Source organism: Eptesicus fuscus, chromosome 1, assembly GCF_027574615.1.
Source record: "Eptesicus fuscus isolate TK198812 chromosome 1, DD_ASM_mEF_20220401, whole genome shotgun sequence".
NCBI classification, from domain to species: domain Eukaryota; kingdom Metazoa; phylum Chordata; class Mammalia; order Chiroptera; family Vespertilionidae; genus Eptesicus; species Eptesicus fuscus.
Window position 1 is genome coordinate 4,729,722 of NC_072473.1, and position 260,480 is coordinate 4,990,201.

The window sequence follows — 260,480 nt, forward strand, 5'->3', positions numbered from 1 at the left end:
TGCCATTCGGTCAATTTGCATATTAGGTTTTATTATATAGGATTTTTCTGATATTTTTTAAATACTTTTTATTGATTTCAGATAGGAAGGGAGATGGAGAGATAGAAACATCAACGATGAGAGAGAATCATTGATTGGCTGCCTCCTGCATGCCCCACACTGGGGATGGAGCCCGCAACCAGGGCATGTGCCCTGACCAGGAATCGAACCATGACCTCCTGGTTCATAGGTCAATGCTCAACCACTGAGACACCCCAGCCGGGTTTGATATTGTTTTTATGGTAATAGAGAAGACAGGTGATGAAATATTTTAAGTTGAAAACAAAATAACCAGGACAGGAGTTGCCCCAACTCTAGGATGTTGCAGCAATAGAATCGGACCCAGCTCCTGCAACACAGAATTTGCCACGTATGACAACCAAAGTGGGCTGAAATCGAAAATTCTGGCACAGTCATCTGAGCACACCCTAAGCATGCGCACCAGTCATGTTTTTCAACCCCTGGTCCCGTGTACAATATGTGACTTGGACCATAAAATGGACATGCCACTAGATGCCAATGTTCAAGATGAAAATACCTCATTCAAGTTGGCACTAGAATGTGTTTCCTGATATTATCAAGGGGTGATTAGCACATGATGGTTGTGCGGCTCCAGAACATACACCTTGGAAATGCGACTTATATTTCTTATTTGAGTCTGCTTTGGGTCGCCTCCCAGAGCGCCCACTTGCAAAATAGAAAATAATACTATTTGTAGTATATCCCGCCCTGTTGTAGGGTTCATTTCATCTCCATGGTTACAACGTTCACTGAAGGATGGGGCATGGGCTCCCTTAGCAATATCATTAACACACAGTTGGAACATGTGGTTTTCTGTGTTTGTTTTTAAATATGTTTTAATTGACTTCAGAGAGAAAGGGAGAGGGAGAGAGAAAGGTAGAAACATAGCTTAGAGAGAAACATCAATTGGCTGCCTCCTGCTCGCCTCCTACTGGGGATCAAGCCTGCGACGTGGGCATGTGCCCTGAATGGGAATTGAACCATGACCTCGTGGTGCAGGGGACGAAGTTCAAGCACTGAGCCACACTGGCCGGATAGAACATGCGTTTTTATTTATCTATATTTATTTATTTATGTATTTATTATTTTTTAAAATATATTTTTATTGGTTTTTTAAAGAGAGGAAGGGAGAGGGATAGAGAGTTAGAAACATTGATGAGAGAGAAACATCGATCAGCTGCCTCCTGCACACCTCCTACTGGGGATGTGCCCGCAACCAAGGCACATGCCCTTGACCGGAATCGAACCTGGGACCCTTCAGTTCGCAGGCCGAGGCTCTATCTACTGAGCCACACCGGTTAGGGCAGAACATGTATTTTTAAAGGACCTCCTTTCCTGTAGTTCTTTCTCCCAGGTAAGCTGCCCGTGTGTAATTATTAAGCTATCGCATCTCTCAGGGCTGGTGGCCTCGCAGGTGATGCGGGGAGTCTGGATGAGCAGATAACTAGATCAAGATCAGCGGGGAAGCGAGGTTTCATCTTTCTCATTCTCTCTTAAAAATTATATGAAAACCTCCCCTTTTTACCCATTTCCCTGTTTGCAGCGTGGGGAATAATCATCGCCCATCTATTATTTATAGCCGCACCATGAGTCATCTTGATAGGAATTAATGTGTGTACATAAGGGGGCATTTGTTTATAGATGGAAAGCTCCAGAAAAGGATCCGGAGGGACTTGGAGTATTTGCTTTGCTTTTCCTGTCTCCGAGCAGAAATGGAGAGGGTGACACATGTGCATTCCCAGCAGCCTTAGCCAGGTGGGGACTGGTTCCCTGGCACAGTGTCCCAGGGGTCTCGGCTTCCTGCTGCCCTTGGCAACACTTGGCCTCCAGGGAACGTGCTGGTGGCACTGCCATGCCCGCTGGGGACATGTATGTAAAGTTTAAAGCCAAGTGATGTGCATGGATGTCCCGTGGCAGACATTTCCCGCTCCCAGGGAGGAGGAGGTCTCCATAGGCCATGCTATTTTCCCACGGAGGGAGCAGGCCAAGGTCAGGTGCTTGGAGGGCACCGCAGGCCCTAAGGACCATGGGGGAGGAGGTGTGTGGGGAGGGGTGGGGAGAATTCTGTTCTTTAGTGTGTCAAGAAAAAAGCAGTTTAAAAAGTGGTGGAGCCCTAACCAGTTTGGCTCAGTGGATAGAGCGTTGGCCTGCGGACTCAAGGGTCCCAGGTTCGATTCTGGTCAGGGGCATGTACCTTGGTTGCAGGCGCATCCCCAGTGGGGGGGGGGGTGCAGGAGGCAGCTGATGGATGTTTCTCTCTCATCGATGTTTCTAACTATCCCTCTCCCTCCCTCTCTGTAAAAAAAATCAATAAAATATATTTTAAAAAATAAAAAAATAAAAAAGAACTAGGCTCCTGCCCTAACTGGTTTGGCTAGAGCCGTGGTTGGCAAACCATGGCTCGCGAGCCACATGCGGCTCTTTGGCCCCTTGAGTGTGGCTCTTCCACAAAATACCACAGCCTGGGAGAATCTATTTTGAAGAAGTGGCGTTAGAAGTTTAAGTTTAAACAATGTGGCTCTCAAAAGAAATTTCAATCGTTGTACTGTTGATATTTGGCTCTGTTGACTAATGAGTTTGCCGAGCACTGGGCTAGAGCATTGGCCTGTGGACTGAAGGGTCCCAGGTTCGATTCCAGTCAAGGGCATGTACCTTTGTTGTGGGCACATCCCCAGTGGGAGGTGTGCAGGAGGCAGCTGATCGATGTTTCTCTCTCATCGATGTTTCTAACTCTCTATCCCTCTCCCTTCCTCTCTGTAAAAAATCAATAAAATATATTTTAAAAAAGAACTAGGCTCCAAAGGAAAGAATGGAGAAGTGAGTGTGGACAGATTGGGATGTAAATGAGCGACCTTCTGCTCCTGGTTCTTTAAGACTCAGGATGCAGCTCCCTTCATCCCCTCTGGTCCCCCCTGGGAAATGGGCGGGGCCCTCCCGTCGCCAGTTTAGGGAGATGGATGTGCTGCCCCATGCCTGTTTGCGCCTCTGACATACTGCCAAAGCGAGCAAGGGCACCTGCCAGCACAGACACATCTCAGGGCCAGAGATGAAAACAAAATGGAACGAAGTTTGACATTTAAAAAAAAAAATAGCAAAAAAAAGAAAGTAATTGCCATAAAGAAATGAGAACAATTATATAAACAGAGATTGGCTTCAAGGACACATGGCCCAAATCCCAGAATCAGTGGGAAAGAAGAAAAGCACAAGGCAAACCTCTGAGAGGGAGAATGTCAGATTCTCCAGGGGTGATCAGAGAGGTTCCAGAATAGAAGCTCCAGATAGGCTCCGTTTCAGAAAGGAGGAGCAAAGGAAAAGGCCACATCCACATTTCCAATAAGGCTTGGCCGGTTTGACGCCCGCCTTGCCCAGCGAATACTTTTCAGGCCGAAGATACTGGCCATCCCTGGGGGAAACACGCATTCTATCTAATAAAAGAGTAATATGCAGATTGATCATCACTGCAACACACAATATAGCTGCCCCCATGTGGTCAAAGATCCTGCCCCCATGTGGACACAAGATGGCCACCACAAGATGGCCAGCAGGAGAGGGCAGTTGGGAGGCACCCGGCCTGCAAGGGAGGGCAGTTGAGAAGGACCAGGCCTGCAAGGGAGGGCAGTTAAGAGGGACCAGACCTGCAAGGGAGGGCAGTTGGAGGTGATCAACCCTGCAGGAGAGGGCAGTTAGGGGTGACTAGGCCGGCAGAGGAGGGATGTTGGGGGCAAACAGGCGGGCAACGGAGTGGTTAGGGGGTGATCAGGCTGGCAGGCAGAAGCGGTTAGGGGCAATCAGGAAGGCAGGCAGGCAAGCAGTTGGGAGCCAGCAATCCTGGATTGTGAGAGGGATGTCCGACTGCCCATTTAGGCCCGATCCCGGTGGGGTCCCAGATTGGAGAGGGTACAGGCTGGGCTGAGGGACAACCCCCCTCTGTGCACGAATTTCGTGCACCAGGCCTCTAGTGGAATATAATGGACTATCAAGAATAGTTATGGGTTTGCAGCCCATTAAAGAAGTGCATTATGGGTTTTGTGCATACAGTGCCTCTTCCTCTCCTTGCCATTCACCTGCGCTCCAGACAAAGCTCTGTTCTCTGGCTCCTTCTTTCCCTCGGCGAGATGGGTCTGTGTCGGGGTGTCTTGTGCGTCATGATGGATGGCTGGCATTCTTGCTGGGAATAAAGCAAATGATCTTAATGACTCCAGGAGAATGAATCGGAAGCGTTTATCACAGCGGTGGAGCAAACACACTGTGAGCCTGCGGACGATGACGAATTGGACAACTGGGTTTCCAGTTAAAAAAAAAAAAGCCTAGGAACAAACCTTTGTGTTGGAGTGGATGTTTTTGTTCAAGAAACTTAGCAGTTGATTATATGTGCACTTGCTTGCTGCAGGTATAAATTAAGATTGTTTTTCCCCTTTTTTTAGAATCTGTTTTTTATTGATTTCAGAGAGAGGAAGGGAAGGAGATACAGAAATATCAATGATGAGAGAGAATCGTGGATCATCTGCCTCCTGCACGCCCCCTACTGGGGATCGAGCCTGCAACCTGGGCATGTGCCCTGATCTGGAATTGAACCATGACCTCCTGGTTCCTAGGTGGACACGCAACCTTGAGCCATGCCTACCAGGCAGAGGTGCATCTTTTGACTGTGTCCTCAAAAATGGATGACCATAAAGGAGGAGATATTAAAAGAAAGGACAGCCCGGCTGGTGTTGCTCAGTGGTTGAACGTCGACCTATGAACCAGGAGGTCATGGTTCGATTCCTGGCCAGGGCGCATACCCGGGTTGTGGGCTCGGTCCCCAGTGCGGGGCGTGCAGGAGGCAGTTGATCATGATTCTCTCTCATCATTGATGTTTCTCTCTCTCTCTATCCCTTCCTCTCTGAAATCAATAAAAATATTTTTAAAAAAGAAGAAGAAGAAGAAGAAGAAGAAGAAGAAGAAGAAGAAGAAGAAGAAGAAGAAGAAGAAGAAGAAGGGACAAAGTTAATTGCTTACAAAATGCTCTTACCCCCTCTTCGTCCTGCTGGGTTCTTGGAGCCCAGAGAACAGTGCTAAATACCAGATAATGGGGCCGCTGGATCCAAAGAAGTAATACACAGCCATGTGCCAGCAAGCCCATATCTGTGGACTCCCCCTCCCCCCGCATTGTTTGCCGTGGAAGGCGCGGCCACCTGCTCTTTATCTCTGCTCTGCTTGCAAGTAGAGACACACCCAGGCTCGCCCGTGCTAACAGCACCTCTTCTAGGCCTTCCCTGCACGATGGCGCCTCCTGTAAATCCCTGTCAAGCACAAGGGCTGTGAGAGCGGCTTCTGTCTCGCTGCCAGAAGGACCATTTGGTCTCTGCTAATCCAGTGACAGGTATAACCAGCGGCTTGCTTATTGCTCTTGGTCATTTCAGTGTCCTGAATAGCGCGGCTTCCGTTGTGCCCAAGATAAAGTCCAGAGTTCAGTTTCATTCGAGTTGGGGCTGTTCATTAAGCCCCAACTTCAGGCAGTTCCCGGGCTGGTGGTACGCAGCCTGCTCAGATAGCAGGATGCTTGGGCCTGTTCAAGAACAAGCAGAAAGGGTCCCTTACAAAGTGCACCTGCCAGAGTTCTCTCTTTCTCTCTCTCCCTCTCATTCCCTCCTCTCTCTCTCTCTCTCTCTCTCTCTCTCTCTCTCTCTCATTTTCTCCCCCCATCTCACCTCCTCTACCTCTCTCCCTATTTAGAGGTGACTGGGATACAAAATGCAATAGAAGTAATACCAGGAAGGTATAGCTACACAGACTATATGGTCTCTGTGACGTTATTCAACTCTGCCATTTTCACACTCAAAACCCCATCATAGACTGTACTTAAGTTAGTGGGCATGGCCATATTCCAATAGCATTTTGTTTACAAAAGCAGGTGGTGGCCCGGCCTACGTGGCTCAGTGGTTGAGCATCGACCTGTGAACCAGGAGGTCACGGTTCAATTCCCAGTCAGGGCACATGCCCGTGTTGTGGGCTCCATCCCCAGTGTGGGGCGTGCAGGAGGCAGCCGATCCATGATTCTCTCTCATCACTGATGTTTCTCTCTCTCTCCCTCTCCCTTCCTCCCTGAAATCAATAAAAATATATTTAAAAAAAAAAACACACAAAAAAGCAGGTGGTGGGCCAGGCCCATGGGCTGTAGTTTGCTGACCACTGAGAACGGAGGGAGGAGACACCATTGTTGGACGTGAGAGTCTCGCCCCTGTCAAGAAGGTAGCTCACGAGATGGTTGTAAGAGGACATGTAATTCTTCTCACGGATGCCTGTCTTCAGCCTGGTTTATTCTCGGTTGTCCTCAGATTATTTAATCTTTGATAGTTTCCTGTCATCACCTTTGTACCTGTTCCTTGAGATGTGGGGCCAGCTGATCAGTTTGTGTTCTTACGGAGTTTAGACAAGTTCTAAGATACTGTATGTGCTCAACAAATCCTTTTGGAGAGGAGTAGGGGAGGGGCTTTGAGGATAGTTTCCCAAAGTCTTGAATCTCTGGCTTTGCTAAAAAATCAAAACCGCGCGGCCGGTGTGGCCCAGTGATTTAGTGTCGACCTATGAACCAGGAGGTCATGGTTCGATTCCAGGTTGGGGCGCATGCCTGTTTCAGGCTCGATCCCCCATGGGGGGCATGCAGGAGGCAGCCGATCGATGAGTCTCTCTCATCATTGAGGTTTCTATTTCTCCCTTCCTCTCTGAAAATCAATAAAAGTATATATTTTTTTTTAAAAAAGCAGAGCCTCAGGCAAAGATTAGGGCCAGGCCATGTCCCGTGTACTTTGTCTGCATCTGTGGATGCCATAGGCCAGTGGTCAGCAAACTCATTAGTCAACAGAGCCAAATATCAACAGTACAACGATTGAAATTTCTTTTGAGAGCCACATTTTTTAAACTTCAAGTATATAGGTAGGTACATTGTTATTAACTTAATGAGGGTACTCCTAAGCTGGCCTTTGCTAAAAACTCAAGGGGCCAAAGAGCCGCATGTGGCTCGCGAGCCGCAGTTTGCCGACACCTGCCCTAGGGCTTCTGAGCTAGGCCCTGACCCCTGAATCCAGCCCGGAGAACTGAGCCCTTTGGAGCCCGACCATAAGGGAAGTCATCGGCTAATGTTGGAGGGAAATGGGTTAGAGGTGCATTTAATGGGTGGTCGCCCTGCTCATATGTTAGAATCTGAGATGACCATGAATGGGAGGGGCCCCTATTGTTCAGGAGCCATACTTTCGTTTTGTTTTCCTTGGACTCTTGCCTTGACCCCTGTCTCCCAAGGTCAGTGTCACACAAGGAGTGGCTGCTGACTTTCTTCTTGGCCAATCCTGGCCAGGCCCATCTCACTGGTCTCACACACACCTGTCTGGGAGCCCCAAGTGGGAACCTCCAGCAGCAACAGTTGATTTCATGTTTCAGAAACTTCTTAAAGCTTCCTCCCCCAACTGTGCTCCTTGGATCAGCAGCCTCAGCAGCACAGGGGAGCCCATTAGCAATGCAGCCCCACCCTCGCTGGACCCAAATTGTAACTAGATGCTCAGCTAATTCTCATGCAAAAGGGCATGGACATTGGAGAAGCCTTACTGGAGGGGGCGCCCTTCATTCTGAAGGGCCTTTCGGCACTTTCTAATAAATGTACCACCTCGTTGATAAAATCTCTTTCCTGGAAATATTCCCGCTGTAGTATACATTGTTATTGTCAGTTAGAGGGGCAGATTTTTCGAAGTTGTCTAATAAAAACGAAGCTTGTCATACACGGTTACAATGAACTCTTTCCCACAAGTTGTAAGTCTGCACACTTTGTAAATCAATGTCTTCCTTGCTGTGGAAATAATTACTCCCCAATGGAGAAATATTGAGAGCTTATTTTCTTCCTAGGGTTTTGAGCTCATTTCTTCGCCCTGACATACCTTGGGGAAATGCATGATCGGTTTTGTCCCTATTTGGAAAATAATCACGTTTGGACATAAAAAAAAGGGGGGGGGGGGGAGCAGAGCTTCCTTGTGGCTATTGCTGGAGCTAGGACAAGGCAATTCTGGATCTTTTCTCTGTGTTCAGTGATAACATGCCTATGTTGGGAGCAGACAGAATGAAAAAGATGAATGAACTCTGAATGAAAGCTGGGAGGATGGAGAAAAACCAAATAGCCCTGATATTGGTGCTAATGGCCCTATTTTTTTGGCTATACTTCTTATGCTTTTCACAATAAATGTAATTGTTCTCGAAATCGTTATGGAAATGTGAGGGCAGAATGAGAAGCTATGAAAATAATGAAAGAGGGTGGGCTTTCTCTCCCACCTGCAGAATTTGAGGAGGACTCCAGCTCTTCAGCTGGGAAAATTAATGCCCTTTGACAGCTTAAACAATGCGAATGAGGCCGAAATAATGGTGGCTTCTAATAAGCATCATCTTTCTTGATATTAAAATAGTCTTAGAACATCACATTCTGTCTCGACAAGCTAAAAGAATTTTTATTGGAATTTTGGAAAGCAGCCACAAGAGGTTTTCCATTTTGGTTTTAGATGCCTATAAAACACCATTCATCCAGACAGTGGCCCTATGTACAAGACAAGATCAATGTTTCATAGATTTACAACTTCCCATAAATAGTCACCAATGTGATGGACTGAACTGAAATGTTCCGTCTTTGCGTCAGATTCCTTGGAAAATAGGAATCATGTTTGCTATCCTTGAGTGGTGAACTGTTTTCTCGGTGAAAATTTTTGTGGATTTTGTGTACCTGGCTTTTTCCCAATCCTGTTCAAGATGATGGCCTTTGAGCAAGAGATTTGTTTAGTTGATGAAGGTGACATTTTGGACCTCAGTTATCACGTAGTCCAGCATCTTTATTCTATGTATAAGAAAATTGAGGGCACAAATAAAAATAACTGAATCAAGGTGCCACTGCATATCTGGGGTCAGAAAACTATAGCCACGTGACCAAATACAGATTTTTTTTTTTTAATATAGCCAGACTCTTCAGTTTACAGGCTACCTGAAATATAACTGTAGAGTTGAAGGGATGCAATAGAGACCCCATGACCCTCAGAGCTGAAAATATTATCTGGCTCTTTATAAAAAATGTTTGCTGACCCCTGTTATAAATGGCACACTTAGAATCTATTCTTCTGCCTTTCAGGCCAGTGTGCTTCTCTCGATATGTTTTTTCCACTTTTAGTTCATAACAGGTGCATACATAGTCATATCGGTTCCTTTCCGCTCTCTCCCCTTTCTTCCTTTAAATAATCTCTTCCATTTATTCCTGCTGATATCTAATTGAGGATAATTTTAAAGTAATATTTGATTATCTTACTCAGAAATAAAAAAAAAAAACTTCATGGAATGAGAGATCGCTATTACATATACTTGTTAAACATAGGATCCTAAAATTCATTAAGCAAGGCTGAGAAGATTAAGAAAACTACGGTCCACTCAAGAAAATACTTTATACAGTAACCCATAAAAATTCAGAAGTGATGAAAATAAATGTGCTTGTCCCCAACAAACCATGAAAATATAATTTTCACAATAGCTAGCTAGCGCAGAATATGTTTGAATTTTTTATATGTAGTTCATGAGGATGTTCGAAGCCAGTTGGATTCAGCTAAGCTTGTTGAGTAGCAATATTATGTTATGAGTCATCTAAAAATAAGGCAAGTGTGAACTTGAATGCTGCCTCTCAAAATAATGAGTGTTTGCAAAAGTGTTTTAACAATGTACTTGAAAATTAGATTAGGCCATTTGGCAGATTCAGCCAATTCTGGGTTTCATTAATCCTATAATCGCTGTCAAGTTCAATGACAGGATACATTTGGTGGGTCCTCAGAGTATATTCAAGTTCGATATTATAGCTCAGAGCAAAGGCTGGGCCCTACATCAAGTAGGAGAAAGCATTTAATGGTCACTACGGGTGGAATTGTCTTCTGTGTGGGATAAATGGAGAGGAGCAGGGAAGATTTCCCATCTGCCATTTGCCAGATCTCCCAGCATGGACTCCTACCCGAGGAGTTTCAGTGAGAGCTCAAGGTTCTGGGAACCACCAGAGCCAGGACAATGTTCCCAGTAGGGTGAGCAAGGATGCTTGCTTTCCTCAACAAGACTTTCAATTCCACGAGGGCAAGCGCCCTATTTGCTTGTCAAAGCATTAGTCCCACATAATGCCTGGCACAATAGCCCTCAATAAAATGTTTTGAATGAATGAATGAATGAATGAATGATGAAGTGTCCTGAGGTCACCAGGTGCTTGGAAGAGAGAAATAGTTCTCTGACTACATGGTAGCCAAGAGTAGGAACTGTACTTTATAGGGTCTCTATCCCATACACAGAGCTGAGCGCAGAAGCTTGTAAAAAGGAGACGATGCCCAATGAATGCTTGTTGATTACCGGAAAGCCTCTTAGCTGGTCCAATGCCTTGTATGTTCACTGATTCCTCTCTCCGTCCAGAGTGGCTGATCATCAGCTTCACCAAACTCTTCACGGTCTTTTCAAGAGCTTCATTTGTCACCTGAGATCCTTTCTGGGAAGAGGAAGACCAAAGGGATAGATGCAGGTGTGCATTCACCAGCACATGCAAATGGTCTGGGCTGGCCGTGCCTTGAGCTCCCGGCCATCTGTCCAGGGCTTTCTCACGGTGGGAAAATGTTCTTTGCTGTGGAAACCCTGGTTCTGCGGCCTATTGTGTATGTTGCCACTCTCGCCTGTCTGTCCTTTGGCCTGTCTGTCCTGCTACCTTGCCCTAACCATGAGCATGTGCGGGCCTCTCAGTCCTGACTGGCCCAGTTCCTCGTCATCAGTTCTAAGACACTTTTAGTTCTGCTTTCTGGTTGCTGATACATTATTCATTTGTGTTCCCATTTTGAACTCTGCTCTTCAAAAATAAATAAATAAATAAATAAATAAATAAATAAATAAATAAACAAACAAACAAACAAACAAATAAATAATCCGGGGAGTCTTTGGGGCCCTTTTCTGCTGTGCCCCAACTGCACACGATTACCTTAGTCCTGAGTAAAAGGTTTGAACACTTGTGTGTCAGGTCAGTTAATAAACAGTGTCTGTTGCACAACTACCTTTGCCAGGCCCTGTGCGAACTCCAGAAGTTACCTCTGAGTAGACGCTATGGTGTGATTTACAAACATTCGTCATTATTATTGGGTTTTGAAGGAAAAGCTTGCATCATCTTTTTTCCACTTTGTAGCCTTAAAACGTGACTGAATAAAGAGACAGGATGACTAAATGGGAGGCACAAAGCTTGACTGGACACTGGATCAAATGAAAGAAAACCTATAAAAGACCATTATTAGGATAATTGAGGAAATTTGAATCTGGGCTACATATTAGATAACATTGTGCCAATATTAAATTTGATTTTGATCCAGTTTTATAGTTTTGAAGGAGATTGTCCTTTTTCTTAAGAGATAGATGCTGCCGAATACGGTGCGGAAGTGTCCTGATGTCTGTGATTTACTATGAAATGGTTCAAGTAGACATTTCATACACACAAACAGAAAGGGACAATCTAAAGGAGGGAAAGCAAATGGGATAAAACAAATGATGCAAAATATTAACAACTGGTAAACCTAGGTCATTGTTTTTCAACCTCCACGCTGTTGACATATGGGCCAATCTCCCTTTGTAATGGGGGCTGCTGTGCACTCTAAGACCAGTAGCAGCGACCCTGACCTCCACCCACTAGATGCCAGTAGCACTTCACCACCCCGAGCTGTAACCACCAGAAATGTGTCCAGACATTGCCAATTGTCCACTGGGGGGCAAAACCTCTCCTTTTTGAGAAATGCTGCTCTAGGTGAAGAGTACAGGAATGGTAGTTGCCCACTCCTTTCAGCTCTTCTTTATGATTCTTAAAGTGAGACGTCAAGGAAACTAACAGTCTTGGTTGGGAATGTGAGCTTGCCATCAGTGGGGAGCTATTTCCGGCTAAGTGAACCTTGACCTGGAAAATGAAACTGATTTCATATCAAGGGAACTGATCAAGGCTTAATTTAGTATAGGTGAGGTTTAGATGTAAACCCTTTGATCTCCATTGGGGGCCTTTGAATTGCAATTTTGTTTTCAGAAAAACAGAGGCAATGCTGAGGCAGTAGGTTCCTGTTGACCTCAGTATTACCTTCTGGGCTACAGCAGCCATCTCCTGAAATCGTGGACCCGCCTGGTCATTGTCATTGAGTTCTGTTGTAGGATGGTCCACAGTGACTGCTCTTCATTCCTTTGTTTGTTCAAGCAAATGCTATTAAGAAACAGTTTCTACATGGCAGATCCTGCTCTCGATGTCAAATGTGGTTGCAGCCAAAACCGGTTTGGCTCAGTGGATAGAGCAGTTGGCCTGCGGACTGAAAGGTCCCAGGTTCGATTCCGGTCAAGGGCATGTGCCTTGGTTGCGGGCACATCCCCAGTAGGGAGTGTGCAGGAGGCAGCTGATGGATGTTTCTCTCTCATCGATGTTTCTAACTCTCTCTCCCTCTCCCTTCCTCTCTGTAAAAAATGATTAAATATATATTTTTTTAAAAATGTGGTTGCAGGCGGGATTTGATAGTGCAGGGCACAGCCTCATTGGCCATGGGTGAACTCAAAGGAGTCCCATGGGGGCCACGCTATACATTCCCATCGTGTGGAGACAGATCCTCCAGCCAGTCAACAGCAGGAGGGAATCGGAAGCATTATGTGATCACTTCCATGTATTCAGGTCTCCCGCCCAAAGACTTGATAATATTCCTATTTCTGTACAGCTTTGTATATTTAGCAAAGCAAGTGCAACAAGACCACTTACATGTCTGCTCAGTCCACAAATAGTATGTATTGCACACCTACCATTGCCAAGTACTGTGGACTCCAGGGATATACAGCTAAAGGAGAGCACCCTCCGTCCTGGGGAAAATCGCAGTTGGCTAAGACAGTGGTCGGCAAACTCATTAGTCAACAGAGCCAAATACCAACAGTACAAAGATTGAAATTTCTTTGGAGAGCCAAATTTTTTAAACTTCAACTTCTTCTAACGCCACTTCTTCCAAATAGACTCGCCCAGGCCGTGGTATTTTGTGGAAGAGCCACACTCAAGGGGCCAAAGAGCCGCATGTGGCTCGCGAGCCGCAGTTTGCCGACCACTGGGCTAAGCGATCTCACAGACAAAAAGAAGTCATTTCTAGTCCAGGTGGGAGCTTGAATGAGAAGAGTTTAAGTTGCAACGAATTGATGAGCAAGTCAGCGTGAGCGCTCAGTAGCTTCTAATCTAGGAAGACACGGATTCCCCTGGGAAGCATGTTAGTAATTCTAGAAGGTGGATGCTACCTCAATGGTGCAGCCAAGCAGCTTCCCCTGAGGTCAGGGAAGCGAGGTCATCATTTTAGGGCAGGAGTATTCAGGGACTGTTCTCTTCAGGGACTGTTCCGTGTGAGTTTTAGAGGAGCGGCCAATTTTGAAGAGTGTGGACAGGAATGGGGAATCGAAAGAGGGGAGGAAGAGTGTTTTACCCATGTGGATAGCATGAACAAAGAAACGGAGACGTGAACATGGAGGACATGTGTGTTCAGGGAATGGCAAGAGCGATGGTTTAAAAACCACAGAATATCCTTGTACAAAATGAGTGCGATGCCAGGCTAGAAGGGATCTGGCCCAGGTGATTGGGGGGACTATTTCTGGGTCGATGCTTCTGGTTTTTATTTTGTTCACAGTCATATTCCAAGCACCTGGAGAGCAATGTGGGACATCCTAGGTGCTTCCTATTCGCTATATTTGTCAGTATGTGCAAGGAATTCCAGCGGCAGCTATTTGGGGACGCCTAATTCACGTAGTCCTTACCGCACTTCCCCAAGGTGCTTAGTGTGACCCTAAGTTTCCAGAAGATAAAGCTGCTGTGTTCGTGAGGGTAAGGAGCTTGCTCAAGTTCAGATGCTAAGAGGCAGAGCCAAATTTCAAGGCCGCTTTGTCCGAATCTAGACTCCATGGTTTGGCCTTATGCATGCTTTCTTCCTCTTCGGATTTCACACCCATGGTAGCGGGCTGTACATCTTTCCCTATCTTGCCTCTTTTCTTTTTTAATATATCTTATTGATTTTTTTACAGAGACAAAGGGAGAGGGAGAGAGAGTTAGGAACATCGATGAGAGAGAAACATCGATCAGCTGCCTCCTGCACACCCCCCACTGGGGATGAGCCTGCAACCAAGGTACATGCCCTTGACCGGAATCGAACCTGGGACCCCTGCGTCCGCAGGCCGACGCTCCATCCACTGAGCCAAACCAGTCAGGGCGCCTCTTTTCTTTTAAAAAATAGATTTTTATTGATTTCAGTGAGGAAGGGAGAGGGAGAGAGAGGGAAACATCAATGATGAGAGAGAATCATGGATCGGCTGCCTCCTGCAGGCCCCCCACTGGGGAGGGAGCCCGCAACCCGGGCATGTGCCCTGACCGGGAATCCTACCTCGACCTCCTGGTTCACAGGTCGATGCTCAACCACTGAGCCACACTGGCTGAGCTTTGCCTCATTTCTTTTTCTTTTCTTTTTAATTTACTTTAAGATCTTTCCAAATCTCTATACAAAGAAATTATATTTTCCAGAGGCATAGTATTCCACTGCGTGTTTGTGCCATAGTTTGGTTCATTTCTTCCATACCGATGGACCCTTAAGTCAGAGGCTGTACACATGTGCACTGCGGGAGACACCCCTGACTTGCCCTCCGTGGGGACTCCTGGGGATGCACTGGGAGCCGCCCCTGCGTGTACTGTGCGTTTCCCACTTGCCATTCTCCCTCTAGAGTTTCTCCAGTGAATCCGCCACAATCCACAGGCAGGCCTATCCCTTCCTGTGTCTTTTGACTAAGATAACACTTGAACTATAAAAATAATACATACTATTGATAAGAAATAGAGACCAAAGCAGATGAAACTCCACCTCAGTCTCCCAGCCCAGAGACAGCCACTGGGAATCCATCCTTCCAGATGGTTCTCTCAGGCCTGCGGCCAGAGATACTCTGATCGGTGCATCCGATTGTGGCACCCTCTCTCTCTAACCAGTTCTGTCTGTTAGCCTGATGGCTGAATGGTAGCCATTGTCTGAGCCGTCCTGGCGGCCACCAGCCCCTCTTGTTAAGCTGTTGTGAGATGTAAAATGGACCAGCCTGTGAAAATACCCAGAACAGTGGCTGCCTAATAGCAGTCATTAAACTCCTATCAGCCGCCTCCTCCCCCAACACACACTCTTACCTGCTTGCAGGCAGGGAGCTACCCCTTTAATGCCTAAGAGGCTGAGCCAGTACCAGCATGTACCTCAGACTCCTGTTCCATTCATTCCATTCACACTGAGCTTCTGTTATATCCTGGATGCTGGTCTGAGTAAGAGACAGAGAAGGATGACGAAGGCCTGGTCCTTGCATATCCGCTGGCCCCGCGTGCACCGACAACAGCATTCTGGTAAAAGGGTCTCAATTGTTGGGGGGCTGACTGTCCCCACATTTCGCTCTGGAGTGCCTCTCTGGCCATCCTTGGCCATCCTGGCCAGCCTGCATCTGTTTCCTGCGGTACATTTCGAGGCTAATTCTGATCGGCCTCCCAAATCCACGGAGCTGGAGAATTCAGTGTGCTAACGGGTGCAAATGCACTTTGCAAAGATCAAATGTCTCATTCAAGGCAGAGCTGCATCTGACTTTGATGGCCACCCCTGCGTGGAATGTTTGGGGACTCTACATGTATGTCCTCAGGCGCCCAGGATGTCTTGAGTATGTCACAGCATTTCATACAGAGTGAGGCTACAGTTCGTATGTCCAAATTTTTGGAAAGGGAACCTGTTAGCCTGGATTTAAGTCTCCTGGGAGTTCTCCCAGATCCCCAGTTAGGAAATGTAATTCAGTCAGCTGGTGAGAGGGTTGAATTGAAACTCACACAATAGAATCACACAATAGGTCTTATTGTGTGGGGTGCGGAACCATGCAATGAAGCAGATGAAGATCATTAGAAAAAGGTTCAAATTTGGTTATGAAAATAGACATCCCAATGTCTTTTACCAGAGGTAAACTCGTTTTAAAAATATATATATTTTTATTGATTTCAGAGAGGAAGGAAGAGGGAGAGAGAGAGATAGAAACATCAATGATGAGAGAGAATCATTGATTGGCTGCCTCCTGCATGCCCCACACTGGGGATCGAGCCTGCAACCTGAGCATGAGCCCTTGATCAGAATCGAACCCGGGACCCTTCAGTCTGCAGGCGGACGCTCTATCCCCTGAGCCACACCGGCCAAGGCGGTAAACAAACTCTTGATTAATACTGCGTTGGAGCTTGAGAGAAATGGTTTGGTGATGAACATATTTCTGAGTTTCTGCTTTTAGGAGGCTTAGCAGGAATTGTTAAAGTAGTTTTCAACTGCCTGCTATCCCCGCTTTGCTGTATTTTCCTGTCCTCCTTGTCATAACAGAAGTGAAATCTTAAAAATAGTTGGTAGGCTGATTCTTACTCCCGTCTGCGTGGCCTTGATGGTGTTTTCACCCCGTCAGTGTCGCTTTCTTCTCAGGCGCCGGCCCTGGCAGCTGCTAATGAGGGCGCGTAGGATGGAAACCTTCCCTCTTACAGGATCCTGCAATGCTGTGGCTACTGGTTGAGTGAAGAGAGTTATGTTCTTCTAAAAAACAAATACATTTTTTTGGCCCTGGCCGGTTTGGCTCAGTGGCTAGAGTGTCGGCCTGCGGACTGAAGGGTCCCAGGTTTGATTGCAGCCAAGGGCACATGCCTAGATTGTGGGCTTGATCCCCAGTGGGGGGCATGCAGCAGGTAGCCCATCAATGTTTCTCTCTCATCATTGATGTTTCGCTCTCTCTATCTCTCTCCCTTCCTCTCTAAAATCAATAAAAATATATTTTAAAAAACAAAATAAAAAACAAATACATTTTTATTGCTTTCAGAGAGGAGAAAGGAGAGGGAGAGAGAGAGAAACCTCAGTGAGGAGAGAGAATCATGGATCGGCCGCCTCCTGCACGCCCCCTACTGGGATGGAGGCCGCAACGTAGGCCTGTGCCCCAACCGGGAATCCTGGTTCATAGGTCAGCGCTTAACCCCTGAGCCACGCGGTCGGGCCGAGAAAGTTCTGTTCTGAGAGAGAAGAGAAGGCAGCCTGATTCCCAACAGGCCTGAGCAGGTACAGCATCATTAGCTGCAACCAAAACACTGGGTTGGTTAGTCAGTTACTCATGGGGACACGGAACCTTGAAGGACAGGACCCCCTCCACCCTAATGGGGCACACCGAGGTGGTCACCGAAGGAACGAGGCTTCCGCCAAGCTTGGAGCTTTTTAAATTCTTCCAGAACCATCTTTGGTTCTTTTTTCTCAGTCCCTCTCCGACCCCTTTGCCTGGACCCCCCTATGGCACGTCCACCTTGAATGTCATCTGCTCGCACGTCGCGTGAAGTTCGTTCTGTTATTTGGTGGGTACTAGAACCCAAGCTCCATTTAGAGCAAAATACGTGAAAAAATACTTGACATTTTGTAGCACCATCTGTAATACTAAATAGCCTTAGGTTATTCGGAAAATAATCTCCATGAGTCCAAAGAAATAAGGAGGGTCACATTCGGGGTCATGTGTGATTTGCTTGGACGTGTGTGTTGTCATTCTCTGTCAGGGATGAATACCTGAATAGATGTGGCTTGCCTGAGTGGACATGATAATGAACTTCCATTTGACACAAAAATAGGCACAGCTTCATCCTGGCTCCTGGCGGGAAATACTACCAGGTGTGTAAGGAAGCCCAGAAGTTCAAGTCAGACCTCGTTATGGTACAGTGTAAGTCAAGCATGTCAAACTCGCGGCCTGCGGGCTGCATACCTGGTTTATGTGGCCCGTGTTAGCCTTTGAGTTTGACATGCTTGGTGTACGTGAGATGGATTTTAAGAGTAGGAAGCCCTGGGCACGCTTCTAACTAGTTGTATGATGCCAGCAGGAGCTTTGCATGGGGTGAGTTTGGGTGGGCTCTAGCCTCCTCACCCCCCATTTCCACCCCAGTACAATGGAGGTCAAACACAGTCTCCCTTCCAATGGGATGGCTGGGCCCATCTCCCTCCGGGGAGGAGATCTGGTGCCTCCACTGGACATTGAGCCTCGGTTTCTTCACCTTTAGAATAGGCTCATTGATGCTTTCCCTCACACCTTGTGGCTTACTGAGGCAGGCCTGCGAGTACCCAAGGAATCCTGTCTGCAGAGGTGCTGTTGAAACTTGGAGGTCAAATACAAAAGTTACCTTCATTCTATTAGAACCACTTGTAACCCAGCGTGTGGTCTGATGGGACGTCCTGAATGAGTCCAGCTGTGTCCTGCAGGGCTTTCTGCATCTCACTGAGCTGCGGATCGTGGCCGTGAGCTGGGTGTTGCTTCCATTTGACACAAAAACTGAAACCCAGAAAGACCCAAGTCATTCGCCCAAAGCCGTGCAGCCATTAAAGTGGCAAACCTGGGATTTGAAGTCGTTCTCTGTGACGTAAAGATATAATCTATATATATGAAAGCCTAAGCGACTGTTAGGACTGGTCAACTGCTCGACCGGTCGCTATGACACGTGCTGACCACCAGGAGCTGCCCCCTGGTGGTCAGTGCGCTCCCACAGTGGTTGCGCCACTCAGCCAGAAGCCGGGCTCACGGCTGGCGAGAACAGCTGTGGTGGCAGGAGTCTCTCCTGCCTCCACGGCAGCACTACCGAGCGGCAGCAGGCGCAACGGGGCTGGATTGAGTGGGAGCAGCGTGGTGCCTGGCCTGGGCTCGGGCTCCTCCCCGGCTGCCTGAGGCTTCACTCACCTCTACACCCCTCGGGGGATGTCAGGCTGCCGGTTTCGGTCCAATCGCCACAGGGGTCCTGGAATGCGAGAGAGCGCCGGCCAGGCTGAGGGACCCCACCGGTGCATGAATCCGTGCACCGGGCCTCTAGTCCATCATAATTAGGCTTTGTGTGGAAATTTTAGAAGTCTTTTTTTTCTTTTGTTTTAAATGTATTAAGCACCAAGTATATGTTCAATTCTGATCTCGGAATCATACACTCCTTATGTCATGAGCTAAGCGGTGCACATTGTCATTGAGGCGGGATCATTCTGTGTTCGGGGGCATCCTCTGCATTGAAGGATGTGCAGCAATATCCCTGGTCTCATCCCTGAGCCCCGCCACTAGCTGTGACAGCCACCAACATCTCTAGACATTGCCATGTGTCTCCCTGGGCCAAAATCACCCCCGGAAAGAATCACTCAGTGAGACTAATTCCAGTTTCCAGGTAATGAAAATGTAGTAGAAAGAGTTTAACATCCAGGGTCACAGAACTAGTGAATGGCAGGATTTGAATCTGACTCCAGACTCTGGAAACTCTTCTCATCTTCCTTCGTCCTGGCAGCCTCCTTTTTTCTTTTTTGTTTTGTTTGTTTGTTTATTTTTGTTAATCCTCACCCGAGGATATTTTCCCATTGAGTTTTAGGGCGAGTGGAAGGGAGAGGGAGAGATGGAGAGAAACATCGATGTTAGAGAAACATTAATTGGTTGCCTCCAACTAGGGCCTTGACTGGAATCAAACCCAGGACCCTTCAGTCCTCAGGCCAACACTATCCACTGAGCCAAACCGGCTAGGGCTACAGCATCCTTTTTTCTGATACTGAGCTGCGTTTCCTGGGAAACTCAGGTCACCGTAGCAGCCTACAGGTCATTTCTAAGCCTTCCTGCTGCTAGGTCAGTTGTGCCCTCACGATTTGGTCCAGGGCTGAGAGGTGTGCCCGCAGGAGGAGACCCTGGGTCGCTCACCCATGGTCCCAACGCTAACCGCTCTGCAGCTTTGCCTGTCCCCTTCGCAGCTGCTCTCTCTTCACGCATCAAGATCTTTTTTGTCAGGACACTTTCAATCTGTTGCTGAGAATAGATGGGTGAAGCACAAAGTTGCCAACCAGTTCAGTGAGTCCTGGGGAGTTTCCGGAGGGCCTGAAATAGCCCGGCCGATGTAGGTCGCTATTTTTAAGGCTGAGCTAAGTGTTTGAAAGTGGCTCACACAGCCATGGTCTCGAGTTGAAGTCACAGAACATCGGACTTGCAAGGGATCTCGAGGCCGGGCCGAGACCAGTGGAAATTGACCCTCTGCACACACAGCTGGGATTCCTGGCTCCTGGGGAGAAGTGGCTAATATTCTCTTCTCCTTTGAGAGCAACTTAACCTTACAGAGGTGTTACGGGGGCTAGTCTTAACCCGTTCTTGCCAGACTAGGGGGGAAAAAATAGATGATGATCCTTCCCTTTTTCTATTTTGAGAATGGATAAAACCATTGTGCGGGCATCGCTCCCCGGAGGCCTATATCTCTCCAGGGTTACAGAGAGCTTTATCTGGCAGAGTCTTTAGAACACTTAGGATATTGTGGGCCAGGCAACATAGAATCCTTACCACAGAGCTTGGCATCGCATAATCCCTTAATAAATGTCAGGAGTTGTTAACAACTTGCCTCTCTTCAAAATAGAGCCCATTCTTTTTACTATTATTTTTTAAAATATTTTTATGGATTTCAGAGAGGAAGGGAGAGGGAGAGAGGGAGAGAAACATCCATGATGAGAGAGAAGCATGGATCGGCTGCCTCCTGCACTCCCCGTAGTGGGGATCAAGCCCACAACCTGGGCATGTGCCCTGGACCGGAAGAGAACCCGGGACCCTTCAGTCCACAGGCCGAAGCTCTATCCACTGAGCCAAACCAGCTAGGGCAGGATATCTATATCTATATCTATATCTATATCTATATCTATATCTATATCTATAATGCACTGTCCCTGCTGCTGCTCTACAAGCGGCCACCTCTTTGCCTCTGGGTAGAAAGAACTGTGCCTTCAGCAGTGATTGGATGGGCGGCATTTGGGAGGGGTGGGGAGTTTGGTGCAGCCATAGAGGTGGGATTCAGAAAAAGTTGCTGGAGCATCTTCCCAGCAGAGAGTAAACTGAGCTTCAAGGATGGATGTTGTTGTGGGGGTGGCCTTCTAGTAAGCACACTGCATAGAGCGGCAGCCAAGTCCTCCCAGTTATGACCTGCACCCTTGTTTTTTCTCCAGACCCTTATCGTTATATATGCACAAACACTGTTACCTTTGTTCTACTCTCACTTTTAATTATTTGAGTTCTACTCATGCCTTTCTGACCCGTGTATTTTTTTTAAAATATGTTTTTATTGATTTTAGAGAGAGAAGAAGGGAGAGGGAAAGAGATCTAAAGAATCTTCAAGGAGAGAGAAACATCCATTGGCTGCCTCCTGCTGGGCATCGAACCCACAACCAGGGCATGTGCCCTGATCTGGAATCCAACCGGAGACCTGGTGCATGAGATGATGCTGAATCAAGTGACCCACACTGGCCAGGGCCAGGGCCCATGTAGTTCGTATTAACAAACAGGTGTATAGTCACGTCTGAATTTAATTATTCAATTCTTTGTTTTGTAACAACTGCTGTCCCTTGACCTGAATTAACTCAATTAGTGTTTGTGGATTTTTCCAGTAGCTTCACTTGGTGTTTCATGACAAAAGGAAACAGCTTTGTGGACTGTTGCTGACAACTTCCTGAACATTCTGGACAGGACACAATGTAGCTCATAATAAAATGCAGGCTTCCTCCAGCTCCTTATTACAGTCCTTTCATTTACATGTCAATTGTATTAGAAAGGCTGTGTCTTTCTTTTAGTGATTTAGATTCTGGGAGTGGAGAAGGCAAGAAAGAAAAAGAGAAGAGAAAAGACAGTGTACTGTGTTTGTCTTCAATAAGTTAGCCGAGCCCGAGCCGGGTTCACTCAGTGGATAGAGCGCTGGCCTGCCGACTGAAGGATCCCAGGTTTGTTTGTTTGTTTTTAATATATATATATCTTTATTGATTTTAGGGAGGAAGGGAGAGGGAGAGAGAGATAGAAACATCAATGATGAGAGAGAACCATTGACTGGCCACCTCCTGCATGCCCCCTACTGGGGATCAAGCCGGCAACCCAGGCATGTGCCCCCGACTGGAATCGAACCCTGGACCCTTCATTCCACAGGCTGATGCTCTATTCACTGAGCCAAACCGGCTGGGGCAGGATTGCAAGTTTGATTCTGGTCAAGGGCACTTGCCAGGGTTGTGGGCTCAATCCCCAATAAGGGGTGTGCAGGAGGCAGCTGATCAATTATTTTCTCTCATCATTGATGTTTCTAACTCTTTCTGCTTCTTCCTTCCTCTCTGAAATCAATCATATATATACTAGTGGCCCGATGCACGAAGATTTGTGCAAGAATGGGCCTTCCTTCCCCTGGCTGCCAGCACCGACTTCGCTCTGGCCGGAGCCGCCTTTTCCCAGAGGCCAGGAGTGGCTGGGGTGGTGCGGAACGCAAGCGTCCCGCTCCGCCCCCTGCCACTCAGTGCCTGCATATGAAAATTAATCTGCCATCTTTGTTGGGTTAATTTGTATACTCACTCCTGATTGGCTGGTGGGCATTGTGAAGGCACATTCAATTAGCATGTTGCTCTTTTATTAGTGTAGATATATATATAAAATAAGTTAGCTGTCCTGGGAAAGGTCAACATTCAGATATAGTACATAGGCCTCCTTTCACTTTCAAAAATATTCTTTGTGGCACATCCTCTATTACAAATCCTTTTCAATCCTTTGTAATAGAGGACATACTGTGTTCATACCCCTCCGGGCTGGTTCTTTTGGGGGGATGGGGCCTTAGAAAGCATTCACATGCTAGTGCAGAGAAATTGGCGGTTTCGGGGGTCCCTCGGGGTGGAAATTCATGTGTTTTCTCGCTGCAGGAAAGCAGCACCTTTTGTAAAACACCGCCTGGGGAAACGGCTGCTGCTGACTTTTGCATGAAGAAGAGGAACAAACACACTCTTTCCGTGTCTTTGTTATTTAATAGTCATCGGGCAAGAAATCACCGCGCCGTGTATTCTAAATTTGCCAGACCCGTGTTTAATGTGTGAGCTCTCGCTCACCACACTTCATGAAGGATGTGGGAAAACCGACAGGAAGTTCAAGATCGAGGGAGGCAGTTAAAATGATGCAAAAGAGTCCCTCTGCACAGTACTTACAGGAAATGGGCTTGTTTCTCTAGAGAGTAGTGCTGGGTCATGGTCAGGTGCATGAGGTCGGCGGGGGGGGGGGGGGGTTTGCCATGCGTTACCCTGCAGCCTGGGAAATGAAGTCTCTCCTCATTACAGAAAGGTTGACACCCCTGCCTGACCAGCGTGGCTCAGTGGTTGAGCGTGGACCTAGGAACCAGGAGGTTATGGTTTGGTTCCGGTCAGGGCACAGGCCTGAGTTGCAGGCTCGATCCCCAGTGGGGGGCGTGCAGGAGGCAGCCAATCCTTGATTCTCTCTCATCATGGGTGTTTCTCTCTCTCCCTCTTGCTTCCTCTCTGAAATCAATAAAAAATATATTTTTTAAAAAGGTTGACAAATAAAAATACATAATAAAAGAAAGGTTGACACCCGCATTTGGGGTGTTGTTCACATGCGATGTGCCATTGATAGTGTAAGTTGTGAATGTTGGGCCTGGCCTAGGAGGCGAGGCGGGGTATTGACTGGTGGATGGTGAGGCCTGGACAGGCCTTCCCCGCTCCTCCCCACACTCTTTGGCGCCGTTCTGCAACTGGGAGCTATCCAGGCCTCTTGCAGGCCATCTGGGGAGTCACTGCACCTGGAGCGAAAGGCCAAGGCATGCGCAGTATTGTTCAGCCCTAACTGGTATTGCTCAGCCCTAACTGGTATTGCTCAGCCCTAACTGGTATTGCTCAGCCCTAACTGGTATTGCTCAGCCCTAACTGGTATTGCTCAGCCCTAACTGGTATTGCTCAGCCCTAACTGGTATTGCTCAGCCCTAACTGGTATTGCTCAGCCCTAACTGGTATTGTTCAGCCCTAACTGGTATTGCTCAGCCCTAACTGGTATTGCTCAGCCCTAACTGGTATTGCTCAGCCCTAACTGGTACTGCTCAGCCCTAACTGGTACTGCTCAGCCCTAACTGGTATTGCTCAGCCCTAACTGGTATTGCTCAGCCCTAACTGGTATTGCTCAGCCCTAACTGGAACTGCTCGTTTCCTTTGCATCCACAAGCTCTGCAGGAGGTCAGTGGAATTTCTGCAGGCGCCCCGCCACAGGGCTCAGGCCTCTGGTTAGGGATGCTGACCACCTGCTCGTCACGCGGAGTCCCTTCCCCCTTCCTCTTCATCTTGGAAAGCCACTGTTGCAGCAAATTCTCTGTAGCCTCTCCTTCCGTGCTGCTGATGAGGCCACATGTCAAAGCGAACATACGGATTTTTGCTGGAAGTGACGTGGAGAGTTTGTCTAGGGCTGAGTGGCGCACCTTGCTTGCAGTGCGGTGACACGCGTGGAAAAATTGCCTTTTTGGGGAGGCGTTCAGGATACTGAGGCTTGGGTGGTTTGACCCCCAGACCCGTAAAACTGGGAGTTCACTTTGACTTGTGTGTTTACTGTATTGTGGGGTGATATCCACTTACCAGTACGCGCCCACCTGCCCTAGCATCCTTGCTCAGGAGTGCTCGGCTCATGGAGCGTGTGCAGAACTTTTGCTCACACCTGGCTGTGTGTCCTCAGGAAACACTTCGTCCTGCTGAGCCATTCGTTGTTTCCCCATCTGTAAAACGGGATAAGTACATGCATCTTACAGGGCCTCTGAAAAAGCAAGCGAGAGCCCAGCCAGTGTGGCTCAGTGGTTGTCTGGCATACCTCAAACCACTCTCCAGTATCAGACCCGGGCCTTTAAAAATCTGTCACATGCAAGATAAGTGTGTGGTAATCATTTGAAGAGAAACACACACCCACACCTTATATAGCTGAAAATACTGGTGGGAACTGAGCAGCCCAGGGTCAGTAAGTGGGGGTTTCTTGAATTGAGGGTCATAGACCCGGGTGCGTCTCTAAACCACGCATGTCAGACTCAAAGGCTAACACGGGCCAAAGAAACAAGGTTTACGTTTCTGTGGGCCGCAAAAGCTTCCATTTTCATAGAAACATAGGTTTATTTCGATAGAGACATGCTGAATACAAAGGGCTGAAATAAATGAGTAATTGTTAACATAATAGAACATTTTTATAAAAATTAGTATTTTTTATTGAACATTAACTTACCAGACACTGAATAACTGCACAGATGAATAAGCATAATGCAAATAAACCTATTTTTCTTGTTCTCTGAAAGCAAAATATTTCCAGTTGTGCACACCTAACAAGTCAGTCCAAGACTAATGACGTGGCCATTGGCTGCTAAAATATTCGCTGCTGGTATTGGTGGGGAGAAATGGTGCGCCTGCGCTTAAGGCGCATAAGGGAAATGAATGCAACACGATTATAGTCATCAGTCATTAGTGAACGTTGTAGTTCGTTATTAGTAATTATGTGTAACAGGATATTGTAAAAATTAAGTTGCAAAATTTTTATTAAAACGTTTCTTACATACTGTTATATTGGCTGGGCCGCAAAATATTCATTGTGTGTTGCGTGCAGTCCGCGGGCCGCGAGTTTGACATGCTTGCTCTAAACCCTTTTAGAGGTTAGGTCAAAACTATTTTGTTAGCCAGGCCCATGTCACTCAGTGGTTTGCTTCTTGGTCAGGGCACATGCCTGGGTTGTGAGCTTGATCCCCAGTAGGGGGCGTGCAGGAGGCAGCCGATTGATGTTTCTCTCTCCTCATTGATGTTTCTCTCTCCCTCTCCCTTCCTCTCTGAAATCAGTAAAGACAGATTTTTTATATATTTTTAATATATTTTATTGATTTTTTACAGAGAGGAGGGGAGAGGGATAGAGAGCTAGAAACATCGATCAGCTGCCTCCTACACACCTCCAACTGGGGATGTGCCTGCAACCAAGGTACATGCCCTTGACCGGAATCGAATCTGGGGCCCTTCAGTCCGCAGGCCGACGCTCTAGCCACTGAGCCAAACCGGTTAGGGCAAGACAGATTAAAAAAAAAAAAAAAGAGTAAGCAAGATTCTATATAGAAAAGTACAAAGCATGATACCTGCCACAAAATATTCACGTAGTCAGCTGGGATACAGCCCACAGTTGTGAGAAGCGTCTCAGAAGAAATGGGCAGGAGTCCGTTGCAATGATGCTTTTCTTCCTTTCGTTCTTCTTTTGCAGCCACAGGACGAAGTCTTCAGGCTGGCCACCTCCCTCGGGGACCTGGGGCTTGAACCAGGTTCCGCCCTATGGATGGGAGATGACGGCGAACCGGGATGGCCGGGACTGCTTCATCAGGTAGGCAGCATAGACGACCTAACAGCAAGGTCTCTGGCTCTTGGGTGTCTCTGTTTGACCCTCTACTCAGGAGAATTAACAGACTTCAATTAGGGACCCATAGGCATTGGGAGGCCCTGACATAAACAGCTTGGTTCCCTGTGTTCTGTGTATCTTGTGACATGGCTTTGCTTTGTTCTTGGACAAGCACCATCTTAAAGTGACAGTTCCCCATAGGGCATGGTCACCGTGGGCCAGAACCGAAGTTTTTCTTCCTAAATCCCAGGCCAGCTGGACTCATTGTCTGAGGCGACCACAGAAGTTGGCCATGAGGACTATCATTGAGAATGCTTTCTAGAAATAGTCAGGACCGAAATGGAACTGCCTCACCTATTACTCGAAAAGTCGGCTCAAAGGATTGTGCCCATAATGAATTGGGTCGTACATTTCTCACGGTGATCTTGTTACCAGGAAACCCCCAGCTGGGCTCCGGCTGCCTGTCGCTGTGTCCAATCACGATGGCAGGGTTGAGTCATATAAGGCATTTATTGAGAAGGCCAGCCCACCAGGACAGGGTGTCTTACAGCAAGGTGCCGGGGACAGGATGATAAAAGGGAATGGGCTGGGGTGCTGCGTGCAGGCCTGGGGGTCTGCAGACGTCAGCTATTGTCCTTAGTCATCAGGCGATGAGATGATGTGGACGAGATGATGTTCTGACTGCTGGTGGGTCGGCCTGACCACGCTCATCTGTTCTGCTTGCTGGATTCACCGCTGAGTCACCTCCCCAGTCGCTTCGCACAGGCCTTGAAAAGGAAACTTAAGAAAAACTTAACTCCCTATTCACTTATCAGAAACTTAACCCCCTACTCACATAAGTCTATGTGTTCTAAGATTTAAAACAATACGATTACTTTTCAGGTTAATTCAGGTGCTCTATCTATTAGATTATAAGTCCCCCTTATCAATATTGGGTAAGATTTTGGATTGTTGTGGAAGCTCCTATTTTTAATTCTGGTAAAATATATATAACATAAAATTTGCCGTTTTTAGTTGTACCAATTAATGCCATTAAGTACGTTCACAATGTTTTGCAACCATTGCCAGTATCCATTTCTAGAACTTTTTCTTACCATGCCCAACAGAAACTCTGTACCCGTTAAACCAGCGGTCGCCAACCTTTTGGACCTCACGGACCACCAGTAGTTCGCACACCACTGGTTGGCGACCACTACATTAAACAATAACTTCCTATTCCCCCTCTCTTACCCTCGTAAACTCTATTCTACTTTCTGTCTCTATGAATCTGTCTATTCTAGATACTCACCTAAGTGAAATCATATAGTGTTTGTCCTTTTGTGTCTGGCTTATTCCACTCAGCATATTATCCTCAAGGTTCATCCATGCTGTAGCACATATCAGAATTTCATTTCTTTTCAAAAATTAATAATATCCCCTTGTATGGCTATATACCACATTTGTTTATCTATTCATCTGCCAATAGATCATTGGGGCTCTTGTGAACAGTGCTTCTATAGACACCGGTGTACAAGTTTCTGTTTGTGTCCCTGTTTTCCACTTTCTTGGGGATCTAGTTGGGAGCGGAATTGCTGGATCATATGGCAATTCAGCATTTACCTTTCTGAGGACCCGCTACACATTTCCACAGCGCTCTGATGGTTTGCAGTTGTATGAGAATACTTATATAACACTTCTCTCAAAACAGCAGCGGCCCGCTCTGCTTTCTTCTCCAACCTAAGTGAAATTCTTAATTATGAGAAATTAGTGACTTTGATTTGCAATCCGAAAGCACAGTTTGCCCTGGTCTAATACAATGGAGCAGAGATTGGTGGCCAAGGTGAACAAATCTTTCACACCGCGGGGTGCATTGTTTTATGGAGTGACCGGCGAACACAGGTTCATCATGAGAAGTGGGGAATCATTTTTATAAGAATTAAAATACCTGCCAAGATTGGGGATTTGATCTCTTGGGCGTCCCGCACCTTCATGTTTGGATTGTTGGAACATAGCTAGGGAAACGATCACATGTTTCCCAGTCTCTGCACCTCCAATCTCTTCCCTTCCTAGAATTGTTGTGGCGGGGAGAGAATGCCCCTCTTCAAAGTACAGTTGGGGGCTGAAGGGCTTGCCTCCTGGGTCCCTCCTGGGAAATTCAGGTTGCCCTTGAACATGACCCACTGCAGGGCGCCCTCATGTTGCTAGAAAGATATTTTTATACTGCATTGTGCCATCTATTCTGTAACATGGTTACGGGTTTATATAATAGACTCAGTTGTGGTGGCCTGGATACTTTGATTCGAAACAGTAAAAATTTCTGGCAAAAAAATAAAATTTTCAAAAAACATGGATCATGAACTTATGAAGGTGTAGCTCAGACTTCTCCACTTACAGTGGGTTTTTCTTTTTCTCGGGTAGATTTGCGTTCTAGGCTATTTGATCCATAGATTAAAACCAAGACTAGTCCTGGTGTCATTTAAACATGTACAGTGGCCTAACGCCAGCTGTTGAATGTGTAACAGCCAATCATCAAACGGTAAGTTTTAGAACCAGGTTATCAATGTCACTTTTCCAAATCTGTGGGGTTTTTTGTTTTTGTTTTTTACTTGAAAAGTAAATTTTCACAATCCTCAGAGACACTGTTTTAACCCTTTGCACTCGCTTGCTTTTTTCTCGATTCCTTTATTCTAATGCTAACCGTGTCGAGTCACACTCGACATCTGAGTGCAAAAGGTTAACATGTCAAGAACAGCAGTACCTTAGCCTGGCTCATGTTGCTCAGTGGGGATCGCCAACCTATGAACCAGGAAGGAAGTCAAGGTCTGATTCCAGGTCAGGGCGCATGCCCAGGTTGCAGGCTCAATCCCCAATAGGGGGCGTGCAGGAGGCAGCCGATCCATGATTCTCTCTCATCATTGATGTTTCTATCCCTCTCCATCTCCCTTCCTCTCTGTGAAGTCAATAAAAACATATATATATATATTTTTAAATGTGGCTACTAGTGTATTTAAAATCACCTGTTTGCCTTGCATTATTAAAAAACACACACCACAGTAGTACTTTGGAAATTATTTGTACTTTCCTCGTCACTAATGAGTTTTACAAATAATGAGAATCATTCTGATTTGTTTTTTCTTACCTACTGAGTAATGTCCATTATAAAGAGATACTCTAATTACCTGAGTTTCTGGGGAGCCCCAGTTTGCAGTGTGGAGTCTGTCTCTACTCATTAGTTGTAGAAGTTAAATGAACAACTTGAAAGTGAATCCATGGCTAGTAATTAGCACCTTTGCATTTAATTTTTCACTCTTTCACATCGTCTCTTTGAAAGAGACTAAATGTCTTCTTTTTTTTTTTTCTTTTCTTTTTTTTCTTAAATATATTTTTCTCTTTCCTCTCTCTAAACTCAATTTAAAAAAAACATCCTCTGGTGAGGATTTTAAAAAGTCATGTAACTCAAACATTTACTGACTCTTACTTTTAAAACAGGTAAATGCTAAATACTAAATAAATGAATATTACTAAGTTTCTAAGATAGAATAATTTTATTGATTAACAGTGGAACTTTCCCAGCTCAATAAAACCCACACAGTTTGTGTGAATTCCTGATATGATGAAAATCCCAAAGTTAATCGATGATCAGTCCTCTTTTTATCATTATTGACTTTAGAGACAGAAAGGAAGAGGGGGGGTGGAGAGAGAGAGATTTGCTGTTCCACTTATTGATGCATCCATTGGTTGATTATTGTACATGCTCTGACCAGGGATCGAACCTGCAACCTTGGAATATCAGGACGATGCTCTAACTACTCAGCTGTCTGGCCAGGGCCTAGATGATTGATCGTAATCCAGAAGTAGCTCTCTATTCTTTGTATGTAAAAAAAAACAAAACACCAACAAAACCAAGTTTGTTTGGAGAGATGAAAAACCAATGATGCCAAAATGACTGTTAGTTGTTCTTGCATTCATGGTGGTTGATGGGTACTACACAAATATTTCTGCTGAGCACGGCTACTAATATGTATAATAATTATAGAATAGAGAGCATCCTGTGTTATTTCTTTTCCATTCTTTAGTTAAATGGAATGACAACATGTTTGTCTGTGGGGGTGGGGAGAGTTAATGCAAAAATAATATGCTTCCTAAGTTTGGGGGTTTGATGTTTGTAGATGGAGGCAAATGTTAAAACAAGGAAAATATTAAAACACTAGCTGGCAAGATTGATTCTGAGGAGGTGAGCTGGAGTCTGTGGAGAGGCATGGCGTGGGGGAGATTTCCATGTTCTACGTTTTCGAGGCTGCTGTTCTCCTTTTGTAACCCGCTGGTTTTCTGCCCCCCTTCATCCCGTGAGCTTATGAAAGTAGCCCTGCGTGCGTATTGGACAAGACACACTGTTCTCTTCTTCTGCCCGCAATTCCCATGGTGGGCAATTAAACAGGGTCGGGATCTTCTTAATGCAGAATTCAATTCTGAAACCTGAATAGTGGAGATTAGTAATGAGCCGTGGAAACTTCCACTTGATCCTCCAATATCGACTTAGCCCAACTGGGGAGGAGCTTAGCCCTTCCGATCCGCCAGTCAGTTCTGGGGTGAATACGCAGTATATTTTGGGCCCATCCATCTCTAGGACGGCCTAACCCGAAAAGAGGCAAGCCCCCCTTTGTGTTCATCACAGCAGAAGACAGTCAAGTCAGGGTGGCAGGATTCTGTCATCATGGAAATGAGAAATGGTGCCTGGCCAGTGTGGCTCAGTGGTAGAGCATGGAACCAAGAGGTCACTGTTTGATTCCAGGTCAGGGCACATGCCCAGGTTCAGGCTCGATCCCCAGTAGGGGGCATGCAGGAGGCAGCCGACCCATGATTCTCTCATCATTGATGTTTCTATCTCTTTCTCCCTCTCCCTTCCTCTCTGAAATGAATGAAAATCTACATAATCCTACCTAATAATAGACAAATATGCAAATTGACCATACCTCCGACACACCCACAAGCCACGCCCACCATCCAATCAGCAAGTATGCAAATTAACCCAACCAAGATGGCTACAGCCACAGAGAGCAAGGTTTCCTAGGTAACAGAGGAAGCTAAGCTTTCCGCCTGCCCTTGCCAGGCCTAAGCCTCCACTCAAGCTACAAAGTTTCAATTATAGAAGGTAAACAAATTCAAACAGAAATGGCAGCAGAATGGAGCTTGAGAGAGCAGGCCAGGGTTTCCCCCGGCAACAGGGGAAGCAAAGCTTTCCAAACACCCTGGCCGGGCCCAGGCCTCCACTTAAGGCAACAAAGTTTCAATTATAACCCCAATAGAAATGGCTGCCGGCCGTGGAGGGAGCCCCAGGCTTGGCTCTGCTCCAGGCTACAAAGTTTCAATTGTAGAAGGAAAATAAATTCCAGATACCAGGGCCTCCACTTGGGTTGCCAGGAGGCATGGCTGGCCTGCAAACCACCACAGGCCCCTCGCTCAGGCCGCCCCACGCCCCAAGGGAACCCCACCCTGATCAAGGGACACCCTTCAGGGCAAACCAGCTGGCCCCCACCCCTGTACCAGGCCTCTATCCTATCTAATAAAAGAGTAATATGCAGATTGATCATCACTGCAACACACAATATAGCTTCCCCCATGTGGTCAAAGATCCTGCCCCCATGTGGACACAAGATGGCCACCACAAGATGGCCAGCAGGAGAGGGCAGTTGGGAGGCACCCGGCCTGCAAGGGAGGCAGTTGAGAAGGACCAGGCCTGCAAGGGAGGGCAGTTGGAGGTGATCAACCCTGCAGGAGACGGCAGTTAGGAGTGACCAGGCCGGCAGAGGAGGGAAGTTGGGGGCAAACAGGCTGGCAGCAGAGTGGTTAGGGGCAATCAGGAAGGCAGGCAGGCAAGCAGTTGGGAGCCAGCAGTCCTGGATTGTGAGAGGGATGTCCAACTGCCCGTTGGATGTCTGACTGCCCGTTGGGGATGTCTGATCCCCAACGGGATCGGGCCTAAATGGGCAGTTGGACCATCCCTCGAGGGGTCCCAGATTGGAGAGGGTACAGGCTGGGCTGTGGGACAGCCCCTCTCCATGCATGAATTTCCTGCACCGGGCCTCTAGTCCTATATAATAAAAGGCTAATATGCAAATTGTCCCCTCGACCAGGAGTTCGACCAGCAGGCAGGCCGGCCAACCTCCCTTGTCCCCTCCCCCTGGCCAGGCTGGCCGGACCCCACCCATGCACTAATTCATGCACCTGGCCTCTAATATATATATATATATATACTGAATGGCCAGATTATTATGCGTTCAGAGATCATAATATACACTGAGTGTATATTTTAAAAGAAATGCCAAAGCCTTACCTCATCTGTATGTGTGATTCTCAAAGTATTCCCTCTAAGCTCTGCCCAGTCTAATTCAAGTGTCCCAAAGAGGGAAGAAGCAGTTGATTATCTTCAAACATTGTTTTGTAATTCTAGGGCTATTCTTCAGTATTTTTTCTCGATCTTTACCCCAAGATTTCATAAGAAGTCTCACTGTTACTCTGCGGATGAGACCCTCAGTCTCTTACTCTGTGATATTTCTTCTTGAACTTTTCCTTCTCTAAATGTTTTGTAAAGAGTCAAGAAGGGTTCCATTATAAAGATGGCTGTGGGTATCGTGGCTGCATCCACTGCTTGTAACAGTCTCCTATTTGAAGCAGATGTCAATTTCCTACTTTGTCGAGCCTACATTTTTAATGCACATCCGACAAAAGACAAATGAATCTGAGAGATTACACAAGTTGTTACCCTTTGTTTGTGGTAATAAAATGCACATCTTTCTGGAAATTAACTGTTCTGCCAATAAAAGAAATGAGAGAGATCTAATTGAGGTAGATTGCTCTATTATTTTGTTAGGTTTTAAATATCCAGAGTTAAAAGCTGGCTCATTTATTGACAGACAGACAGACAGATAGAAAGAATTGGCATTATATTAAAGAAGAGGCCATTTGCCTCACTTTTGTGATTTGGGGAAGAATTCTTAAATAAAATATATCGCTTGCAGTGCACACAATGAATTCTGCATAAACTGCAGATAATTGCCTAATGGCGAGAGCAAATGCCATTTAGTGAAATGAGTTCCTTAGGATGCGAGCATCCAGTCAAGAGGAGGAAGGGAGATTGTCATTTTGGAAATGCAGGAACAAAGTAAGCGCGATCGTGTCGTTGCTTGAAATGAGAGGTAATCACGTGTCAACGTGAAAGCAGAGCATTAGGGGCTGTGTCTCCCCTTCCTTGGAGCAGATTTGTTTTCTGGCGCTTCTGACAAAGCTCCTAGCCGCTGAGTTCATCATCCCTGCTCCTAGCGGGAAGGGAAGTGTGCAGAGCTGATGGGAAGGCTGTTAAAGGTAGGCTGGGCAATGACACTGTCATTCCAGCTCTCTCTTGGCACGTGACACCGAGCTGTGTGCTGAGCAGACTTGTCCCTTATCAGAGGCTCTTGCCTTGTCCTGTGCATTTGTTCTGGAAACTTTGCTGCTTGCCCGGCTGACATGGCTCAGTCCTTGAGCGTCCACCAGGAACCAGGAGGTCATGGTTCTATTCCGGTCAAGGGCACATGCCCTGGTTGCAGGCTCGATCCCCAGTGTGGGGCGCCTAGGAGGCAGCCGATCCATGATTCTCTCTCCTCATTGATGTTTCTCTCTCTCTCCCTCTTCCTTCCTCTCTGAAATCAATAAAAAATTTTATTTTTTTTTAATAAAGGAACTTTGCTGATGTTCTTAATCTGGCCATCACTCTAGGAGAAGTCCCTCCAACACGTGGCTTGCTGGTCCGCAGGCCCAGGTCTCTGAAGGGACTGTCATTTCTGCAGTTTCCTGGGCCACTTGACAACATGACAACACTTTTGGGTGGAGCTGGGAACACCTGCTGCACAGAAGTGTGGTTTCTTCTCCTGACCTCTCCGTGGCCCCGCGGGATGTGCACGAAGTGGGTCACAGAGTCCTCTGGGGGTCACACGGACAGCCCGCCTGTGAGGAGGAGAGGCACCTGGGTGAGCAGGTTGCCGTCACAGCCTGTACTGGAAAGGCTGGCTCGGGGCAGCCTGCCACCCTCCGTTCCCCTGCGTGGCCTTTGGATCGCCTCCTCCCGGACTGAGCCAACCCTTGCAGAGAGCAATTTTGATGTCATCGCCCGAAGCTGGGGCACAGGCGGGACACTGTGGCCTGTGCCAAGTGCCAAGTGGGGGGGGGGGAGGGTGTTGCTGCCAAGTGAATTGGCTGAACTTAAGAGGACATGGGATCACCTCTGTGGCAGGTGTCTGTCCATTGGTGTCTGCGCTCCCATCGAGCAGGGGAGGAGGGCTGGGGACAGAGGGCTTTGCCGTGGCCCACCAGCGGGGTGGGCTAGAGCAGTTCCCTGCCAAGCCCTTGTCCTCTAGCTCCTCTCAAAGCTTGAGTGAGCCCTAGCCGATTTGGCTCAGTGGATAGAGCATCGGCCTCAGGACTGAAAGGTCCCAGGTTCGATTCCTGGTCAGGGCACAAGCCCGGGTTGTGGGCTCGATCCCCAGTAGGGGGTGTGCAGGAGGCAGCCGATCCATGATTCTCTCTCATCATCGGTGTTTCTATCTCTCTCTCCCTCTCCCTTCCTCTCTGGAATCAATAACAATATATTTTAAAAAACAAGGTCAAATGAGACCCCGTTATCAATAGCCAATTTCTGGGCCACAGCCTCTTCAGTGGCAAGGGTGCTGGGAGATGGCAGTCCTCTGTGTGCCGGTGGGCACTGGTCACTCAGAGTCGAGAGAAGCCATGTCACATCGTGAGCCGGGTTTGGGGACAGTACAAACTGGGAAGGCTGTGAGAAACTCCCCCAGAAGGCTCTTTGCTTCTTAAAGGACCGCTGCTCAGTCTGCGGGGCGGCCTACCTCATTTTCAAGGCCCCACTGCAAAATGGGAATGCAGGCCTCTCGTTCTAAAGCAGGATAGAGGTGCTGATAAAGCTACTCAAATGGAAATATTTTCCCTGTCCAGCCATGGTCCTTGGCGCCAACCCACAGGAATCCCCGATTTGGGGCGCGATGGAGAGAGTAACTTTATTCAGTGTCAACCTCTCAGTTGTGATACAGCAGGGCCCTGAGTGAGCACAGCCTGTCTGTGAGGGGTCCTGGGGCCATGCCCCGCTCTGGGCCACTCTGGGTCGCTCTGGGCCTCTGTGCTCTGGAGCGACTCCATCAGTGTTTCAGCTCAGCCAGGGAGATGTCTTCTGTCTTCAATGGACAGGGAACCTGGGCTCTCCCAGCCAGAGGCCAGGGAGCTGGCTTATATGGACAGAAGTCTCCGCCCCTGGTCCCTGATTGGTCAGAGCCACTCTGACTGGTGGTAGCTGCGCAGCTCCAATTGGATGGAGAAAGCCTCAATCCTATTGGCTGAAATAGGGCCCCAGGCCCGCCTTTATAAGCCTGGCTCAGCCAGCAGGTGCACATGCAGCAGACAATGCAGTGCAGGCTGCTCCCTGACATGCAGTTTGTGGGAGAGGGCCCTGTATGGAAATGGCTGCCAGGCTGTTTGCTTTATAACATTTGAGCCCACTTAGCCACCAGGAGCCCTTCGGAGGGGGTGTCTTCTAGTCTCAAGGTTCACTGCCCTTTCTTCTGTCAACATGGCCTACTCTTACATTTGCTATTTGATGCCATGCTAAGCAAAGAAAAACTAGAATTTGAAGCTGTTCGCATGAATTTTACTGCTCGTTCGTATATGGCACAGGGAGAGTTTTAGATGTAAATATGGGCATTTTACTCGCATGAGGGAGGAATCACTGAAATTACACAATTGCACTTCACAGCTCATACAGGTGCATGTATTTCATGCGATCCAGAGAAGTAAAATGCGGCACTAAACTAACTCAGTAGTTTTTGCTGTACGTCTGTAACTCTCCCAACCCCTCCCTGTGGCTTGCTGATGAGTCAAGAAGAACTGAAAGGAAAAGGAATGGTTGGCCTTTTCTTCTTTCTTCTTCTCTCATCACTTTCAGTGGAAGCGGGTGGCCAATGGGTCCGGGCTGTCTGTCACTACTTGAGCCAGTTCAGCAGAGACAGGATTGAATCATATGAGCGTTTATTCCAATCCTGCGGGCAGGATAGGGGAGCAGCAGGTCAGCCACAAACATCTGCTCTGCCCCCATAGGCCAGCTGCTTCTATTGGGTAGAAGGACACAGATTACATGGGAAAGTAAGAATTACAGGCAGGGGAAGGAGGCAAAGTATAATGGCTACAAGTTACAGGCAGTGCGGGCTGGGGGCAGTAGGGGCGGTAGGGGGGTGTCATAGAAGACGGGTGCCTTCGGGCACCCCCAGGACGACATTGTTTCAGCAACCAGGTTGTCCATCTGCCAAACATGTCGAACTCGCGGCTTGTTTATAAACGAGGCATGTGGCCCGCCAGCCGAGAGTTTGACATGCTGGAAGACTGCATTAAGATGTTCGCGCCCATGTCCCAGGGCGTACAACTCCCAGCCAGGTTCCAATGTGCTTTCTCTGATCGGAACAGACCCATCGCGGTGAGCAGAGCAGGACTGCCACTTCTTCTCGTCATCGCTGGTCCCCACTATTTGATTTCTGCCCCTAACAGTCACACAGGTAAGAAAGGACGTGACGACGTGACAGCGTTTCTTAGAGGCTACATCTCTCCCACACGGATTCGGACTCCGCGCTCACCTCCCAGCCTCACCTCTTGCGTTTTTGTAAAGCTTTTCTCATGTGGCCCAGCAAAGGGGAGAGCTCGCCTCTAGCTCCCGACTCCCTAGGAAGGCAACTGCCATGCCCCCCAGAAGGGTTACCTGCTCTTTGCCCTCCCCCGGGCCTTCATTTGCCAGGCCAGGCCAGTAACGTTTTCTGTGAGAAAATCACAGAGGAAATATTTTCAGATCTGGAGGCAGTGGGAACTCAGTGGAGATTTAGCACTACGCAGCTCTGCCATTGCAGTATGAAAGCCGCCATTAGAAATTCGTAAACAAATGGGCATGGTTGTGTGTTGGGAACACTTTGTTTTATTTTATTTATTTATTTATTTATTTATTTATTTATTTATTTATAGATTTATAGATTTATTTATGTATTTATTTATCTTAATTCTCACCCAAGGATATTTTCCCATTGATTTTTATAAAGCGTGTGAGAGAGGGAGGAGGGGGGGGAGAGAGAGAGGTAGAGATTGAGTGAGACAGAGAGACATCAATGTGAGAGAGACACATCCATCAGTTGCCTCGCGCACACACCCCGATCGGGGCTGGGGGTCAAATCTGCAACTGAGGTACATGCCCTTGACCGGAATCAAACCTGGGACCCTTCCGTCCCAAGGCCGACGCTCTATCCACTGAGCCACACCGGCCAGGGCCCCAGTTCATTTTTGCTGATGTTCTGCTCCAGGTTGTTGCCTTGGTTTCCATGACAGCAGCCCCTTCGCTGGAGGTTGCTTGTCATGTCTCCTCAGCTGGTTGTTCTTTTGAGTTCAACATTTATACTTCAGATTCCCCCATTGCCAAGCACACATTTCTACTTAGAATCCCCAACAAAGACACAGGGTCAGCCCGCCCGCAGTGGCTCAGTGGTTGAGCGTGGATCTATGAACCAGGAGGTCATGGTTCAATTCCCAGTCATGTCACATGCCCGGGTTGCGGGCTCTATCCCTAATGTGGGGCGTGCAGGACACAGCCGATCAATGATTCTCTCTCATCATTGATATTTCTCTCTCCCTCTCTCCCTCTCCCTTCCTCTGTGAAATCAACAAAAAATATATTTTAAAAAAAGAAACAAGGTTCATGAATTTCAGTATGCTGATAGCATTTGGTTTATGACCAAATATTGCTGGCAACTCATGACTGTTCTAATAGACGAGATAAAGGAGATCGTCAGGGATTGGTTTGCACTGCGCAGAGTATTGTCTGGCCAATAGCAGGTGATTAATAAATATTTGCTGAGTAAATATTGAGATATATTTATGCCGGGTAGATGGATGGATGGATTAATGGATGAAGAATAGACTCTTTTCTGAATCATTTTATTCAGTAAGTTGTTACTACAGATGCTGATACACAAGTCATTGAGTGAAAATGATTTCTCTTTAACTTGCTGATGAAAAATTCACTCCAAAATGCATACTGTAATGAAGCTAAATTGGCAATAATGTGATTGCCGTGTATCCCAGCAGTACGTGTCATAGAATCAGAAAGCACAGAAATTTGATGTAAGAACACTTAAGCTCTTGTCCATACAAAGAGTGTAATGGTGGGCAATCATTTGGATACCATGGGCCTCACTTTTCTCATTATAAAGTAACTAGTAGCCCTGCGCACGAATCTGTGTGCCAGTAGGTCGCTGTTGCCCTCCTGTAGCTCTCTGCCTGCTGCCCGCCCCCCAGTAGCTCTCCCCTTATAGCTTGCTGCCCTGCCCCCTCCTGGAGCTCTCCCGCTGCCCGCTTGTAGTTTGCTGCCCGCTTGTAGTTTGCTGCCCCACCCTCCTGAAGATCCTTGATCTGGTCGTTATGTGGTCAGTCGTTCCACCTCAGGGCGTAACGGATAATTAGCATATTTCTCTCTTATTATATAGGATGTGTTTAGACTCGAAAACTCTATCAGTTGGCTATTTTGTGAGTTACAAGCAATGGAAAATTCTTAACCAGTTTAATTAAATCATAAAAGGAATTTCTTGCCTCGAGGATCCTAAGGGCACATGACAAGTACAAATGATATGATAGCCCAGGTGACATTCTGGAACAGATAAAGGACACTAGGTAATGTCTAAGGATATTTGAATAAACTATGGACTTTAGTTACTAATCCTGTAGCCATACTGGCTCATTAATTATGACAAATAGTAACTGATGCTGACGTAAAATATTAACAATAGGGGATAGTGGCTGACAGATGTATAGGAACTCTCCATAGTCTTTAGAACTTGTTTCATAATTCTAAAAGTGTTCTACAATAAATTTACATATAAAAAATGCAAAAAGGAAGCTTTAAGCCATTACTCCCCCACAGAGAAACTGAGTCAATACATGGACCAATGTGCTTTTGTGAAAACTCTAGAGACCAATTGAGAAATGACAGCCCCCAGACCAATGTAAGAGGAAGAAGGAATTCCAGCAAAGGGGGAGGGGCATCTATTCTTGCTCCTCCCCCTGGTCTGACCTGGCGTGTTGCAACCATGAGGAAACCTCCCACCCTGAGGATTTTTCCTCAGATCAGAAACTAAGCGTGGATCATGCATCCCAAGTTCTGGCTCATCTGAGGAACCCATGTCTGTCTGTCTGTCTTGGAATGCTGACGGAGCTGTTGATCTCATGTAGAAGCTCCTGAAAGCAGCTGCGATCACCATGGCATGTTAGAGCTGTGGCTCCTTGGTCACATTCCAGGGTGGACAAGAGATTATGGGCTTCTGAAGAGTAGGAACAAGCTACTTAATGAATTGAAAATAACTAAAGCCACACAAACAAGCCTAAAGAACGCACATCCTCAGAAAAGGTTTGAAAAGTCCTAGAATTTCGAGATGGGCTGGGCAGTCAAGGCTTTTCCTGAACAAAACCAGTCCATAAAGGCTGGGAGAGCCCAGCTGGAGTGGCTCAATGGTTGAGCGTTGACCCCTGAACTAGGTAGTCACAGTTCAATTCCTGGTCAGGGCACATGTCTGGGTTGCAGGCTTGATCCCCAATAAGGGGCGTGCCAGAGGCAGCCAATCAATGATCCTCTCTCACCACTGATGTTTCCATCTTTCTCCCCTTCTCCCTTCTTCTCTGAAATCAATAAAAACATAGATATTTTTTAAAAGATTGGTAGGTATTTTTTAAAGTAATGTACATAATAATTCAAGAAGTTCGAATAACTGCAACCAAGATATATCCCAAAAGACCCACACTGAGACACATTATCATCACACTGTCAAAAGGCAAAGGCAAAGAGAAAATCTTAAAAGCAGCCAGAGGAAAAACTCATCATAAAAAAAGGGAGCTTTCATCAGATTCCGCACATGTCTCAGCAGAAGCAGTGTCTGCTAGCAAGAGTGGGATGATAAAGTCAAAACGCTAAACAGAAGTCGTAACCAAGAATACTGTTTCCAGAAAAACTGTACTTCAAAATCCAAGGAGCAATTCTAAGATAAACCAAAGTTGAGGGATTCATTATTAGTAGACGCAAGAAATTCTAAGAGGAGTTCTTCAAGGTGAAAGCAATAGATGCTAGGTTAACACAAAGCCAAATGAATTACCCAGTTCTCCAGTAGAGATGAATACATGGACAAATATAGAAACCTATATTAATAGTAATATTGGTGCCTAAATTCCTTTCGATTCCTACAGGCCGTGCTATTGCAATGATTTTCACTTTCTCTCAAAACTGTTTTCTTTTTTATCTTCTTCCAGAGAGCCAGCCAAAGTCTCTTCTTGCAGGAACTTAAGTTTCCTTGACTTGTTCCTTCCTCTGCTCCTTATTATTCCGCTCTCCTCCACCCCGCTCTGCCCAGGATCACCCTCTGAGCCTGAAGATCTTTAAACCCACATTTTGAATAATGACTCCAATCATTTACATAATGGAACTCCGACCAACGGCTGGAAAATAAAGAAATTTTAAGAAATAGATCATTCTGCCCTAGCCAGTTGGCTCAGTGGATAGAGCATTGGCCCTTGGACTGAAGGGCCCCGGGTTGGATTCCGGTCAAGGGCACGTACTTAGGTTGCAAGCTCAATCCCAGGCCCTGGCTGGGGCTCGTGTGGGAGGCAGCCAATGGATGTCTCTCTCTCACATCAATGTTTCTCTCTTTCTCTCTGTCTCTCCCCTTTCCTTCCATTCTCTTTAAAGATCAATGGGAAAATATCCTCGGGTGAGGATTAACACTCTTTTAGTTTAGATTACCCATGTTCTTTCCCACACTTGATTGTTGTATCCCATATGGTTGCATTTGTAGGAAAATGACCTCCAAATTATGTTATGTGATATTTTATTCCTGTGGAATAAAAGCTAAGGGGCAGGGAAGTGTGGTGTTTGAGTGTCAGCTCTGGATCTAGGCTGCCCGGAGTTGAAGCTTTTGTATCTCTTCCCAGTTACATGATGGTGGGCATGATGCTTACCCTTTGTGTAGCTTGCCCCCCTAATTTATAAAATGGGCAGAATAGTAGCACCTACTCCGTGGAATTGTAAGAGCGTGAAATGACTTGTGCACGTGAATTGCTAAGAACAGAAAGTTTCATTCGCATTATAGCACATATCAGTACTTCATTCCTTGTCATGATTTAATACCACTCAATTGCATGGATATATGACATTTCATGTATCTGTTCATCAGATGGTGGTGTTACAGAAAACCGAAGAAGAACCAAGCAATACTTAGAGAGATGGAGTTACATTTATTATGCGCAGGTCCAGAGGAAAATGTCTCTCAAATTCTGGGCCCCAACATGTAAGAATTCTCCCTATTTATATGAGTTTACCTTCTTTGTCTCCCAAATATGGGGTGTTTCCGGCCCCTTTTGCAAGTTCTTTAAGAGCCCCTATGTGCTGGGGCCTTGAGACCTCAACCAGAGGCCTGGCCTGGCGCCAGCACTGATAACCTTGTCTGGGGAAGGTTTAATGGCCTCTCTGAAGTGGGAGTAGTCTTAGCAAGCAAGAATTTACAGAAGCCAAATAGCAGGGTTAAAGTTTCAAACAGCAGTTTTTATATAAGATGGATGTTTCAATTGGCGTTTAAGTTGTTTCCACTGCTTGAACTTTCATGCAAAAATCTTTGCCTGTGAGCAAATGATTATATTCCTCTTGGGTAGACACTTAGGGGTGGAATTGTTGAATCATATTGTTTCACTCTTAAAGAAACTGACAACTGTTTCCCGTTTTACATTCCCGCCAGCAATGTATGAATGTGCCAATTTCTCCACATTGTCACCAACACTTGTGATTACGTGTCTTTTGATTCGAGCCATCCTAGTGGGTCTGAAGTGCTCTCTCACTGTGCTTTTGATTTGAATTTCCCTGATGGCAAATGATATTGGCGTTCGTTCCTTATGCTTCTTGACCATCTGCATGTCTTCTCTGGCTAAATAGCTATTCAAATGCTTTGCCCATTTTTCAACGGGGTCATTTATCTTCTTATTCATAAGTGGGAAGAGTCCTTTTTATATTCTGGCTGAAACATCTCCTGCGATTTCCTGAAATATGCGGTGGTGCATTTTGTCCCCATCCTGAGAGTCCTCAGGGGAGGGCGTTTACAGCTGGTGGCCCTTAAAGTGCCTCCTCACAGAAGCAGCATGATGAGCCATTCCCAGGGGCACGTGGCCCTCTGCGGGGGGGGGGGGGGGCTGCTGGGGTGGCTTCCTGGGGGTGGGGTGTGAGGATTCATCAAAGCGCACTTTCTGTCAGTCTCCCAACAGCCAGAACTAGGTGTGCAGCAAGGCCTGGGTCTGACCGCCGTCATCTGACCTGAATTTTCATTTTAAGTTCCTTCCGTCCTCACGTTTGCTCCTGAAATCCAGAGCAGCCAGAGCCTATAATGAGATCTTTCTTTGCTGTAGTCTTCTTTTTTGAAAAAATATATTTTGATTGATCTCAGAGAGGAAGGGAGAGGGAGAGAGAGAGAAACATCAATGATGAGAGAGAATCATGGATCCGCTGCCTCCTGCACGCCCCCTACTGGGAATCGAACCTGCAACCTGGGCATGTGCCCTTGACTGGAATCGAACCCGGGACCCTTCAGTCCACAGGCCGACGCTCTATCCACTGAGCCAAACCAGCCAGGGCGCACCTCTGTTTTTAAGAGACTTAATTGATGGGTAACAGGAAGGTTTTCAATTTCTAGAAGGAAGTTGTCGTGGGAGAAAACAGTCTGATTTTCCACTAAGCCAAAAAGATTTCTTATGCTTTAAGAAATTATCTTGTCACCCGAAGGTGTAGCTCAGTGGTTGAGCATTGACCTATGAAGCAGGAGGTCCTGGTTCGATTTCTGGTGGGGGCACCCCTTTGCAGGCTGGATCCCCAGTAGGAGTCAGCCCATCCATGATTCTCTCTCATCACTGATGTTTCTCTCTCTCTCCCTCTTCCTTCCTCCCTGAAATCAATAAAAAATGCATTTTACAAAATGTTGTTGTCTTGTACATCAGCCTGCCGATCACCCAGGAATCACTCGCAGATGGCACTTAGTAAATTGTGCGTCTTTCATAACACGCTTGGCTGTATGTCACTGCTGCCGCTGAGAGTCCTCGGAGTGGCAATCCTAGAATTCGAACGCAAAAAAAATAAGGAAGAAAATGTTTTCTTCTTATCTACAGTCTGCCTCCATCTGCAACCCCCGGTCAACACCAGGGGTTATCGGGTATCCAAGATCAAATTTCAGAAGGCTGGGGGGAACTAGTCCCGCGGTCCTTGAAAATAATGGTCTTAGCTCATCCTTTTCTCTCTTAAACTGTGAACGCATAATCGGTGCATCTCTTGGGGGATAAATATTGGTTGAGTAACTACGAAGGTCCCACGTACCTCATGGTGCTTAATTAAAGCTGCTACTGACTTTCCCCTTGCTGGAAAATGACATGCTAGAGGCATCTTTCTGGCTAAGTCTGCCCCTGGAGAACTCGGTGAAGGTGTTCCCACTTATGTTGCCTGGTATTTAGCCTCATTTCTTCCTCCGTTAATTTGCATTTCTGTTTATTTTATTGGCCCTGCTTCTGTCGCTGTAAATGATCCTTGCTAATCCTTCGGGCTCAGGGCTGGCGATATTAATTGGCTCTTACCCAACATCAGAGATCCGAGTTAAAGGGGGTTTGTTAGTGTGTTACTTTGTTTTTTTGTTTCTGATCTTCCTTCTTCATGAAGCCCAAGAAAATCACCTTGGCCTTGGAATCTGGGTGTGTGTTTTTCTATTGTTGGTCAGCTGGTTGATTTTGCTTTGCATTTCTGAGACCTCCTCCACTCCTGAGAAAAATCCTTCTCCCATTTTAACCATTCCCTGTATGGCAATCAGATGTAGACCAGAGACTAATTTGCATTGAGTCAATGTACTTGAAATACCCATGCAAAGGTTAGTCTCTAACTCCCTGGAACTCACCCACCAGGAGGCATGCGATATATTCATTTATTCTGCCATGATTGGGATTTTTTCCGAGGTATTAGATGACCCTTCTCGAATTTTCGTTCCGGTGGTATTTTAAAAAATAAGAAATCTCTTTAGCTTAGTAGGGAAATGGAATGTTTTCTTATGTTATCATTTCTAATGTTTTAAAACCTTTATGTTGTTACCCATCAACCTATCAGGCAATGGGAATTCATTGGGAAATTGCCATATGCCAAATGGTGTGTTAGGTGCCTTGAGAAATAGATAAAACTGCAAAATGCGGATGTTGTTTCTTTCTTTTTTTAAAAAAATATATTATTGATTTTTACAGAGAGGAAGAAAGAGAGATAGAGAGAAACATCGATGAGAGAGAAACATCGATCAGCTGCCTCTTGCACACCCCCTACTGGGGATGTGCCAGCAACCAAGGAACATGCCCTTGACCAGAACCGAACCTGGGAACTTACAGTCCGTAGGCTGACACTCTATCCACTGAACCAAACCGGTTTTGGCCGGATGTTGTTTCAAGGAGCTTTTTTTCCCCCTTTAATTTAGTGGGTGACATTGGTCAACATGATCATATAGGTTCCAGGTGTGCGTGTCTATGTTACAAGATCTGTATATTGCACGTGTGCCCACCCCCCAGAGTCAAATCTTCTGTCATTCAAGGAGCTTCATTTCGTTCATCTGTTCGTTTATTTCATCATTCAACTAATGCTTACTGAACACCCAGTGTGTGCCAGACACAAAAACTGGTTGAGGCAAAATAAACAGGACAAGTATACCTCAGGGAAGTCCCGTTGGAGATCAGAGACAGGACAAAACCTCTCAGAGGTAGGAGCTGGCACAGCCAGATTCCAGTTTCCCTCACAGGAGTCAGTCTTCTGGAGGCTTCTTTCACCTCTAATGTGATGGCAAAGCCTCCCTGACCTCACCCAGCCAGCACTGGGCTCCTCACATTGGAAGCACTTGTCAGAGTGAGAAGAAAGATGGCCGCATTGCTAAATGGAAGACTCCTCTTTGAAGGATCCTAACCTTTGTGGCAAGGGAGCATCCTTGACAGCATAGATGTGCTGTGTATAAAAATGTAGCACCAGAAGTCCTGAAATAAATCTCACTTTCCAAAGACTTTTTCACATTTTACCCAGCATCCAGGATCATACATAACTATTCCTTAGTCATTCTTATTTAGCAGCCCACCAGATGGGTTCTCTCATTGTATTCCTCATCTACTGCTGCAATAGCAAACTACCCCACAACTTTGTGGCTTGAACAGCACATAGCTGTTATGTCACAGTTTCTATGGCTCAGCCATTTGGGCAGGAGTAAGGTGGGTTCCCTGCCCCAGAGTCTCTCACAAGGTTGCAATGGAAGGGTTGGCAGGGTCCGGGGCCTCATTGGGAAGCTAGACTGGGGAAGGATTCCTGCCCCCCACATTTGAGGGACTGAGGGTCTTGGTGTTGGTCTGAGGCTGTTTTCAGTTCCTTGCCATGTAGGCCTCCCTGAAGTGAGCAGAGCTGCTCATGTCATCAAAACATACAACCCAAGCCTGGCCAGCATGGCTCAGTGGCTGAGCTTCGACCTATGAACCAGGAGGTCACGGTTTGATTCCCGGTCAGGGCACATGCCCGGGTTGTGGGCTGGATCCCTATGGTGCGCTGTGCAGGAGGCAGCCGATCCATGATTCTCTGTCATCATTGATGTCTCTCTCTCTCTCTCTCTCTCTCTCTCTCTCTCTCTCTCTCTCTCTCCCTTCCCCCTTCCTCTCTGAAATCAATACAAATATATTTTAAAAACATAAAAACATGCAACCCATGAAGGCCACAGAGACAATCTGCTAGCAAGATGGAAAGCATAATGTTACAGCCTAATAGAAAAGCAATATCTCCTCACCGTTAACATGGTCAATTAGGGAGCAGCAGGTGGCTCAAAGGGAGAAGATTGCACAAGGCAGTGAAATACGAGGAGGTGGGGATCATTGGGGGCCATCTTAGAAGCTGGATGGATAAATATATTGTTCAGCAAACATTTATCAATCATCCAGCAGGTTTTCACTAGGGTGCAACTGTGATCATAAGTATCCCTTGTCCTCAAGGGCCTCACAGTCAGCTTGGGGACACAAGCATGTCAACCTCGAACTCGATTTTTAAAAATTATATTTGTATTGATTTCAGAGAGGAAGGGAGAGGGAGAGGGAGAGAGAACATCAATGATGAGAGAGAATCATTGATTGGCTGCCTCCTGCACACCCCCTGATAGGGATCGGGCCCACAATCCAGACATGTGCCCTTGACCAAAATTGAACCCGGATCCTTCAGTCCGCAAGCCAACGCTCTAGCCACTGAGCAAAACTGGCTAGGGCTGGAACTCGCATTTTTAACATGGCAAGTCTTACATTAGAGTCAGATTCAAAATCCAGTGAGAATATGGAAAAGAGGGATGTCTTTGTTCATGGTGGAACCCTCAATGGAAATGTCATTTGCTCTCACAGTTGAAAATGAATATAATGTCACTTCTACTGTGGAACTTTCTCTGGTGCTCCTGTTTTTCCCCAATGAGATTCCCAGAAGAGGTGACATTTGAGATGGCTCTTAACAAACGAAGTGAGTAGGAATGGCTTTGGAAGTATAAAACACAGCATAATGAAAGGGACAGAGACATGGCACAGTGTGACACACTCCAGGAGCAATGGAACTACAATATCGCTAGAATGTTGGGGTTGTCATCTGGGATGGAGAATTGTTACAGCAAGAAATGAGTCTAGAAAGGTGAATAGGAGTCATATTAGGAAAAGAAGCTTGAATGCTATACTATGGAGCTCAGGCTTGACTATACACTGAGTGGCCAGATTATTATGCTCTCTGAACGCATAATAATCTGGCTACTTAGTGTATATCCTATATAATAAAAGGCTAATATGCAAATTGTCCCCTCGACCAGGAGTTCGACCAGCAGGCAGGCCGGCCAACCGCCCATGTCACCTCCCCCTGGCCAGGCTGGCTGGACCCCACCCATGCACGAATTCATGCACCGGGCCTCTAATATATAAATATATATATATATATATATATATATATATATATATTTGAGTGGCCAGATTATTATGTGTTCATTGATCCTAATAATCTGGCCACTCAGTGTATAGGAAGCAGAGGGCCCCAAAGGTTTCTAATTAATAGAATAATGTAGTGAAAGGAACTGTCGAAGCAGGATAGAGCATTTGCTGGAGATACCTGATAGGAGGCAGAGATAATGTTGCAGGGAGTGTTGATAATGATGTAAAGAAGCTATAGGACCAAGAAGGCCATGGAGATGGACTGTTCAAACTCAGCAGATGTTTTAGGACTAGAATTGACAGGATTATCAGATTCATGCATGGATGTAGAGGCTATTGTGCTGAGTGAAATAAGGCAGACAGAGAAAGACAAATGCCATGTGATTTCACTTATACGTGGAATCTAAACAAGATGAACAAACAAAACAGAAACAAACCCATAGATATAGAGTTCAAACTGATGGTTGGCAGATGGATGGGGACTGGGTGAAAATGATAAAGGGCTTAAGAAGTACAAATGGGAAGTTACAAAATAGTCATGCGTATGTTAGGTGCAGCATAGGGATATAGTCAATAATCCTATATAATAAAACCCTAATATGCAAATCAACTGAACGGCAGAACGACCGGTCGCTATGACGTGCACTGACCACCAGGGGGGCAGCTCCTGCGTTGAGCATCTGCCCCCCTGGTGGTCAGTGCACTCCCACAGGGGGAGCACTGCTCAGCCAGAAGCTGGGCTCATGGTTGGCGAGCACAGGGGCAGTGGCAGGAGCCTCTCTTGACTCCACTGCCGGCAGGCGGTAAGAAGCAAGGGGTCCCAGACTGCAAGAGCCCTGGACTGTGAGAGGAATGTCTGACTGCCAGCTTAGGCCTGATCAGGCAGACATCACCCGAGGGGTCCCAGACTGCGAGAGGGTGCAGGCCAGGCTGAGGGATCCCCCACCTCCCAAGTGCACGAATTTCGTGCACCAGGCCTCTAGTATTGTAATAATTATGTATGGGGCCAGGTTGGTACTAGACTTATTGGGACGATCACTTTGTAAATTGTGTGCCTATCCACTATTCTGTACGCCTAAAACTAATATAATATTGAATGTGAACTGTAATTGAAAAATAAAAAATTTAAAGAATGAAAAAAGAGTTATGTGAAATGAAGGCAGCATATGGAAGAGCCAAGGATTTCTCTGGAAATTTTATACCAAAACAATAATAGCTTCTTAAAAGAGGGAGCATATCTTATTTGACTTGCAGATGGCATGGAGTAACCTCAATATTTTAATGATGCCTGGTACTTGCTGGTTGGTACTCAATGGCTAGACAGGTGAGTGGAAGGCTGATGGATGGATGGGTACATGGGTGGATGACTGTGTGGATAGTGATGTTAAACTTTCAAGGAAATACAGGAGAGAAATCAGTGTTGGGGATGGAGAGAATGGGTAGGAGGAGGCAATAGGACCCTGGAAACTGTTAAGAGAGCAAGTAGAAAATTAACCCAGGTTTAGTCTGGGTAATCCATGGCGTTGATAGTTTTCATCAGCCATGTATTATTCCTTCTGCTTCAGCACGTTTTAAGAAAGAGTAGTTTCTCTAGAGAACAGAACTCTGTGCAAATCATATCACCATATTGGAAACTATCGCATTTCTTCCTCAGCACTTTATACTAACACACTATGCAAAGCACTATGGGACTGGCCACTGCCGCTGTTTAGCAGCTCTTCAATTTCAGTAAGGGACATGGGAATACTGAAAATATTTTCCAAAAACTCAATCAAAAGTTCCTTCCTTCCATACCCTACCCCAAGCTCGCCTTTAACTTCCCATCAATAGTATGATCATTCCTCTCAGCAATTCTCATGTGTCTTGGACGTCAGATTTCCCGAATCAGTGCTTCTCCAGCTGGAAAGTGTACCACCTGGAAATCCAGTGAAAGTGCGGGTTCTGCTTTTGAAGTCCAGGGTGGGGCCCGAGAGATTCTCTTTCTCACAACTTCCAGGCAGTTCTGCTGCCGCTGCTCCGTGGACCGCGCTGTGAATGGCAAGGCCGTGAAGGTATTCAATGTTGGTGACTTGGCTGACATCACTGTTGTTGTTGACACAGTTAGGTTGTCAGCTGCCTGTCAATCCAACATTTCATTTACCTTCTGTTCTTGGGCACAACCTCCCTGGGCAATTCTTTATTATCTCTCCCTTCCCTGCTGCCTCCAGCTCCTCTGACTTCATAATACTATTGAGGGTAGCCCCCGTGTGCCGTCTTCTTCCTCCTGCCGATCTCTAATGAAGCTATCAACGCTGGCCTCCTCACTCCCCCTGCGTTCCCCCACCATCTCGCAGCTTAATGTTTTGTTTACGGACCTTCGATGTAGTCATTAGTCTCTTGTTCCTTGAAGTCTTTGAACATCCACAAACAATCAGGGTTCAGTGGTCAGCCATGAAGTCCCGTTTTGGAGTATGAATTTGGGATCCGATCATTTTTGCCGTGTGGGGAAGGTCAGCATTGTGTGCAAACAAACAAATGAGGAAGGCAGCCGGCCTGGGTCACGGGGGAATGTTGGCTTAGCTTGAAACAAGGCAGCTGGAGCGGAACCCTTCTACTAAATGATTGCATGACCTTGATCTAAGCGCTTAGCCTACCTGAGCCAGTGTTCTGTCAGCTGTAAAATAGTACATTACATTTAAATGATCGCTATGGTCTATTAAAATCAATTATGCAGAGGCGGGTCTAGCCTTATGTCTTCATTATGTGTCTGAACTAGAAAAGAGGTTCCTAACCCGAGGTTCATGGATCTCCAAGAACTCTGGCTAGAATTCAGAGCCTGTGAACCTTCATTGGATGGATGGTGTGGCATTCCATTCCTGCTTTCACTCATTCCTCACTGGCGGTGAACATTTTCTTCCATCAGGAGTATAAACAACGGACTGGCGTAGTATTTGCAGTGCCTGGTCACCTAAAAATCACAAAGATCGTTTGTTTATGTCACATTATTATTTTTGTACATATCATTTCTTTCTCTTTTTTAAAAAATATATTTTATTGATTTTTTTTTATAGAGAGGAAGGGAGAGGGATAGAGAGTTAGAAACATCGATGAGAGAGACACATCGATCAGCTGCCTCCTGCACACCCCCTACTGGGGATGTGCCTGCAACCAAGGTACATGCCCTTGACCGGAATCGAACCTGGGACCTTTTAGTCCACAGGCCGACGCTCTACCCACTGAGCCAAACCGGTTAGGACCATATCATTTGTTTTTGAAAAAATATATTTTTTTATTGATTTCAGAGAGAAAGGGAGAGGGAGAGGGATAGAAACATCAATGATGAGAGAAAATCATGGATCGGCTGCCTCCTGCACGCCCCACACTGGGAATCGAACCCGCAACCTGGGTATGTGCCCTGATCGGGAATCGAACTGTGACCTCCTGGTTCATAGGTCGACACTCAACCACTGAGCCATGCCGGTCAGGGAATATCAAAATATCCTGATGCTCACCACTAGTGCCAAGTGTTGGTGCTTCTTAGACCCTCAACTGCATCTTCTCATTGAACATGCAATGAAGAAGTACATCTGTTACTGTAGGCCTGCGCTTGTCAGTAGGGAAAGATTTCACCCCAGGGACCATTTGACAGGGTATTTTTAAAATTTTTTAAATTCCTAATATGCACATAAATTTATTTACATTTCAACTAAACATGAAAAGACTAGACCAGTCGCTCCATGATATAGTTCATCTGGGAGTTACAATTATCATCTTAATGGGCCCAATTCTCTTTACTCTTCCTGGCCATACAACAGCAAATCTGCGCCGATGCCTTAACCAAGAGCTAGTCATTCAGTGGTTTTGAGTCTCTCGTTTATTTCTGTTCTCAATTCTTGAGCTTCGTAGGCTTGAGAGATGCCCGGGCCCTCTCAGGAAGGCGAATGCGGTGTCAGGTACTGAGATGCCTTTTGAGCAACGGTCACAGCTGGGTGTTGAAACTGGCATAGACATCCAACTGGTTGTTCCCATCCCAGCTGCCATTTCATCAGATGAAATCGGGATGTTGCATTGCCATCATGTCGGAGATTTTGTATAACCAGCAATTTCAGCCAGGGACTCAGCAGATCCTTCTCAGGAACCTTCTAATGGGGTGTCCTAACCCTATACGCCCAGCTGCTGTTGGTGAGCCTACAGCTTTATAGGAGTGTGGGCATGTACCCTAGCTTTCCGGAGTTGAAATATATAGACACTGAGTGGCCAGATTATGATGATCTCTGAACGCATAATAATCTGGCCACTCAATGTGTATCCTATATAATAAAAGGCTAATATGCAAATTGTCCCCTCTACCAGGAGTTCGACCAGCAGGCAGGCCGGCCAACCCCCCATGTCCCCTCCCCCTGGCCAGGCTGGCCAGACCCCACCCATGCACGAATTCATGCACCGGGCCTCTAATCCTCTAATATATATATATATATATATATATATATATATATATATATATACACACACACACACACACATATACACACACACACTGAGTGGCCAGATTGTTACGCATTCAGAGATCATAATAATCTGGCCACTCAGTGTGTATCCTATATAATAAAAGGCTAATATGCAAATTGTCACCTCGACCAGGAGTTTGACCAGCAGGCAGGCCGGCCAACCGCCCATGACCCCCCCTCCCTGGCCAGGCTGGCCCCCACCCATGCCCGAATTCATACATTCAGAGATCATAATAATCTGACCACTCAGTGTGTGTATATATATATATATAAAACCTAATTTTTCTTTGCCTCCCAAAACACTGCAGATTGCACCCATATTAATCACGGGATTGGATTTTGCAGTTTTGCTTCTATATTAATATAAATGTCCTTTCTGTGTAAATTTAAGATTCTCGAACGTGGCAAAAATATTGCTTCTTTTTTATTCTCAGGACCCCCCATGTCCTTGGATCGTTCAATCTGATGCTGCAAGTTCTTTAGCTGGCTGTCTAGCCTGTCACCACAACTTGTAAGGCTCCTTAATAGCACCCCGAATCACAGAATTTTGTTGATTCTAGATATGTCCTCCATGGCTCCTCCAAACTCAGCCCTTCGCCCCGGATCAGCTACAGAGTAAGCGCTCTTCTCATTCAGGTCTCTGTCATCAGGATCAAAGTGTAAGGGACATCCGACGTCTCTCCAGATGATGTGTGCCCTAGGGCAGACCCAGTGAACAACATACGCAAAAGGGTAACCCACAAGATTGCCAAAATTCACTCCAATGGGCATAACTCCCTGGGAAACTGTGTGGCTCGGCTTGCCAGATGGGGAGATGGGCTCTGTTTGCTATTTTCAGGAGCCCACATGACTGTGGCCTAAGCAACAGCCCCCACAATGCAGATTCGTTTGGGAAGAGCAATGGAATGGCCTTTAATGGTGACCTACAAGGTGACGGGCAGGGAGGAGGGGAAGATGGCATGGAGTAATCTTCCTTGCACTTCAGCCCTTGTGCCAGCCCTTCATCAAAGCATGCCTTCCACTCGAGGGCTCCATAGCTTAAGGGAGATTTGAAAAACAGGCACATCTTGAAAGCAGGAATGAAAACTCCTTAATTATCAGTTAGCTGCATGACTTAATTGTGCAACAGTTAGGTGTTCTGTTTAAAACCACTACAAGTAACAGCTGGAGGGTCGGGGGGAGGGTGAGAAAGGTAACTAGAGAAAGGCACCATTTTAAAAAATTATAAATAACATTTATTGATTTCAGAGAGGGAGGAAGCAGGAGAGAGACAGAAACATCAGTGATGAGAGAATCATTGAGTGGCTGCCTCCTGCACGCCCCACACTGGGGATTGAGCCCGCAATCCGGGCCTGTGCCATGATCAGGAATATAACCGTGACCTCCCGGTTCATAGGTCCATGCTCAACCATGAGCCACACTGGCCAGGTGAGAAAGGTGCCATTTAAAACCATCACTTTGAGCTGCAGTTCCAGTTTGTCTATGAGAGAGTTGTTCAAATTGTGGAATATCATTTTCTAATGAATTTCAGTTGTATGGGAGCCATCACTTGGTGAGCTATATTGTATTCTAAATTGTGAGAGTTTTATTTCTTGCCAACAGCCTTTATTCCTGTTCTCTTTCTAGGCCACAGGCAGTTCTATTGCTGTCTGTGCTCATGACCAGAATGTTTTCCAATTACTAATTTGTAAGCCAGAAATTGGAACGCAGAATGTACTTTTTCCATAGATACCATGTCAAAAATGGTAGCAAAATTCCAGGCTATCCCACAAAAGATACTTTGTTAACGTATAATTGAGCGATAGCTGGGAATATGGAGAGTTTGTTCCATATATTTCCCATGTGGCAATCAATTATGATTCATTCATTTCAATTCTGCTGCCCCAGAAGCACACATGGCAGATGGGCCCACCCAGGAGACACTGTGGAGCCAGATCCAGCTGAACCCTTTCCTGCACTGACCGCACTCTCTGCCACCACCCCTGACTCACGTGATCGTGGTGGGTGCAATGCACATATGACAACCAGAGCAGTAATAGCCCGGCCGGCGTGGCTCAGTGGTTGAGAATAAACCTGTGAACCGGGAGGTCACGGTTTGATTTCCAGTCAAGGCACATGCCTGGGTTGCACGCTCCATGCCCACTAGGGGGTGTGCAAGAGGCAGCCAAGCAATGATTCTCTCATCACTGATGTTTCTCTCTCTCTCTCTCTCTCTCTCTCTCTCTCTTCCCCCCTTCCTCTCTAAAATCAACAAAAAATATATCTATTTTAAAAAGAGGAATAATAGCCCTGACTGGTTTGGCTCAGTGGATCTGAGGGTCCCAGGTTCGATTCCAGTCAAGGGCAAGTACTTTGGTTGCAGGCACATCACCAGTAGGGGGTGTGCAAGAGGCAGCTGATCGATGTTTCTCTCTCATTGATGTTTCTAGCTCTCTATCCCTCTCCCTTCCTCTCTGTAAAAAATCAATAAAATATATTTTTTTAAAAAAGAGGAGTAATAAAAACAGTGAATGTTTATTAAAGGGTCCTTATGTGTTCTTCAGTGATTAAGTCAGCCTTGCCACAGCGCTGCCACGTGGTGCTACTTCCCATTTTACAGTTGAGGAACTGGGCAGGAAGATGTTACGTGGCTCGCCCAACCAAGGTCATACAGCTGGCAAGTGGCAGAACCAAACCTAACCCAAGTGGCCTGTGCTCTGGCTGGTGTGGCTGAGTCTGTTGGGTGTGGCCTGTGCACGGAAGGGTTGCGATTCGATTTCTGGTTAGGGCACATGCGGGCTCAGTGCTGGGTAGGGGGCATGCAAGAGGCAGCTGGTGGATGTGTTTTTTTTTTCCTCTTTCCCTCTCCCTTTCCTCTCTCTCTCACAAAAATAAAATAAAAAAATCAACACACCCAAGTAGTTTGATTCCAGAAGCCATACTCTTAGCCACCAGAGTGCAGGAGGCACCTAACTGCAGCCCCACCTCCTGTTACTATAAGGTGTGCAAACTAAGAATGCTTTTACCGTTTCAAAGGGTTGGGAGGGAATGAAGAAGAATATTATTTTGCCTGACTGGTATAGCTCAGTGGTTGAGCATCAACCCAGGAATCAAGAGGTCACAGTTTGATTCCTGGTCAGGGCACATGCCTGCTCGACCCCCAGTAGGGGACGTGCAGGAGGCAGCCCATCAATGATGTTTCTCTCGCATCATTGACCTTTCTATCTCTCTCTCCCTCTCCCTTCCTCTGTTTCTAAAAATCAAATCAAACGTATTTGTGACATGTGAAAATGATATGATATTTAAATTCCAGTGTCCATAAAGAAACACAGAAGCATGGAACAGGCTGGAGTACTTCAGAGGGATAGTGGGGAGAGTGGGTGGGTCGGGAAAGATTAACGGGAAACTCATACTATGCATAGTCAGTCCCTGGACACAGACAATAGTGTGGTGAAGGCCTCGAAGGGAGCGGATTCAGAGTGGAGGGTTCAATTGCAAAAAAAAAAAAAAAAAGAAAGAAAGAAAGAAAGAAAGAAAGAAAGAAAGAAAGAAAGAAAGGGGACATCTGTAATACTATCTATATATATAAAAGGCTAATATGTAAAGTGTCCCCTTGGGAGTTCAACCGGGAGACCAGGGGTTCTACCGCTTGCTATGACATGCGTTGACCACCAGGTGATGGCGCGAAATGAAGTAAGGCCCTGGCTGGCAGCTGGCAGCTGGTGAAGGAAGGCCCTGGTCGGCAGCCAGAAGGCCCTGATCGGCCCTGTTTTCCGGCCCGGCTACCCATTCATGAATTTCGTGCACTGGGCCTCTAGGCAACAATAGAGATAAGTTGAAAACATAGTCTGATTGGAAAATAGCCACACCTATTCCTGTACATATTATCTATAGCTGCTTTGGGGTCGAAATGGCAGAGGCGATTTGACCGTGTGGCTTCCAAAACTTAAACCACTATCTAGCCCTTTCCGGAAATATGCCAATATCTGCTCTAGTGCATGAAAAGCTGTCAGGCCCAAAGTCCATCTTTCTGTAAATCCTCAATAAATGTTGGCATTTGGAAAAACAAATTCGTCTCCCTCTCAGTGCTGGAGCTGATGCTGTAACTCCAGGGTTTCCACTGCAAAGTCAAGGTTCTTGCATTCAGAAGATCCCCCCCCCCCCCCGGACAGCCCAGTCCCCAGTTTCAGGACCCCTGTGGCATCCCCTGCTTTCAAGACCCCCACCCCCACTGCCTCAAGGTCAGGGTTCGATGAAAGGTTTTGTACTGGAGGTTTTGCTTGTATATGTGGAAGCCAGAGTGACAGCAGTTCCCATGACATTGACTAGTGAGGCCCCCAGGGAGACCAACAGCATCTTCTGGATGGTTAGGAAGTGGGGAGAGCGGAATGACTGAATCCAGCTGCCTCGAATGGGCTGAAGGTATCAACAGCAAGGGGTACTTGGGAACCTTAACAATCTTAACCAGTGTCCTCCCAGCCTTTAGGACTGGATCTCTAGAACTAAGGATCTTAACATCTAGCAGAAGTGGTATGAACAAGTGAGAGGCTCTGGCACATGTGTACTTGGAGATGATACAAAAATACCCAGAGGAGCATTTCCATAGCAAAAACCTGGTCATAACCTAAATGTTGATAGGCAGGAGAATTAATAAATTTTGCTTATTCCATTGCCTTCTTCAAATCTTTACTCAACTGATACATTATCAAAGAGACCTACCCTGTCACACACATACACATACGCGCACACACGGAAGGGGGCCAGCTGAAGGTAAAATACATGGCTCCTGTGGCCAGTGTAGAACAAGGCTCTCTCACAGTTGTCCCAACTGAGGGACAGCTGTCCAGTGCAGGGTTTTCTTACTGATGGAAGGAAGAACCCTAGGAAGCACTGACACTTTGACACCTCTTTGTGCTGCTGTCAAGCTGAGGTGCCCCTGTTGCCAGAATAAACACCCTTAGGCAGAAAATCCTAGGCTTGTAGAGTGAAGGTCAGAGACCTGGGGTGGATTGTCAACTGCTATTGCTACCTTCCAGCTGGAGGTGATGGTGACATCACCCTTGACCTCTGCTCTTCTGAGGTGGAGAACTTGCCCAAGTCCCCTAAGACGCTGCTCTAGACAGAGATGAATAGATTCCCTAAGCCCCAAGCCTCTACACTCAGGCATGTTCACTGAAATTTAGTAAAATAGCTTCGGCCAGTGTTGTTCAGTTGGTTGGGCATCGTCCCATGTAACAAAGCGTTGCAGGTTCGATTCCTGGTCTGGTCAATGCCTGGGTTGCATGATCCCCAGTAGGGGTCATGCAAGAGGGAGCCAATCAATGTTTCACTGTCAGATCTCTCCTTCTTCCTCTCTCTCTCTAAAAATCAATAAAAATATTTTGTAAAAAAAATAGCATAATATGCCTGACTGGCGTGGCTCAGTGCTTGAGCATCAACCTATGAACCAGGAGGTCATGGTTGGATTCCCGTTCAGGACACATGCCCGGGTTTCAGGCTCAGTCCCAGTAGGGTGTGCAGGAGGCAGCCAATCGATGAATCTCTCTCTACCTCTATCTTCCTCTCCCTCTATGAAATTAATAAAAAATACTTTAAATAATTAGCATAATAATATTTCATGTCAGATGTTATAGACCCCTGTCTCAACCAAATGTATCACAGTGGAATAACACTAACTGCCTTGAGCTCTATACATTGCCACTCTCTTGCGTTCCCCCAAGATAAACTTTTAAAAAAATCATATCAAAGTAAATGGATGAAAGAACTTACATAGAGTTATTATTTATAAGCCAATTATCAAGAGTTCTGAAAACTCCATGGCCTAAATTTACTGTTTAAATATGATATTAATAAAATATATTAAATGCTTCAACTAAAAGAAAAAGAAAATAATTTATTCCCGTTGGCCCAGTGGTAGTACATCAAAGAATATATCCTTTGAATAGAATCATGAATGTAACATGATTTATTTATAAAAATAATCATTGGGATATTTTTAACAATAGAGAAAATTGAAAGCACTTAATTCCCAACCTTGCCATAAACATTAAATATATTGTGTTATAGACATATTACTGCTGTTTTCTACCATTGAAATTCTTTTTATAAAGAATGCTAAATATTTGGCAATGTTTATGACAAAATAGTAAAGGATAAAGAAAATATATAGGAAGTATGATTTCATTAATTTATACAAAATGTTTCAACAGAGAAAATACTGGAAAATAATGAAAAAAATTAACAGTGGGCTGTAGGAAAATGGGTGATTTTTTAAAAATGTATTATTTTTCTGCAGTGATCAGGTATCATATTTGCAATAACAAAGTCTACTTGAAAAATTAAGTTGGCAGAGGACAAGTTAATTTGTCAAAAAACAGAGGGGATTCTAAATGACAGGAATAAATAGACTTTTAATGAAAGACTCTGGGATCAGAGGTTCTAACTGCAGTGTGTTTATTGTAATGACCTGGATATAAATCACCGTTGGGTGATTAAAAATTGTCAAAGGTAGGTTACAGGAATTTTAAGTCACTCTCATAATTATGATCTTCATAAACTTCTGAGCATCTTTATTTACCATATATATCCTTATTAATTCTAAAATAAGGGAAATGTGGACCATAAGATTCTGTTTGTCACATCATTATTTAGTTTCTTTTTTCAATTTTTATTTATTGATTTTAGAGAGAGAGGAATGGGGGCAGGGGGACAGAGAGAGAGAAATATCAATGTGTTGTTCTACTTATTTATGCATTCATTGGTTGACTCTTGTATGTGTCCCAACCTGGGATTGAACTCATGACCTTGGCGTATGGGGACGACACTCCAACCAACTGAGCCACCCAGCCAGGGACATGTATTAATTTCTTAGTGTTGATATCCTGAAATGAAATTTTGCCCTGTGGTTTTATTGCCCTTCTGTGTTGTTATTATTGAAATGCAAGATGTCTGAAAGGTATTGCTTTACTAAATTGTAACTAATGAAGAAATCTTATTGATAAACTGGGTATTGTAGGATGGGGTGCAGGGGTAGTTTAAATGGAAAGGATTTTATTAGGGAAAATAGAGGCCCGGTGCACGAAAATTCATGCACTCAGCAGGGAGGGGGGTCCCTCAGCCCGGCCTGCACCCTCTCACAGTCCGCGACCCCTCGGGGGATGTCCACCTGTCGGCTTAGACCTGTTCCCTGGGAGATCAGGCCTAAGCTGGCAATCTGACATCCCTCTGGCAGCCCAGAGCCCTTGGGGGATGTCCGACTGTGGCTTAGGCTGTAGAGGAGGCGGGAGAGGCTCTCGCCATGGCCATTGCACTCCCAGCATCAGCCCGGCTTGTGGCTGAGCGGAGCTTCCCTGTGGGAGTGCACTGACCACCAGGGGTCAGCTCCTGCATTGAGAGTCTGCCCCCTGGTGGTCAGTGTATGTCATAGCAACAGGTCATTCCAGGTCGTTCTGCCATTAGGGTCAATTTGCATATTACCCTTTTATTATATAGGGTTATACCCTTACTAGAGGCCCAGTGCATGATTAAATCATGCACGTGTAGGGTCCCCTAGGCCTAACCTGCCATCCAGGCCATATCCACTGCCCCGCAAAGCGTAGTAGGCTCCGCGGACACTGCTAGCAGCCTCCTCCCCACTTTTGATGGCAGGGGGTCCGCTGGTGCCGGAGCGGACACACAGCTCCCCACTTTCGATCACGGGGGAGCTGGGTGCCTGTCCGCTGGTGCACCAGGCCTTTCAGAAGCCTCCGGCACGGGGGAGGCTTCTGAAAGGCCTGGTGCCGGAGCGGACAGGTACCCAGCTCCCCTGCTTTTGATGGTCCGCCGCAGGACGTGGGCTCACTGCCCCAGAGGCCCCTTCTGTGCTGCAGCACAGCCATGGCGCAGACGCTGAGCTCCTGCCGGCCCAATCGGCCACCCTGGCCACCCCGAGTCCCGCCCCCCCAGGCTCCTGGCCAATCGTGGGCATAGCGAAGGTACGGTCAGTTTGCATATTTGTCTATTATTAGGTAGGATAAGGGTTTTAAAGAGGGCCTTCTTTTACTAGTTCACACATGCAGCTGTCCACATTATGCTCTCATACCTTATGCCATTCAATTATTGCAACATGGTGGTTTGATCCTTTCTGAAATCTATGACTCAGATACGTTTACTTTCCCAAAGTCCTGTAGCTGTTAAATGCTAGTCTTGCATCATATCTAGTTCTATAAAATTGTGCTTCTCAACTGTTTGGCAACATGTCAACATCCTTCCATCCAGTATCACTCCAATAGGCCTAACAGAATTCTACTTTCTGTTGTACCTTGGTTCTCATTAAAGAATGCCATTAAATCATGGCATCCCTTTTCTCCACCTCTCTGTGGACTACTCAAATGAGAAGTAATTTACTGGGAATTAATAGGCAACTGGCCACCTAGTTTAGAGCAGTGGTCACCAACTGGTGGTCCGCAGACCACTGGTGGTCCATGAGGTCTGAAAGGTTGGTGACCGCTGGTCTAGAGCCGTGGTCGGCAAACTGCAGCTTGCGAGCCACATGCGGCTCTTTGGCCCCTTGCGTGTGGCTCTTCCACAAAATACCACGGCCTGGGCGAGTCTATTTTGAAGAAGTGGCATTAGAAGAAGTTTAAGTTTAAAAAATTTGGCTCTCAAAAGGAAATTTCAATCGTTGTACTGTTGATATTTGGCTCTGTTGACTAATGAGTTTGCCGATCACTGGTCTAGAGCATGGCAGATGCTCAACACTCGAAAGGATAGTAGACAAGTTTAGGTCTTGTCTGGTTGGACAGGCAGAGGTGTTGGTTTACAGCTTGTAATGTGTCTGTTACACCATCATGTCAGGCCACGCGTAGGTTGGCCAAGTGGCTGGCTCTTGCTAAGCCTGTAATGGGAGGTCAGGATTAGGCTGTTGAAAAAAGCAAGTAAGGCCCATGACAGGAAGGGGCTTGAGCCTTCATCACGGGCTTCTCAAGCAGGCTGCTCAGCACCATGGACAGTTCCCAGGTGAGACAATGTTTCTGAAGGAGACTGGTTTCCTTAGTGTCCCAGGTAGCCTTTTTTTTTTTTTAATTTATATTTATTGTTGAAGGTGTTACAGATGCCTCCTTTCCCCCTCCTCTCTCTTCCCGCCCCCTCCCCAGGCCTTCACTGCACTATTGTCTGCGTCCATGGGTTATGCATATAAGTTCTTACAAAATAAGCTTTCTTCTGAAGAGTCTGCATACATAAGTTCCCAGATTAGTAGACAGATTAGTAGATAGAAAAGCTGTCACCTCTAGCCAGGATAAAGAAGGATTCCATGAATTTTGGTACGGTGGGGGACATATGTCCTTATGGTCCCCCTACAGCTTCTCTCTCCTGGGTCAGCTCCGAAGTACTAACAACCCTCCTTCTTTTTAAGTTTTTGAGAGGAAAGAAATGTCATTTACTTCACAAATCTGATTCCCTCAATGTGCCTATTTAAAAACTCTATTTATTGTATCAGTATTGATTGTTCTTAATTTCCAATAAAATAAGATTAGTCCAATTGTAGATCCCTTTCATTTATATTCTACAATTGTAATTAATGCACTCTTCCTTACTTAATTCTCAAAATGAGTTTCTATTTTTTATCAGGTCTCTGTAATACAAAAGCCGAGTATGTATCCACAAAGATGGGCTGGTTTGTTCTGCATCTGGTTGAGAAAATAGAAGTTCTGAATTGGAGCTACAGAAACACTGAATGCGCTGCTCGCTGCCAGGTCTAATGACCATTGCTGGCAGTATCCAGGCGCTAATAGACCATTTCCCAAAGTGTGTTCTACTGAACACTATCCAACCAAAAGCTCTGGAAAAGCAAATGGGTCCAAGAAAGAGAAGTTTGGAAAAGTCTCCCTTACCAGCTACTTTTTTTGGAGAATCACAATGCTCATCAGCATCTTATGTTCTGAGTAAAGAAAGCGAGTGCATGCTGTTCAACCCAGCGTTTTCCAAAACCTAGAACCTTTTTGTTGTTGTTGAATCAGGGGTAACCATTAGCATTTCCTTGATCTACTATTTACCACAAAATGCTCGGATACTGTTGAGGGGACTAATGCATAGAATGCATTAAGTTAGTGAGATTTAGCCTGAGGATCTATGAGTTTTATTACCCTAGCTTAAGTATTTACATTTGTGATAGGGCTAGTTTTAGTTAGGAATAAGCTAACTTGTACTGATGTATTTCTGAAATAGAGCACTTTGGTACTTCAGGAAATATTTTTCAAGCAGGGAAGTAGTTGAAAGTAGCAGGTATAGCCTGGCCAATGTGGCTCAGTGGTTGAACCAGGACGTCACAGTTGGATTCCGGGTCAGGGCGCATGCCTGGGTTGTGCGCTGGATCCCCAATAGGGGGCGTGCAGGAGGCAACTGATCAATGATTCTCTCTCATCATTCATGTTTCTATCTCTCTCTCCCTTTCTCTCTAAATCAAAAATGTTTTTACGAACCTAGAAAATTGATAGACAATGCATTCTATTAATATTCTAGAGGAGAGTTCCATGTTTGGTATAGAAAATAATCATGCTGAAGTGTTAAAAATGTCTCGGACTAAACTGATTCCTAATGACCTTAAAAATGTAAGCATCTCCTGTGAAGAATAAAACTTCTGAATATTTAAAAACAACAACTACAACAAGAGCATTCTATCTGATATTTTCCACCGGAGGAGCAGAATGATTTATTTTGGGTTCACTGAGGTGCGCTGTGGAATATTGCAGAGCAGCGTGCCAAGTGCAGGAACCGAGTACTGTGCTTGCAGCTTCTACTTTGAAAGCAGTTTTCCAACTCATTTGTTTAAAGGTATTCATTTTCTGAGCCAAATGATGTAGCAAAAAAAAAAAAAAATGTTCACTCTATATACACAGCACTTTTTTTTTTTCCCTTTGGGGCCTAGGGTGCAGAAGATTGATTTCATAAAATGTACTCTTCAATTCATACACATATATACATCTGTGTATGCCTATGTGTACTCTCTCTGTTCCAGTTTATGTAAGTATATATGGGTAGTGTATATATTCTAATATTATCACATATTACCCTTTTTATTATGTGTAAATGTATATGAATGTGTATAATATACATATAGTATATCAGATACATATGTGCTTAGGTGAATATATCTTATCTAATAAAAGAGTAATATGCAAATTGACCATCACTCCAACACACAAGATGGCTGCCCCCATGTGGACACAAGATGGCCACCACAAGATGGCCATCAGGGGAGGGCAGTTGGGAGGGACCAGGCCTGCAAGGGAGGGCATTTGGGGGTGACCAGGCTGGCAGAGGAGGGAAGTTGGAGGCGACCAAGCCTGCAAAGAAGGGCAGTTAGGGGTGACCAGGCCTGCAGTGGAGGGCAGTTAGGCATCAATCAGGCTGGCAGGGGAGCAGTTAGGGGGTGATCAGGCTGGCAGGGGAGTGGTTAGGGGGTGATCAGGCTGGCAGGCAGAAGCGGTTAGGGGCAATCAGGAAGGCAGGCAGGCGAGCAGTTGGGAGCCAGCAGTCCTGGATTGTGAGAGGGATGTCCGACTGCCCATTTAGGCCAGATCTTAACGGAATTGGGTATAAACATGCAGTCAGACATCCCTCGAGGGGTCCCAGATTGGGGAGGGTGCAGGCTGGGCTGAGGGACACACACCCCCTGCACAAATTTTGTGCACCGGGCCTCTAGTGTATATGTATTTCATTTCACTCTCTCCCAGGGAGACACTAGAGCTGTTGAGTCAAATTTCTCTTCTTCAAACTTACTTGAAATGTTTTTTTTCTCTTTACACTTATGTCACCAACTCAATTTACACTCAGGTTCCTTTCTTTCCTTTTGCTTTTATTTGTTGAAAAAATGCTTTTACAATTTAATCTTGTTCTATAACTACTTTACCTTTTTACCTGGTTCCAAAGTGAAATCTACAAAGTAAAATGTATTCAGAGAAGGCAAAAATTTACCCCGTCCTCTCCACCTTGTTCAGTCTCTGCCTCAAAGGTTGTAAAGTTTTGCTTCATTTTTTTCTAGTTTTTATTCTATCCTCTTGTTTTTTGGACATGAGCATGTGTATGTATATGTCTGTGTGTCTGTCCCGTTTTGATGGTAAACAGTAGCCTACAAAATACGCTTTACTCCACCGTGTTTTTCTTTTCTTTTTCTTTTTTAAATTTTAATGTTTTTAATCTATTTTATTGATTTTTTTTTATAGAGAAGAAGGGAGAGAGATAGAGTTAGAAACATCGATCAGCTGCCTCCTGCACACCTCCTACTGGGAATGTGCCCGCAACCCAGGTACATGTCCTTGACCGGAATCGAACCTGGGACCTTTCTGTCTGCAGGCTGACCCTCTATCCACTGAGCCAAACCAGTTAGGGCTCCACTGTGTTTTTCTATTCGCAGCTATATGAGCAATGCTCACTCCATGTTCCAGCTGCAGAGATTCTGATGGGCATCTGTATTGTTTCGGGGCTACTCCACACAGTGCCATACAGCACTGCCATCATGAGATCATCCATATTCTCCAATGTACATCGCGTCCTCTGCTTTTAACGGCAGCAACATCCTCCATGTAGTGTAGCCATCACACTAGTCTTTCCTCTAGTTCTGTCTTCACTATGGCCTTCAACCCCCTGCCCCTTCCCCAGGTCCCCAGGTCCTTCCCTCACACACCCCCCCACCCGCCAAAGATGCAGAGGCTGGTGTCTTAGTTGTACCCAGCTTCTTCTTGAAAGAAGCATTTCTAGTATTAAAAACAGCTGTCCTTTTATTTAAAAAAAATATATTTTTATCCATTTCAAAGAGGAAGGGAGAGGGAGAGAGAGATAGAAACATCAATGATGAGAGAGAATCATTGATCAGCTGCCTCCTGCACGCCCCACACTGGGGACCAAGCCCGCAACCCGGGCATGTGCCCTGACTGGAAATCAAACCTAGAACCGTGACTTCCTGGTTCAGAGGTCAACACTCAACCACTGAGCAACACCAAGCAGGCCAAACAGCTGTGCTTCTTATCAATGACCGGAGTTTGTCTGATAGACAGCATGAGTTCTGTACATGGCTAGATTTCCCTGGGTGTTTGCTTCCAGAAAGTTTAGTCCCAAATTCATGACCCACTCATAGCAAGTACATCAACTACATGGTTGTATTTTTTTCTTGTTTTCCAAAACTCATTTTTTAAAATCAACATTATTGTGGGCATAATTTTTTAAGAGATCAGCTCATTCTAGTTCTGCAAAGCTCAGTCTTGCAGCAACATGGCTAGTTTGTATGCAGGCCATGTCAGCATCTTAGAAGGACATAGCAAATATATCACATTTAAGAGGATGTTTATAAACGTCAGTGCCCTTGAAAAATGATTCTAACTGCAGCTTTCCAAAAAGCCTGTGAAGCTCATTTCCCCACACCCGTGACATTTTGAGGGGCTTCTTTGAATGAAATAGTCACCTGATTCAAGAAGCAGGGAGTTGCCCAGCCGGTGTTGCTCAGTAGTTTAGCATCGACCCAGAAACCAAGAAGTCCCAGGTCAGGACACATGCCCGGGTTGGGGGCTTGATCCCCAGGAAGAGGCATGTGGGAGGAGGTCAGTCAATGCTTCTCTGTCATCATTGATGTTTCTGTCTCTCTCTCCCTCTCCCGCTCTCTCTAAAAATCAATAAAAACATATTTTTAAAAGAGAAGCAGTGGGTTCAGGGGGTTTATACAGGAAACTATAAATCCTGAAAGGCAGAGCCCTGCTTCATCATTTTCTATCTTAGGGGGAAAAACAGAAGTTATCTTTGCGTTTTATCTTTAGTGTTGTGCTTGTATTTGTATATATCTTTTAAAATATATTTTATTGATTTTTTTACAGAGAGGAAGAGAGAGAGAGAGAGTTAGAAACATGGATGAGAGAGAAACATCAATCAGCTGCCTCCTGCACACCCCCTACTGAGGATGTGCCCGCAACCAAGGTACATGCCCTTGACCGGAATCGAACCTGGGACCCTTCAGTCCGCAGGCTGATGCTCTATCCCCTGAACAAGACCAGTTAGGGCTTGCATTTGTATATTTGTAAATCAAAAGACATATTAAGGTACATATAAACAGATTTCAGAACTTGCCAAGTAGTCACCTCTGCTTTTTTTTTTAAAAAAAATTTATGTTTCAATTACAGTTGACATTCAATATTATTTGGTATTAGTTTCAGGTGTACAGCTTAGTTAGACAATCATATACTTTACACAGTGTTCCCCTGGATATTTCCAGAACCCACCTGGCACCATGCAAAGTTATTACAGTATTATTGACTGTATTTCCTGTGCTGTACTTTACATCCCCGAGATTATTCCTAAGTGCCAATTTGTACTTCTTAATCCCTTCACTTTTCCACCCAGCTCCCCAACAGCCCTCCCCTCTGGTAACCATTAGTCTGTTCTCGGTGTCTGAGTCTGTTTCAATTTTGTTCATCTGTTGATTTGGTTCTGTAGATTCCACATATGAGTGTAATCATGGGATTAGTCTTTCTCTGCCTTAAAGAATATATTGCCTGTAAGAGAGAAACATTGCTTATATGAACATGTATGTACATTTCTCCTTAATAGTATGCTAACCCCGCCCAAAAGCGAATCTAGGAGACTGTGTCTGTGTAATGCAGTGTTTTAAACAATCTTTTATCAGATACAAACATAATTTCATTATCTGGCAACATTGCCAAACTAGGCGTGCTATAGCAGGGAGTGTGTCGGGGTACCTGGAGGAGCTGATCCCCAAAGCAGGGCCCCCTGGACATTCGGGGGCTGCTGACATGCAGTGGTTGATGGTTCTTAGGCAAAAGAAGATCCCCAAAGGTTCTCGGGGTCACTGTTTTTCAAATGATAGCCAATGCACTACTCACATTTTATTTTTTTAATATATTTTTATTGATTTCAGAGAGGAAGGGAGAGGGAGAGAGAGAAGCACCAATGATACCTGGTAATCATTGATTGGTTGCCTCGTGCACACCCCCTACTGGGGATCGAGCCCGCAACCTGGGCATGTGCCCTTGGCCGGAATCGAACCCGGGACCCTTCAGTCCTCGGGCCAATGCTCTATCCACTGAGCCAAACCAGCGAGGGCACTTACCTGCATTTTAAAATACGACCTAGATTAATGTAGAAAGCAGAGTGCATTGTGCATATATAAATATTACTTTGGCAACCTTGTGTTTCGTTATAAATAAACATGCATATTTGCAAACTAGGTCAGAAAAGGAAGTTTGTTTCTTCTTGTGTTTTGGGGGTGGCAATCAAGAGAGGGGGAAAGACCCTGCTCTGGGTGACTGTGGGCCCCCAGGCGTCCTACTCCCTGACAGGGGGGCTCTGTTCATCTCCCCAGGGCCATTTCCTCTTCTTTCAGCGCCAGAGATACATCCAATATAGCCACCATCCACTTTCCATGTCTTCTCTTTACTTGAAAACTTGTATCTTATGAGTCTTTTTTTTTTAATTTTTAAAAAATATTTTTATTGATTTCAGAGAGGAAGGAAGAGGGAGAGGAAGATAGAAACATCCATGATGAGAGAGAATCATGAATCAGCTGCCTCCTGCACGTCCCCCACTGGGGATCAAGCCCACAACCCAGGCATGTGCCCTGGACCGGAATTGAACCTGGGACCTTTCAGTTTGCAGGCTGACACTATCCACTGAGCCAAACCGGCTAGGGCTCATGAGTCTTGATTTGTTCCACAGAAGGCGAGAAATCTCTCATATTCTCATCCTTTCAAAGGGCCTTCGCCTCCCCCTCCCTCTCCCCATTCCTATTCCCCTCCCCCTCCCCCTTCCCATTCTCATTCTCCTCCCCCTCTCCTCCCCCTCCCCCTCCCCCTGTGGTGAATCCTAGAGTGTCAGGGTGGACTTCAGGCCTTTGTGTCCTTCCTACTATGTTTGTCAGTCCGCACAACTTCAAAGCTCTTTTTACCCCCTGCCTTTTTTTTTTTTTTTTAATTGGCTCTTACAGTTTTACGGGTGTCGGGAGACTTCATTCCTTTTACTGATCTTAAAAATGGAATTGAAATATATTGGGAAAAGATTGTAGGTTGGCTTAATATAAACTGATGGATTCAGAAGCATTCTCCCAGTAGGGGAAGAAAAATTATTTTCTCTCTACCCTTCTCAGTTCTTGGCTGAGACCCTCCTGTAATAAAAGACAGATTAGCAGGAGAAAAACCAACGGAAGTTGAATACTTCACATGTATACCTACCTCCTCTATACAAGGGAGAAACCCAGGAAGACTGAAAAACTCCCAGAAATGGCCCAAGCCACCACCTTAATACCATCTCTAGCCAAAGACCAAGGAGGATGAGGGAGTGGGGTCCAGTTATGGGAGGTGACCAGGGAAAGCACACTAAATGAGGGTGATGTTGGTTATGCAAATTTAAGCCTTGTTCATTGACTAGAGTTTCTTGAGATTTAGTCATTTATTCCTTTCCTGGTATAGAGAGGAAGACACCCGTGAATGGAGATGTCCCTTAGAAATGACACTCTCTCACAAAAGGACAACTTCTGCTCTGCTTTTGGAGATTCTCCAGTGTGCTTTTTCTGGCCTGTGTTGCTGTTCATTACCCAGGTTGCTAATTTGATTCCCGGTCAGGGCACATGCCCGGGTAGCCGATCAATGTTCCACTCTCGCATCGATGTCTTTTTCTTTCTCCCTCTTCCTTCCCCTCTCTCTAAAAGTCAATAAAAATATTTTAAAAATTAAAATAAAATTTAAAAATGAAATGTGAAAAAAAGATAAGCAGCTCAAAATCATCCTTATCCCAAAGAGGCATATTTTAAGGTGGCATATTCTGCTCCCCTCTGTTAAAAGATAAACTGAGGCATATTAAACTTTTTAACAGTTTTATTGGAGCAAAAATAGATTCAAATCCGACAGTGCCAAACCGGAAGTAGTCAGGAGCGCTGTGCTGACAGTAGCCAGAGGAAAGACTTATATAAGGAAAGTATGAAAACGAAGAAAGGAATGATTGGTTAGCTGTAGCTTTAAGCCTAGTGGGCTGTTTGTGATTGGCTGTCCTTAGCGTTTTACAGGCTGAGATTTTGGTTTGCTTATGTAGACCTCCATGGCATTAGTGCCACCTCAGTCTAATCGCCCTCTTGTTTAGTTAATTTTACACCTTCAATCTCGTGAAGCAGGGTTTTTCTCTGTTCAGAAGGGGGCTGGATGAGAAGGAGAAGAGAATAAATATCATGTTGGCCTTCTTTGGATCCGGTGAACTCATTTAATTTTCACAGCATCTTCTGGGGTAAACGTCCTTCTCCCTTTTTGTAAGAATGAGACAACAGACTTAGAGATATGAAGTCCTATCGTTAGTACATAATCAGAGCAAGATTTGGAAGGACATTGATCGAAGACAGTGGTCGGCAAACTCATCAGTCAGCAGAGCCAAATATCAACAGTACAACGATTGAAATTTCTTTTGAGAGCCAAATTTTTTAAACTTAAACTTCTTCTAACGCCACTTCTTCCAAATAGACTTGCCCAGGCCGTGGTATTTTGTGGAAGAGCCACACTCAAGGGGCCAAAGAGCCGCATGTGGCTCGCGAGCCGCAGTTTGCCGACCACGAAGCTAAGGCATTCATGCGTGATACTAACAGCCACCATTTGCACCTCCCTTTGTGGGCTGCAGTGAACCTGTATGGGTTTCATCTGATCCCCACAAGGTTGATTGCTCATGCAAAACTGCCATGTGCTTTCCCCTTACAAACAGTTGAAGGACCCTAACCGGTTTGGCTCAGTGGATAGAGCGTCGCCCTGCGGACTGAAAGGTCCCAGGTTCGATTCCGGTCAAGGGCATGTACCCTGGTTGCGGGCACATCCCCAGTAGGGGGTGTGCAGGAGGCAGCTGATCGATGTTTCTCTCCCATCGATGCTTCTAACTCTCTATCCCTCTCCCTTCCTCTCTGTGAAAAATCAATAAAATATATTTTTAAAAAACAAAACAGTTGAAGGGACATTATTTGGAAGTGAGAAGGAATTGGGTCATGCCTAAGTCCCTGATAAAAGGAAAGTGCCCCACAGACATTTAGATGATCAAGGTTGTTGTTCTGTAAACGAAAGAAAAGCAATGCTTAGTCTCTGTCTCTGCAGCTGTAAGGTTACCGGGAAAACCAGGCGTTGGGTGTTTTTCATTTAAAACTTTCTCAGGAAGTGATCTCAGGGTAAAATGTAAGCTGTAGCCCAGCCTGCGTGGCTCAGTGGTTGAGCATCAACCTATGAAGCAGCAGGCCACAGTTCGATTCCCGGTCAGGGCACATGCCTGCGTTGCGGGCTCAATTCCCAGTGTGGGGTGTGCAGGAGGCAGCAGCTCCATGATTCTCTCTCATCATTGATGTTTCTCTCTCTCTCTCTCTCCCTCGCCTTCCTCTCTGAAATCAATAAAATATATATATTTGCTAAGTGATGTCTGTTATAGCACGCATGATAGATGGCAACTTTTCCCAAGTCATTTTGTTTTAAATAGGTGATCGCAGAGAAGAAAGACACAATTTTCTTCTCCTTACATGTGGCAGGCCAAGCAATAGCAATGCCTTTCTGGAAACAGCAGTCTTGGTTACTAAATGGCTTGTTCAAGAAAGGAAAGCATGAAAATAACCTGCAAGAACGAAGGGGCAAGTTTCAGGGCCTGCTACCGTTGTCGGTGTTCTGCTTGAGTTTTGCACTGGCATCCAGATCTGAAACAGGAGGACTCGGTTAAATGTCTGCATTTTCAATTGTGAAACTGCCAAAATTTGCCCAATTACCCAAGATAATTCTCAAGCACAGAAACATTAGTTGAGCGGCATGTCCTATGTGCTGCCAGACTTAAATGGAGAAATGCTTATTGGTTAATTGACTCAATAATAAACATACCTTCTAGCAAATCAGTAGTATCTCTGAGAAAACAAAAGAGAAAGAGAAGCCTGGCCAGTGTTGCTCAGTGGTTGAGTGTCGACCCATGAATCAGGAGGTCACGGTTCGACTCCCGGTCAAGGGCACATGCCTGGGTTGTGGGCTCGATCCCCAGTGTGGGGTGTGCAGGAGGCAGCTGATCAGTGATTCTCTCTCATCATTGATGTTTCTATCTCGCTCTCCCTCTCCTTTCCTCTCTCTGAAATCAATAAAAAAAAAACTCATTAAAAAGCAAAAGAGAAGTATTGGAGGAGTAGAAAGAATTATAAAAAGGATTAGATAAAATGGAAAGGGTTAACAAATACATGGGAGGTTTAGAAATGAGGCAAAAGAAGTTTCTAGTTAGGGCATGATTGTATACTACGTTGGAGCCTTCATATAACTTATTTGACAAAGAATCTACCTTCCTCAAATAAACATTTAGTTACAGAAACATGTGTAATATAGGGGACTTGTGACTTGCTCAGTTGAACAATTATTTTAAACTAGAGGTCCGGTGCACGAAATTCATGCAAGAGTAGGCCTTTCTTTCCCTGGCTGCCGGCACCTACTTCCCTCTGGCACCCGGGACCTGGGCTTCCTTCGCAGCCCCAGCTTCATCCTGAAGGATGTCCAGTGTAATTAGCATATTACACTTTTATTTTTATAGGTAGTAAATTTAGGCAAGGGAAAAACAATGTCTTCAAATTAGGTTCTGTTGTCTGAAGAATAAAAATGTCTCTTCTAGTTTCAACATGCCCTCCCTGTTTTCAGCCCAGTAAACTTAAGATTAGAAAATTAGAGCTTTTTACAAATACCTTGCAATTATAGAGCTGACAGGATTTATGTAGTTATTCATGATACGTTCTTCAAAATCCACTGAAGACTATATTAAGTTAACTCTCAGTAAAATATTAGGCAGTCAGTATACATAGATTTAGGATTCTTTCCCTTTAAGTATAATGGTCTGAGATTCCATAATCAGTATTTTTCCCTTGTCAAACCTGTATTGAAATATAGACTTGTTTTCTTTTTTCTTTAATATATTTTTATTGATTTCAGAGAGGAAGAGAGAGATAGAAACATCAATGATGAGAGAAAATCATGGATTGGCTGCCTCCTGCACATCCCCTACTGGGCATGTGCCCTTGACCAGAATTGAACCCTGGACCTTCAGTCCGCAGGCCAACACTCTATCCACTGTGCCAAACCGACTAGGGCTAGACTTGTTTTCTTATCTAAAGTTCATTTATCTTCAAGTTGTGAAAAACACGTACAATAGTTTGAGAACCGCGGGACATGCAAAAATGGCCAACCCAGATTGATGGAGGAAAAAGGGAGTGGGCAAGGCACAATGTACAAGGAACCCCCAAACCCAGAATCACCTGAGGAGCCTCAAAGGAGGCCTCCTGCGTAGACTTTATAGTAATTTTAGTTCGTAACAATGACTCATTTAAGAAAAAATCTAAATAGTGCATGCTTTCTTTAAAAATGAAAAAAAAAAAGCAGTTGTGGATTGGAAAATAATACTAGCAAAGCAGAAAAATAAGATAAGCATTTGGAGCTAAAAACATTTAGTTTCATTAGCTGCATCTGTTTATCATGTCCAATAATTCGGAGTAAGTTCTTGCTGCATCTTTGTAAGTCTGGTCTGACATGTGTCTGGACAATAATAGGTGTGTAGCCCTAGCTGGTTTGGCTCAGTGGATAGAGTGTCAGCCTGCGAACTGAAGGTTCCCGGGTTCGATTCCGGTCAAGGGCACAGGCCTGGGTTGCAGGCTCCGATCCCCAATAGGGGGTATGCCGGAGGCAGCCGATCAATGATTCTCTCTCATCAATGATGTTTCTATCTCTCTCTCCCTCTCCCTTCCTCTCTGAAATCAATAAAAATATACTAGTATTTTAAAAAATAATAGGTGTGGATATATTTTTGAGACTTTATAGCATCTGAGAATAGGAGTTCTCCCTAGTGTTTGCATCTTCCCTTGTCTTGTTTGACAGCTTTAACACTAATTCTCAGTCGAATGAAAATTGTGTATGTTATTTACATAGTGTTACTTTTCATGGGCCTTGAGAAAATCGGTCATGCCACGTCTAAAAATCTGCAGATATTTCCACTTTCTCAATCAATCCCCCTATTGATCCTCTCCACTTTACCAACCCCTCCCCACCAGGCTTTCACCACACTATTGTCTGTGTCCATGGGTTATGCATATATGCATAGAAATTCCCTGGTTAATCCCTCCCAACCACCCCCACCTTCCCTCTTAGATTCGTTTTTAATAAATACATAGTTTAAAAATATTTTCTCACTGAATTCGTGTTCCCTAGAGAATTTTCTGCCTCTGTCAAGTGATATTATATACTGTAAACACACTTATCTGTATTACATTTTCCTGCAGGCTGCTAAATACGCAATCAAATCCCATTATCTTTTTAACACAATCATATTGGCATTGATGAATATACCTAGCCTATGCAAGGCACTAGTCTAGGTCCTATAAAATATTTAAAAATAGCCTTTGTTCTCAAAATGCTTAAAATCTTGTTATCATAAACACTAGAGGCCTGGTACACAAATTTGTGCATCAGTGGGGTCCCTCATCTGGCCTGCGGGATCAGGCCGAAACCGGCTCTTCAACTTCCCCCAAGGGGTCCTGGATTGCGAGAGGGCTCAGGCCTGGCCTAGGGACCCCACTGGTGCATGATCGGGGCCTGGGAGGGACACAGGAGATTGGCCAGAGTGGGAGAGACCACAGGAGGGCTCTAGGGCATGTATGGCCAATCTCGCTCAATTCCAATTGGGAGGACCCTGGTAGTGCATGTCATAGTAACTGGTCAACCAGTCAACTGTCTGCCACCTGGTGGTCAATACACATCATAGGGAGCGGTTCAGTAGCCTTAGCGTATCATCAGCATATTATGCTTTGATTGGTTGAATGGATGACTGGACAACCGAACACTTAGCCTATTAGGCTTTTATTATATAGGATAAACTAATCATATAAAGTAGAGTGTGATGCATGCCAAGTACATCAGATTGGCAAAGTATGGGAGTTTGAAGAAAGGATTATTATCATTATAATAATTAACATGTATCTGTTCCAGGCATCATGTTAATTCCCTTTTCCCCACAACCCGGAAACACTTTTGTTAGTCCAAACCCTTCTGGTTGCAAGTGACAGAAACTGTAACTCAAACTGGGTTGAGAGCAAAGAAGGCTTTGTTGGCTCATATCCAGAGGTAGAGCTGGATCCAGGGGCTCCAGCAATGTTCTCGGGACTCAGCCACTTCACTTCCCCTCTGGGCTCCTGCATTTCCAGGCAGATTCTCTTTAAGTCCACCCATTAGTTTCATATCCATGCATTTCATATCCAGGATTTAGGCTTAAAAACCTGCCTTAGGTAGGGGGTTTGGGTGGTGGTTATTTCCCAAAGACGCTTGAAAAGGAATTATTCTGCCCAGCCGGGTGTGGCTCAGTGCTTGAGTATTGACCTGGAACCAGGAGGTCAAGAGGATTCCCTATCAGGGCACATGCCCAGTAGGGGGTGTGCAGGAGTCAGCAGATAGATGATTCTCATCATTGATGCTTCTGTCTCTCTTCCTCTCTCTTCCTCTATGAAATCATTTTTTTAAAAAGAAGATAAATGATCCTTCCTATACTTGAAAATATTCTTTTTTTTAAAGTTCTGTCCTGCCAGGACTGACCAGCAGACCCTGAGCGACGGATGAATGGAAAGAGAGGGCTAAGGGGCTGCTTGGCTATAGGAACCAAACAGCCCTGTTCACCTGCCTTCTTCGGCTTTTATTGTCACAACAGCTTGAACTAAAATTAACTATTAGTTACTATCAGCAGGGTAAGCATCCTTGAGAAGACACATGCGCCTGTAGTGTCCTTTAAGCAAGGACGTTTTGAAGTCTAAACATTAAGATTCCAGCAAAACACCTGGGGGCTCAGACTTGTTTGGAAAAGTCAAGGCAGGGGCTGCCACCTTTGTCAAGGTTCCTGCTAAGGCCCCTGACCTTTCGGAGATTTCTCCTTACAGACTTTCAACCACATCCCTGTGCCGTGCCAGCACAGCCAAGGGTTCGGCGAGCCTGAGGGAGGGCCGGTGAAGGGTGAAGAAAAGACAGACAAAGAGAATAAGCTGGGTCGAGGTGGATCTTCTGTGCCTGGCTGAGGCCACAGAACGGATCCAGACTGCAAGCTGATGGTTTATTTTATAGTCAGAGGTAAACAAGGTAATTTACAATGTTCTTGTAAGTTTCACTTGTTTTGGCAGCACTTGCTGCCCTTCCCACAGCCCACTAGCTACCCAGGAAAGATCTAGGGAGCAGTCACAAGATCAAGCTTAATTATGCTTAGAGGGCTGTGCCCTCCAAGCTGGGACTTGTTTGTGACTTGGCCAGCAGGTCAGTCCGAGGCTTAACCCTATAACCACTCCCTACAATCCTGTGCTTCCCCAACTGTCCTCTTATGGGGATTTCATTTTACTTTTTAGCAAAGAAAGCCAGGCCTACCTGAAATGATACAGTCAACCCTTTTGAATATTCTCTGCTGTGCTCTCCAGGAAGTTGACCCATTTTGCTGCTTCCTGGTACTGGCTATAGGCAGACACAGCTCTGCCCCATTTCCCTCGTCTGGACAATTATGAAAATCCTTGCAGCCTGCATGCCTGGAGACTTCTTTCTGCATCTTTCAGGAGCTCGGTGGGATGGCATCTTAGCTCCTTGGGAGGACAGCAAGCAAAACAAGTGTGATGCGTTTGATGAATTCCTGCATTCTTTTCAGAAGGTGTTAGTTGCAATGTGTTGAGATGGAGTTGAAAATTCACATAAACGCACGCTCTGTGAGCTGCCTTGCATGCTGAGAGCCAGGGTGAAAGCCACTGGAAGAACAGATTGGGCTAAAATCTGTCGAGAGGCCGGACTGGGCAGAAGTAATCGTGGTCTATTTTCTAGTGGCAGGCTATGAAGTACAGACATTTTTCCCAAGTGAAACTGTGGAACTTATGTATATACTAGAGGCCCGGTGCATGAAATTTGTGCACGGGGGGGGGGGGTGTCCCTCAGCCCAGCCTGCACTCTCTCCAATCTGGGACATCCCTCTCACAATCCAGGACTGCTGGCTCCCAACTGCTCACCTGCTTGCCTTCCTGATTGCCCCTAACCGCTTCTGCCTGCCAGGCTGATCACCCCCTAACCACTCCCCTGCCAGCCTGATTGATGCCTAACTACTCCCCTGCCAGCCTGTTTGCCCTTAACTGCCCTCTCCTACAGGCCTGGGTCCCCCCCAACTGCCCTTCCCTGCAGGCCCGGTCGCCCCAACTTCCCTCCTTTGCCAGTCTGGTCACCCCTAACTGCCCTCCCCTGCAGGCTTGATCGCCTCCAACTGCCCTCCCTAACAGGCCTGGTCCCTCCCAACTGCCCTCCCCTGCTGGCCTGATTGCCCACAACTGCCCTCCCTTGCTGGCCTGGTCCCTCCCAACTGCCCTCCCCTGCTGGTCATCTTGTGGTGACCATCTTGTGTCCACATGGGGGCATCCATCCATCTTTGACCACATGGGCGCAGCCATCTTGTGTGTTGGAGTGATGGTCAATTTGCATATTACTCTTTTATTAGATAGGATGGTAGTTCTCATCTGGGGTGACGATCAAAGTATTTTAGCAACGTTTACAGTTTGGGCACAGCCAAAGCAGGGGGGATACGTGCCCCAAACCACTGGTATCACCAAACTGGGAAGCGCCTACAGAAACACAGCCCTGGTTTCCTTGGGGGATTGGTTCTCAGTGTTGAGTCTGAAACTATAACCGATCCAAAATGGTACTCTCAGGCTCACAAAGCAGCCTGTCACGTATTTAAGTGTCACACACACACACACACACACACACACACACACACACCCCTCTGGATCAAACCCCAATTCCTTTCAGGGCAATTCAGCAAAAGCCAGACGTGCCTACCAATGTTGTGCACCACAAACAAGGAACTGTAGAATGCTGAGACCCAGAGCTTACATAGGACGTGCTGGCCCCTTTATCCATCCTCTCTGAAGAGAGAGAGAGAGACAGTAACATGGGTCTGAAAGGAAAACAAATCTCCTGGGGGAGTAGAGGGCCAGGTTTATACCTCACCCCCCTGGGCTGTAAGCACAGGGCTCCAGAGAGACACAAGGCTCTATGTCACTACTAAGGGCTCAGTCTTTTTTGGTTTAATATTTTTATTGATTTCAGAGAGGAAGGGAGGAGGATAAAGAGATAGAAACATCAATGATGAGATAGAATCATTGATCGGCTGCCTCCTGCATGCCCCCTACTGGGGATTGAGCCCACAACCCAGGCATGTGCCCTGACCAGATTCGAACCCGGGACCCTTCAGTCCGCAGGCCAACGCTGTATCCACTGAGCCACACCTGCTAGGGCCAAGGGCTCCGTCTTCATGCCTGCTATTACCCAGTCAACCTTTAACCCAGGCTTCATGCTGTTTCCTTAGGTAGCCCTGAGCATGCAGAGACATGAACATGTTCATGGAGCATTGTTTCTTGACCCACAATTTTAGATGCCCGATAGAAATCCTGAGAGCTTGGCTTTCCCCTTAATGACAATTGGTCTGGAATGCTTCCGAAAGAATTTTGACCCCATCGTGTCCTGGCAATTGGGTTGAGAGCCCCCACTCTAAGCTACATTTGAATGAAACATTAGGAATTGACTTATACTAAGGGCATGTATTCAAGACGATTGTTGGACATTACTATGTGGTCTGAGCATCTCACTTGTTCTACATGGAATTTACCTTGCCGATGGGAATAAGCATACTGCTTGAAACGTTGCCGTAGCTGGAGATTAATTGAATGATAGTATTTTGAAATCTGAATGGCTCAGATTGCTATTTGATGGTAAAATAATGACAAATTATTTTATATGAGCTGGTATAATTTATTCTATTTGGCAAAAAGGAATACTTCAGCCATGTGTTGTTGTGTTAAGACACTATTTAGTCCTAAAGCAATACTGAGTCAATGCTATGTAAGTGTAACATTTCCCCCCAAGAGATAATAACTCTTAGCTCAGAACCTATAGTTTCACAATTTAAAGTCTAATTTTATCCTTGGCCACTGTGGCTCATTTGGTTAGGCATCATCCCCTGTACCGAAAGGTTATGCAGCGAAAGGTTGCCAGTTCATTCCTGGTCAGGGCACATGCCTGGTTTGCAGGCTCGAGCCCCAGTGTGGCACATGAAGGAGGCAGCCAATAGACAATTCTCATCATTGATGCTTCTCTCTCCCTCTCCCTTCCTCTCTGCAATCAATAAAAACATTTAAAAAAAATGAGTAAGCTGATGGTCCCTACACTGAAGAGGTTACTATATCCAGGAGGGAACTGATATGCGGAATATAAACACAACACATGTGGCCAGGGCTGCCCTAGAGAGCTGAGCAGGGAGGCAGAAGGATGTGTACATGGGTGATGCCCGCATGGTGACCAGGAGTGTACTCTATAGATAAGCAAAGATTTGGGCGAAAGAGGGAACAGCAGGGATGGTCAGGCGCCAGACAGACGTGTCCCCTGTGCTAGGATCGGTGCCCTGGGATGCTAGTGAGGGGCCGCGTGGGATGACCTTGGAGAGTATTATTCTGGCAGGTTCTGAAGAGCCTACTTTGGTGCACAGAAGACACTGGACTTTTTGGTCTAGGGCTTGTGAACCAACAGGTTTGTAACCAGTAATGTCTCCGTTTTTGGCTATTTAAAGAATGACCCAGTTTTGTAGATGTGGAGTTAGAAGCACTTCTGGAAAGGCTGTCTACAAAAGAACGCTAATAATGACAGTCACGCCATGGAGAGGCCTCTCTGCTGCCCCCCAGAGGCCGCTGGGACTCAGTGCTTTGGAAAATATAGCCCTGAACATGCATGCTACACGCTTCATTTTGTTTGCTAAGAAAATATTAGCGGTAGGAAAAGTGTAAGCTAACCACCCCACTAGCAGCTAGAGTGACAAATTGATACAGAAAGGTGCTCTGTGGCATTAGTAATTCCTTGCATTTCAGAGTCTTTTCGCTTTCAGTTCTGCAATTCAAATAGTTTTCCGCATGCTTTATTTATCGAAGAGACTTGCCATGCATTATAAACCCTAAGCTGGCAATAAGGATGGCAATTAGCAATAATTGTTTCAACATTTAAATAGATTAAGGCTCAAATACCAAAACGAATTTAAAAGGCCAACTGGGAAAATATTTGCAATGCATATGATTAATAAAAAGGAGTTATTAATGTCTCCCTTTATTCAATTAATACATCTTGACATTTTCCATATCCCTCTCCCATTCTTTTCGAATGCTACATAGAATTCAATGCTATGTGATTTTTTTCAATGATTTTTAAATCATAGATGAGTAAGAATGTTGTATGTCATTAAAATATTTCTTTAAGGATACCCTAGAAATGGTTTACTTCTTCTGGGCAATGGGCCAAAGACTTCGAGAACTTGGGCAAGATCCATATTTTCCATTTAATAGTATTTGAATTTTCCTCTTAAAACATGTTTTACTTCCATCACTTTAGAAAGCTGGTCTCGGATAAGAAATTAGCAGTAAAAAGAATGGACTCACTTCACCTAGTCTGTGACTCAGACGGTTCAAAGGGTTCGGCTGTAAGGATGATGGGCATTTCAGAGTTCCATGGCCCACAAAGCACGCCTACATTTCAAATACTGAAGATGTCACTCAAGACCGAAATTTCAGAATATTTCAAGGGAAAACTTTGGTAAATTGTGCTAAAGGGAGCTAGTTATGCTAATGCACCTTGTATTAAAATGCTTTGAGGCCGAAATCAGGAGCCCAGAGTTTAAAATTCTTGATTCTAGGCATTAAGATCATTTGTTCGCTGTGTCTCAAATGATCTATATGGGTGGCAGAGCAAGATCTCTTTACCTACAATTCAAAGTCTATAAGAAAGTCAGCTGGAAACTTCAGAAAAGAATTTTTAAAAAACTCCTAATTTTTTGTTTCCTACTGTTAGCTTTTACTCATAGTTTGTGTTTGTAGAATAACATTTAATTTAGATTTTTTTTTCCCCTCTTGGTCTAGGAATTTGGTTTAAAAACAAAACAGGTGTCTGCCCAGCTGGCGTGGCTCCGTGGTTGAGAGTTGACCTATGAACCAGGAGGTCATGGTTCGATTCCCGGTCAGGACACATGCCTGGGTTGCTGGCTCGATCCCCAGTAGGGGATGTGCAGGAGGCAGCCAACCAATGATTCTCTCTCATCATTGATATTTCTATCTCTCTCTCACTCTCCCTTCCTCTCTGAAATCAATTATATATATAAATAAAAAATAAAGACAAAACAGGTGTCAATAGAAAGAATTGAACACTAAAAAATATCCTTAAACCAGAGGCATTTTAGAGACTAAAATGTGGATGGTTCACTCTGGAGGTAAATGCCTTAAGTTGAGGTACTACCCTAACAGATTCATGTATTTATAGCAGTACCTGGTACAGCATTCAGCATGCATTAGTTACTTAATAAATACCCATTAAAAGACAATTTTAAAAAATACATTTTTTTAAAAAAATATATTTTATTGATTTTTCACAGAGAGGAAGAGAGAGGGACAGAGAGTCAGAAACATCGATGATAGAGAAACATCGATCAGCTGCCTCCTGCACAACCCCCACTGGGGATGCGCCCGCAACCAAGGTACACGCCCCTGACCGGAATCAAACCCGGGACCCTTCAGTCCACAGGCCGACGCTCCATCCACTGAGCCAAACCGGTCTCGGCTAAAAAATACATTTTATTGATTTTTTTACAGAGAGGAAGGGAGAGGGATAGAGAGTTAGAAACATCGATGAGAGAGAAACATCGATCAGCTGCCTCCTGCACACCCCCTACTGGGGATGTACCCGCAACCAAGGTACATGCCCTTGACTGGAATCGAACCTGGGACCCTTCAGTCCACAGTCCGACGCTCTATCCACTGAGCCAAACTGGTCAGGGCAAAAAGACAATTTTTAAAACAAGGTAAAATCATGACTCATATAGACACAAATGAGCCCCCAGCACATTTTATGCCGCTCATTCATGAGGAAACTGCTATGATGTTAGGACCACTGTGAAGGAGAATCTGAAAAAAGGATGCTGGCCCTTATAGTCGGAAGTACTGAAATGAACCTGAGCATGGAGGCCCACTTTGCTTCCATAGTGGGGGAGGGAGAGCAATAGGGTCTCTGCCACCGGACAGGGGGGGTCTTGCACATATCTCTTTGGAGAAAACGGCCTTTGCATTGCTATGAGCTTTGTGCAATTTACAGGCTTGTAAAGTAGCTCCCACAGAATCAGCAGATAACCGTGTGTCCTGGGCAATACAGCGTTTTATTTTATTTTACATACTAGAGGCCTGGTGCATGAAATTCATCCATGGGGGGGGGTCCCTCAGCCTGGCCTGCACCCTCTCCAATCAGGGACTCCTCAGACATCCCTCTCGCAATCTGGGACCGCTGGCTCCTAACTGCTCGCCTGGCTGCCTTCCTGATCGCCCCCCAACTGCCCCCCTGCCGGCCAGCCTGGTTGCCCCCTAACTGCCCTCTTGCCAGCCTGGTCGCCCCCTAACTGTCGGGAAGGGTGTCAGACGTTCAGAAGATGTCTGGTCACCTGGTCTAATTAGCATGTTACCCTTTTATTAGTATAGATATTTTTATGGATTTCAGAGAGGAAGGGAGAGGGAGAGAGAGAGAGAGAGATAGAAACATCAATGATGAGAGAGAATCATTGATTGCCTGCCTCTTGCACACCCCGCACTGGGGATTGAGTCTGCAACCCAGGCATGTGCCCCTAACGGAATTGAATGCAGGACTCTTCAGTCCCCAGGCCAATACTCTATCCACTGAGCCACACCAGTCAGGGCAATGCCTAGTTTTACACTGAAGCACAGTTTCCCACCTGCAACCCAACCTAATTTTCATTTCTCTAGGACAGCGAGTTCCAACCAGTGTTCCCCAAGATTTTTAAAAAATATGTTTTTATTGATTTGAGAGAGTGAGAGGAAGGTAGAACGGGAGAAACATCGATGTAAAAGAATCATTCCTCAGTAGCCTCCTGCACGCCCCCTTCTGGGGATCAAGCCTGCACCCCAGTTATGTGCTCTGACCAGGAATCGAACCAGCGATCTCTCAGTGCCTGGGCCGACACTCAACCACTGAGCCACACTGGCCAGGGCTCCACAGAATTTTTCAAACATGCAATACCTGACTATTTACTCCGGGCCACTGACCTGTTTTCCCTTAAATCATCCAAGAAAGAAAATGACAACAGCCAACACGACAAAAGCCATCCGGTGTGAATGAATCAAAAGTATACCTTTTGGGTTTGTGTTTTTTTTTGTCAGATCAGCAAAAATATATATTTTTCATGTGCTGCAGAATTTCAGGAAATAGTGTGTGTGTGCGCCATGAGATGAAAAAGGTTGGAAATGGCTGCTCTGGACATGTTTGTGAACACGTATGCGTTTATGTCCTCTCAAAAAAACACTACCGTATTTTCCGGCGTATAAGACGACTGGGCGTATAGAAGATTTTCTTGGGTTAAAAAGTCGTCTTATACGCCGGAAAATACGGTACATTTTTCTGGTTTCAAGGAGAGTAAGACCCAAGAAAGACCAAGGAGAGCCGCAGTATCTGTGCCCAGAGGCGCGATGGAGAGCCTGCTGGGCCCGGTCCACCCTTGCTGCTGGGGTTTGTTTATTGCCTTTGATATATTAAGGATCAGAGCACTTAATGTGACAACTGCATATGACAGACGTGCTCCCAATCAATGGCAAGGTGAGGGCAAAACACATTTCCTGAATACCTACTCTGCGCCAAGTGCTTCCTGGGCATTTTCTAGTCCTAGATGCCTGTAAACCTCACCATGAACCTCAGCTGAGGAAACAAACGTGTAAGTGAAGTCCAGTAACTGTCCAAGTCCATGATAGAAGGGATGGAAAACGCAGAGGGGATCTGACAGCCTGACCTTTGCACTTTCACCTTATAACATAACTAGAGGCCCGATGCACAAAATTTGTGCACTTCGGGAGGTCCCTCAGCCTGGCCTGCCCCCTCTTGCTGTCCAGGACCCCTTGGGGGATGTCCAACTGATGGCAGTCCGAAGCTGGCAGTCAGACATCTTCAGCACTGCCACGGAGGTGGGAGAGGTTCCCGCTACCTCCGCTGTGCTCACTAGCCATGAGCCCGGCTTCTGGCTGAGCGGTGCTCCCCCTGTGGGAGCGCACTGACCACCAGGGGGCAGCTCCTGCATTGAGCATCGCCCTCTGGTGGTCAGTGCATATTATAGTGACTGGTCATTCTGCCATTTGGTCAATTTGCATATTAGCCTTTTATTATATAGGATGCTCCAGGCCCTGGCTGGGTAGCTCAGTTGCTTAGAGCATCATCCTGATATGCCAAGGTTGCAGGTTTGATTCCTGGTCAGGGCACATACAAGAACTAACCAATGAATGCATGAACATGGAACAACAATTGCATGCCTCTCTCTACCTCCCCACCCCCACCCCTGGCCTGACTAGGGCTCCATTGAATTTTAGAGAGAGTGGAAGGGTGGGGGAGAGACAGAGAGAGAGAGAGAGAGAAACTCGGGGATCGAGCCTGCCGGCGAGATATGTGACTAGGAATCGAACCTGTGACCCTTCAGTCTGCAGACCAATAATCTATCCACTGAGCCAAACTGGCTAGTGCAGTGTTCGGCAAAGTGCGGCTTGCGAGCCACATGCAGCTCTTTGGCCCCTTGAGTGTGGCTCTTCCACAAAATACCACGGCCTGGGCGAGTCTATTTTGAAGAAGTGGCATTAGAAGAAGTTTAAGTTTAAAAAATTTGGCTCTCAAAAGAAATTTTAATCGTTGTACTGTTGATATTTGGCTCTGTTGACTAATGAGTTTGCTGACCACTGGGCTAGTGCACATTATACTCTTAATTAGTACTCATCTGCAGTGTAAAGGACTTTTGCACTGTTATCTCATTTGGGTACAAGTAAATTTCCCAACAATTGCCAGGAGGGGAAGCCTTAGGCCGGATTGTGGCCCCGCACACCCACTGCCCTTTGCACCAGGGCCTGAGGGCACCTCCATCTGTCATCACCTTGAAAAGTCACCAGTCCACGTCCCTGAGCTTTACTCGTCAAACAGGTATCTGCCTTCAGCTTTTCCCCCAGAATCACCGTACAAAGCAGGAAGTACTGTGATCATGGTAAATAAAAATAAACACCATTTTTTTTGTTTGTATTAAATGTCTCTAAGTAATCTCACCCAAACCTCAACTTTGACATGAAGATTCTCTCCCCAAGTCCTAGCTGGTTGAGGGCTTGGTCCCCACCAGGGACATGCAGGAGGCAGCTGATCAATGATTCTCTCTTATCCTCTCTAAAATCAATAAAAAAATAATAAAAAATTTTTTTAAATATTCTCTACCCAATCATAAGTCTGACCTTAATTTATTTAATATATATATATTGATTTCAGGGAGGAATGGAGAGGGAGAGAAAGACACAAACATCAATGAGAATCATTGATTGGCTGCCACTTGCATGCTCCCTGCTGGGGATCAAGCCCTCAACCTGGGCATGTGCCCTTGACCAGAATCAAACCCGGGACCCTTCAGTCCGCAGATTGATGCTCTATCCACTGATCCAAACCAGCTAGGGTCTGATCTTAATTTATTGAACTACTAAAGGCCCAGTGCATGGATACGTTCCATGTTTCCATGCCTGTGTTGAATGTCTGCCCCCTGGTGTTCAGTTTGCATCATACGTACCTGTTGAACAATCGAACGGTTACTTAGGCTTTTATATATATAGACTAGAGGCCCGGTGCATGAAATTTGTGCAAGGGGCTTGGCCCCCGCCGCCGCAGTGGCTGCCTCAGCCGCTGCAGCTTCGTCTGGAAGGTCGTCCGGAAGGGTGTCTAGAAGGATGTCCAGTCTAATTAGCATATTATGCTTTTATTATTATTATAGATTAAGCCCTCTCCTCCCACAGAGGAGAATTCACTCTTAATCCAGGCCTGCCTGTGAAATAATTAAATGAAAACCACACAAATAATCACAAGAAAACCCTTATTAACTTGCACATAAAACATTTATGCTATTTACTGATAGGTGTTGCTATGGCAGCAGTTTAAATTTTTAAAAAATATTTGGCACTCTAAAGGAAGTCTCAGGGTGGGGCTTTAAATTTTAAAAATATTTATAAAATATATTTTTATTGGCTTCAGAGAGAGGAAGGGAGAGGGAGAGAGAGATAGAAGCATCAATGATGAGAGAGAATCATTGATCGGCTGCCTCCTGCATGTCCCCCACTGGGGATCGAGCCCTCAACCCAGGCATGTGCCCTGACCAGGAATTGAACCATGACCTCCTGGTTCATGGGTCAATGCTCAACCACTGAGCCACTCCGGCCGGGCTGTGGGTAATTTTTGTAAAGTGTGTGTTTGCATGACGTTGAATGTGACAGTGGCTTCATGGGAACTAATCAAGGCTTGATTGCCCCCTCCCTTCTGCTGCCTGGTTCTCCTTCCTCGTAGGAGCCGTTTCAGGCTTTGGATCTTGATGAACGGTGTCTCAGCATTGGAGAGAGCAGCTCAGAAGAGTCATTGCATCCCCTAATTGCAGATGATAAATTTGAATTCCACTCTGTAATTGCCAATAATCAGGCCATATTCCGGCTTTTCTGGAGTGCTCAATTAGAGGCTCGCGGCCCTCGCCTTCTTACGCTTCCCGCTCGGCTTCTGTGCCTGACTCGTCGCCGTCAGAATGGCTGTGTCTGTAGTTACAGGATGTGATACCCACGCTCAGATCGGCAGGGCTTCGAAAGGGAGCTGCCTAATTACTGCTCTTCGCTTGATTGCAAATTCCGCAGCTCTAAAGCTATGGTCTGCTAATCGTGAGGTCACCGAAGCCCTCATTGCTTCAGAATGGTTTGTCACGTGTGGTCAGGAGTGAACACTGGTATAAAGTAACAGTGATTTTCTCTTTTTCTTTCCTTCTTTCTTTCTTTCTTTCTTTCTTTCTTTCTTTCTTTCTTTCTTTCTTTCTTTCTCTTTCTTTCTTCTTTCTTTCTTTCTTTCTTTCTTTCTTTCTTTCTTTCTTTCTTTCTTTCTTTCTCTTTCCTTCCTTCCTCCCTTCCTTCCTCCCTTCCTTTCTACCTTCCTTCCTTCCTCCCTTCCTTCCTTCCTTCCTTCCTTCCTTCCTTCCTTCCTTCCTCCCTTCCTCCCTTCCTTCCTTCCTTCCTTCCTTCCTTCCTTCCTCCCTTCCTTCTTTCCTTCCCTTCTTTCTTTCTTTCTTTCTTTCTTTCTTTCTTTCTTTCTTTCTTTCTTTCTTTCTTTCTTTCTTTTTCTTTCTTTCTAAACAAAGGAGTCTTTCCTAAATGGAAGACAAGACTTGCCTGTGAGAAATGCTCACCTGTCCAAATTCAAATCGCAGACTCGGAGACAGAAGTATGGTGAAAATGAGACTTTTAATGCGTCCTTGCAAGACCTGGTGTCCGGTTGTACAGGCACAGGGAGCAGAGATCACAAGCTATTTATCCCTAGGGTGTGAGTTCCTCCTCCGGCTCCTCATTGGCTGAGTACTATGGGGTTAACAGTTACCTCATATGGCTGGCACCTAGGTCTCATTGTCTCCCATTGGGCCATTAAAAAAAGGGGGGGGCGCTGAGGCCTTTTCTAGTTGCCTCCCCCTCCCCCTGTCTAGCTCAGGTGGGCACCTTGAAGGCTTTCACCGAGATGCTGGCTCAGGTACACAGTTCTTTGTTCTTATACCCTCTCCCCTCCTCCCTACATCCTGCATCAGGTACACAGTTCTTTGTTCTTATACCCTCTCCCCTCCTCCCTACATCCTGCTTGCCCTGGGGACGTTCAGTAAAAGTTGACTCTGCTGGAGATGGACCACAGAGGCCCGTCTCCTCCATGGCCTCGTCTTAAAAAGAGATTCTCCAAGCGCATTCCTCAGGTTCTCTTGCCGAAGGGCTTCCTACAAAAGGAGTCCCTGTCCCCAAATGCATGCATTATGCCCCCCTTTAGGAGGTTTGCAGTGTGTTCTAGGCTTTTAAAACCTCTTGAGAGCCCTGGCTGGTATATCAGTGGTTAGAGCGTTGGCCCGAAGACCAAAGGGTCAAGGGCTCGATTCCAGGTCAATGGCATGTACCTTGGTTTCAGGTTCGATCCCCAAGCCCAGTCGGGGCACATTCAGAAGGCAACTAATCAATGTTTTTTTCTCTCTCTCTTTCTCTCCCTCTCTCTTTTTTCCTCCCTCCCTCCCTTCGTTCTCTCTAAAAATCAATGGGGAAAAAAGATCCTAGGGTGAGGATTAACAACAACAGAAACTTCTGGAGATTCTTGCAACAACAGCAAAAATCCTGCTTGGTTTACTTTTACTTTCTCAGTCTTAGATTAACCCATTGTCTCCCAGTGACTGGGAGACCCCGTTTTCAAATGCCACATGTTCAACTGAGCTTATATGGCATTCACCCATTTTCAAATCCGATTATAAACATATTAAGGTTATTGCATTAGGATTCTAAAAACTCCTTTAAAAATATGAAGGAGAAGTGCTTGGTCCCACTTTAAAAAGCAGAATAAATGTTGCCTCTAGACGAAGACATGCCCACGCTGTCAGCTGAAAAGGAAAATGAAGCCATTCTTTCTAGCAGGGCTTCTAACTGGCACTATTGGTGTTTGTGGCCAGATGCTTCCTTTGCCATGGGGTCACTGCTCTGTGCGCTGCGGGATGCTGGGCACAGAGCAACATCTGGTCTCTGCCCACAGATGCCAGTAGCAACCCTCATCCCCAGTTGTGATGACCAGAAATGTTTCCAGATGTTGCCAAGTGTACCCTGGGCAGAAAACCGCCCCTTTGAGAACTGGTGAACAGTGAGTAGCTGACAATTCATTTTCTACATGAAATATGAAAAGTTCTTCAAGATTTCACTCACCCCATCAGCGTCTAGTACTAAAGGGGGTAACAAATAGAACAAGTGAACTTAGTTGCTCAATGTAATTGAGAGGCAAGGCGAGGCAATGTTCAAAGGGAGCCCTGAGCAATGTTTTGGCTTTTAGGTGAGCGCCGAGTGGGGCTCTGCCTCTTTGGCTTTTTAAAAAAAATAAGTTTGTATTGGTTTTTAGAGAGAGGGGAAGGGAGAGGGAGAGAGAGAGAGAGAAATATCAATGATGAGAGAGACACGTCATCGATCGACTGCCTCCTGCACGCCCTCTACTGGGGATCAAGCCCACAACCAGTGACCTCTTGGTTCCCGGGTTGACACTCACCCGCTGAGCCACACCAGGCCAGGCCTCTTTGATGTTTTAAGTGGGGCTTAAAGGGAAATCTGCTTTTATTCCCAGCTCCCTGGTTAATCACTGCTTACAAACTCTGCTGGTATGAAAACTCTCAGAAGAAACTGGAGCATCAAGAGGGAACCAGGCCTATGACGAAGGCATCTTAGGGAAATGGGAGAACCGCCCACCACAGACTGACTGGGACACCAGACCTCCCAGGCCTCCTGCTCCTTACAGTTCTAAACACTAAATTCACTTACGGTCAGGAGATGGGGTCATAGAACAAAAGTTCACTTTTTAAGATGTTTTTTCTCCGACTTCAGCTCCAGGGCATGCTCTGTGCAGCCCATCCGTCTATTTGTCATTTATCAGGGGCCTGGGGGGTACTCACTTACTGGTGGAAAAATAGAGCAGCGATTCTCAAACTGAATGGAGGGACTCACCACAGGGTCACGAGGTTCAAAACTGTTTGCAGCCCGGCCGGCGTGTCTCAGAGGTTGAGTGTCAACCTATGAACCAGGAGGTCAGGGTTCAGTTCCCAGTCAGGGCACATGCCTGGGTTGTGGGCTCGATCCACAGTGTGGGGCGTGCAGGAGGCAGCCAGTCCATGATTCTCATCATTGATGTTTCTATATTTCTCTCCCTCTCCCTTCCTCTCTGAAATCAATCTATATATACAGGCAGTCCTCGGGTTACTTCGGACTCAACATGCATCGTTTTGTGGTTACGTCACCATCTCCCATTTATTCATAAAAAAAAAAGTTCCGTCATTTCGACATATGTACATATGTGCTTTGTGTTTTTTATTATTTATTTATCACAAGTAAAGGTCAGGAATTGTTATCTTTCTTTTAAATTTTTTTTACTGTTTCACTTCATTACTGCTGTGTATGTGCTCCATGTGAGTGACCTGGTGCTTATGTAGGCGGGTTCTGACTCATGGCGTTATGACGCGCCGTAGCAACGGATCTCTGACATAACCCAAGGACCTACTGTATAAAAGGCTAATATGCAAAGTGTCCCCTCAGGAGTTCAACCGGGAGACCAGGAGTTTGGTCGCTTGTTATGACGTATGCTGACCACCAGGGGGTGGTGCGGAACAAAAGAAGGCCCCAGCTGGCAGCTGGAAGGCCCCAATGGGTCCTGATCGCCGGCCAGGCCTAGGGATTCTACCCATGCATGAATTACGTGCACCAAGCCTCTAGTAAAAATATATATATTTAAAAAATAACTGTTTGCAGAATGATACTGAGGTGTTAGTTGTCCTTTTCTCTCTCATCCTGTCACAGTGCACAGTGGCATTTTCTTTCTTTCTTTCTTTCTTTTTTTTCCACAGTGGTCCCAGATTGGAGAGGGTGCAAGCTGCACTGAGGGACACCCCACCCCCCATGCATGAATTTCGTGCACCAGGCCTCTAGTATTTTGTAAATATGTTGCTTATGTTACAATATGAAGGGTTTATTTTTGTTTTAATGAATTAATACATATTTTTTGAATGTCTCAGTTTTTTTTTTTCCCAACATGGTAAATATGATCCATGGAAACAAAAGCCCTTTGAGGCCCCCAGCAGTTCTTAAGCAGGTAAAGGGGTTCGGAGAGCAAGAGTTTAAGAAGCACCTCGCTAAAGAATGAGCAGATTCTGTTGGGTGTGTGTGGGCTGATAAAGATCAGACCAAACTCCAGGCGCTCTGAAGCCTGGAGGAGCCTTTTAAATACACATTGAAAGGTAGAGAGAAGGCTCAGGGCTGGGATTCATTACCATCTTCAACCCTATAAATGCCACGGAGAAACGAGGCTGCTCTCTGACACTCTCCTCTCTCCTGAGGGGTCTCATTAAACAAGAAATCTGTGAAGAGTCTCTCTTCCTGACAGCTTTTGTGTCTTCACCTTCTGCCAACTCATCCGGAGCAGCTCTGATTTCGGGAGAGGGACTGCACCTCCCCTGACTGTCTGGCTGTCCTCCCCACCAGACCATTGTTCCCTGCTGGGAATGACAGATCAAGGAGGTCCCTTCCGTGACCCTGTTAGTAGAGAATTCATTCATGTGCATGAGCATTTGAATGCCAGAAGACATGGAAAACGTTCTTGGAGCCCGGATCATTAGAATTTGCCTTCCCATCAGTCTTTTCGTGAATCTGGCAGCTCCACTATCCTTTCATTTTCCTCATTTGTTGAGTAGGCTGTTAAAACTGTCCAAGAAACTAAGATAATTTCATTTGAAGAAATCAACCACTTTTTAGTCCCTTTCTGTCTGTAGGAAGGAAATGTGTAAGAGAGGGCAATCACTCAGACCAGTTTAATGAACTGTGTCACCCGGGCTGGCCACAGGTCTCTGAGGGACCAGGGAGGCCTGAATTCCATGACCGCTGTCACTTTAAGCCTCTGCTTCCTGTTACAGGGTAACTCCATGGACCTGTCTTAATGTATCTGCTGAATTCTAAGCCCCTTGAGGAAAAGAATCATGCTCATTCATCATCCTTCTATTTCAGAATTTTTTTAAATTGATTTCAGGGAAGAAGGGAGTGGGAGAGAGAGAGAGAAACATCAATGATGAGAGAGTCATTGATCAGCTGCCTCCTGCACACCCCCGAATGGGGTTGGAGCCTGCAACCCGGTCATGTGCCCTTGACTGGAATCAAACCCAGGACCCTTCAGTCTGCAGGCCGACACTCTGCCCACTGAGCCAAACCGGTTAGGGCCATCATTCTTCTATCTCAGAAGCAAAAGCTTCATACCTAGTGGGCGCTCAGGACATGCTTATTAGTTAGTTATCAGGGAGAGTTGATACTTTAATTTTAATCCACAGCTGTTTGTTCCTCCCAGGCATTGTGTTAGGCGCTGGATTTCTAAAATAAACCACCAAATAGCCATCTCTCTCCTGGAGAAGGCGACCATTCAGGAGAAGTGAGGAGACCCTTATGCAGAGAACTGTCATGTGAGCTAAAGGGGATGAGTGCAGTGGGACAGAGTGAAGGGGCGTGCCAAGTGGGGGGCCAGTATTTCCAGAATGAGGGAGGAAGGCTTTGGGGAAGAGGTTCTTTTTTGAGTTGAGTGTTGGTGGTCAGTAGGATTTTCTTTAGAAAATTTTAAGAGCCCTGACTGGCTTGGCTCAGTGGATAGAGCGTCAGCCTGCAGACTGAAGGGTCCCAGGTTCGATTCTGGTCAAGGGCATGTACCTTGGTTGCGGGCACATCCCCAGAGGGAGGTATGCAGGAGGCAGCTGATCGATGTTTCTCTCTCATTGATGTTTCTAACTCTCTATCTCTCTCTCTTCCTCTCTGTAAGAAATCAAGAAAATATATTTAAAAAAGAAAAAAGAAAATTTTAAGAGTCATTCCACCAGGAGAGGGCTATGTGGACAAGGAGATGAGAGAGTGTGGGGTGCCTGAAGCCAGGAAGGTCGGCCATCATTGAGGTGCTAGGATGGGTGAGGAAGAGGGAGTTGTTGGTCTTTTAAACCTAGCACGACATAGGAGAGCTGCTCAGGTGAGTGAGGGCTGCCCACACTTTGGAGGCTTTGGTGTTGCTCATGAGATGAGACGGCATTGAGACCTGCCAGGCTGTGCCTCTGCCACTAGTCTTGGGTGTTTCTTAGCCATTGTGTGAGGTCAGGGATGATCAGAGCTAAGTTAACCCTTTGCAGTCGCTTGCTTTTTTCTCGATTCCTTTATTCTAATGTTAACCGTGTCAAGTCACACTCGACATCCGAGTGCAAAAGGTTAAGGCACAGCTTTTCGAGATGATCATCGTATTGAACTAACAGACTCACACAAAACCCCAAACTGATATAAATATGTAGTTATAAAATCTATATCTACACTAATAAAAGAGAAAGAAGCAAATTGACTGTACCTTTGCAACGCCCACCAGCCAATCAGGAGTGAGTATGCAAATTAACCCAACAAAGATGGCGGGTTAATTTGCATACGCAGGTGCTGAGCAGTGTGGGAAGGTGGGGCCAGAGTGGAAAAAGGCGGCTCCGGGGCCAGAGCAGAAGGGCCGGCAGCCAGGGAAAGGAAGGCCCATTCTTTCACGATTCTTCATGCATCGGGTTTCTAGTCTATTTTATAATTGTGTGTCTCTACCTAATATATATTTAGATCTATAAATAGATAGATATGGATAGGGAGAGTGTGTGTTTATATCACTGCTTCATTTTTTCATTCTTTATTGTTTTAAGTATTACATGAGTCTCCTTTTTCCCCCATTGACCTCTCCCTTGCCCACCCCACCCCCCAAGCACAAGTTCTCACCCCTCTAGTGTCTGTGTCGATTGTTTTTGCTCATACGCATGCCTACAAGTCCTTTGGTTGATCTCTGGTCCCCCCCTCCCCTGCCTTCCCTCATAGGTTGTACAGTCTGTTCGATTTTTGTTCTGGTTCTATTTTTGTTCATCAGTTTATGTTGTTCATTATAGTCCACAAATGAGTGAGATCATGTGTATATCCCTGCTTCTTGATCTGTTTTTCATACCCCTGCCCTCCCCGCCCCCACCACCACCACACACACAAGGGGCCTTTTTAGACTTTTTTAAAATATATTTTTATTGATTTTCATAGAGGAAAGGAGAGGGAGAGAGAGATAGAAACATCAATGATGGAAGAGAATCATTGATGGGCTGCCTCCTGCATGCCCCACACTGGGGGTCAAGCCCGAAACCTGGGCATGTGCCCTTGACCAGAATCAAACCCGGATCATCTCAGTCTGCAGGCCAACACTATCCACTGAGCCAAACCGGCTAGGGCTAGACTTTTTTTAATTGCCTCTTCCTGAAATTTCAATACTGCAGATATTGCATCTAAGTTTGTATACTGTATGTGTATCTGTGCTTTATGTATATGAAAAGAGTACGATTTTGTGGCCACCCCCCATCCCTCAAGAACCAACTTTTACCTCTTAGAAGTGATGTCACTTCCATTTAGAATACATCGTCTATATCTATATGTGTGTGTGGGCATGTGGGTGTCACCTTACTGCAAGGAAGAGTTAGGATCCCAAATCAGATGCTATTTATTCATTCACAGTGGGAAGTGTAACTTTCCAAAGGAATGAATATTCCCATCTTTCATCCAACTACCAGGAAAATTGAAGTAGTAAATTGGAAGGGAAAAAACTGCTTCGAGAGCATTGAGTCAAAAGAAAATAAATTGGATAGTCATGGAAATATTTCATCCAAAGTATAGAAATGCCTGATGAACTATTTCTCACTCTAACACATAAAACCTTACTTTAGTGAAGAATTATATCCAACTCTATAATAGATGAAATATTTCTCTTTGATAATGCTGACTGAAGTCTCAAAATATGATTTTTTCATCCTGGTGGTTTTTTTTGTACACCCTTCAGATCACTCTTCCAATTTCTTGATAATACAGTGATTGTCTCATACTTGTTACAAGGAGTAGTTGATGGCCCTCGAAAACCATCTTAGTTTCTTAATTGGATTAGATTGCAGACTCTAGTCTCATCAGGGACATATTTCGAAACCATTTACTAAGGAGAGTTACTTCAACAGATCCATTATGTGTTGTTTTGAGTAGTTTCCGCTCCAGGACAACCTCTTCCTGACCTTGTGGCCAAATCCTTGTGGTCCCCTGTGGAGGACACGTGCAGTGATCATGAGTCAGGGACTGGACTACGCTTGCTCTGTTCAATCTAGCAGCTGATGGTTAGCTCTACAATTTCATCATCTATATATATAAAAGCCTAATATGCAAATTGTCCCCTCGGGAGTTCAACCAGGAGACTGGGAGTTCGATTGCTCGCTATGACGTGTGCTGACCACCAGGGGGCAGCGCAGAATGAAGGGAGGTCCTGGCCAGCAGCCAGAAGGCCCCAATCGGCCCTGATCACTGGCCAGGCTTACGGACCCTACCTGTGCACAAATTTCGTGCACTGGGCCTCTAGTTATATAATAATGCTTTTGAGAAAGAGAGAGAGAGAGAGAGATCCCTGGATTTTTGTAGACACAAATCAGTTTTGCATCTATCAAGAGCTGAGCAATGAGTTAGTGCCTTCTCTAAAATTTTTATTGGACAGACAATTGCATCCAGGTTCCTTCAAGAATGCTTCATTAGAGTTCCAAAATATTCCCAATAAACAGAAGAAAACTCAAAATGCTTTCTTATTACAGGCTTCAGAAATAGATGATGATGAAAAGAGAGAAGATGTTGAAACTAAGAAGTCAAATGCCTCTGGGACAGTAAAATAAAACTTCATTTCATTAGAATGAAAGCTATTTGGGTTAGTAAAATGTTCAAATTGTAGACTTGTTTAAAAATAAAAATAGGTTTCCATTTCCAGTATGACCAAAGAAATTCTCACGAGATTGCCTCTTTTTCAATATAATGACTAAACTCTGGACAAAACTTTTAAAATTTTAAACACCTGTCACAAGACATTGGAAAATGAATAATGGTGGGCAGGTTCTCTAGGGGATTTGATACTTAGAATGGCAAGGGATAAGTGTGTCAGTTTTTCTGGCTTTTAATGTCACAGTTGGCACCATGTCAAAAGTGGCTAGAATTCCAATGGAAAACTTACAGTCTTTCTGGCCTAAAGAACAAGAGGGCAGAGTTAGGGGCAAGCAGTACTGATAGAAAGTTAAGGAGGGACTCTCATAAAGGAACAAGCCAAAGAAGGGGTACCCTTTATTCGCTGCATAAACTCTGCCCGAAATCTCTGGCTGACTGCAGAACCGTCTATGTGGGGTGCCTGGTACATAGAAGCCTCTCAAACTAGATGATCAATTATTGGCATATGTTTGTACTTCAGGAAGAGCCTATCATGGTGTGTGGTGCAGTAGAGGCATGCCGGAAATATTTGCTGCATTATGGAAGGAGAAACCAAAGCCCAGATGCTAGTTAGTGACAAGCCAAGCCCCCTCACACTGCATGCTGTGACCTCCCTGTCTTCCATGTTGTCAGAGCCAACATTTGATTAAACACTGAAGAACTGCCTTTGGCCAGATGTTCAAACAGCTAAAAACCCACCTGGAGGCTATGCAAAATCACTTAGAACTTCCACCAGCTGGTTCCAAGACGGCCACCTTTCAATCTCAACCACTCTTTAAAAAAAAAAAAAAAAAGTATATTTTTATTGATTTCAGAGTGGCAAGGAGAGGGAGAGAGAGAAAGAACATCCATGATGAGAGAGAATCATTGATCGGCTGCCTCCTGCAAGCCTCCTACTGGGGATAGAGCCCGCAACCTAGGCATGTGCTCTGACCGGCAATGGTACCATGACCTCCTGGTTCATAGGTTGACACTCAACCACTGAGCAACACCAGCCAGGTCAACCACTCTTGAGGCTTGGGTTTTGCTATCATTGAACATGGTAAGTATGGTCACAATGCCAAGGTCGTATCCCGTGGTTCTTCAAAATAAGTGATATCTTGCCCTAACCGGTTTGGCTCAGTGGATAGAGCGTCGGCCTGCGGACTGAAGGGTCCCAGGTTCCATTCCGGTCAAGGGCATGTACCTTGGTTGCAGGCACATCCCTAAGAGGGGGTGTGCAGGAGGCAGCTGATTGATGTTTCTCTCTCATCGATGTTTCAAACTCTCTATCCCTCTCCCTTCCTCTCTGTAAAAAAATCAATAAAATATATTTTTTTAAAAAGTGACATCTTTAGTATCTGATGCTTGCATCTTGGGGGCACTGCCATTTTTACTAGAGGCCTGGTGCACAGACTCATGCACCGGTGGGGTCCCTCGGCCTGGCCTGCGCCCTCTCATGATCCAGGACCCCTCTGGGAATGTCGAACTGCTGGTTTCGGCCCAATCCCTGCAGGCCTCTAGTATGTATATAAGATCTTTGGTTAATCTCTTCCCGCCCTCCCTTCTCCCCCTACCCCCTTCTCTCTGAGATTCATCAGTCTGTTCCATGTTTCCATGCCCATGCATTGAGCGTATTCCCCCTGGTGGTCAGTGCATGTCATAGCTACTGGTTAAATGGTCGAAAGGTCACTTAGGCTTTTATATATAGAGATTACAGAGTTAAACATTCATCAGCGCTGGTTACTGACTGCACAGTTTGATCTGGACCAGGGATCTACCTTTTTTAATTTACCTACTGAAGTTATCAGCCAGAGCATACAGACATAAGCTTTAGCTGTCACTTGTTCTCTCACTGATACCCAGAAGTCTGAGGACCAGAGCTAATTCTGCAGCAATGAGTCTCCTGCCCAGAATCACAAACACTATTTATCGGACCAAGAACGTTCCCAAATATTGCCAAACCTTCTCCTAGCAGATGGGATTCATGTTCTCTTCCTTGTTTCAGATTCTTCCTTCATGGATTCCCTTCCTCCCCCTTCTTCTCCCTACTCCCTTCCTTGGAAAAGATCCTATGAATAATGGTTAGGGAAATGTAACACTTATACTCTGTAAGGGAGCTCGCATTTCTTTTTAATATTATCCTTACTCCCAGGCAATGCCCCATAGGGGCCTAGAAGGGAATGAGGGATTTTCTGGGAGAGAATTAGCCCCTCAAAAGAAAATATTTTAATGCATTTTTTTATTGTGCTAAAGTACACATAATCTAAAATAGACCATTAGTGACATTTAGTGCATTCATAATGTTACAGCTAGGACTCTGTGCCCAGTTCCATTGTGTGGGAGTGTTCCCCCCTCCACCACCAAGCAATTATTCGACACCAGCTGGGTGAACTACAATTCAACTCAGATCTTTTGTTTTGTTGTTGTTGTTGTTAATCCTCACCTGAGGATATTTTTCCATTGATTTTTAGGGAGAGTGGAAGAGAGAGGGAAGGACAGAGAGAAACATCGATGTGAGAGAAACACATCGATTGGTTGCCTCCTGCAAGAGCCTCGTCCTGGGCCTGGGCCTGGGCCAGGAAGGAACCTATAACCAAGATACGTGCCCTGGACCGAAATCGAACCTGGGACCTTTTGGTCTGCAGGCTGACACTCTATCCACTGAGCCAAACCGGCTAGGGCTCAGCTCAAATCTTGGAGATAGCAACAGATCTCACAGGTCCCACTTGACTGTTCCCTGCTCCCAGCACACTTCAGTTGCTAGTCACAAACTTAGGTTGTTACCTGTACTTCTGACCAAGTGGCTATAGACGGAGGTTCCAACAAACCCCTCCTTGGGTTTGATTAATTTGCTAGGACAGATCACAGAACTTGTAGAATGGTTTTACTTACTAGATTACCAGTTTATTTATTTAAAGGACTAGAGGCCCGGTGCATGAATTTGTGCACGCGTGGAGTCCAGCTGACCCACTTCCATTGGGGTGGGGAGGTGATTGGGGGTGGAGCCAGCCAGGGGGAGGGGCCACAGGCGGTTGGCCGGCTGGCCCCGCCCCCTGGTCAAACTCCCAGTCAAACTCCGGGTCGAGGGGACAATTTGCATATTAGCCTGTTATTATATAGAATATAACTCGGGAACAGCCAAGACTGAAGAGAGGCATGGGGAAGGGTATGAAGAAAGCATGCAGAGCTTCCATGATCTCTGAGCAAGCCACTCCCAAATCTCCACGTGTTCACTACCCTGCAAGCTCTCCAGAGCCTATCCTTTTGGAGTTTTATGGAAACTGTGACATAGGCATGATTGATTCAGTCACTGGATATTGGTGGTTGATTCAACCTCCAGCCCCTCTCCTGTCCCCAGAGGTCAGAGACTGGGACCTAACGTTCCAACTCTCTAATCACTTGACTATTCTTTTGTTAATGAGGTAGCTTTCAAAAAAAACAACTAAAAATAGGGGGCTGGCTGCCAAGGAACCACCCCCTGCCCCTAGCAGCCCCAAATCTACTTTCTGTGTCTTTGGGTTTGCCTCTTCTGGATGTTTCATATCAATGGAGTTGTACAATGTGTCGCCTTTTGTAATTGGCTTCTTTCGTTTAGCATAATGTTTTTGCGGCTCATCTATATTGTCTCATTCATTTTTATGGCTGAGAAATATTCCATCATAGGTGTATATGGATATGTATATGTATGTGCATTATGGGAAATCATTTATCTTTAGCTTTTCTAGAATAAAGGCTTTTCCCAAGTCAATATTATCCAAATATTTGGTTGAAGACACATTGAAGTACTTTAGACTATTCTCTGAGTATAGTCAGATTATTCTCATAATGCACACAGGCATTTTAGGCTCACTAATATTTGATAGGTTGGAATGTTAGAAGCTTTTGAAAAAATGTCATCCACTTTGTTTTCAATTAAGCTAATGCCTAATGTGATTTTTCCCCTTTAGGCCAAAACCAGGTGTTTTCATGGCAACTTCCATTGCCTAATGATAATATTTATGAAAGCAGCCACGCAATTATCTTTCCAGAGGATCAAACCGCTGTTCATTCCGCTGCCCCATCACAAATTCTCAGGACTCAGGGAAAACACTGCGGGGGAGAAACCCGGGCTCGCAGGTGTGAGAAATCTCACATCTCCACAGATCTGAAATGGAACAAGTGTTACATTCTGTTTGCAATAATAGTCACACACAGAAAATGTTTATCTTTTCATGTAGTATAAGTCAGGTAAGAAGGCTTAGCAATTATGTTCTTATCTAACTCCCTAATTTGATACCAGAAAAGACGTGTTTAAACTCTTTGTTTTCCCAATCCCCAGTTCTTTTACGCTTTCAACATATTCAACGCTGCTGAGCCCTGCCTATGAAAAGTGAATTCTGGCCGCTCCAGGCTTAATTTGCTTCGTAATCGTGCCCAATTTTATCATGCCCATAAAATAATCCTTATAGCGTAACATTTCAAAGGCAGCGCTTCTCCGAAAAGGAGCGTTAGATTTATTTCCAGATGTTTCTGCCGAGCGTTGGCTTTCCCTCGCCCTACTCCCCGATTTCACGGTTGAACAGTGCGAAGCTCCAGAGCAAAAGTGCACCCGCTGATTCCTTCCACCTCCCACCTTCCGTTTTCAGGGTTCCACTTGAGACATCATGCAAGCCTGCTTTGCACAGTGATCACAGGAGACTATGGGGAATTAAGTGATGACGTGCGGTTGACCAGTCGGCTCCCGCGTGGACTGAAGCCACAGTGATTGCTTCGCTTTACCCTTCGCCCTGTGTTTGTGTGGGATACAAACAAGCAATTCATTTGCAACAGACGTTAGGTCCTTGGGGGAATCTACTTTAGTTTTTTTTAATTTCAGGAGAGAAGACAATTTCTTAAATTGAAGAATGACGGAGCACTTTCCTGTGACTGCCTCTTTGATGAGGGATTAATAGATATGCTCACAAACTTTAATAAGTGATAATTATCCACTTTACGTTTCGAGTTTTGCCTTTAAAATATTTCTAAAAGCTTTTATGATGGCTTTTCAATTACCTGTATAAAAGACCTGTTATTCATCACGTCTTTCTAAAGCCTGAAATGAGCCTTACAGAAGTGTGTACTCTTGGTTTATAATCTTCATTATAGTCTTTCTATTCCAATTAGATGCAGCGAAGTTGTCTATACCAAGTTTAAAACTGAAACAATGGTTCTAAAATTTCAAGTGGAGAATAACATTTCTGGAGATTTTTTGTGAAACTCCATAGACTACTATTAAATTAAACTTAAAAAACTGAATACAGCCTGGGTGGCGGGGCTCAGTGTTTGAGTATCAACCTATGAACCAGGTTCAATTCCAGGTCAGGGCATATGGCCAGGTTGTGGGCTGGATCCCCAGTAGGGGGCATGCAAGGACCGCCGATCAATGATTCTCTCTCATCCTTGATGTTTCTACCTCTTTCTCCCTCTTCCTTCCTCTCTGAAATCAATAAAAATATACTTATTTTAAAAAACTGAATAGATAAGTTTGGCTAAGTTATATCTATGCATATTTTCCAAGCATTCTTTGCACAGCAACTCTATACCACACAACGTGGCAGAGGGTGAAAATAGAGATACTCAACCTTCAAGTACCTCTGAATCTAGTGGAACTCATTTATAAAATTGCCAAGGGGATGCATTTAATAGTGATTTACCTGGACAAATACTCGAGCAAACTTTAAATTCAAGTATATTTCACCCATTGGCCTTTTCTATCCTAAATATTGGGAAGGGGCTATCATTACTTAATCAGAGTGGGGCAAGCATTTGTGCTCTTGACATGACTTTGAGTATCAACAGAGAGCATTCCTCCTAGGAGCTAAATGAAGACGGAATTTTAAGTGTTCATCTTTAATTGTCTCCCTAGTGATATTTTGGACAATCATGCTCTATAGTTCCTGTAAATGTGGTGATTTCCCATGTATATCTAGATCTGAGGTCAGTGAACAGTGGCCCACAGGCCAGATCTGACCCTCTGCCTGTTCATAAAGTTGGATTGGAACAGTCTTTATGCATTTGTCTGTGCTGCGTGTGAGCTACAGCGGCAGAGTTGAGTAGCTGTGATGGAGACCAGATGACCTGTGAGAGGAAGCAGAGTTAGCCACACCAAAACAAGACCTTTTGAGATGTTGATATTTCAAGCTTTTTTTTTTTTTTAAAGAAAGGCTCAAGAAAAACCTTGACCTTCCCCCCAACTGCCTAAAAGAATTTAGAGGACTTGTTCTAGAAAGGGAGATAGTATCATAGCTTGATAGGAAGTAGGTGCTATAGATAGGGAGGAACCTAGCAAGATCCATTAGTTCAAACCTCTCTGTGTCCCATGGTTAGCTAAGGGCCAGCAAGCAGTTATGGGTATTTACCAAACATTCGCTTTCCCATCTCCATGTGAATTGCCTTCCTGCCCTTTGAGGGCCCAAACCACAAATCGCCTTTCTCCTTAGCTCAAGATGCCTCTTAAGCCTTAACTGCCAGATCGATCCTGAGGGCTCATATTCTTATGGAACACTCTATGGACACACGTAATAATGTTGGTCATTTTCTCTTGTTCATCCAACTCATGTTAAAATGATTATTAGTCCAGCCAGAAGAATTTAGAAAGGTGGAGGAAGATTTATTTTTTTATCCCCCACACCTACAAAGTCTAAAATATTTGCTATCTGACCCTTTAACCCCCCACCCCCACCCCAAATCTGCCAACTCCTGGTCCAAGTAATATAGTTCAACTGGTGTTTCTGGGATGACCAATTTTGGACTTCTCCCTACTGGTTGCTCACTCTTTCAGATAAGGCCTAGATTGGTTGTATCTTTCCCCACCTCCTTCTCAGGCTCCTACCTAACCAGTGTGGCTCTCTAACTATCGAGCTATAAAATAACTTTGTGATTTTGATAGATAGCGCACCTGAGTTAATCTGAAAAGTAATCATATTATTTTAAATCTTAGAACACATAGACTTGTGTGAATAGATGGTTAAGTTTCTTACATATGAACTAGAGGCCCAGTGCACGAAATTCGTGCACTCGGGTGTGGAGGGTCCCTCAGCCCGGCCTGCACCCTCTTGCAGTCCGGGAGCCCTCGGGGGATGTCTGACTGCTGGCTTAGGCCTGCTCCCCGCCTAAGCCGTCAGTCGGACATCCTTAGCACTGCCACACAGGCGGGAGAGGCTCCTGCCACCGCCGCTGTGCTCGCAGCCGTGAGCCTGGCTTCTGGCTGAGTGGTGTTCCCACTGTGGGAGCATACTGACCACCAGGGGGTAGCTCCTGCATTGAGCATCTTCCCCCTGGTGGTCAGTGCGCGTCATAGTGATCGGTCTTTCCTCGGTTCAGTCAATTTGCATATTATCCTTTTATTATATAGGATAAGGCAGTGGTCGGCAAACCGCGGCTCTCGAGCCACATGCAGCTCTTTGGCCCCTTGAGTGTGGCTCTTCCACAAAATACCACGTGCACGTACAGTGTGATTGAAACTTCGTGGCCCATGCGCAGAAGTCGGTTTTTGGCCTGGGCGAGTCTATTTTGAAGAAGTGGGGGTGTCAGTCGCATGTGGCTCGCGAGTCGAGGTTTGCAGACCACTGGGATAGGGGGTTAAGTTTTTCTTGTTTCCTTAATTGCCTGTGTGAAGCGATTAAGGAGGTGACTCAGCTGTGAAGCCAGCAAGCAGAACCAATAAGCATGGTCAGACCGACCCACTAGGAGTCAAAACATCATCTCATCAGCATCATCTCATCTCCTGATGACTAAGGACAATAGCTGACATCCGTTCCCAGCCTCACCCTAGCTCCTTCCCCTTTATAATCCTGTCCCCTGCACCTTGCTGGAAGACAAGATTTGATGCTTGTAAGCGCCCTGTCTTCCTGGTGGGCTGGCCTTCTCAATAAAATCGCCTTATATGATTCAACCCCGCCTTCGTGATGGACACAGCGACAGGCAGCCCCAGCCCAACCGGGGGTCTCCTGGTAACAGGAGACTCTGGTGGGACACCTTCCTCCGAGCCCTAAGGTAAGAGCCTTCAGGGAGGGCCAAAGGGCTCGGGGCGGTTGCCTGGACGTGGCAAACTTCTTGCTGGCACCTGTAGAAACTCCTAGCAGCTGCAGAGTTACTTAACTCAAGGACTTGCCTTAAGTGCTTACAAACTTTCCCAGGCGCCTTCGCGATTGGTTGAGTTGAACGGGCATTCTGTTTGCTCGCATGCTCTCTGTACGTTCTGGGCACTGGAAGCCAGGCGTGGCATATTTCAGGTACCTTCTATTTCTGTTTCTGCTCTGTTTTTGTTTGTTTGAGGGTGCTTAAAAACTCACAAAGCATGGGCAACGCGCAACCCCACCTGGCAGCCCCAGCCCAACTGGGGGTTTCCTGATACTTTTATTTCTTTTTCCTTCTACTGTCAACAGCATGTCCTGATTCTAGTAATTTCCACGGAGTAAGAGGAAAATGTAATGCATGAGCCCTTCTTGATTACTTTTTCCTACCCTTCCGTTTCCCAACTTGCGTCTTCCATATTTTGCCTTTAACATTACAATAGTTGAAATCATTTACAATTGCCCTTTCCATTTCTGAGTCTGTTGTGCCTCAGCTCCAGGCTGATTCTAGAGTTTAAAACTCACTAAAGAGTTTTTATTTTTATGACTAAGAAGATATTAGTCATAGTATAAGCAGTGATTGCTGGTGATATTGCCACTGTTTTAAACCTCTTTGTTTTTCTAGTAGTCCCTTATTGTTACTTATTTTTCCCCTGGCAAGTCCTGTCTCAAATGCTTTGCTCTTCTCAAGAGGAGTGTCAAATTCTGGAACCACCTTCTTTCCCAGGCACCTCCCTTCTCATTTCCTTCTGTTCTCATCTGGATGGATGACCAAGTACAAAACTGTCAGCCTATGACTTTGCTCCTGTCTTATTCCATGTTGAATCCACCCATGCCTTTCTCTGTCTTGATTTTGTTGGAGCACATCCTCAGAGAACTTTCTTAGAAAAGATGTGTGGGAAGTAGACTTCCTAAATGTTTGCATGTCTGGACACGTCATTATTTTACCCTCTCACTTGGCAATGAAATCTAGCTTGAAAATTATTTCTTGCAGAAGGTTTAAGTCAATTTACATGGCCTTCAGGCCCCCACTCCTGCAGTCAGATAATGACCTGATTCTCTGTCCTTTATTTTCCATGTATCCTTCCTCTCTGTAGCTTTAAAGATCATTTCTGTGTCCTTAGTGTATTCAGATCGCCCTGTGATGCCTCCGGTGTGAGCCGCTTTTCCTGTCAGGCTAAAGGGTCTCAGGCTGAATCCTCAGATCATTCAAGCTCAGGAACTATTCAGATTCGTTTATTTGATAATTCCTTTCTCCCTCTCTTTCCTGTTTTAGAATTTCTTTATCAACTGTATGTTGGATTTTCTGAATGGACCATCTGCAATTTTTTTAATTTTCTCTTATATTTCGAACATGTGTCTTTTATTCAACTTTCTGTAAGATTTTAAAAATGTTATCTCTCAAACATTCTATTGAATTGAATATGTCATTATATATTTAATTTCCAAGAGTACTGCCTCATTCTCACATTTCTTTTCTCCCCTCCCCCCCAATGAAGGACTGTAATGCTCATCCCTGGGCATATAGCTATACCAATTTATCTTATAGGACACAGGTCTAGAAACAAAACTGCTAAGACACATAACATATGCATTTAAATTCTGAGAGCTTATGATGGCCCTTCAGAAGCAGGTTGCACCCCCTTGCACTTTTATTTCAAGGGGGAAAAAGTGGCAAGTCAGTGTTTTTCTTTTTCATTTATGAATGAGAATGAGTGTCATAAAAATTTATTGGCCATTTATATAATTTTCATGTATGTGCCTGATCATATACTTTATCATTTTAAAATTAGGTTATCTTTCTTTTTTGAGTTGTACAAGCTCTTTATTATATATGTTATGTATTTGTCAGCTTTATATGTTGTAAAATTTTTCTTCTAGTGTGTTGTCTTGTAACTTTGCTTATGCTTTTGCCCTTTAAATTGCTATGTAGTTGAACCTGTTTGTCTTTTCCTTTGTAGCTTCTGAATTTCATGTTATACTTAGCAATGCCCTTCCACCCCCAAGACTGTAAATGTACTCTTTAGTATTTTCTTCTAGTACTTTCATTGCTTAAATGTCTTACATCTAATATTTATAGGAAACTTTGTATATGACATGTTTGGGGTCTTGCTTATTTACTTTCAAAACAGATATTGTGTTAAGTACATTTAAAACATTAGGTTATTCTTTCCCTGGGGTTTGTACTGCCCTCATGTTACCAGCATTGGGATTCTTCAGTTCCCCAAGATAGAAATCCAGAGGAAACCCCAGAGAAATTTCCAGACAGATCTTATTAAGCTAATGCTGGTGTACAAGGGAGGCAGCACAGAAGCAGGGGCTGGCTCTCCTTGGCTGCTTTATAAGTTGGGGACAAAGCAGGCTTTTGAGAAAAGGTGGGCTTTTTGTTTTGTTTTATTTTGTTCCTTTTATTTTTTGTATTCTTTTTTAAAAATAATTCTTTATTGTTGAAAGTATTACATATGTCTCTTTTTTCCCCCATTGTGTTTCCTAGTAGAGAGTGGAGGGGTGATGACATTTTTACACTTAGCTTATGCCACGTTCATTCTGACCACCTGGTCTGAACGTGGCTGCCAGCCCACCTGGGATTTTTCATTTCTGGGCCCAAGTCCCTAAGCTGTCTCATTAATGTATTATTTCTGGATCATTTCTTCTCTATTGGACTATGTATGTTTCTTTTAGAGAATATTTTGTTTCATAATGTCATGGTTCAGTAGGAGCCTCCTTCAACTGCCACTTACTAACTTTCCAAAATCCAATTACTTTACTGCTCCAGCGACTCAGCACCCTCAACTGGAAATGATGATAAAAATACTACCACTGCCCTAACCGGTTTGGCTCAGTGGATAGAGTGTTGGCCTGTGGACTCAAGGGTCCCAGGTTCGACTCCGGTCAAGGGCATGTACCTTGGTTGCGGGCACATCCCCGCTGGGGGGTGTGCATGAGGCAGCTGATTTATGCTTCTCTCTCATCGATGTTTCTAACTCTCTCTCCCTCTCCCTTCCTCTCTGTAAAAAATCAATAAAATATATATTTTAAAAAAAGAATACTACTACCAAGTAGGTTTGTTGTGAAAAGTACTGCGATAAGGAATGCATGTGATCAAGACCAGTGCTTGGCACGCTTAGTGAACATCAGCCGCTCCTGCTGCTGCTATGGTAATGTTCTTTTCTTCAGGGCCTACCGTAGTGCCTGATTTAAAAAAATAGCCGTAGCTGATTTGGCTCAGTGGATAGAGCATTGGCCTGCGGACTGAAAGGTCCCAGGTTCGATTCCGGTCAAGGGCACAAGCCCGGGTTTCAGGCTTGATCCCCAGTGGGGGGCATCCAGGAGGTAGCTGATCAATGATTCTCATCATTGATGTTTCTATCCCTCTCTCCCTCTCCCTTCCTCTCTGAAATAAAAAAAATATATTAAAAAAATATGACTTAAACTTTAGATACATGACTCTAAAATAATGAAGAGGATGGAAACCAATTGTAAGGAAGAGAGAAGGGCATAAAGTTTTAATACTCTTTTTCCAAAAAAATATGTTTATTGATTTTTAGAAAGAGAGGAAGGGAGAGGGATAGAAAATAGAAACATTGATGAGAGAGAAACTTCATTGATTGGCTGCCTCCGAAATGCCCCCTACTGGGGATTGAGCCGGCAACCCCGGAATGTGTCCTGACCAGGAATCGGACCAGTGAACTCTTGGTTTCTGGATCAACACTCAACCACTGAGCCACACCAGCCAAGCTTAGTGCTATTTTTAAAAACAAAAGAGATATCGGAGCAAACTCAGTGTTTTATCTGAGATTTCTAATTGCTCCCCCCCCCACCCCCCACCCCCGATTTGTGTGGCCCAGAAAGTATTTCACACTAATAAAGGTTGAAAGTAGTTTTCAGCCCTTAAGTTGAATTAAATGAATACTGTTATGACAAATTAGACATCCATAAAATTGCTAAATATATGTCATTGAAAATACCTCCGTTCCATTATTTTGTTAAACATCCATTATGATCATAAGAAATCTGCATCTAGTCAAATGAATACTGCTGACACACGTTAATTATTCCAGCATATAATTGGCTTGGACTTTAGATGTTCAGGTAGGAATGTTCTCGAGTGTCAGCAGCTCCGGCGTGTGTTTGAGAAGTCACGGGAAAATAACCCATGCCTCTATTATACATGCTTTTCCATCATCGACTGTGGTCTGGGTTCATGCTAATGTAATGGCAAATGTCAGTTCAAGTCATCCAATTATTTTTTTTAATTTAATAAATCTTTATTGTTCAGATTATTACAATTGTTTCTTCTTTTCCTCCCCATAGCTCCTCTCCGCCCGGTTCCCACCCCACCCTCTGCCCTTACATCCCCCCCACTGTCCTCATCCATAGGTGTACGATTTTTGTCCAATCTCTTCCTGCACCCCCCATACCCCTTTCCCCCTGAGAATTATCAGTCCACTCCCTTTCTATGCCTCTGATTCTATTAAATTCACCAGTTTATTCTGTTCCTCAGATTTTTAATTCACTTGATTTTTAGGTTCACTTGTTGATAGATATGTATTTGTTGTTCATAATTTTATCTTTACTTTTTTCTTCTTCCTGTTAAAGAATACCTTTCAGCATTTCATATAATACTGATTTGGTGGTGATGAACTCCTTTAGCTTTTTCTTATCTGTGAAGCTCTTTATCTGACCTTCCATTCTGAATGATAACTTTGCTGGGTAGAGTAATCTTGGTTGTAGGTTCTTGCTATTCATCACTTTGAATATTTCTTGCCACTCCTGTCTGGCCTGCATGGTTTCTGTTGAGAAATCAGCTGACAATTGTATGGGTGCTCCCTTGTAGGTAACTAACTGTTTTTCTCTTGCTGCTTTTAATATTCTGTCTTTGTCTTTTGCTCTTGGCATTTTAATTATGATGTGTCTTGGTGTGGTCCTCTTTGGATTCCTTTTGTTTGGGGTTCTGTGTGCTTCCTGGACTTGTAAGTCTATTTCTTTCACCAGGTAGGGGAAGTTTTCGGTTGTTATTTCTTCAAATAGGTTTTCAGTATCTTGCTCTCTCTCTTCTTCTGGCACCCCCATAATTCTGATGTTGGTACGCTTGAAGTTGTCCCAGAGGCTTCTTACACTATCTTCAACTTTTTGGATTCTTTTTTCTTTTTGCTTTTCCGGTTGATTGTTCTTTGCTTCTTTGTATTTCAAATCTTTGACTTGATTCTTGCGATCCTCTAGTCTGCTGTTGGGTCTCTGTATAATATTTTTTACTTAAGTCAGTGTATGTTTAATTTCTAGTTGGTCCTTTTCCATATCCTCGAGGGTCTCGCTAAATTTATCAGCCTTTTCTAGGAAATTCTTGAAAAAGAATTGCAGTTGCCTCCCATACATGCTTCTCCATCCGGAAACTCAGATTCTCCAGAAAGTCCCAGGGAATTCGGAAGATATAACAGAGGCCGGCATGCAGCCAGCTGTGCAGCCAGCTGTGTAGTGAGGGTGGCTGTAAAGCACAAGATACGTGGAGGTTGGCTGTCTATGTTAGCCTTGAGCTCTCTCCCGGGGTGTCTTCCACTGAGCCGGTGCTGATCCAAGTATGGTCCTGAGCCCTGCACCAGAATCACCTGGAATGCCTTTCTCGGGTAGGACTCACAAGCAGGGATCTTCAGTTCTTAAATGATGAGAGAGAGAAACATCAATGCGAGAGAGAAACATCGATCAGTTGTCCCCCCCGCCCATCTCCCCCCTTACCTACGCACCCCAATCAGGGACCAAACCTGCCACCTGGGCGTGTGCCCTGACCTGAAATTGAACCGGCCACCTTTTTGTGCGTGGGATGATCCTCACTCCACCGGGGCTGGAATGCCTTTTAAACACAGATCCCTGGGTAATGCTGACTTAATTAATGGGGAGAATTGAAGTATGATTTAGGTTGTCAGCTAAGTTGGGTCTGAAAAATGAAACATTTTTAAGGAAATAGCTCGAGGTAGAAATCATGAAAAATATCAGAACATTGTGGCACTTTGTTCAATTTTTGACGTTTAATATTTTTATTTGGAAATGGAGATGGGTGACAGGAAATTGATTATCTTGCAAGATCCTCACCATTCTCCTTTCAATGATTCTTCTCGTCTCCCTACTGAACTAGAAGGCTTCCCTGCTTGAATGGTGTAGGGCACCAAAGCCTCTGCTTGCCCCCAGCCCACTTTTAAAAATATGTTGTTGTTTTTTTATTGATTCCAGAGAGGAAGAGAGAGATGGAAACATCAGTGATGGGAGAGAATCATGGATCGGCTGCCTCCTGCACGCCCCACACTGAGGATCGAGCCCATAACCCGGGCCTGTGCCCTGACCGGGAATCGAACCGTGACCTCCTGGTTCATAGGTTGATACTCAACCCCTGAGCCATGCCAGCCGGGCTCCGCCAGCCCCCTTTCCTCAGGGTGCCCTTGCTTCTGGCCAGAGTGCACCCTTGAATCCACAGGACTGCCCACCATGTGTCACAGGATGACAATGACATGACCTGAAGATCCCTGCTTTTGTCCCTCTCCGATAGCTTAGAAGTCAAGGTTGCAAAAGCAAGCTCACGCTTACTGTGAAATTGTTTTCTTCTGTGCTTGTCCCAGTATGTTCTCCAGGAATAGGTTTTTGTAGTGGTATTTGAAGTGTTCTATAGCCTCCTCCAGTTCAATTCACATGAACTTACACATCCAGATATCACACTGTTTAGGCTGGTTATTGCCAAATAGAGCATATGATTCTGAGCATTTGTTGTGTGGCTACCTGCCTATATTACCTGTCTTTAAAAATAAAATAAAATTAAATTAAAAAAATATATATATATACATACACATATATATATATAATTGAACTCAGAGAGGAAGGGAGAGGGAGAGGAAGAGAGAGATAGAAACATGAATGATGAGCCTGGTTTGGCTCAGTGGATAGAGCGTCCGGCCTGCAGACTGAAGGGTCCCAGGTTCGATTCTGGTCAAGGGCACATGCCTGGGTTGTGGGCTTGATCCCCAGTAGGGGGCAGGCAAGAGGCAGCTGATCAATGATTCTCTCTTATCATTGATGTTTCTTTTAAAAGTATATATATTTTTTATTGATTTCAGAGCGGAAGGGAGAGGAGGAGAGGGATAGAAACATCTGACCAGGAATCGAATGGTGACCTTTTGGTTCATAGGTTGACACCCAACCACTGAGCCACACCAGCCAGGCTGTCTTTTACATATTTTATCCCCATAAATCTTAATGGAAGACAGTGTTCCTTGGAAGCAATGCATGTCTGGTGTTAATGGTGTGAGGTGAGATTGAGAGTAACCAGCTCTGCTCAGCATCTCAGTCAACCCGAGAATGTGACTTGATTATTATTGCTTCTGACACATTAGCGTGTCATTAGCAGAAAAGCCATCTATTACACACATTGAACAAACTCAATTATTATGATTGATTACCAGCCTAGCTGTAGGGATTTTGCAGCTTTAGGGAAACTGATAAACATTTTGCCCTTTTAGATCCTACAATTAGATTCACAAGGCACAGTCAATAAGCATTTTGTAGGCGCTAAAGTCATCCTCTTAAATGATGACAAAAATCTCTAAGTAGATGAACTTGCTGTTGATCATTGACTAATTGTTCAAATGGTTTTCAGTAGTGTTAATGACAAATCGAGCTGAGTCCTTGAAGGATAAATTTGATCATGAATTAATGGAACCTATTTTGGACGTTAATTTATACAAGCCCTTATAGATCCTTGATTTACGCGAAAGCTGAAAGCGTGACTGGAAAAATGTGTCAGTCTGGGTTTCTTTTAAACTCTGTTCCTTTTAACTGTAATACTCAAAATGAATAATATCCTAATTCAGAGAGAAATTTAATAATACGTGCATTCAAGCTAACATTTAAGAAATATGTTAACCTTATTTTCTGAGATAGTCTACTTTAGTCTCCCAGAATGTGGAGAGAATTTCAGGATTTTTATTTCCGCACTCGACCTATTCCATACCAGAACCTAATTCTTAGAGCCTCTGACCTCTCCAGGGAGGATGCGCTCTTGCTTACATAAAGGATGTATGGCTGACATTGCACAGCATTCTCACATGGCTTGGAGTTCTTCTCTCTCACCTCATTTCTCCTTCATACTCCCTCTCTCCTAACACTCTCCCCCATTACCCACGGTTCCATTTCCTGGTTAGGACACATGCCTGGGTAGCGGGCTCGATCCTCAATAGAGAGCGTGCAGGAGGCAGCCGATCCATGATTCTCTCTCATCATTGATGTTTCTCTCCCTCTCCTCTCCCTTCCTCTCTGAAATCAAAAAAATATATTTAAAAATAAATGGGGGAAAAAAAACTATACTGTTAGCCCACACATTTGATTCTGTGAGTTTCTTACCAGCTTCTTTTAACTTCTCTCAGAAGTTCTTAGTCATCAAAGTGAGCCCTTACCATTGTCAGGGGAGGGGGAAGTCCCCCCTCTTTATTCTTACAGCTGGACTATTAATAAAATCATACAATTGACACAAGACTGGATTCACAGAAAAACAATTGAATACGTTCATACAAGGTAAGCATAATATGATGCTCAGATCAAAAAATGAGGCTCAAGGAAATGATTGAACCAGGAACCTTTATACCTTTTAGACAAAGAAACGATAAATTGGTTGAAGAAATTGACAGGACAAAGAGAGTTCGTGCCCACTAGAAAGAGATCTGAGCAAGGTGAGAAAGAGAGGAACATCCATGATGAAAGAGAATCATGGGTCGGCTGCCTCCTGCATGCCCCCTACTGGGGATCAAGCCCCACAACCCGGGCATGTGCCCTTGACCTGAATCGAACCCAGGACCCTTCAGTCCACAGGCCGACGCTCTATCCACTGAGCCAAACTGGCTAGAGCTTGTGCCAAGGTTATCTCTCAGCCCTTGGGAGCAGGGAGGGCACCCATCACGTGGGAGACGTATCCATGCTTTTAGGGGTCAGAGCGGTCAGGGTTTTCTTCTTGCAAAGGCAATTTCTTAAGTAATTTTCATTCAAAATAATCCATATGCCGCTGTAGGCCATCTCGGGCCCTGACACTAGCTTCATTTTTAGGTTCTAAAAATGCCACTGAAGATTTATGAACGTGAGAGCTGGACTTTTCAAGAGCTAAGTGAAGCTTTGTAATATCAAGGATTCTATCCTTCAGGTTTGAGTATAGAATTCCCCCTCTGGGCTCACACCATAAGTCAGGGATCCCTGGATCATACAGAACAGAAATCTCTTTTAAAAACTATATATTTTTATTGATTTCAGAGAGGAAAGGAGATAGATAGAAACATCAATGATGACAGAGAATCGTTGATCGGCTGCCTCCTGCACAAGAGCGTGTGCCCTGACCATGACCTTCCTGGTTCATAGGTTGATGCTCAGCCACTGAGCCACGCCAGCCCTGCAACCCCTACATTTTTTGATTTTCTATTCCTATTACTAAAAACATTTAGAACACCCTCCCCCGATATACATTAATTTATTCATCATTTATGTATATATGTACTACTGTAAAAAATATTACAGAGAATATAAGGCATGTGTAAGAACAATGTTATAATGAGATGTTAGAATAAGACGGGATGAAGATGAAATATACATTTTAATCACTTGAAAACATTTTGCTGTCACTGCTGCATTAAAAATTATTAAGTATCTTAAATGGCAGCGAAGTGATGGAGGGTGCCTACTTATTTTCAAGCATCTTGGTTTTCTACTCTAATGAATAAAAACGTGCAACTTCAGCTGCTTTCTCTACTTGGTTTTAATCACTGTCATGGGAGAAAAAGAGGAAGCATAGAAACAGGAAGAAGTAAATGCACGAAGTGTTTTACCAGCCTGCGCACTAGCTCATGACAGCCTCTTTTTCAATTCCACTTACGCAAGGGGTTTTGTTGAAATTCAGCTCAGAGTTTCCGTATTCCTCGATGGCCCTCCACTGTTCTTGCCAACCAAATGGAAGATGTTGCATTTATTATATTTAACAAATGAGTCCACAATCCACTAAAAGGCTTCACTCGGAAGATTAGGAAACAGGTTAGAAAAATTTGTTCCCAAGTGTTCAAAGGCTGCTGTTTTCATAGATACCGTATTTTCCGACGTACAAGATGACTTTTTAACCCAGGAAAATCTTCTCAAAAGTCGGGGTCGTCTTATACACCGGGTGTCATCTTATAGGGCGGGTATATCCCAAACTCTATATTTTAACTGGAAAAGTTGGGGGTCATCTTATATGCTGGAAAATACGGTACCTATTTGCATAAGTTTCTTTTTTATATATTTTATTGATTTTGTACAGAGAGGGAGAGAGAGGGATAGAGAGTTAGAACCATCGATGAGAGAGAAACATTGATCAGCTGCCTCCTGCACACCTCCTACTGGGGATGTGCCCGCAACCTAGGTACATGCCCTTGACCGGAATCAAACCTGGGACCCTTCAGCCCGCAGGCCGACTCTCTATCCACTGAGCCAAACCAGTCAGGGCTGCATAAGTTTCAATAAAACAAACATATAGTGTTAGCATCCTTTCCAAACATCTGTCTCCCTGTGTACTTGCCACCACCCAAGTTTCTTTTAAAAACTGAGGGCCTTTCCCGTTCATTATTATAATATTACTCTGAAGAGACAACACTTTTAGTTCATTGTCCCCAGGTAGCCAACAAACCCCGTGGAGGACAAAACGTTGTCATAGCCACTCTACTCTAATGTAATGGTTTTCTTTGCAAAGGCAACCGTATGGTTGACATGCTAAATAAAGCACTTTCATTTCTGTGGTGCCATAGCTTGCATTGAATTCTTGGGCAGGCGTCTCTAAATTTACCCTGAAACCCTTCTTTGTTCTAGTCAAAGTTGTTGTACCATCGTTTTATACTCTCCTATAGCCGTGCCATTGTCACAGTACCCTACGAATTGTTGTTTTAATTTTCCCCCCAAATATATTTTTATTGATTTCAGAGAGGAAGGGTAAGGAAGAGAGAGATAGAAACATCAGTGATGAAAGAGAATCATGCATCGGCTGCCTCCTGCACACCCCACACTGGGGATTGAGCCCACACCCCAGGCATGTGCCCTGACATGAAATGGAACTGTGACCTCCTGGTTCATAGGTCGACACTCAACCACGGACAGAGGCCCGTCGGCTGGGCAGAATTGTTATTTATAATAGGTTCTGGTCCTTCGTGGGGCAGGGACAACCAGAGTGTTTTTCTTGTTCCGAGTGTTCTTTTATATTATTATATAAAATTTAGAATTCTCATTATTGAACTCTTTAAAAAGGACTGTTGGGAGGTTCTTATTAGATGGCATTAAATCTATATATTAATTTGAAGGGATCTGAAATGTTCATATTTAGTCTACCCATTAAGGAGAGGCTTTACGTATTTCAAACACTCCTAAAATTCTCTAAGATCCCTCCAAACATTTTGTGGTTTCTAAGCTTAAGTGTACTGGATTCTCTTGGCCTGCAACCTGGGCATATGCCCTGACTGGTAATGAACTATAACCTCTTGGTTCATAGGTCAGTGTTCAACCACTGAACCATGCCAGCCAGGCAAAAAATAAAAAAAAAAAAATTGCAGTATGTTATTTTGCCACACATTTCATAATTTTGGCTTGCTAGGAACCTAATAAAGAGTCTAGTGTTTCTCTCTGTCTTTCCCTCTCTCTTCCACTCTCCCTTATGCCCTCTCTCATTTGTAACGTATCAACTTGAACAATCCACGCTTCTGCTTTCTTTACCTTTCCTACTGACATTCTTATTCCGGGGAACTCTGGCTTGCCTAATAGCAGTTTTGCTTAGAGCTTTTATTAATGGGCTCTCTCACAGGCCATGATAGGGCTTAGGAATTGTTGAGCCTTGCGTTGGGAGCCACCACTACCCAAGTCTTGTCTGGGATGTGAGAAAGTTTGAAGTTTGAAGAATGACTGGGTTGCCATGGCTGCCATGTTAACAGGGATAATGAGGGGAGATACAGGGATAATAAGGAGAGATGTTTTCTTTGGATGTGTCTGTTATTTTTCCAAGGTAACTTATTTATGTTACAAATGGTGTGGGGAATATGGTTGTTGGAAAGAATCCTTTTGGGATGAGGTATTTCAGGGTTTTAACATAATATTTATAGGTTGTATGAGTGAGCTTTTGGTGCGTAACAAACATTCCCCAAATTTAGCATTGTAAAACAATCATCATTTATTATTCCTCATTCAGCTGGCTGATTGGGGCTCAGGGGTGGAGGGTGGCAGCTCGGCTACACTGAGCTCCTCACTGAGGTGTCTGCTCTGGTCTGGCCCACAGGTGTCCTCTCTGGAGCCCCAGCTGAAGGGGCAGCAGCTACCTTGAGAAGCTCTTCTCAATGTGGTGATAGAGCAGCAAGAGCACATGCCCAACTACACCAGTTCTGTTTGCTTCTCACATCCAGGCTCAGCCATGTGGCATGCTTTGGGCAGTGAGAAGTTAGCAGAATCAAGGAGTAGAGAAGTGTGTACTATGAGCAGTGGGAAGGCACTGAAAAGCAATGTGGCATCCAGGGGTGAACTATGTCCTGGGAGCAAATGAAGAGTAATTCAAGATGAGAATATAATACACTAGAGGCCTGGTGCATGAAACTCATGCAGGGTAGGGTCCCTAGGCCTGGCCTCCCTGCCTCCCGCCTCCTCCTCCTCTCACTCCCTCAGCACCCCGCCGCCACTGCTGGTTGCTCACCATGTTCCCGCGCTGCCCCTGGTGCTCAGTGCACGTCATAGCGAGTGATCGAACTCCTGCTCTCCCGGTGAAACTTCCAAGCGGACAATTTGCATATTAGCCATACACACACACACACACACACACACACACACATACTAGAGGCCCGGTGCACAAAAATTCGTGCAAGAGTAGGCCTTCCTTCCTCTGGCTGCCGGCACCAGCTTCCCTCCAGCACTGGCTTCCTTCCAGCACCCAGGACTCTGGCCACAGGCAGGCACCCGGGACCTGGGCTGGCTTCCCTCAGGCCCTGGCTTAGTCAGGAAGGATGTCTGGAATGACGGTGGAAGACGTCCAGTCTAATAAGCATATTACTCTTTTATTATTATAGATAAATAGATAAGCACTTGATTCTCTCCTGTAATCACAGCTGGCCCTCCCTGAGAGGTACCACCAACAATGACTTCTTCCAGCAGAACTAGGCACTCAGAAGTACAGGTTCATTTATACTCCTTTTCGTTCCAGTCGTAACTACCCAGATGTCCCACAGGCCACCATCTTCCTCGATTCTTTTAAGTCCACACCAAAGGTAATAGCTTCTAAATCTTTCCCCTCAGCCAGTGTGGCTCAGTGGATAGAGCATTGGCCTGCAAACCAAAGGGTCCTGGGTTCGATTCCGTTCAAGGGCACATACCTTGGTTGCAGGGTCCTCCTCAGCCTGAGCCCTGGGCAGGGCACGTGCAGGAAGCAACCAATCGATGTGTTTCTCTCACATCGATGTTTCTCTCTGTCTTTCCCTCTCTCTTCCACTGTCTCTCAAAATCAATGGAGAAATATCCCCGGGCATGGATTTAACAAATAATAAACAAACAAACAAACAAATAAATCTTTCCACTTAGCCCACGTTGCAAAATAGGACCTTACTTACGGTTTCCTTACAGGATGCTTTACCTCAGTCAAAGTGATGCTACGTGAGACAGTGGGCATGCCCACCTTTTGCCTCTACTGAGGGAGAAAGGCTCCAAGAGTTCAAGGGAATCTCTTCCTCCTGTTCCGGGAAGTTAGGCAGGAGGACCGCCTTCGTTCCTTTTCACACGAATCTGTCAGAAACAGGAAGATTGCTCCTCCCATTTGCAGACACAATCTGTGTTTTCTGGTCATGGATTCCTGGCCTATCTGTGAGTGTTTGTTGGCGAAGGTTGGGGCCTGGGGCCAGAGGTTTGTAGAGCTCATCAGTTGTGTTCTAGGCTCAGCAGCAGAATTCACTGAAGCATGTTCGGCAGGTTAAAAAGGATGCTGCTATTTCAGCTCATTGTAAAAGGACTCAAGCATCTTTATAAAAAATAGTGCAAGGCAAGAGCCCAAAAGTGCTTGCCTGAATACGAAGAACCAAGTGATGTTTCATGGGGGAGCATCTGAGTGTGGATTCATTCTTACAGAGAGAGACAGCGGTCGATTATTTTTAGAGAATTTATTCTGAAAGTACAACCTGTTGAGCCAGGAAACGATAATGCCATCGGAAGGTTGTCCTCAAAGTGCAAGCAAAACAAAAAAGTAAAAACAAACACAAAACAAAACGATGAACAACAAACGAAAACGCTAGAACAAGCAGCGACCGCAAAATGAACATTTGGTTGTGAGTTTCAAACCTGATTTGGGTGGAGAAACGACAATGAAATGAAAGGGACCAATGTCAGGTTCTTTGTTGACACAGAGGCCGGCAGTGTCTGGCATTTAAGGTCCTGCCCCTGTGTCCCACCCCTTACAATATAATCAGTTGGTCTCATTTTCTTTTTTTCAGGGATTTTTAAAAATATGTATTTTTATTGATTTTTTAAAATATATTTATTGATTGAAGAGAGGAAGAGAGGAGAGAGAGATAGAAACATTAATGATGAGAGAGAATCATTGATCGGCTGCCTCCTACACACCCCCTACTGGGGATGTACCTGCAACCAAGGTACATGCCCTTGACCGGAATCAAACCTGGGACCCTTCAGTCCGCAGGCCGACGCTCTATCCACTGAGCCAAACCTGCTAGGGCCAGGGATTTTTTTTTTTTAACTTAAATTCTTTATTGTTGAAAGTATTACATATGTCTCCTTTTTCCCCCATTGACCTCTCCCTGGCCGCTCCCACCCCCCAGCACATGCCCTCACCCCCTACTGTCTGTGTCCATGGGTTATGCGCATATGCATGCATACAAGTCCTTTGGTTGATTTCTTACCCCCCCACCCCCCCCTCCCCTGCCTTCTCTCTGAGGTTTGACGGTCTGTTCAATGCTTCTCTGTCTCTGAATCTATTTTGGTTCATCGATTTATGTTGTTCATTAGATTCCACAAATGATCATGTGATATTTATCTTTCTCCGACTGGCTTATTGACCCATGACCCAGGCTCACTCCCCAGCCCTGGACTCAGCGATCACTGAAGGGATCCAGAGACATGGCCCAGGAAAACTTCCTAACAGCGATTCAGTCTTCAGAGAGTGGATTTCATTCTTGCTTCCTTTCTTCTCTCAAGGGGGACATATTGCTTCACGGATATCAACTCAAATGTGTGTTTACTGTGTCATCGCACTTGATCTGATTTTTCCAATTGAAGGCCGCAGAGCTTACCCAGCGTTTGAGGCATTTCCCTGAGAACTGGGCTTAGGTATTTGAAACGTTACTGAGTTTGTTTTCATATTTTAACAAGATTGAATGAGTGGGCGACGTCTGAAACCTATTCCTTTTTATTCATGGACCGCAAGAGATGAAAAGACCAGCTAGTGCTTTTCGCTCACCGTGAGCCAGACATTTTGCTAAGTGCTTGACCTTTATTCATTCATCTCATTTCACGACCTTCTTATGCGATTGTTACTATTGTGGTCACCATTTTCCGGATGGGGAAACTGAGGCACGGGGTGATGTATTGTAGTACTTTGTACAGGTCGAGTGCCAGGAGGTGGTGGAGCCCAGCTTCAAATCCAGGGAGTCTGGCTCCCCAAGTCTCACTCTGAACTAGCATCTCGGACTTCAGGCTCGCCTAGACCCGTGGTCGGCAAACTGAGGCTCGCGAGCCACATGCGGCTCTTTGGCCCCTTGAGTGTGGCTCTTCCACAAAATACCACGGCCTGGGCGAGTCTATGTTGAAGAAGTGGCGTTAGAAGAAGTTTCAGTTTAAAAAATGTGGCTCTCCAAAGAAATTTCAATCGTTGTATTGTTGATATTTGGCTCTGTTGATCCTTACCGGGACGCCCTGTGTGCGCAGGAAGAAGGTAGAAATCCCCCCAACAACTCCTTGCCATCTCTGCCACCCTCACCCTGGTACAAGCCAGCCCCATATCCCCTTCGGACTGATGCAGTGGGTCCTGCAGTGCTCTCCCTGCTCCCGCCAGCGCCCCCTCCTGTCTGTTCTCAGTACAGCAGCTATCACATTCTTCACACAGAACCTTCCAATGGCTTCTATTTCACTCCCAATACACTGAGTCCTTCCAAGAGCTTGTGTGATCTTTGATCTCTCCTAGCACTTCTTTTGTTTTTTAAATTGATTTCAGAGAGGAAGGGAGAGGGAGAGAGAGATAGAAACATTAATGATGAGAGAGAATCGTTGACTGGCTGCCTCCTGCATGCCCCCTCCTAAGGGTCGAACTAGCAATCCGGGAATGTGCCCAGGCCAGGAATTGAACCGTGACCTCCTGGTTCATGTCGATGCTCAACCACTGAGCCACGCTGGCCGGGCTTCCCGCAGCACTTCTTTCCCCGTCCCCCCTCACTGCCTCCAGCCTCCCCCGTCCTTGGCCTCTGGGCTGTCCCTTACGCATGCTCTCTCCAGGCCTGGGACCCCTCAGGACCTGTGCACTTGGGGGTCCCACTGCTGGAAAGGCTCCTCCTCAGGCATTCCCCTGACCCCTGATATCACACTGTGGTACCCTCACCCTCACCCAGCAGCTCTCCACGCTTCCTCCCCATTATTTCTCTCCTTCGTGCTTCCAATGGCCTGATAGGCCATAAATCCTACTCCTTTATTCGTTTAGTCTCCGCCTCTGAACACTGGAGTGAACAAATTATTTTCTGATTCTGTTTGCGCTCCTACTGTATCCCCCAAACTGAGAATCCAGTGGGCGTGCAATAAACAGGTGTTAATTAAATGAGTGCATTATGAAGTTGTTTTGGAGAATTAAGTGAACTAACATATGGAAAGCATTTCGGAAAATGCATAGCATGAAATTGGTATTTAATAAATGCCGGGTATTAATAAAATAATGATATAATAGAGATTTTATGAATGAGCAATTAAAAATTGCAGACTAGCATGTAGTGGCAAGAGGATAATGAAGCTACTGATGCTTCCAATATTTTCACTTACATGCCCGACGGATGCTAGAGGAGCTCATCAGATGTCACTTGTGTCCTCTTAAAATCTAGAAGGGGTGAATGGTCCCCACACCTTGCTCCACTTTGGAATCACCTGGGGAATCTTCTTAAAAATTGATCCTGGTCCGGCCAGCGTGGCTCAGTGGTTGAGCATCGACCTATGAACCAGGAGGTCATGATTCAATTCCCAGTCAGGGCATATGCCCGGGTTGTGGGTTCCATCCCTAATAGGGGGCGTGCAGAAAGCAGCGGATCCATGATTCTCTCTCACTATTGATGTTTCTATCTCTCTCTTCCTCTCTGACGTCAATAAAAATATATTTAAAAAAATGACAATAGCCCTGGCCGGTTTGGCTCAGTAGATAGAGCATCGGCCTGTGGACTGAAGGGTCCCATATTCGATTCTGGTCAAGGGCATGTACCTTGGTTGCGGGCACATCCCCAGTAGGGGGTGTGCAGGAGGCAGCTGATCGATGTTTCTCTCTCATCGATGTTTCTCTCTATCCCTCTCCCTTCCTCTCTGTAAAAAATTAATACAATATATTTTTTAAATAACAATAAAAAATTATATAAATGGATCCTGGATGCCACCCTCAGCTATTCTTTTTTTAATATATATAATATATTTTGATTTTTTACAGAGAGGAAGGAAGAGGGATAGAGAGCCAGAAACATCAATGAGAGAGAAACATCGATCAGCTGCCTCCTGCACACCCCCTACTGGGGATGTGCCCGCAACCAAGGCACGTGCCCTTGACCGGAATCAACCCTGGGACCTTTCAGTCCACAGGCCGATGCTCCATCCACTGAGCCAAACCGGTTTCAGCGACCCTCAGCTATTCTGATGCAATTGGTCTGCGGTGAAACTTGGGCATTAGGGCTTGTAACGCTTCCTGGGTGATAGGAATGTGCAGCAAAGCCCGGCAACTTTGGAAAAGCTTGGAAGCTTTTCACAGAACTGGCCAGAGCAGGAGCGCCGTCTCCCAGTCCCTCTCTGCTCCTGGAATTGAGAGTTCCGCCCACCAGGGTTCCGTGCTCTGTTCTTCAACACGTGACCATCAGCGAATCACTTCACGTCTGTGCTCATTTAGAGTATGTCTTCTGTGGACTATGGTGCGAACTCAGAGCTCAGGGCCCGGCTCCCAAAATGGGGATGTCCCCTCCCTTTGTTCCTTTGTTCCATCCCAGGGTAAAAGGAGAGACTCATCTCCCAAGGCAGCTCCGAGCTGGAACCATACAGAGGAGGCAAGAGAATGGAATGAGGTCTACTACCCCAAGGGGCCCCATTCTCCCCCAGGCACATGCAGCCATGCCTGTTTCAGGCCTGAGAGGGAGCAATGCAGGGGTCAATGTCAGTGATCAAGTTCCCGCCCAACAGGCTGCTGTAGGGACATCAGAGGTCCTCCCATTGTCCTGGTTCCCAGCCCTGACTTCCCCCCCTGTTTGCTATATCTCAGCCCCTCCCTGCCCAGGGAGGTGATCAACCCTGCAGGAGAGGGCAGTTAGGAGTGACCAGGCCGGCAGAGGAGGGAAGTTGGGGGCAAACAGGCTGGCAGCAGAGTGGTTAGGGGGTGATCAGGCTGGCAGGCAGAAGCGGTTAGGGGCAATCAGGAAGGCAGGCAGGCAAGCAGTTGGGAGCCAGCAGTCCTGGATTGTGAGAGGGATGTCCGACTGCCCGTTTAGGGATCCGACTGCCCAGTGGGATCGGGCCTAAATGGGCAGTCAGACATCCCTCGAGGGGTCCCAGATTGGAGAGGGTACAGGCTGGGCTGAGGGACACCCCCCGCCTCCGTGCACGAATTTCGTGCACCGGGCCTCTAGTATATATATATTTTAGAGGCCTGGTGCATGAAAATTCATGCACTGGATGGGGGGCCCTCAGCCTGGCCTGTCCCCTCTCACAGTCTGGGAACCCTCAGGGGTGGGAGGCGACCTGGCGATCAGGGGAAGGCGACGCCCCCATCGCATCTCTGCTGCTGCCACTGCCTGAGCCTTGGCCGGCCCTGGTTACCTGAGCCTCAGGCCGGCCCTGGGCAGCTGGGCAGCCACCATCTGAGGCTTGCCTGCACCTCGGGTCGGCACTGGGGGGCTGGGGGGCTGAGGGGACTGGGGGACTCTGGAGGCAGGCGCGTCGGCGGGACTGAGGAGACTGGTTGCCACCATCTTGTGACTGGGCGCCACCATCTTTGAGGGCATGGCAGTCAATTAGCATATTTCCTCCTTATTGGCCATGGGCGCCGCCATCTTTGAGGGTGGGACAGTCAGTTAGCATATTCCCTCCTTACTGGCCATGGGCGCCGCCATCTTTGTAATGATGTGAGGGTCAATTAGCATATCCCCTCTTTATTAGATAGGATAATTATTATTTATTTATTTATTTCAGAGAGGAAGGGAGAGAGAGATAGAAACATCAATGATGAGAGAGAATCATTGACTGGCTGCCTCCTGCACGCCCCACACTGGGGATCGAGCCTGACTGGGAATCGAACCATGACCTCCTGGTTCATAGGTCCTCACTCAACCACCGAGCCACGCCAGCCGGGCTGGAGCACCATGCTTCGCCACGTGACCTGCCCACCTGAGGTCCGCCCACGTCCCTTCCCACCAAGCTCGTGTGCCGCCATGGTAGCCATGTCTCGTCTCTGGGCCCAGACCAACACCTGCAGTGTCACATATGACAGCCCCTCCCCCGTGAGCCTGGCTGTTTCTAGAATGGTTGAGAGTAGCACACCCCCAGGGCCAGCTCCATGGGCGTGTGACCCATGCACTAACACAACTCCACGTTCAGCTCTCTGGGAGCGCTTAACTGTGTGTTCACCAGGCGCCCCATGGTTTCGTTTTGCAAATTGCATTGCTGGTCTAGCACTTAGAGCTCCGAATCAGAAGAGGTGGTGGGAATTGCACCTGGCTCACCCACCTGAGCAGAGTGAACTTGGCCCCGTTATTCTTCCTCTTGCCATTGCGGCCAGGAGGTGGGTGGGGTCAACGGGCTCCATAGAAGGGGATTTTCTGAAAAGGAAATAGGATAGCAGATGAGTGTCTGCACGCGGCCCTCGTGTTAGATCTCGGCAAACGCTCTCTTTTCCCCAGCGGTCCAGATCAAGGCTGCTAAGTGGAAAAGACATTTCCGTTTCAAAGGGATTTTAAACTTGATTGCCCTAGTCAGAGAGATGTGCCGAAAGGACAGGCCCTGGAGGGTTTCCATTGATTTTCCTTAACTCTTATTAATTACACACGAGGACAGCAGGAATCCTCCTTCTTCGTCTTTCTTCATTGCATCTGAACAATATGTTGTCCAGATGGCAGGGTAGCATCTTTCAAGGTATTTCGTTCGAAATGATCTGCTTTTACTTAACTGAAGAAGATTAGAGAGAGGAAATATTGAGTTAACTCTGTGTCGCTGAAATAATAAAAAAAGTAATCTTGGCCCTAACCGGTTTGGCTCAGTGGATAGAGCATCGGCCTGTGGACCAAAGGGTCCCAGGTTCGATTCCGGTCAAGGGCATGTACCTTGGTTGCGGGCACATCCCCAGTAGGGAGTGTGCAGGAGGCAGCTGATCGATGTTTCTCTCTCATCGATGTTTCTAACTCTCTATCCCTCTCCTTTCCGCTCTATAAAAAATTACTAAAATATATTAAAAAATAAAATAAAATAAAAGTAATCTTGGCTTACATTGCTTTAAGGAGATTTCTAGAATGCAAACTAAGAACTCTACCCTCAAAAGAAGGCTGCCTTGGATAATGTGCATGAGTGAAGACTTCCTTAAGAGCCAGAGAAACACCAAAAGGTTGCAGGTTTGATTCCTGGCCAGGGCTCGAATGGGAGACAGCGGATCATTGTTTCCCTCTCACATCGGTGTTTTTCTCTCGCTCGCGCTGTTCCACGAGCAGAGTAGGTTTTGAAATGGCAGAGGATGAAATCACCGGGCCACGGCCAGCTGACACTGACGCCTTGCTCCTTTTGTGTGTGTGTTTCCCCCACAGTCACATGACACAGGCAATCCCATTTGATGACCCCCGGTTGGACAGCTGCCAAATCATCCCCCCGGCCCCGCGGAAGGTGGAGATGCGGAGGGACCCCGTCCTGGGCTTCGGTTTCGTGGCGGGGAGTGAGAAGCCGGTGGTGGTTCGCTCAGTGACACCAGGTAAGCGGCGCAGCCCAGCCCTCGGACTCCTGGGACTGCCCATCGTGCCTGTGCCGGGATGCCTACTGTTCATTTCCGCGAGTCTCACGCCAGGCTTGGCAAGCTGGTTTCATTTCCATTGCAGGCTGCTAGGGCTAGTGAATTTTCCCAGCACGTAGCTAGGGTCAGACCACCAGAGGGACAGAATTGGCAATGGCAACAAGGTTTAGACTGCTAAACCCATTAGGTGGCTCCCTTTAGGAAAACACTGATCCATCATTGGTGCCACGGAAATGGTAGGGCTTAGTCATTGATGTTGTTGGGATTCTTTCACACAGATGCACTCCCCTCCCTTCCCACTAGGGGCAGAAGAGAGTTCCTTACACCATTGCTGTTGAGTGAGACCAGGTGACTGCCTTCAGCCCATGGCATATTAGCAAGGATGACATAAGCCACGGTTTGAAAGATGCTTGAGCTTGTTTCTGTGGTTCCCGCGAGGCCATAGGAATGTCCCTCAAGGGGCTGCTACCCCGTCAGCCTAAGCCCCAGAATGAACTCGGGGCAGCCAGCCTCCAGCCTAGAGCTAAGTACTCCCTGGTCTGCAGTGCGACACAGAAGTGCCCACTGCAGCTGGCCTGGAGCAGCCCATCTACGGTCACCCCGAAGACCCATAACTAAATGATTATTGGACACCCTACTGAGATTTGGGGGGGGGGGGGCGGTGTCATACAGTGAACACCGGCCCATACAGCGTGTGGCAAATCTCTTAAATCCTACAATATGCTCGGATCGCTTGTATCCTCCAAGGAGAAGGACTTGGCTCAGACATTCTCATTGGAGTATATGGATGTTCCACTATCAACAGAGTTGAATATAAAGATGCAATGGGCCGTCTTTTCCCTTTTAGAAACAATGTGCTTTTAGTAATGATTTATTATGCACATTTATGTACTTATTTCAACGGACTCCTATGGACTTATCTTCAGACCAGAGGAAACGTCTATGCCGATTCTGGGATTTTGCAAATAAGTAACAGGGTTGTTCAGAAGTGAAAGCACAGGCTGTGGCATCAGACTGCCAGGGTCTGATGGCTTTGAACCCTGCCTCTGCCCTCTTCTTAGATATTTTAGCTTCTATGTGAACTCCTCTGCTTTTCAGTTTAACATAACTCTTCTACATCATCTGGATAATGAGAATCATAATGGTATATACCTTATAGGAACAGGGAGAGAAAGAAATGCATTAGAAGAGGGCCAGGTATATACACTGAGTGGCCAGATTATTATGATCTCTGAACGCATAATAATCTGGCCACTCAGTGTATATAGATTAGAGGCCCGGTGCATGAATTCGTGCATGGGTGGGGTCCAGCCAGCCTGGCCAGGGGGAGGGGATATGGGCGGTTGGCCGGCCTGCCTGCTGGTCGAACTCCTGGTCGAGGGGACAATTTACATATTAGCCTTTAATTATATAGAATATACACTGAGTGGCCAGATTATTATGCATTCAGAGATCATAATAATCTGGCCACTCAGTGTATTTATTCCATAATGATCATTATTATTTTAAACTCTAAAATGTTTGACCAGTTGAGCCTGTCAGTTCAGAAAAATGTAAGCAACTAGTGAGCTAGTATACGTTTTTTTAGGTTGACTTAAATTTGTATATTTTATTATCCTATATAATAAAACCCTAATATGCAAATTGACCGAACCATGGAATGGCGGAACGACAGGTCCTATGACGTGCACAGACCACCAGGGGGCAGACGCTCAACTCAGGAGCTGACCCCAGCCCAGTGGCGGTGGCAGGGGGCGGGGCTGGCAAGCGGGCGGCGCCAGGCCAGTCAAGGCAGGTGCCAGCGAGGGCCCCCCCCCCCCAATCGCCTGCCAGGTCGCCCTGCAGATAGGCCCTGATCGCCGGCCAGGCCTAGGGACCCTACCCGTGCACGATTTCATGCACCAGGGCTCTAGTTGGACATAATATGCCCCAGAACAAGCACCAAAAAAAGGTCAACCACTTTCAACTCCCACACAGAATAAGTTTCCTTTTCATTCCTACCACTGCATCGCCACTTCGGACTCCATCTGCCCAGGTTCCGATTTCATTAGCTGTGGATTGCACTTTAGTTCTCTGTGTAGGGTTACAGAGCTGGACACAGCTGAGAATATTATCCTCCAAATAAAAGAGATCTGTTGCTTTTTATGATAAAATAACACATATGGTTTATAAAAATACAATGTAGTCAATAGTATAGAAGAAAACATGTAAAAGACAAATCATCTGAGCACCTCCTACTGAGGGTTGAGCATTATTCATGTACACACAGAGCATAAGTAAGGTAGACAGTTGTGTGCATACACACACATATAGTATCATGTATCATGTACATATGTATAGTATTATATGTATGTATATACCCATATTTTCTCCTAAGTGTGAGCACATTGGCAGGCTGTTTTGGAATAGTAGGCTATTTTAACATCTCTGGTTGTCAGATTCTCCCGGGAGCTGCCTCAAGATTTCAAGTTTTTCCATTTCTTGCATTACCTCACTGTTCCTTCCACCCCTCCTTGCCCCAGCTCTCCTTAGCTGCAGACACTAACACCTTCAGCTAGACAATTTTGAGAAGAATAGAACAAAGTGAAAACAGAGGTCAAAGAGTACTGTCTCCAGTCATTTTTATGAGTGAAAATGCTGGTCAAATCAACTGTGTCTCTCATAAAACTGATTCTGCTGAAGTCCCCGGTGATTTCAGTGGCGTGACCAGATTTTCTATGCCAGGCAGCCCGGCCTTCAGACTAGAGGGCCGGTGACAATTCTCTGGTGTATGCCACTACTTAATAAATATCTTGGAAGGAACTGTATGTTGCTTCCTTCAGAATTTTTGATTCAAGTCACTTGGTTAAACAATAATATTTCCATTTGATTAAAAAGCATAGGTCAAATATAAGAGCATGTCGTATTAACCTGCAAGTGCTTTCCGCATCAGAGTAGTTAGCATCTATGATTCAAACAATTATCCTGAAAGTGTTTCTGTGTTTGACCAACATTTTGAATGTTAACCATTCGTTTGACTGAATTGGAGTGATTACCGGCATATTATCCAGCAGCAAAAAAGCGTCTCCCGTGTGATTTTCAGAATTCCATGTGTAGACACTGACTGTTCGGTCCACAGCTTGAAAGGAATATTGTCCCTCACAATGTGGGGACATGTTCTGGTTGTTCCCTCTCTCTTACTCCCCAGAAAGGAGAGAGTTTATGTTCCTGCTTGAGTGATACCTATGCCAAGTGTCTGGATGGGTGGACAACAACTGAATTGCTTTGAGTTCCATGTTCTGGGTGTCACGTGTTTAATTATTCAGTAAAGTACAATAACATCATTTGTGGTTGTTGTTTTTTTTAATGAATTTGATGATGGTTTTTAAAAATATACTAGAGGCCCAGTGCACGAAATTCATGCATGCGGGGTGTGTGTCCCTCAGCCCAGCCTGCACCCTCTCCAATCTGGGACCCCTCGAGGCCTAAACGGGCAGTTGGACATCCCTCTCACAATCCAGGACTGCTGGCTCCCAACTGCTCGCATGCCTGCCTTCCTGATTGCCCCTAACCACTTCTGCCTGCCAGCCTGATCACCCCCTAACCACTCCCCTGCCAGCTGGATTGATGCCTAACTGCTCCCCTGCCAGCCTGTTTTCCCCTAACTGCCCTCCCCTGCAGGCCTGGTCACCCCTAACTGCCCTCCCCTGCAGGCCTGGTCTCCCCCAACTTCTCTCTCCTGCAGGCCTGTGTCCCTCCCAACTGCCCTTTCCCTGCAGGCCCAGTTGCCCCCAACTTCCCTCCTCTGCCGGCCTGGTCACCCCTAACTGCCCTCCCCTGCAGGCTTAATCACTCCCAACTGCCCTCCCTTATAGACCTGGTCCCTCCCAACAACCCTCCCCTGCTGGCCATCTTGTGGTGGCCATCTTGTGTCCACATGGGGCATGCATCCATCTTTGACCACATGGGGCAGCCATCTTGTGTGTTGGAGTGATGGTCAATTTGCATATTACTCTTTTATTAGATAGGATTGTTTATTGATTTCAGAGAGGAAGGGAGAGGGAGAGAGAGAGAGAAACATCAATGATGAGACAGAACCATTGATCGGCTGCCTCCTGCACACCCCCTAGTGGGGATGGAGCTGCAACCTGGGCATGTGCCCACCGGGAATTGAGCCACTGGCCTTCTGGTTCATGGTCGATGCTCAACCCCTGAGCAATACCAGCAGGGCCTCGGGCTGGTCCAGAGAGCCCAGTTCCTTCTAATGTGCAGCCAGGGTTGAGGCCAGATCTGGATCCCCAGGTGGGGTGGGCTTCCTTTTTACTGAGAGCATCCTTTGCTCACCGTGAACCATGATCAGAAGAGGAGGCTACGCTGGGTTGATCAGCCACGGTCTTCTCACCCGTACTTCATTCTCATTTGTCTCCAGGTGGCCCCTCGGAAGGCAAGCTGATCCCGGGAGATCAGATCGTAATGATTAATGATGAGTCAGTCAGCGCTGCGCCGAGGGAGCGGGTCATCGACCTGGTCAGGTGGGTGACAGGCTCCTGGGCGGGGTCCCGCTGAGAAGGTGGCTGCACAGCTGAGGCCTCATTGGGCAGAGGACAGGCTGCCCCAAGTCCGTTAGGGCGGAAACACCCCCCTACACACATTCACCTGGAGAATGCCGGTGACGCTGAACTCTAACATGAAAACACACGTGCTCCGTAAACACATAACACCCCATTGCTTACCCGGTGTTGTGTTAACATTCAGAGTGCATGCACTTCAGCTCTAAGTGGTTTTGAGTCCTATCTCTCTCTAGCCAATTGTTTTTCCTTCCAAAATTGCTAACACATTGACAGTCCATAATCCAGGAGCTCAAAATGGCATGCCTGATTCAGTGTAAGTGATGAGTAATTTTACATACGGGATCCCACGGAAACAAAACCGTATAGTTCACTGATGTTTCAAACGTGACTGAGTCATTCATTACTGAAGTTTAAAGTCACCAGCCAAAGGCAAAGGGATAATTGGGCCAAAGCTAGGACAGTTGAAAATGTGCTTGATGGATTGGTTTCATTTGATCGTCGGTGTAAATAACTGGTTATGTGATATTCTTGATGGGCACCAGGTCTTATATTGTGTGTGATGTTCAAATGTTGGCCAAGCATCTCCTTGGGAACCGACTGGAGTTGCACTGTTTGGTGCATTTAGGGCAAAAGAGTTTTGACTTTTTCAAACGGAGCTGTGCCTAGCCAATGGTCGGCAAACTCATTAGTCAACAGAGCCCAATATCAACAGTGCAACGATTGAAATTTCTTTTGAGAGCCAATTTTTTTAAACTTAAACTTCTTCTAATGCCACTTCTTCAACATAGACTCGCCCAGGCCGTGGTATTTTGTGGAAGAGCCACACTCAAGGGGCCCAAGAGCCGCATATGGCTCGCGAGCCGCAGTTTGCCGACCACTGGCCTAGCTTGTTAAGGGATGCAATCATCAGGACCCTTTAACCCGAGAAGGGCCTCTCCTACCATTTCTGGGCTCTTATCACCAAAAGTCCACCTGTGCTTGGGGCCAGGCATTAAGTGGAGCATCCGGGGTTTTGTGGAGGTGGTCCCTCTCCCCAGCCTATTCGGCCCCCCACTTCACAGAGCAGAGCTGGCTGGTCCCGCATCCTTGGAAGAAGTGGGGGAAGGGGAAGGAGAGGCCTGCATTTTGGGAAACCCTCAGTCCCAAGATACTGAGTCGCCCTACATGAGTCCAGGCGTAACAAAGTCATGCCTGTCCTCCCCGGGCATCCGGATCTCCAAGGTTGTTGTTGGGGGTGAGGGGGGGGGGGGACTCAGGGGAGCAAAGTCTAGCTCCAACTTCCCTGCGGCCCAGGGATACAGGAAGCTGGAGTGGCTTTGTCTTCTGCCTGGGCGGGAGCGCACTGTTCGTATTTGGAATCACTTCCCTCCTGAGATGCACGCAGCTGTGAGCGGGGACATACCCCGTCCAGGCAGGCTCTGCACCAGGCCAGGGCGAGGGGGAGGGGGGCGCTGGCTGGCATCCTGCAGTGCCATGTCTGGGCCTGATGGCAGGTCACACAGTCATTGTGTTCCCCCTGGGCACACGCCTCTGTGATCAGTCCTCTTGATTCCTGTGCCTCGGGGACGAGAGAAGAAATGAAATATCTGTGTCTGTGTCTGCTGTGACTGCGTCGCCTGCTGCAGGACAGAGACAGAGCGAAAGCTATCTCAAATGTCATCACTTCCCAGCGAGCCTCCCGGGGCCTGGAGAAAGATTTTTTTAAATAAAAATTATGTTGTTGTTTTTTATTATAGAGTGAGAGGGGAAGGGAGAGGGATAGAGAGATAGAGGGGGATAGAGAGATTCTCAATGATGAGAATCAGCAGTCAGCTGCCTCCTGCACGCCCTCTACTGGGGATGGAGCCTGCACCCGGGCATGTGCCCTGACCCGGAATTGAACCGTGACCTTCCTGTTCATGGGTCTATGCTCAACCACTGAGCCACAATGGCCGGGCAGAAAGATTATTTTGCTTCTGGTTTGCTGCATTATGGAAGAAAATGGCATCTCTGTAAACAGAAGTCTTCATAGGACTTTATCGGTAATGGAGCTCAATGAATATTTGTTCAAATAAATGAACCACTTAAAAGTGGGCAGTGAATGAGACCTTGCAGTCCATCTAGCCTGCCACCTGGTTTTGCACAGCCCATGAGCTCAGAATGCTTCTTGCCATTTTGAAGGGCTGGAAAAAAATAAAAGAAGACTCTTTTGTGACACATGAAAATCCTATGAGTCAAGGGCATCTACCTAGGTTGCAGGCTCGATCCCCAGTCCGGTCGGGGCGCATGCGGGACACAACCAATCATTGTGTCTCTCTCACACCCATGTTTCTCTCTCTCTCTGTCTCTCCCCCTCCCTTTCACTTTTTCTTAAAACAAACAAACAAACAATAAATTAATGGAAAAATATCCTTGGGTAAGCATTAACAAAAAAAGAAAAGAAAAGAAAGAAAGAAGATCCTATGAAATTCAAATTCAGTGTCCATAAATAGAGTTTGATTACGGTAGATGCTTTTTCTACCACATCAGAGTTGAGTACTAGTGACAGACCTGTGGCATGAAGACTGAAATAGTTACTATCTGGCCCTTTAGAGAAAAAGTTGGCCAAGCTCTGCTTTAGGAGATATTAAGGTAACTCATTGCATTTTTTTTTAGAAATATATTTTTATTGATTTCAGTGAGGAAGGGAGAGGGAGAGAGAGATTAAAACATCAGTGATGAGAAAGAATCATTGATAGGCTGCCTCCCTCCCCGCCCCTCTGCCCCCCGTCCCCGCACTGGGGATCGAGCCCACAACCTGGGCATGTGCCCTGACCGGGAATCGAGCCATGACCTCCTGGTTCATAGGTCGACGCTCAACCACTGAGCCACACTGGCTGGTCTGATTGCATTTTCTTTGATTAAGCTAAATTTGGACTAAAATCCCAAGTACTATGCACAGTTGATTTCTCTCAAAATGGGCATGTGATTAGGGCGAGATTCCCACATACTTGATAAAAAGACTGTGGGATTTTAAAATGGATTAAAAGGAAAACAGGCATGCTTTTGAAACATCACGAAATACTTCAGGTACATAAAACCCTCTATCCCTTCTCAAGGCCGTATGTGTATTAATATAGAAATTTTGCTCTTAGAAAATAATGTCTTTTAACGGGCTCCTCAGCCGATATGTATTTTAATGTCTACATCTTACACAAGATAAATATCCCATTTTCTTAGCCACTAAGGAATTTCAGAAAAAAAATACTCATCATTTGAATAACACTGCAAAGTTCTCTCTTTTAAAAAGAGCATATCCAGCCCTAGCCGGTTTGGCTCAGTGGACAGAGCGTCAGCCTTCGGACTGAAGGCTCCCGGGTTTGATTCCAGTCAAGGGCACATGCCTGGGTTGCAGGCTTGATCCCCAGTAGGGGGCATGCAGGAGGCAGCCAATCCATGACTCTCTCTCATCATTGATGTTTCTATCTCTCTCTTCCTCTCCTTTCCTCTCTGAAATCAATACAAATATATCTTTTAAAAAATGGAATTATGGGGTGTGGGCGTTAAAGCTCAGGACTACCTTCGTGTGGCAATTGGAGGCAGATTGGCAAGTTCAATAATTGCAAAATAAACTGCGTAGAAGGGACCCGTTTAAAAAAAATGAGATCGCGCAGGTATGCCTCTTTACCAGTCGCTCCTCATCAGAATTATAATGGGAAGTCAAGTCAGATCATGTTCCAGAGCTATTGTGTCTGCAAAAGAGTATATTAGGAAGGTCACCTTTCTGTCTAATTTCGGCTGCGCTTAGATGCATGCCGGTGCTGCTTAGTATAATAACGAAGAACATCTGAGCATCCGCCACATGAAATATGCATGATGATGTATGATATACTAGTGATAAGGCCCTCGTATAGTAAGACGGGCAAGCAATTTGAGTGAAAACACAAAAGCACAGCCCCTTGCTATGCTGACGGTACAGACTGTTGTCTCACCAAATACACACTTGTCGTGTACACGCTTTCTGACAATTGCAAATTAATGAGCCCAGGGAGGGAGGGGGCGATGATTCTGGAAAATGGAATGTGTTGGAAAACATTCTAATGAGGAGAAAGGGGTTTGATCCATTGTTCAGAAAGGTTATACTGGCATAGAGCGATGAAAATGAGTAAGAGAAATGGCTTGACTCGTATTATTTGCGTGTCCCCTAGATTTTGTTGATGACCATCGCTCACTCTTTCCTTCCATCTCTCCATTCCTGAGCATGCCTTATGCAACTCATGTGTGGAACGTGAGTGTCGACGATTGAAGAACCAGAAGAAGTTTGAAACTAGGGCAGGTTCTCAATGATCTCATATGGCTGACATTACTGAAGGTCTTGACATCTTGTATTAAGAAGAAAATTGGGCCCTGGCCAGGTAGCTCAGTTGGTTAGAGCATCCTCCCAATATACCAAGGTTGCAGGTTTGATCCCCGGTCAGGGTACATACAAGAATCAACAAATGAATACATAAATAAGTAGAATAACAAATTTATCTCTCTCTCTCCTTTTCTTTCTCTCTAAAATTAATAAATAAAAGAAAAATGGAAAAGGATAATTATTGCCCTTAATTATTAATCTTTTAGAAGTACAAATTTATAAATTACTTACAGTAGCTGAAAAGACCAAAAGCAAATCGTTTTGAGCCTGTCCTCAGAACATGCTGAGTAAGAAACACTAAGCCCTAAAAAAAAATGATAATAAAAATAAAGAAACAAATAACATAAATAATGATAACGTAAAAGCCTTACTTCCTAGAGACTTGAGTAGAAGGGACTTGGGAGCTCCAAGGCAGAGCTTACTTTCCAAACAACACCCTGGGGGCAGGGTGGGGCAGGGGAGGCAAGCATCTCAGGTCACAAACTCAGATGTGCAAGGACTGTATCGTCATCTCCCTATTAACGATCATAATCCACATCCATCCTAGAACATGGTCAGCTTATCCCACTTTGCACGCTCCTGACTGCATTTAGGGGTGCTTGTTTCATGGGAGGAAATGTGGGGAGAGGTGCATTACACCTGCTCTTTGGCCCCATCATCCATTTCACTAGGATTCACTAGATATCTTGGTGTCATTCCTTGCTCACCACTGTCAACTGCCCTTACCCACTTCTCTGTCCTCTTGGGTGCACTTGACCTTTCTGAGCTGTACTGAGGCATTAGATCATCTCTAGGGCTAATTCCCTGGGGGATCAGAGACTGGCTGCGTGCTCCGCAAAGCTGCCCCCTCCACCGCTTGGGTGCATAGCTGGACTCCCTTTAGCTTCCGGTACAAGTAGCTTCATCCATGGGACTGGCTTCTTGCCAAAGGAAGGGGACTGGAAGTGCCAAGCCCCACGTGCCTTTCCATCCCCCCCTTCTGCAGTGTGACGGACAAGCAGGAAGCTATGTGAGTCAGAGGCAGAGCCACCCTACAGGGAGGGTCTGGGTTGGGTCCCTCCCTGGAGAAGGCTCTGGCAGAGAGCTGCCCCCCAGTTAGGAGGCACCCATCATGGACTTTGTGTGATAGACAAACTCCTGTTGTGACCGAACCTTTGTGTAGCTTTGAGTTCCTTACAGCAGCTGGTATTATCCTAACCCTGGTCCCTGTCATTAAGAAACACACGGGCCCTAGCCGGTTTGGCTCAGTGGATAGAGCTTCGGCCTGCGGACTGAAGGGTCCTGGGTTTGATTCTGGTCAAGGGCACATGCCTGGATTGCAGGCTTGATCCCCAGTAGGGGGCGTGCAGGAGGCAACCAATCAGTGATTCTCTCTGAGGAACGGAGGCGGGGTAGAGTGCAGCAGGAAATCCCATTGCAGGAATTTTCCTGCAACGGGAAAGCTAGTATATATATATATATATATATATATATATATATATATATATATATATATCCTATCTAATAAAAGAGCAGTGTGCAAATTAACCATCACTCTGCTACACACACAAGCCATGCCTACCAGCCAATCAGAGTGAGTATGTAAATTAACCCCAACCGAGATGGCTGCAGCCACAGAGAGCAAGAGGGAGGCTTGGGTTTCCCTGGCAATGGAGGAAGCCAAGCTTTCCACACACCCTGGCCGGCCCAGGCCTCCACTCAAGGGTACAAAGTTTCAATTATAGAAGGTAAATAAATTCCAACAGAAATGGTGGCAGCCACTGAGCTGGAAGAGCAGGAGGCTAGGGTTGCCCCGGGCAATGGAGGAAGCCAAGCTTCTGCAGCCCTGGCCGGCTCAGGCCTTCACTCCAGGCTACAAAGTTTCAATTATAGAAGATACATAAATTCCAACAGAAATGGCTGCCGCCACAGAGCAAGCAGGAGGCTTGGCTCCGCTCCACGCTACAAAGTTTCAATTGTAGAAGATAAATAAATTCCAGATACCAGGGCCTCCGCTTGGGTCGCCAGGGGGTGTGGCTGGCCTGCAAACCACCACAGGCCCCTCGCCCAGGCCGCCCCATGCCCCAAGGGAACCCCCACCCTGATCTGGGACACCCTTCAGGGCCAACCAGCTGGCCCCCACCCATGCACCAGACCTCTATCCTATCTAATAAAAGAGTAATATGCAAATTGACCATCACTCCAACACACAAGATAGCTGCCCCTATGTGGTCAAAGATGCTGCCCCCATGTGGACACAAGATGGCCACCACAAGATGGCCAGCAGGAGAGGGAAGTTGGGAGGCACCAGGCCTGCAAGGGAGGGCAGTTGGGAGGGACCAAGCCTGCAAGGGAGGGCAGTTGGGGACAATCAAGCATGCAGGGGAGGGCAGTTAGGGGTGACCAGGCTGGCAGAGGAGGGAAGTTGGGGGCAAAGAGGCTGGCAGGGGAGCAATTAGACATCAATCAGGCTGGCATGGGAGTGGTTAGGCAGTGATCAGGCTGGCAGGCAGAAGTGGTTAGGGGCAATCAGGAAAGAAGGCAGGCGAGCAGTTGGGAGCCAGCAGTTTGGATTGTGAGAGGGATGTCCGACTGCCCATTTAGACCAGATCCCTGTAAACTGGCAGTAGGACATCCTTCGAGGGTCCCAGATTGGAGAGGGTGCAGGCTGGGCTGAGGGGACCCCCCCCCCCCGGTGCACGAATTTCATGCACCAGGCCTCTAGTGTGTGTGTGTGTGTGTGTTAGAGGGGGCCCAGTGCATGAATTCATGCATAGGCGAGGTGGGGTCCGGCTAGCCTGGCCTGGGGGCGGGACATGGGTGGTTGTGTGTGTGTATATATATACGGACTTGTGACAAAGAAAGAGAAATTCACACTTAACAATAACAGGGCATGGTACAAATTATAATATAGATGAATATGCATTTCAGCAGGTCAAGAGATGGGAGTTACTACCTTTGGGGGTCAGTGGGGAGGGTCAGGGACACCACCACATAAATCTATGTTTATTTCCTTATTTTTTCCCATCTCTCCACTTTCCAAAAGGGAGTTTTGGTGACCGGAGTTCATAATATTCGCCTTATCTTGGTTATTATTGCTAGTGGCTTTAAGAGCAGCAACTGACACCATTACCTAACTGATGACAAGTCACCAAGTGCTCTCACATACATAGCTCATTGGATCCTTAGACGAAGGCTCAGAAGTGCAAATGCCTAGTGACATGTATAGACTAGGAGACCAAGACCCTGAGACTTCAGCAACGTGCTCCCAATCGTTCCAAGATGGTGATGATGACCTTGATAAAGACAACAATAGCTCCCATTCATTCAGAGCTTAGCATGTGCTCTTTTCTGCTAAGCGCTTTACTCACTGTGGTTTATCTAATTCTTCCAACTGTATGAGGTAGGTCTTCATTTTGTAGGTCAGGAAACAGGATCATATACATTAAGTCCTCGTCTAAGTTGCCACACAGCTCATTGCATTGCAGAGGTAGGATTGGAATTCTGATTTTTTTTCTCATTTCTACACTATAGCTTTCCATCCAGGAGCAAGATCAGATTTTAAAATATTCACTGAAGTGCCCCGCCTACCCCCATTCCCCATGACTTTGCTCTGTTTGAGCAGGTCCATCTTTTGGCCCGTTCCTTCAGCCAGACCACACAACACACATCGCCCCAGGACAGGGCTGCGGTGAAGGAGGGAAATCGCTAGGTCCTAGGAACAGAGGCTGAAAAGCACAGGCTGGGGAGGATAGTCAATAAATCAGAGTCCAGCTGCCGCCTCTCAGAATGGGGACTTGTCCGGAGGATGGAGAGATGCAATGAATCTCGGGGCAGAAGAGCGCCCACTGCTGGGTGCCTGGGAAACAGCAGGCACAACCCCCTCTTTTCAGAAGCTGATCCTCCACAAAGAATCAATTGGAAACCCCCAAATATCTTTGTGGAGTTAAAGAGCACAGCGGCCTGTCCCTGCTTTCCTGGTCAGAATCCTGGGAAGATCTCTGAACAGGTCCTATTTTCTCATATGTTAGCCTTCGTGCCTAATGCCATGTAGAGCGTGGAATTGTAAAGAAATCAACATTTGCAGAAAGCGCCCTAAAAGTGCACGTAATGCTACCTGCCTTTATTTTACTTTACTAGCGTTCCCGTTGCAGGAAAAATCCTGCAATAGGATTTCCTGCTGCACTCTACCCCGCCTCCGCTCCTCCCTTATCGCCCGCCCCGCCTTCTCTGCCAGCCCGCCTGCTTTTCCCTTCGGCCCCCGGCCCCGCCTCCGCTCCTCCCTTCTCCTCCCCGCCGGCTTGCTTGCTTCTTCAAAGCTTTACTCCCTTCTGCAGCTCTTGGCTTCTTTTGACGCTGTCTTGATATGCAAATTAGCCGCCATATTTGTTGGGGTAATTTGCATACTCGTCCTGATTGGCTGGTGTGCGTAGCTTGGCTGGTGGGCATGGCTTGGGTGTAGCGAAGGTGCGGTCAATTTGCATATTTGTCTATTATTAGATAGGATTATTTTTAAGCAAATGTAAATGAGCTGATGCCCTTTTCCACATTGTGCCAGCAGCAGGTCCATTGCTCATCTCAAGCATGTGCATATGTGTTGACCTTAACCTTGAGACATCATATGTTCCAAACATCTCCATCAGCATCATTCACTATATTATCTCCTCTCTTCACTATCACCAACTTCAGAGTTCTCAACCTCTTGCCATCACTTTAGACTTCACTCCGAGATTTAAAGGGAGGTGTTTGGCACGTGGTTTAAATTACCATTCTTGCCTGGCTGGTGTGGCTCAGTGGTTGAGCAAAAACCCTGGAACTAGGAGGTCACAGTTCGATTCCCCATCAGGGCACATGCCTGGGTTGTGGGCTCGATCCCCAGTAAGGGGAATATGGATATGCAGGAGGCAGCCAATCATTATTGATGTTTCTCTCATCAATGTTTCTCTCCCTCTCCCTTCCTCTCTGAAATAAATAAAAACTTTTTTTTAAAATTACCATTCTGGAATTAACCTGCCCCCAGGCCTTAATGCCATGTCAGATCATACACCCAGCACAACCAGAGTTACATTTAAGCCCACACTTGCGATGCCCTCTAGTTGGACATTAAATTGAATAACCCTTCTCTCCTCTGGGAAAATGCAGTGTTTACTGCCCTTTTGCAGGGGGTTTAAGGGCCATGTTTATGCCTCACGTGCATCCTTTCCATGTGAACTTTACGTAAACATCCTCCTTTCCTGCCTCAATCGGCATCCACGCTTTGTCCCCTCCCTGTGCCCCCTGATCGTTAGGAGGCAGAGAGTGTGATCATGCAGAACAGGCCTGAACGTGGGGGAGCGGACTTCCTGGATCTGCGGGGCATCTAGCCAGCTTTGTCAGCGTGCACAGGTGCCACTCTGCATTGGACAGGGCTGTCCTTGGATGGAAGGCCATTTAGCATCTGTGACCCCATCTGCTAAATCCTGGGGGCACTCCCCAATCATTGCGGATGCTCCCACCCCATTGAGGACCATGGACACGATTGTTATGAAGCCTGCCCAGCTTAAGTGCACTGTGATAAGCAGTAGGCTCATCTCTCCTTTTTCTCAAGAGGGTGCAATAAAAATATATATATATATATATATATATATATATATATATATATATATACACACACACATATATATACATGCACACATATATATACGTACACATATATATACACACACATACACTCAGTGGCCAGATTATGATGATCTCTGAATGCATAATAATCTGGCCACTCAGTGTATATCCTATATAATAAAAGGCTAATATGCAAATTGTCCCCTCAACCAGGAGTTTGACCAGCAGGCAGGCCAGCCAACCACCCATGTCCCCTCCCCCTGGCCAAGCTGGCTGGACCCCACCCATGCACGAATTCATGTACCGGGCCTCTAATATATATGTATATGTGTATATGTATATGTATATATATGTATACACACACACACACACACTGAGTGGCCAGATTATTATGCGTTCAGAGATAATAATCTGGCCACTCAGTGTGTGTGTGTGTGTGTGTGTGTGTGTGTGTGTGTGTATTGATTTCAGAGAGGAAGGGAGAGGGAGAGAGATAGAAACATCAATGATGAGAGGGAATCATTGAGTGGCTGCCTCCTGCACGCCCCCTACTGGGGAGGAGCCTGCAACCAAGGTACATGCCTTTGACTGGAATCGAACCCAGGACCCTTTGGTCTGCAGGCTGATGTTCTATCCACTGAGCAACACCTGCCAGTTCTCAAGAGGGTGGAATTTGTCAGCCCTGCAGATGAATGGTTCCCCAGTCGGTGGGGATGTTCCAAGATGGCAGAATGTCCTTGAGTGAGATGCTGAGAAGAGAGGAGGGAGGTGAGGAGGCAAGTTCGGTCCCCGTTCCCAAGCAACAGAGCCGCGAGCAGGGAGGTAACAGTTCTCAAGAGCCGTCCCCTCCCTGCTGGGACCCCAGATGGTGAGGTTGCGGGGACCCCCATGTTCATAAACTGAATGGTAAGAAAGTGGTGTTCAGTTATAAACAGGATCTATAACAATGAACTGGCTCATACATCTGTACGATGAGGCAGGAAGGGATTCTTTGAACAAGTAAGATGTAAAGAGAGATTTTGTACTCCCTTGCTACGGTTTTGCTACTTGTTTTTGTGTGTGTGTGTGTGTATGTGTGTGTGTGTGTGTGTGTGTGTGTGTGTGTGTGTGTGTGTGTATTTTTTTTTATGCAAACAGAAACTTCTGGAAAAGGTACTTGAACTAATTTTTTTTTAAGCTCTCCTCTGGGCCACATATATCAGATTCTAACACATCTTTGTGATTGGGGATAATTGGACTTATTTCTAGCTAAGAAGCAGGATTAGCCCAGCTGGTGTGGCTCAGTGGTTGAGCATCGACCTATGAACCAGGAGGTCATGGTTTGATTCCCAGTCAGGGCACATGCCTGGGTTGCAGGCTCAGTCCCCAGTGGGGGGTGTGCAGGAGGCAGCCGATCAATGATTCTCTGTCATCATTGATGTTTCCAGCTCTCTCTCCCTCTCTGAAAGCAATAAAAATATGTTAAGTAGAAAAAGAAGCAGGATTAGACAAATGCACAGCTCTGTACTAAACTAGTGAGGTCCGATATCTGCCCAAGGTCAGTTGAGCAATACTTGATGAAGCCAGGAGGTCAACCCATTCTCCTACACCATGCTGCCACTTGGTGGCTAGGGGACCCTTAGACACTGAGCGGGACTGTCTGCTGGTGAGAGCCGTGTGGCACCCCCTGGACCCTGGCATGACTGAGGCAAGAGGGAAGCCTCTTAAGACACAGCTGAGAACGGGTTTCCCACCAGCCACCTGGGCAAGAGTTCCGAGCTGAGATACATTTAGAGATACAAAGACATGGCTTCTTTCTTACAACTAGTGTCATGGAGGAAGAATGCCAGACACATGAATTAGTCCTATGTTTTTTGGGGTTTTTTAAAATATATTTTATTGATTTTTGACAGAGAGGAAGGGAGAGGGAGAGAGAGTTAGAAACATCGATGAGGGAGAAACATCCATCAGCTGCCTCCTGCACACTCCCTACTGGGGATGTGCCCGCAACCAAGGTACATGCCCTTGATCGGAATCGAAGCTGGGACCCTTGAGTCCGCAGGCCGATGCTCTAGCCACTGAGCAAACCAGCTAGGGCAAGATTACACTTATACTTCAACATCTCTGCTTATTAGTATTCAGCTCATTTTAAATCAGTGTTTATGAAGTGTGCCAAGTTATATAGCACCACTAGGTAAACATTAAAAATCAGTTAATAAGCCACTTGATAACCACTTAAAAGATTAAATATAGATTCATTTCCTCCATGCAGTGCATATGTTTAGACAGAAAAGTACAAAAGAAATTATAGCTCTTGTCATTCAGACAGAAGCAATTGTAACGTATTATTATTCCAAATAAGATTTCACTTTTCTTCCAACATCTTTGCTTTTTTGTATTCTGAATAATTCCAACTTCAGCAACTGAGGCAAACTTCATTACCGCTTCTAGGTCAAATAATAAAGGCCCCAGAAGACAAAAGAATCGCTCTTTTTCCCCTATGTGAGAACTTATCACGGTTAAACATCCCTCTCTCCCTTTTAGCTCCTTGCTGCTGTTCCGTCTATATTTTTATGCACAAAATAGTCTGAGCTCCGTGTCTAATAAATGAGCTTGCTCTGTGGGTTGAGCTTTCTTGGATTCTTACAAGAAGCTTGTCAGGGCTGCATTTTCACCACTCGCTCTGAAACTCTACCCCAGGGTGCAAGCATTGCTATGTAATGTTAAATCAAGGGTCTGAGAGGTGGAACCCACTGTTACTCATTGCGCCCAGTGAACAGTATCAGCTCACTCCGAATTCTGGTAATAATATGTGGAATGTTCTTTCTGATAGAGCACATCAGGGTATCTGGCTAACTTGAAGCTTGCTAATTTCCAAATCGAATAGCCAAACACATTAGCAGAGGAGGCCTCTCTTGGGATTTATAATGGAAAATCCCAACTTTGGAGAGAACTTCCAAAAGTGTGAAAATTTAAAAAAAGCAAACACATGCACAGCCCTGGCTGGCTTAGCTCAGTGGTTAAAGCGTCAGCTGGTGGACCTAAGGGTCGTGGGTTTAATTCCCAGTCAAGGGCATGTACCTCGGTTGCAGGTTCAATCCCCGGACCCGGGCTGGGTGCGTGCTCAAGGCATCCAGTCAATGTGTCTCTCTCACATCGATGTTTCCCTCTCTCCCCCTCCTCACTCCCTTCAACTCTCTCTCGAAAGATCAATGGAAAAAATATCCTTGGGTGAGGATTTAAAAAGAAAAGCACATTTCTCAGCCTTTCATTTCCTGCATGTGATCTGTTTTCTAAGCACAGTGAGGTACTGGTTTCCATTATTTGACAAAGTAATACAGTGTGTGGGAGGCCCTTAAAATTAACCTTCCACTGTAACTTGTTTCTCTTCTCCATAAAGCAAGTCCCTCCCCTGGGCCCTTAAATATACAGTATGTCTTAAAAGTAGCATAGCTGTGATTAGTAAGAGCCTTTCAGGCAGAGGTGACATGTGATTCAAATGGGCGCAAGCCAACAGTGAGCGTACTGGCTGCTGGGACTGCAAAGGAGGTGGGCGGAGCTTGTCAGGCCTGAGGGGCGTTGGAAATAATTTTATTTTTAAAAATATATTTTTCTTGATTTCAGAGAGGAAGGGAGAGGGAGAGAGAGAGACATCCATGATGAGAAAGAATCATGGATTGGCTGCCTCCTGCACGCCCCCTACTGGGGATCAAGCCCACAACCAGCTATGTTCCCAGACTGGGAGTGGAACCGTGACCTCCTGGTTCATATAGGTCAACACTCAGCCACTGAGCCACTCTGGCTGGGTGGGTGTTATTGTTTTTTTAAGTATTGTTTTTTATGCGCTCGTGGATTTAGGTATATTTGATTCTGTAAATCCATTGATATTATTATTGTTGTTGAAACTCAGTTTGTTGAATCTTTGGTAAGTGGGAGCCCATTCCAGAGGGCTGTTGAGTCCTCTGGAATTGCCCATAGCTCCACACAAGTGGGGGAGTCCCATCCAGGCAGAGCAGGCTACAGACAGCCATCAGAAGCAGAATGCTTGGCCCGGCTGGTGTGGCTCAGTGGTTGAGCATTGAATCTCTAATAATAATAATCTCTGTTTGTGTCCTGACTTCCTGCTGAGCTACTCAAGGTTCGGCTTGTGTATTTGTTATTCCACATCTGGAATCAGTCATTTCTCCAAGGAGCCATAACTCCTTCTCGTGGGAAATGGTAGTTAGTAATCTGAATGCCAGCATGCTCATCAATAAGGACACAACTAAGGCATTCACATGCATTTTTAAAAAATATATTTTATTGATTTTTTACAGAGAGGAAGGGAGAGGGATAGAGAGTTAGAAACATCAGTGAGAGAGAAACATCGATCAGCTGCCTCCTGCACACGCCCCCTGGGCATGTGCCCGCAACTGAATCCTGGACCATTGAGTCCGCAGGCCGACGCTCTATCCACTGAGCCAAACCAGCCAGGGCTCACACACATTTTTTAAACATAAAATCCATCATGAGTTCATACCAGTATGTCTGATTCAAATTCAGGACAGAAAGATTTTATGTAACCTTGTCTATCTTACATCTTTATTTCCTTTTACTCAAACTATCTATCCCAAATCTCAGTGACCCCATCATAATTTCTCAACTTTATCCCACATGACACACACTAGCCTGAGCATGACAATGCTATCACAAATAACCCGATGACAGAACACATCTTAAAGCCTTTTTATTGCAGTTCTATCTGTCTTTATGGCGTATATTACAATGATGTTCAAAATGCTGTTTTAAAATCATTTGGGATCGTTCCTGTTCATGTCCTTCGGCCTCTAACTGGATTCAGGAGTACAATAAATTTATTTTACTTACAATTGTTAAAGACAGTGCTTTTGTTGATGTGTAAAAAATATAATCTATTGATTTCAGAGAGGAAAGAGAGAGAGAGATAGAAACATCAATGATGAGAGTCATCCATCCACTGCCTCCTGCACACCCCACATTGGGGATGGAGCCCACAACCTGAGCATATGCCCTGACTGGGAATCAAACCGTGACCTCCTGGCTCACAGGTCGATGCTCAACCACTGAGCCACACCAGCCAGGCCGAGCATTCTGCTTCTGATGGCTGCCTGTAGCCTGCTCTGCCTGGATGGGACTCCCCCACTTCTTGTGTGGCGCTGTGGGCAATTCCAGGGTCTTTCTGGTCTCTGAGTCATCACACCCCCTCCGCCTCCCCTCCCCTCGGTTTCCTCCCACACGGATGCTGCTGGTGCGTTGTCTCCACCAGCTCCCATTTGCGTGTTTACGGGGCTTTGCCACCACCTCGCTCGGCTGGGGATGTTGTCCGTGGGTTTCTGGGGAACTCAAGGTTATTGGAAAACGATTTCACCTGATGCACATAGAGCTCAGTAGCTACAGATTTTATCCAAGTGTTTTATTCTGAAGAACTGTTCACTAGTATAAATAGTCAGTATCTCTTCTGGTCCTGCAGCACTTCCATTTGAGTACTTCTCACGCATTCCCAGCAGACAAATATACACACACTAGTAGCCCTGCGCCAATCCGTGTGCCAGTAGCTCGCCAGTAGCTCTCTGCCTGCTGCCCCGCCCCCCCTCATAGCTTGCTGCCCTTCCCCCTCCTGTAGCTCTCCGCCCCACCCTCCTGCTGATCTGTATCCAGTTATTACGCGGTCATTACAGCGTAACGACCATTTGCATATTATATAGGACTAGAGGCCCTGTGCACAAAATTCATGCATGGGTGGGGGTGTCCCTCAGCCCAGCCTGCACCCTCTCCAATCTGGGACCCCTCGAGGGATGTCCGACTGCCCGTTTAGACCCTATCCCGGTGGCAGCCATCTTGTGTGTTGGAGTGGTGGTCAATCTGCATGTTATTCTTTTATTAGATAGGATAAAGGCCTGGTGCATGGGTGGGGGCCACCTGGTTTGCCCTGAAGGGTGTCCCGGATCAGGGTGGGGGTTCCCTTGGGGCTTGGGGCAGCCTGGGCGAGAGGCCTGTGGTGGTTTGCAGGCCAGCCATGCCCCCCGGCGACCCAAGTGGAGGCCCTGGTATCTGGAATTTATTTATCTTCTACAATTGAAACTCTGTAGCCTGGAGTGGAGCCAAGCTTCCTGCTCACTCCGTGGCAGCAGCCATTTCTGTTGGAATTTATGTATCATCTACAATTGAAACTTTGTAGCCTGGAGTGAAGGCCTGAGCCGGCCAGGGCTGCAGAAGCTTGGCTTCCTCCATCGCCCAGGGCAACCCTAGCCTCCTGCTCTTCCAGCTCAGTGGCTGCCACCATTTCTGTTGGAATTTATTTACCTTCTATAATTGAAACTTTGTACCCTTGAGTGGAGGCCTGGGCCTGCCAGGGTGTGTGGAAAGCTTGGCTTCCTCCATTGCCAGGGAAACCCAAGCCTCCCTCCTGCTCTCTGTGGCCACAGCCATCTTGGTTGGGGTTAATTTGCATACTCGCTCTGATTGGCTTGTGGGCGTGGCTTGTGTGTAGCTGAGTGATGGTTCATTTGCATATTACTCTTTTATTAGATAGGATGGTATTTCTCACGGGCTCAGGTGAAATCCTGCTTTCTTTCTTTCTTTCTTTTTTATAAAAAAGAAATAGTCACCTAGTATGAAAAAATAAAGCCTAGCCATTCTGTTCAAAACAAAGTAGCCCCTTTCTCTGTGAATGTGAACAGTGGCCCACTTTCTAGGATGCGTGTGTAATTTGCTCGTGACGTTTAAATGTTGAGAATTTGACATTTGTGGACATCAAACAAAGCCTAGTTTTTAAGAATGGACTCCCTGCAAAGCATCCATTCATAAAGGAGGGGGGGAACATTCCATCCACTGAAGGCATTGCCTCTGCCATTGTTGTGTTCATGCTGCGTGTCCTTCCATGATCAATACATATGAGGGAAGCACGCCTTTTACCTTTACTAGTAGACAAACACCAAAGGTTTTCATTTTTTTAAAAATATTCTTGTTGATTTCAGAGAGGAAGGGAGAAGGAGAGATAGGAACATCAATGATGAAAGAGAATCATGGATGGGCTGCCTTCTGCACGCCCCACACTGGGGATCAAGCCTGCAATCTGGGCCTGTGCCCTGACAAGGAATCGAACTGGTGACCTCTTGGTTCCTGGGTGGATGCTCAACCACTGAGCCACACCAGCTGGGCCAGAAAAGGTTTTCTGTATCCTATGAATGAGGTTATAGAGGCTCAATGAAGTGTAGCATTTTCCCAGAGGGGCGCAGCCAGAGAAGCGCAGAGCCCAGCGTCAGGCCTGGATGGCAAGTGACACAGCGTCTGAGAACCATTGTCTCGGGCCATGCGGGAGCCAGGCAGCACCACTGTCAACACAAGAAGGGGTTCGGGCCGTGGCCATTGGAGAAGTGAACTTGGCCTTTTCCTTTGCCTAAAGGATAGTGAAGAGAGGAGGGAGGAGGGGAAGATAGTCACCAGGCTAAACACGATGGTTTGATAGATCTTTTTCTTTCTTCCAAGTTTCATAAGCTGTAATTCAGAGGCACCAGGGTGGTATCTGCCCACCTCTGGATCGAAAAAGCAACAGAATGAAGGCTATTTTAGGCATCTGTCAGGCTGTAATTGCCTCTTTGCTTGGCGAAATCTTTATGTAAGACTAATGCAGATTGGCATTTACTCCTTTGAAAAGAACATTTCAAGCCATCCTTTTCCAAGAATGAGTCTTATAAATGATCGTTATTCCAATATGTCTTGATAAAGACAAAATGTTCCCAGTATGGCCTTCACACAGGAGGTTTGCCTTTTAACCTGGTCTGTTTCTTATTTATTTGCAAGTTCCAAGTACTTGGAGTTTCTCTTCCACTCTTTAGAGCTCAGAAATTGTTGAATGGCATTGACTCAAACTTGTCCAGTAAGCTGCACTTGCCTATGCGTACCTTCCACAAAAGTTTACCCAGCCCGGCCGGTGTGGCTCAGTGGTTGAGCATCGACCTATGAACCAGGAGGTCGCGGTTCCATTCCTGGTCAGGGCACATGCCCGGGTTGTGAGCTCAATCCTCAGTGTGGGGCGTGCAGGAGGCAGCCGATCTATGATTCTCTGTCATCATTGATGTTTCTCTCTCTCTCCATCTCCTTCTCTGAAATCAATAAAAACATATTTGTTAAAGAAAGTTTACCCAGATCATGCCCATTGAGAATGAGACTGAAGGGATGGTTTATAGAGAGAATACCAGTTGTCCTCCTTAAGCACTGGCTCACTATCTTAGCTTTGGCTCCAAGAACCTGGCCCTGAGATGAGAACCCATGTGCAAGTGGCTTCATATAGCTGCCATGCCAGGGAAGTGCCATGTGGGTACTTCGGTGCAATCTGCAGGGGGGTCCGATAGCTTCTAGGAGTCACCTAGTGGTGGTCCCATCAGAGGCAGGGAGATGGAGCATTTGTACTCCTCCCCCGCCATAGGACAGTCACTGGTGAGGGACTTCCCCTGGGGGGTGTCAATTCCCAGGGACTTTATGTCACATTGACCCCTCCATGCTTTCAGGCAATGATAGAAGCAGTAGCCTGAGGGTATTTTTTTTTTCACTATACTGAGTGGCCAGTTTATTATGATCTCTGAACTCAGTATATATATATATATATTAGAGGCCCGGTGCGTGAATTCGTGCATAGGTGGGGGTCCGGCCAGCCTGGCCAGGGGGAGGGGACATGGGGAGTTAGCCAGCCTGCCTGCTGGTCGAACTCCTGGTCAAGGGGACAATTTGCATATTAGCCTTTTATTATATAGAATATACACTGAGTGGCCAGATTATTATGCGTTCAGAGATCATCATAATCTGGCCACTCAGTGTATATTTTTATTGACTTCAGAGAGGAAGGGAGAGGGAGAGAGAGAGAAACATCCATGATGAAAGAGATTCATTGATTGGCTGCCTCCTGCACACCCCTACTGGGATCGAACCCACAACCCAGGCATGTGTCCTGACCGGGGATCCAACCGTGACCTCCTACTTCATAGGTCGATGCTTAGCCACTGAGCCACACCGGCTGGGTTGAGGGTATTTCTTGAACAAAGACTCAAGTGTGGGTGCTGGTTGATGGGAGTGGAAGCCCCTGGGCCCAGCACATACCCTGTATACCCATTCCCTCTGGTGCTTGCCCTGGCGTTACTCCTGCTGCTTCCCTCGCCACATCTCAGCTGCCAAGGACATCTTAAGGAGACGAAGGTGCATAAGAAGTTAAGTTCTGTTTTGTGTTCTAGAAACACATCCACTCAAATATCAGAGACCACCTGTCCATAAACCAACATTTGTTTCTAGCCCAACATTCCACACTCACTGACATTATCTCTAAAGAAGGACTTGAGAGTGAATTGATTGAGCTGGAAAAAAGTATCTGCTTTTAAGATACTTTAACTTGGATTCGAAATATGCAGCTAAAGTAGCCTGCATGTTCTGACTGGGGCGATAGATCCCCCACCGCTTGAATGCCATTCGAAAGAGTGGAGAATGTTATAAAGAAACTATCCTATCCATTAGGACTGTATCTGTGCAGATGAGAAACAAATGCACGGGAAACGCCTGAGTTCAGCCACTTCCCTGGGTGCCTGACATATGTAATCAGCACAGCAGTCCTCTACAGGGATGGGGAACCTCCGGCCCGCGGGCTGAATAAGGCCCGGGAAATCATTTGGTCTGGCCCTGCCAAGGCATTAGGGTTGAGTTCATTTAATATTTGACCAATTGTATCAGGCTAATTTAAAAAAAAAATCTTTATTTTTGAAAGTGTTACATATGTCCCCTTTCTTCCTCTATTAACCCCTTCTAGCCCCACCCCCCAACCCTATTGTCTGTGTCCATGGGTCATGCATATATGCATACAAGGTCTTTGGTTGATTACCTCCCACCACTCCTGCCTTCCCTCTGAGATTTGATAGTCTGGCTCATGTTTAAGTTGGTAGTTGTGTATGGCCGGGAATGATGTTATAAACATCCAAATGGCCCTTGACAGAAAAAAAGGGTCCCCACCCCTGCTACTCTAAGGCAAGTATTATTACTGGCCATTTTATTAATTTTATTTTTAAAATATTTTTATTGATTTCAGAGAGGAAGGGAGAGGGTGAGAGATAGGAACATCAATGAGGAGAGAGAATCATGGATCGGCTGCCTCCTGCGCGCCCCCTACTGGGGACCGAGCCTGCAACCCTGGGCATGTGCCCTTGATCAGAATTGAACCCAGGGCTCTTCAGTCCGCAGGCCGACGCTCTATCCACTGAGCCAGACTGGCTAAGGCGTTTTACTGGCCATTTTGGAGGTGAGCAAACAAGGACTCAAAGAGATGCAATGGATTGATTCGATAAATATTTATTAGGCACCCACTGTATGCTAGGTGTAGTGGTGGCTGCTGGTTATGGAGCAGTGAACCACTCAGACCTGGTACCTTCCCTCCTCCAACACATGATCTAGTGAGGAAGATGGACAGGAAGAGGTGAAAGAAGCAAATACATAGATAATTACCCATGGTGGGAAGTGCCCTGGAGTCCAAGAACGGGCCCTGTAAGGGAGAGTGATGGCACAGGAGTAGGCACACGGGAAAGTCCTCAGTGAGGAGGTGACATTTCAGCTGTGACTGTGAGGATGGGAAACGGCAACCAGATAAAGAGCTTAGAGTGTTTGGGGAAGAGAACTAGGATAAGGGGAAAGTGGTGTGAAAAGACTAGAGAAACAGAGGAACTGGGTGATGGAGGGTGCCCTAGGGTGGGGGCTGGAAAGTTGTGGCTCGCTGGCCAAATCTGTCCCATAGCCTGTTTGTATAAAATGAGTTTTATTGGAACACTAGAGGCCCGGTGCGTGAAAATTCATGCACTGGAGAGGGGGTCCCTCAGCCTGGCCTGCCCCCTCTCACAGTCCAGGAGCCCTCAGGGGCGGGAGGTGACCCGGCAATTAGGGGAAGGCAATGCCCCATCACACCTCTGCTGCTGCCACTGCCGGCAGTGCAAGCCTCAGCCAGCCCTGGTTACCTGAGCCTGGGGCGGCCTTGGGCAGCTGGGCAGCCACCATTCGAGGCTTGCCTGCACCTTGGGCCACCCCTGGGCAGCTGGGTGGCTGAAGGGACTGGAGGACTCCAGAGACAGGTGCACAGCAAAGCGCCAGCCGCCCTGGCGGGGCTGAGGGGACTGGGCACCGCCATCTTGTGGCTGTGGGCACCACCATCTTTGAGGGCAGAGCAGTCAATTAGCATATTCCCTCCTTATTGGCTGTGGGCACCGCCATTTTGCAATGGTGTGAGGGTCAATTAACATATTCCATCTTTATTAGATAGGATAGTCACGGCTACGCATTCACATATTGTCAGTGGCTAGCTTTTTTTAATATATATTTTTATTGATTTCAGAGAGGAAGGGAGAGGGAGAGAGAGATAGAAACATCAATGATGAGAGAGAACCAGTGATTGGCTGCCTCCTGCACACCCCCTACTGGGGATCAAGCCCACAACCCAGGCATGTGCCCTGCCCTGCACGCCAACCGTGACCTCTTAGTTCATAGGTCTACACTCAACCACTGAGCCAAGCCAGCTGAGCATCAGTGGCTACTTTGGTGCTACAACTACAGAGTTAGAGTAGTAGCAAAAGACTGTCTGGCCCACAAAGCCTGAAATATTTGCTAACTGGCCCTTAATAGAAAAAAAAATACGTTGACCCCTGGTCTAGACCATGTAAAAAGTCCGGATGTTATTCTAGGAAAGAGAGGGAACCATTGGCAGGGTTGAAGCAGTGCAGTAAAATAACCCAACTTGCATGTTCAAATACACTGCGTGGAGAAGGAAACCTGGAGGCAAGCGTGGAAACAGAGAAGCCATTAGAAGTTCTTGAACGAATCCAGGTGAGAAGTAACAGCTAGGAGACGGGACCCGAGGAGTCCTGGGACAGAGCAAAGTGTTGGAGAGGGCGAGTCGGCAGAACTTGGCAGTGTATTTGATGCAGAGTTTAAGAGACTCCGTCAGATTTCTAGCCTGAGCTCCGGGTGGGAGATGGTGTCGATGACATGAGCCAACAGCAGTTGGCAGAAATAACTGAGTTGAGTAATCAGGTTAAGTTGCTCAGCATTCTCTGTTATTGAGTCATGGAGTCTGCATTGGAAACCAAATCATCACGATTTTTTGATCAACAATGTGGCCTGCCATAGGAATCATCACATGGGTTTAACTCAATTGAACTGTTGCCCATGACACAAAACCAGCAACAGGGAATCTTTTCACTGCCAGTGTTTGGAGCAGTTGTGTCATTGGTCCACAAAGCAATGGTCAGAGCAGCCCTAGCTGGTGTGGCTCAGTGGGTAGAGCGTTGGCCTGCAGACCAAAGAGTCCCAGCTTCATTTCGAGTCAAGGGCATGTACCTTGGTTGTAGGCTCCTCCCCAGCCTGGGTCCTGGTCAGGGCTCATGCAGGAGGCAACCTGTTGATGTGTTTGTCTCACATCGATGTTCCTCTCTGTCTTTCCCGCTCTCTTCCACTCTCTCTACAAGTCAACGGAAAAACATCCTCGGGTGAGGATAAACAAAACACACAAACAGAAAGAAATGGTCAGAGTGCTTGCTTTTGGCAGATATGCAGCTGGTTGTGTAGCCTTGTTTTTATGTTTGACGAGTTTACATATAATCTATCTATATATATAAAAGCCAAGCGATTGGAACAACAGAACAACCAGAATGACCAGTCGGTATAACGTGCACTGTGGCAGCCAACTGGCCTGATTGGGGCCCCAATTGCTCCCCACCCCCACACCGCCCACAGTTCCTCCCCCTGGACGGGACAGGCCTCCCATCCCGACCGGCGGTGGGGCCAGCCGGCCAACCTCCTGCGTCCCCTTTCCCCTCACCCACCAGCCCGCCCCCATTGGGGCAGGCCGGCCGGACCCCACCTGTGCACGAATTCGTGCACCAGGCCTCTAGTATTATATATAAGCATGAGCTCATCTCAAGCTTCATCATTAAAATAAAATCAGACCATTGACTAAAATATCTCGGATGTGAATTAAATATGTATCCATATACACTATGCAGAGAGCATCTTTGAGGACATACAATATAGGGTTCAAAATAGTTGCGGGTTCTTGTGGTCACCATAACATTTATTTTCCCTCAGGCAGCTGCAGGGGACTCAGCCACCAGCATTTCTTAGGTCCTTATTGGAAAGCAGGGGATTCTGCCCTGGCTAGTGTGGCTCAGTGGACAGAGAGCATCGGCCTGCGGACTGAAGGGTTCCAGGTTCGATTCCAGTCAAGGACACATGCCTGGGTTGCAGGCTTGTTTCCCAGTAGGGAGCGTGCAGGAGGCAGCCGATCAATGATTCTCATCATTGATGTTTCTCTTTCTCTCTCCCTCCCTCTCTGAAATCAATAAGAATATGTGTGTGTGTGTGTGTGTGTGTGTGTGTGTGTGTTTGTTTTTGTTTTTTTAAAAAACACCCTACTGCAAAGTAGCCTTCTGATTAAAAAATAAAACCAAAAAACACGTGCCCCCAGGTAGTCAAGCATCTGTTTCGCACTTTGTCACCACTTGTTCCCTCTTTTTCTCTGAGAGGCAGAGCCCCCCACCTGCCCCTGCAGAGCTGTCCCTGCATTGGAAAGGTTGCCATGGCCACCGTAGGTCTAGAGGCAGATGGTTTGATGTGGGAAGACTTCAAAGGAGTGACTCCTGGAGAGGATTTTGAGGAGAGAGGGTGGTTAAAGAAAAGGGCACAGGAAGCTTTAGGGACAGGAAGCTTTTGATGTGGGGCAAAGCAGCTTGAGTAACGCAGGGGACTCGTCAGCTGAAAGGGTAACGGCTTTGGGTGTCTGGGAGGAAGCATGCAATGGGAGGTCTGGTCCCGCAGCCAGGGCGTCCTCTGCTCAAATGCCCAGGTGACTCCACAGAGTGGCCACCCCAGAGGGACAGGGCTTCCTTTCTGTTCTGTTCACTGGTGCATCCTCATAGCCTAGAACGGTCTTGGACGCATCGTAGGGGCTTGCCACACATTTGTGGAATGAATCCCAGTGGTCTTTCCCGTTGAAATGTAAGTGGAGATCAGTGGAAAGCTACTGGGAGTGTCCCCTGTTGGGAGGAAAAGATGAGGAAGTTTCCGGGAATGTGAGATGAGGGAGACGGGAGGCATTCCAGTTCTGGGGGGGGGGAGGAGGAGGAGGGGGAGGAGGAGGAGGAGGAGGAGGAGGAGGAGGAGGAGGAGGAGGAGGAGGAGGGAAGGAAGGAAAGAAGGAAGGAAGGAAGGAAAGAAAGCAAAACAAACCTATTTTCCCCAAATATGGTTAGTGAATGAATTAATTTGAAAACCAGTTTGAGTAATGGCTGTCATGAACACCATAAGCCTCACAGTGTCATCTCACCTGACAAAGTCAGACATATCCATGGAGTCCAAGATGGGAATTTAACTTTTTTTTTTGCAAATCTGATCAGCCTTGTCTTCTGAAATGTTCAGTTTAAAGCAACAGTTGCAGTATGGTGGTTACCAGAGGGCCAGGGATTTGGGGAGGTAGAAGAGGGTAAAGGGGGGGATGAATGGTGGCAGACGGAGACTTTATTTGGGGTGGTGAACACACAGTAAAATATACACATGATGGATTCTAGAATGCTACACCTGAAACCTATGTAATTTTATTAACCAATGACACCTCAGTAAATTCAATTTTATTTTATTTTTTAAAAAATATTTTTAGCCAAAACCGGTTTGGCTCAGTGGATTGAGTGTCGGTCTGCAGACTGAAAGGTCCCAGGTTCGATTCTGGTCAAGGGCATGTACCTTGGTTGCGGGCACATCCCCAGTGCAGGAGGCAGCTGATTGATGTTTCTCTCTCATTGATGTTTCTAGCTCTCTATCCCTCTCCCTTCCTCTCTGTAAAAAAATCAATAAAATATATATTTTTTAAAAATATTTTTATTGATTGCAGAGAGGAAGGGAGAGGGAGAGAGAAATAGAAACATCAATGATGAGAGAGAATCATTGATCGGCTGCCTCCTGCATGCCCCACACAGGGGATCAAGCCCACAACCTGGGCACTGTGACCTCCTGGTTCATAGGTCAACACTCAACCACTGAGCCAAGCCGGCCGGGCTCAGTAAAATCAATTTTAAAAAATCAGCTGCACAGACTGGCCTTTGCATGTTAACTCTCCCAGAGCACGTGGTATCAGGCAGCCCTGGAACCAGACTGGGGAGAATATTCTCGGTGGGTGCTAAACACACAGAGCACAATGATGCATGTGAAAGCAATAGCCATGTCGACAAGATGGAGAGGATGCCCTGAGCACACAAACATGCAACCTAGACATTTCCTGGACAAGAGTGAGAGGGTGGGGAGGTCACACATTCACCCCACCTCCTCTATAGCTGTGTGGCTAGGTAGGTGATGGTTATTCAAGCAAATGCAATGTCCAGGGAGTACTTCTCTCTCTCTCTCTCTCTCTCTCTCTCTCTCTCTCTCTCTCTCTCTCCTCTTGCCTCTTTGAATGCTTTTCTCTCCCTTTCTTCTCCCTCAGTCCCTGTTCTCAGCCACCCACTACGATTTTTTTTTTTCAGTCTTCAAGGGAAAATAATGAAAAGTAAAAGAACTTGAATTTACATAATACCTCTCTCCCAAGACACTAAAAGCAGTTCACCCATCTATAATTTGTTCTCACAACAGTGCTCCGAAGAGGACTGTTATTATTTTCATTATTGTCATTTCCATTTTGCAGTCACATCGCTTACTGCGGAGACCTTTAGCTAACATCTCATTTCTCTTTTTCTCCCTTTGGCATCTAAAGAAGCTTTATTCGTTTCTGTTAATATTGTTATTATTAACGCCAACACATTCATCCGTTGATTAGTAACATAGATTAGGCACTTGTTATAGCGTAGGAATCCTACCAAGCATTTTACAAGCATTATGTCACTTAATAGAATAACCCAGTTAGATAAGTGCTGTTATTTTCTCTTTACAAATAAAAAACCTGGAACTTCGAAAGACTGAGTATCTTGTCCCCAAGGCCAAGGCCAGTGAGTGGAGAGCAGGAATTGGAAACCAGATTGCTGGGCTCCAAAGGCCCATGTGATAATATAGAACACTAGAGACCTGGTGCATGGATTTGTGCACTGGTAGGGTCCCTCAGCATGGCCTGTGGGGATTGGGCCAAAACCGGCAGTGTAACACCACCTGCCGCTCCCGCTCATCCTGGCCCCACTGTGCCTGCCACAGGCTCATGCCCAGTCAGTTGCCAGCGGCGCTTACCAACCATGAGCCCTGCATCTGGTGCCGATCAGTCAGCTGAGCAGCACTCCCACTGTGGGAGTGCATTGACTACCAAGGGGCAGCTCCTACATTGAGCATCTGCCCCCTGGTGGTCACTGCACATCATAGCTTGGTCACTTAGGCTTTTATATATAGAGATTATGTTGCTCCCCAAATATCAATGGCTACCGTTATTTGTTGAATTATTGCTAAATGGGAATGGTTGAATAACTGACCTGATATTGTAGAGAGAAGTAGAAACATAATTCAGCATCTCTTTGACTCCAAAGGTTAAGATCTTTCTACCACAGTTGTACTCTGAAAGCAAAGTCATTTCAAAGGTTTCTCTTTGGCTAAGAGATTTGGAACCAATTAAAATTATGGTGCTAGTCCTGGCTGGTTTAGCTCAGTGGATAGAGCGTTAGCCAGTGGACTGAAAGATCCCAGGTTCGATTCCAGTCAAGGGCATGTACCTCAATTGCAGCTCAATCCCCAGCCCTCCTGCATGCAGGAGGCAACCAATCAATGTGTTTCTCTCTCTGTGTCTCTCTCCCTCCCTTCCACTCTCTCTAAAAATCAGTGGAAAAATATCCTTGGGTGAGGATGACCAACAACAACAAAAGCTTCAACTGATACCCCCCATTTGTGTTCCTGCCACATCTCCCACTACAGTCCCTGGCCCTCTGTTCAGGGTTTTCATTTAAAACCACATTGAATCCCTGTATTGTGAGAGCATGTGGGACTGGGGAACAGGGGTGAAGGAAGAGCTGAGAGAGAGCCCATCCATCATAAATATCTTCTGAACTAAGAGAGGAAAAAGCAAGCACCTGTCAAGGCAAATCGATTTGAATTGCATAAGAATGTGATTTTTTTTTTAAAAAAAGAATCGACTCGGGATGTGAACTCTTCTTTCTAACAGCTTCAGCTTGGCAGATGACACTACCTGTCTCTTTCTAATCTCTTCCAGTCTTTCAGTCTCCAAATTTGTGTTGGCTTCAAGTTTTTTTGAATGTTGGAAAGCTGTTCCCAGCTCGCTGAGTTCCCCCTGTCATCGCACATGCCCCTGACAGCAGTGTTGCCGTGGGAATGACCCAGAAATGGCACCAGCCACTTGCAAAGGGTCTCTTTTCATGGCTGCCACCATCCCATCCTTCCGTGGCCCACAGCCTAATTTATTTTTAACCTGGAGAGATTTCATTTCCCCCTCATCCTTCTTCTCCTACTCATAGTCGATGTTAAACCAAATTCTCATTCTTCTCTCTCTCTAATGCCTTTTAGACAGAAGCTGTATCAGTCAGCTGTTGCTTCATAACAAATAACCCTAAGATCTCAGTGGCTAATAACAAAAAGCATTTCTTTTTTTTTAATTATTGTGGTAAAATATATATAACATGAAACTTGCCACTTGGAAGTGTATGGTTTAGAGGCATTCATTCCCCTAACCATAACCACTACCTGTTTCCAACACTTTTTCATCGTCCAAAACTGAAACTCTGTACCCATTAAGAGAAAATTCTGATCCTTCCTCCACCCCTTCTCTGGTCACCACTAATCTACTTTCTGTGTCTATGAATCGGTCTATTCCAGCTATTTCATATAAGTGGAATCATATAATATTTGTCTTTTTTATATATTTTTATTGATTTCAAAGAGGAAGGGAGAGAGAGAGAGAGAAATATCAATGATGAGAGAGAACCATGGATCGGCTGCCTCCTGCACGCCCCACACTGTGGATGGAGCCCGCCACCTGGGAATCGAACCGTGACCTCCAGGTTCATAGGTCAACGCTCAACCACTGGGCCACACCGGCCAGGCCAATTTTTGTCTTTTCTGTCTGGAAATAAGCATTTCTTCCTCGTGCGTCTAAAAACCGGTTGGGATGGCTCCACTGATCTCATAGGGATTTGCCTGAAAGCTGAAGATTAGGCTGACGTCCACTCCACAGGTGTGTCATCCTCTTTGGGCCAGGGTGCCAGCCAGGGTGTGCTGCACATGGCAACACAGAGCAGGATGGGCAAGCAGGAACACACAAGGCGACTCACACAGTCAGCTCTCCTCTGTGCCTCTTCCATTGGCCAAAGCCAGTCATTGTCCGCGTCCAAAGGCTAGGGTCAGGCAAGTAACAGCCTGCGCTTTCTGGCCATGCGACTTCTTGCAAGTGCTGTAGCCTCTCTGAGCCTCATTTCCTCATCAGTAAAAGTGGGATAACGGTAGTGCCTACCTCTAGGGTGTTGTGATTATTACTGAAATGCTCTACCTTTGCAATATAAAAATAGAGGTGATATTATTGTCACTCTTAAAATATAAAGAATAAAAAAGCGCCCTACCTGGTTTCTTTGCTTTTCATTGAGGAAAGTAAGTTCAAGTTGGAAGAGAATGCTGGACGCCTTTATGGAAATTCAGAATGTGCTTTAGAATTGCAGACAGAGGCCAGTTGCAATTGGATGAACCAGTAGCAAGCATCCTGTCCATGGGTTTTCCTACTTGCTTCTCGCAGTGGATCTCTTTCTTCAACAGAACCCTAACCCCAGTCCCAGTGCACAGAGCAGTGGGGGTTCTGGTTGAAAGGACACAGGGGTGTCCAGGGCCTCTCCCTCTCGGAAGAGGTGAGAAGCGTTCCGTGGAGCACAATGTGAAAACCGCTAATTTAGTCCAAGCACCTTCCTCTTCTAGATGAAGAAGAGGAAGCCCAGAGGGGCGATGTGGTTTTCCCAAAACTGTACGAGAAACAGAAGCTCCTTTAAGTACTAATGATGCGCCCCACACTAGGAGGTGTTACCAGGGCTGCCCCATTGCCACTCTGGTGTCTTCTACACTGAGTGGCCAGATTATGATGATCTCTGAACGCACAATACTCTGACCACTCAGTGTGTGTGTGTGTGTGTGTGTATGTATATATATATATATATATATATATATATATATATATATATATTAGAGGCCCGGTGCATGAATTCGTGCATGGGTGGGGTCCGGCCAGCCTTGCCAGGGGGAGGGGACATGGGTGGTTGGCCAGCCTGCGTACTGGTCGAACTCCTGGTCGAGGGGACCATTTGCATATTAGCCTTTTATTATATAGAATACACACTGAGTGGCCAGATTATTATGCGTTCAGAGATCATCATAATCTGGCCACTCAGTGTAGGTTCTGTGCCTTTAGCCCCGTATCCGAATTTCTCCACGACACCTTAAGGGCCCGGGCTTTGGAGTCCGAAAGCACAGGTCCATGTTCTGGTTCTGCCAGTTACTGAATGTGAACTGGGACCATCTCCTTGATCTCTCTGGACCTCAGTTTCCTCATCTCTGAAATGGGCATGATGGTACCTTGTTTACCAGGTTATCAGAGGCTTGAATGACGCAGCACAAGTAACATATGTAGTACAAGGTTGGGCACATGGTAATCATTCAGGACATATTTGCTATTAATCGACTTGCTTTGTGGTTGTTGCTGTTGTTCGAAGTTTTGTCCAGTTTTATGTACACTAGGGCACAGGGGGATACGTTTGGGGAAGTATTGAAATGGTATTAGTTGAAATCTTTAGAACTCATCATATATTTTTGGAAAAATATAGTATTTCTTAATTTTAGGTATAAACTATAAAAACAATTTTTTTCAAGAGAATGAGCTGCTGCCCTAGCCGGTTGGCTCAGTGGATAGAGCATCGGCCTGGAACCAAAGGGTCCCAGGTTCGATTTGGGTCAAGGGCACGTACCTTGATTGCAGGCTCCTCCCCAGCCCAGGCCCTGGTCAGGGTGTGTGCAGGAGGCAACCAATAGATGTGTTTCTCTCACATCGATATGTCTCTCTGTCTTTCCCTCTCTCTTCCACTCTCTCTAAAAATCAATGGAAAAATATCCTCGGGTGAGGATTCAAAGGGGGGGGGGGGGGAGGAGAGAATGGGCTAATGGGCTGCTGCAAGGTTTATGCGGTGGAATTTCATGTCCCTTAGCATCTTTTCTATCTCTGGGTGCCTTCCAACAATCAGGTCCAGCTGGCCAAACTGCCCCCTCCTTTATTATTTTTTTAAAAAAATCTTTATTGTTGAAAGTATTACATATGTCCCCTTTTTTTCCCTATTGACCCCCTCCAGCCAGTCCCTCCCCTCCCTATATACCCCCACCACCCCTGGCCTTCACCACCCTATTATCTGTGTTCATGGGCCATGCATATATGCATACAAGGTCTTCTCCAGCCTCTGTGTGTGAGACATACACTGAGTGGCCAGATTATGATGATCTCTGAACGCATAATAATCTGGCCACTCAGTATATATATATATTAGAGGCCCGGTGCATGAATTCGTGCATGGGTGGGGTCCAGCCAGCCTGGCCAGGGCGAGGGGCCATGGGTGGTTGGCTGGCCTGCCTGCTGGTCGAACTCTTGGTCGAGGGGACAATTTGCATATTAGCCTTTTATTCTATAGGATAGACACTGAGTGGCTAGATTATTATTTGTTCAGAGATCATCATACTCTGGCCACTCAGTGTATATTGATCATTTGTTCAGCATGATGCCTTTCAGTCATAAGAGCACTTGTCTCCACATGCACTTGAGAATGTGTGTGTAGATGGGCCAGCGTGTACGGATGGGCTGCAACCTGTTCCATTAGCCAGCAGAACAGAAGCAGCTCAGTCGGACACTAAGAAGAGTAAAAGGACAAGGTAAAGGAAGGCTACTGGAGTTCACTGAATTAAAGAGATACACACGTCACAAGATCAGGAGGGAATGATACAGCTTGCATGTGTTGACCATGTTTGATGTTTGGCCATTTGCTAGCCGTTTCCATTCTGTCCAGCTAATGATTTCAGTATCTGTGAGGCGTTGATACAGTGGGTAATTACAAGCTGTTCAGAGTGTTGGGAAGGTCACAAGATGAAGCATTAAATCTCCATTCCAAGCAGTCCTATGGAAGCTTCTGTAAAAATGAAGGGCTTTGCCGAGACCGGTTTGGCTCAGTGGATAGAGCGTCGGCCTGTGGACTCAAGGGTCCCAGGTTCGATTCCGGTCAAGGGCATGTACCTTGGTTGCGGGCACATCCCCAGTGGGGGGTGTGCAGGAGGCAGCTGATCGATATTTCTCTCTCATCGATGTTTCTAACTCTCTGTCCCTCTCTCTTCCTCTCTGTGAAAAATCAATAAAATATATTTTTTTAAAAAAAATGAAGGGCTTTGCCGGCAGTTGACTAGGCTGGCTCTGTGCCACGGCCCGTTATCAGTCACAAGAAGCTTCGTGTACTTTTCACACCTCCAGATTCAGATAGGAAAATAGAAGGCATCCTTTCCTAGTGGCTTCGCGATCCCCCAGGAATGCAGCAAAGCATCATTGGAGAAATGCTGTTAACCGGTTCTTTTTCCATCACCGGTGGCTGTCCACCTCAGAGAGCTGAAGGCCTGAGAGGCACTAGCTTGCCAAAAAGGAGTGTGATCCTAATCTCTCTGGAGAACTCTGAAGTGCAAGAAGAAGGAATCTTACGTTTGTGTGAATTCACCTTACAAGTAACGGTACGTTTCCTGGACCTGATCACCTGTCATTCCAAATGAAAATACTGCACATCAAGCTTTGGAGTTACATCGAATGTCATTTCACAGTTTACAAAGTCCTTTCATAGATAGCCCTGAATTACATCTAGATTTTGTCTTTAGCTAAAAAAAAATTGTTTTATATTTATTTGAGGACGGGAGAGAGAGAGAGAGAGAGAGAGAAACATCAATTTGTTCTTTCATTTATTTCTGCACTCATTGGTTGCTTCTTGTATGTGCCCTGACTGGGGATCGAACCTGCAATCTTGGAGTGTCAGAATGATGCTCTAACCCCGTGGTCGGCAAACTGCGGCTCGCGAGCCACGTGCGGCTCTTTGGCCCCTTGAGTTGGGCTCTTCCACAAAATACCACAGCCTGGGCGAGTCTATTTTGAAGAAGTGGCGTTAGAAGAAGTTTAAGTTTAAAAAATTTGGCTCTCCAAAGAAATTTCAATCCTTGTACTGTTGATATTTGGCTCTGTTGACTAATGAGTTTGCCGACCACCGCTCTAACCAACTGACCTGCCTACCCAGGCTACATGTGGCCTTTTAAAGTCTAACCTTTCAGCCTACATAGGTTGATTCCTTACTTCCACTTTTGCAGTTTAAAATCTTACAGTTCACTTATTTGGACTTTTTATTTAAAGAAAATCTCTTGAATTTCGGCACAAAGTATTTCCTATATATTTTAGTTATTTTGTGTTTGCTTTGTCTTCTCAATCTCTGAAGAAACCTCCAGGCTCTGCACAACTCCATTAACTTCCTATCAGTCTCTGAGTTGATCAAGGGATCCAGTTGGGCTCGAAGGGAAATAGACACTAGCACGGGCCAATGTGATTATATTGCAATATTAAAATCACGTTAAGTACAGAGTGGAAAGTCAGTTAAAGAAAAGTGCCAAGCTATGCTGCTCTAAGGAAAAGAAAACATGAGTTTTAGCTTCATTGCTGAAAGGGGTTTTATTTTATTAATACTAGAGGCCTGCGCGCGCCCCTGAGTCCGGGTGAGGCCAAACCAGAGGGAGTCGGACCTGCATTACCACCATTTGTCCACCATCCAGAGCTGAGGGGTCAGTGCCGACATGTACACATAAGGAACTGGTGGACATTGAAATTGGGTCTCAAAAGAACTGTTGGTCCAGAAAGAAACTCACTACAGACTGATTCATTTGCCTGTCAGCATAACTATTATTGCTCGTCTCACATTCGGTTCTTATAAGTATACTTCTAGTAACACATGATCTCACTCATCTAGGGGAAATGATGAACAACATAGACTGATGAACAAGAACAGACCCAGAAACAAGGAGGCATCGATCGGACTGTCGGGCCTCAGAGGGAGGGTAGGGAAGGGTGGGGGTAAGGGGGAGAGATCAATCAAAGGACTTGTGTGCATGCATACGAGCCTAACCAATGGTTAAGGACAACAGGGGGTGGGGGCATCCGTGGGGAGGGGTGTGGGATGGGAATGGGGGGATGAGGACAAAGATGTGACACCTTAATCAATAAAGAAATTAAAAAAAAATACTAGAGGCCTGGTGCACGATATTTGTACACTGGGGGGGGGGGGGTCCTTCAGTCTGGCCTGCACCTTCTCGTAGTCTGGAAGCCCTTGGGAGATGTCCAACTGACATCCTTAGTGCTGCCGCGGAGACAGGAGAGGCTCCCACCACTGTTGCTGTGCTCGCCAGCCATGAGCCCAGCTTCTGGCTGAGCGGCGCTCCCCCTGTGGGAGTGCACTGACCACCAGGGGACAGCTCCTGCGTTGAGCATCTGCCCCCTGGTGGTCAGTGCATGTCATAGCAACCGGTCATTTCGCCGTTTGGTCAATTTTTATATTAGCCTTTTATTATATAGGATATTTTTATTGATTTCAGAGAAGAAGGGAGAGAGAGAGATAGAAACATCAATGATGAGAGAGAATCATTAAGAAGCTGCCTCCTGCACGCCCCCACTGGGGACAGAGCCCACAACCCGCATGTGCCCTTGACTTGAATCGAACCCTGGACCCTTCAGTCCTCAGGCTGATGCTTTATCCACTGAGCCAAACCACCTAGGGCTGGCTGAAAGGGGTTTTAATACCAATAACCTCATTAGAATCTGAGCTGCTTCCTCACATCACTTTGCTTGTTGTAGCAGAATCACATCCAATGAAATTTAAAAATGGGACACAAACCAGGACCTGCAGCCACTGATGCTGGTGTTCCAAAATGTGTCAAAGGACTCTCCATCACAAAAGGATAAGAAAAGACTTTTGTTAAAGGCATGAAGAGAGAGGAATTTCAGGCAAATTTGATAGGAGTCGCTTAGGGTATCTTAGATTATATTTTCCCCTGCAGGTCAGCATGTGACTCAGGGATTAAAACGATGTGTGTAACAAATGGAACCATTTAAAAAATATTGGCACTGCAATTTGAAGTTATTCTCAAAAGTGGAAAATTCACTTGGAATTTATTATGAAATAATACTTCTCTAAATGTGCTTCTAACTGGATTTTTGAAGTCTCTAGCTGTTTGGGGCCTTCATAAAAAGAAGTTATCTGATTACTTGACTGGGGCATCATCCATTATCGATTCTAATTTTTCTGGGGAAGCTATTTTAAAACGGTTTAGATCTTATTTTCCTCCTAGGATCTTAGGGCTCGGGATTCTAAGGGATACAAAACATTATGAAGTTAATTTTTCTTGTCTGGCAGGTTCTAATCAAATAATTATAGAGGAGAGAAAATAGAAAAAAAGGCGTGTACACAGTCTACATGATAAATAACAGTAAAATATTTTATATCAATTGAAATAACTTCGTTTATTCATTAAATGGTAACATTAAAAATCAGTCTAGTTTATGTTTCAGGCAATTGGCCGAGAATGACTGTAGACACAAAGACTCTTAATGCCATAAATATAATAGACATTTTGAAAAATGCTTTCAAATTAACAAGGTATACTGAGCAATGCTTCTTTCTGAGGTTCTGGACAAAAAAAAAAATCTGTGTGGTGAATTCATGGGTGGATACTACTCTCGAGATATATTTTAATTGGTTATGAATCTCTCTGTTAGTCTGGCAGACAGAATTTAAGATGGTCCCCAATGATCCTTGCCTCCTGATAGCCATGGCTTCGCATATTCCCCTTTCTTAGTATGGATGGGACCTATGATTTGCCTCTAACCAACAGAATACAGCAAAGGTGATGGGGTGTCACTTCCATGATTATGTTACATAGATTGTAACCTACATCTTGCCAAAGGACTCTCTCTTTCGCTGTTTTTTTTTTTTTTTTAAATACATTTTAATGGATTTCAGAGAGAAGAAGGGAGAGGGAGAGAGAGAGAAACGTCAATGATGAGAGCGAATCATGGATCCGCTGCCTCCTACACTCCCCCTATTGGGAATCGAGCCTGCAATCCGGGCATGTGCCCTGACCGGGAATCAAACTGTGACCTCCTGGTTCATAGGTCGATGCTCAATCACTGAGCAACACCGGCTGGGGCCAAACTCTGGGTTTTAAGGCTTCCTTTGAAAGTCCTGCAGCACCTGGCTTTGGCATGTAGGGGTGATGGGCATGTATTGGCATGAGGCCTCAGCTGAACCTGCCTGCACCCTCTCAGCATCCTGGAACATGTGAATACATATGGCTTCAATCTTTGTTCCCCCTAGAATTGGGGTAGGCATCCTAAGGGACCCAAAGTGCTGTGGAGTATATTCTTCTTGGCTGGCAGGTGATAATTAGCTACTTAGAGATGAGAGAAAACAAATAAAAGCCCATTCCCAAAACTGCGGATAGATATACTGCGATGTTTGACATCTATTATTCTATTTCTAACAGAATGGTGAGCAACAAGCCCTCATTAATGGTGGGAACCAGGACTGCTCAGGGGACCACCAGCATCTGTACCCTATCCTCTTATTCAGCCATGAATGTGACTCTTTGGCTGTGCTCCTAGTTCTGATTCTGAAGAAAGGAAGTCTGATTGGCTTATTCCAACCCAGTCAGCCAAAGGATGAGGTCCGGGGGCCCATTGCCTGCTGCCGAGGGCTCTGGGAGCAGACTTGGGTGGAAGAGGCCAGGCAGGATGGCCAGGCCCACTACCACAGCTGCCACACTCACCAATTCTTCAGTCAGTGGAGCTCTATCCCATTTCTCATCTGCTGGATGTTTCTCGTGTCCTACGAACTAAGGAAACTTGAGTGAAGGCTACGAAGCAGTACTTTGCTTCTGTTTGTGTTGGTTTCTGCATGTTCTTCATTATTAATATACACTGAGTGGCCAGAGTATTATGATCTCTGAATGCATAATAATCTGGCCACTCAGAGTGTGTGTGTGTGTGTGTGTGTGTGTGTGTGTGTGTGTGTGTGTGTGTGTATTAGAGGCCCGGTTCATGAATTCGTGCATGGGTGGGTTCCAGCCAGCCTGGCCAGGGGGAGGGGACATGGTCGGTTGGCCGGCCTGCCTCCTGGTCGAACTCCTGGTCAAGGGGACCATTTGCATATTAGCCTTTTATTATATAAGATATACACTGAGTGGCCAGATTATTATGCATTCAGAGATCATCATAATCTGGCCACTCAGTGTATGTTTTTATTGACTTTTAGAGAGGAAGAGAGAAGGATAGAGAGATAGAAACATTGAGGAGAGAGAGGAACATCATCCATCGGCTGCTTCCTGCAAGCCCCCTACTGGGGGTTGGGCCCACATCCGGGACATGTGCCCTGACCCGGAATTGAATCTGAGACCTCTTGGTTCCTGGGTCAGCGCTCAACCACTGAGCCACGCCTGCATATTTCTGCTTAGTCATTTCTCTCTTGGAGAGAGCTGCATGGGCAACAGTGGGAGTCCAGGAGCTGTGTGAAATCGAGCAAAGCAGAGGTAGTTCAGTGCAGTGCGCTAGGCCCAAAGAGTTGGTTCTCCATTATCTTGGTGAGCAAATGAGGGATTATTTTGGAGATCTCCAAGGGCCGCTTCCCCTTAAACAGCTTAGAAGTTTGCTGACATGGCCCACCTCCGCCCCGCCCCCAGTTTCATCTTTTTTCAAGTTCTGATTTTTTTAAAATCACAGCTACAGAGAAGAGAGTTGAATTCATCAAAGTCATAAATTCATGGCATAAATGATTATCATCATAGACCGTGCAAGGCCCGTCTCTGGTTTTATTTATTTATGCTCACACCCACTCCTATCTCCCCCAAGAGAAAACATTCTGATATGTTTAGTGTGCATCCTGTCATTTTTTATTGGGTTATTACAGATGTATTGATGCTGTTTTGGGGGGGTATTTTGAGCCTGTGTAAATGGTGTTATATTTCATACTGTCTCGTGCAGATGCGCGCGCTGACATGCTCACCAATAATGCCTGATCATGCATCTTACCCGCTGGATTCTCCTCTGATGACACTGTGGCCCTGGTACCCCATTGAGTGGGAATTCTGGCTGTCTGCTCCTTGTACTGGGGTTCGCGGCCAGTGCTTAGCAGCTGGGAACTCATGGGAGCAGATGGGCCACTCAACAGCCTCCCTGCAATCATCCCAAGTGTGCTCGCTGTATCTCAAGTTCTTTGAGGTTTTTTAAAAAATATATCATTGAGCCCTAACCGGTTTGGCTCAGTGGATAGAGCGTCAGCCTGCAGACTGAAGGGTCACAGGTTCGATTCGGGTCAAGGGCATGTACCTTGGTTGCGGGCACATCCCCAGTAGGGGTTGTGCAGGAGGCAGCTGATCGATGTTTCTCTCTCATTGATGTTTCTAACTCTTTATTCCTCTCCCTTCCTCTCTGTAAAAAATCAATAAAATATATTTTTTTAAAAAACAAGAAGCACCAATGATGAGGAGAGAAACATCACTGATTGGCTGCCTCCTGCACCCCCCACCCCCTGCTGGGGATTGAGCCTGCAACCCCAGCATGTGCCCTTGACCGGAATCTAACCTTGGACCCTTCAGTCCGCAGGCCGAGGCAATCCATTGAGCCAAAGCAGCCAGGGCGAATTCTTTGAGTTTTAGCCCTGCTCTTTCAGGTCTGCTGATTTCTCCCCCTCTCTCCTCCCCAGTCCCTCCCTCAGGGTCCACCCCCATGGCTGCTGGCTTCGGTGGAGTCAGTAGAACATGCTCCCCCCGCAGCCAGCCATGAGCGGGTCAAACCGCAGGGCAGCTCGTGTGGGAGATGCGATTTGCAGCGGCTTCTCCAAGGGAACGGCCCGCAGCAGACGCCCTTCGCTCCATTTGCTTGGGAAATAAATCACCGCGCAGGGAATTAATTACCGCCCAGAGCAGGAAAAGGCCGCTCTTCCTCGGCAAAGTGGCAACTGACCTGCCTCCCCCTCGTGCTAAAGAAGGATCAGAGGGAGGAGGGAAGAAAAATGATTCTGGCCCATAATATGATTCCCCCCAAGGGTTGGAGTTCTTTGAAAGGTTCGGGTTACTTGGGGGAAATTAAATAAACCATTATATTACACAGGTCTGCCTTTAGCTACAAAGCGTTCCCTATTGTGAAAATACTTCCCCGTGAGGACCTGTCTGAATTATTTATCTCCCAAGGTTGCGGGCGTCCTTACCACGGACCCAGTAAGTCATAGTATGGGAAGTCATGTTTCCTGGGATGCTGCTTTTATTTTATTTATTTTTTACTAGAGGCCCGGTGCACGAATTCGTACATGGGTGAGATCCCTCCACCTGGCCGGTGATTGGGGCTGATTGGGGCAGATCGGCCAGGGGGAGGGACCGTGGGAGGTTGGCCGGCTGTGGAGGTTGGCTGTGGGAGTGCACTGACCACCAGGGGCAGCTCCTGCGTTGAGTGTCTGCCCTCTGGTGGTCAGTGCGTGTCATTGCTACTGGCTGGTTGTCCAGTCATCTGGTTGTAATGGTCACTTAGGCTTTTATATATAGAGATTTTATTTTATTTTATTTTATTTTATTTTATTCATTTACTTATTTTTTTGTGAATCCTCATCTGAGGATATTTTTCCATTGATTTTTAGAGAGAGTGGAGTGGAGAGGGAGAGACAGAGAAAAACATTGATGTGAGAGAAACACATCGATTGGTTGCCTCCTGCACGAGCCCCGACCAGGGAGGAGCCCGCAACCGAGGTACATGCCCTTGACCGGAATCGAACCCCGGACCCTTTGGTCCGCAGGCTGACGCTCTATCCACTGAGCCCACCGGCCAGGGCTGGGATACTGCTTTTACATAAAAACCTACAGTGCCATTTTCTTTCATGATGCTGATCCTGAGAAAATAACGGTGTTCAATGAATGGATAGAATTTTTAAAAAATATATTTTTATTGATTTCAGAGAGGAAAGGGAGAGGGAGAGAGAAATTGAAACATCAACGATGAGAGAGAAACATTGATTGGCTGCCTCCTGCACACCCCCTACCGGGGATCGAGCCCTCAACCAAGGTACATGCCCTTGACTAGAATCGAACCCAGGACCCTTCAGTCTGCAGGCCGATGCTCTATCCACTGAGCCAAACCAACTAGGGCAATGGATAGAATTTAAAAAATCTATCATCCCCCTTACAGAAAATTTCACAGAAATTTTTAAGCAGCAAAGGAAAATCTGGAGGGGAAAATCAATTTTGAGAGCAGAGAAAAGTATAAAAAGACTGAGTTGAAGCTTCTAAAACCAATCTGCCCTCCACGGATTTATTTTAAGGCCGGGCTGTTGGCATCGCAGATCGTATCGCTCAACGTGAACCGCGTGGGAAGCTGGCAGTCGGTCGGGCCGGGCTGCTGCTGTCCCTGGGTGGCCACTTGCTTGTGGATTTCTCTCTGGTCTGCAAGCCTGCTTCCGAGCTGCTGGATTCTTTGCCCTTTGAGTCCAAGTGCCATTCGCCAACGAATCCCACGTTTCGTTCCCAAAGAAAGCTGTCCCTGGGCCTTTCATAAATGTGTTTGTTTTCTTCTCTTTTACAGAAGCTGCAAAGAATCGATACTGCTGACTGTCATCCAGCCTTACCCCGTAAGTGTCCTGCGAGTAGAAGTGCCCCCACCTGGTCTCAGGCTCCTGTCTGCCCCTCCGTCCAGTAACACACGATGAGAAATGACAGCAGAGAAAAAGTAGTCACGAGTCAGGAGTATTTGTATGTTGTTCTTCACGATAGCAACCCCAGTCACTGGAGAGAAGAGAAAGTGCATTTTCTAAGTATCTTCCAAATCGGCTGTTCCGTCCTATGCGACGCTCAGCTCTGCAAATGGCACAAAACTCAAGACTTTCTTGAAGTTTCCAGCTTAAGAATCACAAGTCTAATGGGAGTGTCCCATGTTAGGGGATTGAAGCATGATTGTTTTTCTGTTCTTTTTTTTTTTTTTAATATACACCGAGTGGCCAGATTATTATGATCTCTGAACGCATAATAATCTGGCCACTCAGTGTATATATACAGTATATATATTAGAGGCCTGGTGCATGAATTTGTGCATGGGTGGGGTCTGGCCAGCCTGGCCAGGGGGAGGGGACATGGGCGGTTGGCCGGCCTGCCTGCTGGTCGAACTCCTGGTCGAGGGGACAATTTGCATATTAGCCTTTTATTATATAGGATATCCACTGAGTGGCCAGATTATTATGAGTTCAGAGATCATAATAATCTGGCCACTCAGTGTATTTTTATTGATTTCAGAGAGGGAGAGAGAGAGAGAGAGAGAAAAACATCAATGATGAAAGAGAATCATTAATCGGCTGCCTCCTGCACGCCCCCTGCTGGGGACTGAGCCCATAACCCAGGCATGTGCCCTTGACTGGAATCGAACCCGGGACCCTTCAGTCCGCAGGCTGACACTCTGTCCACTGAGCCAAACCAGCTAGGGCCATGATCGTTTTTCTTACCCCCATCTAGATAATTTGGTAGAGAACTCTAGATAGTTCTGTGAGACCTGCTCTAAAAGGTGGGTATTAGAGGTAATAGGGCCACCAAGATTTCATTCTGCAGCCTTGGTCAGGGGGGTGGGGAGTTATTAAAATCATGCTCCCTTCAATTCCCATGATTTTGTTGTTGTTGTTGTTGGTCCTCACCGGAGGATATTTTTCCATTGATTTTTAGAGAGAGTGGAAGGGAGGGAGGAGACAGACAGAGAGAAACATCGATGTGAGAGAGACACATCGATTGGTTGCCTCCCACACAAGCCCCTACCAGGGCCAGGTATCGATCCCACAACCACAACCAAGGTACGTGCCCTTGACCGGAGTCTAACCCGCGAGCCTTCAGTCTGAGGGCCGACGCTCTATCCACTGAGCCAAACAGGCTGGGGCCCATGATTTTCTTTTGAAACTTTATCATGGTGTAACACATACCATAAAAGTCACCCCTTTGAAATGTACAATTCAAGGATCTTTATGAAATTTACTGAAGTACGCAGACTTCATCACAATCCAGTTTGAAAACATTTCTATCACCCCAATGAGATCCCCCACTCCCATTTGCAATGAAACCCTTCCCGCCCTCATTCCCAGGCCGCCGCTAATTTACTTTCTGCTTCTATAGAGTTGCCACGTGGTTGCGCTTGTTTTCTTCCCCATAGAGTTGGAGTGTTCCGACATCAATGAAAAGGCTCTGGTATCTGCCAATCTCCACCTTATGACCAAACTCTTCATCTCCTCATCCCAGAATGTTCCTCCTAAGTGCTATGTGCTAGGCATTTGGGACAGCAAACAACATGTACCCAAGATTCTAATCAGAGCACAAATAGAATTAGCCAGACAACAAATTATGCCATGGAGAAGATCATATATATAAACATCTCAGCCTCATACTGACTGTTACTTTTAGTTCCATCTCTTTAACATCACACACACACACACACACACACACCTTTTTAACAATAGATATATTTTTATTGATTTCAGAAAGAAAGGGAGAGAGAGATAGAAATATCAATGATGACAGAGAATCATGGATTGGCTGCCTCCTGCACGCCCCCTACTGGGGATCAAGCCCGCAACCCAGGCATGTGCCCTGACCAGGAATCAAACCGTGACCTCCTGGTTCATAGGTCGATGCTCAGCCACTCAGCCACGCCAGCCACGCCACACACCTTTTGATTTGAAAACAGCATGTAAGAGAACCAAGATTTGAGATCTAGTTCCCAACAATATAATGGGCGATGCTTATACTTGCTCAGAATTCCTGACTTCCTCAGCTGAATGAGGAGAAGGTTAGATCCATTCAAGGGCCTCCCTGCTCCATCTCCTGATTCCATGATGCCTTCCCTGGAAAAGAGAGGTCACCTGTGTGTTTAGATTATTTCCATTATCCAAGATGTCACTCACACTTATTTCAATCCTATACTCACTTCATTGCTTTGCAGTGGGAAAATCCGTTTTGGTCAAGCCAATGGAAATGTCTTTAATAAGCAACTGATTGGCCCATTATAAGTTCCTGGGGGAACCTCAGGTTTACTTTGCCTTTCCTGAATTCTCTCTCTCCACTTTATAACCTACTAGAGGCCCAGTGCACAAAATCCGTGCACAGGTAGTGTCCCTAGCAGCTGCCGAACAGGGCCTTCCTTTGTTCCGTGCCTCCCCCTGGTGGTCAGTGCATGTCATAGCGAGTGATCGAACTCCCAGTTGGTCGAACTCCTGAGGGGACACTTTGCATATTAGGCTTTTATATATATCCTAGAGGCCCGGTGCATGAAATTTGTGCGCGGGGGGGGGTGTCCCTCAGCCCAGCCTGCACCCTCTCACAGTCTGGAACCCCTTGGGGGATGTCCACCTGCTGGTAGGTGGACATCCCTCTCACAGTCCAGGACCCCTCACTCCTTACCGCCCTCCTGCTCGCTGTTCCTTACCACTTGGCTCGCTGCTCCTTAGTGCTGCTGTGGAGGCGGGAGAGGCTTCCGCCACTGCCGCTGCACTCGCCAGCCGTGAGCCCGGCTTCTGGCTGAGCAGCACTTCCCCTGTGGAAGCTCACTGACCACCAGGGGGAAGCTCCTGCATTGAGTGTCTGCTCCCTGGTGGTCAGTGCACATCATAGTGACCGGTCGTTCTGGTCGTTTCACTGTAATGGTTGCTTACGCTTTTATTATATAGATATATAGGTTAGAAATGCAAGGTCAGAACCTGAGTCCAAACTAGGTTATTTTTGCCCCATGCATTGGACTTAAAGAAAGAGAGGGGAGTTCTGCATTGAAGTTAAGGGTTGTGTCTTGTGGCCTTGCTTGCTCTGTTTGCCGTTTGAGTCTGCATGACTTGTTATTGATATGAATACCCATTGCCCAGCCTGGTGCGGCTCAGCAGTTGAGCGTCGGCCCAGGAACCAAGAGGTCACGGGTTCGATTCCTGGTCAGGGCACATGCCCGGGTTGCAGGCTTGATCCCCAGTGTGGGACGTGCGGGAGGCAGCCAATCAATGATTCTCTGTCATCATTGATGTTTCTATCTCTCTCCCTCTCCCTTCCTCTCTGAAATCAATAAAAATATATTTTTAAAAACAACATATGAATACCCATTGCCATCGGTAAGTCCTGGAACTTCCTTTGAACAGATACTCTGGAATTTTCTAGACGTTCAGGGGGCTCTCACTGTTGTGCTATATTGAAAGTCAATGCTTAGCCACACCATTGAGGAGCAAGTGATGCATGTTCTTACAGCCAACAGCTCTACCTCTGCTTCTCAGAGTCGCTCTTCCCCTCCCAGCTATTGTAGAAGAATTCTCATCTTTGATTTCCTTTGACTAACCCCCCTTCCTGAAGTGCCCACAACACACTCCACCCCGCCACCTCCTCAGCCTGGTTGAATCCTTCCCCCCCCTTCAAGTCTCAGCACACATTTTAAATGCTACCTTAGCGTCTCTCAATGTTGGCACTGTGGCCATTTGGGCTGGCGGATTCTCTGTGGAAGGGGGCTGCTTTTGCGCATTGTAGGATGTTGACCAGCAACCCTGGCCTCTACCCACTAGGTGGCAGTAGTAGGACCTCCTCCCCTAGTTGTGAGGACCAAAAATGACTCCAGACACTGCCAGATATTCCCCGGGGAGCAAAATCTCCCCAACTGGGGACCACTGGCCCTCCTAAAGTTTGCCCTTACTGGTCTAGTCCAAAGTGGCTCTTTCCTCTTTTGAGTTGTAGGAGTTGAAATAATGTAGTTAACCCCCCCAAGTTACTTAAATAGATACCTTACATGTAGAGAGGAGAGCAGATGAGAGAAGAGGACATTTCAAAATTTTATAGTTTTGTGTTCAGATTTTTCTAGAAGCAAATTGGTGGTTTTTTAAATTTTAATTGAGTTTTATTTCTTCCCAAACATTCTCTTGGCAATCATGGTTGACATACAGAAGCAGATGACCCAGCAGACCAAAAGAACGCCCGTAAATGTGATTTTATTACAGACAATAAAAATTAGCATTTTTATTTCCTTATAATTTGCTGGCCCGCATTTTTAATGTTTCCTCTTCCTAATGAGGTCCAGTCTAGACAGAGAGCCGATGTTCACACCTTCTTGTCATATTCCATCTGAGCTCAGGGCACCCCAACATGATCCGGTCACAAAAATCAGTCTCCAGGGAGGCCCAGGTCAGGGGGGCCTGGAAGATCTTATGATCCCCACAATTCTTTGAGCAGAAATCATTCTTAACAGGTTGCTGCCTTATATTTTATTTTTTTTAAAAATATATTTTATTGAGTTTTTACAGAGAGGAAGGGAGAGGGATAGAGAGTCAGAAACATCGATGAGAGAGAAAAATCGATCAGCTGCCTCCTGCACACCTCCCCCTGGGGATGTGCCCGCAACCAAGGTACATGCCCTTGACCGGAATCGAACCTGGGACCCTTCAGTCCGCAGGCCGACGCTCTATACACTGAGCCAAACCGGTCAGGGCGCTGCCTTATATTTTAAATAATATGGAGGGCTCTCTGTCCACCATTTTTACTTTATTTCTTAGAAAAAAATTGTGCCAGTACAGAAGGAAACACAGAAGTAGACAAATAAGTGTCGGAAAACCTTTTCCCTAGCAACAACCAATAGGAACATTTTGGCCTTTTCCCTTCCAGTCTTTTTGTTCTATGCCTTGTCAACAATTGAGATCATATTATATGTACAATTTTCTTCTCCTTCTTTCACTTCGTATACCAAGCTTTTTCCCATGTCATCAAGAATTCTGCATAAACATCATATACGTGGCTATAAAACATATGTTGATTTACTTAACCAACTCTGTATCAAAGAACCCTTCATAATGCCTTTAATGTTTTGCTATTATAAATAATTCTGCAAAGAACATCTTTGTGTATAAATCCTATTTATTGATATTTAGCAGGATCTATGTATTTAGTATTATTATTAGCCGTATCTAATAGTATTTCCTCAATATGGAATTTTAGAAGGAGAATCTCTGCGTTACTCGTGAATTTTATTTGTATGGTTCTGATGTGCTATCTTCTTTCCTTGTACTGTGACTATATTTTTATTACAGATCTTTCTTGGCCAGCTTCTTCTTTCCTTTCCCCAGTTCCCAAGTCTACAATTGCCCATTTCAGCCCTAGCTGGTTTGGCTCAGTGGATAGAGTGTCGGCCTGAGGACTGAAGAGTCCTGGGTTCAATTCTGGTCAAGGGCACATGTCCAGGTTTCGGGCTCAATCCCCAGTATGTGGCGTGCAGGAGGCAGCCGATCAATTATTCACTCTTCTCATTGATATTCCTATCTCTCTCTCCCTCTCCCTTCCTCTCTGACAGCAAGAAAAAATATATTTAAAACAAAACATGTAGAACTTCCCAGTTCAACCTTACCTGAAACAAGAAGTATTTAAAGAGTCTCGCCCTGGCCAGTTTGCTCAATGGTTAGAGCACTGGCCTGTGAACCAAGGGGTCATGGATTTGATTCCCGGTCAAGGGCACATGTGGGAAGCAGCCAATTGATGTGACTCACATCGATGTTTCTCTCTCTCTCCCTCCCTTTTCCTCTCTCTAAAAAAATTCAATCAGGTTTCTTTAGGAACCCACTTTCCTGCCTCTCACTTGCTGCCTACCTTCCAGCATGTTCCACACACCCGAGGGAGGCTACAGACCTCTTGGAAGCCCCAGTGTAGCAGACGCTATTAGAACTGGAACCATGTTCACTTAGCATGTGCCATGTCAAGCATGTCAACCCAATTTCCAGCTGAGACAACAAGTGATTCTTTGCCTGTGGGCTTCTGGCCACGGGAGCATGCTCATGGAACACACCGGAAGTGCCGGAAGTGCTGAGGAGTTACTACTCCCAGAGGAGCAGCCATTCCACCGCTGCCTGGCAGCAGCTGGTGGATCAATACCCCAGCTTCCCCTCTCCCTCAGTCAGTGTAACTCTCAGGCCCGTGGTCTGCCTTGGTTCCCACGGTGGTCCAGTTGCTTCCAGTGGTGCCTGCCTGAACAGTGAATGCTTTATTGGGTTACCCCCCTTCCCTGGCTCCCTGCCCCCCACTTTCCTACCTATGCTTCCTGGGAGCGCCTCCCAAATCAGCTACCTGCCTGTGAATCCTGTCTAAGGGTCTGCTTTAAGGGGTAACTCCAAACTAAGTTATCCAGGGGTGACTATGGGCCAGTAAGTCATCAGCAGGCATTTCCCCAGCGCCTACTATATGAGTAGTACTGTGAAGCTACGGGGATTGCAAGTTCAAGGCCTTACACTTCCGTTTCAGGAATTAATCTTATTTATGTCATTTTTCCCCAGCTCTGTTCTAGCGACTTCTAAGAGCATCTGAAAGCATCAGGAGCATGCCACACACTTATCATGGCCACCTTAGCAATAGCAGATTTGGAAAGGGGTGAAGGGTTAATTAGAGGCCTTCTAATCTTAAAATTAATTAGCAGCAGGAGAACCTGATTATTCTAAATAGTAATTACTTATCATTTCCACCACAGGCTGTGAAGTGCTTCTGATCAGGTCTGCAGGTTGCTAAGAATTAATTCACCAGGTTTTTGAGTGGTGCGCATTGTATATTTTTTCAGCGGCAAAGAGAGATCTGAGTTAAAACTGCAGTTTCATCCTCACCCCGTGGTCGGCAAACTGTGGCTTGCAAGCCACATGCGGCTCTCTGGCCCCTTGAGTGTGGCTCTTCCACAAAATACCACGGCCTGGGCGAGTCTATTTGGAAGAAGTGGCATTAGAAGAAGTTTAAGTTTAAAACATTTAGCTCTCAAAAGAAATTTCAATCGTTGTACTGTTGGTATTTGGCTCTGTTGACTAATGAGTTTGCCGACCACTGCCCTAACCAGTTTGGCTCAGTGGATAGAGCATCGGCCCTCGGACTGAAGAGTCCTGAGTTCGATTCTGGTCAAGGGTACGTACCTCGGTTGCAGGCTCAATCCCGGCTCTAGTCATGGCACATGTGGGAGGCAACCAATTGATATGTCTCTCTCAAATCGATGTTTCTCTCTCTGTGTCTCTCCCCGTCTCTTCCACTCTCTCTAAAATTCAATGGGAAAATAGCCTCGGGTGAGGATTAGCATAAAAAAAAAAAAAAGTACAGACGTGACTGATTTACATTTCCCATGAACCACAAGTAACTCCAGCCACTGGAATAAGACCATACTTCGTTGCTTCTAGTTCAGTAATCTTCAGATTGAAGAGCTTATGATTTTATGATCTGAATGTAATTTTTAAAATGTATGTTGATTACATGAAATAGTCATGAGTCCAGGATCAGAAAAAAGCACTAATATGGATTCTTAGTTAGACTTACTACGTTTAAAGTGGTATTTGCTTAACTACCGTGGCTCTCTCGTGTGCTGTCTGCTTTTCCCAGATTACCAGGTTTGTCATTCGTGCCTGGTAAACAGATCTGGGAATGAGGGTCCGAGCAGTGGGCATGCTCTAGCTGCAGGGAGAAGAGAGAAGCCACCCACATTTCTTTTTTTTAAATCTATTTTTATTGATTTCAGAGAGGAGGGGAGAGGGAGAGAGAGAGAAACATCCATGATGAGAGAGAATCATGGATCAGTTGCCTCCTGCACAACCCCTACTGGGGATCGAGCCCACAACCTGGGCTTGTGCCCTGACCAGGAATAGAACTGTGACCTCCTGGTTCCTAGGTCGACGTTCAACCACTGAGCCACACCAGCCGGGTGAAGCATCCCATCTTGACAAGTTCTGCTAAATGGGGCCACTTGCCTTAGGGGCAAATAACCCTATATAGTCCCATGGGGACATCACTGCATTCCAAGATTACACAGAAATGATATGCATAAGAAATTAAGTTCTGTTAAATATGCCTTTTTGTCGAAGCAAGGAATTATGTAGAACCTTTTAGAAAAATATGGCAAAATATTGCATTTAAAAATTCAGATGCAGAGAAGACTAAACCTGACACGTGTGAAAGCCCTCATTCCCGAATAATGCCAGAGAAGGGGGCGTTGCCGCCTTCTGACATCTCGGCTAATTAGGCAGGTCTGCGCAGGGTGGCTTTATTATCACCGCTTCACTGGTGCTCACCTCATTGTGCCGATGTAAGTATCGCCGGCTTCACATCATCACGGGAGAATCATGTTTTCCCTTCAGCTAAAGAATTGCACATCAAAAGCAAATGAGCTCACTGCTGTCTGATTTGCTCGTTAATCATCACTGAACTTGGCCTCTAATTACCAAGATAGCGACGAGAACACCACTGTCATCGCTCCAGCTCTGCAGGAGGACTTGCCAAGTCACGTTGAGCGTGTTCAAAGCGGCTCTTTCTGAACAGCAGCCATTTGGAGTTGTTTTGTGGTATTTTGTGTGTGTTTTAAGGGCAGCCATTCTCTTAAAATATAGCGCTTAGGTGGCGGAATTAAAGCTCTGGGGGTCAAACCATCCATCCATGCAGTCCTCTGACATTCCTCAGAGCAAAGGATGGGATGGGTGTGGAGGGGTACTTTCAAAATAACAGGTTTCCCCCAGTATTAAAGCAAAACTCCACCCAGGAATATATGCACACATGTTTTGTTTGTTTGTTTTTTTTCTTTTTAAATTTATTATTATTTTTTAAAATAATTCTTTATTGTTGAAAGTATTACATATGTCCCTTTCCCCCCCCCCCATTAACCCCTTCCAGCACACCCCCACCCCCTACCCCAGGCCTTCACCACCCTATTGTCTGTGTCCATGGGCTATACATATATGCATACAAGGTCTTTAGTAGATTACCTTCCACCCACCCTCCCCCACCTTCCCTGTGAGATTCCACACTCTGTCCCATGCTTCCATGTCTCTGGATCCACTCCGTTCATCGCTTTATTTTGTTCATTAGATTCCACATATGAGTGAGATCATGTGATACCTGTCTTTCTCTGACTGACTTATTTCACTTAGCATACCCACGCATGTTTTATTGTGTGTTTTTAACAGTGATTTTGTTTTATTGTAGTGTTTTGTATTTTATTATTTATTATATATACACTAGAGGCCCAGTGCACGAAATTCGTGCATGGGTAGGGTCCCTAGGCCTGACTGGCTATCAGGGCCGATTGGGGCCTTCCAGCTGCTGGCTGGGGCCTTCCTTCGTTCCGCGCCACCCCTGGTGGTCAGCACACGTCATAGTGAGCAATCGAACTCCCGGTCTCCCGGTCGAACTCCCGAGGGGACACTTTGCATATTAGCCTTTTATATATATATATAGATAACATAAATCTACCATTTTAAGCATTTTAAAGCATACAATTTTGTGCCATTAAGTACATTCAAAATCTTGTGCACCCATTGCCACTATCCAGAATGTCACCTTGCACCCATTGAGCAGTCACTGCCATTCCCCCCTCCCCTTGCCTCTGGCAACCATTAATCTACTTCCTTCTCTAGGGATTTGCCTAATCTGGGTGTTTCCTACAAATGGAGTCAAATCATGCAATGGGTGGGCCTTTGTGCTGGTTTGTGTCCCTGAACATAATGTGTTTGAGGTCCATCCATGTTGTAGCACGTGTCTGAGCTTCATTCCTTTTTATGGCTGAAGACTGTTTCATTGTATGGCTAGACAACTTCTTCATTAAGTCACATTGTTTTTTCATTGGTCTCAAATACACTTGTATTTGACTAAGATGGGAACCCTTTTTTTTCTACTTTATTTGTCTAAGGCACCCTAATTGGCTTTTGTGCCTTGAGATTAACACAATACACAGAAGGTTGAGCCTCTGTGTTCATTCTAGAGTCAATTACTAGAATGTTTTAATATATATTTTATTGATTTCAGAGAGGGAGAGAGAGAGAGAAATGATGAGAGAGAATCATGGATCAGCTGCCTCCTGCATGCCCTACATTAGGGATTGAGCCTGCAACTCCAGCATGTGCCCTGAATTGAACTGTGATCTCCTGGTTCATAGGTCGATGCTCAACCACTGAGCCACGCCAGCCAGGCAGTTTCTAGAATTCTTTACACAACATCCTCAATCTCTTAGGACTACATAGGATAAAAAACTTTACATTGAACCATATGCAATTTCCAATATTTGACCATTTTAATCTATAAAATAACAATTGTGTGATTCAAACTAAGTATTTACCTCCATGTTAGGTTCAATAGAAAATGCAATTCTTTTTAAAAATAAAAAAATAGCCCCAGCCTCAGACAGTTTTTCTCAGTGGATAGAGCATCAGCCTGCAGACCAAAGGGTCCCGGGTTCGATTCCGGTCAAGGGCACGTACCGTGGTTACAGGCTCCTCCCAGGCCCGGGCCCTGGTCGGGGCATTTGCAGGAGGCAACCAGTCCATGTGTTTCTCTCACATCGATGTTTCTATCTGTCTCTTCCTCTCTCTTCCACTCTCCCTAAGAGTCAATGAAAATGCATCCTTAGGTGAGGATTCAAAAACACACAAAAGCTGCCCTAGCCAGCTTGGCTCAGTGGATAGAGTGTTGGCCTGAGGACTGAAAGTTCCTGGGTTGGATTCGGGTCAGGGCACATGCCTAGGTTGCAAGCTCAATTCCCATTGTGGGTGTGTGGGAGGCAGCCGATCCATGATTCTCTGTCATCATGGATGTTTCTATCACTTCTCCTTCTCCATTCCTCTCTGAAATTTATGTATGTATATACTAGAGGCCCGATGCAGGAAATTCGTGCAAGGGGCTATTCGTGCAAGGGGCTTTGCCCTCGCAGCCACGGCCGCTTGCCTCAGCCCTTGTAGCCACGGCTTCGCCCAGAAGGTCATCCAGAAGGATGTCCGGAAGGACGTCCTGTCTAATTAGCATGTTATGTTTTTATTGTTATGGATATGTATGTGTACACTGAGTGGCCAGATTATGATGATCTCTGAACGCATAATAATCTGGCCACTCAGTGTATAGCCTATAGAATAAAAGGCTAATATGCAAATTGTCCCCTCAACCAGGAGTTCGACCAGCAGGCAGGCCGGCCAACCGCCCATGTCCTCTCCCCCTGGCCAGGCTGGCCGGACCCCACCCATGCACGAATTCATGCACCGGGCCTCTAATATATACATACACTGAGTGGCCAGATTATTATGCGTTCAGAGATCAGAATAATCTGGCCACTCAGTGTGTGTGTGTGTATGTATGCGTGTGTGTGAGATATATATATATATATTTTTTTTTTTTTTTTAAGTTCTCATCCACCTACTGGATGTGAATTTCCTTCCCTCAGGCTTCATTAAAATTAGGCAACAGGGATGATTCTCAGGTGAAAGAAATTTACCAAGATCATGCAGCAAGGAGTCGCCTGGGTCACAACCCCGTCTAAGTGGGATTTCCCATTGCACTTTTCGATTTCTGAGGAAGAACTGAGTCTCTTAGCCCTCCTTTCAATAAAAGACAGTACAAGGAACCTGTAAGAAAAGGCAGAATATGAGGTCAATTTCAGTTCTAAGTCAAAGGCTCCTCTCTACCCCGCCCAGTAAGACCACAGGATCCCAGGTTACCAACAAGAGGCTGAAACTCACGTGTGTGTGTGTGTGTGTGTGTGTGTGTGTGTGTGTGTGTGTGTGTACACTTGCCTGCTCACATGCCCATATGCCCTTAATGTGAATAACAATGAGATTATTGCCCTGGCTTGTTTGGCTTAGTGGATAGAGCTTTGGCCTGGGGACTGAAGGGTCCCGGGTTCGATTCTGGTCAAGGGCACATGCTCAGGTTGTGGGCCCCATCCTCAGTGGGGGGCGTGCAGGAGGCACCCGATCCATGTTTCTCTCTCTCTCTCTCTCTCCCTCCCTTTCTCTCTGAAATCAATACAAAAGTATATTTTAAAAAACGATAGAAGACAACTGTTAAAAGTTTTGTATTATGTCATCAATAATCCAATAAAATGTTTTCTTTTTTCCAGTCTCCCAAATCAGCATTTATTAGTGCTGCAAAGAAGGCCCGATTAAAGTCCAACCCCGTGAAAGTGCGCTTCTCCGAGGAGGTTATCATCAACGGGCAGGTGTCGGTGAGTGGACAGTCGCCTGCTGGTGACCCGGAGCGAGTCACTGAGGCACCGAGCAAGGCCAGCACCCCACTGGACAGATGGAGCTGGCACTGCTTGCTGGGTTTCACAGGGCTGTCAAATCTCAGGGTCACCCGGCTGTGTCTGATAGGTCCCCCCTAACATTTCCAGGAGCCGGAAGAGTCTGGTATTTCCTTGAATGCTTTCAGGGTTAGAGACCTCACTTCTTTGCAAAGAAGTTCATTTGATTGGCCGTCACTGGCATCGCGTCTTTTTGAGTAAAATGGGCCCCTTTGAAATGCCACCTATTTCTTCCTGTTCTGCCAACTAAGCATTCCTCCATGAGAGCCCCTTGAGTATCTTGAAAAAAGTATTGCATAGCCACTAATTTTTTTCCCTTATCCAAAATAAAGCGTCTTTATTGTTTCAACTAAGCAAAATGGAAAACAGTTAAAATGATGGAGAACTTTCATATATGCAACCAGGATTTTCATTAATAGCTCTTGATAGAAATCATGATTGCTCAGGCACATCATTGATCTTCTAAATGAATAATGCAAACATTGATAGAATGCTTTATTTTCAATTTTCTCCAAAAAAAAAAACAAACAAAAACCCCAACAAAACAGCATTGCGTTTTTTGTTTTGAGAAAGCTGTCATCTTGGGCACTAATTTCTTAGAAATGCCAGCTTCTTTTGTGGAGGTTTTATTGTTGCTCTTGCTATTGTTAATCAGGGGTGGGGAACCTCCGGCCCGCGGGCCATACAAGGCCCGGGAAATCATTTGGCCTGGCCCTGCCAAGGCATTACAGGTGAGTTTATTAAATGTTTGAGCAAATAGAGCGGGCTCATTTTCCAGCTGATCATTTTGTAGGGCCTGCGAATGGTGTTATAAATATCCCGATGGGTCTGGGCGGAAAAGCGGTTCCCCACCCCTGCCAAACGGACAAGGGTAAAATCTCCTCCATGTCATCCTTGTGGTGGGTTCGAAACACTCCCCTGAGTGCGGTCCTGGATCTGACTTTGAAGATGTAGCCTGCACGCCCTGGGCCAGGCATGCATGGACCAAGCATCTCCCAGCTCCAGCCTGCTGACCTCTGTCCGCCCCAGCTGGGCGCCAGGGCCTCAGCTGGCCCCTCTGGCATACTATTGTGACACTTGCGGGCGGCGACATCAGGCTCCCACGGTGCTGCCCTGTGAGCATTTGGCTGTGGCCTTGGCCTCCTGGTCGCCCATCTATCATCTCATCTCCTCTGCCCGCTTCCCACTGTGGCTTGTGCTGCGCGGATCAGTGGATTCCCGTCCCTCTGGGTGCAGAGTTAGCATACATTACCATCTCACAGCAAGACCGGCCCAGCTCAAGGCTGGAAGGTTGTAGTCACAGAGGAATCACTGTGTCATCGGAGGTCATGTGACATCCCCTCATCTTTTCTCAAGTTTCCGAGTGGGAGATGGGCCATGCGTTTATGCATCTTTTTTTTTTTAATATTTTTATTGATTTCAGAGAAGAAGGGAGAGAGAGAGATAGAAACATCAGTGATGAGAGAGAATCATTGATTGGCTGCCTCCTGCACACCCCACATTGGGGATCGAGCCTGCAACCGGGGCATGTGCCCTGACCAGGAATCGAACCGGTGACCTCTTGGTTCCTGGGTCGATGCTCAACCACTGAGCCACACCCGGCTGGGCCGTTTATGCATCTTCAGGGAGACTCTGACTTGAGGCTGCCGTGGCCGTGTCCCTGTGTCCCTGTATAGAACGGGGCTCGCTCCAGGCAGCTGGGGTGTGCGGGCACAGCCCTGGGGGGCCCATCCTCTGGGCCAGCGGTCGGCAAACTGTGGCTCTTTGGCCCCTCGAGTTTTTAGCAAAGGCCAGCTTAGGAGTACCCTAATTAAGTTAATAACAATGTACCTACCTATAGAGTTGAAGTTTAAAAAATGTGGCTCTCACAAGAAATTTCAATCGTTGTACTGTTGATATTTGGCTCTGCTGACTAATGAGTTTGCCGACCACTGGGCTGGGCCATTTGGTACCGTGTCTGGTCCTCAGCCTCCGTGACCATCTTCCCTCCCCGTCTGCTCTTGCTCTTCTGCGTCATTGTGTGTCCGGCCTCTTGGACTTGAGGGCAAATGAACTCAGTGACCCGGGCCGCAGAGAAGTCCCGGGTGAAGTGGAAAGGAGAGGAAAGGATTTCAGAGAAAGAAATAGGAAGTGTCCCCGAAATGGCGAGGGATTGAATCCTCCTGGACTGACGGTGGGGCATTAGCAAGTCTCCGGACACCTCTTCCGTTTCCTCATCTGTACAACAGGGGGCGTGGGGTTTCTCATCCAGCGTGCTTTCTTTTTTTTTTAATATATTTTTAATATATTTTTATCGATTTCAGAGAGGAAGGGGGAGGGGGAGAGAGAGAGAAACATCCATGATGAGAGAGAATCCTGGATCGGCTGCCTCCTGCACGCCCCCTACTGGGGATCGAGCCTGCAACCCAGGCCTGTGCCCTGACCGGGACTCGAACCGTGACCTCCTGGTTCATAGGTTTGACGCTCAACCACTGAGCCACGCCGGTCGGGCAAGTTCTTCAAACTATGATCTGTTTGTTGTAGACTAAGTGTTCTACTCCATTAACACGCTACCCCATTCCTTTGAGTTTGGGGAAAATCTTTGTCAATGAAGTAAAAATTGTTTCTCAAAATAACTTGAGCTTTGAAGCTGATCAAGGCTTGAGGTTCACTGTCATGACCTCGGCCGGGCACCAGCAGGCGTCGCATCGCACACCATCAGCCCGGTGCGCTTTCTGCTCTGCGCAGGCCTGGCCTTCACCCACACCCTGCGGCGGAGGTACAAGGGAGTCGTTTCTGTAATTGCATTTTCCAGTGGGACACCTCGATTTTAAAAAACTCCTCCAGCCCGGCCGGTGTGGCTCAGTGGTTGAGCATCGACCTGTGAACCTGGAGGTCAGGATTCGATTCCCGGTCAGGGCACATACCTGGGTTGTGGGCTTGATCCCCAGTAGGGAGCATGCAGGAGGCAGTCGATCCATGATTCTCTCTCATCATTGATATTTCTCTCTGTCTCTCCCTCTCCCTTCCTCTCTGAAATCAATAAAAATATATATATTTTTAAAAACTCCTCTGATTGATCTTCTGATGGGAAAAGTTCTTTGAATCAACTGTGTTATTTGTAGCTGGAAAATAATTTTTCTATGAACAGCTGCATTTAGATATCACCAGAGGTTGATCTCAGAGACTTCAATTGTTTTGGGTTTTTATTTATGTTGTGTTCGGATGCATTGTAGACATACGTGCCTATTGCGAAGAGCAGAATTATAATCCAACTGACTTTCACCCCTCCCTCTTTTCTATTGTTGTCAAACAGGAAACTGTTAAGGATAATTCGCTTCTTTTTATGCCAAATGTTTTGAAAGTCTATCTGGAAAACGGGCAGACCAAGTCCTTCCGCTTTGACTCGAGCACCTCCATAAAGGTAAGGGGAACCCTGAGCTCTGCCTGGATCCCCCTCGGGCAGCGAGCGGAAGCTGCACGGGCGTCTCGTGTGGCAGCCCTTCTTGGACAACTGCTTGCCTATCGCTGAGAAGTGTTTCGTTGCTTCCAAATAGGGGAGTGTGTGAGTCCTGGCCGGTGTGGCTCAGTGGATAGAGCACCGGCCTGCGGACTGAAGGGTTCCAGGTTCGATTCAGGTCAAGGGCACTTACTTACCTCAGTTACAGGCTCCTCCCTGGCTCAGGCCCTGGGCAGGGCTCGTGCAGGAAGCAACCAATCGATGTGTTTCTCTCACGTTGATGTTTCTCTCTGTCTCTCCCCCTTCCTTCCACTCTCTCTAAAAATCAATGGAAAAATATCCTCAGGTGAGGATTCAAAACAAAACAAAACAAATAAGGTAGTGTGTGAATACTTAAAAACAAACCAAGATGAGCCCTAACCGGTTTGGCTCAGTGGCTAGAGCGTCGGCCTGTGGACTGAAGGGTCCCAGGTTCGATTCCGGTCAAGGGCAGGAACCTTGGTTGTGGGCACATCCCCAGTGGGAGGTGTGCAGGAGGCAGCTGATCGATGTTTCTCTCTCATCGATGTTTCTAACTCTCCCTCTCCCTTCCTCTCTGTAAAAAAAATCAATAAAATATATTTTTTTAAAAACCAAAAACAACAACAACAAACGAAGAAGAAAAGTCCTGCCCAAAGTGAGCATGGTCTCTCAGCAATGTGAGCGCAAGAAAGATGAAGCTGTTAGCGGTTAATTGAGTATCTGCTACTTTGGTGTCCGGCGAGAACAAGGGGGAGAGCCATATAAAGATAACACTTGGCCTCACCGGACCTGCTTTCATGGCAATGATGCAGAAAGGGCAGGAATGAGGCATGCGTCTTAGAAGAGGTGAAGGGGAAGAGCCACAAAGCAATTCAATGACGGTAGTCCGCCCTTATCCGCCTTATCCGTGGGAAATGCCTTCAGAGACCCCCAGTGGGTGCCCCAAACCATGGATGGTAATGATCTCTCTATACACGGTGATTTTTCCTACACATGCTCACCTCCGCTGAACGGAAGCGCTTTACGGCTTCTCTGTGGCTTGTCCGAATGGCCGGCCCCAGTGCTCTGTGCCTTGGGGCCATCAGTAAGAAAAACAGGTGACTTGAACGCAAGGCCTGCGGTACCACAGCGGGGCGATCTGATACCCAAGGCGGACGCTAGTGCCTGACAGGTGGGGAGTGTACAGAGCGTGGAGTCGCTGGACAAATGGAGGAGTCCCTTCCCGGGTAGAACGGAGAACTTAGGAATTGTTGATTTCTGGAATTTTCCATTCATTATTTTTGGGCTGCAGTTGACCTCGGATAACTGAAACCTCAGAAAGTGAAACTGCAGATAAGCGGGGGGCGGGGAGGGGGGGGGCCTACTGTATTTCAGAGCCACAGGTGAGTTTGCATAATGGGCATTATTATAAAGCATATGGGTTCCCCCCTCCCCCATGTTTCCTTCCTGGGTGGGGGGGAAATACATACTCTCTTTTTTATTGGATAAAAGTGTGTTCAGAGATTGATTGCTCCCTAATGGCCCATCAGCCTAAAACAGGCTTTCTGCACATGCACAGTAAAAAAGATTTTATTGAGGTAAAAACAAGTACCTAGTGATGACCTTGTGCAATAGTGTAGCAAGAGGATATCAGCTGTGTGTTTAAAATGTCTATGAATAGTCAACCCCCAAGTCTCAGCTTTTCAAATGAGTCAGCGCGGACCTTCCGAGGGGCCCCCTCACTTCTTATCAGGGTACCAGCAAGCAGCTTGTTTGGAATTGCTTTAAACAGGCAGCGATGGAGCAGGTAAGAGAGCAGACAATGAGAGTAGATTGATGAGCAAGCATCTAAATCAGCCTTAAATCATTCCGGATGAAATATGAACTGCCTTCATACCAGACTGCGAAATTTAAATGCCGATGACTAAAGAAGTCTTTTTATTTTTTTTTTTTTTTTTATTCCTACTCCAAATCAGTTGACAGTGAGATGTTACTCTAAATATTGGTCAACTCACCTAAGAGTTGGCAAGCTTTCTCTGGAAAGGCCTGAAGAGTAAATATTTGAGGCTTGGTGGGACATTTGACCTCTGTTGCAACTACCCGGCTCTGCTATCTATACTAATAAAAGCCTAGGTGGCCCTCATGCCCTCACGCCCTCATGTCATCACAAGATGGCCACCCCCACATTGTCACAAGGTGGCCACCACAAGATGGCCGGCAGGGGAGGGCAGTTAGGGGTGACCGGGCCAGCAGGGGAGGGCAGTTGGGGGCAACGAGGCCTGCAGGGAAGGGCATTTGGGGGCGACCAGGTCAGCAGGAGATGGCGGTTGGGGGCGACCAGGCCTGCAGGGGAGGGAGGTTGGGGCAACCAGGCTGGCAGAGGAGGATGGTTGGGGGCGACCAGGCTGGCAGGGAAGGGCAGTTGGGGGCGATCAGGCAGGCAGGCAGGCAAATGGTTAGGAGTCAGCAGTCCCGGATTGTGAGAGGGATCCCAGATTGGAGAGGGTGCAGGCTGGGCTGAGGGACATCCCTCCAGTGCACGAATTTTGTGCACTGGGCCTCTAGTTGTATCATGAAAGCAGTCGTAGAACCCACTCACAGGTTCAATAATCCACTCGAAGGACTCACAGGACTCAGCAAATTGTCACACTCCCAGTTCCCATTTCTTGCCGCCAAAGGATACGAAGTGAAATCAGCAATAGGAGAGTGTGCCCAGGGCACAGGGCTTGGCTGAGGACTTCCAGCTGTCCTGTCCCACAGCTGTCCTGTCCCATTGGAGCCGTGCGACAGCCTTTTCTCCAGCAGTCACGTGACCGTGTGCACACAGTGCTGCCAGCCGGGAAGCTCACCCGGGCCTTGCTGTCCGGTTTTTACTGGCGGTCGGCTGCACCGACAGAGCTGACCACCTCTGTGGCCGACCTTAGTAGCTGGCCCCGCCAGAGGTTGAGCTGATACCACATGACCCAAGGTCCCCACCGTAATCACATTGTTGGCATACACTATCTAGTGCGGCCCCAGGTCCCCGTAAACAAAGCTCCTCCTATCAGGCACGATGCTCCAAGGTTATAGCAGGTCCCTCCCAAGAGCCAGGAGTAAAAAAAGTACTTGTATTGATTGCAGAGAGGAAGGGAGAGGGAGAGAGAGAGAGACAGAAACATCCATGATGAGAGAGAATCATGGATCGGCTGCCTCCTGCACGCCCCCTACTGGGGATCGAGCCCAAAACCTGGGCATGAGCCCTGACCAGGAATCAAACCGTGACCTCCTGGTTCATAGGTCGACGCCCAACCCCTGAGCCACACTGGCCGGGCAGGCAAACCTTTCTTTAGGCAAGAAGAATTTTTTATCACACAGACACTATATAAATGAAGGGGCATGGCCATAGTTTGCAGACCCCTGACCTAAGCCACAGAGCTCTGACATTACAGATCCCTCAGACACAGTGGCCTTATTCTGTGACACCCATTGGTCAGAACAGCTGCTGGCCATTGTACCCTCCTGCATCCGAAGATCTTCGTATAAAGACTTGAATGCATTTTTAAAATATATTTTTATTGATTTCAGAGAAGAAGGGAGAGAGAGAGAGATAGAAACATCCATGACGAGAGAGAATCATGGATCAGCTGCCTCCTGCACGCCCCCTACTGGGGATCCAGCCCACAACCCAGGCATGTGTCCTTGTCCAGAATCGAACCCAGAACCCTTCAGTCCGCAGGCCGACGCTCTAGCCACTGAGCCAAACCGGCTAGGGCGTGAATGCAGTTTTTACCAGAAAGAAATCGGAATTTAGAAGAGACCGCCTCCTGTTGTAGATTCCCTCTGGCCTCTTTATTAGAGGCGCCCACACTAGACTAAGTTTGATTTCCCCGTGGACGGCAATGACAATGAGAAGAAGGAAGCAATGCAAAAAGTTCACATGAAATTATAGTTATCTTATCTGGGACCGACCAGCCTTATTATCACAATAGACACAGGCTGGTGGGCATCCAATGGAAATAGCATCGTTCTGAAAGGATATGACAGTGTTTCATAAAAATTGCCAGCATTCTTGCTACAGAGTCGCAATGGGAACAATGTATTGCTATTGATTTCCCGGCGTCCTCCCTGGTGAGGCGGGAGCTTTTAGAAAGTGTGTGCTGTTACACAAAGGCTGGTGTTGTCTTCTCTTCTCGGGGCCTAGAGCGAGAAATTATGACAGAGAAAATCTTTTCATAAAATTCAATATAGTCCAGGTAGTTCCATGGAATGATTGTTTTTTGGTGGTGGGTGGGTGTGGGGATCTTTGTTTCCAGGGGCCTGAAGACATTTTAAAAAGTCTACAGAGAAGCCCTAACCGGTTTGGCTCAGTGGACAGAGCGTCGGCCTGCGGACTAAAGGGTCCCAGGTTTGATTCCGGTCAAGGGCATGTACCTTGGTTGCGGGCACATCCCCAGTGGGGGGTGTGCAGGAGGCAGCTGATGGATGTTTCTCTCTCATCGATGTTTCTAACTCTCTATCCCTCTCCCTTCCTCTCTGTAAAAAATCAATAAAATATGTTTTAAAAGTAATAATAATAAAAATAAAAAGTCCGCAGAGAAGAATCAAAACCTTGCTGTATCTTGGCGAGTTGATACTTTGGACCACATCCGAGTAATTCTTAGTTGTGGGCGTGGCTTGTCCATTGCAAGACGCTTAGAAGCGTCCCCCCACGCCTAGCATCCCCAATCCCACTGTGACAACAAAAATGTCTCCAGAAGTTGCCGCCTTTGAATACAACCCCTCTTTGGGATTTAAAAAAAAATGTTTATTTTATTAATTTCAGGGAGAAAGGGAGAGAGAGAGAGAGAAATATCAATGAGGAGAGAGAATCATGGATCTGCTGCCTCCCGCACGCCCCGCACTGGGGATGGAGCCTGCAACCCGAGCATGCGCCCTGACCGGGAATCGAACCCTGACCTCCTGGTTCCTAGGTCGATGCTCAATCACTGAGCCACGCCGGCCGGCCGCTGCCTGGGTTTTGATTGCATCTTGTCAACGTTTCCTCTGTCAGGATGTCATCTTGACCCTTCAGGAGAAGCTGTCCATCAAAGGCATCGAGCACTTCTCCCTCATGCTGGAGCAGAGGACGGAGGGCGCTGGCAGCAAGCTGCTGCTGCTGCACGAGCAGGAGACCCTCACCCAGGTGCGTGAGCTCCCCCCGAGGGCACTGCCGCCCGCCCCGCATCCCTCCCCCCCCCCGGCACCGCCCCCCGCCCCGGCACCCCCCCCTGCCCTAGCACCATCCCCGCCCCGGCACCCCCATCTGCCCCAGCATCCCTCCCACCCCAGCATCCCTCCTGCCCCAGGCATCCCTCCCATCCCAGCATCCCTCCCATCCTACTATTCCTCCCTCCCCAGCATCCCTCCCTCCCCAGCATCCCTGCCATCCCAGTACCCCTCCCATCCTACTCTCCCTCCCTCCCCAGCATCCCTCCCTCCCCAGCATCCCTCCCTCCCCAGCATCCCTCCCACCCCAGTATCCCTCCCATCCTACTATCCCTCCCACCCCAGTATCCCTGCCATCCCAGTACCCCTCCCATCCTACTCTCCCTCCCTCCCCAGCATCCCTCCCTCCCCAGCATCCCTCCCATCCCAGTACCCCTCTCATCCTACTCTCCCTCCCTCCCCAGCATCCCTCCCATCCCAGTATCCCTCCCATCCTACTATCCCTCCCTCCCCAGCATCCCTGCCATCCCAGTACCCCTCTCATCCTACTCTCCCTCCCACCCCAGCATCCCTCCCACCCCAGTACCCCTCCCATCCTACTATCCCTCCCACCCCAGTATTCCTCCCATCCCAGTACCCCTCCCATCCTACTCTCCCTCCCTCCCCAGCATCCCTCCCATCCCAGTATCCCTCCCATCCTACTATCCCTCCCTCCCCAGCATCCCTCCCTCCCCAGTATCCCTCCCATCCTACTCTCCCTCCCTCCCCAGCATCCCTGCCATCCCAGTACCCCTCTCATCCTACTCTCCCTCCCACCCCAGCATCCCTGCCATCCCAGTACCCCTCTCATCCTACTCTCCCTCCCACCCCAGCATCCCTCCCATCCCTCCCGCCCCAGCATCCCTCCCGCCCGCAGATGCTCTCACTGTGCTCCCCGCATGCTGGGGCCGCCCTGAGGGAGGCGGGCGTTAGTAATGGGCTTTATGCCTCCAGGTGCTGTCTCCCTTTCTGTCAGTGTCCACAGCCTGTCAGGTCACCTGCGAAACAGATGTGTCACTCACAGCCTGGGCGGCCACGCTGAGAAGGTGGCTCTGTCCGATTCCCCTCTCTGTCATTTGAACGACTTGGCCGCCTGCTCTCACCACTGCTCTCCTAGGGCTATTCAAGGCCATGGCCTCTGGGGCCCTTTAAGTCAAGGCCAGGCCGTGTGCGTGGCTTTAGGCTCCGGGTGTCTACTTCAGGCTATTTGCGGAAGCCTCCAATCCCCGCCCCAGGCCTGCCCACTGTAAATATGTGATGCAGAGACGCGCCCCAGTTCCTGGTGGCCAAAATGCCACCCCATCTGTTCTCTGGGGAGGCGAGCAGGCTGCTGGCTGCTCTGTGATTCCGCTCAGCGGCCTCCGTGGGGTGGATGAGGGGTTTCAAGCAATGCTCCCATGGAGGAGGGTTCCTGGAAGAGGGAACTTGAGGCTCTTGGGTTCCTTCTGTCATTTCTGCCTTCCTTTACCGCCGGGCAGGGACGACAGCCCATGGCCCTCCGGCCCTCGGACCCGGGGCCACGCCGCTTTCCCTCCTGCCCGCAGCCATGGAGCTGGGTCCCTGTCACCACCTGCCACGGTGCCCAGTCCCCGTTCAAAGGAGCGTGTGTTTTCCCATTAAAATTCTACTCAACGTGTACACTGTACGCATCTAAACACACACACACACACACACACACACATACATACACACACACATATGTGCACACACGTGCCATGAGGCTCAATAAAGCTGCTGCTGTATTCCTTTTGAATTTCTACATGGCAGTTCACAAACATGTTTGCTTCTCCAGCTTTGTCCCCTGCATGAAAGTTGTCACGTGGCCATGAAACTGCATGCGCATGCATGGAAAGTACATACAAGCGCATAGAGCTCCGGCAGGGCTGCGGCCTTAGGTTCGCCGTGCTGGCCTCTTGCGGGGAAATTGAAGGGCTTTTCCCCTCTTTTTTCGAGTCCAGTGTCTTTTCTTTCTTTCTTTTTTTTTAATTTTAAATATATTTTATTGAGTTGTTAACAGAGAGGCAGGGAGAGGGATAGACAGTTAGAAACATCGATGAGAGAGAAACATCCATCAGCTGCCTCCTGCACATCCCCCACTGGGGATGTCCCCACATCCAAGGTACATGCCCTTGACCGGGATCGAACCCGGGACCCTTCCGTCCACAGGCCGACGCTCTATCCACTGAGCCAAACCGGTTAGGGCCAGTGTCTTTTTAGTTCATTCGCCTGTGTGCTAAGCACCTGCTACTCCCCCACTGATTCCCCTTGTGACCAGAGGGGTTCCGGAACAGCACGTGGCAGTTGCACGTCCCGGGCTGGCCGAAAGGACAGCGCATCCCCATGAGCCGCGTCCCTGACCCTGACGGGCCTGTGTTGCGTTCCAAGCCCCGGGGAGCGATCTGAGTGAAGTCACAGCCCCAGAAGTTGCCAGGAGTTTGGAAACTGGACTCCAGGTTCAGTGCAGGGGCCCAAACTCTGTCTTCCTGCCCCCACCCTGGCTTTGGTTGCCATGACAACGCCGAGCATCTTACCTTGAGGGGAGGGGCCGCGCTCACAGACTCCTGGCGGCGCATTCTGTCCAACCTGAAATTCACACCCCCCTGGCGCACCCCCAAGCCAGGGACTAGTCTGTGCTTCTTTGGCTCAGGTGCCGGGCCCCCTGCTGGCAGCGACCCCCCAGAGGCCCCCAAGGGCCAGGCCGTGGCTGAGCGCCCCCTGGGGACCATGGGCTGGCTCCCCATCCTCCCGGCCTGCCCTGCCTCCCTGCCTCCTTGCTGGCCGCTCCTGAGGCCAGTTCCTTAGCAAGTCCCTCCTCTCAGGGTCTCCTTGGGGGGCACCGGACCTACGTCCCAGGCCCCATACATTCCCGGGGAGTGAGTGCCTGTGACAGACGCTAAAAGAACTTGGCTGCCCCTTCCCTCGAAGTCCAAAGAAAGTGGCCCCTGCTTCTGGGTCCCTCGGCCGCTTCGCAGTCCCCGCTGAGCCTCCCTGTGGCGGGTCTACTCTTCCAGGTGACACAGCGGCCCAGCTCCCACAAGATGAGGTGTCTTTTCCGGATCAGCTTCGTGCCGAAGGACCCCATTGACCTGTTACGGAGAGATCCGGTTGCTTTTGAGTATCTCTACGTTCAGGTATGTGAGCACGGTTGGCATGTTGCATGCGAATGCTGTGGATAAAGGAACTGGTTCAACACCCCCCCCCCCCCGCGCCCCACGTCCCACTTCAGTGGTCTTTGGAAGAAAGAGTGGTCCTCACAGCTCAGCAGGAGGACTGATGCTCAGGGAGATACCCCGAGTCCCCAGGATAAGGGTCAGTAAGCCCTATTTATCAAGTAAAGAAATGTGAGTGGACTTTACATCGGTTGTGACCCAGAACAGTGAAACTGTCACGATTTGGGTTGCTGTTATTTTTTAATTTTTAAAAAATATATTTGTATTGATTTCAGAGAGGAAGACAGAGGGAGGGAGGGAGAGAGAGAAACATCAATGAGGAGAGAGAATCATGGATCGGCTGCCTCCTGCACGCCCCACTCTGGGGATCGAGCCCGCAACCTGGGTGTGTGCCCTGACTGGGAATCGAACCATGACCTCCTGGTTCGTAGGTTGACGCTCAACCACGGAGCCCCACTGGCACGGTGCGACTTGGGTTTTTTAAATGTTGGACTTTAGTCACCTGGACCTCTCAGCAATGGCCCTTGTTCCCCAACAGGCCAGGGAACCCACATGTAACCGTATGAAGCAGCCTGATTGACAGCAGGTCTGTTACTGCGTCTTCCCCCACATTCCTGCTGAGAACCAATCGGCGCTTTGCTCGGCAGCCCAGACTTGGAGCTGTGTTTTTTAGCTTGTTAGTTGCATATACACTGAGTGGCCAGATTATGAAGATCTCTCTCTGAACGCATAATAATCTGGCCACTCAGTGTATATCCTATATAATTAAAGGCTAATATGCAAATTGTCCCCTCGACCAGGAGTTCAACCAGCAAGCAGGCCGGCCAACCGCCCATGTCCCCTCCTCCTGGCCAGACCCCACCCATGCACGAATTCATGCACTGGGCCTCTAATATATATATATGTTGAGTGGCGAGGTTATTATGCATTCAGAGATCATAATAATCTGGCCACTCAGTGTAGATCGTTATAGGTGCCAGTCAGTACCTGGCCAGACAGTGTGATCTATTGCCACGGTCGCCAACCTTTCTGACCTCATGGACCACCAGTGGTCCGCGGACCACCAGTCGGTGACCGCTGACCCATTGGGTTGCCGTTCTCTCCAATTCTGTACTCCTCCTGTTAACACGATGATGCTTTCAAGCCATTTTGCTCTGCTTTCGTTTTAAACATCAAAATCCCCTTGAGTGTGTAAAACAACGTGTTTGCAGTTGTCTTGGGGCGGGGAGACCACTTGAGTAGGCCAGGAGCACTGCCAGGCATGGCTCTGTAGAAGGTGTGTTTGCCCAAATGGAATGCACTTCTTGGAGAAAGACACATCTGCCCCAGCAGGCTTTCTCAGCGGTTGGAGCGTCGGCCTGCAGACTGAAGAGTCCCAGGTTCGATTCCGGTCAAGGGCACGTATCTTGGTTGCAGGCTCGATCCCTGGCCCCGGTCAGCGCATGTGTGGGAGGCAACCAATCGATGTGTCTCTCTCACATCGATGTTCCTCTCTCTCTGTGTGTGTGTCTCTCCCCCACCTTTCCACTCTCCCTAAAAATCAATGGTAAAAAAATATCCTCGGGTGAGGATGAACCAAAGACCCATCTTTTATAGCCTGGGATTGTCCTGAGAACAAGGAACCTGTCCAGGGGTCTTGTCCCCGGAATAGACCTTCCCAACTTGGGTGTGGCACGGGTGGTGGATTAGCGACCCCTTCAACGGGCAGCCCGTGGGGGAGGTGGGCAGCCATGTGGGGCAGGTGATAGAGACTGAAACGAAGCTTCCATCACCCCCTTTTCTCTCCTCCACTGAGAGCAGGAAATGAGAATTTCTTGGACTCAGACCCTCTGCTTCCACATGCCTTGCACCGCACCATGTGCAGTGTGTCTAAAATAGCTCCCGCCTCACAGCAGCCAGTGGCTCCGCAGATGGTGCTGTGGGCCCATGTTGATTTGAAGGTGCTAAAAAGATGCAATAAAATTAGTCTAGAAAACAAAAGAGTAAGCAGAAGCAATATACACTGAGTGGCCAGAGTATGATGATCTCTGAACGCATAATCATCTGGCCACTCAGTGTATATCCTATATAATAAAAGGCTAATATGCAAATTGTCCCCTCGACCAGGAGTTCGACCAGCAGGCAGGCCGGCCAACCGCCCATGTCCCCTCCCCCTGGCCAGGCTGGCCGGACCCCACCCATGCACGAATTCATGCACCGGGCCTCTAACACACACACACACACACACACACACACACACACTCACACACACACACTGAGTGGCCAGATTATTATGATCTCTGGACGCATAATAATCTGGCCACTCAGTATATACCCTATATAATAAAAGGCTAATATGCAAGTTGTCCCCTCCACCAGGAGTTTGACCAGCAGGCAGGCTGGCCAACCGCCCATGACCCCACCCATGCACGAATTCATGCACCAGGTGGTTGACCTTTTATTATATAGGATATACACTGAGTGGCCAGATTATGATGCGTTCAGAGATCATAATAATCTGGCCACTCAGTGTATAATGTAATGAAGTGGCTAATCACCTGGATAAGAAATTCACCTAGAATTCCCTTTCAAATACAGGAGACACACACAGTGTAACAGGGATGGGAAAGACAGTTCCAGTCACAACTCTTAGAAGCAAGAGTGAGGGCTCCCCTTTATAAAGCACGTGACATTTCTGAAACATCCTTACAAGTATAGCAGCAAATGGACTAGACTTGGCTGTTTTAGCCCATTTTTCATATAAGATTTTTAGACAGAGTGGAAGGGAGGGGTGACCGGGCCAGCAGGGGAGGGCAGTTGGGGGCAACCAGGCCTGGTTTCCCAGAATGAAAGTAAGGAAACACACGTGCAGAATGAGGTGAGGCCAGTGGTCAGCAAACTCATCAGTCAACAGAGCCAAATATCAACAGTACAACGATTGAAATTTCTTTTGAGAGCCACATTTTTTAAACTTCTTCTAACGCCACTTCTTTAAAATAGACTCGCCCAGGCCGTGGTATTTTGTGGAAAAGCCACACTCAAGGGGTCAAAGAGCCGCATGTGGCTCTCGAGCCGCAGTTTGCCGACCACAGGGTTAGGCGAAGCTGCACTTCCCACTTCCCATGGGCGTGTGCTTGCCACTTCCCAGGGTCATGCGGCTTGGGCCTTCGCTCCTGATGAGGGAGGAGGATGCCGCCCTACACCGGTCTTGGATATTTGTAACATCATTCTCGGGCCCTACAAAACCATCATCTTTAAAATGAGCCCGCTCTGTTTGGTCAGGCATTGAATGAACTCGCCCCCAACGCCTTGGCAAGGCCAAACCACATGATTCCGCAGGCCTTCTGCGGCCCGAGGGCCGGACATTCCCCTGATGTAGGATGTTGCACTTTACAACGCACGCTCAGCCACCCTTCAATGTGATGCTCCCACAATCCCTGTGAGCTACATGGCTCCATTTTACAGATGAGCAAACTGAGGTCGAGAGCTGTGGAATGACTGTCAGTGTCCATGCAGGGTTTTCGCTCCATTTTATAGAGGAGCAAACCGAGGCATAGAAGGGTGAAGTAATTTTGCCCCAGTCGCACAGGCTAGAGAGGGTGGGATTCGAATCCTCAGGTCGCCACTGGCGTGAACTGAGGATTGTTGTGGTGGTTAATCCTCACCCGAGGATATTTTTCCATTGATTTTTAGACAGAGTGGAAGGGAGGGGGAGAGACACAGAGAGAGAGAAACATCGATGTGAGAGAGACACATTGATCGGTCTGGTTGCCTTCTGCACACCCTGGCCAGGGCCGGGGAGGCAGCCTGCAATCAACATACGTGCCCTTGACCGGAATCAAAGCCGGGGGCCTGCAGTCTGTGGGCTGACGCCCCATCTATGGAGCCAAAGCGGCTAGGGCTGACCTGAAGGTTTACTATGCCCCTTGCCCGAATGCACGGTGCGCTGAGATAAAGCACACACTTTGCATCCCATCATGAGCACACTGAGGCTGCAGGGGAAAGGAAACGGGTCCAAGTTACACTCACAGGTGGGCCTGGGCCAAGCCGGGACTCCGCCCCTCATCGCCTGGCTTGTGCCGCCTCCCCGAAGCTGCTCTAGATGGTGACGAATCTGTTCTTGTTCATCAGTTTATGTCGTTCATTATATTCCACAAATGAGTGAGATCATGTGATGTTTATCTTTCTCTCAAACCTCAGGGAAGGTGGGGGTGGGTGGGAGTAAGGGGGAGAGCTCAACCAAGGGACTTGTGTGCCTGCATATGAGCCTAATCAATGGGCACAGACAACAGGGGGGTGGGGCATTAGTGGGGGGTGGGGGGGATGGGGGAATAAGGACACATATGTAAAAAAAAATTAAAAATTAAAAAAAATAAAAATAAATTTTTTATTGTTTAAAGCAGGCATCCTCAAACTACGGCCCGCGGGTCACATGCGGGTGTTTTTGCCGTTTTGTTTTTTTACTTCAAAATAAGATATGTGCAGTGTGCATAGGAATTTGTTCATAGGTTTTTTTTTAAACTATAGTCCGGCCCTCCAACGGTCTGAGGGACAGTGACCTGGCCCCCTGTTTAAACAGTTTGAGGACCCCTGGTTTAAAGTAATAAATAAATGATGACGAAGAGGAAGGTGATGGTGACAGCTGCTAGCACGTGTGAGCTCTTTCACTTGACCAGGGAAAGTTGTCAGGGCTTTCCATGCTGACTAATGTCACCCTCACAACAACCCTGTGAATGGGGAGCAGGATCCATCCCAGTTTACAGAAGGGAAACTGAGGCACAGAACCAGGCCCTCTCCCAGTGCCATGCCCCGGTGAGGCGCAGGGATGGGATTGGAAGCCCAGATCCCAAGCCCAGCAGCCTAACTCCAGACACCACCGTGCCGGCCAGGCTTCGTGTGTTCAATTGCAGCACCTGTGTTTGGAAATTCCATACCTTCATCCCTAATTCTTTTTACAAAAAGCTAAATATTGAAATAGCAGCTCGCTCGTCGATGGCTGGTAAATATTTTGCGTGGTCTGTCTGTTTGTGAGCGCGATTCAATATTGACTCGTTGCAAGCAGCGCGGGGCGGGGTGGGGGGGATGTTTCCACATTTAGCCTCCTTGCCTCTGAAGTGAGGGGGGGATGCGGTCACCTGTTCCAAGGAGGCCGTGCCTGGGCCCATTCTTTGACGAGCTGCGCCCCCTGCTGGTCTCTCCGCAGAGTTGTAACGATGTGGTCCAGGAGCGATTTGGGCCGGAGCTGAAATACGACATAGCCCTGCGGCTGGCGGCCTTGCAAATGTACATCGCAACCGTGACCACCAAGCAAACGCAGAAAATCTCTCTCAAATACATCGAGTAAGTGTTTCCTGGGAGTCATTGGGGAGACGAAGTCGCTGCCCCCCTTAACGGCCAAGTGCATTTTTGATCTATGTCTATTTGCAAAACTGATCTTGGTTGTGGCAAACCATTGGTTAGACATGGGAAAAATATACGCCTGGCATGTTCATCTTGGGCGGAAGAGATCCATTTCTTACGTCATCCACATTTGGAGAGTTGTGGCTAAAATGAGGGTCATATTGAAAATGAAACACGTTTTTAAACTCCTACATGGACTTGGATCCAAGGCAAGCTTTGGTCTCATCGCTTTTCAGATGCTAAGCTGCTTCCTTCTCACAACATCGCTGTGAGATAAGAAGCATTTTCAATCCATTTTATTTATTTTTATTTTTTAATATATTTTATTATATTTTTACAGAGAGGAAGGGAGAGGGATAGAGAGTTAGAAACATAGATGAGAGAGAAACATCAATCAGCTGATCAGCTGCCTCCCGCACACTCCCCACTGGTGATGTGCCTGCAACCAAGGTACATGCCCTTGACCAGAATCGAACCTGGGACCCTTGAGTCCGCAGGCCGACACTCTATCCACTGAGCCAAACCCGTCAGGGCTTCGCTCCATTTTATAGAGGAGCAAACCGAGGCACAAAAGGGTGAAGTAATTTTGCCCCAGTCCCACAGGCTAGAGAGGGTGGGATTCGAACCCAGGCAGTAAGAGTCCACATTGCACTATAGTTTGTGTGACCATTCGAAGCACCTGTGTTTAGAGAGCGAACTGCACAACCCGAGGTTATTTTAGATGGTCAGCATGCAGCACAAAGAGCAATGTTCTAAGTCTCAGCCGGGAAGGGTGGTGTTCGCCGTAAAGGACTGTGACCGCGCGGGGAAGGATGCTACAGGATCACGCGTTGCTTCATGAATCCGTGTTTGGGAGACTTGCATGCCTGTCTTGCTTGGTACCCACTTAGAGCACCAGTGTACCTGGACCAGAGAAGAGCCCCTCTCCTTAGAAAAGGCAGTTTGTGTCGCCTTCCATTGATGAGTTTGTCCTTGAAAAGAGAACCCTCCGTCACCTCGTCTGTACAGTCCAAGCATGTCAAACTCGCGGCTGGCGGGCCATATGTTTGACGTGCAAATAAACAAGGCATGCGGCCCACCGGCCGCGAGTTTGACATGCTTGCACACTCCCCGTTGGCGAGTGATTCATACCCTAAAGCAGCCAGACCTTCTTAATCCTGGCAGCTCTGGTGCTAAGACAAAGGAACACACATATTTCAAAGTTCATGGCAGGGCTGAAGCTACGTCTCCATCTGACATGAAAAGCCTTAATGTCCCCTCCATCTCTTCCTCCAACAGATGTACAGGCTCATTGCAGTCCCACCTTGCCGTCCCAGGGGCTGTCTAAAAGCCATTCTGAATCCCAGGCCCCCAGGGTGACCTCCAGGGGGCACTGTGGCTTCTTCTCCACAGGCCTGTGAGCTTGTGTTGCGTTTTAGGGACTCTATCCTGGCTGATCATGTGCCCAACCAGTGTCTTCTAAATTAGGGGAGGAACTTGAGAAGGTGTGGCTATTTCTCCTGCTCTAGATCCTCTAAAGAAGGGTAGGAAGACAGCCAGCCGGCGTGGCCCGGTGGTTGAGTGTCGACCTATGAACCAGGAGGTCACAGGTTGATTCCTGATCAGGGCACATGCCCGTGTTGCGGGCTCCATCCCCAGTGTGGGGCGTGCAGGAGGCAGCCAGTCAATGATTCTCTCTCATCATTGATGTTTCTATCTCTTCCTCCCTCTCCCTTCCTCTCTGAAATCAATAAATATACATTAAAAAAGGGGGGGAGTAGAAAGACAGCCTTCTTTTACTGACTGCAACGCCACTGTCCTTACAACTCAGTTCTCCTTCAGCACCCACGGAGAAATCGTTGCGTGTAGTGTGAGAACCTCGGGTCTTTCAGTCCTGGCCACTCCTTTTCACAGATGCTTTCTCTCTTACCAAATGTGCTATAACTGGAGCCTGAGACAGTTGCTCCAAAAGGGGTCTCGCATTCAGATGGACACATTCAGACCCTCATCCACTCCCCTTTCTGAAGTTGTTGGGTGTGGATGAAAATGGCTCCCCGTTGAAAAGGTGGCCTACACCAATTGAGATGAGTTTCAGACAACTGAAATGTATTTCTGTCCATACTCTGGACCCCCATTTCCCCAGGTTGAACATGGTCATCAAAAATTTCCAGAGATAGCCGAAACCGGTTTGGCTCAGTGGATAGAGCATCGGCCTGCGGACTCAAGGGTCCCGGGTTCGATTCCGGTCAAGGCATGTAACTTGGTTGCGGGCACATCCCCAGTGGGGGGTGTGCAGGAGGCAGCTGATCGATGTTTCTCTCTCATCGATGTTTCTGGCTCTCTATCCCTCTCTCTTCCTCTCTGTAAAAAAATCAATAAAATATATTTTAAAAAAAATTTTCCAGAGATAACTAACTTGACTAAGAATCTTGTAGCATCTACGAGATAATGTTCTCATTATTCATACATCCAGCAAATGTTCATTGAGCATTTTACATGGGATTCACACTAGAACTGTAGAAAGTATAAATTATAATCGTAATCATCCATCAACCTGTGATCTGATCATAAAGACAAGACATAAAGATATGAAAAGTAATGACTTAAAATAATAATACAAGTAGAATTAGAAGGTAGCCCCTAAGGACTGCCAAATGATGGGTAAAGATAATAAGTACAGCCCAGCTGGCGTGGCTCAGTGGTTGAGTGTCAACCTATGAACTAGGAGGTCAGGGTTCGATTCCCGGTCAGGCCACATACCCAGGTTACGGGCTCAATCCCCACTGTGGAGTCTGCAGAAAGCAGCCAATCAATGACTCTCTATCATCATTGATGTTTCTATCTCTCCCTTCCTCTCTGAAATCTTATACACACCCACACACACACACACACACACACACACACACACACACTAGAGGCCCGATGCACAAAATCCATGCAAGAGTAGGCCTTCCTTCCCCCAGCTGCTGGCACGGGCTTCCCTCTGGCACCCGGGACCCGGGCTTCCCTAGCAGCCCTGGCTTCGTCTGGAAGGCCATCCAGTCTAATTAGCATATTACGCTTTTATTATTATAGATATTTTTAAAAGATAACAAGTACAAGCTGAGGAGGAGGAGGAAGGAAATGGTGATTGTGAAAAACACCATCTGAGCAGGTGAAGAAGAACAGAGCAGGAGAAATAGCCAGCACTTTCTCAGGTTCTTCACATCATTTAGAAGACACTGGTTGGGCACATGATCAACCAGGACACAGTCCCTAAAATTCAAAATATCAACCTTAGAATAGGATTGTAGTCATAGGGAAATGGCTTCTTGGTAAAAAACTAATCACCCAATCCAATTTGTCTGTCTGTTTTCTAATCTATCCATACCTATGAGATGTGTGTACTTTCCCATCATACCAGACTAACTTAAGGGTCATGAACCCCGCCCTAACACCACACCAGCATTATTCCTCTTCTCCTCCACCCCAAGTCAGAGACATTGATGGAAGGAGTTCGGTAGACACGAACTGGCCGTGTCTCCAGGGAAACAGCCATGAACGAGGGAGATAGGGAGGGAGGAATGGTTAGGGCATGATGAAGGAGTTGCGTCCGTCCTTTTTGGAGAAGAGAGACAGCGTGTGGACAGACAGGGAGAGGTGAGAACCAGAATAAACAAAGGGATTGGGAGAAATTGGTCTCGGAAATACAAGCTCAGATATGTGTGAACTCTAAGAGCCTTGGCGGGGGGAGGGTGGCTTGGATGAAGACTCTGCAGTGTCCATTGATCCCAAATGTCTCTTTGCTCTCTGTCTGGAGAGTGAGTGATGTGTTTCTTTGAAAATGCAAACATGTGTATTAACGATCAAATAGTGTTTCCTGAGTGTAAATTAAAAGTTGTTTCCCTGCCTTGCCAAGACTTTGCTTGTTCCAACAAACATCAGAGTGCCATTTTGTCTTCGCTAACTCCTCATCAGAAGAATGTGAAATTAAAGCTATGCTCTTTATTGCAGAAAAGAATGGGGATTAGAGACTTTCCTTCCCTCCGCTGTGCTGCAAAGCATGAAAGAGAAGAACATAAAGAAGGCACTTTCACATCTTGTCAAAGCAAATCAGAACTTGGTCCCACCCGGTAAAAAGGTATCACATTTGCATCTTAATAGAAAGTGGATTTTGAAGAGAGAGGCTTGCATGCATTTTTTTAAATGTTTAAAATTAGCCCATGGATAAAAGACTTAGCATCATATTTTCAGGAGAAGGAACATTCTAAACTTTTTAGTTTTCACCATTAACATGGTTCGAAGACTAATGAAAAAGAAGTATTCTTATGGAAGCCTATTTCTTTCTTCCCAGCTATAGGTTGTATTGTATCGAGGGGAGGGTTGTTCAGATGGGCCCGAAGGAGAACCTGGCATAACCTCTGGTTAGAGCCTAGGTCGGCAAACTGCGGCTCCAGAGCCACATGCGGCTCTTTGGCCCCTTGAGTGTGGCTCTTCCACAAAATACCACGGCCTGGGCGAGTCTACGTTGAAGAAGTGGCGTTAGAAGAAGTTTAAGTTAAAATGTGGCTCTCCAAAGAAATTTCAATCATTGTACTGTTGATATTTGGTTCTGTTGACTGATGAGTTTGCCGACCGCTGGGTTAGAGGATAGACTTGCAAGAACATTGTACATTTCCATCCTGCTCTTGCTTTCCACTCAGACCAGTTCAACAGTGCAGCAGCCAGCACGGGTCTCTGCAGGCCGATGCCACATTGACTAAACCAGGGTTCTCTACATCGGTACCACTGACCTTGGGGACAAGATTATTCTTTGTTGGGGGCTGGGGCAGTCCTGCGCCCTGTGGGGTGTTGAGCAGCATCCCTGGCCGCTACCCGCAAGAGGCTAGGAGCACCCACCCCCTCAATTGTGACAAACAAAGATGCCTCCGGACATGAGTCCTGGGGAACAGAATCACCCCAGGTTGACAGCCAGTGAGTGAGACCTTACTCTTGGAAGGACGATGAAATTATTTCTGTGTTCACCATCATTCGTGTTACAATCTTTCATGTTATCGAGTAGGAGAAACACAAAGGATCTTTTAAAATATACTATTGGTCAGGATAAAGAGCTGTGTTTGTAGGTAATACAAATCACAGGGTTTCAGGAACCAGGGAGAGAAAGATCTTGAAAATACTGGCCCTGTGCGACTGGAAGAAGTCTAACAACACAAGGGCATTTTCCAATTGATATTGGCCATAGAAACTTGGGAGACGCCAATACAAATCACTGCTTATATGGGCAATTCTTTGGTCTTAGGATCTGATCTTAAGTCATTTTTACTTGCCTATTTCTATTCCCTCCTCACCCTGTGGCTTTTTTTATTTTAATTTTTTACAATTGTTCTATTTTGTTATTAGTTGTTGTTAATCTTGGTGTGTCTGCTTTATAAATTACACTTCATCATAGATATGTATGTATAGGAAAGAACATAATATATATAGGGTTCAGTACTGTCTATGGTTTCGGACATCCACTGGGGGCTTTGAAATATACTAGTATGTCCCACAGATAAGGGGGGACCATTGTACTCATTTTCTTTATACCACATTGCCACTTTTTAAAATTAAATTACTAGAAGCCCTGAAGATTCATGCTAGAATGGGCCTTCCTTTCCCTGGCTGCCGGCACCACCTTTCCACTCCGGCCCCGCCTTCCCACACTGCCCAGAGGCCGGAGATGGGGCGAAAATGCCTTCGTCATCGCCATGTCGATGATGTAAGCATCCCGCTCGGCGCCTGTGTATGCAAATTAACCGTCATCTTTGTTGGGTTAATTTGCATACCCACTCTGATTGGCTGTGGGCGTAGCAGAGGTACGGTCAATTTACATGTTTGTCTATTATTAGGTAAGATATTGGAGTGACGTTAGTCAACATGCACATACAGGTTTCATGTATGGATTACTAAATTACAAAATCTGTATATAGGACCATGTGCCCACCACCCAAAGTCAAATCTTCTGTCACCTCATATTAGGACCCCTTTCTCCCCCACCCCATGGCTTTTTTAACAAATAATCTGATTCAACATACTATCAGCACCTTCGGCTTACTTCCAGTTCCTGAAACCATTCAGCTCATAGAAATGTAGCAGGACATCACAGATCAAGATTTTTAAAATTTCAGATCTGATTTGCCCAAAGCTAATTTCTCTTGACTAATTTGATAGGTGTTTTTTTCAAGCCTGGCCCACTGGCTTTCTAATTTGGATGTCTGCTCTAAGATCAATCTATCTACCTGTCCATAAAGGTCATTCCTTCTAGCCAAGGGTGAGTGGTTTGCTTTCGAATCGATTTGCAAATTGCTTTGGGTTTTTAAAAGAAATAGGATGGATGAACAGTCCTGAATACCAGTTACATAAAGGGTAGCACACTTAGGTGAGTTAACCATGAGTTGGCAAGTCACCCGTGATTGAAAACAGTCACCACTACGGAGGGTCTACGCTTGTTGGGAAATCTCGCCCCCAACCAACATTCCTGGCACGTGTAGTATGAACCATGGACTTTTTTTTTTTTTAATCAAGTACTTTTTTTATGACGTTGGGAATATACATATTTAAGTCTTTCTGAAGATAAATTTTATCTGGATAAAATTTCATTTGTGAATCATTCATGAACCTCAATAGATTCCTGGAGTCGAATGAATGAAATAAGGACTTAGAGAGCAAGTTCCAACATTTCTATAATGCTTGGATCTCAGGAAGTTCATTTGCCCCTAAACATTTGCAAAGACTGTGAGAAACTTGAGATGGGGCATGTAGAGCCTGTGTAAAGGCTTTATGTAGATAACAGGTGTGTATTCAAAACCGCGTACAGCTAGGTCTCCTGTGTGGTGGGAGAATGTACAACAGCCTTTGTCCCTGATTGCAGTTGGAGACATCACTCGCCTTTTGAAACCTCCTTGTGAGTAGATGTTTCAGTGGAAAATTTTATCATCTTGTTCTCACTTTTTAAAACAATAAACATTTTTATTAATTTCAGACAGGAAGGAAGAGGGGAGAGAGAGAGAGAGAAACATCAATGATGAGAGAGAATCATTGATTGGCTGCCTCTTGCATGCTCCCCACTGGGGATTGAGCCCATAACCTGGGCATGTGCCCTTGACCAGAATCAAACCTGGGACCCTTTAGTCTGCAGGTCGACACTCTATCCACTGAGCCAAACTGGCTAAGACTTGTTCTCACTTTATTGAGTGCCCTGGCCCAGTGCACCTGTACTTATGAGTCCCCCATACATTTCCCCAAAATAAAGCAAATTTAATCCAAATGTCCTGTCACCATCCTTCATCAGGAAGCCAAATACAGAGCAATTTTTTTTAATACATTTTCTTGATCTTTTACAGAGAGGAAGGGAGAGGGAGAGAGAGTTAGAAACATTGATGAGAGAGAAACATTGATCAGCTGCCTCCTGCACATCCCCTACTGGGGATGTGCCCGCAACCAAGGTACATGCCCTTGACAGGGATCGAACCTGGGACCCTTCAGTCTGCAAGCCGATGCTCTATCCACTGAGCCAAACCAGTCAAGGCAAAATACAGAGCAATTTTATTTCATTTTTTCATTACGAGTTCTTGTCACACACGCCTGTTGGCAGTCGTCATCTCGTTTGCCCTTGTTTTCAGCTGGTCTCCGGCAGGAACAGAGTCACACCCAATGGAGTTAACACCTGATGTTTCTTCTCTCCCCACAGCTCTCTGCCCTGCAAGCCAAGGTCCATTATCTCAAGTTCCTCAGTGACCTTCGTCTGTATGGGGGCCGTGTGTTCAAGGCAACACTAGTGGTAATTTCTTTTCTTTTCTTTTTCTTTTTTTTTTTTTTTTTTTTTTTTTGCTTTTTCTGGAAAGTCATGGAGGCCTGGAAATGTCACTGCATGGGCTGTCTTGAATTAGCTGCTCTTGATGACAGGAAGACATCAGCTGTGAATACTTTCCAGCCTTTGTTTCTAACTCACTGCACCACAGTCTGAACTGTGGGAAGAACTGTGAAACTAGACAACAGCACCACAGCGTGCCCTGGAAAAAGAAAGGGGAAGACCCACAAGTGACGTACTCTGACCATGGCCCTCCTTTCCATCATTAGGCCAAAGGTTGCTTTCACATTTAAAAAAAATTGTTTTTCATTTCTAAAAACCTCTCATGATTATGAATGTACATGCTATGGTAACATTCACTTTCCACGTTATTCTTAATTTATCAGAGCCTCAATGCAGTCATATATCTGGTTCTTCTAATTGGGTGACTTAGTACAATAAAACCTAGAAATATTTTCTAAAGAATATGTTGTTTTGCCCGGCCAGCATGGCTCAGGGGTTGAGAGTCAACCTATGAACCAGGAGATCAGGGTTCGATTCCCAGTCAGGGCACGTGCTGGGCTGCGGGCTCCATCCCCAGTGGGGGGTGTAGGAGGCAGCCGATCAATGATTCTTTCTCATCATTGACGATTCTCTCTCTCTCTCTCCCTCTCCTTTCCTCTCTGAAATCAGTATAAATCTGTTCAAAAAGAAAAAGCAGTTTTATAAAAACATTCTCTCGGGTCTTAAAAGTCTAGTATTTTTATATTTTGTCAACGTCCCTTTCTCAGCAGGCAGAAAAGCGCTCGGAAGTGACTCTCCTGGTGGGGCCCCGATATGGCATAAGCCACGTCATAAACACCAAAACCAACCTGGTGGCTCTCTTGGCTGACTTCAGCCATGTGAACAGGATCGAGATGTTTACTGAAGAGGAGAACTTGGTGAGGGTGGAGCTCCATGTCCTGGACGTGAAGGTAAGTCAGCCGGATGTTGGCACATGGCCTGGATTTGAGCAGCTCAGTTGGGCTACGCTGCTGCTACTTACAAAGCAGGTAGAATTGCAGTGTGTCCAGAGCATCAAAGACGCGATGTGGTACAGGAAGCAAATCCACCCAACTCACAGGGACAAGTCGCTCTTCTCCCCTGGGCTCAGTTTCTTCATGTCTACATAAGAGAGCAAGCAAGTTCATGTCTGAGGTCCTTTCAGCTCCGGAACGCGTGAGTCATAGAGAGTGGGAGAGACTTTTTGCTTCTAACTTTTTAGAATGTATGAGTCTGGTTTAGACAGGGAAATTTTCCCCAACTCTGATTAGAACGCCCACTCCCTTGCATTAGATTGGGTCCCCTGTGTTTATTCTTTTAGAAAAGCTGAGCCTTTTAGTCAGTCTGTCTTTTCGTACTATAGCAATTGGTTCCGATTCCTGTGAATGTCACGGCCATTCCATTTAAAACAACAATCTGAGATCATCCTCAAGGGGTAAAGCTTTACTCCCCAAACACAAGTTGTTAGGAAGTGATCACGGCCCCTTGGCCCCACCTTCTTGTCCCAGTAATAGATGAGTCGTTGGATTGGGGCATTGTTGATGGATCCAGTGTTTGTATGGAGAAGAGGCACTGACCGGAAGAGGGGCAGTGACTCCACAAAGCAAACACTGTCAACCGGAAGTGCTCTGAGAACAGGCGGGGGGGGGGGGCCCACTCCCACCACGGTGGCATGGGCGGAGCGGATTAAGAGGAATTGAGAATATGGGAAAGGGTTTCTACACAGCAGATGGGACAGCATCAGTGCTCTGCAGCAGGAAGAGATGACCTTGAGAAGGTGGAGCTCCGCCATGTTGGCCATGGCCCATGGGATTTCATGGGCTAAACCCAGGGACTCTCTTTGACTTCAATGTACGAGAGTAGACTTGGCATGCCTGCCCTGCTCTATGATCAAAGATGCTGAAAACAATAGCCCATCATGGAAAAAGGATGCATTGGATGCATTCATCACAGACCTGCTAACTAGGGAAAATCTGTCCCAAACAGAAGTGGGTGGCAAGACCCTATTCATGGTTTCCTGCCCGTGAAAATAATTGTGGGGTGGCTTGAGGGGAGACCTCAGTTGAAATGGGAGGAAAAGGCAGTTCAGTAAGTAGTAGAGAGGCTTTGGGTGGGAAGTTAGATTCTACCAGTGGCGTCATCAAACCTGGCCAGTGTCCTACAGCTGAGAGCAAAAGCAAGAGGCCTATCATCTCACTATTTCTGTGTCTCCCTGGGTGTCTGCTTTTTTTGTTGTTCCCTTATTTCCCTCTTGCTTTGTCTGTCAACAAGAGCGCGCCAGCCCCTCTACCCTTCCTAACTCAATGAGAATAGTTGCTTAAATTGAACACTTCCTTCCCTATATTCCCAAGATCCATGTACCAGGAAATAATAACCTCATTGGTTCCAGAAAGTTTTATTTTTTAGCAAGGCCTTTTCTCAATTCCCATCTCTCCTTTGACTTCCTATTAATTGACAGTTTCTTTTAGAAGCAGCCTCTTTCTGGATCTCTTTGACACTTTTTGTTCAGTCTTAGCAGTAATTTCCACTTCATTTTTACTTCTCTTCAACACTAATTTTCATCATGAACCCAAACTTAACTCCCTATGATTTTTCAGATTGTGAGTTCAGATCTGCTAACAAACTCTTTACCTATCACTTTTTTAAAATGTTGACTGTTTGGGAACAAAACCAATGTTATTTTCTTTTTGGACTTGGAAAAGATTCAAAATGTCTAGGTTTAAAAATGATGCCACCTACATGTTTCTCAGTAAGGCTCTCTGTGTTACGCCTGACCTTTTCCCCACATTTCTGTTTCTCCGATGAAATGGTTGCTCAATAACTTTTATTGTTTACATTTCCTATGCACAAATGCGGTCGTTGTCACCTGAGGGAAGATAGCCAGGAGAGATGGCTTTAACCAAGTCGTTCTCTTTTGTGTAGCCCATCACGCTGCTGATGGAGTCATCAGACGCCATGAACTTGGCCTGCTTAACAGCTGGATACTACCGGCTACTTGTGGATTCCAGGAGGTCCATCTTTAACATGGCCAACAAGAAAAGCGCCGGGACCCAGGAAACAGGTATTCTCTCCCTAAACTCACAAAGCAGTGACTCCCCTTCCTATCCACTTGACCAAAACAATAAGGATCTTTCTTTTATATATATACATATACTAGAGGCCCGGTGCACGACATTCGTGCACTGGGTGGGTGGTGGGGGGGAGCTGTCCCTCAGTCCTGCCTGTGCCCATTTACAGTCCTGGAACCTTTGGGGGATGTCCAACGGATGGGGAGTGGGCCTAAGGTGGCAGTCGGATAGCCTGAGCGCTGCTGCGGAAGCAGGAGAGGCTCCCACCACCGCCACTGCGCTCACCAGCCATCAGCCTGGCTTCTGGCTGAGCAGCGCTCCCCCTGTGGGAGCACACTGACCACCAGGGGGCAGTTCCTGTGTTGAGCGTCTGCCCCCTGGTGGTCAGTACACATCATAGTGACGGGTCATTCCACCATTCGGTTGATTTGCTCATTATTACCCTTTTATTACATAGGATATACGTTTTTATTGATTTTTACAGAGAGGAAGGGAGAGGGATAGAGAGATAGAAACATCAATGAGAGAAGAACATCATCGATCAGGTGTCTCCTGCACACATCCCCAATGGGGATCAAGCCCGCAACCCGGGCATGTGCCTTGACCGGGAATCGAACCAGTGACCTCTTGGTTCCTGGGTTGACACTCAACCACCCAGCCACAGTGGCTGGGCAGGATTTTTCTGGAAAAGTTAAAATCGTATGCATAAAAATGTAATGTCCAAATTTAACATAAGAGCCTTCAAGTCTATCTATATGGCCTAATTATTTTCTCTGACAATGTTGATTTCAGCATCACATTTTACATGTCACTCGGAAATGCGAGGGCATATGCTACAAAAGCAGGGATTTGATGACTGTGATGGGAGTGAGCATCAGTCTGTATGGCTGGGTTTTAATGTCTCCCTCTCCTAGGAGTCAACATGCAGAGAACTGACAATAGGGTGCCCCATCGGAAGGGGGAGCCCCTCCTTGAGGTGCTCTAGGCGCAGACCCCTGGGACCCTCCTCAGGCATCCGATTTACCTCCAGGATTTAGAAACTCTCCCAATAGGACGACTTGGGTATCGCCCAGGACTTGGATTTGGGGCTTTAGCTCTGTATTGGGAGCTTCAAGATCACAAGCATATCAAATACTTCAATCCCGCCACTTGACAGGGCGAAATAAACCCGAAGTGAGGACAAGGAGGGCTGCAAACATGACATTGGCAGTTTCTCCGAGGGTGGGTGGTTTTCGTTTGCTTTGCAGCTGTTTGCTTCAGTGTTTGACCTTTCCAGGGGACGCTCAGTAAATGTGGCTGATGGACAGACACCAACTATTCGAGCCAAATCTCCTGACCCATGAACAATGGCTAATTGCATTTCGTAATAGTCTGATTGGGTTCCGTAATAGGGCTTCTGTGGAAGAAAGGAAAATTCTTAAGAACAAATTCCATCTTCAGTGTTTCTGAGGGCAAGGAGGAAGAAGAGGAGGAAAATTCTCTTGCTTTTACACAGCAGGAACCATAAATGATTACTCCAGAAATGTACTGTGATGTGGAAACACATTCACAGAGACAGACTCGCAGGCAGTATATGATGATGGCTGGTTCGATGGCAGCAATGCCAGTCACGGGATAAAGGGGAGCCAGAGGGAAAGAAAGAGATGGACAAGGCATGCCCAAAGCAACTTGGACTTGAGACTAGATTTAATCCAGCCCCACCTTGAAATGCCTGTGTGTTGTTGTTTTCTTAAATTTTTATTTATTTATTTATTTGTAATCTTTATTGTTGAAAGTATCACATCTGTCCCCTTTCTCCCTATTAACCCCTTATAGCCCCCCCACCCTCCACCCCAGGCCTTCACCACCCTACTGACTGTGTCCATGGGCCATGCATATATGCATACAAGGTCTTTGGTTGATCTCTTACCACCCACCCACCCTCCCCCATCTTCCCTCTGAGATCCGACAGCCTGGTCCACGCTTCCATGTCTCTGGATCTATTTTGTTCATCAGTTTATTTTGTTCATGAGTGAGATCATGTGATAATTTGGGGGTTTTGTCATTTGTACAATTGGGATTTAAAACCTAGCTTTCAAGGTAAGAACTAGAAAAAAGAAATCTTATGTACCATCCCTAAAACGATGCTCAGTGCCTCTACTAATAATTGGCAGTGGGGCCCTAACCGGTTTGGCTCAGAGAATAGAGCGTCGGCCTGCGGACTGAAGGGTCCCAGGTTCGATTCCGGTCAAGGGCATGTACCTTGGTTGCGGGCACATCCCCAGTGGGGGGTGTGCAGGAGGCAGCTGATCGATGTTTCTCTCTCATCGATGCTTCTAACTCTCTATCCCTCTCCCTTCCTCTCTGCAAAAAATCAATAAAATCTATTTAAAAAAATAATAATTGGCAGTGGGGAGAAAAACAGAAATGGGAAAAATTCATAATGAAAGTGACAGAAACACAGAAAGGAATGGAAGACAGACATAAGACAAGGAAAGACCCTGAGAGACACAGATGATCAGAAATAAATAGGGAACGAAACGGAGGTGGTGAGTATTGGTGGGTTTGGTGGGGAACATTTTTATGACCACGTGTTTTCACTGACTAGGAGGTTTAGAGCAATTTAACGCCGACCTTTGAAATTCTGAAGAGCAGTTCAGCAACTTAACACGATCCTTTAACATTTGAAAACCAGTTTTTGGCTTTGTATTTTCAAATCTGAAAGTTTATCTTGAAAATATAACCTTTTGCAGGTGCACGTAGAAGAGCAGACAGACCACTCTAAGACTGGTTACAGCAGGAAGGGCCTGGGTTCTGCCCACTTTCTAGTGACTCCCAATGTAATGTTTAATGAAATTTCAAGAGGCAAAAACTTAGTTCCAGAAAGTATTATCACCGCGGGGGAAGAGTGGAATTTCAACCTTTCAGTAATTTCTCCCAGTTCTACAGTGAGAATGAGGGTGAGGGCACATGTTGCAAGTATCTCTCTCCACTCTCAGAGAGAGAGGAATTGAGAGGCAGAGAGCATGCGCACGAGTGTGTGTGTGTAAGAAGAGAGGACAAGGGAGAGAAGATGGCATAATCCAATTGCCTTGCTTTTAGCCTGCTGACCTATTCAGTTTTCTTGTTGGTTTAATTCAGGAGTTGGCAAACTATGGCCCATGTGCCACATCTTGTTATTGTAAATAAAGTTTTATTGGAACTTAGGTATGCACATTGTGTTAGTTTCCTAGGGCTCTGTAACCAAGTAGGTCAAACTTATGGGCGTAACATCAGACAAACTTATTCTCTCACAGTTTTGGAAGCTAGAGGTTCAAAATCCAGGGGTTTGCAGGAGGCAGCCGATCAACGATTCTCTCTCATCATTGATTTTTCTCTCTCTCTCTCTTTCCCTTCCTCTCTAAAATCAATAAAAACATATTTTTTTTAAAAAAAGAGATACCCTTGAAGGGCAAACAAAACAATAATTTTTAAATTAGGATTTTGCTGTTTAATTCACGCAGGCCATCAAACAAGTCTTCAGAAAGTTCTCATGACACAAATAAAAATTGAAATTAGTCAAAGTATTAACTATGCTTGGAAATAGCAGAGAGAAGTACATTACCTCTGCGTGCTCCACCTTCTGTACCATATGCGCATGTGCGTACAGGCATGGGTACTAACATTCATATGGCTATATAAACATCCACTAGGATATAAAAGAGCTGAAGAGAGAGGTTTTCGTGTTATCATTCCAATATTTATTATTACATTATATTTAATTGATATATTTTATTATTGCATGATCATTCCAATATCTTCTAAGATACATGGCAGAAGTATGTGGATCCTTGCCTTTCTCTTAATTCAATGAGGAAAAAGGCCTACATCTTCTTCTACAATGTGGGTAATGTTAGATCTCGCTTGACAAAGTAAAGGGCAGTTCATTTTCTGGAATAACAGCCTATTGCACTGCCACCTTTAAGGATTTGAAAAGGCATGTTTCATATTCACCTTCACATATGGACGTGAGGTCTTTTAATAATAGAACTAAGAGTCAGGTGGAATTAAGCTATAGTTCCCTACTCTCAGATGGTATTATATTTTATCAAATAGCAATGATAATTTATGCAATGCCAATTCTGTTACGGTCGATTCTCCTAACCACGAAATCCTTACACCCGAGGCCTAAATCGACCACTGCCATATTTGGAAAGCTCAGTAACCCTGTTTTTATAAAAGTGGTGTTACAAGCCATTAAATTAAGAAACAGCCCAGCCGGCATGGCTCAGTGGTTGAGCATCAACCTATGAACCAGGAGGTTCGATTCCCGATCAGGGCACAGGCCTGGGTTGCAGACTTGATCCCCAGTCGGGAATATGCAGGAGACAGCCAGTCCATGATTCTCTCCCATCATTGATGTTTATACCTCTCTCTCCCTCTCCCTTCCTTGCTGAAATCAATAAAAACAGATTAAAAAAAAGAGAGAGAGAGAGAGACGAGGCCCCCGGAAACCAGACAGCACTGTAATGTGTCTTTGCATGATTCTTTCTCCTTAGGAACTGAAAATAAAGGAAAGCTTAACATCCTTGGCCCTGATTGGAACTGTATACCCCAAATGACCACCTTTATTGGCGAAGGGGAGCAAGAAGCGCAAATCACATATATAGATTCCAAACAGAAGACGGTGGAGATTACGGATGGCACCTCGTGTCCGAAAGACCACCGGCACGTCTACATAGCCAACACCTATAATCCCGACGACCTCAACCCGCAGCTGGCGCCGCCGGGAGACGCTCCGTGCGAGGCCGACTACAGGAGTCTCGCCCCGCGGTCCCTGTTGACCCTCCCGGGCCCAGACACTCTAAAGAAAGCCCAGGAGTCTCCGCGGGGAGCCAATGTGTCCTTCATCTTTGGAGATCTCGCCATGGACGAGGGCATCAGCCCCCCCGCTCTCAGCTACGACAGACTCTTGGACGAGAGCCCGGAGCTGCTGGAGAAGCAGACGAACCTCTACATGAGAAGTGCCAACGACGTGAAGACCCTGGACCTCAGCCCCGACGCGGAGAACATGCCGTTCGTGGACAACTCCGTGTACGCGAACATCGGCGACGTGAAGGCCTTCGAGGCCACCCCGGGCATCGAGGAGCCCCTGCTCCATGACATCTGCTACGCGGAGAACACCGACGACGCGGAGGACGAGGACGAGGTGAGCTGCGAGGAGGACCTCGTGGTGGGGGAGATGCACCAGCCGGCCATCCTCAACCTGTCCGGCTCCAGCGACGACATCATCGACCTCACGTCCCTGCCGCCTCCGGAAGGGGATGACAACGAGGACGACTTCCTGCTGCGGTCCTTGAACATGGCCATCGCCGCCCCCCCGCCCGGCTTTCGAGACAGCTCCGACGAGGAGGACGCTCAGAGCCAGGCGGCCTCCTTCGACGGCAAGGGGCCCGGCGGCGGCGGCCTGCAGAACGACGAGATCCCCGTGTCCCTCATCGACGCGGTGCCCACCGGCGCCGACGGGACGGGCGACAAGGGCCTGGACAAGCCGGCCGCCCCCCCGCTGGGGGCTCTGGGAGCGCTGTCCGTGTCGGAAGAGCAGCAGACCAGTAACAATTCAGGTGCTTTCACGATCGTTACGTTCATTCACTGACAAGCACCTCATCACTCATCCCATCGAGCCAGGAGCCCCGTGTGTGCTGTTCTCCATCTCACGCATGTCCCATTTCATCCATGTGCGGGCACTCCCATCGTGGCTTTTGTGTGTGTGTATGTGGTTTCTTTTGTTCCTTTTTAAAAAAATAAAAATAAATACATACCTGTGGCACGCTTTCCCCCCCATGTCTGGAACATCCGTGCAATAAACTCAGAGTCCTCCCCGACAAGGGACACGCGCGTTTGGTTCGGTTCGGTTCGGTTCTGTTCTGAGTCGCAATGCTCCCATTCCCGCCCGCGGCTCCCGGGGCCTCTGCCGCAACCATTAATCGCCTCTTGTTTCTCACGGCATGCAGGTGTAGCCATCTTGAGGGCTTACAGCCCCGAGTCTTCCTCAGACTCGGGCAATGAGACTAACTCCTCCGAAATGACGGAGAGCTCGGAGCTGGCCACGGCGCAGAAGCAGTCCGAGACGCTCTCCCGCATGTTCCTGGCCACGCCCGACGGCTACCACGCCCTCGCCGAGGAGCAGACCGAGTTCTCCACCTCCACCTCCACCTCCACCTCCAAGGCCCCTGCCGGGGGGGCCCTGCCCCCCAAGGCCCCCCACGCCCTGGCCGCCCGGCCCGGGGCGGACCTGCCGTCCAAAGTCGTGCCTTCCAAGCAGATCCTGCACTCGGACCACATGGAGATGGAGCCCGAGACGATGGAGACCAAGTCGCTCACGGACTATTTCAGCAAACTGCACCTGGGCTCCGTGGCGTACTCCTGCACCAGCAAGAGGAAAAGCAAGGCGCCCGACGGGGAGGGCAAAGCGGCCGCGAACGGGGCGAACGGGACGGCGCCCGGGAAGAAGCAGCCGGGGGCCAAGGCCGCCGAGGCGGAGGAGGACGCCAAAGGTAAATTTGGTACCGTGTCTGCCAGGGACGGTCAGCGCCTGGGCCCTTTTAACCTGGAGAGAACTGCCTTCCGCAAGGACAGCCAGCGATGGTACGTGGCCACGGAGGGCGGGCCGGCCGACAAAGGCGCATTGGAAGCGGCCACGGGGATCTTCCCGCGAGCTCCCGGCCTGGGGACAAGGGAGGCCGAAGGGAAGGATGAAGGGGCTCCCCGAGGGGAAGCCGCGGAGGTTTCAGGCCTCGGCCAGCGGGACCACTTCTTGACGGACGTGACCTGCGTCTCTTCAGCCAAAGACTTAGACAATCCCGAGGACGCCGCCCCGCCTGCCGGTGACCGTCCTTCCCAGCTGGCCGGCGCAGAAGAGAGCGTCGCCCACCTCTGTGACTACCACTTGGCCAAGCGGATGTCATCGCTGCAGAGCGAGGGCCATTTCTCCCTCCAGAGCTCGCAGGGCTCGTCGGTGGACGCGGGCTGCGGCACGGGCAGCAGCGGCAGCGCCTGCGCCACCCCCGTGGAGTCCCCGCTCTGCGCCTCCGTGGGGAAGCACCTGCTTCCGGAGACCGCGGGCAAAGGCGGGCCTTACGCTCCTTCCGAGGAGAGAGCCACGGGGCTTCCCAGCCACGGAGCCCCCTTTAAGGAATCACACCCTCAGACGGAAGGGGTGTGTCCCCGGATGACAGTGCCTGCCCTGCACACAGCCATTAATGCTGAACCCCTGTTTGGGACTTTGAGAGATGGATGTCACCGGCTCCCCAAGATTAAGGAAACCACAGGTACAGAAATGAGGGATTTAGCGCTTTGCCTGATCCACCCAGGAGCGTGTAAACCAAACTCACGACAAACCTAGAAACATGAAATCTGGCCCTAGCCGGTGTGGCTCAGTGGACAGAGCGTCGGCCTGCAGACCAAAGGGTCCCGGGTTCGATTCTGGTCCAGGGCAGTTACCTTGGTTGCAGGCTCCTCCCCAGCCCGGGCCCTGGTCAAGGCTCCTGCAGGAGGCAACCAATCGATGTGTTTCTCTCACATCGATGTTTCTCTCTGTCTCTCCCTCTCTCTTCCACTCTCCGTGAGAATCAATGGTGGAGATGGCTCTGCTCTTTAGAATCTTAATCTGTTCTTGCTTTCAGAATCTGAGGGAGCAATATTTGTTTATAAATTATAAATGTAGACCTTCGGCGGTGCCCAGGGTGACTTTTGGTTACAAGATGATATAGCTTAGAGTCACAGACGGTTTGATTTCCTTTTTAAGATGTTGGATTTCTGATTTTGCCATTGCATTTTTGAGAGGCAAGGAAGGATCATAGAGCAGGGGGGTCAGGGAAATTGGAGGGACTGGGGGGATCCTTCACCTTTCAGCAATAGTTACAGATTCCTCTTGACTCTGTAAGACTCCTAGAGGAATATGCTGACGTGTTAATGAGAGCTTATGTTGGTTAATGTCTATACCTGCTCTTTTAAGATTATCTACTTTCTCAAAACCCACTACTCAATTAAAAAAAAAACACACAAAAGGCCCAAGCCTGCTGGCTCAGTCGGTTAGAGCACCGTCCCCATACACCAAGGTCGAGGGTTCAATCCTCAGTCAGGGCACATACAAGAATCAACCAATGAATTCATAAATAAGTGGGACAGCGAATTGATCTCTCTCTCTCTCTCTTCTCTCTCTCTCTCTCTCTTTCTCTCTGTCTCAAACCTAAAATCAATTTTTAAAAATATATTTTTATTGATTTCAGAGAGGAAGGGAGAGGGAGAGAGAGAGAGAGAAACATCAGTGATGGGAGAGAATCATGGATTGGCTGCCTCCTGCACGCCCCCTACTAGGGATGAGCCCACAACCCAGGCATGTGCCCTTGTCTGGACTCGAACCCAGGACCCTTCAGTCCACAGGCCAATGCTGTATCCACTGAGCCAAACTAGCTAGGGCTAAAATCAATTTTTTTAAAACCCACCACTGGCTTCACCTGCCATGGGAAACCCGCCTATGAATTTACATAATTCATCACCGAACTGTTATCTTTATCTCTAAACTAATTAGAGCATGCTTTCACCAACTTACCTCTTCTCACAAAAATTCTGTGAAATGGAGATTTTCTTCACATAATTTGCCCAGTGTCTCCACTTCAAAACCTGTACCAGGAGAATTTCATGGGATCCTCTTTCAAAGGCGAGCTAATATAATTTGCATTCAGTAAATTAGGCCACTTCTTTATAAAAAATTAACAGATGCCAGGATTAACCTAACTCCCTTGAAATGAAACGTCAGTGTCATAAACATGTTTGAATAGTTTATACCTAGAATGTGTGTTTTCTAATTATGTGTCTAAACTTTGACAGGTATATGGGAGCAAAACAATTAATGTAATCCCATTGTCTCCCTGGAAACATTGGGGATTTCTAGACAATTCCAAATGAATCAGTAGTCTAAGAAATAACAGACTACAGTATTTTTTTAATGTGATCTCAAAAGACAGTCTTTGGGAGGTGGGATGACCCTGACAAATGGCAGCCCTTCTAGAATGCATCCTTGGGAAATAGCAATCATCGCAGAGCGATGTAGTAAACTGACCACCATAAGATGTTTAATGATTCTCTCTATTTTTTTCCTACTACCCCTAGTGTAGCTTTGACAGAGTCTGGGAAGGAGAGACGAGGAGGCATGCCTTCAGTGTGGTCTCAATATCCTGAAGCTGGTCCCATCCTGCTACCATCAAACATTCACTCGGAATCAAAGGTGCCAATTCCAAATCAAGACCCCAATGATTTCTCCCAAGCATCCCGGGCCTATGGAGGGGCTGTGAGCTGGCAGCCGCTGGATGTGAGAGGGGAGAGCCGTGGGACACCCCCCAGCCAGAGGGCTCTGAGACGTAGCAGCAGTATCCTCTCAGGATGTGTAGGATTGGAAACCTTCCGAGAGAGAACCAAGGGTACAGTCAGCGACAAGTGTCCGGGTATCACAGAAGCACAGGAGGCCACTTCAGAAAGGCGAGCAGAACTCCCCCTGGGAAAGAAGCTCACCAAAAGTTTTTCCCAAAGCTCGATGCACTTTAGCTCTGACGGGAAGGCTCCCAAGGGGTCCCCGGTGGCTCACAAAGACTCAAAGCTGTATAAGACACTACCTTTGAGGAAGCTGGAGGGCAGCAATTGGAGATGCCGGGGACCTTTCAGCTACTGCTTCCTAAACCGAGGGCAGGAGGAAGATGAGGATGAGGAGGAAGAGGAGGGAGAACCCACCCACCGGGTCTCTTGCCTCTTTCCACTACAGATGACTAAAGCCATGCCAGAACCAAGCAGCCCACCCCTGGCTGTTGGGATTCAGAAGCAAGAAGGGGAGCTGTCCAGGTGTCCAGTGCTGAAGGTCTGGCCAGAAGACCTGAGTGGCCCTGATGACATGGACTTCAGCAACCTGGCTTTTGATGCCCGGATTGCAAGAATAAGTGCCCTAAAGCAGAGCACATATGCAATGCCCGATGGGTTCCTCGCAGCCCAGAATGATGCCAATGAGCTGCTCTGCCTTGTCAGGGCAACCAAGGGGAAGAGAGAGGAGTCGCGCCCTGAAGCATATGACCTTACACTTTCTCAGTACAAGCAACTGTTGTCCATTGAGTCCAGACAGTTAGGAAGTGCCTGTAGGAAGATGGCGATGGCCGAGAAAAGCCCAGATGAGATGCTCCTAGCGATGACTTCCAGCTTTCAAGTGCTCTGTTGCCTAACGGAAGCTTGCATGCGATTAGTGAAAGTCGTGAGCTCCGAAACACAGCGGCAGGAAATTGTAGTGAAGATCGATGAAGTGGTCATCAACTACATTTGCCTCCTGAAAGCTGCCGAGGCAGCCACAGGAAAGACCACTGGGGATCCCAGTGTCGGGCTGTCGATGCGACATTCAACCACCATGGCCGCCCTCGTAAGCACACTAACACGTTCTCTCAAGATGCTTTTAAATAAATAAAGTGTGAAAGTCACATCATAATCTACCTTTGCAAAGCCATACATGAACTTTTATTTACTTTCCTTCTTGTACGATGAACAGATGTCTCCTTTCTTCTCTCTGTATATTTTGTTATTTTGTATAAAAAGGAGATAAAAGGTCACATTGGTGAAACGTTGAAATGTACTAATCAGATGCATTCTGTTTATATTATACATATATACGTGTAAAAGAACTATACAAGGCAGTGATGACATTTGGCTATTTTTCATATAGTCAAAACTCGGGGGATATGAAGTGAAATTTTAAATTCTACCATGTTAGAGCAAAACGGTAAATCCCATCTCCTTTCCTTCCAAGCGGATACTTGGAGACCATGTCATTCATATTTAGAAGTAAAAAAAAAAGAAAAAAAAAGAAAGAAATCACAATGTATATAAAACAGTACTTATGTTTTAAAATTATGATTTTTAAGCATTGGAAATAGCAAAAAGACATTTAAAATTCAAGAAGCTATTATGAATTATTAGAGAAGATATATAATAAATTAATTTTTTGCTCATAGCGTTTGGTTATCTGATGCTTTCTTCCAAGAATCCTACATTTTTCATTTTGGCTTATTCCATTTGGGTTCAAAAAGGGTGGAGGTGGATTCTATTGTGTCAACACAAATGCTCTGCCTGATGTTCCTAGAATTAAAATACTTCCCAATAGAAGAACAGAGAGAATGATGGGCAGGTTCCTGGGTAATACCTAGTTATAGATTATCTAATTACATAAAATGAAAGAATAATACTAAAATTAAATTTTTGATGAAAAGACGGATCTGCTTTGACTAAATGTCAAAATACGTAAACCAAAGACATCATCCACCTCCCCAACTCAACCATGAAATTCAGAATTCCCTTAAGAGTGACAGAACATTTAGTAAAGTATTTGCAAAATTACAAAAAAAAAAGGAACATTTGATGATTATTTAAAGCAAGTGCAGATCCAGTTATGTAAAGCAGACTGCACCAGCCTGAGTCCCATCGCAGATTGCAGCTCTCAGCATCACAGAGCTCCACGCTGCACCTCTACCGGGGCCAATACTTCCAACCCAACTTGGAATTACAGCCTAGCGCTGGGACAAAATTTCAAATCTGGAATGTTCAGAAAATCAGAGAGAGATGGCTACTCTAATATAGAAGCCATGATTAAACAAATGAGTATTTATTAAATGATCTAATCTGGATTGGCTTATAGATATATGAAAGCTAAAAAAAAAAAAAAGTGGTCAATTTGACCACTTATGGTAAAACTGATAGAATGCAAAGAAGTTTCCAGAACTGTCGTCTCTCTCAAAATGTATCTTTGGGTCAAAGCAAAAGAATGCAAACTCTGCAATTGTAAAATAAAAATGACATGTACATATATAGTTCATGGATCATTTAGTGCTCAAGCTACACACACTCCTATTTATGTACGTGGCTCCTTAAAATAATGACAGGAGTACATGCCAAGTACAGATATTTCCATTTTTGTCGCCTACTGGACAGGAGGCATAACACAGTCTACAGTCACTGTCTCTCATCAGTCGTTCTATAGAGACTCAATAACAAAAGTCACACATAGTTGTAGATGGTAGCATACAAAAGGAGTTTAGACATGTGTTATTAAAAATAATGTTTAATAAAACATTATTTTATTACAATTCTAAATATTGATGTTTGATATTGAGAAATATTAATGGTGTTTACTGTGGAAATTTTTGGTAAATATTCTGTGTACTAAAATACTAACATTAATAGGATGTGTGTTCGATGTCAGACAATGTGCTAAACATATCACATATATTATCTCATTTAATCATCACAGCAATCTTATGGTTGGACACTGCCATTAATTCCCTATGGAGGCAGTATTGTTACGTAGTTAAGGACGTGGGGTTTGAGGTCAGAAACTTGATTTAAGTTTGAACCCTGCCATTTTCTAGCCCTCTTATCTTGGGAAAGCCAATCAGTTTTCTTTCTGTGTCTCATAGGGTTGTCATGAGTTTTCAGTAAAATTATGTATGTAAAGTTCTTACCACAACACCTGACAGATTAAATAATTAATGTTAGATTTTATTATCATTGTAATGATTGTGTTAAATACAGTGCCCAAGAGAATATGTGGGGATATTTGCTTAAATGCATATTGTATCCTGACTCCATGTGCAGAATACATTCTGTGTATTGCATATGTGCAAATGAAATGTCCAAGGAAGGGATGCTCTTTGTTCAAATCACATATTCAGTTGGAACAACTTCTTTGTTCATTTCAGTTCTTTGAGAGGCCTCAGCGAATTATCTCTGGGTCTTTCTAATCCGTTTCCCGTTATCTGTGGGTGCTCCAATAACTTTCTGTTTCTTATAAACAAACTCTTTACTACTTAGAAAACCTTAAGGGGCCCCCCACTCACCACACATGGGATCCTAAGTGGGGTACATGTCCACTAGAGTATAGGAAGAATGATTTTGTGTTGATTTTTCTCTAGCCTTTTTTTATGTTTGCATATATTTTATAATGGCATAATAGTACAGTGGTATATGTACATCATTTTAAATAAATAAATGAATTAACAAGCATATGCCTGGTGAATGTATGCAAAAAGAGTGTCGCAGGTAGGGTTGCATTTACTCAAGTTTGGAGACCGCCGAAGTAGAGAATAGAAATTCCTTGTACTTGAGGTTCTTTACATTTATTCCCCAGCCTCATTTTTCAATTTATCACCTCTCATTTTTATTAATTTTTTTATCATAAAATGTTCATGCATACACAAAAGTAGGCACAATGATAGAATGAACCAATATGTACTCATCACATACCAATTCATGTCTAATTTATTTTCTCTTTCTACACATGTCCTTCCACACTGTATATATTAGCAAATCTCTGACATTATAGCATTTAATCCATGAATATTTCAGTAAGAACTTTCTATAGATAAGAACTTTTCAACTTAATCACAATGCCATTTTTACACTTTTAAGAATTATTAAATATTGCAGAATTAAATTATGAAGAAAGTGAAAATCCCTATAAACCCAACCCCAAAGACAGTCATTGTCAACAATTTAGGGCATCTTTTTTCAATTTTTTTTCTGTATATATACTCATATTATTATTGTATGTGTTTATGGACTTAACTTTGGACTTAGCAAGTTGTTATGACCACATTTGCCTTTCTCTTTGAGTCTCAGATGCACCATGTTTTCTGTAGGTGGATTGGCCAAAATGGATACGATGGACACGCACAAAAATACTGTATAACACTCAGATGAACAACCACCATAGCATCAGGCTTATAGTAAATCCAACAACTCATGCAATTGCCTCAGACATTAACATTAACACAGACTCACTCCCAGGCCCAACCAGAATTAGTCTAATCACAAAATAAATTATTTTTCCAGAAAAGAAAGATCATCTTGAAATGAGCAGCTACAGCAGCGCTACAATGCATTGATTCCTTTTGCTATGTATTTCATCTTTCATTAGGACTCATCTTAGGAACAACGATCTTCACTTACGTTTCTGTTACATACATTTCTAAATGCCAGCTATTGTTCTGGTGTTACTTCTGAGCTACTCGGGATGGCACTAATTTATTCCTCCTGGGTTACTCTTGATTTGGCAATGGGAGAAGTTTGCTCTGTGACTCATTTTCGCCATTCATAATTATGTTAACAGTTTTTGAAATCAGAGAAAAAGCAAAATCAGCCATGATTAGGTGATTCCTATCACTTCCAGACATTTAGAAATCTTCACAGGGCTAAAAAATACATGGATATCACACTGTTTATCTCTAACCTGATTTTGTCTCTGCTTGGAAAGTGATCAGTTTTTGGGGGGATGTATTTGGGTGTACAGAGGTTTGGGTGTATAGAGATTTAGGGGAGGTGTTTGAGTAGCTAGTTGTGTGTGTTTGGGTGAATAGTGGTATAGGTATAGGGGAAGTGTTTGAGTAGCTAGTTGTGTGTGTTTGGGTATATAGTGGTGTAAGGGAGGTGTTTGAGTAGAGTGTGTGTGTGTGTGTGTGTGTGTGTGTGTGTGTGTGTGTGTGTGACTAGTTTTTGGTTTGGCTTCATGGATTTCAGAGTTAGTTTGCCCTCTGGCAGTCCCAAGATGATGATAAAACTTTCTCTTTATAACATCCCAAATCTTTCTTTAAAGTCAGATTGCAGAAATCGCTTCTCAGCTTTGAAAGATCAAAGCGTCAGAACCTTACCTTTTATAAATGGCATTTTCATTCATAACAACCTGAACCAGAAAACTTGGGTACTCTTTAGTTATTTCACCTAGTCCCTGGCCGACCCCTCTCACTTTTTAATTTCAAAGTCTATATATAGGAAATCCATGGAAGAACAATTCGTGTCTTTATCAAATATTTCTGCTGCACAGAATAATGGAACGAATTAAATCCTGCACCACTGAAAGAAGTAGATAACCCAGTAGCTTATCCCAAGTAGCTTATTTCACCATTCAGCCTGAAATTAACCTGCTGCCTTCAGCTCAACTGACTCTAATCTTTCCTCCACATTTTTAATTGCATCTCAATTTTCTGTTGCACATTAATTCTAAAGCGCTGGGGTGTGGTGTGTGTTTTTTCATTGTACCTGTTAAGTCTCCTTTTCCACTCCACACTTTGGACCCAAATTCTATGCCATTTGCAGCAGCAGCATCCACAACTTAAGGCAGAATTGGCTCTGGGATTCAGGAAGCTAAGCCTTCTTGGTAACCGCCAACCAAGTAATGTTTCTCCTGTTTTCATTTTGATTAGTACTCTTTGCACATCTTATCCTTTCGCTAAATGATCCATGACTCCTGTCACCCACTTAGAAGCTGGATATGTGCATTCATTCATTCAAATAGCTATTAACAACTCCCTAATCTGGGCAGACGTTGTGCTAGGTGCTGGGGGTGGGGTACAATGGAGAACATAATTGACATGGTCCCTGCCGAAAATTCTAGAATGGGTAAATCCCTTGTCATGTGTGAAGAAAGGAAGGGACTCGGAGTGAGTCAGCATGCAGGCAGTGTTTACTGCGCATGTGCAGGACTGAAGATGACCATGGCGGTCCAATCTGTGCAAAGTGATCTTAATAAGCAGTGAACACAAACTACAATTGTGCCGTGACCTACACTGATTTTTTTCAAAATATTACTCTCTTAATGTCAGTTATAAATGTTAGGGATGTGGGAAAATATAGTACAACATTTCTTTAGTAGACAGTAATTTAAACATTAGAAACTTTGAGAATTAAAGTGGGTCTTCTTTGTAAAGCTTTAAAAAGAGTCGTTTGAACAGCGCTTGCCTTCTTTGAGTCATCATATAATTGACAATATGGAGTGAGCATCTTTTCTGTATTTTGGCAAATCCTCTCTAAATTTGGATCAGCTTCCAACATTTTATCATTGGTACTTTCAATGTTGTGAAATATCTCCAAGAGTTCCTCTCATGTGAGCGTCTTTTTCCCAGGGTGACTTCTCTGGGACAGCTTCATCCTTTTCATCACAGCCACCATGGTGATTTCTGTCAGTAACCGCCCCTTCTCTGCCCTCCTCTGGCCTGCATGGCTCCAATCTCCAACCGGGGCCATGTCAGCAGTCCCACAGTCAGCTGTCTTACTCCACTGACATTTGCTGTTCATTGCGCTTCTCTATTATCACTTTTTGTTTCTTTGCTGCACTTTCGTCTGTGTTGGCCAGTTCCCTCTTTCAATCTTCCATTTTTAGGAAATGTTACATGGCTGCCCTGAGGTCTTAAAGGCTGCGAAGTGATCCTTGCCATGGGGCCATCTCCAACGTGGCTGCTCATTTGATCAAGCCTGCAAGGAGAATCTCTGGCCTCAAGGAGGGCCTAGTCCCTCCCACTTTTGTGGGTTTTCACCTGATCAAGCCAGGCCCACCCAGGATAATTGTGCTTTTGGTTTACTCAAAACTAACAGATTCAGGACCTTAAGTCCATCTTCCTTCCCAGTTGCCATATCCCATTGTTTAGAAGCATGTCACAGGTCCTGTCCACACTCAAGGGCAGAAGGCGGGGCAGGGCATGACCAGCAGGGGCAGGAACCGTAGGGACCACCCAAGGGTCTGTCTGCCATGTCCTCTAAGGCTCTTCCCTCAGGGTAGCCAGTTGAAATACAGACTTAAAAGGTGTTCACAACCTAAGCCCTGACATAAGCCATCAAACTCCACGTGGGCAGCCTCCAGCATTCTCTGCCCTGGCCCATCTATAGATGGAGTTTTGTGTTCATAAGCCAAGTTGCTCTGGGCTGGAAACTCCAGTACTTGTGATGTACTGCCTGTGCAGGTGGGGATTTTCTTAGCACAAGGCCCATAAGAAAGTGTTCTGTGGCAATATGACTTTATGCCCTGCGCTCATTCCAGAGCCCAGTTATGACTTTGAGATCAGGTTAGACGGAATAATTCAACCGGCAGATGAATCATTCAAGATGCTGGACTTGAACCAGCGGGACCGTGTCTTTCTCAAGTATTTATGGGAAGGGGGATTAATCCACTCAGATAATGCGTTATTATCACATCCATTTCCTAGAACAACCTTTGAGAAATTACCATTATCATCCCTTTTTTAAGGAAGAAATTGAGTTTAGAGACTCCACATAGCTTGCCCCAAATCACAGATGTTAGTCAGAATCAAGATTTGCACTCAGCAATGGCAGTTTCGTAGATCAGTTTTTGACCAAGTAAATAGTGTCATTGTTTTTAATCTAACAAATACCAGCATGTTTTTTGTGTGTGTGTGTGTGTTTTTTAATTTAAGTTCCACCGAAGAACTTAGGACAAAAAACAACCATCTCCTGTCCTGTAACTCCCCACCCTCCTTGCCAGTTCCAAGACACAACCCATTTCATCAGTTTCTGCTTTTAGTTTTTCTCATGGTTTTCTCCTTAATTCTAACTAAGGTTTTGACTTACCAACTTTGGATGATTCTAATGACTACCTCTTGAAAAAGAAGGAATTCACTTGCTTCCGTTACCCCTCGCCTTTTATTATCCTTCCCTAACCAATGTTTGACAGATAGGGAGATTATTATGATGTTCTATTCTTGGTTACCTATTGAACTTTAAAAATTATAATTGCAACTCTGCTTCTTGTTCAGTCATCTTTAGACGGTCTCTCTGGACTCCTCATCTATGTGGAATGAATTTGTATGTTCCCTAGCTTGTCTTCCCTCTTCTCCCCACTTCTTCACTTCCTCCCCTACCTTAGGCCACCAGTACCTTGGCATTGACATTTTTATGAAAAGCAGTGCTTCCCCCAGTGTTTAAGGATCAACATTTTGGAACCGCTGCAGCCTGGGAAAACAGTGTAGTCAACTGCTATCTCAAGAAATTTAAGTCATTCAACGGCCGGAACAAAGAGCCCTCCACGTGGAAGGAAAGAGGGAAGAGAGAGTTTCCTGTGGCATCATGGTATCTTAAGCTGGGGGTTCTCAAAGGGTGGCCCCCGAACCAGCAGCAGCAGCATCACCTGGGAACTAGGACACAGACTCCTGCGCTCGCTCCCAGACCAGCTCAGACACTCTGAGGGTGGAGCCCAGCAAGCTGGCATCTCACACGCCTTCCAGGTCATTCGAACGCATGCTCAAGTTTCAGGATCACTGTGTTAAATGATGAACAAGATTCCTCAAAACTATGCCCTGTTTAGATCCCTTTGTATTTACTTTTGAGGTTTAAGTTCCGCCCCCTCCCCCCCGCCCCGCCCTGCAGTTTCTATTGCTGCATTGAAAAACACCCCAAAATACAGAAGCGTAAAGAACGGTTTATTATTGTCTCTCCTGGTCCTGGGAATGGGCTCAGCAGGGCGGTTGCCACACGCAGTCTCTCCTGCAGGTGCAGGCAGAGGGTGATGAGGCCAGAGGAGGCTTGGCGGGGCTCGGGAGTGGCTCCTCGTGTGGCCAGCAAAGGGCTGGGAGCTTACCTGAGCGGTCATACCTGTAACCATCTCAAGTGGCCCCAGAGAAGCAGGCAGAAGCTGCAGTTCCTATGCCCTAAGAGCCTTTTGACTTCCTTTTCTAGTATCAACCTGCTTTTATTGTAATAAACACCATCCGGGGACTTCCCTTCCCAGCATCCTTCGAATGGCCTTCACGGTCTCCTGTACCCTATATCGCCTAGAGAAGTGTTCCCCATGAAGATGACGTGGAAAGTAACCCTTTTGAATCTAGCCTATCAGAAAACGCCTTCACTCTGTCCTTCTGCTTCGTCCATCGTTTGGCTGCCTACGGGATTCCGGTTCAAAGTCACGTTCCTTGAGGTCCTGGATGTCATTGCCCATCATCTCTTTGCATCATTTTGCTACATGTTATTTTGTTCCTTTAAAGATCCTCCCCCTCACCCCCACTTCACCTAGAAGATCTGTTGCTTCCGTTCCCTCCAAATGTGAATTTCACGAGGGTGCGTGTAGGTCTGGAATTTTCTTTCATTCATTCTGCCTGGAGTTTAGTGCATCTTCTGAGAGCTCATGCCTTTCAATTCTAGATTGTTTTCCTAGCCGGGCCGGCGTGGCTCAGTGGTTGAGTGTCGACCTATGAACCAGGAGGTCCCAGGTTCAATTCTGGGTCAGGGCACACGCCTGGGTTGCGGGCTCAATCCCCAGTGTGGGGCGTGCAGGAGGCAGCTGATCCATGATTCTCTCTCATCATTGATGTTTCTCTTTCCCTCTCCCTTCTTCCCTGAAATCAATAATACAAAATATATTTAGATTGTTTTCCTACTGTTTATTCTCCCCCCCATCCCCTGCCACAAAAGTTTTCTCTGTGGCCATTATCTAGTGTTCAGTGAAGACAGCAGACCAGTTCCAGAGGTGTCAGCTCCATTGTTGTCATGAAAATTCTGTGTCGTGCACGACAGAGCCCTAGCTTGGCGTTGTTATGATTTTGTTTACAACCTGGGCAAATGGGATGTGTGGACTGCCCTGGCCGTGACGGAGGTGTGGGTAACTAGGTGTGCAGGTCAGCTTGCTTAGAGCTCTACTTCAGCACAATTGATTTAGATTTGATTTTTGTATACTTGAAGCATACGTTATTCTCTATAATTTTATGAAGTCGATTCCTGTGTACCTCCCACCTAGATTTGTCAGATCCGAGCAACTTCCCTTATTGTTTTGGATCTTTGTTTTAAAGACATAAACAGAGAGTTGCGATGCTCTGAGTAACCTGCCCCAGCCCCATGTTCCTCTCATCCTCCTCAGAGATCAAGCCCGCCGTTGCTTTTGTATCCTTCCCACGCAGTTCTTCATATATTGACCACATAATTCGATGTCCTTAACGATGTGTGATATTGTTTGGCATGTTTTTGAACTTGATGTAAATGGTATCATACTGTACATATCCTTCCACACTTTGATTTTGTTATTTAACATTTGTTTTATAAGAACTATACCTTTTAATAGATAGCATTTTCATTCATTTCTCTTTATTGCTTTACAGTAGTCTATTGCATATGAGAATTGAGATTCTGCTGTTAATGGACATTTAGATTGTTTACAATTTTTTGCTATTAAAAACACTGCTGCAATGAACATTCTTGTACCTGTCTCTTTGTGCATATCTGTTGTGATTTTTTCTCCAGGATGTATCCCCAAGTGTGGGATTTGAGAAATAGAAGGGAATTCTTCAACATTTCTAGATGAGTTCCCCTCCACTGGGCAGCCCAACAATCCATGCTGATGGCAAGAGCAAGGGACGCCATCCAAGCTAAGCTGGTCTGAATCTTCTTTCTCCAGCGACAGTTCTGAGTATCTGAGGTTTCCTTCCAGTCTGTGAAAACAAGAAGAGAGAGAGAGCCCTAGCTGGTTTGGCTCAGTAGATAGAGCGTCGGCCTGCGGACTAAAGGGTCCCGGGTTCGATTCCGGTCAAGGGCACATGCCTGGGTTGTGGGTTCAATCCCCAGTGGGGGGGCGTGCAGGAGGCAGCTGATCAATGATTCTCTCTCATCATTGATGTTTCTATCTCTCTCCCTTTCTCTCTGAAATCAATAAAAATATATTTTAAAAAAAGAAGAGAGAGAGCAGCAGAGAGATACAGAGACAGACATCGGTATATGCTGATTGCTCTCTCTGCAATTAATTATGTACTAGTAATTCCTAACACCCACAGTAACCAAAAGACCTAGAAGTGCCCTTGAGGACATGGGTTCATTTCAGCCCCTTGTATAAGTTGTTCCGTTCCTCTTCATGACTGCATGATGTTGGTAGTGGGTTTGTACTGACACTCGAAGACACACCCTGGATAAATCAGATGAAGATGAGAGAAGGAAGGGGGGAGAAGTGGAGGGAAAGGCAAGGGACCAAAGGAAATTAAATGATCAGTTCAGGAGGCCCATCATCTGAATAACATGTCTTCTGGAGAATTCAAAGAAAAGCGTAGTGTTGTTTTGTTTGCATGTATCATGATGATATAAACGGTACTGTACTGTAGATCTCATTCTAATGATTATATTTATCTTACTTTTCCCATGTTGCTAACTGTACTCTTCAGTCAGACCCTGGTTTCTAATTGCCGTATGATATTCCATCTTGGACATCCACCACCTTTATTTATCAACTTCCCCAGTGGATGGATGCCTAGATGACCTTCAACTAACTTCCTTCCACAAACAAAGCTGAGATGAATATCCCCATACAGCCCCCTGTGTAGCAACAAGAAAAACAACACACACCCACACACACACACACACACACACACACACACACTGGCTCACAAGGCATATGTGTACGTAATGTGACCAAGATGGCAGTACCCATCTACCTACCCACAGGGTATTGATCCATGTATCCCACCAACAATAGGCATTACCCAGCACAGAGCCTTGAGGGTTTTGTTTAAAAGTCCTCTCAATTATTTTATATATATACTAGAGGCCCAGTGCATGACATTTGTGCACTGGGGAGGGGGGTGCCTCTGCCCGGCCTGCACCCTCTTGCAGTCCAGGACCCCTTGGGGGATGTCTGCCTGCCGCAGAGGCGTGAGAAAGGCCAGCCGTGAGCCCAGCTTCTGGCTGAGCGGCGCTCCCCTGTGGGAGCACACTGACCACCAGGGGGCAGCTCCTGCATTGAGCGTCTGTCCCCTGGGGTCAGTGCACGTCATAGCGACTGGTTGTTCTGCCATTCAGTCAATTTGCATATTAGCCTTTTATTATATAGGATTATATTTAATATATATTTATATTATTTATATATATATATATATATATATATATACATGGATTTCAGAGAGGAAGGGAGAGGGAGAGAGAGAGAGAAACATCCATGATGAGAGAGAATCATGGGTCTGCTGCCTCCTGCACGCCCCCTACTGGGGATGGAGCTTGCAACCCAGGCATGTGCCCTGAACTAGAAACATCCATGGACCTTCTAGCTCATAGGCCAACGCTCAACCAATGAGCCATGCCCGGCCCGGCTCCTCCTCCATTCTTTATAGGAAGTGTATTTTCCCATGCTCTCTTCTATTTACTTTGTACTTGCACCATTCCTATTTAGGCCTTTAATACATCCGAAATCCCCCTTTTCACACGAAGTCGGGCAGGAATCCGCTTTTCTTTTGCTTCATGGCACGGACAGTTTCCTCCACGTCAAATCTCTGACCAGCTCCTGTGGGACACGCTGCCTGTTGAGACTTACTAGCAGATGGCACGGGGCAGACAGGTTGGAGATGGCGATTGTTCCACTTCTAAGTTACCCACAGTTGGCCTCTGGTTCACTTGGGACTCTGTAGGGAACCCCTGGGCATGACACATTCCCCCGTGGCAGGTGGCCTGCGGGAAGGCTGAGTGGCTCCCCACCAGTTTAGAGGGAGTAGATCGCAGCGAGGATGCACTGAGGCAGGAAAGCACAGTGACTGGCCCAGTTCTGGGCAGAACTGCTGACGAACTCGTGTGAGATGCCACTGAGAACTGCCAGGAAAGACTGGGGGAGACAGTGACAGGAAGGAAAGGTCCTACCTCACCAGGTGGGCACAAGAGCAGCCAAGCCATGGGAAATTTCCATTATTTTGACCCCTTCCATAATCACACAGCTGACAGGCCAGGGGAAAGGGAACAATACAGGGTGATGCCCGGCCGGCGTGTCAAGTATTGACCTATGAACCAGGAGGTCACGGTTTGATTCCTGGTCAGGGCACATGCCCGGGTTGTGGGCTGGATCCCTAGTAGGGGGCGTGCAGGAGGCAGCCAGTTGATGTTTCTATCTCTCTCTCCCTCCTTTCCTCTCTCTGAAATCTCCCTGCTTTAGGGAAGATAGGATTTACAGATGGCTGCGAAGTGCTGTTTATCTGTCTCAGTTTCCCTATTCGGCTTGTCCTGCTTCGTAGCCTGTCTCAATGAGATGCCAAGCTCCTTGAAGACAAACGTGAGTTTTGCATAGCCCTAGCCCGTTTGGCTCAGTGGATAGAGCACAGGCCCGCAGACTGAAGGGGCTCGGGTTCGATTCCGGTCAAGGGCACGTACCCTGGTTGTGGGCTTGATCCCTGGCCCCAGGGTTGGGGCACGCACAACCAATCAATGTGTCCCTCTCACATTGATGTTTCTCTCTCTCTGTCTCTCCCTCTTCCTTCCACTCTCTCTAAAAAATCAATGGAAAAATACCCTCAGGTGAGGATTAACACCCAAAAAAAGATGAGTTTTATTTACTGGTATATTTATTCTCAAGCAACTAGAGGTACCCCTGGCAAAGAGAAGGTGCTCACTAAATGTTTATTATCGGATGAATAAAAATAATAAACCCTGGATTCCAAATAGCCCTTTAGGACCGGGCTTTATGCTAATTCTCTAACTTCAGCTGTTTGAAGTATTAGAAAAGAACCAAGTAGTGCTGGGGATAAGAGAGACAATTTAATGCTTAATACAAATCTCCAGGGACGAAGCCACGGGTAGGCTGCTGAGCTAGAAATGTCGGCGTTTTTAAATTTTCAGATTTAATGATACATATAATTCTTTTTGTGGGAAGTATTTTCACCGCTGCTCTTTATTACAAGCTGTATGAAGGCTGTATGTTTTCCTATAGGGCCTTGCTTTTATACATACACTGGGTCTTTTATTACTGTAAAAGTTTTCATTGATCAAAGAAATCTTGCCTGGCCAGTTTAGCTCAGTGGTTGAGCATTGACTTATGAACCAAGCGGTCACGGTTCGATTCCAGGTGAGGGCACATGCCTGGGTTGCAGGCTTGATCCCCAGTGTGGGGCGTGCTAGAGGCAGCCGATCCATGATTCTCTCATCATGGATGTTTCTCTTTCTCTCTCCCTCTCCCTTCCTCTCTGAAATCAATAAAAATATGTTTTTAAATAAAGAAAAGAAATTTTTTCATGCTGAGGTGTTTGCTTTTCAGATTTTAGAAGTTACAAACACTTTTCTGGTTACGAGAATAATAAGTCCATATTCCTCCTTTTTTCAGCCGTAAACACTCTCACAGCTGAAAGCTTTTCTAAACGAAGGTTGATTGAGCCACGGGAGCCAGAAGGAGGCCCAGGTGCTGCGCATCGCATCGGGGTCCCGCCTCGGGGTTGGGGGAGGCCGCCTGGCTGCCATCCTGGGCTGCCCGGCTCCTGGGCGCAGTTTGGGGAAGAAAGATGTAAGTCTTTTGTTTTGTTTTGTGTTTATAACTTCACACTAGTTTGTTTTTCTCTTTCTTCTTTATTCTTTATCGTTGAAAGTATTACATATGTCTCCTTTTCCCCCCCATTGACCTCTCCCCGCCCACTCCCACCCCCAGCACATGCCCTCACCCCTCTACTGTCTGTGTCCATGGGTTATGCTCATCTGCATGCACACAAGTCCTGTGGTTGATCTCTTATCACCCCCCCCCCCCCCACCCCGCATGCCTCCCCTCTGAGGTTTGGAGGTCTGTTCGATGCTTCTCTGTCTCTGAATCTATTTTTGTTCATCAGTCTATGTCCCTGGTCGACAAACTGCGACTCGCGAGCCACATGCGGCTCTTTGGCCCCTTGAGTGTGGCTCTTCCACAAAATACCACGGCCTGGGCGAGTCTATGTTGAAGAAGTGGCGTTAGAAGAAGTTGAAGTTTAAAAAATTTGGCTCTCCAAAGAAATTTCAATCGTTGTCCTGTTGATATTTGGCTCTGTTGACTAATGAGTTTGCCGACCACTGGTCTATGCTGATCATTACCCCTGTAAGGGTTTTGTGGGGTTTTGTGTTTTTTTTTTTTGAAGAATTGACATTGGCTACAGATAAAGGGGAGGGAGGAGGTGAAGCGGGGCTGGTTCTGGGATAGGTGCCAAGTCCCTAAGGAACAAGTGTTTGTTCTTTGGGATTAGAGTGGGCAACAGGCCTGAAAGTTCATGGGTGAGCAAGACCCAGTGGATCCTGGGGGTCAGCCACTCACCTATCCTCTTTATTTATTTATTTATCTGGTTAATCCTCACCCGAGGATCTTTTTCCATTGATTTTTAAGGAGAGTAGAAGAGAGAGGGAAAGACAGAGAGACACATTCCTGCATGAGCCCCGACCAGGGCCCGGACCGGGGAGGAGGCTGCAACTGAGGTACATGCTCTTGACCGGAATCAAACCCGAGACCTTTTCATCCGCAGGGTGACGCTCTCTCCTCTGAGCCAAACCAGCTAGAGCTTACCTACTCTCTTTAGATAGTTGTGGAAATAGCTGCCTGGAAGTTAATTCAAAGTTTTAACAGACATTCAGAAGTATACACGGCCTTTTGTTGGTTTGCCCCACAGCTGTGTCTTCTCCCGCCCGCCCACCTGGTGGAGTTAGGAGACTACAGGATCTGCTCCTGGTCAAGCTCTGCCACATTCCTGCTATGACTTTGGTGAGTGACTTTGGGTGAGGTGTCTAGTGTTTATGTACCTCAAGGTTCTTATCTGTGAGCAAGAGAGGGATCAAATAGTTTGCATAAGAAATACATGAGGAGCCCGGCCGGTGTGGCTCAATGGTTGAGCATCCACCCATGAACCAGGAGATCACAGCTGGATTTCTGGCCGGGTCACATGCCTGGGTTTTGGCCTTGATCCCCAGTGTGGGGAGTGCAAGAGGCAGCCGATCCATGATTCTCTCATCTATGTTCCTCTCTCTCTCTCTCCCTTCCTCTCTGAAATCAATAAAAATAAAGATTAAAAAAAAAAAACAGATCCCTAGCCAGTTTGACTCAGTGGATTGAGTGTTGGCCCATGGACTGAAGGGTCCTGGGTTCAATTCTGGTCAAGGGCACGTACTTTGGTTGCAGGCTTGATCCCCAGCCCTAGTTGGGGTGCGTGCAAGAGGGAACCAATTGATGTGTCTCTCTCACTTCGATGTTTCTCTCTGTCTCTCCCCCTCCCTTCCACTCTCTAAAAATCAGGTGAGGATTAACAACAACAACAAAAAAAAAAACAACCCAGAAATACAGGAGTTAATAGTTGTCTTTAGAAGAGTGTCTAACATATAATAAGCACTAATATAAATATGACCAAATGTTGTTTAAGACTAGAGGCCTGGTGCACGAATTTGTGCACGGGTGGGGTCTGGCCAGCCCACCCTGATGGGGGCCAATTGAGGCCGGGCCGGTGGAGGGGAGGGGATGCGGGAGGTTGGGTGGGGGGGCATTGGGGCCCTGATTGGGCTGGTTGGTCACTGTAGTGTGCGTCATAGCCACCAGTCATTCCGGTCATTCTAGTCGCTTGGCTTTTATACATATACTAGAGGCCCATTGCAGGAAGATTCCTGAAAGAATAGGGCTTCCTGCAGCCGGAGCAAAGTAGAAAGGGAGTGAAGCCCAGGGGTGAAGCCCTCTGCCACCCCGCTTCCTCCCATCTGTGCCACCCCGCTTGCTTCCCTCCTGTCTCTGTCACCCTGCTTGCTTCTCCGCAGTTTCACTCCCTTCTGCAGTGCTTGGCTTCCTTCTACACTGTCTTCAGTCTTCAAATTAACCGCCATCTTTGTTGGGTTAATTTGCATACTCACGCTGATTGGCTGGTGGGTGTAGCGGAGGGATGGTCAATTTGCATGTTTCTCTTTTATTAGTGTAGATACTGAGTAAATGAACACATTTGCAGGAAGCTGCGGGATCTCTAACCATAGCCGGAGGTGATGTTTGCCTCACCCAGATCATGGGACAGGAAAAGGTCTGCTTTGGTTAGTTCCCATGAGCACATACAAAGATGGGCTCCATGTGGAAGCCTGTGGCCACTGTTACTGTGCCTGGTGGATTTATTCCCCTGAAATCAAATGACTGCAGAGAAGGAAGGTGTGGGGTAGGGTTTCCAGCTCGGCCCGACATGGGTGTCCATGGGCTCACTGCAGAGCCAGCAGGTGAGGTGCGGCTTGGCCTTCTAGGTCACCGCACATCCAACCCAGAACAGCGGCTGGCTCTTTGGGAGACCCTCAATAAATGGTTGTCAAATAAATGAATGAGACTCGTCGCAACACTCTGCATTCCTTCTAGGGAGTGTTGGATTGGGGTGATGATCGAGAGGCAAGAGCTAGGAAGTTGATAGCAGAAGTAGGGAGAGCACAACCTCTTAATTAAGCCAGTCACCATGGAGGTTGCCATGAGTCCATACGACATCTTGGTGCAAATTAGGAAAAGGCATCTCTTCCTGGAGATGCCTTATGTGTCGGACATTTGCCGACATACGCTGGATGTTTTAGGCCAAGGCAATTTATTATGGTCAGCTAGGAAATTGTCCCAATAAATACACCCGCTAGCTCTATCTGCCTTGTGAATTATACATAAAAATGGTGTTTAGTTTTTTGTGGCAGTGACTAGATATTCAAAGTGGAACACACACACACACATACCCGCTGTGCTCAAGAGTGAAAGTGAAATTTAATTCATGGCCAGCTCTCCCCTGAGCAGCTGGGGAAGTATTAGAAGCTCAATCTCAGGAAAGAGATTTTTGGTACTAAATCCGGAATAAAGAAAAAGAAAGAAAGAAAGAAAGAAAAAACTCAATGAAAACAACAACAACACAATCTGTGTTTGTTATGGAATTATTTTTTCTTTCTTTTTTTTTTAAACATATTTTATTGATTTTTTACAGAGAGGAAGGGAGAGAGATAGAGAGTTAGAAACATCGATCAGCTGCCTCCTGCACACCCCCACCAGGGATGCGCCCGCAACCAAGGCACATGCCCTTGACCGGAATCGAACTCGGGACCCTTCAGTCTGCAGGCTGACGCTCAATCCACTGAGCCAAACCGGTTTTGGCTGGAATTATTTTTTCTTGAACCTTTTTGGGCACAGACCAGCATTTGTTCATGGTTTTATTTATTTATTTATTTATTTATTTTTTATTTTTAATCCTCATCCGAAGATATTTTTCCATTGATTTTTAGAGCAGAAGGGAGTGGCGGAGAGAAAGAGAGATAAACATCAATTGGTTGCCTCCCGCATGCACCCAACCAAGGCCGGGGATGGAGCCTGCAACTGAGGTATGTTGACCAGAATCGAACCTGGGACCCTTCAGTCCACAGGCCAACACTCTATCCACTGAGCCAAACCAGCTAGGGCTCCTGGTTTTATTTTTATTTTTATTAGTTGTTATTGGCTTTCTTTTTTTTTTTTTAAACATATTTTCTTATTGGTTTCAGAGAGGAAGGGAGAGGGAGATAGAGAGAGATAGAAGCATCAATGATGAGAGGGAATAATTGATCAGCTGCCTCCTGCACGCCCCCTACTGGGGATAGAGCCTGAAACCCATGCATGTGCCCTAACCAGGAATCAAACTGTGACCTCCTGGTTCATAGGTCCACATTCAACCACTGAGCCATGCTGGCTGGGCTGTGACTGCCAGTTTTAATTGTTCTGCCATTGTTAGTCCTACTCGTTTCTCCACCCAGGAGTGGCCAGAGTTCAAGTGTTGCTGCCTCTCACGGAAAAGTGAGACTAAAGAGAACTTACCATAAACAATGGATTACATTTTTGAAGCAAAGATTGTGGCTCATTTTAGAGAAAGCTTTTGCTACATTTCACACAACTTTGCTTGATCAGGAACAGAATGCACACGATGTGTTCGAACAGAGAATGCAGAGGAAGTAAATGTAACTCATTCTTCTGAAGTTGCTGGTGCATGGATACCCCCAGCAAGTGTGTTATCTGCCTGTGGATCAACCTTGTGGGAGGGACCTCTGACTCTTCTCTTAAAGGCACACAGGGCTAGCTGAGGTTGAGCCTGTGTATTCCTATGCCTGAGATGAGAACCATGAAACAATAGGCACAGAGCCTAGAAAGAGCTGAGAAGCTTTCTCCCCCAATAGCTTACCTGAGGGGTAACGTTATCCCACAGGAGTGGAGACCTGGCTGCATACGGTGAACTCGGCAAATGCAGCCCAGTAGCCGGGGAGCGGGAATGCAAAGCGAAGTCCTGTCACAGGAGCTGTGGTGAACAGTAATGGGTGGAAGGCACATACCACCTCTTACCGAAAAGAAAATGAAAGAGAAGACCTAGGGGTATTCAAGCTCAGCATTACACAAAGACTTTCTGGAGCTAAAATCAAACCAAACAAATGATTTCCAAGTTTTAAAAGAGAAGGCGTAGGCTTTGTTCACTGCTCTTCTTCCCTATCCATTACACATTTGCACAAATGTTCAATGAAGAGGTAAAATCCAATGGATAAAAGAGAAGAGGCGATGGGAATGGATAGCAAAAGAAGGAGTGGCCTCAAAGTGGACTAAAGGTATAAAACAGTGAAGGAAACACAAAACAAAACCCCAGTGAGATATTCACACCATTAGGATGATGGCTGTTATAAAAAAAACTAGAGGCCCGGTGCACGAAATTCGTGCACGGAGGGGGGGGTGTCCCTCAGCCCAACCTGCACCCTCTCCAATCTGGAACCCCTCGAGGGATGTCTGACTGCCCGTTTAGGCCTGATCCCACCAACGGGCAGTCGGACATCCCTCTGACAATCCAGGACTGCTGGCTCAGAACTGCTCACCTGCCTGCCTTCCTGATTGCCCCTAATTGCTTCTGCCTGCCAGCCTGATCACCCCCTAACCACTCCGCTACCAGCCTGATTGATGCCTAACTGCTCCCCTGCCAGCCTGTTTGCCCCTAACTTCCCTCCCCTGCAGGCCTGGTTCCCCCCAAATGCTCTCCCCTGCAGGCCTGGGTCCTCCCAACTGCCCTTCCCTGCAGGCCTGGGTCCCCCCTAACTTCTCTCCTCTGCAGGCCTGGGTCACCCCCAACTGCCCTCCCTTGCAGGCTTGATCACCCCCAACTGCCCTCCTTTGCAGGCCTGGTCCCTCCCAACTGCCCTCCCCTGCTGGCCATCTTGTGGCAGCCATCTTGTGTCCACATGGGGGCAGGATCTTTGACCACATGGGGGCAGCCATCTTGTGTGTTGGAGTGATGGTCAATCTGCATATTACTCTTTTATTAGATAGGATAACATAAAACAAAACAGAAGACATTAGTGTTGCGAGGATGGGGAGAGATTGGAATCCTTCTGCACTGATGGTGGGAACATAAACTGGTACAGCTACTGTGGAAAACAGTATGCGGGGTCCTTAAAGAATCAAACATAGAACTTCCATATCATCCAGCAATTCCACTTCTGGGTATGTAACCCAAATAAATGAAGGAGCCTGGCCAGCATGGCTCAGTGGTTGAGCGTTGAACTATGAACCAGGAGGTCATGGTTTGAGTCCGGCTCAGGGTATGTGCCTGGGTTGTGAGCTCCATCCCCAGTAGCGGGTGTGCAAGCTTAGCAAGTTGGCTTTTTGCTTTAGGGGTTGAGATGCTGCTCAACCTCCAGACACAACGGGCATATTTCAAGCAGGAAGAAGTGGGAAAGGGTGACAGTCTTTTAAAAGGTCTTCCCTCCTAAGGCTTTTGCATTGTTTTCTAATTGTTTTGTTTTTAATATATCTTTATTGATTTCAGAGAGGAAGGAGAGAGAGAGGGAGAGAGAGAGAGAGGAGAGAGAGAAGCATCATGAGAGAGAATCATTGATCAGCTGCCTCTTGCACGCTTGGGCTCAAACCCGCAACCCGGGCATGTGCCATGATGGGAATCGAACCGTGACCTCCTGGTTCGTAGGTTGACACTCAACCACTGAGCCACTCCGGCCGGACTCCAGGCATGTTTTAAACCCACATCTCAGTCATTTTTTGTTTCAAACTACTGCTTGCTTGTCACAACAGGACAAGGATCGAATTGGTGGAGAGGTCCCAGGCCAGGGAGACAAGTTTCTTCAATGTAGCAGCAGGACAGAGACAATCCGGGAGGAAATGCCAGGCGCACCTGCCAGGGCAGGGTACCAGCTTCCCTCAGCGTTAGTCCCCCAGTCGCCCAGCTGATCATGTGGCCCAGAAGTTCGGGCTTGCCTTGCCCTCGCGGGGTTTCATCCCCTCTAGCTTGCACCCCTATCTCACCAAACGTTCCGGAGGCCTCGCCACGCTGCCCCCAGCTCTCGGGTGCAAGCCACTGAGAACAACCCTGCGCATTGCGTGTTCGTCAGTGTTTACAGCAAGCCTGCCTGCGGGGTCAAAGGTCACGTCCCCAGCCCAGCCTCTTGCTGGCTGCCTGGCTGGGGGCTGCCGGCGCCCTCCCAGCGCCTTCTTATCTACAGGCTATACCCTGCCCCATTCCAAAGGTTTGAGGCTACTCCCCTGAGCAGGCCAAGGGCACAGGGATGTCATTGGAGAACAGAGTCACCCACGTGAAGAGGACAAAGGGAGCCGAGAATTACCCCGCAGCTCCACGCTTCCTGATGGCGAACCCCAAAAGGCGAATCTTGGCGTCTGTGTTGTTTTTATTCCTCCTAAAGGAAGCTCATGTGTCACAACGGGGTAAGGAGGAGCGGACACGGTTCAAAGTCCACGTCGCACCTGTAACTACAGTTACGTAAGAGCCCTTGGCTGTCGGGATGGTGGGCCCTCCCATTGAGCCTTGTGTTAACGAAAAAAAAAACCCATTGAAACCTGTAAAGAATTTTTGTGAGTTTTTTTGAGCCAAACTGTCGACATATGCCAGGAAGCAGAACCTCAATGAATTGAGATAATGCTCTGCAGAATGGAGGGTTACATCTGTATTTATACATTGCAATCAAAGGAAAGGGACATAGGTGAGTTACATGAAATCCGTTGGTGATAGATTAAGGAGGTGTGATAAAGCAAAGCGGGGAAACCTCTGGGATAGGGTGAAAAGCGAAATGATGGACATGTGCTTCTTTTACAGAGATGGATACAGGATACTTTAAGGTAATTAACAGTTGACAATTAACTTGATAACAATAACAATGAGGGAATGTCCCGGTGCCATTTGTTGTGCCCTGAGGGGTCCGGGGTAAAAAGGAAGTTACAAGTTACCCAGACATCTCACAGATATGTTACCTTAGAGGCAAAAAGGCAAATGGCTCAGTCAAGATCTAAGTTGATCTTTGTCAGGGAAAATATCGGCTTAGGACCTGATTACCCACTATAACCTGTTTGTAGTTAAATATTTAATTTTCAGACCATCTTTTGTGGTGACTTTAGGTCTCTGAGTTTGCAAGACTGCCACGCAGGCCTCCCCTGAGCTGTCAGGTTAGCATGTGGCTCCTTGCGTCCACACTTGGTAAAGATGAAAGATACACCATGCCCAGGAGGCTGTCTCTTTCACTCTGATGTGTCTTAAAAGAGTCTGTTTTGGTTCCTTCTCGTAAAAATCGACTGAGTGGTTTTAATGTGTCAACCTGGGCCAGGTGCTGGGACAGCGGTCAATTTATCCTGCAGCCCCTCCACTGAGACAGCGCTTCTCAAGGGAGCCAGCAACCCTCTCCTGGGAGCTTGCTACAGCCCTGGCCCCGCCCCCAGGGCTTCTGATTCCCCAGGTTGGGTGGGGCCCAGGAATCTGCATTTCTAACACCTTCCCGGATGAAGCATTGCTCTAAGAGCCACTGTGCACATAGGGATTCTATACTGGTTTTAAGGCCCGACCCATCGGCGTGTGTCTCAGTGGTTGAGCGTTGACCTATGAACCAGGAGGTCACGGTTGGATTCCCCATCAAGGCACATGCCCCAGTTGTGGGCTCAATCCCCAGTAGGGGGCGTGCAGGAGGCAGCCGATCCATGATTCTCTCTTATTGGTGTTTCTCTCTCTCTCTCTCTCCCTCTCCCTTCCTCTCTGAAATCAATAAAAAAAAAAGACCCCAAAATTAGCGACTACAGAATCATAAAATGTGAGCTCTGGAACGGACCACCTGCAGTTTCATTGATTTACAGGTGAGAAGACAGATTCAGGGAGGTGAACTAGTCCAAGGTCAGGGGTCATAGAAATCGGGAGGATTCTCCAGGCCACTGATTCCCCTCTCAGGCCCGTGCCCACGGCCATGCTGCTATCCTCCTCTCACCTAGCGCTGGGTTTCCATGGTTTCCATGGTTTCCATTAAGTGAGTCATAAAAAGTCACTAAGGTGAGGCACTCAGGAAGTAAGATCAGCAGGTGACTAGGGTTCGCCAGGACTTGAAATTCAGCCTTCCACAGTGGAAGCTACGGACCGTACAGTGCACACGGAGCCGAAACCCCCAAACTCTTCCAGAACTCCCATGGAGTCCGCAATGCTGCCTTGAGTGTGATTTTCAATTGCTTCTCATTGGGCGGTATGACTCTAGCTTGCCCGTTATTTCATCAACCCAAGTGAATCTGCCCACTGGGGACCCATACTCTTCCCAAAGTAAGACTAAGGTGCCTGAGATCAACAGTTCAAATATGAATCCCCCACATGCTTTGTTCTAAGCTAAGCTGCTGCAGCAGGTAGATCCGGAACTGGAATGGCTCCCACTCCACGGAGTTTCTGACTCACCTAACACTGTGATGGCAACGGAGTTGGGGGGGTCAGTGGGGAGAGGGGAGAGGGGTGAGGCTTAGGGTTGGGGTCTAGGGCCATCAAAGATAAACTGCACTCCCCTTAACATACTACCTACGCCTGCCCAACTCTCGGGTGCAGGCCATTTCCTTTTGTCATCAGAATACTTTGATTTTGCCCTAACTGGTTTGGCTCAGTGGATAGAGCATCGGCCTGTGAACTGAAGGGTCCCCGGTTCGATTCCAGTCAAGGGCATGTATCTTGGTTGCAGGCACATCCCCAGTAGGGGGTGTGCAGGAGGCAGCTGATCGATGTTTCTCTCTCATGGATGTTTCTAACTCTCTATCCCTCTCCCTTCCTCTCTGTAAAACAAATCAATAAAATATATATTTTAAAAAAGAATACTTTGATTTAGTATGAACGTTGGGTTTCTGTTCATTTTGATTTACAAATTCCTGCCATCTAGTGGCAAAATTAATAACGCATCTTCTCTTTCGAACATGCCAATATTTGCCCAAGATTCAATCATCTGATCCTTAAAATGGGAGGTGTTTTTTTATTTAATGCCTTACGCAGAGCGGATGTTTGAAAATATTGGATGCAAACGTGAAATGTAGTTCAACCCAAAGTTTCAAGACCTGGTCCATGACACACGAGGAAATGAAAGAAAACAGACAAAACTGATGGCTGAGCTCCATTGTCAGCGCAGATCATCCTCTCAGGCTCTCGCCTAAGGGAGGAGGGCAGGTATCATGAATTATCTATGCGCGTCGTCATGGCAACCATCATCTGTGTACAAGGGACCAAGGACACATTGGCCTAGAGCCGTGGTCCGCAAACCGCACCTGGTGAGCCACATGCGGCTCTTTGGCCCCTTGAGTGTGGCTCTTCCACAAAACACCACGGCCTGGTCTATTTGGAAGAAGTGGCGTTAGAAGAAGTTGAAGTTTAAAAACTTTCGCTCTCCAAAGAAATTTCAATCGTTGTCCTGTTGAGATTTGGCTCTGTGGACTCATGAGTTTGCCGACCACCGGGCTAGGGCAAGGGGCGGGATGGGCTACTGGGAGTGGTTGGGACATTCATCTGCGCCTTAGCATCACCTCGGGAGCTTTTAGAAAAGGCTCAAGCCCAGCTGGCGGCTCAGACCCATGAACTCTTGACCCCGTTGGAATTTTGGAATCTCCCCCAGGGTTGTGCTGGGCAGGCGCCCAGGGGAATTCAGCGCTGACTTCCTGCTGTCTTGCGCAAGGCGCCTCCCAGTGGGCCAGGCCACTTGGGCACGGGTTCTCTCTGCTGACCCGTCTCCGTGGCTGCTCTTAGGCTTCCGTCGAGGCAGCTGGCGGAGCCCGTGGGGCGTGTTTGAAAGCGAAGTGTGCACACGCCTGCTCCGCTCCCCTCCCCTCTGCTGGTGGTTGTGCAGAGTGGCTGGGGGTGGAGAGCTGATGGAGCGTATGGGGCCTAGGGCCTCCTCCCCCACTCCCTGCCCCACTCAGGAATCCCCTCTACTTTCTAGACAAGGCAACAGGGGGTCCTGCTTCCTTACAGGCAGCACAGAGGGGGTGCCTCGCAGGGGCAGCAGTGGGACAGGCCGAGAGCTCCAGGGTCTGAGTGGGATCTTGGGCACAGAGGAGAGAGCGGAGGGCGCATGTGCGCTTTCCGCTCACAGAGCAGATGCGTGCATTTCGGTGTCCTTCGTTTTGAGCAAATTAAATGTGGGAAATCTGAATTTTTCTAACGATATAAGATGATTTACTTTGTGAACAGCTTCCTCTCTTTTTTAAAAAAAATGTGTTTTTATTGATTTCAGAGAGAAAGGGAGAGGAAGAGACAGAAACATCAATGATGAGAGAGAATCATTGATTGGCTGCCTCCTGCACGCCCCCCACTGGGGACCGAGCGCAACCCAGGCCTGTGCCCTTGACCAGAATCGAACCTGGGACCCTTCAGTCCACAGGCTGATGCTCTATCCACTGAGCCAAACCAGATAGGGCAGCTTCCTCTCTTTATGAAAAAAATCACCCCAGGAATTCTTTTTTAAAAAATACATATTTGTATTGATTTCAGAGAGGAAGAGAGAGGGAGAGAGAGATAGAAACATCAATGATGAGAGAGAATCATGGATCGGCTGCCTCCTGCACGCCCCACACTGGGGATGGAGCCCGCAACCCGAGCATGTGCCCTGAGCGGGAATCGAACCATGACCTCCTGGTTCATAGGTCATGCTCAACCACCGAGCCACGCTGGCTGGGCATAGGAATTCTTAAGATAACTCTCCTTTTCTAGGTTTTATTTAAAATATTTTTTGTTTTTAAATTAGTTGATGTACAATATTATATTAGTTTCAGGTATACAACCCCGGGCTTGCACATGTATATAACTTAAGAAGTGATCACTTTTTCAGCCCTAGCTGGTTTGGCTCAGTGGATAGAGTGTCGGCCTATGGACTGAAGGGTCCTGGGTTAGATTCTGGTCAAGGGCACATGCCCCGGTTGTGGGCTCAATCCCTAGTAGGGGGCATGCAGGAGGCAGCCGACCCATGATTCTCTCTCATCACTGATGTTTCTCTCTCTCCCCTTCTCCCTTCCTCTCTGAAATCAATACAAATATTTTTTTAAAAAAATAAACATGAAGAATTCAACAAATAGAAAGATCTTGCTTGCTCCTCTGAACATATACCAGGACCCTTTACGGACCTCCAGTATCATTTTACCTTTATTCTCCTGAGCAAATACCGATTTCCCTTGTGTTCAAATGCAGGTTTGACCTCCTCTCAAATATACAGAGTGGCCAGATTATTATGATCTCTGAACGCATAATAATCTGGCCACTCAGTGTATATATATTAGAGGCCCGGTGCATGAATTCGTGCAGGGGTGGGGTCCAGCCAGCCTGGCCAGGGGGAGGGGACATGGGCGGTTGGCCGGCCTGCCTGCTGGTCGAACTCCTGGTCGAGGGGACAATTTGCATATTAGCTTTTTATTATATAGGATATACACTGAGTGGCCAGATTATTATGCGTTCAGAGATCATCATCATCTGGCCACTGGGTGTATGACCAGTTTTGGGTTTCCAATGGCCTTGGAAGTGTGTGTACTTGTGAGTGGAAGCATCCCTCAGCTGGGCATCACAAAACAGGTCCTGCGGGGGGAGGGGTGGGAGGACCTTTCTTGCTGGCATGGGTCACCTGGCCGCGGATAATAGAGAACTCCTGAAATTGACGTGCTAAGGACCAAGGTGCTGAGCTTCTCCAGCTCCTAGCCAGTGGCCCTTTCATTGCTTCCCGTGACCAGCTCTTCAGTAAATGTCCAAAACAGGTCTTCCAAATTCCTGAGTTTGGGGCTCTCCCCTCCCCCATCCGGAGTTCCCCCAGGAATCTCAGGCACTGCTTTGCCTTCTAAGTTGCAGTTGCCTCCCTTGGTTGCCTGGAAGCTCAGAGCTATTTGGGGTTTCAAATGTTCTCTTTTCATTTGGCTTACTAGTCCAGCCGGCGTGGCTCAGTGGTTGAGCATCAACCTATAAACCAGGTGGCCGCAGTTCGATTCCCAGTCAGGGCACACGCCCAGGTTGCAGGCTTGATCCCCAGTGTGGGGCGTGCAGGACGCAGTCAAATGATTATTCTCATCATTGATGTTTCTATCTGTCTCTCTCTTCCTTCCCTCTCTGAAATAAAAAAATATATATTTTAAAAATAAAATAAAATAATAATTTGGCTTACTAATGCAATTCTTCCAAATCCATTAGGTCTTTAGGATCCTGAGTTTGGATGTTTGGTTTGATTATTTCTGTGCTTTTTCCTCTTCAAACTGTCCCAGATCCCTTTAGACAGGGGAACAGAGTAAACATGTGAATTGGACATATGCATTTCACAGTCTGAGCTTTTTTTAAAAAATTATAATTGGGTTCAGAGAGGAAGGGAGAGGGAGAGAGAGCTACAACCATCAATGATGAGAGAGAATCATTGATCTGCTGCCTCCTGCACGCCCCCCACTGGGGATCAAGCCCACAACCCTGGCATGTGCCCTTGACCAGAATCGAACCTGGGACCCTTCAGTCTGCAGGCCAACACTCTATCCACTGAGCCAAACCAGCTAGGTCCCAACTCTGAGCTTTTGAGATCTGGAGCTTGGGAAATCAGAGGTCAGGAGATCCCTGAACCCCACTTCCTGCTCATGGAAATGGCAGGAATGGCTGTGGCCAGAAATCTGTTTGCTCTCCTCTCTCTTAGCACCTAGGAATCACGGGACATGGAGCCATAGCTGTGACCATGGACAGCGTCTGAGGTAGTTTAGGTGACTTGCTCTGGAGATCCGATACCCCTGGGTTCAAACCCTAGCTCTGCTGCTTGCTGCTGTCCATCACACACTGCCCATCACTTTACTTACTCCCTCTGCTCTTCAGGTTAGTCATCTGTAAAATGGGCATAGTCGTTCCTATTTTTCAGCTTTTGTGAGCAATAATAGAAATCATGAATGCAAATGCTCAGCACAGTGTTAGAGAATACATCATATGGACTTAGTATGTATTATAGCCAAATACAGAAAGTCTAGTTTTATAATTCTGTTTCCCATAGAAAACTGGATAAAAGTGTGTGACTATTGGTCATCGTTTTAAATAACAGGCAATTGTTCTTTTTTATAAAAAGATATGGGACCTCTGGAAAGAAAAACTTCTAGGAAATCCTTATTTCTATATTCAGAAGTTTCCCCGGAATTTTTTCCAAATTTTTCCATCTTTGTAAGGTAACTGTTCTCAAACATTCGTTTATTAAGACAGTTAAAGGTTTGATTGCACAGTAATCTTTAATTCACGACAACAAAATGTTATTCCTTCAGAGTTTTCCCCCAAATTTAAAAATTAACAATATAGCCCGGCTGGTGTGGCTCAGTGGTTGAGCATTGAACTATGAACCAGGAGGTCACAGTTGGATTCTGGGTAAGGGCTCATACCCGGGTTGTGGGCTCAATCCCCATTGTGGGGTGTGCAGGAAGCAGCCGATCAATGATTCTCTCTCATCATTGGTATTTCTACCTCTCTCACCCTCTCCCTTCCTCTCTGAAATGAATAAAAAAAAAAAAAAGAAATTATCAGTTACTATTATTCAGGCCATGTCTGAATATTATTATTTTTTAAATATATTTTTATTGATTTCAGAGAGGAAGGAAGAAGGAAAGAGAGAAACATCAATGATAAGAGATAATCATCAATTGGCTGCCTCCTGCACGCCCCCTACAGGAGATTGAGCCCACAACCTGGGCACATCCCTGTGCCTTGCCAGCACAGCCAAGGGTTCGGTGAGCCTGAGGGAGGGCGGCGAAGGATGTAGAAAAGACAGACAAAGAGAATAAGCTGGGTCTAGGTGGATCTCCTGTGCCTGGCTAAGGCCACAGAGAAAAGATCCAGACGGCAAGCTGAGCCTTTATTTTATAGCCAGAGGTAAACAAGGTAGTGGTCACCATGGTTACCATGTTCTTGTGAGTTTCACTTGTTTTGGCAGCACTTGCTGCACCTCCCACAGCCCACTAGCTACCCAGGAAGGATCTAGGGAGTGTCATAAGGTCAAGCTTAATTATGCTAAGAGGGCTGTGCCCTCTAAGCTGGGACTTGTTTGTGGCTTTGCCAACAGGTCAGTCCGAGGCATAGCCCTATAGCTGCTCCCTACACATGCCCCAATTAGGAATTGAACCCAGGACCCTTCAGTCTGCAGGCCAACGCTCTCTCTACTGAGCCAAGCCAGCTAGGGCTGAATATTATTCTCACCAACTTCCTGCTGGCCTCCCTGCTCTGGTCTCCCTTCCGCCACATCCCGAGATGCAAATCCGATCATGTTTCCTAAGATGCAAATCCAACCATGTCCCCTTCGTGCTCTGTATCCAAACTAAACAGCCTTTGCATGGACGTCAGTAAGACAGCCTTCAATGTCCTCCAATGTTAGAAAAACAAGTCCGCTGCAAGCGGCTCTGTTTCAGAAACGAAAATAGTTCCTTCCTTCCTACCTGCTTCACCATGACACCTAGAAAATTGCCATATTTTAATTTTTTCAAATGGTATATAAAATGCACAATAACACTGAAAACATTTCCAAACCAATGATGATACCATAAAAGCCTTTCTCCGGAAGAAAATTAAAGCAGGCACGTTTCTAAATTAAGCACTAATGGGGGAGTCAAGTTAAACTTGCAAATCTCATGCTACATATGAGTACAATTCAAATGAAAAGGAAAATGGCCCAGCAATAGTTCCTGAAACAAAAATCTAAATTGAAATCTAGCCCTAGCCGGTGTGGCTCAGTGGATAGAGTGCCAGCCTGCGGACCTCTCTCTTCCACTCTCCCTAAATAAAAGATCAATGGAAAAATATCCTTGGGTGAGGATTAACAACCACAAAAACATAAAGAAAAACAATAAAAATAAAACTCCACTGGTACCTGGTGTCCTAGGGAGGCATTGGTCATTGTAAAACGGGCTCTTTATTTATATCTCTACAAGTACAAGGCAGGGTGCAGATCCTTTGCCAGAGAAGCACGTGACCTCTGATCCTTGGGGCCCCAATCCCCCCACCTCACCCTCTGACTGTAAGGCTTGGGAGGCGAGTGCAGACTCACCAGCTTCAGGACAGACTCCAGATCAAGGCAGCATTTACCCCACCTATTCGGTAGGCTCTTTGCTGTGGTTTTTTTCTTCAACAGTCAAAACGCATTTCCTCTCCGGGAGGGTAATTGCATTTCTCTCCGTGAACGTGTGTCCTGAGCAGCAGGCCCAGCGTGGTGGGAGCCGGGCAGCTAGTTGCCCTCTGATTCTAATAGGTGCAAAGGCCTCGAGGTAGACAAGCAAGGGCCGAGGCAGCCGCAGGGATGTATGAGGGGGGCCTGGTGTGAGGGCAATCAGAAGCACAGTCGTAATGAAAAAGGACAGTTGACATTTGGCCTCCCTGGGAATAAAACAGAGACTGCTGGGGCCGATGGCAGAGGGGAGATCCCTGCCCCCCAAAAGGGGACACCTGGACTTGGGGACAAACAATTGTGTCTCAATGCAGAAGCAGGATCAGTGCTACTAGACCTTATCTATCTATCATCTATCTATCTATCTATCTATCTATCTATCATCTATCTATCTATCTATATCTACATCTATATATCTATCTATCTATCTATCTATATCTATCTACATCTATCTATCTATCATCTATCTATCTATCTATCTATCTATCATCTATCTATCTATCTATCTATCTATCTACCTACCTACCTCTGTCTATCATCTATCTATATCTATCTATCTATATCTATATCTACATCTATCTATATCTATATCTATCTATCTATCTATCTATCTATCTATCTATCTAGATATAGAATGAAATCTCCTATATTTTAATGAGATCTTTGTATATGTTTTTATTGGTTTCAGAGAGGAAGGGAGAGAGAGAGAAACATCAATGATGAGAGAAGATCATGGATCGGCTGCCTCCTGCACACCCCCCACTGGGGATCGAGCCTACAACCCGGGCAAATGCCCTGACCTGGAATCGAACCTCCTGGTTCATAGGTTGATGCTCAGCCACTGAGCCGCACTGGGTGGGCGAAATCTTCTATATTTTAAAAGTTAGCAACTCATTCAAGTGGAAGGCAACAACCCAGCAACCTCACTAGGACGACCCAGCGAAACAACGGCCAGATACTGCTTTCCTTGTTTGGGCCGAGAGTGTGAAGTTTTCTTCTGGGCTGCATTCCCCCTTGAAATAGAAATCGAGACAAATGCTCTTCTGCTCTTCTGCCTAGGAGAGATATTGAAGAGAAACAACCACACTTGCCTGGCCGGTGTTGCTCAGTGGTTGAGCATCAATCTATGAACCAGGAGGTCATGGTTCGATTCCCAGTCGGGGCACATGCCTGGGTTACCTGCCCGATCCCCAGTAGGGGGCATGCAGGAGGCAGCTGATCCATGATTCTCTCTCATCATTGATGTATCTATCTCTCCCTCTCTCTTCCTCTCTGAAATCAATGAAAATATATATTTTTAAAAACACACTAAATGCAATATGGTATTCTGGCTTGGATCCTGGAACAGAAACAAACAAACCCCCCAAACCATGGTGGTAAAGTAAAAAGATCACAGCAGGTCTGGCGTTTAGTTAGTAGCATTGGGCCAGTGTTCGTTTCTTAGTTTTGACAGCTGGATGGTGGTTCTGCAAGATCTGAAGGTGAGGGGAGACTGAGTGAAGGGTGGGTAGGAACTCTTGATAGGAGCTTGGCAATTTTCCTGTAGATCTGAAATCGTTCACTTAACAATACATGTCCAGCCCTGGCCATTGTAGCTCAGTTGGTTGGGCATCGTCCCATGCACTGAAGGGTTGCTGGTTTGATTCCTGGTTGGGGTTGTGGGTTCGGACCATGGTCGGGGTACAAGAGGCAACCAATCAATGTTTTTCTTTCTCACATTGATATTTCTCTGTGTGTGTGTATGTGTGTGTGTGTGTGTGTGTCTGTCTCCCTCTCCTTCTCCCTCTAAAATCAATAAAAACATATTTACAAAAATAAATAATGATTTGGAAATTATAAGAATACTCAATAAGCAATAAGGTACCACTTAGATAACTTGGTAAGCAGTTTGGGATTGATGCAGCTTAGTTTCGTTAGAGAATAAAAGGGATCACATTTATGATCTTATGTATATACTAGAGGCGCGGTGCACAAAATTTGTGCACTCGGGCGGGGGGGGGGGGGTTCCTCAGCCTGGCCTATGCCCTCTCGCAGTCCGGGACCCCTCAAGGGATGTCAGACTGCTGGCTTAGGCCTGCTCCTGGCAGTCGGACATCCCCCAAGGGGTTCTTAGCATTTCCACGGAGGCAAGAGAGGCTCCCGCCACCGCCGCTGCCCTTGCCAGCCGTGAGCCCAGCTTCTGGCTGAGTGGTGCTCCCCCTGTGGGACCGCACTGACCACCAGGGGGCAGCTCCTGCATTGAGCGTCTGCCCCCTGTTGGTCAGTGTGCATCATAGTGACCGGTCATTCCGCCATTCAGTCAATTTGCATATTAGCCTTTTATTATATAGGATGTTTGTATGTTCTCCTTGCAATTGTAAATATATTCATTTCGCTGGTGGTCTATCATCAGATGTCTAGAATCCTCCTGATCCCCAAAGGACAGCTCACCCTATCCAGCATTGAAACGTGAGCAATTTTCTTCTGTTTCAACATAAAAAAATATGAAAAGGCCCTAACCGATTTGACTCAGTGGATAGAGCGTCGGCCTGAGGACTGAAGGGTCCCAGGTTCGATTCCGGTCAAGGGCAGGTACCTTGGTTGCGGGCACATCCCTGGTGGGGGTTGTGCAGGAGGCAGCTGATCAATGTTTCTCTCTCATCGATGTTTCTGACTCTCTCTCCCTTCCTCTCTGTAAAAAATCAATAAAATATATTTAAAAAAAATAAACGTAACTTGTTGACTTGATTTAAAACACCGGGAATGGAAGGATCTAAATACTCCAGAGGACTGTGTTTGAGCTAAAATTCCTGTGTGTGGCTTGTTACAGCTCTTCTGTTACCTGTGATAGTATAACCTTGAATGGGTGCCAGTGGGGTTAATAATTTATAAGGTGCGGCTCCCCCCCAGCCACCCAAAGACATTTGAGCGAGGCTTTTTCAAGTCTGAATAAGGTCACACTCTTATTATAAGGATCAAGAAAATCACAGCATGCTTTGCGAACGGATATGCACATAGTTGTTATCATAAGTTGGCATTCGAGTAAATGAACATTTTTTTGGTTAAAAAGTTGTGCTTGTAAACCAAATTCTTATACACGATAACCCTTCTGAAAGTATATGCTGCATTCTTTTTACTGCCTTTATAGGAGAAAAAGTTTTCAAGTTATTCATTTTCTTTTTAAAAAAAGTATTGTTTTTTAAAAATAAAGTTTTTAGAAAACTACTCAGAAAACGCCAATTTCATCATTTCCCACTACCTTTGCTAATTAGTCAGGCGGCATAAACAGTTTGTATCTTTTTAAAAAATATATATATATATTTTTTATTGATTTTTTACAGAGAGGAAGGGAGAGGGACAGAGAGTTAGAAACATCGATGAGAGAGAAACATCGATCAGCTGCCTCCTGCACACCCCCTACTGGGGATGTGCCCGCAACCAAGGTACATGCCCTTGACCGGGATCGAACCTGGGACCTTTCAGTCCACAGGCCAACACTCTATCCACGGAGCCAAACCAGTCAGGGCCAGTTTGCATCTTTTTAACTGGCACCTCTGGGCCTGAGGAACTAAAGGTCTTTAACATGGGAGAATAAATAGAAATTATGTTACCATCCCAGCCCTAACGATCAGAATAGCGTGGGAAAAGAGACCGTGGCCTAAGGAACAGAGTCAAGAATAAAACGACCACAACTAACAGCACAGGCTCTGCTATGTTAGGTGCTATTCTCAGGTTCATTACCAGTTCCTCAAAGGAAAAGTGTCTCAATATTCTGGGGAAATAGAAGGAAAGGATGGTACAATTCAGAATCCAGAGGGACAAAAGGCCAATGGGAGAACTGGAAGGATTGTGGGTGCGTGTGTGTGTGTGTGTGTGTGTGTGTGTGTGTGTGTCCCTTATTATACAATGATCAGAAAGAGGGGCTTTATTAGTTATTCCTCCTGGCTCTAAGAAGTTTCTAGGGGGTCACGTGATACTGATTCCGGGTTTGTCACCGGAGTGTTTATCAGAGCGGCTGCGCAGCATCAAGAGAAGTGGCTCTTTAGAAAGATGAAGGTTCTTTGGGCTGCTGTCTGCATTGATCATGTCAATTGCAAAATAATGGTGTTTTCATTGAACCACGAGCTGCGCCCTCTCGGAATGAAATTTCAAGAGGATTGGTTACAGAACATTTCTTGTTTTTAAGTTCTTCCTGCCATGTCTCCTTTTTTCTTTATTCTTTTAAAAGGCCAGGAGGAAAGAAAAAGTTGTGGGAATCTGTCAGGCAATGTGCTAGATGAGGGATTGGCCAGCTACTGATGGCCTACAGGCCAAATCTCACCTGCCTCCCTGTTTCTGGGAAAAGAACACACACACACACACACACACACACACACACACACACACACACACACAGATATTACTCAGCGTGAGAAAGAAAGCAATCCTGCCGTTTGCAACAACTTGAATGAACTTAGGGGGCATTACGCTGAGTGAAAGAGGTCAGACAGAGAGACATATATGGAACCTAAAGAAGCTGAACTCGTACAAACAGAGGTAAAGTGGTGGTTGCCAGGGGTGCGGGTGGGGAGTGGTGAATGGGGAGATATTGGTCAAAGGGTGCAAAGTCCCAGTTATAAGATTACCAAGCTCTGGGATCTAACGTACAGCGTGGCGGGTATGGCTAACAACACGCTCTTGTACACTTGCAAGTTGCTAAGAGAGGAGATCTGAAATGGTCTCACGGCAAAAAAGACATGGCATTATGTGAAGTGATGGAGCGTTGGCTAACCCTGGTGATAATCATTTTGTAATATGTGTGTATCAGCTCAGCACTTTGTCCACCTTAAACTTCCACAACGTTTTATGTCAGTTATCTATACTAATAAAAGGGTAATATGCTAATTAGACTGGGAGACCTTCCGTATGTCCTTCCGGACAAAGCCACGGTGGCGGGGCCGAGGCAGAGGCGGTTAGGGGTGATCAGTACAGGAGGGGAGGGCAGTTGGGGGTGAGCAGGCCTGCAGTGGGGGGCAGTTGGGGGCGATCAGGCCAGCAGGGGGGGCAGTTGGGGGTGAGCAGGCGGGCAGTGGGGGGCAGTTTGGGGTGAGAAGGCCGTTGGAGGGGGTAGTTGGGGGCTGGGATGCAGAGTGGTTAGCGGCGATCAAGCAGGCAGGCAGGTGAGCGGTTCGGAGCCAGTGGTCCCGGATTGTAAGAGGGATGTCCGGCTGCCGGTTTAGGCCCGTGGGATGGGGCCTAAACCGGCAGTCGGACATCCCCCGAGGGGTCCCAGATTGGAGAGGGTGCAGGCCGGGCTGAGGGACACCCCCTCACCCACCCCCACCCCCATGCACAAATTTCGTGCACTGGGCCACTAGTATCTCAATAAAAGGGGGGAAAGCAAGACTTCCTAACGGAGAAGCCCACTTTTTCTGGAAAGGGCCAAATAGTAAATATTTAGGCTTCAAAGCCACATGCTCTCTGCCATAACTTCTCAACTCTGACACAGAGCAGCCTCAGCCAGTGTGTAAATAATGGGTGTGTGAATGTGTAAAACTTTATTTATAGCCCTAGCCAGTTTGGCTCAGTGGATAGAGCATCGATCAGCCTGTGGACTGAAGGGTCCCGGGTTCGATTCCAGTCAAGGGAATGCATCTCGGTTGCAGGCTCGATCCTCAGCCCTGGTCGGGGCGTGTGTAGGAGGCAACCAATCGATGTGTCTCCCTCACATCAATGTTTTTTTCTCTCTCTCTCTCTCTGTCTCTCCCCCTCCCTTCCACTCTCTCTAAAAATCAATGGAAAAAATATCCTCAGGTGAGGATTAACAACAAAACGAAAAAACTTTATTCACAAAGCAGGCTGTGAACATAATTGGGCCTTCGTTTAGTTGGCCAGCCCCTGCTGTGGAGTTGATGTTCACGCCTCGCCCTCAGCAGAGAGGACTGAGCAGGAGATATAAACATGGAAACCATCAGGATTGGGTCTTGGGCCTGGCTGACAGCGGAGAGAGCTTCTAGAAAGAACAAAGAAGCCAGGAGAGCCCAGGGTCGTGTTTGGAGGCGCCCCAACAACATTCCAAGATATTTTCTCCAACTGCTCCCGCTTGCATGGCGGAGTGAAGTAAGAGGCAGTAGATGCAGTCGTAAAATCTGCCTGGTTCCACCATTCAGCTGTGTGACCTTGGGAAAGCCACTCACTCTCTCTGATCTTCAGTTTCTCTGCCTGGGAAATGGGAGTGAGAGCCATAAGACTGACCTCATGGCATTGTTGTGAAAGTCTGCCATGTAGTAAGCGCTATATGCAGGCACAAGGCGATTACTTCTATATATATACTAGAAGCCCATTGCACGAAGTTTCGTGCAATAGACTTTTCCTTCACCTGGCTGCCGGCACCAGTTTTCCGCCAGCAGCAGTTTTCCTCTGGCCACCCGCCGACTGGAGCGCCTCCAGCCAGCACCATCGGCCACCCCGAGAGGAACTCCGATCGGGAGGCGCTCCGATGGGCGGGTGGCCAGAGGAAAACTGCTGCTGGCGGAAAACTGGTGCCGGCAGCCAGGCAATCGGCCACCCCGAGTTCCGCCACCAGCGTCTTCCACCGGCCCCATGGGTCCTGGCCCCATGGGTCCTTCCGCAGCGCCGGCTGTTTAGGCCGGCAGGAGGAGCGGGGGTCCGGGACTCGCGAGTCCCCGCCCCCCGCTCCTACCGCCAGCCAATCGGCCACCCTGAGTTCCGCCCCCGTGCCTCCAGCCGGCCCAATCGTGGGCATAGCGGAGTGATGCAATTTGCATATTACCTTTTTATTATGTAGGATATTATTGATTTTTTACAGAGAGGAAGGGAGAGGGATAGAGTTAGAAACATCGATGAAAGAGAAACATTGATCAGCTGCCTCCTGCACACTCCCCACTGGGGATGTGCCCGCAACTAAGGTACATGCCCTTGACCGGAATCGAACCTGGGACCTTTCAGTCCGCAGGCCGACGCTCTAGCCACTGAGCCAAACCGGTTAGGGCACAAGGCGATTACTTCTTCTCTCCATTGCTACCTCATTCTAGAAGGGTACCCTTACCAAGCTTGGCTCACACTAGAATGAAACTCACTTCGACTTAACTGACTCCTCTCATCTGAACATTGCCGCTCCTCCTCATAACCATGCAGCTCCTCTGTCCCTTTAAGAACCTTCTAGGTTCACCATTCTAGAACGTCCTCAGGCTCCATCTACACCCTGGCTGGGAATTCCTGGGACACTTATCTGGCCGTGAATTATGCATGCCCTATCAGTCTCTTCTAAGCTCCCAGAGAGCTCGGAGACTACCTTTGATCTAATTTCCGGAACTGACTAATGTGGCCCGTGTAAAAGGGACGTTTTCGTGGGCAGTATCAGATTAGATGGACTTGCCCAAGAAATCGGTTCGTTCCACCTTCCCCTTGCCTCTCAAGCAAATGTACGCTTTTTAAAAAAATATATTTTATTGATTTTTTACAGAGAGGAAGGGAGAGGGATAGAGAGTCAGAGACATCGATGAGAGAGAAACATCGATCAGCTGCCTCCTGCACACCCCCCACTGGGGATGTGCCCGCAACCAAGGTACATGCCCTTGACCGGAATCGAACCTGGGACCCTTCAGTCCACAGGCCGACGCTCTATCAACTGAGCCACACCGGCTAGGGCACTCCATGAACTTTTCATGTTCACACTCTCCTATGTTTGATAAGTAGTGGCCGCTGGAAGCTGCCTGCTTTATCCTCCAGACATCTTCCTCCTCCCCTTTTGAAAAAAAAATATTATTTTTTTTATTGATTTCAGAAAGGAAGGGAGAGGGAGAGAGAGAGAAAAACATCAATGATGAGAGAGAATCATGGATCGGCTGCCTCCTGCACACCCCACACTGGGATCGAGCCTGCAACCTGGGCATGTGCCCTGACCGGGAATCCAACCGTGACCTCCTGGTTCCCAGGTTGACCTCAACCACTGAGCCACATGAGCCAGGCTCCTTCTCCCCTTTGATACACCAGGCAAATAAATGAATGAATGAATGAATGAATGAAGTCCTGGCCCAGGTCATCGCTCCTGCCCCAGACCTTGAATCTGCCCCGTTTCCCAGGCGCCCTGGGTACCTGGGTGCAGGAGGCAGCATTTACACAACAGACTCCTTACTCTGCAGACCCGGGGAGAAAAAGAAAGAAAAGGAAACCTTTGTCCTGATTCTTAGTCCAAACTGTTTGCAAAACCAAGTAGTTCCAGAAGATAAAGCTTTGCTCTTCTCCACTGGACAACTCGGCTCATGTCTGTAGAGAGGAGAGGAGCTAGATAGAATATTAGCATTTGCAAGGGTAGGGAACAGTCTTCTAACGAAGGACTCAGACCATGGCCACCTTAAACCAATGATCGATCTCTACATCCCTAATAGTAGCAGGCCCTGGCATGTCAATATCTTAGATGTGGTCATAGTATTGGATTCATAAAGAAAAATGGCTTTATCTTTTGTTAAAATAGCTCTTACTGAGAGATGATTCACATACCACTCGATCCACCCATTTAAGTGTCAATTCAATGGCTTTTAGCATACTCACAGAGTTATGCCTTTGCTTCCACAATCAATTTGAGAACAATTTCATTACCCCCCACCCAAAGAAATCCCTTAGCGTCACACTCTAGTCTCTCCATCCACACAAGCCACCCCCCACCCCCACCCCAGGCAATCCCTAATTTACTCTCTGTCTCTAGAGCTGCCTATTCTGAACATGGAGTCATGCTATATGTGGTCTTTCGTGACTGGCTTCTTTCTTTTAAAAAAATATATTTTAGCCCTAACCGGTTTGCTCAGTGGATAGAGCGTCGGCCTGCGGACTAAGGGGTCCCAGGTTCGATTCCGGTCAAGGGCATGTACCTTGGTTGCGGGCACATCCCCAGTAGGGGGTGTGCAGGAGGCAGCTGATCGATGTTTCTCTCTCATTGATGTTTCTAACTCTCTATCCCTCTGCCTTCCTCTCTGTAAAAAATCAATAAAATATATATTTAAAAAAATAAAAATAAAAAAAATATTTTTTAATTGATTTCAGAGAGGGAGAGGAAGATCAAAACATCAATGATGAGAGAGAATCATGGATCGGCTGCCTCCTGCACGCCCCCACACTGGGGATCGAACCTGCAACCTGGGCATGTGCCCCGACCTGCAACCGAACCCTGACCTTCTGATTCATAGGTTGATGTCCAATCACTGAGCCACGCCGGCCAGGTAGGCTTCTTTCACTTAGCACAGTGGTCGGCAAACCACGGCTCGCGAGCCACATGCGGCTCTTTGGCCCCTGGAGTATGACTCTTCCACAAAATACCACGGCCTGGGCGAGTCTATTTTGAAGAAGTGGCGTTAGAAGAAGTTTAAGTTTAAAAACTTTGGCTCTCCAAAGAAATTTCAATCGTTGTACTGTTGAGATTTGGCTCTGTTGACTAATGAGTTTGCCGACCACTGACTTAGCATACTGTTTTCAAGGTTCATCCATGCCATGGTATGTATCAGAACTTCATTTCTTTTTATGGCTGAATAATAGTCCATTGTATGGATAGACCACATTGCTTATCCTTCCACCAGTTGATGGCCACCTGGGTTGTTGACATCTTTTGGCTGTTGCGAGTAGGGCCCCTACGAACATTCACGTAAACTATTTATCTGTCTTCAGTTCTTCTGTCTGCACACCTAGGTGTGGGATTGCTGGGTCACGTGCTAAATTCTATGTGTAACTGTTTGAGGAACTTCCAGACTATTTCCAAAGCAGCTGCACCACATGCTCACCAACATTTGTCATTACATCTTTTTAAAAAAATATATTTTTATTGATTTCAGAGAGGGAGCGGGAGAGAGACAGAAACATCAGTGATGACAGGGAATCATTAATTGGCTGCCTCCTGCATACCCCTTACTGGGGATCAAGCCCTCAACCTGGGCATGTGCCCTTGACCGGAATCAAACCCAGAACCCTTTACTCCGCGTGGCCGACGCTCTATCCACTGAGCCAAACTGGCTAGTGCTCATTACGTCCTTCTAACCATAGCCATCAAGTGGGTGTGAAGTGGAATCTCACTATGGTTTTCATTGCCTTTGCCAATGGCTAATGATGCTGATCATCTCTTCACATATTTATTAGTCATTTGTGTATCTTCTTTGGAGAAATCTTTTGCCTACTTTCTTTTTTTTTTTCTTAATGGATTTTATTTTATTTTTTAGAGCTGTCATGGGTTCTCAGCAAAATGGAGTGGAACGAACAGAGCGTTCTCACATCCCCCCTGCCTTCACACACACACAGCCTCCCCCACTACCAACATCCCTGACTAGAGTGGTACATTCCTTACTATTGAACCAACATCCGCACATCACATTCACCGAAGTTCCTAGCTTACATTAGGGCTCCCTCTTGGTGTTGTATATTCTCTGGGTTTGGGAAAATGTTTAATGACATGTAGCCACCATTATAGTATCATGCAGGATAGCTTTATCGCCCTAAAAATCCTCTGCGCTCCCCTATTCCTCTCCCCCTCCCCCACAACCCCAGGCAACCATTTATTTTGTAACCATCTCTTAGTCTTGCCTTTTCCGGAATGTCCTGGAGTTGGAATCATATACTATGTAGCCTTTTCTGATGGGCTTCTTTCACTTGAGAATATGCATTTCAGGTTGCTGTGTGTGTTGTCACGACTCCGTAGCTCATTTCTTTTTAGCTCTGCAAAATAGTCCATTGTCCGGCTGGGCCACATTTATTTATCTACTCATCTATTGAAAGACATCTTGGTTGTTTCCAAAATGCGACATTTGTGAAGAAGGCTGCTCTAAACACCCACATGCGGCTTCCTTTGCTCATTTTAAAGTTGCCTTTTTAAAAAAAAAAAAAAAGTTGTGGTTGCTTTTATACATTCGCAATACAAGTCCCTCATCAGCGATGGGAATTGCAAACATTTGCTTCCATGCTTTGCGTTGTCTTTCCACTTTCTCGTTGGCATCTTTTGAAACAGACAAGCTTTTCATTTTGAAGTCCAGTTCATCTATTTTTGTTGCTTGCGCCTCTGGTGTCTCAGTAGAGAAACCATTGTCTAATCCAAGGTCATGACGGTTTATAGCGTGTTTTCTTCGGAGAGTTTTAGCTCTTACACGAAGGTCTTTTATCCATTTTGAATGTTTGCATATGATGTGTTATCCTTATCTTTTCATAAATACAGACTAAAGATGTAGGTGCGAATATCTGTTGACTGTAATAAAAATACTTTAGAAAAATAGATGAAGCAAATATGGTAAAATTCTGAAAGATGCTGTGTTTAAGGTGATGGGTTTATGGGTGCTCATTATACTCTATTTTTAAAAAATATTTTATTGATTTTTTACAGAGAGGAAGGGAGAGGGATAGAGAGTTAGAAACATCGATGAGAGAGAAACATCGATCAGCTGCCTCCTGCACACCTCCTACTGGGGATGTGCCCACAACCAAGGTACATGCCCTTGACCGGAATCGAACCTGGGACCCCTCAGTCCGCAGGCCGACGCTCTATCTATTGAGCCAAACCGGTTAGAGCCATTTTTTTTTTAATCCTCACCTGTGGACATGTTTCTCATTGATTTCAGAAAGGAAGGGGTGCGGGCGGGGGGTGGAGGGGGAGAGAAACATCGATGTGGTTGCTTCCTGTACACAATCTGACTGCGCCTGAACGGGGATCGAACCCGCAACCTTTTAGTGCACTGGACGATGTTCCAACCCACTGAGCCACACTGGCCATGGCTCTGTATTTTTTTTTTAATACTTTAAATAGAAAGTAAATGGGAAAGATGTAGAAATAAAAATCAGAAAAACTGCCGAAACCGGTGTGGCTCAGTGGATAGAGCGTCGGTCTGCGGACTGACAGGACCCAGGTTCGATTCCGGTCAAGGGCATGTACCTTGGTTGTGGGCACATCCCCAGTAGGGAGTGTGCAGGAGGCGGCTGATCGATGTTTCTAACTCTCTATCCTTCTCCCTTCCTCTCTGTAAAAAATCAATAAAATATATAAAAAAATCAGAAAAACTACTTGCTCTATCAGTGAAAATATAACTAATAGAAGAATAAACTTGCATTTATTTTAACTTGTTTTTAAAGTAAATCATTTGTAAACTCTAGCATTTTATAATCAGTTGACAGGTGTTTGTCACGCTGCTAATAAAAACACACAACAGAA

At 46.4% G+C, this 260,480-nt stretch overlaps 1 protein-coding gene across 1 annotated transcript; it reads left to right on the top strand.

Moving 5' to 3' along the window:
• The first annotated feature begins 26,245 nt into the window (after positions 1–26,245).
• On the top strand, positions 26,246–218,840 carry FRMPD4 (FERM and PDZ domain containing 4). The gene is made up of 16 exons (XM_054715456.1): positions 26,246–26,298; positions 123,452–123,612; positions 128,060–128,162; positions 167,798–167,843; positions 180,089–180,193; positions 183,567–183,674; positions 188,740–188,871; positions 191,945–192,064; positions 197,286–197,422; positions 201,455–201,581; positions 205,170–205,259; positions 206,060–206,242; positions 208,233–208,371; positions 212,896–213,960; positions 214,351–215,667; positions 217,516–218,840. The coding sequence occupies exons 1-16, from the start codon at positions 26,261–26,263 to the stop codon at positions 218,838–218,840; spliced, it is 5,196 nt and encodes a 1,731-aa protein (XP_054571431.1). The 5' UTR covers positions 26,246–26,260.
• The last annotated feature ends 41,640 nt before the right edge of the window (positions 218,841–260,480 follow it).

Excerpts from the sequence above, each read along its gene's own strand:
- FRMPD4 (XM_054715456.1), top strand. The coding sequence starts at position 26,261 with ATGACGGCGAACCGGGATGGCCGGGACTGCTTCATCAG. Across the intron at positions 183,675-188,739 it reads ACTCGAGCACCTCCATAAAG|GATGTCATCTTGACCCTTCA; the intron begins GTAAGGGGAACC and ends TTCCTCTGTCAG. Across the intron at positions 192,065-197,285 it reads TTGAGTATCTCTACGTTCAG|AGTTGTAACGATGTGGTCCA; the intron begins GTATGTGAGCAC and ends GTCTCTCCGCAG.